This window comes from Chelonus insularis, unplaced genomic scaffold, assembly GCF_013357705.1.
Source record: "Chelonus insularis isolate UGA/USDA-ARS -01 unplaced genomic scaffold, ASM1335770v1 scaffold_277_pilon, whole genome shotgun sequence".
Taxonomy (NCBI): Eukaryota; Metazoa; Arthropoda; class Insecta; order Hymenoptera; family Braconidae; genus Chelonus; species Chelonus insularis.
The window spans coordinates 405,802-665,829 of NW_023276791.1; the positions used below are offsets into that span (position 1 = coordinate 405,802).

Here is a 260,028-nt window from a genome sequence, read left to right on the forward strand (position 1 = left end):
AATAATTATAATCATGATAATAGTAAAGCGTAAATAAGAAAATGTTTGAAATGAAAAAGTAAGTAAAAAGAAACAAAAGGATAATAAAAGTATATAAAAAGGTGGAACGTTAGGGAGACAAGTAGACGGGCAAGTTGAACAGACAGACAATCTCGCCTCGTTTATCAGAATGGCATTGTGGAAGCATCGTTGCTCCACGACATCCTTTTTGTTGGTAACATTCAGGGTTCCGGACTACTCAATCCTTTCTTTCATTCAATCTCTTCTTTTCATTTTTCTTCATATGCTGAATACTTCATATATACACACTTACTCCAAATCTTTTTCATTAAAATGCAATAATAGAAATAATATCCTTGTATGTAATCTTAAACTTCACATTTTTTGGCCTCTCCTTCGGATAATAATCATTTCATCAGATCAAAAAAATTTGAATTAAAAATTAACTTCTTTTATTCCTCAAGTTTTATTATAAATAAAATGTTTTAGAAACAATAAAAATGATTGACTAACAATAAAGAATAGTGGAAATCTAGTGGATTAAATTAGATTTCTTTAAGTAAAATAAACGTAGACATTAGTAGTCAGTGTACGTACGGTTTTTTTTTATTCTTTAACGAAAGCCAACCAAATACCTACATGCTTGCGGTACGAGGGTGCAGGATATGATTAAGAAAGCTTCGAGATATCTCGAGAAACTTAGAATATACCATCTCTCTTGGATGTCATTTTATCTTTCGATACCCATATTCCCCCTGCTCTGTTCCTTTATCTTATTTTTTTTCTCAGATTTTTGTTTATCTTTTATATACATTTTTTCCTTACCACCCACAGTTCGATATACTTCTGATAATTTCGTTATTCGCAACAAATACCAACGAAATAAAAAACATTCCACCATAATTACTTCCTACAGCTCCATTCATTAAAATGCAACTACTGAAAAATATATAAATTCTGGTAGGATTGAATTTATTTTAGAGTGTATTTTACAGGATATTTAAAGTCATTATTTTGTGAAAAATATTGTTTTTTCATATAAATATATTTTTTACTTTATTATTCACCGGTATTTTTTCTAACTCCGAGATTAAAAGAGACTGACAGATTGGTATGCATAAGATCCAGAGGCCCTTTTCACTGAAAGTATATAGCTACTCTTTGATGGTAGCTGAAGCGTCCGGCTCGCGCCTCAAGGATTCCTATCTTAACATCGGGATCTTTTTCGCCAGCGGCGTTATAACGTAATAATTTAAGCCGACGAACTGGGTGGACTCGTAAACCCGTTCATCGGGGGCGTTTAACTTAGTTTTAATGAAACTAGCGATTCTTTATATTTTGTTGAAAACCTAGCATGAACATAGTACAGATGGCATATTCATCACTATATTTATTCTTAATAATATAATTGCAGATATTTGGGATTTTTTGTCTTGTTAAAAACCTCATTTGGTTCATAGCTTTTAGATCATCAAATATTTCTTTTTTTTTATTCAAAAAAAAAAAATTTACCGGCCTTTTTTAACTGTGAATAAAATTAATGTTGAAAATATTTTTTAAATTTTTCATGTGCAAAAAATAAAAAAGAATTTTTTTAAACAATAAAGGAATGGATTGGATGATAAGCTTGGAATCGACACCTGTCTATTCAAATTCGACCGTTCTTCACTGAAGTAGGATGTTTTCTAATCCATCGAAACTATCATTATAATAATTACCTAGTGCTCCTATTTTTTTACGTCTACTATATCTACAAAAAAAATAGGAATGTGATAACAGTTCAAAGCTATCAATTATTTTCAATACTACTCCAAAAAAAACATTACAGCTGTCAATTTTTAAAAAAATATTTATTTGTAATTCGTTTATTATTACGACTCATAAACGTATTATTTTTGTTTATATTTATGAATAATCAACAGGTATAAAGTAAACTGAATTAGGAACCTTTTTAGCAGGTATTAGTCATTGGGAATTTCCAATGGTCCTACCTGTTCTATAAAAAAAAAAGTTTTACTTGAAAATCGAAAGAGAAATTTTTTTTCACACGACATTCTAGAAAGCATTTTTACTACCGTACAAAAAGGGTAAACGAGAGACTGAGCACGAGAAAACTTGCAGATTAGGGAAATTTAAAAGCAATATATATTGCACAACGTCTCTACGCGTTGAAAAATTCTCACGCGCACTAAACACACCTGACATTTGGTTGCGCACGTTTTTCAATAATTTATACATATTTCAAAGAAAGAACCTGCAATAAAATAAATTTCGGTATTTTCCCAGTTGGTACCTGTGCATTAGCAAAAAGACCTGTCAGTCACTGATTTTCATTGACTGAGGACCTCCACGTACTAAGTATCTCGTGTCTTATGTATGTTTTTCACATCTGGTTGACACATGATGGTACCATTTCAGGTGCATGAGAATTCTCAGACGACAGTTCACACCGCCCAGAATACATCAGACCAGCATTCTAACCTTGCACTGGATACATCTACCAGCAAGCTCGTTTGAAACTAACTTAATGACTGTATACAAAACTTTGTATAGCTATAATGGCTAATCTTCCACTGCGGGTGTGGCACTTTTACTTCTGGTTTAAACGTTTCGCACAAGACCTCCTGCATGAAGCTTCAAGTAAATGTACCATCTCAAGGTTTAAAGAATGAAGTCCTTATCCTCTGAGACCGAAAATCTAACTTTGTAAGAAACTCTCTTAGGACGAGAAAACGTGGGAAAATATGTTTGGAAATCACTTTTAACTTTGTGGATTTTATTATCTACAATCACTCTTCGAAGCTTATTATCAAAAAAAAAAGGTAAATAATAGCAGGACAGCAACCTGTCAATTGGAAAAGTTCTGTAAATTTTACTCGTTTTTCTTTTAACAAAACTTTTAAACATTTATTATTTATCTTCTATTTGATACTTTTATTATTCTTTCAACCAGTAAAAACTAAAGAATTAAATTATTCATTAAATTATTATAATTGTTAGGAAATTTTTAAAATGATTATTACACCAGCAGTGAACAATTGAATGTCTTGATTTCAAGTACCGAGAATAATAGCAATTAAGATTTGAAATAATACTTGGTTTTTCCCATGAAGAAAAGCGACCGAAAGGTAGGGACTACCTATTGTTCACTGATTTACGATTGAGGATCCGAGAAAAGTAGTGTCACCATAATACCCACATAACGCCTTGGAATAGTAGTAATGAAAAAATAAAGGTTTACTACGGAGGTTAAGCGTCACGCAGGTAATAAATAAAACATGGCCACCTGCGGATTCAAATAAATACAGCCACCAGTTCTACAGCAGGTCATGTCCTAAGAAATTTCTCTGTTAGGATCAATAGTATATTTACCGTCTATTTTCAGCTCGTCAGGTTTAAGTTAAATCTTAATAACTCCATTAAATACTGTTTATTCTTGTGGGTATATTTATACTTGTATTTAAATGTAATAAATATACTTTATGCAAATTTGCTGTTACATATCTTAATAAGATTAACCTGAGATTTTAAATTAAAACCATAAAAACGAAGCTGTTGATTTTATTAATGAAAGTATAAGAAAATAAATAAATTCAAACACACACTTTATTTACAATTTATGTTATTTTTTTGTTTACAGCAATGGTTTTTGTTTTTTTTTTTAAATAAAATGTATATTTGTTGCTAATTCATTGCGTCCTGATTACTTATTCCACTGTTGAATTTGAAATCTTCTAGATTTTATTAGTTTTAAACACGCGTTAAATAAGGCAAAACTAAGCCATCATTGAGGATCGACTTGCGTTTTAAGCTTTAATCGTTCCCGCGAGCCTACTGCTTATTTTCTGTCTCAACTTTCCCTTCTTACTCTTATAGTATATTCACCCCCTTGCGAAATGTTCTCTTCATTGCTCGCATCAGTGGCACATTTAAATCCTGTCGTACTTTAGACGAGATCCGCTTTCTTGTTTATGTTATCAAAATGAAACTTTTAACGTTTATACTTGTCAGGATTTAATATAATTACGATGATTACGCTTAATTATTTATCCACATAATTTATTCTTTTACTCGTTTATAAAAATAATGTAGATTTGTAATTATTTTTTATTATTTAATTGATTTTATTTTTATTATTAAAAAATATCTTATCAATTTTTATTGATGTAGCTGGAGGAAGAATGAGATGAAGAGGAAATCTTTATCTTGAAATGGTTTTACTTTTAATTAGTAATTCGGTTATTTTTTACTCCACTATAGTGTATTATAATTCCCAAAAGAGTACGAAAAAATCATGAGCCGAAACTAATAAAGTATATCATTCTTTAGTTTTAATTTTCCCTTCTCTTCGTTCTTTTTTTTCTTCTAGAATTATGTACGTATTACATCGTGGAACATTACAATAAAACTTGCAATAAAAATTCGAGTAAATTCCTAAAATAACATGATATACAGAGCAGGGGATGAAAATAAATTCATTTTCACTTCACTCTTCATCTTCTGCCTTTTTTGTCTCTATCAAATTTCTGTCTCTAATTGATCTACAATCAGAGGAAAATATTTCATTATTCTTTCTTATTAATGATAAACAATGAAAAAATTTATTATTATTATTTTTACTTAATAAAAACAAAAGAAAATAATTTAATTTGTTTGAAAACGAATGTTTTGTTGTATTAAAGCACATCCTGAATTTTCCTATCGACATTTGCCTGTGCAAAATAGCGAAACGTTAGCCTCACATAGCGTTGAATGAGTGGCTATAAACGTAAACTGTGTTCTTTTAAGTGGGGTGCCTTTAAAAGAGTCACCTCCTCCCTATATGTATCATGTCGTAGGGTGAGAAGCGTGGGCTGACTGTTTCTCCCATTTTTTTTTTCGTTGATAAAAAACTAAGAGCCGACAAAGAAGAGAAAAAAAATAGTATAAGGATAAAAGGGAGAAAAAAAGAGCATACACTATATAGGAATAGTAATATTCTTGTGAACCCCCAAGAGAAGGCTTATTGCAATAACCCCGCGGCTCAAACTCCAAACCTACCGCTCTCAACTCATTCTATATCTATCTCTGTTACCCGTGAATATCGTAGACTCTACTCTTCTTCCCTTTTACCTCCTTACACGGTCGACAATAAATCTTGGACTACCTTTAAAATAAAAGCGCGCAACCACAAAAACCCGCACGTCGTCGGGCCACTTAATCCAATGACTTCTCTTTTTAAAATAGTAGTCTTTTTCATTATTTACTGTTAAAAAAAGTCGTTAGTCGTCCCTTTTATAATGCCAAAAGTAAGTTGAGTAAAAATTAAATTATTGAAGTATATTGAGTATTTTTTGCCAACTCCACTTGACTCTAATAGATATATTACATAATATTTGTAAATACATCAATATTTATATGAATACATTGAGGTATGTAATATATATACATTTTTTAAAAGTCGTTATTCTTGCTCTCAAAATTAGTAGTAACTTAAAAATGAAAAAGCAAGAGAAAGAGAAAAGGGAAAGAAGAAGAACAAGAAGTAGAGAGCAAGTGATCGAGGGTCGAAAAAAAATTGGCGGCAATAAAAATAAATTACATGCATCGTAACGCTCAGTAGTAAGAGGCCCGGGGTTTGGGCCGAAGGTAGAAGGGAAAAAAGAGGAACAGGGCAGTAAGGGGGATGGAGGAGGCTTGCAGGCATCTATCCTACTTGCATACTTCAGGTTCTGATTAAAATTGGGGTGCGGGTACGAGTGATCGAGTCGCCTAAGGCTATTCCTTCGGGATTCTCTCTTTTCTATTTTATTTTTTTTTCTCCTTTTATTATCTGCTTCAACATCGTCCAAAGTGTCCACTACACTTTTTACACTTTTTTTATATTCATCTTCTTTCCTCTACAATTTTCTTTAGTCTCTATTCACCGGCATCAATCCCAATTTTTTTCACCAACAAAGCATCGTTTCAATTATAAGTAGACATGAGTTAGGTTGGTAAAGTTTTAGTAGTTTAACAAATTCTTTTTGTTCTGGCAATTCTTAAGATTTAAATTGATTCATTTCTCTTGTATTCTCCTTATCTCAACTTTATATTAATTTTTTTTCTCCTCATATATCCTATAACTTATTTAATAATGAAGGAAATTTATTCATTTCAGTGGCCTTAATGGCAGAGTTGATAGGGTGAGTGTACAACATTCATTTAAGATAACAAAATAAATCAAAAGTTCATACTTCTTTTTAACCAACTAAAACATAGTATTACTAAAATTTACATACATTTGACCATTGTTAATTTTTTAACGTCTCCAACCATATTGCGTAGGTGTTGAAACGTGCGTCTTGGTTATAATAAAATAACCACGTATATACTTGAATGCACTTTTCGCATTTATTTAACATACAAGGACATCTAGTCGAGCAGCAACAAACCGTTTAGTTAGTAAGCGCAAAGTGCCAAGATGTGTCCTCGCACGTGTAGCAAGCTATTGCAAATAAAAAAAAATTCAATACAGATCCAAGAATTATATTCACGTAAAATAAAAAAGAAAAAAAAGAAGACTCAGTGACTAAGTATTTGAAGTTAAAAACATTACTTCACTCAATATGTGCATTTATTCATGATGATCATTGATCGTAATAAATCGTTTTCTCATAATTACCCACATTGACATGTTATTAATTATCATGATAATATATGTCAAATTAAATAACTGCATTGATAATCATCATTATCAATATCATTTCAATCATTTGTATACTACAGTTATCATTGTTTTTTATTTATATAAATGCAATAATAAAACAAATATTTGTTTGGCTAATATTTTACTGAGATTTTATCATGATATTATTGAAATGTCTATTAATACAGCTGATAGTCAGTGAGAACAAAAAATAATCCAAGTTATTTCTACAAATATTTCAAAAAATTGAAGTAATAAAAAAAAAAAATGATATCCAATGAAAATATCAATTAAGATGAAAATGATAAAATGAAAAAGTTTTACGTCGACAGGTTTGTAAATTTCTACGGCTATAGTGAGACTTAAAATTATTATATCTCCAAGGAATTTCAAGTATAGTTTCAGAAAAAATACGATAGTACCAAAGTCAGTCGCACGATTGTCAGCATGAAATGGTCAATAACTTTACAAATAAATGACATACCGAAGTAAATCGATGTTGAGATGGTAAAAGTATAAGAATCAAATGATACTTCTTTGGTATTCGAGAAATGTAAACTTGCACATAGTACACGATAAGTTCAGACAAAGATTTAATAAATATCGCCTATAAGTACAGAGAATGTATACAGTTATCAACAATTATAACGAGCTGAAATTTAGTTATTTATGCTGGAATTCAGTTCGTTAAGTTTTCTTTTGTACATTAGGTCAATTCAATGTAATAGAAAATTAACTTAACTTGGGAAGTTTATTCATTAGTACCATGTACTTTGATAGTAATGATACCTTTTTTTACCAGAATAATTTTATTGAATAAAAAAAAATAATAAAAATGGTATTAGAATATTTCTAATGGTAGATAATAGCAGAATGAGGGGTTGAAATTTTTTTAAAAATGACCTAGAAACGATTATTTGTAATCTAATCAACCCTTAGCTACGTCCATATATCACCTTGGACCCTCATAGATGTCAATTGCATCTTTTATTTGAGGGAAACTATGTCTAGGTGAAAGATTGATATTGGTATTTTGTAATGTTTCAGACTTGAAGCCTTCAATATCATAAAATACACTTCTATCATTTATTTAAACAAAAAAAAAAATTTTTTTTAATCAATAAATTGTTTCATTCAGTAAATAACGGAATATTTATTTTAAATACCTGATTTATTCAACAGTTGTATGTTTGAATGTAATTAAAAAATATCAAGTTGGTAGGTACTTATTGCTTTCTACACCATCAGATTAATTTTCAAGAGACTCATGTGAAACTCGACATTTTTTATCATCATCAAAATGTCAGATCACGTTCTCATATATAATAGTTAACAAAAAACAATAGCACATTATTCAATAAATATTCTGTTGCTTTGACCTTTCCTTAAAATAATGATTTATTTCTAGATAGTTTTATATATTTACTCTAATCATACATATATTCACTGGACTGCTTCGCAGTTACGCATTCGCATGTAAAATTTACTTATCGCGAGTGATAGTAAACTCGCCGTCAAAAAGCACAAGTAAGCATAATATTAATGGTACATCCAAGTACATAAACACTTTACGCAAAGATATTATCATGTAATAAATCGGAGCCTCGTGTCTCTCGTGTCCTTTACTAACCAATTTTATATCTTTTACGATACTTATCATAGATCACTCGTAACATATCTACTGGTAGTAGTAACTAATACAGTGCTATACTATAATATGCTAAATCTCCAGATGTATGGTGTAAGTAATATTCATACACATATATTCTTATGTATCCTGATGTATGTGTGGATTACTGCTAATGAGTTGACTAATTGATTTTTAACTGTCAATATAGAACAAGTATATCATATCTACACCTAGGACATTCCTTGGTAGATAGTCCTATCATACATCATCGTCAACATGTCAGCCACAAGAATTTCTATTTTTTTAAAAATAAAATTATCAGTGCATAATTGAAGATAATTTTTTGTATTGCACAAAAAATATAACAATTGTATTATTGTTAATATTTAACAATAATTTATTTAAACATTATTTTTTTTTTTTTTTTGAAGTAATAATGAAGTAGAAGTGTCAAAAAAGAATAAAAATGTAATGATGCAGAAAAAAATTCTGAATGAAGCAACAGAGTGGCATTAATGCTTTCGTTTCACGTGTAGCTGGTCCTCGTGGCACATTATTTCCATGAACGAAAGAGCGCGTGCTCGGGATGCGCACCTTCGTCGGCTGATTAGCATCGCACCCCAAGCCATACGAAGGCCAATGGCACCCTGGCTGGCCTTTCACAAACCAGTCTAAGCAGGGGGTTGGTGTAGGTGTGTAACTGGAATGAGGGGGTTGTTGAATCGTGTGAAACACTTCTACAAGCACTATAGTTGTAGTTGTACGCAGTGCGCGACATAAATATGTATGTATCATCTGTTACGACCTGCCCCACTGGCCCACTGGGTCAGACTCATGCTTCATCACAATGAGCACCTTACCTCCTCAGCCCTTCTCAGCTCTTTTCTTCGCTCGATTCATTTAACCGTATCACCGTCATTACTACAAAGATTCCATTACATCATCTTCTTACAGTTCATTACACATTTAAAAATATACTTCTAGAAAACTCTTTTCCAATAAATATCATTTTTTATCCTTTTTTTTTTTTGATGATTAATATTTAAATTTGATTGACAAATTAATTGAAAAAATTTATATCAATACCAATGCGATCAATAAAAATATGAATAATTTAATCCAATAATTGATGAATTAGTTTTCGAGGAAATGATGATGTTGAATAAATAAAAGCAATAATTGAAACTTTGGTGAATGAAAAAGTATAAATATGATTCATTGATGAAAATATTAATGTAGTTCATAATGATAGGATCTAATTATTCTGCAGATTGAAATGATACATAATGAAATTTATTAATGCCATTACTACAATAAGATGTGGAGAATACAAAAGTCAGTGTACCAGAGACAAAAAATAGCATTTATGCTTGGCATGACCCACTCAGCTGGTTTTGACTGTCGAGCTTGCACGCAGTTCCAGTGACGTCGTGCTCTGACGTAAAAGTTTCTATCCCTCAGCAGGAAGCTTTTGGCGCGCGCAAGTCAAGAGAAACAGTAGGGATACCATATCAGGGTGTTGTTTTCATCACTTTCAACGGTGGAGACGGTTCTTATATATTTATGCCACGTAGTTTCTTCTACTTCTATGCGCGTAATATTCATTGACTGTGATGTGTATTCCAAATTTCCACGTGGTTTCTATCGTTTTATCATTTTCACACGTAGTTAACACACTATTTGTGTATTAAATAAATAAAATATCTCTTCTTTTTAATCTACTACTGACGTTGCAAAAAAAATGAAAATTACAATGATAAAAAATTACAGATATTTTATTATTATACTTGAGTGAAGCACACAAGATTGTCTTAATGCCGTAAGTCGAGTGACAGACAGATAACTGGCAATTTGCATACTCGACACTCGCAAATCCACTCTTAGATGCGACTTGGCATCGACAGATATAAGGTCAAGTTGTAAGGAATGATTATTGTCGCTGTAGCGTTGAGCGAAAACGCATGATAACATCTTTCTTATCATTAGGATCTTGTCCTTATGGCTTGAAAAATTTTGAATTTCATCAAGACTTATTTTTTATTTCTTTAATCAAAAATTATTTACCTCCACAGAATAATACGGATGGTAATTATTGGTATTTTTTAAAAAGAATTTCAGAGCAAAAAGGTTGAAAATAAAATCAGCATTTTTTTGTTACTTTTTTTGATGTAATTGATGATCGAGTATCGAATAATTACATACTTATATATGCATTTAAAATTCATAGTTTGACACAATGTTTCCTTGTAATTTATGGGATAAAATATTTAATAGAATGTATTTGTAGGAATTTATAATTCATTATTAAATATACATCCAATCAATATTGGCAAATTAATAAAAGACAAAAAATTTGAAAAAAGTTTAGAAAAATATATAAAATGAATATTTATAATTAAACTGATATCAATGTTACATCTCATTTTTTTCATTTGCAAACTTTGAAAACAAGTGTGATGTTTACAACATTTTATTATTATTTAAAAAATAATACAAATTATAAAGTTCTATAGAAAAAACATTGTATCCCATTATGAACTTTATTAAATAAAAATTGTAAATTAATAAACAATTAAAACGTGAGCTGATTAATTTTATTATAAAATATATCTCTGTTTAAAAAAAAATGTCATTCATACAAAGAAAGAGAATTGCAGACGATAAAGATCGTTCTTCCTATAATAATTATAAGAGCGTGGATTATTACTTTGCAATCCTGAGTGGCCCGTGCTACCTATTCATCCAATTTGAGCGAGCAGAGCTGTGTCGTGCTCAAGTATATATTTTTTTTGTATGCTGCAGTAATGCAATTACGATAAAATGAGTGGTATATATTAAGTCCAACAAACTTTTTACTTTTATTTTTTAACATACAAAGAAAAAAGCTTTATTAATTTTTATTTAATGTTCTATTAATCAACAACAAACATCAACAGTCTAGTACTTTTACAAAGTCTAAGCAGAACATGAATACAGCAACAGATTAACTTTGCAAATAATTGATCATCTTGATAACCTTTCATGCAATTCTATTTAATAGTAAAGATATTTTTTTGACTTTGATGATCAAGAATTTCTACTTCATTCTGCTTATTTAACAGGTTGAGGACTATCTCATCAGGATTTAGTTCAATTCTTTTGGTATAATTATTCCTGAGCTGTTGGATGACTTCTTTAATGGTTTCAATTTCAAGGCCTCAGTGAAGCATCTTATTTATGACATACCAGGGAGCATCAGCAATTAGCCTTAAGGATTTTGATTGAAACCTTTAAAGAATTTCAAGATTGGAGCTACTGACTTATAATGCTACTTTATACAGCAGAGAATTATTACATAGTGACAATTGTTATCTTCTCCTTCATCATCACTGCATTTCATTCCATTTAATACTTAATTACTTCTCTTCTTGCTAATGTTTTTTTTTCTTCAGATCAATCCATAGTTGAAACATGAACTGAGGTATTCAACTTTATCATTAATTAATAAGAAGCAATTATATAATCCTAATAATTGATATTAAATTAATTTTAATACCTTTAAATAATTTTTTTCTCTTTAATGTTGCACAGATGACTCATCAGGGAATATCAGTGCAATTATTTACGCTAAAAGAATCTATCTTTTTTAAATGTTGTGCAATTTTTTAAAAACTATTTGTAGCAAAAAGATGTGCTAATAGTTTTAAACAAACAAGATTGTTCGAGGTTTAATGATAGCAAAACATTAGTGTTTTGTAAAGTATTTTTAGTCGTAGTGACAAGTCATTCGAACGGAATTTCCGGACACAAGAGTTTATAATGGACGCCACTCTTCTTAACATGTTTTATCAACTAAATATAAGCCTTTTTCTTTTTGTGAAAAATAATTCATTCTTTTTAATTAATTAACGAAACAGCGGGGAAATGAGGTAGAAGTTAATGACTTTACTTGAGCTATTATAAATAAAAAATCAAAAACTTCTAGGTAATATTGATTTTTGTTTTTTTTTCTTTGTTTATCGACATTAGAAATATACGAAGTATAAGGGGGGTTAACACTATGATGGTGCCAAGACGGGAAACGAGAAGAGCCGAGCGTGCAGAACGCGAACCGGGAAAAACGCTCGACTGCAATTTTTCTCTCTATATACGTGACGGGAATGGAAATGAAAAAAACGACTTTGACGGTGGAAAAAGTGAGAGAGAAGGACACTAGCGGAAGAGAGAAAAATGCGAATGATGAAGGGCAAATGAAAAGAGAGAAAAAAGGAAAAAGTAAGAGCGAGAGAGAGAGAGAGAGAAAGGGAATGAAAAAGAGAGGAAAGGAGAGAAGAAAAAGGAAAAAGAAAAAAAAAGCTCTGCGAATTTCCGGTAAGGTGAGGGAGTTGAAAAGGGACCAAGATCACTCACTAGGGAGTTCCAAGCTTCAACTACCCTTGAAGCCTATCATCTCGTAGATTCCTAGCTATATCCAACGACTTCCTTTTCATTCTGATTCATAATTACCTCTACTAAGCTTAAATTGCGGGTATTGTCTTGGTAACCTTATAAGAAAATTCTTCAATTACGGTACAAACATCTTAATTATTTTTAAGAAAAATATTTTTTTAGCATCAACTTGTGAAAAAAATGATCTTATGATTAATAAACAGAAAATATGTGAAAAATTTATTGGCAGTTGGCATTATCTAGGGAAAATGACATGAAAATTCTAGGAATTGTTAATCTTGATTAATGTTTTGAAGCAAGTTTATGAATAAGTCGAATAAAGGATGAAATTTTGAAAATATTTTTTAATAAAAAAAAACTATTGCAGAAAATAGGAAAAAGTTAAATCAAGCTGATATCAATATTATCATTATATCAAATTTGATTCACTTTGACTTCAATCGTGCCTTTGGGAAAGAAAATATGATTGCTAGAGCTTTAGTTGTTTAGATGAGTGAACACGTCTCTTGTGATCACAATGAGAGGGGTGAGATTAATGCCACCCTCGGGGTTCTAGATCGGTTTTACCTTCTATCTTTTTTTTGTGATATTCTAAATGGAATCATACAGAAGATAATACAAATATCTAAACATCACTTGGTACTCCTGATAAAATTGAAGTCATTCGATTTATAAATATTCCTTGGAAATTAATCTTCAAGTCAAATGAAGGATTACTTTATTTCAATAAAAATTCTAGGGAAATGTACTTGAAAAGTTTCTCAAGTAGTTCCAGTTTAAGTTTCTGAACAGCATATAATTGAAGATGATCATTCACCTAAAATCGGTAAAAGTTGAATTTCAAGAAAGAGATGAAATACAACTATTTTATTGTGTCACGTGCAAAGCCACGGTTGTAAGCTCCATATATCAGTCGCATCAGAAGGGAGAGACGTCAATATCCCTCGATCAATCATTAATAAGGACGAAAACCCCAAATATATAAAGCAGGTCTCCACAACGTCACGTCCACCCCTGTAACTTATCCGTGAACCAAACTAAAAGAACGTATAGGAGTGGGAGAATATATTGCTCCTAGTATACTATGGATTGATGGAATTTTATATTTTACTACGTGATTTTTTTCTCCAAATGAATATCTTACATCTACAATCGGTTTTATAACAGCCCCCCCTATATATTGATCAAGTTGGAACAGTAAAATTGATGAGTATTCACGAGAAACAATGATAGCGGTTAACTTTACTGAAAATATTTTTAAAATTCCCCATAATGTGATAGTAATTTTGACTCCAAAAAATATTTATTGGATTCACAAATGTATTGAAGAAATCATTGAGTGAAAAGCGTCCCTACAATTACGTAATCCAGCATGTGTAAGAAAAATAATTCTTCAAAATAGTAATAAACACCATTTTCACTACAAATTTATGAGTCTATTTAATAAATAAATATTCTAGATTGCCTAATAGTGAAGGTAATTTTTATTCAATATTTTTATTCAGCAATGCAAAGTTTACAAATAATTAAATAAAGCAAATAATTGGCCTCATCATTTTTTTAAACAATAAATATAGAAAATTTATTCTTTTATAAGAAACTTAACTTATTTTTATTAACTTATTTAGTTGCCAAAAAAAAAAAATTTGTCTGTTGTCCTTAGAATCTAATAGTCTATTTTATGAGTGAGCTAATCACTTCAATTTTTCAAATTACTTGTTACTTCTAATTATTTATTATCAACAAATGATTTTTTTTTATTTTCCAATGAAGACTAAACTACTTAGGAGTAAATTAGACAAACAAAATGGATGCCATAATATATTTTGTTGAATAAAAAAAAATGAATAACCAAGTTTTATTGTTCTTTTGCAATAAAAAGGGTAAAAAATGACGAGATAAATATTTATAATATCTTACAAAATAGATTTGAATTGATTATAAAGATTATGAACAATTTATTGGTGCTACTGAGAATTTTCATTGTCTTATGGACACACCGAGAATGAATAAAGTATCGATAGCAGAGCGAGTTATTTATTTTATTCCTTAGAGAGATCGATCGTTATCGTTTCTGTACGGGTGTTTGATCGGCTTTACTCCGGTCTTCTTTTCCGTTTCTTTTTACCCCCTTTTATTCTGGCTGGTCTGCAGTTGAGAATCTCAAAGGGGGATGAGGCGGTTTCTACGTGATGGTGGTGACCATGCAGAGGAAAAGAAGCGTCGATATGGAGCAGACGAAGAATGAGAAGAAGGAAAAGAGAAGTGGCGAAGGTGGCAGAAGTAGCACGGAGAACGCGAGAAAGTGAGGATCGAATAGATGGTGGAGGGAAAAGAGGGCGGGACGGTCCATTAGGCGGTATCGGGACCATCGCACGGTAGCACCACGCTCTCTGCATCTCAATGCCTTTAGTCTGCCACCAAAAGAACGAGCTGAAAGTCTTTTAGGAACCCGCGGTCTTCAAGCTTTTACGCCTTTATCGATAATCATCCTTGAAAACAAGCACTGCCTAAAATACTTTTCAATCATTGCATTTTTAATTACTACATAATCACTTCATTCTTCTTTCCAACATCTATTATTATCAACTTTGTTATTCACGGTTTTTTCTCCAACACTGTTTAGCTTTTTTTGCCTGTTTTTTATCATACTTTTTTTTAAGGTAATTTAAAATCTATTAACAACATTTTATTAAAAACAATATTAAACATTTATTAATTTATAATTATTCAACAATGATTGAATGTATTAAATTAAATATTAAAAAATAAATTTTAAAAAATCATGCGAATTTTTAATGCAAACAATTCTTTTTGGATTATTCAGAATGATAGAGTTTTTAGAAGTAATATTGTTTCGGTGATTGAAAGAACAAAGTATTTAATTTATTTTATAAAATAAAAGGACAGCAAAAACATTATTAATTAATTCAAAAACAATATTCACTATTGCTAATATTCACTTGAAGTTTAATTTAACTTCTTGTATTCATTAAATTGATTTAAGAATAGAAATTGATGTCGCCAATACCGTTAAAAAAAACAGCGAGAGAAAAAAAATAAAAATTTCAATGGATATCGAGAGAGCTAGAAGTGAAACGATTCGGAATGAACATCGTTGTGCTAATAGCTGGCTTAACTGGATTATGAAGAATTAAATTAAGGGAATTGTGTGTTGTTTCGGTCGTGCTACCACACCTGGATAAAGTGCACGATCGCAATAAGAAAAAAACCTGAAATTCATTGACTGTCTTCTGTGACACTGTCGTCTCTTGGCCTCGTGTCTGACCTCGAGAAACCGTTTCTACTCTTCCAGACAGGTCAACCAAGGTTATCGCACCTACTTTGACTTCCTATTTTTTTTCTCTCCATAACAACTCTGTCTTCAAAACATTAAAAATATCAAAAATACCTCCATGATGTAATGATTGGACAATCAATAGTCTTTAATGTTTGATGGAAATTCCAATAAATTTTATCATTCTCCATTCTTATCATCATATATCACTAGAGTGAGGAAAATTTATATTTCTCATTTAATTATTTTTCATTTTGTCTCCGCCTTTTTTCTTTAAAAATGATTAAATTAATTGATCATAGTTGTTTTTTTTTTATTTATTTGTTTTTCTTTAAATTTTGATCATTTCAGTCAACGATGTTTTTCTCTCTCTGTATAGACTTTCTTGGCTGACGCGTTTACGTACAAACCACACGTCGAAGGACACGCCATATAATAAACAGCGACGGAGGTGAGGTAAACCAAACTCAAGTCGAACACGGAGACTAGATTTTCCTGTCAATAAATCAAGCCGGTCCACACGCGTGGCGGCCTCGGCATTTCTGCCAGTGCCGACATCGTCGCCGCTCCCTGCTTCCTTATTCATACCAGCAAACCAAGAATCATTGACAAGAAAAATTTCAAGCTTTATTATTCTTATTATTTTCTTTCATTTTAATAAATAAAAAATTACTCCACACTTTTCAAATGCATAACAGTAAAAAAAAGAATCACCTAAATATCAATAAAACTAAAAAAATAATTATTATAATGCAGTCGATTAAAATTATTTCTCCAACTCCAAAAGCTTGAAGAAATTTTCAAGAAAAAGGTTTGCATCTTGGCAAATTTTTCTTGAGCTCTATTTAAATATTGAACAATAAAAAAAAAAAAAAATAGATGAGTGAGTATATTTGTGAATAATTGTTGCTAATATTAGAAATATTATTCATCATCATGGAATATTAGTAAATACTTAAGTCTGTGATGTATTTAAAATACTCTTTAGTAAAATGTACTAATCGTCCTTCGAGAAATTCTAGCATTGTAAGCAATCGATAGTGACTCTAGGCTGTACGCTGCGCAATCGAACGCTCGTGCGCAATGTGATAAAATGAAATAACGTCGCCATTTAATTGAAACACACAACCATGAATCTCCAGACATTACATGTACCACATTATATTGAGTTCAATTGAATTAGATGGTTAAAAACAGCTCACAACCCTACTTGATTTCATTTTTACATTTATCAATCATCTTTTACCACTATGGATAATTATTTTGATCCTTTTTCATGATTTATTTCAACATTGTCCACTTTGTTAGTTAACTTGGATCCGTGTATGACATTTTAAAAAATTCCCTAGGATATTTTAATTCATTTATTTTTGGAGTAAATATTTTTCCAAAATAAAGTAGACAAAATGAATGGCTTTTAGATTAATTAATTGTCATAATTTTTATGAATGGATTATCTGAAGGATCAATAAATATTTAATCACTCTTTGATACTTTTGTTGATCTTTGATTATTTTTCTTATTATCTATCAATTATTCTTTCTTTTTTAATGCTCCTGTTACACGACTGATGCACTACAGTGCTTCAATGGTGAATCAGACAAGTCAAGACTTAATAAGACATCGTGACTCGGCGCTATGTCAAGCTCTAAGTGATCAGTTAATTGTACATTAAACTGCGTATAATAGAATTATTTTAAAGACTTGAATATGTTTATTAAATATAAATTTGAAAACTAATTATAACTAAAAAAGTGAGTTTAGAGGATAAAAATACTATCCCAAGACTTGAGTAGCTTTTTTTTTTAAATACATACTCTCAGATATTGATACTCAATAATTATTTCTAGCGATTAACTAGAATCTTTTTCTCTATTTGAATACTATTTTTAGTTTTTAAAAATCACTGTTGATTTTTTTCACACAGTATGACGTGTTATTGGCATGTAAAAAAATCTGTAGATCAATGAAATTCCTTTGAAATAATTCCAGAGCTATTTTTTTGCATGAATTAAAATTTCAAAAGTATATTTAGATGTCCTTAGAAAAAAAATCACCAAGAAAATGAACTACATTATGTAAAATAATCATAGCACACTACTAGGTGTTATTAAAATTTTTCTCCATTCCTGTAAAATTTATGCTCTTAATCCCAACAAAAATTTTTCCAAATCCTTGAAATTATTTACCTTCAAGTTCTATTAATAATAATTTTAACTCCTTTCATAACACCAAGCAAAGAAAATTAAAACAAATAACTTTATAATTGTTTATATTATTGTAATCGGTTTAATCTCGAATGTTTTGAGAGCTAGATTAATAAATGAATATTAATATCTAAAAAATAATGATCGACGTACGGGTGTAATGCGAATGACCGCATGAGTATAGTTAAAATAATTGCCGCTTGATCCTGACTGAACCGTGGATGCAGCAATAATCCAAGACAGTCACGAGAGCACGTGCGCTCGCGTCAGACCGTTTATTAACCGCAGGTTAATTCACCATTTAGACAAGCTCAGGTATGGTGCACTACAAAGCCAAATGATCCCACGATAGAGATTCATTAACCATCGTTAATTAAGACATTATCACGTCATAATGATCTCAGGCATATACTTTAATGAATGAAACACGCCTTATAAATAATTAATCTGCCGATTAAACCATGACCATTGGCTATACTGGATGAATCTCTCCATCAAGAGCTATAGCGAGGTCAGATCGTGACAAAAAAGAAAAAGAGATGACTAAAGAAAGCAAGAGAGAGTGAAACATTACTATTAAAGAAAATTGTCATTAACTTCCTCTTATAGATATTCCAATGGTTTACTTCTTTAGGGGGTTTTTAAATTTTACAGTGATTTTTTTTTATTATTCCAGAGTTCATCATTTTTTCAAGATCTCCAAAGGTGGGGAAATAAAGTTTGGCGGTTTATTAATTGGTAAATCTGAATTTTGATTTTGTTTTCGTACAGAAACAAAAATACAAACATTACACCTTCAATGTTCAGTATAGATTACCATACGATCTACATAATTTGTTCTTGTATTCTCTTTACAGCTGCAAATAATCGACCAAGTAAAGTAAAGAATTTCCTACTTTTCTTGGATCTATATATATTTGGCTTTTAAAACTTGCCGCTCACGTTTACCCCGATCGTCGATTTCCCGCTTCAATGCATGCATCCAACAACTTTAGAGATTTTCAATCTTTTCTAGTATATACTTTTTTTTTTAACTGAGAAAAGTAATTTTACTTGTTAAAAAATAATTTACTGGTTAATAAGAAATCATTCTTCTTCTTTATTATTTTTTAACTTTAAAGTCATAATGGAGAAAATAGGTAGCTGTAATTCAGATTCATTTCTGCAAATAGGAAATGCAATGTTCTCAATATATTTATTGTTCATAAATTAATTTTATTGCTTAAAGAAACAAAATAAAATATCGAAGCAGGAGTAATATTTTTTTTTTTGTAAATAAATTCCTTAAACTCCCACTCGTTGACGAAAAAAATAAGAAAGTAAACAGATGAAGGATTTTTTTAAATCATGATACAACTGAAAAGCTAAAGAATATTTTTATTCCTAGATGAAAAAAAAATGAGCTTAAGATGTGGAAGCAAAAAAAAAATTAATTTTAATCCACTAGATTATTATTATCAATTGGAAATCTTTATTTTCATGACAAAACCCTACATACAGGTAATGGTTGACGTTCGAGTGGATTATATATAAGAGGCACACCCAAGGCTCATATTTTGTCACTCTGAGACCTCGACACACGGTTTCTTCATTATAGCCATTCGCTTACAAGCAGACGCACATTGGCGCCGATTTCACTTTTATATACACACTATACACACCGGATAATCTTTGACAATGTACTTTAGCTAGTGGCAATAAAAAATAAAAAAATTCATCGCTCATAATTTTTGTAATTTAATCAATCACTCGGTAATTTCAATGATCCTCCAATATTTTTTTAATCTAATTAATTTTACTGTGTTATTAAAAAAAAAATATCAACGTGTGTGTGTACATATATATATTCTTTTCCATCAATCACGATCATTCCTTATAACTAACATTGAGAAATACAACGAATACCATATAACAGCTCTGTTAACTGCGCGTTCGAGACAGTCAAGGATGGTTGGGTTTGCACGAGTTATACGCGTCCCGCGTCATGTCGCAACTCCCATCAGACGACGTCAGCCAAGCCTATAGTTTTAGTGTCCATAACAAGCAATCTATCGTCATCCAACCTACGCGAGGCCGCGACTAAATCGCTAAAGAATTCAAGATAAGCGGAAGAGCGTCTGCAACATTTGCGACAGATTTATAATACAGTTATATTTATTTACTATGATGAAAAAGTATATATTTTGTATTTTATATATTTAATTATTTTTATTTCATTAATTGCAATAAATTTATTCACCCACATGGACAATATTTAACCATGAAGAAAAATAATTTATTATTGATTTTTCTGGTAATAATAATGATGATGGATTTTAAATTTAATTCTTTTATTTTAAAAATAAATAAAATGTATGATATGTTATATCAATTATCCATGTTAAATGTATACTTAAATCTAAATTCCATAATGGCAACGCCATAATGAAGAGAAGAGAAAAAAGTATAAGGAAAAAATTCTAAAGATAATATTCTCTTATTCTCTTATAAGCTATGAGTTACGTCAAAGATTGTGTTTGTTTTATTAATGTGCGCCACAATCTTCGAGGCTTTTGCACGAAGACTCTCTCACCTACTACACCATCTCGCCCTTTAGCCTCCTCCTGACGTCATTCGTTAAGTGTGAACACACGCAATGGATTAAAAACCTGTCGATGGAGTGGTGCTTTATGTTGGCTGACTAAAAAAGATAAATCTACTCATTACAATCACATGCCTGTTATTTTTATTGGGAAAAAAAATTTAACATTCATATTTCTTTGTTAATGTTGGTCAGAAAAATATTTCAATAAAAGATGACTTGAAATTTTTTTTTTTCCATCTTTTCACTTCTATGATTGTTGATGATTTCTTGAAAAAAAGTATTATTCTTTTTTTTTGTTGTCTTAGACTCATATGTTTAAAATAAAAAATTGTTTGTTTAAATTTACGAAAATAGATGATAAAAAGCTACAGAAAAATTGACGTATTCCAAAGTTGTTTCTAAAGAAAAAAAAAAAAATTACTTGACAATTAAATAAAACAATAGAAACAGGTGTACGTAAATGTGTTACGTTTTAAAGCAAGCTTGATATTAAGACAGCAGCGTATACATAAAATGTCTATCGACTTAGGAAATTTCCACTAGCGTAGAAAGAGTTCTAGTGGACACTATCTATCGTTGAAATCTCAAAAAAGCTATGAGTAGCCAAGACTTACATTGATCGGAAGTTTATATATATATATACATGTTGCAGAGTTATAAATGTGAGAATATAAGGAAAAAAAATCTAAAACTCAAGATATGTATATATATATGTATAAATATATATATATAGATATGTGGCGTATAAAAAAAGTAACGTATAGGACACATAATCTACCTACCTATCACGTGTATAAATGGACTGGACCGCGATCCCGCTTGCCTTCATCGCGCTGCGGAATTACGCAATAAGTCGAAGTTGTTTGGTCGCCTTCAGCTCTGGTTGGACGTTCCTACAGACGCGATCAGCCGTAACTACTCGCGGGAAAGAAGGCGTCCCTCGCTTTAGGACTTGAGATGCAGTCTATTTTTTTTTCTTTCCATTTATCTAAAAGATCTTTGCATATTTAAAAAATTTAAAAGTAAATCACTTTTTTATTCTATTTTATTATCTTTAACATTAGCTGTAATAAATATAATAAATATCAATTAAAGTGAAAAAATAAGAAATAAATTTGAAAAAAAAAAGAATTACATTGAATTGTCATTTAAAAAAAAAAAGGATAGAATTATTGATTACTGATTAAAGTTGTTGAAATTTATTTAATAATAATAATCATATGATAATTGAGAATCGATAAATTGACAAATGATAGTCATTAGATTGCACGTGCAAGAGTACATTGGAACGGGGACCAACACGAACTTGAAGCAAGGACATTGGAGAATCGTGGCTAACGAGAAATAGCCTACATAGTGATATAGTAGCAAAACATATAATAGATAATAGTAATAGTAATCAAGTATATACCAGTTCGTATATGTAAGTTTCGTAATATACGTAACCTCTATAAAGGAATGCGTTTAACGGCTGACGCCTACGGGACGCCTCTACTTCAGCCCCCAGAACCTTGAGGAAGTGAAACATTACAACACGATCCTTCGAATCTCATCTTGAACAATTTTAGGATTAATTATATTCATGTCAGCTGATAATATACGATATTGTGTGTGAGTGTTATGTCTTATACCCTTTTCATCAACCTACTTTCAAGACCAACTCATTCACAGACCCTTATCCATTGGAATTCCATGATGTACACATATATATAGGTATTCCTAAAGGCACTAGATCAACGACAGTTTTCGGCTTGTGACTTTCATGTGCCGGTTGATTGAAGAGGGCCTTTGTTTCCAGTTCTCTGATATATTTAAGCTATTCTTCCAATTCAAACAAATAGACTTTTTTCTTCTTTTTTTGGTAGCTGGAGCAAAAAACTTTTTCCAACTTCAAAAATAACCCTACACTCTTTTACATGATTTAATAAAAAAATGTAATAACTAAAATTACAACGAAAAACTGGGGTTAATATTTATGTGTATGTATATAAACTAACAACACAAGTCTCGTAATTCTTTTGATCATGCAAAAGAAAAAAAATGAAATAGAAGCAGACGAAGCCGCCGGTTGTATCGGGTGGTGGTCATCAGTGAAAAAACAAGAACAAGAAGAAACAAAAGAGAAAGACAACAACGATGAACCGACGATGAAGAAGCCGAAAGCGATGAGAAAGAACAGAAAATACAGTGCACCGTTTCCTTTCGTCCCTATGCGTCTCTCGAATAAAATACCGCGGCTGGAATTTAACTGAGGACTGTAAATATTATAAAGTGACGCTATATAAAATGCTAAAAGTTTACCGGGCTCTTTCGAAGGCATCTTGCCACAAGTCTCTTTGTGGATTTACGAAAAAGATATAGAACCCATTGAGACAATACTGCAACAAGATGAGAACAATGATGCAGTTGGAGTAGCACTGCACTCCAGTACCACACTCTACATAGTCTGGGTTTTAACAAATGATTATACTTTTATGTCGGTTAATAATATGGATCTATAAATACTCATTTTCCAATGACTTGCCAACTAAAGTTCCTTTTAAACAGTTTGGAATTATTTTTAAACATGTTCATACATCTTTAATTAAAAAAAGAATTATTTAAGTCATTAAAATAAAATGAGAAAAATTTCTGCTGTATTTAATGGTGGAAAACTGATTCAAAGTTACAGGTAGAAGGGGGAAAATGTTGTGAAACAATGATAAATAAAGCTTTTGAGAGTTGGTTAATATTAAAACAAATATTACACAAGTTTGAAACTTTTATTTAACACAATAATTTTTTTTTGATAACTCAAAGCTGTTTACGCTTGATTAAACTTAACATTTTTACCATGAATATTACTATCTATCTATTTAAATATATTTTTTGTAAATGAATTTGAATTAATTTAATTTTTAACATTCACTGAAATTTACTACAATTTTTTAAATTGGAAAAAAAAATAATTTTTATTTTAATAAATAATAATAATTTTTTTTCAGGAAATTTTCTTCTCTTGTTGAGTGATGAATAAAGCTTGAGAAATCAATCTTCTCAAGAGATCTGTTGTTCTGAAAATAATTCCAGAAAATAAAATCATAAAGAAAACCATGCTGTCATACATGATTATTTGAGAAACCTTTTTTTTTTAACACGGATTATTTCACAAAATAAAAAAAATAAAAATTCAGAAGAAATAGAGAATAGTAAACATTAAGTCTGCAGCAACTTTCTGAGAACTTGTTTTTCTTCAACAAAAATTTTACTATTTTTTCTGAGAACAACTACAATAATTTTTGATCTAGTTACATTAAGATTAGTCATCTACCACCGGTTTATGTCACTTACAAGTGGCAACATAGTAGTCGCACTATTAATATAAAATACCTGTTCTTATCTAGTGCCATTTTGAATGCATATATATATATGTATATCTCGCACACCTGAACTTCTCATAAACGAATAAACAAGCGCGTGTCGTATAACACGACAAGTATTTCACTACTGAAATTTTCTAGTGTACCATTAATGCATCCTTGCGGTTGCAAGTTGGCACCTTCAAGAATCAGTAGAACCTATGAGTACAAACCACAAACCGCAACCAATTTAACTCCAATATACATCAAAGGCATCTTTCGAAAGATTCTCAATGATTTTAATAGCAGCTTTTATATTTCCAACCATTAAAAGAAATTATCTTTAAATTAAACGGAAAAGTAACGACACACATTATTATTAACTGCCTATCATACTGTCAACCTAAAAGTAATCACAATTATTTTTTTTCAATACTTTTCTTTTTTTATTCATAAAAGATTATTTTATTATCGGACATTAGTCTGAAAAAATCTGTTAAACATCAAATAAAAATACGGTTACGATTTAAAAGCTAATTTTTTTTGAAGAAATTGTTTTTTTTTTTTTCATGATATATTAACCTGAACCTGTTTATTTTTTCTCTTCATATCTTTTACATAATCCGCAGAATTTCCGTGAGTATCATTTATTTTGACGTGTTTTTTTCCTGTCTGATTCTTTTACTGGCGTGTGGCGACCGGTCACTTCGTAGAACACAATCCGTATAATAGGCATCTGTGGAACTTATATGCCAGAGAGTTCGCGTGCCGATTACAAACTCCAGGAACCAGTTGTCTGTATATATATATATATTTATATATATATATATATATCTATGTATGTCCACACTTGTAAAATTATAACGTTAGCCGATGTCACGGTTTAACATCAACGTGAAAAGAAAAGATATGTGCAAATGGATCATTTTGTACGAGGTAAGCACGTGTCTAACGTCCGAGCACGGTTGGTTAGTGGAACAGATATTTTTTAATTAGAAGTTAAGCATCGAGTGTTAGGAAATCTATAATTACTGCAAATCATCATTATTGTAAAGTTTAAAACACTATTATATCCACGCGAATATGATAATAGTTTAGGAATAAATTATGATTTTTTTTTGCATCAAAGTAGACAAAAATCAAAAATTTGAATTTTTTTTATAAGAAAAAAAAAGCGTAGCTGGTCTTAAGTATTTTGAGTCTAGAAAATGATGATGAGAGGAGAAAGGAAAGGAGGATTGAAAGAAGCGAGTAAACCCTCAGGCATGATAAAGGTGGGAAGGAGGATGAAGACAGGTGATGCCGAACTCAAAACTCACGAAGAGTCCATGGACACTTACGTTTACGCATCCTACCCAAACTCACACATATTTTATTTTATTTTTTTCTTCTCTATTTCTCAGCATCACTCGAGCCATGATTCGAACGCACACACTGACGCCGGTGTTTTAACACATACAGCATTCCTGTTGGTGGACCTTCAAGATGCACTAGCTACTCAACTGGCAACGTGGCTAATGTAGAGGGTATTCCTTCAAACTTACATTGAATATTTTTATCTCGTCACTTTAATACACTATTTAAGTTATTTTATTTTTTTATCAGGAGTATTATTGGATAGAGGAAACATTTTTTTTGAAGAACATTTATTAAAGCTTCTAGAAAATCAATATAAATGGCGTTATTGGAAAGGATCAATGAACATTCTTATAAATCTGTGAATGAAATCTTCTTCAATGGTATCTAGAGAACAGTTTTATTAATCTGGATCCAACATCTCTTGCTCAATGTACTTTAAAATAATTGGATTTTTATTAGACTTCTGGCTACATTGATTCAACTTCTCCAAGATAATTCAACAACATTAATATTCTCAGATAAAAATTATCAATAACTTCTCCAAGAGAGACTAGACTTTTTAGATTTACAATTTTTCCAGATTCAAATGATTCCAAAAAATGAAGAGTACATTCGATTGAAAAAGTAATTGAAGAGATAGAATGAAATGAAATGTGCTGTTATAATAAAAAGAATCACTGAATGATGGTTGGTTTAATGAATGGATGTTATTTATTTATGGAGTAATTCCATCTATTTGAAAGCTTGTAAAATGGTATTTGAACTGAGTTATTAATTAATTATCCTTTTGATCATCCAATAAAATTTTATTATTAAGCAATTAAAATATCAGACAAAGTATACGATTATTGTGCACTTGTCAGAGAAACCACCATCACGCTTTTACATCGCTCTCTGCACATGTTGCACATAAGTATAATTCCCAAGTCTGTTGTTTGTATGCACATGTAAATGGATGGGTATTGTGTTTGCCGATTCCACGACCATATCAACCCACGTTCCTACATTATGCGTATATGTATAAGCATGTATCCATGACTACGCCATCGCACGCATCAACACACTTACATGAAACATGGTTTGCACACGTCTGCAGTTTGACGTCCATACTTATTGTATAGATATATTTATAAAATATATATATATTAAATACATCTAATATAGATAGATGGATGGATGAAATATTGTGGTTGTATATTGTTTTTGAGGTGTGCACCTACATACTACATTATCCACAAGTGTCACTGTGCCAATGTTAAATACGCCTTTTAACTTTCTAATCATTTTTATATCCTACATTCCAGGTTTATTAATAATTCTAAAAGTCTTTGTGTTTTTAAATAAATTAATTGACTGGTCGATGAGAATTTTATTAGACTTTAGTGATATATTTTAGATTGATGTGGTCAGTGAGTAGGTGTCAATTTTTATTTTAATCTTAATAATAAATTTTTTTTAAATAAATTAGATGGTTTTACTTTAATTTATTTCTGTTGGTACAAGAGACAAAAATCACTTGATCAATACAGTTATAAATGTTTGCTAAATAATTAATTAATTTGTTGTTTATTTATTAATTTATTAATTATTATTTAATGAATCTTGCTATTTTTCTTTCTTGTTTGTATTATTGTTATGTATCTGTGGCCTTAGCCTGGCTTATGCTGTTGTATCTATGTAATTGTTTAAATAAATAAATCAACAATCTTTATTTCTTATTAAGAAAATTATTCAAACAATATTTATTTAAGGAACAATTTATAAATAAATTTTTTGAATCAAAGTGTAAAATATTTTTTAAATAAAAATAAATAAAATAATAATTGGGTAATAATTGTTGTATTTATGTAATGTTTTTAATTTATTGGTCATGATAAGAGTGCAATTTTTTTTTATTTAAGGACTACAAAATGAATAAACTGTGTACAGACGATGTGAAGAGGAATTACTAATTCTGACGAAAAAAGAAAAATTGTTCACTGATCTTGGGCAGACAAGAACGTAAAAGCGACAGAATGCTTGTCCTCTCGTTATCTCTCGTTCGTTCGTAAAGTCGTTGCTCTGGAATTTTAAGACTTCCAAAAGGAAAAGTTCCAAATTGTAGTTCTCCCATCTCAAAGCACCCAATGAAAATTACTACCTTATTTTTTGCCAATTCATCTCATTCATCGATTATGTAGAAGATATCAATTATTCTCTTAAACCCCTTAATGAAATGTTTAAACGATCATTCGCAATTACGACAAAAAAATTTGATGGAAGAATTAATCTTGAAATCACCAGTAGCTACTTTAGATTCTCAGAAAAATTACTGCATTTGAAAAAATTTCAAACATTTTTCTTTTTTTTTATTTAAAAAAGAAAAAAGATTTTAGAGTTTTATGTTGACAAACTTGTTACTAAATGATCATTTTCATGCTTACTCAGCAGAACTCAACAAATTCACTGATAGACAAATTGATTTAAAAAAAATAAATCTTATCCTTGAGTGACTGACAAATATTTACTTCTATTAAATTGAGGTCAATGAAAAATTTAGATTAAATAAACTCTCCTATTTGGATGAAAAACCCAAAATTTCACTTGATGCCCTACTAGCTACCCACTTGTCCAGTAAACTAACATCATGAATACCGTTGTAAGTTGACATTTTGGGACATTCTGAGACTGACACTTTAACTGTAAACTTCTACTCACACGTCAAATTCTTCCCATTTTTTCATTTATCCATTTACAGCAGCCTTCAGCTTTTTTAAACAAATAAACTATTTTTTTCCCAATCCAAGTTAATTTATTATAACATCTCCAATCAACCAGAAACGAGTTTAATTAGGAAGACTCATGAATGACGATCATTTAAAGGATGTTGATTCTCTCATTATAAGCATTGATATTAATCTATTTAATCAACAGAAAAGGAAATAAAAAATATTGAATCATTTTTAAATAATGATGAAGAAAAGAATTAAATAAAAATTCATGTAAATTTTTGAATTATGAATATTTCACACGTGTATCAGAAAGATCATATTAATAAGAAGCACCGTAAATATTTATTCACATATCAGCATGTTTTACTATTGCTTGCTCTCACATAATTTCTCAGTCATGCTCCTTTTTGAAAGCTTATTAAAACACACATTTTAACCATTGCAAAGAATTTTATATAAAAACAGTATAAAATTGACATCATATGTTTGTATGCTCATTCATAAGGATCCAATGAATGGCAATATTACTTGAAGGTATCGTTGGAGAAACAACCATGTTGCTTGTTCAATAAAAAAAAAACATTATTGCCTGCTGAGTGTAATATTTTTTCTTGATAAAATCAACGTTATTTCATTTTTATTTAGCGTAGGTATTTCAATTTTGTTTTAATCACATCGCATTTTTAATAATTGAATAACGACTAAATATTATATTATTTCAAAACAACCAAAATTTCGTAAACCTTGGAAGCATTGTTTTCTCAAAACGACAGCAAAAGAAAAAGAAAGAGCAAAAGAGAGAGAGAGAAATCTCTAACGAACCGGTCTCGTACGTCGCACCGCGGTTTTATAATCAGCTTAAAATCTACATCCGATCCCGGACCAACGTCGGAATATAGCCAGACTTAGAGAAAGAACCTGTCTGACCTTTCCAAAAGCCGGTGCGGTCACAAGCAAAAAGTTAAAAAAATGTGCTTTTTGATAGCCTTCCGATAAAATTTAACCGCTCTTTCTTCATCAGTGACTCATGTTGTATAGTGTCTCGCTAAGTATTCAGTTATGAAAATTCAACATTAATATTAAATGAATAATTTTCTATTAAAGACAATGGAAACATAATACTCTATCATTCAATATTTACTTTGATGCTACCATCAATGAAACCGATACACTAGAGCATTTAAAAATGAATTCTAACAAAGATTATTCTTTTTTTCTTTTGGTAATAAATTCAATCATTTTTTTTTTCGTTTCTCTTTAGATTTAAATCATGTGATTTTCGATAAGTATGTCGATCAATGATCCATTATCATATGATTATCTGAGTCAATACTTATTATCATTTATTTGGTTGGGTGTCACGAGAGACCTTTTCGCTTCTATCTAATGTTGCCCATTAAGTTTTCAACCTCATCCTCCTATATCCAGACTTTGTTCTATGTGATTCCCGACCTTACCTTCACAAAAACTGTCATAAAAAAATCTGCCGTAAGACGGTGGAAAACATGGCACTTAGATTACCTAGATAACTTTTACCAAGCCTACACTGACCGCCCATTATTCATCAACCCCATATGCACAACCACAAGTGTTGTTTTTTTGTCTAATCTTTTATGCTTTTACTGTGTCAAATATTTTTTTTTTTTATTAAATATTATAACAAATTTCGATAAAATCAATAAGGTATTTTTTTTCTATCCCACATAGGGAGAATTTTCTGATGGAGATCATTGGGCTCTTGGAGTGAAGCAGTTTAAAATGGAGAAAAGAATAGAAACTTTTATTAAAATTTTAATTTCAAAGTTTGGAAAATAATACAATTATTTTCAAGTAATTTTATTACATTTTTTACTCATTTTTATAAACAATAATTTTTGTCAATAAATTTTTTGATAATATTTCTCGTAAAATAACTTTTTTCATATAATTATGTTTTAATTATCATTATTATTATTTATTATTCGTATTATTTATTAGTTTGGCATTTTTTTAGAATAATTTATGCATTCGATGCAACGTAAAAAATTTAAATAATGCTAAAAAATCAAAAAAATACAGTCTGTGTCAAAAAGAATCAAAAGATGCTCCAAAACGTTGAATTCTAATACCCACAAATTCACCTTAACAGCTTAATTAAAAGCATAAAAAAAAAATAACGACGTCTTATAAACTATTGAATGGCATAATCTGAGCTAAAGACTACTATTGAAAAATCATTTAAAATAACTAAAAACTAGTTGACAGTGTAGAAGAATAAGAAACAAATAAATGAATGTTTTGGGATTCGGCCAATTACCTCCAATATTGTGATGGAGATTACCGTCACTACTCAATCCTGGATTTGCATCGCATTTGCATAATTTTTCGTTGCACTAGTACGCGTATCATAAGCCTTTTCTGTAACCTGCGTTTCAACTATGTATATATCCCATCACCAATCAAGTACAAATTTTAAAATAAAATATCTCTTAAGTGAAACACAAGTCATCAGCTTCTGGTTTTGATTTTATAACAAGCTATATGATGACAATTCTTTTTTCATCCTACACATTTTTTTTCACTCCAATAAATCTAATCATTCATCATTCATTCATTACTACGCTTAGAAAAAAGTGTTTATAATCCCGTTACATTAAATTTCAAAGTTTACAAGTTAATTAAAAAAATGATCTTAAAACAATGTAAGATAAAATAGACAAGTAATGCATATAGATAATAATATTTTGAAATTTTAAAACACGGTACATACGATGACTCGGTGGTTTCTTTTTAAAAGCTTTAGGAACACCGTATACGAATTTTCAAAGACCCAATCATCTACCGATCTCCAGGGCCTGTCAAGAAAGAGAGAAAGTTTTTCTGTATATCTATACGCGTCTTCTCTCGTCTCTTATTTTTTACTTGTGTCGTCATTCTGATGACTATTCTTTCGTGATGCAGACACGGACTGAAGAGTTGGCCTTACAGAGGGCCCGTGCGGCCCACGCGCTTGTATATAGCCTGCACACAGCCCTCGGCCGTCGTTCTTCGAGTTTGCGGGTCGTACAACTGGTTTTTTAAACGCAGCTCCAACGACGATGGCTACACTCTATTCTTCTCAGTTCTTTTTCACTGTTCTTTATAATCGCCAGTCCTTACTTGAGGGAGAACTTACAAACCAGAGAAAGAGAGAGAGAACCGTGCACACACGCTCTCTACTCGTCTCGTCGCTTCTCTTCGTTACTTTTAGCCCTAAGCATTGCTATTTTAACGCAAAAAAATACGTATCTGCTAGAATTCTGACTTCGTTTTTAAATACTTATCATTTTTATTACACTCAATCTTACGACTATCTTTTACGATAATTCTTTGTCATTTGCAAACAAAAGAATCATTCAGATGGACATTTTTTTCCTTCGAGGTGGAGTGGTTTTTAAGTCAAATATTTCGGACACACCTATATAAAAAAAATTCCTGTCGAGAAACCTTCTCACCCAAATTTTATTCATTCAGGACTCAAGACTAGCAAATACTTTTAGATGGAGTTCTGGAGATTCGTATGAGTTTCAATTATTCGCTGGTGAAAGACATCAGAGGATAAATTATACTTTCCCTAAATATTTTTTTTGTCTATAACATGGTTGGATCAGTGCATTGTGGTTAACCAGAAATGTCTCACTCAACTGAACCAATCAGAAGATTTATGAAATTGTAGTCGTAAAAATGGATATCTTGCATAATTTTTAATAATATCTCATCATTTTTTATTTTCTACATTACATAATGGCACAATAAAATCATTTAAAAAAATAATTCACTAAAAAATTTCACTTATAATAATTGACAATGAGAAATAATATTTTTGTAGTAAATAAAAAAAATGAAGAAAAATTTTTTAAATATCAATTTCAAAGAGTTTATTTAAATAATTCTTTAAATAAATAAAAAAGACCTTTTTTGAAATTGCAACTGTTACTTTTTCGAGGGGTATTCAATATCCTCATTCACCATAAGCAAATATTCAGAATATATTATATATAGCTTACACGCGGTAGTGGTTTCAATTTAACATCACCTAAGCTGAATCGGTTTGATTTGTTTCTTTTATTATGCATTATTAGTAAACGCCCGATCTGACCTGCATCCTTAAACCGTTTAGGAAAATCATTTCTCTAGTATTATTCAAAAGAGTTTCTAACCGAAAAAAGAAGAGGTAAAAAACGGCCAAATATACAAGTGTCAATTATATGATAAATCATATAATTTACCAAGTAAAATTGATAGCTACTAGCACATTAATGATATATACCCAACAATAATAATAATCATCATCATCATCTATAATAATAACAATCATTATCATTGTTTTTTTTGTTCAACAATCAACAAATAATTATCGACTTAAAACGTAATAAACTTAATGAACAAAAAATAGAAGAAAAAAATGCAAAAGATTATTTTTTGGAGACCAACCATTTTTGTCTCTGGTGTTGTCTTTGAAGAAAGAGATATGATACTGAAGTCGGCATTCTATATATATATATGTGTCTCTATACATGTATGTATATACTTGTGTACCGGAAGACGATCTTCGCGAGAGGCAGTAGCAAATGCCTGCTCAGATCGATACCTCGGATAAACGGGGATCGGGTGTGCATATTTTATTAGCAGCCGAGAGACCGTTGACGTTAAGGATGCAACGGATACACGGGAAAGGTATGTGGGACCATATGCAATAGGATTGGTGTGAATATCATCAAAGTACCTGATTAATTCACGACCGTTAAAGTATACATATATATTTTTAACTTTCAATTTTTCTTCTTTCAATTTTAGATTATTTTTGTATAATTTCCTCTCTCTGACTTCTCAAGATTTATCAATGAATGACGCTACAATGGAGTAATTTTGGTCTCCCAATGAAGACATTTGTCTGTTAAAAGGTTACTTTAAATAGACACGCTACTGAAAAATGAAAATGAAATAATAAAAATCGTTACCGAGTATTTTATTTCATTCAAATATTATTTTTCTATGATTCAATATTCACCTTGCTGCTATAGAGTGTAGCTGTAATTATTCAACTTTCCTCTGGCTATCATTGAAGATGTGTTTGTCATCCCGCGTCTCTTTATCGCAAGAAAGACTGACAAATGAGCTATTTATATAAGCGTATTTTTCATAAATTTGTCACGAATTTACTGCAACGATTAATATATGACACACTGTTAAACTGGGAAAGATTATATAGGGCACACGAGTATCAGCATTCCACCGTTTAAGGTGTACTTTTCACCGTAAAAGATGCTTTAGGCTCTAACCGTTAACGCACACACGCACTTACGCCCCTTTTGAACAATTTATTAGATAGCTTGGGATAACAGCCAATGCTAATAACGCCCGCTGGCCCACCTTGGCTTTTTCTCTTTTATATATATATATATTTTTATACACATATATATATATACACAAGTGCCACCGGGGAAGAACCGATAAGAGACCCGTCGACCTCGTTGTTTCCGGGTCTTGGCAGTTTCTCGGGAAAGACTATCAACCGCGTGGGATCGATTTGTTATTCACTTCAGTGACATTTACAAGAAAAAAGTTATAAGATAAATAATTTTTATTTTTACTATTGTTAGATATATCTATGATGGAATAAAATATACTAAGGTTAGTAATCATTTTTATTTTTTAAAATATAGTTTTCGATTAAGTGAAGTATCTATTTTTTATAATAAAACAGAAGAAATTTTTGAAAGAACATAAAATCAAAATATGGGATCATCATTGGTACCGTGAGAGAAAATCCAAGAAGGAGGGCATTGTCCTAATAAAAGGGACAAACTACCGGAATTTCTCGTATTTCGAAAAGATGAGAGTCTGCACCTGTAATGTCCTCCTTCTTTATCACTTTTCGTCTTTAAATTCTTCTTTAGTTAACAAGAAAAAAAGTCTTTAAATCCAATCAGATTATCTAAGGTCGTTGAACTTAAATTTATATTTCTAAACATCTACATAAAACCTATGTATTTACTACTCATGTATAATATGATTATTCAAAATCAAACCATTGTTATTGTGTATAAATATCTCTTGATAACAGGTTAACTAATGAATTACCATAATCATTATAATAGTTCTGAAACCCTCAATGAATTATTTATCTCACCAGGGACATTGCAAGTTTAAAAAAATCAAAACAAATAAAAAAAATTAATTATTCTTTTTTGAGAAAAAAAAATAATACATTGGTTGAGATATAAATATAAATATATATTTGAAAATGAATGTCTAAAAAATTGAATAAAAAATGCAGAAAAAAATAAACAAGTGTACCAGTGGCATTATATGAAAGGCAGTCCTTTTCTTTAGGTACATACTTCCTTGTTTCCTCGTGCCATCTTCGTGGCTGGCGCGCGCCAGTCTCTACACATTTGCATATTACGTCTGGTTCGCGACTTTAGGTAGCCCCGAATAGCCATAATCTCAGACCAGTAATGCATTGCATTAATTTTTGATCCAACGACACTCACACGCATACAAGTCACGCTGACCCCAGGTTTTTTTAAGTATATCACCAATTATATGATTAAAAGAAGGCTCGTGACAAATTATGCAGACATAAATGATTATGGTATTAAAGTATGTAATTAACAAATTTTTTTTGCTTAAAAAAATAGGCCTTTTGGCCACTGAAATTTAAATTAAAAATGTAAATTTTTGAAAAATTGACTCATAATTATTATTATTACAAATTTTTGAATAAATTATGGACGTAAATAATGAAGTTGTTTTTAAAATGATAGATTTTAAATTTTTATAATAATTAGTATTTTAAATTGACATAAATATTAATTTTTTTCAAAGCAATTTTAATGAAATAAATTTAATAAATATTTCGAATGATTTTTTAAAATTAAAATGCAGCAAAAAAATTAAATTGTTCAATAACATTGTATAATACGTATAGATAAAGTTGACTTTGTAAAAAAATTTATATACAATGACGAATATAAATGAAACACACAAGCCAGACTCCGGTGGCACAGTAACCCCTCTGCGTAGCCTAAAATATTCTTGATAGGCAAAATAACCCGCGAGTTTCTTTCCCACAGTCTTTGCTGGTGGTTGCGTTCCTATAAGGTGCCACCTTGCCATCGGCGAGCAGTCTTTTATTATAAATCTATGATCGAAATAGGGGTGGGGACGGGGTGTTTGAATAGGAAGAGCTCAGGTAATGTGCGATATTTGAATATACCTGGTACGTGGTCCTCGTGACGGCCGGTAGTTGCATATATTTAAATTCAAGGGTGGTGGACCCGGGGATCCTGCAACCCTTCGTGTACTATTTGGAACAATAAATGAGAAGGGTGCAGTGCCTAAGTCGTAGGAAGGACCTCTTTATAGGTTCTGGACCCAACTCTCCCCCTCTCTAGAATCTTTTCTTGTGTCTTTCTCACTCAGGTACGCGATTTTGCATAGATCTCCATACGTTTATGTCCCTTATTTTGCTTCCTCATTTTTTTACCACGCTCTCCCGCATTTAAAGGTCCAGGTAGAGGCCAGCCGGTGTCATCCTCATGGGAAAGTGTATGCAAACCATTGTGTCTCGACTAAAAACTTACGTAAGTGGGGGAAAAAAGATCACACCCCTAAGATAGATAGTGAATCCTCAACAACCCTTTGCTCACGCAATATACCACGCATCATCGCAACCATCCCTACCCAAGTCATACGTAATCCTTGGTAACTTCCTTCCACTCTCCTTTCTTTTTGTCCTATAACTCGCATCATACCATAGCACACCAAACAACCTAAACTATCTTATAATGCATATGAAAAAAAAATGTGCTTCTGTCGTCAAGAGACACTGTACTTGAATATTCTCATGCCGATCTGACGAGTAAGGAGAGCTCAGCAATCTATTGTTACGCAAAACAAGTAACCGTCACTCAGATACTAAGGTTTTTTCTCTAACCGTTTTTTTTTCCTTTTTTTTCATTTCAATTATTAGCTACCTCGAATTTTTATACTCACCTCTCTCTACTCATCTTATCCGTTACTGATTATCCCTTAGACATATAACGAAAAAAAACGTCCGAAAAAATGGTTACTGATAGATCGGAAGAAGGAAACTGCCTTGATAAAAACGTATCTAACTATCAGATATTTTTCGAATATTCCTAGCAATTGTTGCCAATAAAAAAAAATTAAAAAAAAAATTTATCATGAAAATTTGGAGTAAAATTTTTGGAGTTAATGACATCTAGAAAAACTGTAAACATTTTTTTTTTTATATTTACAAAATAATAAACTAAAGTCAATTCATATCTGCATATTATGTAAATGATTTCACCATGAATTGATACATTCACTCAAAAGTTAGCCGGAGATTTTTTTTATATGAAAAAAAGGTTAATTTATACTACTTCAGTACCTATATAACTCGGGGGAAAGAATAATCATGAATGAAATAAAGCAAAATCTTGTGTATGACGTGGCACACGTGCTCGTGCCTAATTATCATCAAGCCACAGAGAACCGTCGGCGCCTCGTAAAAATTTAAATAAACTTACTCATCTTATTTTCATCTTTATTAGCCAGTATGGCGCCAAAAAAATGACCAAAAATAAATGATTATTATACTCTAATGAATGGTTCTCAGACACATTTAATACTTGAATCTATCTAAAAAAAAAATAATCATTCTACTCAGAAACTTTCCATTTTTGTCTGATTAAATTCTTATACTTAATACAAATACTGCAGACATTTGTGTTTACTAGAAAACATCAAAAGAAATTGTAATAAATGCAGTCATCTCATTTTCATTCTCATTAGTATACGGAGATCAAGTGGGCCAACGACTTCCTGCGATGGTAGACACTTTGAATGATTATATATGCGGTATCAACGCGTGTTGTGTTTATTCACATAATTTAATATATTACATTATTTTTACATTTGAAATTCTATTCAATTTATTGAAGGAGCGAAAGTAAATTATAACACGCGACAATCATCATATAATTAACTTGTATTTTTTCATCTATAATCACACACTAGACCAGACCACAATAAAAATAAATCTCTATTAAATTCTCCATTCCTTTTATATAAATAAAGTTATTAGATTTTATATTTTTATTAAATTACTATTTTTTTTTATTTATTAAATCATTATCGATTACGTATATGATTGGTTCTTGACTGCTAATTAAAAATTTATTTCTCTAAATTTTCGAAAGATTAATAAATTAAACGAAACTCATCATCATTTATGGAGACATCGATATATCTAGAGACATAAGTATGCAGGTGCGACGTGCAGAATATGCGTGAAATCATCTAAAACTACACCAGGTCAACTAGGTCGAAAGTTTGCGTGTGTGTAGGTCACTGATCATCGTCTAGAGCCTAAGGCTACATCGAGAATCACTTTTTTAAACTTATTTTATTTTTCTATATACATAAATACATGAAGAGAAATCATCAGCTATTTTTTTTTTGTTCATTTTTTATGATAGACTTTTTTTTTGCACGGTGTACATAACTGCGAATCAAATCAACAAATTTGAGAGTATTTTTTGATGCGTGAAATATCTTGAATTAGTTTTATTTTTTGAGAAATATACCACTAATGTTTGCCACCTTGATATAATGATTTGTCTTTTCATATTCACCTGGCACTACATTAACCTTCATGTAAAACGTGTATATATAATGCGCATTTACCTCCATAATTATATATAACTTTCAATTTTTCTGTATCAAAGCCGACAGTCTCATGAAACTCGTTGTGCTCTTGTAGCCGACTAGAGTTTAAGATTTTTCTGCTAATCGAGAGTGGAAAAGACATTCCAATATATTACTATTCTATGTGTTTATAGCTCGACATGCTTCTTGAAGTAAAATAACTGCCGCAATGGGGTTACCAGGTTCTTGTCTCTTCATATTAATGATATTGCAATCAAACTAGTAAATATGAACTTTTATTCAATGCTATGTAACTTATCATTTAAAAATAGCTACTAACCTTTAATCAACTCATGAAAAAAGATTGCATTTAAATGATATTTTTAAAAATATATTAACTCCAAAAAAAAAAAAAAATAAAATAAAAACTTGAAGTATTATGATTTAAATAAAGACTTTTTAACTATTTAATAATTTTGTTTACCTCAAATTTATTTTTATTCCTAGAAATATCTTCAACTATATGGTATTATAATATACATATATATAGTTAAGATCGTCAACGCTTCAATTCACGCTTTCAGTTGCAGACAAGATATGTTAGAAAAACCTGTCTTGGCAGGTACGTAATAACTGACAATGGAACCATTGACTTTGACAAATTACAGTGATGTCAACGTAATAATAAATGTTAAAATTCAATGTTCAAGTTATACAGAGAATATTTTTTTTAAGTAGTAAATAATATTTCAAGACTTTTGGTGTAAAGAAAAAAAACAAATGTTAAACGTGCCGAAATTCAATGAAACCAAGTAGTCGTGACAAGTATACTAGCTTCAAGTTTATGGTAGACCCAATGACATGACTTGACTGCTAAAAATACACTTTTTATACATCATATCGCACATAAAAAATATTAACTTTTATGCTTATTGTTATATTTCACATTATCTTTCAAGTCTGCTCGGAATTACACTGCTCAATTATTTTATTTCAGTCATCCAATATCACTCCAATTCCTTCAATGATTTTTAAACGTCTCAAGCAAAAGATTTGTTGATAAAAATTTGATGTCTCTTTTTTCAAGAGAGCAAGGATAGTAAAAAACATTTTATTTTTATCATTGAACGTAAAAAGAAGGTTTAAAAGAGGTTCAGAAACAGCTTATGGGACATTGAAGAGACTCTCAAGAGTCTCACTGAATTTTCAATCCTTTACACAGAAGCTGTGGCTCAATCGTACTATATTGGCTCGACCTTTGTGATCCAGAGATGCGAGTAGCTGGCCGCACACGTTGATTTATGAGTGCGTATACGGTGTATGAGCGAGTTGTAATTATCTTAATAGCTTTGAAGACGTTTACGGTCGCTGGTAGAAGTTACAATTTTATGTTGGATATTACATCACATTCCAATTGATAGTTTTCATTTTATTTTTTAATTAAAACATTTAAATTATTATTGGTTATCATTTATAATTATAATCATAAGTGAATATGTTGAGTCTTCTTTATTAAATGAAGATGAAAAAGGTTTTGGAGTATTAGATTCACACTCTTGAAAGGAAAAATCATTTTCAGGAATCAGTGATGATGAAATGGCGTGAAATTCTTTGAACATTCTTAAAGAGTTGCATAATTAAACAACATGTGATGATATACATCATAAGAAAAAAATTTTCTATTAATAAAAAAAAATATATTTTATTGACAATTAATGTTTTTGAAAAATTAAATATAAATATTTATATAAAATTTAGTTGATTTTGAAATAACATGAAAAATTATTTTTAATTAGTTAAAAAAAAATTAACCAATGATATCAATGAATGATGTATTTATCAATAATTTAAATGTATGTAAAATGAATTTCGATCTTCTAATAAAAAAAATGATGCTGAAAATACATCTGAACATGGCAATTGATAGAATGTTAGTTTGCCCTTGTGGGGTCCCAGGTAGTCTGGGTCCAGAAAGAAAAAGTAAGAGCTGTTGCGAGTCTCACGGAACGGTAGTATTAATAATATGCACATTAACTTTATTTCAAGCTTAGATTCGTACCCTATGGGTGTTATTGTAACGTTCTAAAAGAAGATGAAAGAGCAACGATGACGACGCGCGGGTCCCAGCCGCAGTAAGGTATGCAATTTTGCATGAAAATGCCTGAGTGATTGGAGACTTTAGAAAATTTGAAGGCTATAGATTATGAACCTACTGCCGAGAAAACAATGTTTCTTGGACCAATGCTGACAAGCTGTAAAGAGTATTTCATCTCAGTAGACAGATGCTTGTTGGATCCTGTGTATGTGCAAATGTCGTTGACACTCAACTTTACATTTTTATTAAACATTACATTTATTTATTCATTAGTTTTTTTTAATGACTTTCAATCTTTTCTATTTCATTCTCTTTACCAAGAGTTGTTTAATAAATTTATTTCAAGAAATATCCTATTTTTTTTAATACCAATTACCGAATACCTGTGATAATTATCTAAATAAAAATCTTCACACTTGTCAGTAACTGAAGTTTATTGGATAGAAAGTTTTCTCTGATCTTCAACACCAAAGTGGTACAATGGATGAAATTTTTTTATTTATATTTATGATCGTAACAAAACATTTACAGTGAAATTATTTTTTCAAGTAAAATTCGTTTAATAAAAATGGAAAGATGTTGAAGAAGGTAACCTACTTTACTTTGGAATCAGATTTGGAATTTAAAACCTGATTTCCATTTGGTTGGACTTGAAAATAGTAGTGGGCTCGCCCAAAGAACCTGGGGAAATCAAAGAGGTTGAAAGATTAAAAGAGAATAAGATTCTACACACTTAACCATGTATGTATATTTATGTGTTTTAAGAAAGAGAGAGTAAGAGACATTATGTTGGAGTACATATAAAATCATCAGTTTAGTTGCTTCATTGAACTCATATGTACACAGCCTCTTCAATTCTCATACCTAGCGTATCATCATCTCTTCTAATACCTTCTTCATTTACCAGTTTGTATGAATACATAAATAAACAAAAATTCATAATAATTATTCTGAATGTATTCAAGCTCACTGTAGAATAAAATTGCTATCTTTATGCAATCCTTCATTCATTATTAACAAATAAATAGTGAATGAAATGATTTGAAATGAGGCAACAAAAGAAATGATTTCTATTACGATAAATTTATGAAAATAATTCACAATAATTTCTTTAGAGAAGTCAGAAAAAAATTCAACTCGTATTTTCTCGTTTTTTATTCACTAAAAAAGTTTGCGCGTAGGTTCAAACTATGGAGAAATCTTCTGATGGTTTTGGTATATGATGGGAAGGGGATATCTTGCGATTTATGCAAAATGGTATGTAGCTCCCTCGGGAACTCCTCAGCCATCTCGACCCTTCTACATCACACACGTGCGCAGTGCTGGAACGAGACATACAACAATCCTCATGAGAGAGCGAAAGGCTCGTGCGCACGATCATCATACGCAGACGCTGAAAAGAGACGTACAGAGGGAATAACGTATATTGCTGCAACGGGTATAAGGGGATATACATCCTAAAATTCTGATATACTGCCAACGAGCACTAACTTTGTCACGGATCTTTGCGTTTGTCCCAGCTGCAGTGTTTATACTACTTTGCGTCTTCTCCAATTTTTATTCTATTCTCAACAACATTCGTATGGTGCATTGTTATGTATTACATATTTTTATTTATTTTCATGAACAAGTCGTATCAAAGTAGACTTAAAAAGTTTCTCAATTTCTTTATTTAAATATTTTATTTATTTACTGGGGAAATGTGAAGATAGGTATGTGATGCTGGGTTCAAATTTTCATTTTAATTGGAATCATCTAAATGAAGAATTAAGTATTCTACCTTTCTTTGATCTTTAGTTGGCCAACTTGTGTTTAATCTTACACAGCATGTAATAAACATAGAGAGGTTTATTATAAGCTCAATTACTAAGTCTAAAGCCTGAGAAATACCTACAAGTTCTGATCCATTTTTCAGAGTTATTTTTGTTTTAATATTGTTAATTCCAACGAAAAGTTTATTTTTCATAAACCTTTATTACTATCATTTGATAATCATTGAACTGCAAAATTCCATGAAATGCCCTAATTAAAAAAAACGAATGACTATTCTTTTTCATTAGAGTTATTGATCATGAAATGTTCATAAAAATAATAATAATAATTTAGACACTATTGTGACATATTTTTATTGTAATGTTTGATGTATTAATGTAATAATGGAGATAAAAATCTTATAAATGACTGAATAGAAATAATTAATAATTAATCGCTGACTGTCCATTGAGAGAACGAATTTATAAATGGGTAGATACTGATACTTTATAAACAGATATGATTGAGGGTCGCGGATCATTTAATTTAATTACAGCGGTGGGGATTAATAGAAAAGATAAAAGTGCCTGCACTTTCCCTTTCTCTTTCTTCCTATTTCAGTGAGATATACATTAATACACGTGACCGAACGTTGGTTATAATTGTGCTTAGGGATACATCATTTGAACACAAATGATATTACCCCTCGGGATTTGTGACAATATGAGGGTGGAAGTCAACTTAAACTTTCTAAGAAGTTGTCTCTTCATCATCTTTAGAAGTCAAATTACAGTAACATGCAGAGAAATCTACAGTTAATTTATTTGCAAGTGTTGAAGAGATATTTATTAGAATGGAGATTAAAAAAAATTATTTAATTGGATTTATTTATTTTAAATAAATGGAAGATTTTTTATTCTTTTTCATTTTGAGATAGAAAATATTTTTATGATTCCTTTCAAAGTTCCATCAATTGACCTCCCCTATACGCAAATGCAAGAGTCAAGGGGGATGTGTCGTTTGTTTCGGTCGTCGAGACCGATTTAATTTCATAAACCGCAACTGTTGCCTCTATTCAGTTCAAAATGGGCCAACGCTAACTGTTATGATACACAGTGTGTAACTAAGCCTCTTCTTAGAATTTTTTTATTTCCAATATATAATTAAAAATTTTTTAAATGACCACATAATATTCTTCATGCAGTCTCTATAATTATTTTTTAAATTGCTTTGAATTTTTTTTTAGCCAAAATAATCAACTGTATTTATTTACTTCAATATTTATAATTCACTAAATTAATTAAAAAAATGAAAAAAATTTTTTTAAGGTGTTGATAATTAAGAATAAATACTTTTGCACTTAAATGGACCGTAACTAAGTTGACTGATTCAGCTTAATGATTGTGAAAAAAAAAAATGATTTTAGACGATCAAATATGTGAGTATAAACGTTTTCTCTTCCATTAATATTACTAAACATCCGGTATAAACGATATTCTGATGATGTAGAAGACCAAGAGGAGGACGCGTCTCTGCATGTGTCATACAGTATTGTATGCAGATTAAGAAGGCAGGGCGACAATGACTGGGTCGTCATAAGCGTCAGAAACTCTCATAGAACATCGACCAACACCTCTCACTTTGTTCCTCATACGTAAAATCATCTTAAATTCGTTCCTTACACTTATATGCACAAAATACTGTCACTCTATTAGTCATATATTTATCCATCTCATCATTAGCTTCATACTCACACAAACAACTTCATATATATACACAACTACTCCTTCTTACAGACAAATAAATAGAAAAAAATTCATTGAAAAATTTTTTTTAAACATTTTTGGCCAGTTTTAATTAAAAATTAAATTGTTTCTGTAATCATTGAATTTTTAAAAATATTTTTGGAGTATTGTTATTTTTTTAGTTTAATTGTGTGTGAATAAAAATTAATGATTAATTGAATATTACAGTAAAATAAACAGTAAATTTGGATAAAAATTGAAAAAGAGTCAAAGAACGAATTCAAAATGTTAGCTCATGATCAATACGAAGAGTATATAAAGCCGGGATGAGAAAAAAGGACGATGGTACAAGACGAAGGGGTTGTTTGATGATGAACGTATACACACACATGGAGGTATACAGTCCTATACATACAGGTGGTAACAACGTCATGTATAGGAGAGAACAGTGGACTAACTCGCGTGGTGTATAGTGTAGAAAGAACGCGGATTGGCAAACAGGTCACGTAGTACTCGGCGATGAATGGAGCCGGCGAGTCAAGCCCAGAGCCAGCAATTGGCTACTGGGCATACCACGACCACCTACCCCACTGCATCAACTTTAGGCTTTAGCAACCCCACCCGCAATACTAAGATAATACCAGTACTAAAAGATCATTTTGAATATCATAAAACTACCTGCGTAGTTGAAAGACTGAAAAAATCATCATTACATAACATCAAGTTGTATATTATAATTAGTGATATTTGATGAAGAAAAAATTTTTTTAATCTCTAGATGTGCATCGATAAAGGAAATAATGAGGTAATAAAAAAGAAGATGTATTGTGTATCAGTGAAACTTGCAGAACCACTAGAATCTAGTGACTAGAAGATCGTAAAGGTCAGTGCGATACTTGACATGGTCAAAACAAATCCTGTAACAACGTCGTAAAACGTAACGGTATTCACTTATAGACACCTTGAAAGTTAGTACTAAAATAGTCGCCTCTTAAATTTTCTATATTATTTTATCACTTATTACACGATACACAATTTTTTTTTTTTTTTTTATTATTTCGAAAACAAAATCCACACTCTATCTATAAAAATAAAGAATTAAAAAACCAATACCAACTTCAGCATAATTTTTTTTTTTTTTTTTAAAAAGCTTTTTTATCAAACTTTCAGTACAATATTAACAACTCATTTCTGATAAATTGTGAATGATTAGAAAAAATGTTAAAGATAATAAAATTCTCTTGTGATATTTTTAGCAAAAATAATTATTGATCTTTCAAGTATTTTTTTATCAGATAATTTTTATAATATTGAAATCGTCCAGATGCATAAAAAATTATAGTTGTCACCCTTACAGCAATCCCTTTATAATAGTTATCCTGTCACACCCCCGTAACCATGTCGTTAGAGAGGGTAAGTCAAAGTGTGTGTGAGAGAGATAAACCCCTTCGCGCAATCCAAAGCAAGCCTCTGATCTACCATAAAGTCATTTCATAACCCATCCGAGGGGGTAAACTACCCCCTTGTCCCAAATCCCAAGTTTAACGTATACTAACCAGTCCCATGACGCTTCTCACTCTCTCTTTCTTTTTTTTCATTCCACTACTCCCCCTCCCCCCTCTGTCCCATTTGTATGTCTCTCACATTGAACCTCAACTATATATGGATGAAATCAAACCTCCTGCACACTCATATTTATTCTGGAAAATCCACTATATTGATTGATGCTCCAAAAACTGATCCTTCTTTCTGATGAATAATCGAATAAAATAGAAGATTTAATCCTCATTTATAATATTTATACCCATTTAAATCCTTTTTTAAAGGCTGACAGTCACATAAATCCTTGTTGTTTAATAATCGTGCGAACTTATAATTACCCTGACACTTAAGAAAAAAAAATAATTAAAAGTTGTCTAAACGTAAATCACATACCGCTGTCAGCATACGACATAGACACACATTTAAAATTTAAAAGCTCCAAGGGCTTATTTCTAAAGAGGAAAAATATCAAGAAAATCTTATGAACCCTTTCGTTAATTACTGAATCACAGATGTTGAATATTGCACAACCTTTACCCTTCTTTATATACTTACACATCCCCACCGCTAGCAAATAAAAAATATCTTAAATATCTAATTCTTAAGAAAAATAAAAATATTTTTTTCTCAATCCAAACTCAAGAGATTGATCAAAAGTAGTTTGGAAAGAAAATGATGAAATATTATGTAGGTAAAATAACATTTTTATTATGATTTATCATTTTTTACAGAAAGGTATATGTCGACATAAGATAGTTTTATATATCTACTTACTTTATACTTCATATTTATATGACAAAATGATATACAGCTAACGACTCTCATACAATTTCTTACGCACTTGTTGTATAATTAGTTTTTGTCTATTTTCGCAATAGATACAAAGTAACTAACACAAAAGAACAGCAACAGCAGTCATAGACAGGTTCCTTTTAGCTGTTCGCTGGCGTCAATCGAGCATCAACTTGGTGTTATGACACGTTACGGTAGCTGGTGTAACCTGCAACAAAGTCGAAACGAGAAGTGATTAAACAACAGACAAAGAAGATTGAGAGAGATTAATCGTCCATCGATCTTGAACAGCAGGCGTTTGACCTGTTAACGAACGACACCATTATCTACTTGTGGTTAAATTAAATATTACAGTCAACGTGGCAATAACATTGCTTTTATGAATATATAATCATTACTTTTACTATACTTTTTGTTAATCAGTTTATATAAATTGATATTACTTTACTTTCACCATAGACCAGATTAAAAATAATTTTTTTATCTTATCAAATAAATTGCCATATTTTTAGTGATAGATTTATTTGGATGTGTGACTGAAAGTTTAAACAAGTGAAAAATTTTATATTCAAAGATAAACAAAATTTGTCTTTAATTATAATAGTCTGAAAAATATAGTCTGATTAAAAATATTATCTTAACTATTTTGAATTATTATCTTCCTTTATTTGAAATCAAATTTACTTTATTATTATTGATCAATCATTTCATGATCTTTCAGATCCCCTTGGACACTCTTTAATATCAGCTATTATTCAGAAGTCATAAAATGTCTTGTGACGTAATTAAAAATCATGTGATATAAACAAGCAAAAGATCACCTGTAATAATATCTGTCAAACTTACAATTAGAAAAAATATTTTTTTTAATAAAAAATTATTTGCACTGTCTAAAATTATTAAACGACTTGGAGAACCAATAAAGCTTTAAACTACTGCCTGATACTCAAAAAAAAATTGTGGTAATTTTTTTTATTGATAGATTTTCGACAATCGAATGTCCAATCAACCAACCCATATCAAAGGACACTTTAAGGAATTTTAAAAGTCCTTTAGATCCCTTTAATTAAATGTTATTCTAGACCGTTTTAACATAGATAAAAATTTTTCTATTGTAATAGAAAATATTTAACACTCTCTTAGAAACAATGACGACGATAGAATAGATAAAAGACAGGAAAAAAAGTCAATGCAATTTTTTTTTTTTTAAATATATATTATTTTCTCTTATATCCATTATCCTTTAACAGCTTTTACTTTGATAACTTTCAAATCTAGCTCTATCCTCCTTTTTTCCACCAACTTTTGTGTTAAACTTATTCGCGAAGAGAGAAATTTTACCACGAGAATCTGCAGCAAAAGAATTCTTTCAAGAGCTGCTACGTACAAGATGCGTACACGAGACGATGAAGAGCCGGAAATACTGAGTGTGTGCTTGAATTTCAGTGTAGATCTTGTATGTGTGTATATACATATTTCCATCGTCAGGTAAGTTGAACTTTTTAACGAAGCTTATTTATTGGCTCTGCCACACCAGTATGGATTTGTGTGGGCTTATACGTTCATGCGTAGATATAACGCTTGATCTGCGTTCTCGTGTCTTGTATAGTTGTACTTATGGGCTACGTATTCTCCTCTTGGAGATTGTAAATGAACGAAAGGCAAAATATTATGATACTGAAACATTAGAGATGAGAATAACAAATATATCTTATGAAATTTTATATTTTATTATATTCACATTATTCCATCAATTATGACATTTAAATTCTTTTTTTTTCCCCACACCAGCACTTGATTAAAATAATTCCATCGCTTGGAGAAGGAATACTTTTTTTTTTTCAAGATAAATTTCTTTTTTCCCCTCCTTGGTTGCATTAGCATTGTTTTAATAATATTTTTTTATTTATCTTTCAGGTCTGGTAGGACCTGAAGACAACACCAGTGAATGTCTGCACCATAGACTGCAAGGGATAACAAGACGATCACTCATGTTTCCCCATAAGAACTTGCAAGCAAGTTTCTTCAGTTTTATTTGCAGGATTGGTAAAATTTGTACCATACTAACGATCGAACAGTCTTTCATATTTTTTTTTTTTATATTCTATATCTCCATATTTTTATCTACTCTTTTAATTCTTTTTTAAACGTCACGAGCAGGAATATACAACATACCAACTAACTTATAAATTAAATTATTTGTACGTCACTGAAAACTTATCCTTTAAGAGCTATTTATTAAATTTTGAACAACAGCTGAACTTGATACGACAAAATAAAAACAAATAGTGGAAAATATCAAACAACTAGAGAAAAGAAAAAAAATATCCTAATAAAATTTCAAATAGGAAATAAAAGTTTTTTTGATGTCTCACTTTTTGTTCTAATTGATACTACTTCATGTTCATCTTGGCAAGATGTTCTAGCAATTTCTTTATGAGTATTAGATCCAACATTCAATTTTTTTTTTTAGTAAAAAAAAAATTTTCGAATAAATCATTTACTTGATTGCAATTATTTAAATGAAGTTAGTAATTGCTAGAATGAATTATTAGAATGCTTGAATCAAGTGAATTTATCCACTACTTCTATTTAAAACTTTGTAATCGAATGTATAGTCATTGGATGCTAATAAATATTTACTTAATACAGAGTCAATAACATGTTTACTTGAACAAAGTAAAAGGTAGCTATACCTAATTTTTTTTGTTAAATATTAGAACCAAAACATAAACTTACATGAAACAATGCTGCTCTATAATTTATTTATTCAGTTCCTACTACATAATTAATACTCTCAAGTTTGTAGGAAGAATAAATATCAAAGTAAATTTATTGCAAAAAAAAGAATTAGTTTGTTTTCAGGGAAAAATAAAGTTATAAAAAGACATCTATTAAGACATGATAACGATAATTGGCGTATATCTATCACTTTCTTTTTCTTTTTAATTCAACTTCGAAGGTAAGCTTTTAATTGTACACCTTAATGTTGAATCAACAGCAGTAACTAGGACTCTTTGATCTTCCTCTACTCTTCTTTACTACATTTCTCGATGTATCAAGTCTGAGAACATTTTCTTCTTCGATTAACGTCAACTTTAATAGCACTTCTTGTCATTCTTAATGACTCTGATCGTTAAAAATGAATGAAGGCATTACAGATATGTAACACTAGCTTGCTTAGCCATAATAATAGATTTTTTTATCAAATAAACCAATCAAACATTTATCGATACATGTGTGTATGGTTTTTATGTTATTATTATTAATCAATGCTTGAGTTACCATGAAAATAAATTCCCACAGATGATCACGTCTTACTTGTCTACTTAAACATATAGTTGTGACCCCCTTTTATTTTCCAGCAGTTTTAAACTTCATTTTTTTTTAACACAATCGACGAGTTCAGGTGTCCGGTGGTTCGACGAGGAAACAAAACAAATGCTTGACCGTTGGTAGTGCAACTACATTCACTACATCATAGCACAAGCATCTGGGATAATTCCCAAGTTTCAAGTCGCGCAACGGCCGACTTGGACCGTTTTAAGATACTGCTAGGTTATAGAGAGCATCAGGGTCCAGACAGAACTTGATTTCAAAACTGGATTTTGATCCCGTTTCAAGGTGTCTCTCTAAAGCTAAGAAAATATCATTTTTAGTTTTTTTTTCTCTTTTCATTTTTCTTCATGATAAAATATAATATCAGGTAATTTGTAAAACAATATATATTTGATACAAACATTTGTCTTACGATAATTTTAAAACATCATTCTTACTCATGTTAATACATCATTTCTTTAATAAATAAAATTAATAGTAAACAACAGAAAAAAATGTATTAATTTTATGAGTGTTATATACATATTAATCATAATTTTTTGTTTAATGACAGCAGAAAATAAAAATAAATAATTTTATTAATAAAATAAAATTGAATGACTTAATCGGTTTGTAGCGTTAAGATAAATTGAAATATTTTATTATAGAAAAATGATATTCAATTTATTTTTTGTAATAAATTTTGAGAGTTGCAGTGATGTGAGACACGAGGTTAACTGATGATGATGAATGATAGCTATCTCATAGTGGATATATTGAAAGATCAGAGATTTACCAAAGGTGGTAACCATCGTCATATGTTTAGAGACTTTTCTCCAAGCATTTTTGATGTTCAAAGACTAGAGACTCCTAGGGAATCCAGCCAAAACCGGTCGAGTCAGATCGAGAGCACCCGCTGACCGGGCATCGACTAGAGACTATCTCGTCTACCTGCTCTCACTACAATTTTCTCTTCGTCTATACATAACCAGCCTTCTCTCTTTTTCTTTCTCGCTTTCTCTCTTTCTTAATCTCCAAAAACTTTAAACTTCCAATCAGACTTAACTTGTAGAGAATTTTAATGAGAATCTTAAGCTGATAATTACCTGATTTGTTAATCATCCTGAGATTATTTTATTCTTTTATTCTTACTGAGAGAAATGATTGATATGCTATCATTTTTAGATTGAAATTATAAAATCAAATTGAAATAAAAAGAATAGCTTACAATAGTGTTAAAGTAATATGGAATGGAATAGTTTAAATGACGTATCGTTGGGTTGTCCTTCTTTTGGACCATTATTCTCTCTACTGGGTTTACCGATCTTTACTTACCTCGATGACCCTAACGATTTTTGAACTTTCCTCAAGATAAATTGGCTGCAATGATCGATCCATCATCATCAAATTACCTTCAACCAATTTTTCTTTTAGTTACGCCTTATTTCAAGCATAAAGAAATAAATGACATTTACACGTTGCCAAAAACCCACCTATTTTTGGTTGAAATAAATGTTTTATTTGTTAATTGTAGTTTAAGTGAAGGTTTATTTTTTTAAAATTGTCTTTTAAGTGACTAATAATATTTTCTGTGAACTACAAAATAACTATAAAAACTTAAAAAATCCACAGTTCGAGAAAGTCTGACCGAAATTGAATTGACTTTACATCTTAAAATTCCACAATCACTTTTGGAGAAGGCTCGAAGGCGGATGACAGTGAATAAGATTCCATCGTAGACGCGTTTAAAAAGAATCCGTGCTGGGTAATGAAATTGAAGGATTATACGCATTTCCCCAGAACCATCTCTTCTCAGTCTTCATATAATGTCCTATTATATTTTTAAAATTTTTTTTTAGCGTTTTTCTCTGTGAGGATAAATAAAGAATTGGGAAATTTTTTATACTTCCATATAAAATAATCAACAAATGCCCACACTCAAAGTCATTTTAATCATTTCTATATATAGACTTTCTCAATGTATGGTCTTTCAAGATTGCTCAATAGTTCTTCAAATATATTATAGTATTTAAAAAAAAAATTATTTGTAATCCGTAATAAATTTTATGAAATCGAAGGTTAATCGAAAACACATCGTTTTTTCCCCATTTTGGAGGTACATCAATGGTAAAATTTTGTAATAATTTTATCTCATAGTAAAAATACAATTAATATCGATAAAGATAAAGATTGAATGAAAAACAACCTTCAAACTGCTCAAATAGAACTTGGAAAAATGGAATATCTTTATCACTGATTGATTATGTAGGCACATACTTGGCAACATTTATTAAATTTTTTTTTCGTTATCAAAATTTCTAATATCAACAAAAATAAAAAAAAGTCGATATTCCAGTATTTGATTTTACATAGATTATTGCATAATTAACTACTTTCCTCGATAAATCCCTAACTTTGAATGTGTTCAGGTCGTGCAAAAAAAAACCGCAAAAGGATTTCGGCGATATAAATCGATAGATTTAATGATCCTTCAAGATGAATAGAAAGCTAGTCCTTACAAAAAACAATTATTTACTTTGAAGAAATAAAAAATCATATTTTTTCTCGAGATTGTGATCTTCATCTCTTAATAAAACTCCAAAACATGATAAATTTTTTTATTTTAATAAATCGTGATGTAGGCCACGTATTATAAAATCTACATCTCAAATAAAAAATATGAAAAATATCTACAATTTTTTATTCACATTTTATAGAATATATTCCTTATTTTTAATCTCCTAAAGCTCGTACGATAAAAAAATTATTGAACATTTTTCAAATGTACTATGAATAGAAATAATTCAAAGTATAATTGTTTAATTAAAAATTAACATCAATTAGTATTAAAGCACTTTTCATCTTGTCAATATTTATAATGGTAAAAATAAATAATAATCAATTTAAGGAAATGATTGAAACTATTAATTATCATAAACAAAGTTCTTTGAAAATTTTTTCAAACCAAATTATCTGCATTTAACGTGAAGACTATACTTTTCAACAAGCTAATAAATTTACATCCAAGTGATGATACTTTACGTTGATTGAAGTAAAAACATTTTAATGATTGTTATTTCAATAACAGGAATGTAAGTGCGATTATTTCTCTAAAGGAACAAAAATGAATCAAGACTTAAGAGATTTTTATAATAAAAAATATAAAAAAAACGAAAGAAGACTAAAGGGGGAGATGAGAAAGAGAGAGGAAATAGAGCAATCGAATGCCAGTAGCTTCCGTGGGATCGTAATGAGACATAATTGCACAGGGGAATCGTATCGATGAGTATATATGGATACCTTCGGAAACGCCGCGGACTAACGCGATAATTACCGCTATTACCGTCAGCAAACGTCGTATTTAAGAGCTAAACGTTCTTTGCTTACTAATCGTTGTTATACGAGAGCTGTACGAGAATCATCATCAAGATCTATACTACCTTGTCTAGTCTGTTGAAAACACGCGCTGATTGTACCTATATTTATCTGTATGAACTCACACAGAATCACAAGAACAATCTGCGCAATCAAGTCTCTGTTGTTGTGGAAAAAAAAAAGAATAAATGAAATAAAATTACACTTAGAAATTAATAAAAAAACATGTAGCATAAATTTTTTTTTTTTGAGTAAGAGAAGGAGGTTGAGTTATATGAGTAGATTCCGACAGAGTTAGTAATTTAAACTTAAAAACAAAATGACAGAGAAAACAATAAAATATTGTAGAATACTGTTCTGATTGCTAATCAACTCCTCAATTATTGCACATTATTTTTTTTTGTTATTTTGCAAAAATCATCATCTTTGTAATAACTCTTTTTTTTTTCCTTATTCTAATTATGCTAGTGGTTGCACTGGAAATGTTTTTCAACTATTTTACGCATATTTCAAAATAAAAATTAATTTTTTATTTTAAATAAGAGAAGTTGAAGAAAAATATTAAAATAAACCACAATTTTTTGCTCTGCTATTTGTGGAGTAAAAATAAATATGGAGTCCAAAAATTCGCTCCAATTGATAAATACTCAATAAATTATATCAAAAATTCTATTAAACACTTGCAAAAAAAAATACAAAAGGACTTTGTGACTATTTTTTAATAGAAAAATAATATTTTTTTCTAAGAAGCAAAGTGTGAAAGAAAAACATTGTATTGGTACCCCTTAATTTTTTGTTTCTCTTTTTAACATAAAAAATAAATTCATGCGATTACACTGAAGGGTCTATCAACACTAAAGAGACACATTTACCTGTAAGATTCTATCGTATACGTAATCCTGTAAGCGGGTACCCTTATTACGCTCCACAGGTTTCATTGTCATGCGATCTTAACTTCTACAGATTATAAAAGTGTTTCTTATTTGGTATTAGCGTTACCGGTCTGCGTCGACATATATTGAAGGTAAAAGCACTTTGTATCGATACGTATGTATATATGACCTCCTGCTGAGCGAATCATCTTCTTTTTTCACTCAAGCGTATACACAGATTTTTTAACAACATAACGATGCACTGTAATGACTGATTTTACGTTATGATATCATTAAAAAATGATTAACAATATTGAGTGTATATTCATTTTATCACTTAATTAATTTTAATTATTATTATTTTTATGATCAAAAAATATCTCAATAAAAAGTGAATTATGATTGTGAGAGAGAGCAAAAAATACGTTAAATAAACAGATATTTATATAACTAATCGACACAAGGTTTATATTTATACTTAGTTTGATGACCTTTTGACCTACGAAAGGTCCTTCAATATGCATCATCCGACAAATCCCCATATCACCTTTGCTATCGTTTGATGTGTGCTACGTCTATCCCTGCTGGTGAGCTAAAATCCGAGATCATGAAACTCGTGGCCAGCTGGCATTCGAAGGCCCCCACATATAAGACCCATAGTGACAGACCCCACTGGCTTCTCTCAATATTATATCCTTCTGGTTATTACAAGCATGCAGTCTGCATCGCTACAAAGCAAACGTGTGAGCAAACGCGTTGACGAATGCGTATAAAGTCACACTGAGGGACGAACAAAAAGCTACGTGAAATAAGACTATGATGCTAACATAATGCCACAATGTGACCAATCTTTACAAAGCTGAAAAGCGTGTCAATTTTGATGAGTGAAGAGTCAGACAAGGCTACGTCGAGACTTTGGCTACGTGTACACAACAAATGTTGGAAATAATCATTATATTATTGTTAAAGTATATTTGACAAATTATACTTTCTGCTCAAAAAGAAACATTTGGTGTTTAATATTTAAATTGATTAAAAATTTACTAATTATTTTCGATTAGATTTGAATTTTTTTTCACACTAAAATTGAAATTTAATTGTAATGATAAGATAAATTATTAATGTATTTAAATATATTCTATTCTATTTAAGTCTAAGAACTACAGAGAAATTGAAAAAATCTTCCAACAATTACAAATAAGTTGAAAAGGGGAGGGGAGGGGGGAATTAAAAATGGATTTTAATTTATTATAACTTTTGTTGCAGTTTTTAATTTTTATTAATTGTTTTTTTAAATTATCTGAACAAAAAATTGATGTGAAAATTATTTTATTTGATCTAAAAAATTAATAATTGGGAGAATTCTAGAGATAATAATTCATAAAAAAATCCAAATCTGCAAAGTATATTATTGGGATAAAAAATATGTTATATATCTTCTCAATCTATATTAAACCAGTATATACTGTTGGATTTATTCGTACGCCTTACCTCCCCACCGCTATATTGTAAATATATACCCCTATCAAAAAAATAAAAGAAATTTGAGAATGGAAAAACCGTAAAATAGGAAAATAGCTCGATCAGCCCCTAGTGTCGTAATCCACGTGCCACCCCGCTAAGTGCAAACAAAAAAAAAGAAAAACTGGGGTCAACACTGACAGAGTTTTATTCTATTATATTCCCCATCGTCTAGATACAGCCGCTCGCTAATGTGACTCTACAACAATATACAGATACGTCTACATTGCACGCGTCTGACCGCTAATTCTTTACATTTTTTTAGCCGGCACTCCCCCCATTCACGACCCCATTTTTCAGTATTTTTGAGTGTTATTCTTCATAATGAATACCCCCAAGTGACAAAACTTTGCAAAAAAATCCAAGCTTGTTCAAAATTTATTTTTTCTAAATTATATCCAACAACTGGATCATTTTTAAATCATCAAATATTTATTTATATACAATAAACAACTATTTAACTTTTAATTGTTGTTATAAAAAATGCATTTTAAATAAATGGATAATTCATTTGAATTTAGCATATCATTAACAAGAATTATTTCTCATTAATATTCAACCGACGTATTTGTTATTTTTGACTTTCTTAACACTGTAAAGTCGTCATGTAACAAACAACCTGTAAGTCGTTCATATAATAGATATTATAATGAATGTCGTTTGTCATAAAGGGTCATTTAGCAGTAAAAGACATTCAAGAGTGCCAAAAAGGTCAGGGTCATCAAACTTAGAGCACCATCCATTCAACTTTATTAATTTGTATTTTTAAACTCATTCAACTGTTCAATTCTTTATGTATGTCATCAACATTATGACGATCATGATCATCATCACGTTACTTGTCACTACTTGTTTACCCATTTCAGCTGGTGGAATACAATGTATGAGCAACGATACCACGACCAAAATATGCTTAATGTTTATGAAAGCAAAAAAAAAGAAGAAAAAACTCACGTCACGATCTGAATTATTCAAAGACCTTGACCTCCAAAGACTTGAGTAAATATTGAGTTCAACATCTTTTTTCCTTTCATCTACCAATAACAACTAATATGCTAAAAATTCTATTTAAAATATAAATATCGGGTTAGCGTAACCCGGAATCACAGGAGATACGTATACCTGTGTGTAGATTAATGACCAACAAACGGTAGTCCTGAAACTGTCAGACATGCAAAGATAACTATCGTCAGAGGAAAAAAGACAGATAAAAATATCGCGTTCCATTGATTTGTATATATTTGGATAAATCAACGTTAAAAGTAACATAAAAGTAGAAACAAATAATAAAACCAAATCAATTTTTTTTCTGAGATAATAAAAAAAAAAGGATCAACTAAATCAGTAGCTGAATAGAGTGTTAAAAATAATTTATTTGCATAAATTTATTTCTAAAAAAATTGTTAAAAGAAAGTTGGAAAATTTCAGTTACTTTTGTCCTTACATTGAATAAGTGAGTGTAAGTATGCATAGCTGCGTTGAGTTACAAGTTACATTTAATGTGAATGTAATTTGTACACTTGTATATACTTACTCATTCAATAGTTATTCTAACGGAAACAATTCAACAAAAGATATAAGTTATAAAATACCATGTTTTCAAATTTAATTAAATATTTATATTTTTTTTTACTCCAAAATGGAAGAAAAGAGTTCCTTTTATTTTGTACAGAAAATTTATTTATTTTATTACTAAAAATCAAATTTATTTTATCACAATATTTACTTGCTTAAGTTTTTTAATAATAATTTAAAATAATCTGCATCAATTGATTTATTTACTCCGATTTTTTAATTACTCTAATCCAATTCTATTCTTTTTAAACCATTCCATTCCAACAATAAATCATTTTAAAAAAAATGTCAAATATCTTTTCTCATTACTCCAAATAAAAATCTAATTATTTCTGAAGAAAAAAAAAAAAATTAATTCATAATCAACTCAATATTTTTCCATCATTTTATTGAGTAACAAGTCTGAAGAAAAAAATAATCCTCAAAAATGTAAAGTATCTAGAATGTGAAATAAAAAAATAAGTGCAACACGAGTAGGAAATTAATTCTAGCGAAACAATCTGTGTTGATCAAAGCCACTGATAAAGTTGCAAATCTGCATGCATTTGATACGAGATAAGTCTGAATGAATGAAAGATATCTTGTTATATCATAATGTAACAGAAAATGACGAGATTTATTTAAACACCAGGAGGACATAAAAAGCTTTTTAGGAATGCATCAATAATAAACAAACAGACAATGATGAAGATGATTTACTCAAATCTCCTAACATGAATGTATTCGAAACATAGACATGTAGTATAATGCGCGCGCAACTTCAACATAGCCAGTAGAGATCTACATAATGTTTATTATGCTAACCTAGGCCAACGCGCTTGCATCAACAAGTGTTATATTATCATTCAAATAAAATGTTTTAATCTGCATACGTTTTATCGCCCTCTCGCGGCATGCGGAATGTGCATGCGGCACGAGACACGTTACAGACACACAGGGACGTTCTTTGCGTGCTTTGTATCCATGCCTGGATATGTTTAAACGTGTTTGTATATGTGTATATATTCGTTGAACAACACAATGTGAAACGCACGCGACGTGGCACGTGCAACGATCCTCCCTGCAGGTTGATGAGATTCGAGATGCTGCTACTACTGCTACTATACTGACCGTTCGAATTTCTTTTTTTGTGCGTTATTATTCGGCTAAAAACTGTATTTTATAGTACTATAATTACTGAAACAGATCTCTATTCATGTATAGTCAAATTAAAATTTTATATAATACTTATGTCCTGAATATATCATCATCATATATCATTATGATTAGTTGATCTAAGACTCCTTCCTTTTCTACAAAACGACTCACTTAATTCTTCTGTAAACACAATTATTAAAATTTTTTTGCTAATGAAGAAAGAATTGAGCTGAAATAAAAAATTCCTTTCTGATGTTTAAAAAAAATCAGATGGTTGACAATTTTTCTCTTTAATTAAATATTTAATTAATTAATAAATCATTTAGTTGGCTTTTGAAAAATGTATTATAATGTTAACTGATGATTGGAAGCATTAAAAGAATATTTAAAATTATTTTTCCATCACACTAGTTTTATTCAATTTTTTTTTTAATTTGTTCATAGTTGAGTTACTTCATTTCCGAATAAATATAAACTTTGAGATATTCCCTCATATCAGTATCATAACAATCTATCAAATTAGTCATAACAACGTAACTATTTCCATGTATAGAATTGACTCATTAAACAAATTTAATGTCCCAACATATTTGACTACTTTTTTTAAAAACTTATCTTTCACGAGCTCAATTCTCAAGTAAAAAAAAATCACTAATATTAGCTAAGAATTTATTTAAATAAATATATAAATATCCAACATATGTTTTCAGACGAGACAGTAGCATTCAGTGGTGGACATTTGCCCTCAATTAACTTCATAAGTGAGTAAGAAGGCGTGTGCACTTGTTGGTCTTAAAAAGACTTACTTGTGTATAGAACGTAATATCTCATTGACTAAGTACATACATGACAAGTGCCAAATCTAGTGGACAGAAGACACTACATCAATTGTCCTCATCTGTTCTCAATGGATATATCTCATCGTGTGTCTTCAGAGAATGTAGCTGATGACGATGATCACTTCATGAGATGGGTGTGCATGTGTATTGTGTGTACATGTGCATATTATAGTACATTTACACCTGTAAGTAACTGAAGATACGAACGCATTTTCTTATTGCGAAATTTTTTGACAAATACGGATGTATTAGAATTTAAAAGTAGATATAATCATCAAGATCTATGATGTCGTTACACTAGATCACATTACAGGATAGACAATTAAATGATTCATCAGATCATCCTTGTTGTATTTTAAAAAACATTTAATAGAGTGCTACTGTTATTAGAATTATTTAAAAGAAAATAATTTAAAAAATTGTTTACTTTACAATAGATCCTCTCTACATTGACATTAAAGATTAAACCTATGCTTATTGATGGCTTGAAATATTATGAAATATTTATATAGTTTTTAATTTTTGACCTTGAAAAAAAAATGAACTCGGATAACTATTACGATTGATTAATGTTGTTTATAGCCTTTACCTCACATCATGTAAGAACAACTTTTTTTTTGTTTTTTCAAACGCAAGTTCAAATACTTTGCTAATTATACATTATGTTGGATCACAATTATAACATTTTAAATTCAAATCTAATTATCCTCCATGTCCGTGTGAGAAAAAAAATTAATTATTTATATTTTAATTGATTTTTATTATAACAGGAATTTTGATTATATAAATTTCCCTTATGCACCGTTAAATATCATTGAAGAATTTCGTGACAACGCAGAATCATGTCAAAAGGCACGTAAATAATCTGTCTGGTTATTTTTAAATGGAGTTAAGAGTGAGTGTCTATGATATCTTTTTTAAGTAAGAAAAAAAGAAATCTAATTATTTGAATACGTAAATAAAATAAATAACAGATTGTCGAAGGAAAATAATGCGTCTTTGACAAATTTTCAAGACAGCATAATGCTTATAAGTTAATAGTATATATGTATATATAAAAAGTTAGCTCATACACGTGCTATAGCATCGTTTACTCAGCCAACGCCATACCTGAGTTATTTATCTGTCTTTTACCTAACAGCAGCGCACATGCTATCTACACATAGAATACTATAGCATCAATGGCTGTCCTCTTTTAAGAGCAACAGAGAAAAAGAGATCGAGAGAGAAAAATAATGCGTGGGTCCCCACGAGCTGTTCAAGGCCTACCTGGTTAGAGACAACCGCGATTGGCTCTACGACTGCGCAATACAGAGGTGCAAAGTAGTTGAGAAAAAAATGCCGGCTAACCTGAGTGTATATAAAGAGGCAAAAAAAAAAAAAATAGAGAAACGCTTATCGACGTGGATTTCTCGATTGCGACGACATCGCCGGAATTACCGCGAGATTTATCCGAGTCTCTCTCCAGCATCGCGCAAGGAAAAACCTTGACTTGCCTTCGACGTACACACATATTTAACACACACACATACTCTGATAAGTATGTCGATATATTTAAGTTATTCGACTGCATTGAGAAACGGATTTTATTCGAGTGATTAATTGTCACTGCCGGAAATATTTAACGTCAGATCGTTGTTATATAAAAATTTCAATACATTCTTATACTGATAATCAAAGTAAATATTTTTGTTCAGTTTTTATTTTATTTTGAGTTATTGAAAAAACTAGTAGTTACTACAGAAGCTAAAACCTTCTAAGATGATATGTGCGCTAACGTTAACGTCACCGGAAATGGAATGTAGGTAGACATACCAACCATCGACAATAAAGACAAAGAGAGATGAAGGATTCCAGCAGTAACGAAGGAAAAGGATAGAATTCACAATTGTTTCCTCCGCACACGCGTGCCGCAAGTGCCACGTACACGCTTACGTCCGCGGATGTCGTCGTCAGACAACCCGAGCTTCACCACCAAGTGTGGGCACTAACTATTAAATCAATGCAATAGTGCTGGCCAATCTTTAGCGCTTTGCTAATACAGCAACAATGTGAATGCTTAACGGATATCGTTGCCTTTTATTATTTCATTTAATAATAATCCGTGAGAAAAATATCACATTCGATTTATTTTTATTTGAGATATATTATGTTAATCACTTTGACGATTAATTATTTATAAGTGATATACTATAGCCTATCATTAGGCTACTAGAAACATTTAAAAAAAAATTAATTAGCTATTAAACATGATTTGTCTGCGGCATATCATGTGGATACAACTGTCGATTTCAATGAATCTTGTAGTCATTGTTATTTTTTTGAATTATTAATTATTTAAATGTTTATTAGAATAATGGAGTCAATAAACATGGAGTATTTTTTTTCAAATTAATTAATTTAATTTCTAAAAATAAATCAGTTGATATGAAAGGAGTGTTGGAGACTATAAATTGATTACATCAGCCCCAAGTATGGTACTTTGATTCAGCAAATTTATACTTAGAAAAACCAAAGAATTTTTATTTATTTCTCATTCAGAAAATTTATTAACTGCTTCTGTTAAATGTAGAAAATAATTTTTTCTAAAAATTCAAAGTTTTCATCAACTTTTAGGTTTAAAAAATAATTATAAATGAATTTAATTATAATTATTATTGTCATCATCATTTTTTAAGTTTGTAATTGATGATAATATTAGTTGGGTTTTAGAATAATTAATTTTGACCTTTGATTGAGTCTGCCCTTTAAACAAGATTCATACATAAATAAAATCCTAACTCAATTCAAAAATTGTTTTGTGGAATTTCTTGAGATATCATGTGTTAATTATGATCCGTCTGAAGAAACTAATCGTAATTATGAATTACCATTTGCATAAATTTTCATTAATTAGATTACATTAACAAAGAGTGCTCGTGTTATTGATCATCTGATTTGTTATTTGCTTTTCTTTGATACTCAAAACAATAATATTTAGAAAAAAATAAATTCTCAAGATTAATTATAATTTTAACAATTATTATTTCATAATAAATTGATTTAAAAATGCATTGAAAAATTTTTTTTAGTGGCATTAGTCGTCAAAGTGTGCAGTCGTGAGGCAAAAAGTTATTTGTAGCTGTAATCGATCGTAATTTTTGAAAAAAAATGAACGCATAATGCTTCAAGCCAATAACAATTTATAGACATATCTAACAAATCATAAAATCCATGTAATAATCCATAAAACTATAAAAATTTCTTCAGCCTTTCTAACAGAATATCATGCATTAAAGAGCACAGAAGTTCATAAAGTAGATGTGCAAAAGTATGCGAAACCAAAGAGACACTAAAATCATCATGATTTAACTAATTAATTAACAAACAAATATAATTACTCATTGACCATAAAATCTACGTAACAAAATAAGATAAATTTAGTTATAAAAATATTTTGTTCAAGTATTTATTTTTTCTAGTATTAAATAATGTTGCCATTAAACATTAACTATGATTAAAAAAATCGAAAATTTTTTATACACCCACGCAGGCGCTGATTCTAATAATTTAAGTAGGTGTGAACGAATCTCTGTGTACTTAGGTGAAAAAAGGGAGAATAACTGAAAGCGCGCATGTCTCGAGAGACCATTAGTGGCAGATTTATCAGCGCAAGCGTCAACTTATTTTCATCCCTTCTTTTTCTCTATTATTTTTCTCTCTTACTCTTTTCTCGCTCTCTCTTTTCTTTCTTTCCCTCCTCCCATTTAAATATTTATATCAAAAATTCTTTATAAATATTCAATACCATTCATTAAGATGCAATAATTAAACCACTTAATTTTTTTAATTAAAACAAACACATAGATTGCGATTTTTTACAAGTTTGAAACAAAATATTAATAAAAATAAATTAAAATAACTATATATAGAAAAGAAGTCTGCGAAGAGTTGAATTTTTGGAGATAAAATCATTGTAAAGAAGATTTTTGTTTCGAAAAGCCAAGAAATAATGGTGAATACTGTATAGAATATAGATTTTTTTTCTTCATTTGACATGTTCGCTCTGATTCTCTTTTTAACCCTGGCTGTCTCACTCACCCCTTGTATATCTCATTGTTTGCGCGTGTCACGCGCCATCAGGGGAAACCGTGTCCGACGATTTCCTGATGACACCTGGTTTAACTCGTTTTTTTGCACGACTCTCTCCCCCTCCCTGTCTCACCGATATGTTCTTTTACCTCACACTCAACATTACTATCATCCGTGTTGGTTATTTTTTTTATATTTCCTCTGTTTCCCTTTTTACCCTCATTCGACCCCTTTTCATGTAAAACAAACGAGTGTGTCATTTATAGCAATATCAAAATTAATCAGTAATCTCAACTGAATAATATTCAATTACAACAAAAATGTTCTGATAAGTAAACTGAGTAAAAATTTAAATTTATTTTTAAAAGATTTCATATGTATATTATTTTGTTGATTACGAATGAAAATACAATCATTTGAATATATTAAAACTGATCAAAGTAGATTAAATAATAGAATCAATTTCTTTACAATTTATTACATTTATATTTGTGATTTTTTTTTTTTGAATTTTCAGTGATGACTAGTCTATGAATTTAGCTTTATTGAACTCTTTGATCCAACTCATTATCAAACAATATTCTATTTACTTATGTAAAATAATATTTAAATTGAAAAGATAGAAATAAGTGAAAACAATGATTAATAATTAGCATTCTTCTTGGCAAACTTGCACATTAAATAAATCCATAAACATAAATCCAAGATTTCAGAGATTGATTTGAATAGTCATGTTATGAAAGTCCATCAATATCGTGATAGATCTTTCATATTTTGATTTTTTTCGAGACTGTTTGTTTATTTAGTAATTTCAAAAGATAAAGTACCCAATTGCTGTAAACTCTCTTCGTGATTGAAAAAAGGTAAATGTCACTGTCGAAAGGATTTACGTGACAACCATGATTGTGTTATTTTCTCAGTTACCAGTCGACACTTATTGAAACACCAGACAATCCTCCTGACTATCTCAAGTAGTCTTTCAATTATTTTACACCTGCGGAAAACAAGCAGCCAACAGACGTCGTGAGAATTTCAAGCTTATAAAATGTATGACTATATAAAGACCAAAAGATTTTAAGCTTATTATATTGTAGATTATAATAATAGTCTAAGTGAAAGTGTTCATTAATGTCTGGTCGACCACCTGTGATATCTATATTTTAGATTACTATCCATTTAATTTATATCATCGGAAAAAAAATTATAATAATGTTCCAACGATTTATAACACTGCTAAATAAATTTTCAATTAAGTCAATGACTAAGTAAATAAATAATAATTCATTTAAACATGCATTATTCAGTCATTTTCAGCTGGTAAAAAAAATCCTTTAGTAGTATAAATTGATGTTAATTATTTTTTATTTTCAGGTTAAAATAGGAAGGAAAAATATGTTTTTAACAAAATAAAGTCAAGTCGAGTAAGTAATTGTATACTTTCATTTCGTTTATTAATTAAAATTCAGTAGTAATTTAGTTTTTGCCATTTTAACAAAACATTACCAATCACTATCAGGTTTATTCCTTTATTTTATATTATTAATAATCAATATTTAGTATTATAATATACAGGGGGAATTTTAATAGATTTGTTTGTGTACGTAACCCTTGCTTTTGCACATTTATATCATACAACATTCATTCATTTATTCGTTTACGTTCCTATACATCAATTTTTTCATTTAATCTATTCTGTATCTATATCTTTTTCATTTTTTTTCTTTTATATTTTTTCATTTTATCGTGTAAATGTTCTTTATGTACGGCTTTCAGGTAATTTATGTACAAACGATAGAATATAGGTACAAGTTCTATTAGCTAATCGCGTTTTTCATTTCATTATTATCAATTATTTTCATCAATTTTTTTATTTCATTTTTACCCTCACTTTCCATTCAGTCGTGACTTTACATTATTTTCTATCATTTCAACCTTTCTCTCTCTCTCCCTTTTTTCTTCATTCACTCATCATAGTACATACATTTTATTAAAATAACAAAAACCAAAATATACAATAAAAACAAACGAATTAAACAGTTGACGATTTATCTTCGCAAAATAACACTTTCATTCATTATTTTTACAATTTTTTAATATTTTTCGTAATAAATTCAGTTAACTATCTATACATACGTTCACGAGAAAAAATAATTATCGGCAAGTATAAAATTATGACAACGATTATTACATAATAAATAAATTTAATAAAATTAAATTACTCGCAAAAGACTATCCTCTTTAAATTTCAAATATTACAATTAGTTTAACTGTAAAAATTTATTTATACTCCCTTTTTACAACTGTCATATTTTACCTACAAAAAAAAAAAAAAAAATTTCTTATCAAATAATTCCTAAAAAAAAAACGAAAAATTATTTCAATGATAAATAAATTTTTCATAGAAGCGTAATTATTGCGAAGAAATACGTCTGATCTCTGAGAGGCAAAAATAATTCAATTGGTCTGGTAATTAAAAAAATTTCTATCGAAAGAAATAAAATAGTTTCTTCTTTTCAACGATTTTATCTAAAAATTAACAAACGATTGTTATACATTTTATTTTTTTAAATTATTTAAATTAATTTTCTCTCAATGAGTTTTCGATGTTTTTTTTTTTTTTTGTTTAACGATGTCTAAAGATAGATATATATTATAATATTTACAAAAAAATAACTTGGGATAATCACGGTGTTATATCAAGCCCAAGATATAAACAATTCGAGTAATACTAGTATTACACAATGTATATATATATAAATAATATATACATACACACTTTTCGGGGCCAGTTGCACAGCGAGCACGTCTACTGGACTCATTACTTTATAAACATATTGCTCTGATCTTATTCTCTTACTGAATACTTACAATAAATACTGGCCCATTCGTGAAGAAGAGCCACTAATAGAGGTTTTAAGATAAAAAGAGAGAGCGAGAAAAGTTAAAATAAACATTTTTATTTTATTCAGGTAAATTTAAGTTCTCATATAAATATATATAAATAGTTTTTCTTTTTTTTCATTATTTATTAACTTATACACTGAATAAGAAAATAAAGATTCTTTCATGGTACGAGCAATATCCATTGAGCTTAATGAAAAAAAAATATTGAACAATTATTTTAAATTATAATTAAGAAGAAAAAAATCAAACAGGAACTTTTCGTCATGAAAAATATGACAAAGAAGCTGCGCTATATAATACGCGCTCGTTTCGCTTCTGGCCACGAGCAATACTATAATAATATTATTAATTAATGAAAATTGACGGTAATAATTCATAGTAATAATAATGACAATAATTATCGGTTTTGTTTACAATCTATAATAAAATTTCTCAAATTACTATTTTCTTTATAATAATAATTATTATTCACTGTTAGAAATAATAAACTGTGATTTACTTATTCAATGTAAATAAACAATTTTAATTCAGTAATTTTTAACAAATTTTTTTCTTTATCAATAGATATACATTTTTTTTTAAAAATCGTTTTATTATTCACAATTTATTATTTCACATATCATCTTTTGTTATTTATTTTCTATTTTTTCTATTTATCTCACGTTCATCATACTTACGTTCATTTATACAGAAGGGAGAGGACTTTTTTTTTCAATTTTCACGCAAATTTCACAAATGAGTTTTATTGTTCATCATAGCACTAAAAACAAATATTGTTTTTTTTTTATTTCTTTTAAATATCTGTGTCTGTTTTAATTGATTTTGTTATTTAACCACACTCACGCATTTTATTTCATTCAAAATTAATTCTTTATTTTTTATGTTTATTAATTCTGTTTTCTAAAGGATCTTCATTCTTGAAGGGTGGACTGTAGGATAATTACGTCGATGACGTACGATGCAGCATGCTCACTTAACTTACGATATTTATCTGGTACATTATTTACAATCCATATTTACTTATGTTACATCACTCGGTGAATTTGCACTGAACAAATTACACGCGAGTACAGAGCACTATCCTACATGCGGTTTGCCTGCGGGCGTTAGTCCCTCTCTCAGTGTATTTTTTTTCACGTAACGCCATGTCTGACTTATACGTAAATACGTTTCAATATATAAGTATATAACATCGCGTGTATTTTTTTGCATTGTGTGCAGATTCAAAGTTTTCGTCTTGATACGTGTCCTCTCGATTCTTCAGTAAGTCTTACACGTTTGTTTATTTTTTTAAAATTTTTGTTACAAGTATTTATTGTACATTTTCGTCATTTAGTCTCATTTATTAATTTAATTTTTTGTGTTTAGTAATATTATCATTACTATTATTATTTAATTAAATTATTAATAATAATTATTTCGTTTATTATTATAATCATTAATTGAATGATGATTAAATTGCAAGTGCAGATGGCCGTCGACGAAAGGAATTGTGAGTGTACTCACTCTTACAGGATCGAGAGCAGGTTATCAGAATGATTTTTCTTCTGTTGAACGTAGATAATCGAACATTGATGATAATTAATGTGAAGGAACGCGTTAGACAACACCCAAAAAAAATAAAAACAATGTCAATTGACGGATGTCACTTGTTAAGAAGTTTGTTTTTTTTTTTATTTAATTACTATAAAAAAGAATACATGACTCTATTATATATACTCTCTCTAAATTTGTGTTTTAATAACTAATAATTATAACTGTCCGACGGTGGTTCATATCACTTTATGTAATTGTTACCACTTTATCGAGAGAGACACACGTCGTCACAAAACAAACTATAATAACAATTCATTAACAACAACGTCGGAACGACGAATAAATAAGTTCTTTAATTACATATTATGTTTAGAGATATGTATATGTATATAAGCACATATACATACACATATATATTTATTTATTTATTTAATCGTACGATTGTCTTTTAAATAGTCTTTTACTTTGAAAGTGTACACATGTAAATCCGTCGTTCCTTTTTTATATTGGCAAATTAACTTGATTTAAATTCGCGAAAATAGTTAAGTATTCTGGTGTCGGACTTGATACACGACCGTCGGCCTCCCCAGTGTACCGACAAGGACTCATCTTGGCTCAGATCGAATGCAAACCCCTTTTGCACATATTGATCATCATTTTCCAGATAAAAATGTTGATGATGTTGCTGCCTTAGCAGCTACGATGCACCGTAGCCTGTGGTGCGGCCCTGGAGGTAGTGATGATAGAAGGGTGGTAGCCCATCGGGGCTTGTTGAATTCGATTGTGAAGTTATAGCGAGGCCCAGCGGGGGAGGCCCCGGCGAACGCTAGTGAGCCGCAAGTGAGTGTGCCGTAAGACCCTGAGGACTCAACATTGGTGGGCTATGGCTGTGACCCATTGGTGAACCATGAAGATGATCCTGCGGATGATATCCTTGATGAAGTCCACCTTGGCTTTGGTGTCCTGGTGGCATTCCTTCCATCATTCCGTCGCCCAATGTATTTGGTGGCGTCATCCTCTTCTCTTTCTGCCGACGGTTACAGAACCACACCCTGACAACTTCCTTCTCCAGCTGAAGGCTGTCTGCCAGTGACGTTATCTCCTGAGCCGATGGCTTTGGCTGCTTGTGAAAGTGTTGCTCGAGGGCACCCTTGACTGACACCTCGATGGACGTACGCTTTTTCCTTTTTCTACCTTGTGCTGCAATCTTGTCGATGCTGGTTGGTGAACCTGTCGTCGAGTCTGCTTCCTCCAGCCATTTTTGCAGTAGAGGCTTGAGTTTACACATATTTTTGAAACTCAACTGTAACGCCTCAAACCTGCATATCGTTGTTTGTGAAAATACATTGCCATACAAAGTGCCAAGTGCCAGACCAACGTCTGCTTGAGTAAAGCCTAACTTAATTCTTCGTTGCTTGAACTGCTTGGCAAAAGCCTCGAGGTCATCTGACGTAGGTGTCTCTTCTTCTCCAGCACTGTGATCCCTGTCAAGAGGATGCCCTGGATGAAGTGGATGTCCCGAAGGAGGACTGTGGTTATGAGATTCTCTCAAATGATGTGGCAAACCCGCTTGATGATTGTGCAGCTGGTGTGGATGTTGATGGGGATGTTGGTGTAACATGCCGTTCATGGCAGCATGATATTGCTGAAGGGCAGTTGTTGGTGATGCAGCACCACCACTAGGATTATAATGAGCCGACGGAACGGGTGCATGCCAAGAATGTGGTGAACCCATACCGGGAGATTGATGAGGACCCCGATGATGCATGCCCTGTACAGATTCCGTGGCAGTGGCCGCCGCGGTTAGCGGTTTAACATCTAAGCTAGAGTTTCCCTGATGGGGATGATGGTGAGGATGATGTGTTGTATGATGCATCCCCATAGATGCTGTCCAAGGATCACTACCTGGTTGCAGACTAACCCATGGATTCGTCGAAGATAAACTTGCCGGATGCGATAAGCCATTAGGCGATGGCGATGATGATACTTGATGGTGGTGATGATGATGATGATGATGCTGAGGCGCCGGCATGTATTTCATTTCCCCGGCGTCGGCGGCGCTGCGAGGCGAGCCCGAGGAGTAACCACCAACGGCAATATTCATTCCGATAGCTGTACCCGAACCACCGTCCAGGTCGGCCGACACTGCACTACTAATCGGCATGTACGTGGTAGCTGCCATCTACTCCCTCGCTAGTCAATGCGGGGACTTGTCCGTCCTAAAAAATGTCGAGAGGTATCCAACTTGCAAATACCACTCGCCACTGTATTTATATTTTTCTTGTCCGTAAAAAAACCTTTATTTCTTTCTTTTTTTTCTCGTTCACTTATAAAGCCTACAACCTGTTAGACCAAATCCAATCGTCAACCCAATACGATAGAAACACCTTAAATTATCAAACTGACTGGGCTCGACTAGAACTTGAATAGCAGATAGAGGTCTTACAGGTATTTCTATTTCAACTGTAAAACTTGTTCAGACTCAACACCAAAGTTCAATTCACAATAATTATTCTTATACTTAATATAAAGTCTTAAACGAGAATTAATTGATTTCATTCACTACCGATATTTGGCGGTAGGCTTCTGCATGATATCTCACAACATTTCACTATATTTCTTTTCATGTTCTTACGCATTTTCAGTACTTATTACCAATCGCTGATATTTTAAGTCGTCACACTGTGTCAATTGATGACAAGTGGTTTTGTAGATTTACTTCTTGTGTGCAAATAGTTGCACACACTGTGCGTTCTACCTCTCACAATCACCCGTAATACTGGATTTGTAAGCACTACTGACTTTTAAGAGTCAATCCAACCTGTCGAACTTGCCCGTAGTCTCCAACTTTAACCAACACTTTAATCACCATAAAAACTGGTCTTGTCACAATGATTAATTTACAAAATAGAATTAAATTAATATCAGCAAGCGGATATTAGACCCAAAGGGTTGGTCCGTCGCACACGTTTATAACTTGAGTCCACTAAAACGCGACTGATTGAAGACGATGGAGATCCCGGGTACAGTGTGTCGATATACCTTTGTTGTGTATAACTTTACTCCCGGACACGAGGACGCGAGAGAGAGAGAAAGAGAGAGAAAAAAGAAATGTACGAGAGAGAAAGATCTGGCTAGCTCTCATGCGTTATGCATGTCGTAGCTGAGAGCGACTGACTGCCTCGCCTCGCAACTCGCCCGAGGTTCCTGAGGTTCCAGGCTTGCCGACTCGTCATGCGCGCGACCTTCTCGTCTCTGCTCCCACCATTATAACATCTGACGCTCATTCGTCCATACGGCAAGGTGGCCGTCGATTCTACGTCACCATTGGGCGGTACCAGCCAACTAACTCCGCCTGTCACCCCAAACTGTCGCTTCTTTTTACCCCTAGCGCGCTTTTCCACTTTCAAGGTGGTGCCAGAAAGTTATAGAACTAAGAGCTGCGCTTCTGTCAAGCTCCACTAGTACGCTGTCGTTTTCTCTTGTTATACTTTGTTCTCATCTCACATTCTTTATCCTTTTCCCATTTGTTTTTCTATCAATCTATCTTTTCTCAACTATTTTCATTTTCTTAAAATTTTTTTATAATTAATTTACAGCAACAGGTCCACTGCCTATTCATCATCTATTTCATACCTATTTATATTTATCCCAATTATCAATTCAACATCATAAAATACTTCAAAAAATTCTACGTCTAAACTCTGAAAAGGTAGAGTGCTCCAAAAATTAGTTGATCAATAAATAATGAAGCATTGATTAATATTAAATTTTGAATGTATCATAGACTTAATTAGAGCTAGATCTGATAGTGTATGATGATATCAATATCAAGTACTTTATCAACTATGCATCAAATATCTTGATTCCAATTATCAACTAATCCACAAATACCTCTTTATTGTATAATTCAACTGAAAATTGTCACAGTCGATATATAAATTTATAAATTCAACATTTACATCAATTAGTTGGTGCAAGAGCTCTTTCACTGCATAAGTATTTACCTCACGCTCCCTCAAGTCTTGAATATCTATAATGGTATATCGTTAGAAAGAATTTTCATATTTTATCGCAATAGAATTGTAACGATTTGATTATACCAAACGAATGTCGTTGTCAAGGTGCAACAGGTAAAGAAGATTTCCTCGCAATAGAGATGAATTTAAATCATCATAATATGTATTACTGCAAATTTTAAGTCGATTGAAACAAAAAAAAAAAAAAACTTTAAGTTTTACTTCCTCCCGGACTCAAGTAATAATCATTTCTATTTTTCCTTAATAATAAATATTAACTCACTAATAATTTATAATACAATATAAAAATATTATTATCTCGTTAATGCATCTATTATAATATGTTGCAGCAATGTATGCACATGTATACAGATGCATCAGTGCATTTACATCAACTGTAGTAGCAACAATAACATCAACAACAATAAAAATAATATTATATCTTCATTGCTTGAATGTTTTTTGTATATGTAATGTGATAGAATGCTAAAATGATTATGTGAATTTGCAGAAATAGCTAGAATGTAGATATATACGTTTCATAAGTAAAAGCTAAGACTTGTGTAGCGCTTTCAAGAATGGTTAAAGCTTGTAGGCTGCAGTGCCTGTCGGTCCTAAGCAAATATTTCACGTGCTGTTCAATCCAATTTGACACAATGGGCTATGTGAAATCGAATTAAAGGTGTATTACGTATATACTAGGTGAATGTTGGGTCGATCGATTGAAACACGCGTTGTATACTGCAGAAAAGTTATATATACACATATGTACATACATTAATAATACCACTAGACCGTAATAATAACAAATGGACTCCAAAAAAAATTTTAATTACTCCGTTTTTCAATATTTTAACTCCACAATGTCTAATTGCTTTATTATTGTTTAAAAAAGAGTCTCTTTTTTTGGTGGTAAAAAAAAACGATTGGCAAGTTATTTAGAGTAGATTTATTGAAAGTTAATGTGGAAATTAAATGGAAAAAGGTGATTGTAATGAAGGTTGTAGATGTAATGTTAAAAAATGAGGAAATTAGTTATGATTTTTTTTTTTAATAAATATTTTTATGAGAAGCATAACTAAAAGATGACTACTGTAGGGATAGAAATTGACAAGTGGTGGGGCTTGAATTTAACGAGCGAGGGAAAGGTGTAATAGGAAGCAAGAATTGAAGGTACGGAGTAGAAGGTATGTAAGTCGTAAAACCAATTGCTAGAGGGCAGCACTACATAGCTTACTATTTAAAAAAGAAAAATTTCTGTCACGATATGTAATATTACTAGAATTATTGACTTTGTTGAGAGGAAAAATAATATTGTGGTGTACTCTAATGACTCTAGTGTTTCTGATTATTGATTTACATGAAAAAAATAGTTTAATAGATTTTTTTTTTTTTTTTAAATCAATGAAATATTAAAAAAAAATATTTTTATGTTTTTTATATTTTTCTAAAGATTTTTTTTAGTATGTTATCTCATTTAGAATCAATGATTTCAGCGTATAGGAAAGGGGAAACAGATACAACTCAAGTTCAGTGAAAAGGACGAGCATCGGTGGCTTATTTACTATCGTAGTTTACGTGACTTGAAATTTCATTGTAAGTCGGCCAAATCTTAACCATAGTGATTTCTGGGACATTTTAATGTAACAAAGCTTTGTGAAAAATATAAATTGGACTGTAACACATTTTTATACAAAGAAAAAAATAGGTCATAGATATATAGTTGGAGTATTTAATTTATATAAACAATATTTAATGTTATTCATTTTTCTTTACTTCTGTAAAATTAAAAAAAAAAAAAATTATTTGATTTAAAAATATTTTTTCCTTCTAAAAAAAACTGTTTCTTGAAGTTCAATATCTTTGTAGACAGTTCTGAGATTAAATATTTTCATACTAGACACTTTCTATTTATTTTTAGTTTTTGTTTATTGTTCATGCATTGAATTTTAATTAAACTTTTTTTTTTTTTATTTTTCTCTAGTCATTCCATCATTAAGAAACCACGTAAACTTGATAATCACTTGAATAATATTTATTTCTAGCTATTATTAGTCTTTCCTTTAAACAAGAATAAATTTATTTATTTTCAAATGTAATTTTTTTCTCTAAAAAATACTATCATTTCGAGTATTCCTGTAAATTGGTCACTTGACATAATTGATCGAATGTACAGCCATTAAAAATTTTCGTCACTAAGGTCCAGAAATTATATTAGGCAGATCTCAAGAGAGGCAGACACTCTAGCAAGAGAAGTGAGAAATTGATTACAGTCATGGTACATAGATTGAATCGACTCAGCTAACTTCTAGTACCACAGTTGCACAAGGAAGGTTGAAACTCATGTAGTCTACCCATAAATTTGACTTGAAAATCACTTGTAACACCTGTACAATCAATTAACATCAATTTCTTTACTTTCAAGATTTTCAGTATTCAAGTACAATTAGTCCTTAAAAATTCTTGACTCTTTCTCACCTATTAAGTCCCAAAAATATCTATATATATATTAAGTTACCAAGGCATTCTTTAACTCTAAAGTATCATCTACCAGACGATAAAATGCATACACCGTATTGAGAGGTGTAGATCGAGGTATCTGTGAACATGAGAGAAGGAACAATACAGCCTGAGGCATCTCTCCAGCAGCCGTCCCACCTCTTTTTTATTCGAACGAGTACTACAAGAAGGCCCAAAAGTTTTGCAAGATAACGATCGATCCCGAAATATGCGCAACACCAATTTGCTGATCAAAATTATTATTAAGAGGTACCCTTTTGCAAGTTGCGAGACTCACTACTACCACCCTCTTGACTTCTTTCTTCTTCTGATATTCTCTTCCTTTTAATTTCATCCCTACTGTGCGTATATATATATATATATTTTGTACAGCCAGACTATAATATCCCATGCGCGAAAAATTTAAAAAGGAATGAAAAAAAGTAGTTGAAAAAAAAAAATGACATAAGAATGAGTGAACTGTGTACGAGAAAAATCTTTTATATATACATATATATATATATATATGTCTACACACATATTCCACATGGTTATATATGAAATAGAGGGCAAATGGAGTATAGGAATATTCGTGGGGCTAAGCCTGTAATCACGAGATTGCCAGGAGCTACTGCAGCCTGATTGTTATCTTGTATCTACACCCACCACTTTATCGCCGGCCATCTTATTACTCCCGACATATTGACGTCACGCACGTACTCTGAGTTTTGGACCTCAAACTCTCCGTTTATTCCTTTTTTTTTATTCGTTCACTTCCTTTTTTTCTATTTTTCTTCTTTATTCTACTCTCGCCTCAGGCCCATATCGCTAGCGAAAATTTCAGCACACTGAAATGCCAGTTAAACCATTGTAAACGCTCTTCTCTGTTGCCGTCACTTCCGGCGATTTTTCAGTCAAATTTCTGGAGAAGTAGTCAAGTAAAGCGACTGACTAAAATACATAAAGAGATTACTAATTATTCAAAAATAAATGAAAAAAATTATTTTAAATCTTGTGCAGTTTAAGAAAGAAAAAGAATTTACAAACTGCAAAATGCAATTATTGGTATTACGTCAGACCTGAGGGTATCACGAGTGGTGTATACTTCTTCTGATCTTTTTAAAACTTACAAGTGAGTGAGTGATACTCTGAAACCGATGAAATAACGTGGCGTAGACATGGACTTGCTATGTTGGATCATTTCACACGGGATAAGGATGGTTATTTATCTATTCAAATTACTAAATATTTTTTTTTTTAAATTGATACCCAATTATTGGAGTATATTAATTTACTCCAAATTACTCCAAAAAATTTGATTGAATAATTATAATAAATATTGATTCACATTGATTCTGCAAGTGATAGAAATAACAGAAGAATATTTTTCTCTTCTAAAAGAAGTCTATTTCCAAAAGATTCTATTCTCATTTCAATTCGTACCTAACGTGATCGTATAGATAAATAAAATATTCTAAATGTCCCCATACATGTCACAATATTTTGTCAAAATCAAAATACAACATCGATTAATTAAATTCAATCGTTAGACTACCTGATAAAAAAAAAGAAAAAAACGATTAGATCATCAATTTAATGATGAAACACTGCTATGAATAGGGATATTCATTAACGTACATTAATTTACCATCAAAGTTGCCACCGCGAAGTTACATTCTCTTCTTGTCGGAAACGATCTTGCTCGTCAGTAGATGAAATCACCGACACGAAATTTGTGTCCCAACCACGTGTTTAACATCCCTTGTCAAGGATCGTCCTCTTGTTTATTTTTTATCTCTTGTTTCTGGTTATTTCATCTTTCCATCTTCCTCTCTTCACGTAGTATCAAAATCCATGAGTGAGGGCGCTATCCCTTCAACATCTCCGTTACTATATACATCTCGGCGCTTTCCTCTCACTCGTTGACACGTAGTAGTAGTAGAGACCAAGGATCGATCCTCTCGCCTCATAGTCCTTTTATGCTAATGTTGTGTTTATGCGTTGACAGTCAGTTCACTTCCGAGCCAGGGGAAAGTATGCAAATTCCCTAAGTCAAAGATTGAATTTCATTTTGTGCCTATACCCCGGGACCTACTGAACGCGAGTCTTCTTTATCTTCTCCTTTCTTTTTTGTATTTTTTTATTCTTAACTTCTTCTTATTTTTTCTTGAATTTTCTTCCTTTATTTACCACTCTTTCTTTTTACATATTCTTTCAGACGCGACAAGATAACCTTTCGACACTCTAGCTGGACAAGTATTCGCGATCCAGTCCCATCGATTTACGCCATTTTCATTCCCTGTTTCCTGCTTCAATATGCATCGAGTTCTCGCCAGACGAACTCTTGACTCCTAGTGAGGTCATTTTACCTGTGGTGTGTCAACACATTACATCGCTGTGCGTAAGATCCTGACCTCGCGTGGTTAAAAGCTCAACAGGAAGACACGACATGGTGATATTGCTTCTGACCTCGTCACATTACATATTTCCGGTCTCGGTCGTTACTTCTTATTCAGTTACAATCATTTTTTTATTCTTTTTATTTTAACTATGATTTTTTATTCCTTCTCAATATACATGTTTATTACAGCTCTCATTTGTATGCTACACATGAAAAAAACAACTGTGATTTGGATGGAATTTTACATCACTGCCATCATCAATTGACAAACTAAAATTATAAATAATCTTCTTTTTGTAGTTTTATATTGTTGCTATTGTAATCATTTTTTAATCAAAAAAATTTGTAAATAAATGGATAATACTTTAGAATTTTTTAATAAAAATTAGAGCATTGCAAAAATACTCCAAAATAAAAAAATTTAAAAAGCAATAAATTATTGGAATTATTTTTTTTCATTAATTTATTTATTTTAAATTTTGTAAATTTTTTATTAATTTATGACTGGATTTTTCTAACTGAATAAACAATTAAAATTTTTGATTTATAAATTTGAAAAAAAATAATAGCACAAAAATATTGAAGATAATATGAATACATAATTATTTATTTAAAATGTTAATAACATTAAAAATGACCAGTACCAAAGTATTTTTCAATACATAAATATTTTATTTAAACTGTATCAATAGTTCAATGAGTTGAAAAAATTGAAACACATCATATTATTATTTCAATATCCTTCCTTCATAAAATTGAAACACGTATATACATAAATTAAATTCTAAGGGTATGGGTATTATCAGGTATAATCACTCTGTGAATGATTTTTTTTTCTATAATAGCACTGTACAAACCTGCAGAATAATATGAAAAAAAATCACGAGATCAATATCATTTGGATGCGACTATCATACCGAACAAGTCGTGCTACCAGAAAAATATTTGACTTCATAATGTGACATTAAAAATCCGTTCTATTCTCCATTTGACCTTTCATCGATTTTACCTGATATACTGAGTAGAGCAATTTTTCACTGATTTTATTGCTGAGATCAAAACCGTGAGAAAACAGTTCGAAAAAATGAAGAATTAAAATAATACTTAAAACAATAATAATCATTTTAAGAATTTTATTTTATTTCTAATTGTCTCTAATTACTTATTCATTTTTAACCCATGTTTGAATCAAAATACAAAGTAAAATAATTTAAAATAACATTTAGTAAGTATTGGATTAAATTATCCAAAACAATTTTAATTGCATGCATGAATTTAATTCTTATCAAAAAAAAAAAAAAACTGAAACTAATTTAAAAATACTCAAAAATTAAATTTATGATTCATTTTATTTTTTTCAATAGAAGTTTGTTAAATGGTTTACCTCCTTTAAATTACAACAATTATCCTGGAATTGGCTGCAGAGCACGCATACCATTTTTACTTGAAAGAACAAATTGTTCAAATCAACATTTAAATATATTATAATAATATGATGAGAGTTTTACATATTCAACATTACCCAAGTATTGAAATGTACTTGAACGATAACATACACACATACACACGTATGTCACATTGCCTACAGCAAACCTGTCACTGACAATTGAGTTTTCAATACAATCCAATAACTTTTTTTCCAACCGGACTTAAAAATAACCGCCGGTAATATAACGTACAAATGACATCTATCGAAGGTTTATGCTCCTTCAAGACCTCTGGATTATCCTATATAAATTAAATCAATAGCTCTATTATCTCGATCAATCTCAAGTAAAAGAAAAAAAAACTCCGGAACAATGAGATCTCTAAACCAAAAGAAAAAAAATCTGATTGTCAGATGTATGTAAAAAATAATTTTTTTCTATCCAAACTGTGTTGATTTCTTTCAGAACATTAAAATTTGCTCAAATTTTCAATGAAGCTGTGTCATGTTGAAGACAATAAATTAGGGAGAATCCTATGCGTTACGCCTGTAGTACCAAGATTGAATTGTTTCCGGTTGACGTGTGTTCCCTTGACATATTATGGAGCTATTACCCCCTTCCGTCGTTTTAAGGCTGTATTTTCATAGAAGATACGCATATCAACCCCCTACGGTCTTAATGATATTTTTTCTCTGGAACCATTGGTAACAAGAATACTCTCCACGAGCACACTCTGTCAGGAAGCTTAAATATACAAAATGACGTAGACGGGAGTTCCCTTATATACCGGATTAGAACGAATCATTAGGTCTACTCGAATACAATAACAATACTTGAATCCCGCCGGAAGTTAAGTGAGGAAGTGATTTTTTTTTTTTGCTAGTAACCCCTCGGACAGTTTTATCTCTTTAATGACAGATCAGAAGAGAAAAAATTAATGTTTTAATCCAAAAAACTTCGATTTGTTGACTCTTCTTTAATTAATCAATCTAGTTATAAATGATAAGTCAGAAATTATTTAAGTAGATTTTAGTTTATTTATTTGTATTATTTTTTATTTATTGTTTTTCAATCCTGATAGTATCCTTCTATTAATGTAAATTAAAATCAACTTAATGTTATTAAATCAAAGAGAGATTTATTAGACAATTTTTTTTTATTACTCCAATATCCAACTCCATCTGTGTGTTCATTAAGATCAACCAAAGTAATTAAAGTGAATGAAAATGACTAATTATAATTAAACAGTACTTGTTCTGCTTATGTAAAATTAATTAATTATGGATGGTTTATTATTATTATTACAAATGTACTAGAAAAATTCAAGTATCAAAGGTTTAATGAGACATGCTTTGGAGTTGGATTCTTTTCTGTGGAATGATGAAAAAATTGATTGATCAATGAACCATCACCTGGTCTGGTAATTAGTCTTGTTTAATTGACTGTACTGATAGTGGTAACCTTCATATTTGGACTGACATATATTAAGTTACCTTGGTCCAATGCAACCAGTTTTAATAGGATAACAACAAAAAACATATGTAATGAATTGACTACGATAATTTAAATAACATGATGCTCTTCTTGCTGCAGGTGGTACAGATTCTAACATCTATTCAATCCAACATCTCCAATTTTGTTCAGTTGATGGGAATTTTTTGAGGAATTTTTAGTCAGTTTATAACTTTGAAATATTATTAGAGATATTCATGTCAATGATTAACACCATTTAACAGCAATAAAAAAATATGTTAAAGAATAAAACCAATGGTAAGTTGTCAATGTACTTCAATAGGTTGAATTAAAAATTGATTTCTACATTCACTGGAGGACCAGAAATTGACAATGGTGAAAAGTAAAATTTCTTTCCCATAAAGTGAACCATATCAATCAGCGCTAGTATTTTTATTATAATTTCATTTTCCACTGAACTAATTTTGAAGAAATTTCAAAGACTCTTGAAAGAGAATAAAAAACACCTGAAGTTCTTAAGAGCTATTTCTCAAGATACCCAACTCAAAGTTATCTTGGTCGGTAATCAAAGCAAAGTGACCCGAAAAGAAACCTGCTATGCACTCTTGGTGTGTTGCACAAAACTGTCATAACTGACAATATTTTTGGTAACCCTCATATTTAGAAACCGATACACTTCTTTCAAACATTGTTAGTTTCTTTGAAACTTTTGATTCTTTGTGGCTTTTACTTCATAACTTCTATTCTTTTGCCACGAAATTTCATCCCTTAACACGTAAATAAAGGATAAAAGATCGAGGTGGTCGAATAAGTGTATTCGACTAAATTAACCAGTGAAAGCGGCATAAATCAAAATATTAGAAAATAGGAGAACGTAGTCCACAAGATGAAGGATTTATGAGTTTTCCCGGTGTGTGAAAGAGGGCGTACCAACTGGCGCTCTTACTTTTTCTCCCTTTCTCATACTACTTTTGATTTTTTTATCTCTCTCACACTTATGTCTGTTGCTTCACGTGGACTTTTGTTTAAAATATGATCTATCGCTTAAATACCTAAACTCGACAATTTATGACCCGCGGTGCAGGGATCTCTGCTTTTTTGGATTATTCTTTTTTTTTGCATCCTCACTACACACGGGATAAATCTATGCGTGCTTTTCTCGTTTTTTTATTTTCTATTTCTACATTCCACCTCTCGATTTTCCTATCTATCAAAAAAATGACACGTTTTTTTAAACCCTGACTATTTTCTATTGTTATCCACTTGTCGATTCCTTTATTTTTTCAACAAACTTTCTAAAAATATATATTATCCTCGAGAATAATACTTTTTTTAAAATAAAGAATTTGATAATAAACTCCATAAAAATTCTCACGATTTTTTTCAACTAATAATTGTTAATAATGACTAGAAATACTTGAACTAGAATTTTTTTGATTTATTTTTTAAAAATATTTTTCTATTTTTCCTGAGCTTTTATTGAAGTAGAAATTGAAGCTAAGAATGAGGTCAAAAATGCATCATTATTTTTCTTTATTGACATTTATTAAAAAAAAAAAGATTTCAACTCAAATGGAGTAAATTAAAAAAATATTTTCAAGAATTATCTATCGCTTTGTCGTTAAAAAAAATAAGTAATAAATGAATCCGAATACAGTAGAATGAAAATTAATTTCATCGTTTCTTCTTCAGAAGAAAATCTATCATCGAAAGAACACGTTATTGTTTTGAACATAAGTCATTAGGATTACATCAGCACTTAAGATCCTAGCACCGATAAATATTTTGTACAAACTATCGAGTCATTATCTAGATGAAAACAAAAAATGGTACTGACATGTTACTTATTGTGGACCTGTACTTTCAAAGGAAATCTTTTAAAAAACCGAAAAATGCAACAGAGTCTACTGTTATCCTATCATCTAACCACAAAAATCGTAGAAAACGTGATAACTTATACATTTCTTTTTGGTTTTCTTCATCAAATAGAGGAAAATATTTTTCAACTGAAAACAGATAATAATAATTTTTCCAGAAGTAATAAAATATTTTTTCCACTAATGCAAAATTAAAAGTTATATTTTTTATATCAAGATTACTCATTTATATTTACGACTATTCTTATCAACAACTGTCAACAAGACATGTCCACGCACTAGATGCAAAGTAGGTTTTACGATAGTTAAAAAAAAAAAACGAAATCAAAATATTCATCGGTTATTCCTAACGTTGACACGTGCGGAATCAGCTTTACGTAAAAGTGTTCCCACTGATAGGGTTTTATGATAAGACATAGAGTATATCACGTCTTGTCAATACGTTGAGCAACAGAGAATCTTGAATAATGGATGCATTCTTGTGATTTGTCAGAAAATAAATTGACCATTGTTAACTTTATTGAACTAAACAAAAATCAAAAATAAAACACACCAGTCTAGTAAATAATAAAAGTAACACATTAAATAAGGCCAAAAACTACTAAAAAATCATCGAATTAAAGAATTATTTACTTTATACAAAAACAAAAAAAAATAAAATAAAAAACAGGAGTAACATTGTAGATCTTTTAGAAATGGATTTATGTATCTCACAAATCGATTCGATATTGTGAAACGATGATGATCGTTTCGGAAAATCGAACGTTCGATTCTGACCCCTAACGTGACCTGTTTATAGTATCCAGCGTCAAAGATACTGATCATCAGTTACGTACGTACACCAAATACGAATATATTTAAAAGCCAAATCACTTAATTAAAGAAAAAACAACAGTGTGATCGCAATAATGTATGGATTTTTTTGGATAAGTAATATATTCGATTAAACGATGTTATTTTGTATAAAAAATTTATAATACGATTATGTTATTTTTAGAAAAAAAATAATAATTTCTTAATATATACATATTCTTTCTTCTATTTTATATTTTTTCACCTCAGACATTGATTAATAAAATATATAATCACAGACAATTTGGAAAGATATTCTGATAATTTTATTACAAATTAGAATATTTTAAAATAGAACTCTAAAATAGTGTATGAATACCAGTCAAGAGTTGTAGAAGTTTTATAATTAACTTCATCATATTTCTTGCTATCTTTAAATTAACTGCAAATTTTATAAGGATATTTTGGATTTATTTTAATAAAGACATCAGTCTCTTTTGGTCCAATAATTATTTATTAATATCAAGAAAAATTCTAATAAAGAAAATTTATCATTGAAAAATTGACCTTTAATTACAATAATTAAACTCAACTTCATTTTGATCTATTATTTTAAATCATATAATTAACTCATCTTAATATTTAATCCAAAAAATAAAAACTACTATTTTTAAATAATATTAAAATATTAAACAAAATGGTGTATTGAGTGATTGTGTTCTATTTACCTGTATCCATAACACCAGGATCAAAAAGACAATCATCTTTCGTAATTCACTACAAAGAGTACTAATGTTTTCTTCTATACTCAAACTTGTTAAAGCCTATGCACCAAGAATCAATAACAAGAACCATAAAGATGTTTTTGAAAATTGCCTAATCTCATACTCATCGTTAAGAAGAATAGAAGAAAATGCAAGGAGGCTTTCTTCTATAGACCTATCCGGTCACGATCGTGATGATCATCCTACACAATCTACGTGCCAAGCTCGTTATCCAAAGGTTCATCAGGAATACTTATATTCACTGTTTACGGGATTAGATTATCACCATCAATACTCGTGCTACTATGGTGTCAAAATATGGTTAACAAAACCTTTCATTAATTTTTTTTCCTTTGATTTATAAGTCTCTATATATAATTTATATTCAACCAATTCTATTTTTAAACTCATAGGAATTTTTTTTATTTTCTAAACCAATATATTCTGCAACAAATTCTTCCAGCTAAATTATTTTTTCTATTGTTATAAAATTTGTAGGAGAAAAATCTTTCTTAAAAATCCACTGTTATGATTAATAGTTTTTTTTATTAAACAATTATTTGATTTAATCTCGAAAATTTTGTCACTCCCCAACTTTCTTTATATTGAATAAACACAATAAAGAAGAAGAAATTTACTAGGAAGAAGACTATCTATAAATTGAAAACTCATTTTTCTACAGGTCCATTAAAGAACTTGTTTCTATTTTCACATCGATTAATTCTAAATAATATTTCTTTAATAGCAAGATAAAAATCAATTTTTCTAATGTGTTGATGACATGTTATCCTTTAAAAAGCTTCGTCATGATTTAACGCTGATACATTAAAAGAAATTTTTCGAGGCTTAAAAACATTTAGCACCCTGTTGAGAGAAAAACGATCTTCTGTAGGCGCGACATGTCATGTCATGAATTGCATAATCTAACGATAGATATGATGTTCATATTACTCGATACACGTGTCCATATATTTGCACATCCTTAATAAATACAGAAACAAATTAATAAATTACTGAATAACATTCCTTGACTCAAAGTCTTCCTTCAGCTTGATTCATTGTTAACAATATGTCATTAATGCATTTATTTATTTTAAATTATCATAATTAGTTAATTTTAGTCTAAAGTGTTCTTCAGAGAAAGAATATGTTAATTATAGAATTTAAAATACCCTTCCTAGACTATTTAATATAATAGAGCAAAAAATTTGTCAATAATCGACTGAAGTTAAAAAATTAAATAGTTACCACCGTAGAAATAGAAACAAAACAAAGCCAAATGAAGGAATGAAATGTATATATATATATTTACATTAAAGAAACAATGCAACAAAAGAGAGTATTGTGGTTGAATACTGTTTATAATTATAGCAAGAAATCATTGGAAAATTTTCATTAGCATGAAAACCAAAAGTATTGAAAATGAATTTTAGTGTAAAACCTCTGGACCACTTAGCTTTTGACCTGTGTTGCTTTTCTTAAAGTCAAAAGAACCCTAAACAATATATCTAAAAGGTAAAAGTAGTCTGGAAAACAATGAACTGCCTTTTCTCCTTAGAAACTGTTCTTTAGAAACGATATTTTAACATCACGGTGTCTGGTAAAAGACTATTTTTCAAAATATAATCAGAGAGGTAAAAAGAGCTAAAATAATGTAAAAGAGAAGCAAATTTACTTCTGTAAAAATGGATACAAAAATTGTCAAGTAAAAATAGAAAATTTGTCTTTCTATTCAATATAGAGATGTTGTTCAAACATCAGTATGAATATAAAAAAAAATTATTATTTCTTATCTGTTAGTATCTTGCATGTCTACCTGTAATTACCAAAAACTATTCATCATAAAATATAAAACGTTTTATTCTTGAAAAAAAAATTCAAAAAAATGATGCTCTATTGATATTTTAAAAAAATATCTTGTAGCTATATATTTCAAGTTAATGGAGTATTTAAAATTATATTTGTAGAATACTTGTTAATTTTCTTCTCCTTTAAGCTGTCAGTAAATAATTAGACTTAAAGTCCATGAAAAACAAATACCTATATTGTTTTATGTCGTGATAGATGACGATGCTTGTTTAGTGGGTCGGGGGGCGGAGGCCAAAGTTATGATAGGTGGAAGTTTCGTTTTGGAAACTCGCAAGATATCCTGAGACTTCAAGAGTTCAAGGACGAAGCTGACTAAACCTCGTGAACCTTCATATTAGGAGAAGGCAAAGAGGCAAAGCAATTAGGAAACACAGCAGGACGTACAAATCTTGCTGGCTCCATATGAAACCTCTTCTTTACCCTGGCGTTTAGTTTTTAGTGTATTTTTGTTTTTTTTTTTTTTTAATCTACTCTTGTTGTTCTTTTTTCCCCGCTCTTTTGACATCGCGAATTTGCTGACAATGGTCTCGGTCAATAAATTTAGATATTTTTGAAAGAATGTAATAAATTCCTTAGGCAAACATTTAAGATTAATTACAATTAAAGTCACTGAACTCCATTTTGAAGTATTTATTGTTATTGTATAAAAATAATAATACCTAATGTTAATAATTTGTAAACACTTTTGGAAAAGAATATAAAAAAAACTTTTTGTAATATCTAACCTTTCAATTATACTTCTAAAAATGTCTAAATTACTCACCATTTGATGCCCGAGACAATAAAAAATTTAATCATCACTATTTTACTGTAAAACAAATGAATAACCAAACCACTTTACCACTTTACTTTGAAAATAAAATTAATTTCCGCACTTGTACACTTATTTTTGTTTATTGACATTCTTAGACTACTTTAAACTTTCTTTATTTACTAGTTAATTTATTTAAAACTTATCGCATTTTCAAATAATTACTTTAACAAATTACTCCGAAATAAAAGACAAAAACATCCGTTTATTTTGCGTATTATTCAGCGTCACTAAGGTTATGTACCATAACAGAAAATAAAACGTATCAAAATTTAATAGGATTACCGGAAGTTAATGAAATCATTTTTTAATTGGATAAATTTGATTAAACAATGGAGTCGTATTGTCCTAATCATAGCGTCAGTTTTTCATTTAAAATAAGAATTTACTACTGCTGCTTCTTCTTAACATTAATCGGTAAATGGCGTAAACGGAATAATCCAGTACTACATATTCTTTCTATAGATTCTCTATTTACAGACCAACCACCAGCTGATTGTACTGTAGAATGTTAGTAAAAAAAAATTGAACAAACTAAGACTTTAGATTATTGTGATGGTTTTTTTTCTAAAATAAGAATTTACTTACTCATAGAGTAATATTAAGATCCTTTTAACTTAAATTGTTCATATAGTTAATGAATTTTGGAGTTTCATTACATATTAAGGAACATATACAACGATAATGATAGGAAAAAATGATCAAACTGATAGTGATAAAACAACTCGGATGAAAATAATTACCGAGAAAAAACAAGTACTTGAAGAGAATGCTGCAAAGGTAAAAGCTAATAATTATTCATTCAATACTACTTCATAAATATTTCCATGATTTACAATAAATAATTTTTCTGATGGATACTTCAATTGTTATTCAATTTAATTCTCAGGTACGTGCTCAAGTGACAAATTGTTTTGATGATTTAAGAAACAGTTTAAAATCAAGAGAAAAACAATTACTACGACAAATAGAAGCTATTCACAATCAGCAATTATCTATAATTCAATCTAATTGGGAGCTCGTGGGTACTGAGCCATCTATCACCGTCAACTTAGATGAAGTAAAAAATTTTCAAGATATCATCTCTAAACTAGGAAAAATTGAGTTACCAGATAAAGAGAGTCTCATTGTGAAAAATTTAGATCCTTATAAAGTTCAAGAATATGAAGATGCTAATAAGGATATTGTAAATTTTGATAAATCTCTAAACATTCATCAAAGTGAAACCAATGTTATCATTAAATTATCAAATCTTCAGTATAAAAGAGATTCAATGAGCCCATCAAATCATAGTGATTTCAGTGATTTAAAGATTTCATTTCCAAGTAATTCTATCAATGTCACAAACGATTCTGAGTTAAAAACCAAAAATATTATATCCCCAAACTTAAGATCTCAAAAGAAGCTTAATGAAACAGATAATAATCACTGTCCATTATCGTGTTCACAAGATAGTACTTTAATAATACCTCATCCCTCATCTGACAACGTAAATAACAGCATCCTTAATGGATCTTTGTGTTCAAGTGAAACAAAAGTAGAAAACTCTGAAAACGAAATTACTCCTTTATCTTCACCAGTTTTTATAGAACAAAATGAACAGGAAAGTAATGGAAATAGTCTTGATAATTTTAAGGATAGTGTAGACGAATTTATTAATGTGAATGGTGACGTTAATAATGCTCAGGAAAAAAATTCAACTGATGAACATCCAAAACAAATTCAACAATGGTTACAACAGATTTTAATAGAATCTGAAACAGAACCACCAGTACAAGAAGTCGGGTCATTTACAGAAATATCGAAATTTCACAACGAATCTCCATTAGGCACATAATAGATTTAGTTTTAATTTGAATGATCGTATATTTAAAAATGTTGCCACATAAGAAATTTTTCTATCAATTAGATTAACATAACATTAATTGATAAGAATAATTTTAAACTGTCATAAGCTAGAGATTAATATTTCATCGCTTTAAAATTCACTATGCATGTTACATCATTTATAAATAATCAATTCAAATAATAGAATTAATCAAAGTTCTATGAAAAAAATTAATGTCAATATTTAATAATTATTATTTAAGTAAATGGCTAATGTGGTGTTATAATGTGTGCATGCTTTTTAATTCAATTTTAACGTACTATAATTTTAAAAATAAATAAATTACATTAATATGTGGCAGCATCGTGTGATTAAATATTGAATTACCTTATTTATTGATATACAATTTTTAATTAAATATTTGTATAATGCCTGAAACGTGGGGCCAAACATTTAACCAATGAAAAAAGTCTGACAGTTTTTTTTATAACCGACATAAGACATTATTTCTTAAGTCTATATTTGTAATTATTTATTGTAAATATTATACGAATTAATTATATTGATTTGAGTTTGCCGATTATCTGTACTAATACACAAAGCAAAGAAAAGTAATATTAAAATAATTGTAATAAATTTTTTAGCGTTTCATAAGGCTCATCATTTACTCATTATTTATTGTATGCACATTTTTCATATAAATTCAACGACTTATGTAATGTAAAATTTATTATATTATTTACGAATATAGATAAATAGAAAAAATTGATTGATTGAAATATTTTCTTTATTGTGCGATTGATTATTTTGTCTTCTTTCAGATTTAATACCATTTGAGCTTAATACTCTGAACAATTTTTAGAATCAATTCTCTTCAAATCTTAATACATTTAAAATCTTTTAGATCTAATTATCTTCATCATTTAAAAAATTAGCTTACAAGTTTAAATTTATATCAATTCCACTATGAAATATAAATACAAATCAAATAAAAAGCAGGATCATATGCAGTAGAATACAGAAATTAATAGCATTAGAAGAAAATGGTTATCAGTATCCATAGTCTGTTAGTACGATGACTTTGGCATATCAATTTAATTGTGGTAACTTATTCAAAATATTTTTAATGCATTTTTAACATTATTTAAAATACTTCTAAGATATATACATATATACGTTTCTATTTTCTTTCATTCAAAAAAAGGCGTGAATTTATTTAAATGTTTCTTTTTTCCTTATAAATAAAATTATTTTCTGCTAAGCACTTTTTAACCTTTGAATAACAATATTGTCTATACAAGAATAATAATAAACTGTTTAATCGATACTATACGACATGATGAGGTCATAATAATGGTAAAAGAATATGTGTTAATAAGTAACTACTACGCTTGAAAGTGTTATTATCATCATAATTCTTATGATGATTATGTTATTGTTAATATTTAATAGATCATTTACGTGAAACTTGATAGAAAATCCAATCTTCAAAGAAAGAGGGAATAAATGCCCTATCTTTTGTAAATGTTACTGGTACTGACAATTGAGATAACTCATTTTCAAACATAGTTAAAGCTTCAGGACAAGAAGCTCCATTACCCTGAAAGTATTTGTTAAAAGTTAATCACATTGATTAATAAACATTTGACTTTTTTACTACATTCATGCAATGAAAATGATAAATCGAATTTTTACTATAATTTTTGTTTATTTCCAATTTACTATGAAAATTATGAATGTTGGATTCAATGATAAAAATGATACATACATGTGTCATATATTTTCCTGATGGTTTTAATACTTTCATGGTCGAGTTGAGTATTAATCTGATAAAATCCCAAGCATCGCCATGAGGAGTCATACTTATTGGTATATCAGTTAAATCTCCAAACACATAGTCGAATTGACGACCTTCTTCAATCATATGAGCAAGTGCTTCCACACAATCCCCAATTATAATCTGTAAAAAAATTAAATGTATTGTCTTGAAATTATTTGTATCTTGATACGATTATGTGTATTTACCTTATAATTGTCTCCTTTTCGTTTGTCTAAACAATCTCCACAAATACTTCTCATGTGTTGACTACATGCTTTGATAACTATGTCGTCAATCTATTATTTGAAAAAATTGATGAATTAATTGCCTTTATATTAAATCAAGATTTACTATGCTTGTGATTATGAAATAATAAATATCTAACAAACAAAAAAATTTACTTCAAGCATTATCACAAATTTAGGTTTTTCTTTGAGCAATTCCCACAGTAATCCACCATCACCTCCGCCCAATATTACTATTTCCTTTCCTGCATAGTTTTCTTTTCCTCGTTGCATAAGGGTTTCTGTGTATATTAAATCTGCCTCTGACATATCTGCACACAAATTACAAGAACATATTCTATTACTCTACAACTATGTGATTCATGGATTGGAAAAAAAAACATTGTCTTCTATACTTACTTTGTAATTCATCTAATACTAATAAATTACCAAGAGATTTTGAATGAACTATTTGTACTTTTTGATATGGTGATCTTGCTTCAAATACCAATTTATCGATGTCATACTCCAACAATCTTTCATCTAGAAATAAGAAATTTGATACGAATTAAATAACAATGTTCTCTTCAATTAAAAAATAAAACCATAATTCTATAAATTGTACTATGTAATAATAATGAGGAACAATGGTGAAGTTTGTGAAAAAGTTATTAATTAGGAAAATTCTGATGCATGCAAAAATGAATACTTAAAAAAATAATTTAACAGTCTCATTAAAAGTTGAAATGATATCAACTTTTTAGTGATGCATGCAATTTAAAAAGATCTTTGAATATATTTTACATTATTCTATAAACTACGTAAATCGATGTGTACAAAATCAATACTATTAGCATAAAAAATATTATAATAATAATATATATATATCGATGACATATTTTTTTTGCTTCAGATAAAGTTAATAAAAATATAAAAGGTAAATAAGTAAAGCTTTGGATATATTTTTAGTTAAAATGCATCAAAATATAAATCGATAGAAGCACAATCAGTATTCTGAATTAATATAAAAAAAAGCTAAAATCATATCACAGTCTATAACAAAGCAATAACTTTTTTTTTTACTTTTATATCATTGAGAAACTTAGTTTTTTGGCTGTATACACGTTTTTGAAGAAATTGAAAAATTAATTTTTCGGAGCAAAATTAAATGCCTTCATTTCTTGCTTGCTGTTAACTTTTTAATTGCTAAGTCTGTTTTCTATTAATATAATATTTAATTTGATTTGACCGGAAACATAATAATAAATAAAAACTCACCGCTAGTAGGAAAGTATCTCTCAAATGGGCCACCGCGTTTTATGGGAACAAGCGTGTGTGATCGCATAGCTGATGTTGCTGCCTGTATTGCTGTCTCCAAGTTTCTCGTAGACTATCATAGCCGTCAAGCGAACCAACGAATAAAAAGAACAAACGTACTTTCTAATTAAGTAATCTTTCTACGTTTTGTGTAAAATAACGGATATTTTTATTCTAGATTATACGTGTGAAAAAAAACTAGATGAACTAAACATGAAAACACTCCTCATATAGTAATTCAATTCATCAAGCATAATATAAATATATTAAGACTTTGCTAAACATTCACCTAATCACTTGGAAATATTGCATTGCTCATTTAGCTTAAAAATTTTTTAAAAAACGGTGATAATTTTTCATAAATGTGTTATTTACAATTTTTAACATATATAAGATTGAAATATTAACAGGCATCGTAAATTCTGATATGTATTGAAGTAATGACAGTGAATAAACAACTAAGATTCGAGTTATTTATCGATTTCTTTTTCATCTTTCAAATCAATTTCATAAATGTTATAGACATTATTATTACATTGTGATAAACAGACTTTTGTTTCTTCTTTTGTCAATGAAAATTGATAAAAATAAATGTCTAGTGCAGGAATCAAAGATAATTAATATAAAAGACAATAAAATATAAATTAACAAAGTGCTGGGATATATCTCATTCAACATTCCACACAAGCTGATTAGCCGAATTGTCTAAATTCTCATCATTAGCAATAACAATAATTATTATCAAAAACTATTTTTATGGCAAATGTCTTGGGAGTAACAACATATGAATATGCATAAATGAGATAATGTCCAATTAAAAAAACATTAAATCAATAATAATAATTATAATATCAACGACAACAATATTAATAAAATATAAGAGAATGGAAATCATAAAATACTCGACTTTTGGAAAAGCATATTCTACCTGATAGTGTTAAATAGAGATCATATATGGTTCCTCGTCTTACGGGTGGCAAACGTTTGCTTCGCTGACTATTCAGAGCCAAGGCAATGTCAGCTTCCAAGTAACGCCACTGCTACAATATCCTGTCAGTTAAGCGATGTTTTCTTTCCCGGTTTAATGACATTATAACTTACTCTATCATTTTTAATACTCTCCTATTTATAATTCTAATGTCAAAATTTTAAATATATGGAACATTTTTGTCCGAGATTTTCTTCATTTTTATCAACTGATATTTATTTTTGTGAATACTGAATTTTATGTTATGTAAATAAGACAAATATTATTATGTAGAAACAAATATTTATAAAAAAAAAAATTCATTAAAGAAAAAAAAAACTTCTGATACATTACTTGTTAGTAAGTTTAGTATTATGTTCCTATGTTGTAATATTTTATACAGACTTATATTGATTTTTCAATGCAAACATTGATTAAGACATAAATTCTACCAAATATGGAGTACAAATATTTTTCTGAATGATTTGAACAATGTAAGTCTATATAAATTTGATACTCCCTAATTTTTTATCTCGAAATTATATAATAAAATACCTCAAATGATAGTAGTGCTTCCTCTTCATCCTCTTTATAATACTCAACATTGATTGTAATCAATCCTTCTGGATATCCTCTTACAGTAATTAAACTACTTTTCGGTCCAGTATACAATACTATAAAACTCTCATCAACAGTTGCTTCAGTTAATGGCTTCAAGCCAGTAAAATAATCATTCAACACATTTGCTATTGTAGATTTAAGATTGGATCTTTTGTCGACATCCGCGATAACATTTGAAGAAACAGTAAAATCGAGTAATATTGTGTGAGCCACCATTTCAGTAATCTGTAATAAAAAATACACCAGTTAATATCACAAGTTCAACCATCGTTAAATAGGGTTCAATATATATTTGTTATCAGGTTTTTTCATTTTTTATTAAACTTTGAATTTTTTTCGTTTGAAAACAGTTCTTATAAGTGTAAGATATTTTATTTTTAATTCATATTTAATTAAAAGAAAGATGTAATTTACAATGATTTCCATAATTTGATTTGAAATTGAATTGTTAATTGATACATTGTATAAAAATTGATTAATTGTTGTTAAATAATTTTATTAAATTTTACAGTATTGGTTAAACTAATTTAGGTTCAAACTACAATATTTTATAACTATTGATATTTCACAATAGAACCTTGGCTAAAAATGTGTAGTTAAATTTGATTAATTTAGCGTCAGGCTTACGTAATACACCATTTAGCTAATTTATTAAAGAAAAGGCAGTGCTAAAATGTATATACATGTCACAAACAATGTACGTTAATTTTTATTACAACAGCCACATAAAGAATCAAATCGAAAAAAATCAATTATTTTCTTATTTTCTAACACGATAATGCTTCCCATTTCAATTTAATAGACACTAAACTCACTTTATTCCTGAGAATTGATTACACTTTTTTTTATCAAAGAAGATTTGTAAATCGATTGAAAATTTGAAAAATTATTGACAATAAGTTAATAATAATCACGGTTATTTCTTAATCTCCAACAGTTTAAATATTAATTTTTGTAATACTTTTTTACTCTTACACCGCCGCCAGAAAAAAGGCAAAATGAGAGAAGACCCGCACCGAAGCACTCATTGGACAAATAAAACTGATAAGAAAGTCGGTGATTAAAAAATTTGGTCTATTTTCATGGTGATGATCTTCAGCGCCAATTATTAAATTAGTTGGTGTCAATTTTTGGTACTAAATATCAGAATTTTGCACAAAGGTGTCATGCGAGTTTCTGTTTTATCGATAGACTCTCGATTAATTGATCTTCTAACGTATCGACAGAGAGTCTATTCTCAAATCAATTTCTACATTATCATCTCAATCGAAAGCTCCCACAATAACAATGGTCGCTGTATTTTTTGTTCAAAAAGTCCTCTTTGTTTTCAAGTAAACCTTTACTCTGGAGAATATTTACAAACTGCCCAAATTTTTAAACAATAAAATATAAAGTTTTATTTCATACGCATATAAATCCACTATTTCATCTATACCTGTAATTATTTTCAAACACTTTCAATTAATTCGATCAAAGTAAAAATTTTATAAAATTCATTATTTTATTCAGATCACAGTTGAAATTTTAATAGTAATATTTATCGTTAGTTTTTTTTAAATAGAATGATAATTACAAATTGTTATGATAACATTTAAAAGAAGATTAAACCAGTTTGATTACTATTTGATTTTCTGGAAGGAAAAATGTTCACCTGTCTACAACCTGTGTGACGTAAAAGTCACGTGACCGAGTGTATACTATTCGAAAGGTAGTTGCGCCTGCAACGATACACAGCAGAACTTTAACCGTCAGGCAAATGAATAGCTTCGAACAGCGTCCCTGGTAGCAGTTCAACCGCACCCAGTCTGACGTTTCTCACACAAGTTTAATTCATTTAATCTTTTCTACCGTACTTTTTATACAGTATTTTCAATTCAATTATTATTTGTGATGTTACATATAAAGTTTCTTACAAGCAACAAATATTTTTCGATCAATCCTTGGGAATGTATATTGATGGGAGAGTTCTGTGTTCTTGGATATCTAGTGAATCTTTGCTAACTATATTGTAATGAAAAGTGAATGAAGCAGTGTGTTGGAAAAAGTGAAATTATATGAAATTTTTCATAAAGAATATAAAATAAAATTTACTAGTGTCATCATTGAAGATACCATGTAAATACTAAATATAGAGATAATTTTCTAAGTTTAAAATAAGGTAATAACGGGAAAAAATAGTGTTACATCTTGAATGATTCATGGAATTTTTATATTCATCTCTGATAAATTGTTTTAGGAATAAATAGTGAATGCACGTACAAAATGCACTGGTTATGTTTATTCTTGATTATCTTGGGTTCGTCAAGAGCTGAATTGTCAACAGACTCACCATCGATTTATTACACCGAACCATCAATTACTGATAATAATGATGCAAGAGAACTTAATGAATTATTCGGCGGACATATCATCAATGGACCTCAATCTCTCAAGAGATCGGAGAGTCCATATATTTTACGAGAAGACTTGATTATAGAAAAAAATGGCCAGCTAATAATTGAACCAGGTGTTGAAATACGATTTGCGCCTATGATAGGAATCACAGTTCGAGGAACCATTGTGGCAAAGGTAAATGTGCTGTTGAATTTTTTAACTAATATCCGTGAAGATGACAATAGAGCCCCTTTCTCATTCTATTTCCTCCCACTCTGGGAGTTCATATTTGATTTGTATATCCAAGAGTCAGGCTATTATCTTTTCTATTATTAAATTTCCCATAAAAATATATTTTACTATTCTTTCATTTTATTGTTGTATTTTTTTCTATAATTATTCAAAATTATCGTGAAAACTTGGCAATGAAGGTAAACATAAAATATTGGAATATTTACTGGCTTGACTTGAGAATGTTCTTTGTCCAGAGAAATAGGGAGAGTGAGAGCATAGTTCAGATTACGGTATAGTACAACAAGTATTGTATTGTTGATGAAATTTTCGGAGAAAAATAAGGATTCAATACAATACCAAATATTCATAAAATTATGTGATAAAAGAGAAGTTGTTCTTAGACGAAACATTATTTTTGTAGCACGTTTTTCAGACAATATAACTTTTCAAAGTCTCGTCAAAACTTTTATCAGGCAAGGAATGTTTATCTTATCATTTTTCATTTAACTCATCGTTGAATTTGATTAGAAATCGTTTTAAATTTTCACAGTTTAAACATATATCTGTATATCATCATAGTGTGATAAGAATAATGACATTTTAAAACTTATGTTCGTTTTGCTATCCAATGATGAATACTGATTCAGAAATACGTGCTTTCTTTACAATGATTCACATTACAATCAATTATGCATGTCATTTCACTTTTAAAAAATGAAAAACAATTATTTCATGAATAAAAAATTATGTAATATATTCATATCACAATTCCAGACTGTATTTTTATTATTATTCTTGTCACTAAAAAAATATTGGCCTTTTTTTCTCTTATTGTCAATAATAAATAGATGATAATTATGATGAATGATATGAATCACAGTTTCGTTATATATGATTCATTAACATTGCACATCACAAACTTTTACGAGTATTTATATTTTTTTCTTGATAAGTGATTAGTCAGAAATATTGAATTCAACAAGTCAATGAAATTCAATACGTATTTATTTAAATATCATATTTTCAATCATTCATGTAATAAAAATCTATACTGGGAAATTTTTGATTAAATAATTAATGACCATAATTGACATATTATATCATAAAAACATCATTATAATTATTTCTAACGAGACGACAAAAATACACCTACGAACTCTATATATAGTATACGTAATGACATGAGAGTATACTATACCGTAATAATTTTTTATTTGAATAAGTGAATCACTCGCTCTCAAAGACATATGTAGTAAACTGCATCAAAACGGTGTTCCATATAAGCCTGGAGCTTTGATCGTAAAAGCAAAATGTATGTTTGTTTTATAATAATACTCGTTATACGCTTTCATCAAATTCAATAAGAAATAATGACAATGATTAAAAAATTATTGCTCTAATTTTTATGGCATAAATATGACATGAAAACATAAAGAAATGAATTAATTCAATGCTAGCGCATCAAATTATACAACCAACTAGTGACGGAAATTCCTCGTATGTCATATAGAACCTATGAATAAAATACCTAGTTCATCCGGATGTAAATATAAATATATAAAAATATACCGATTTTTCTATGACAATATATTTGAAAATGTTTTTACTAGATTTTCCAAAAATTGGATATGTAATGAAGATTATAATAACGAAATGTTTTGATTAAATTACAGGATTGAAGGAAGTATGTAACTATCGTGTTATCTTAAAAAGACTAATTGCTAATAAGTTACGTTTATTTAACCCATTTAAATAATTTCCGTAGTAAAACTGTTATAAATGAGAAGAAATGTATCTTTACAATAGAGAACCTCAAGTTCCGGTGTTATGTGTATGTACCGACCGTAAAGATCAGTGGCCCGAAACTCGAGAATCTACCGGACGTTCTACAGTAGTCCGTAGTTTAGAAAAAACGAGACAAGTTGGAGAGAATGAGAATGAAATTTTACGAAGCCTTATTCTATCCAATGTCTACTAACAATAAATTTAATTAAAACACAATCAATAATCAAATTTTACAACCACTTAGATGTTAGTTTTATTTTCTAATTTTTTTCAAGTATGGATCATGATTTATTTTATTATCTATAAAAATTATTACAACGGTATCTTAATAATTTATTATTAAATATTTTTTATTTAACTTGTGAAACATCATAGTATTTTATGAATGAAAGAATGATTCATTTCTTCTTGAACAGTACAACACATATGCTACAAGCATGATACAAGATGTACCGGGTTAAAGGGTAATTTAGGAATCTTGACCGGGATTAACCTATGACTCAAGTAATATCTTTTATTTCAATTAATTAACGAAATTATCGTTACTTTCATTTGATATGACTGCTCTAAGTACTAAACATAATTTGCTTTGCCGGAGAAAATAACATCTATTTTTTGCAATTTTTAATTTAATGTGCCAGCTTTATTCAAATATTAGATTTATTTATAATAATTAGGTTTATTTTAAATATTTAGTTGTCACTAATACAAAACAATTTAGTGGAATAAATTAAAACCTACAAAATTATTGATGAATGTTACTTTTTTTCAGGGAGATGCAGACAATAAAATCCAATTAACAAGCATAGAAACACCTACAGTCAAATCAGAGTTTCCATCAATTCGACTGGTAGATGGTCCAACTCCTCTTGAAGGCAGAGTTCAGCTTTACCATAACGGAGTATGGCGAGCAGTCTGTACAAATTCTCGTAATTGGACGCGAGCGGATTATGAAGTTGCTTGTCGACAGCTTGGGTTCCAAGGTGGAAGATGGTCAGGCTGGTTTGACAGACAATGGCCAGCAAAATCTAGATTATTGTATGAAAAACCTCAATGCCGTGGTACTGAATCATCGATAAAAGATTGTACTCAATGGCAGCTTCGACAAATGGGAGCTGGTGTTTGTGATTATCATCCTGATCTTGCAATCGCGTGTTTACCACATTATGACGGAGCAAGTCAAATGACGAAACATTGGCGAGGAATTCGATTTGAAAATGCTATTTACGATAAACCTCTTATTCAAGAACACACGTTTTATGCCAGACGATCTAAGTCTATTCTTCGACACGTTAACATCAAGTAAGTTATTTACTACAAGATAATGTATATTTCTTATAACAATAAAAAAAACTACAGATATTATTAATGTAAAAATGCAACAGGTATGCAGGTAATGGACGAGAAAATAATATTACATCTGCTCTACATGTGGAAGGTGTTCCACCGCGAATGGAATGGATTTCAGTGCTTCATTCAGCATTCACGGGTATCAACGTTACATCTCCCGACGCTCCCATAACTATCACTAATTGTACGATACGTAATAATAGAGGTAAATAATAATTTTCATAAAAACAATTACTATAGCCAGCAACAATTCATTGTTTTTTAAATAAAACAATAATTCTAGGAATAAAATGATCTAAATGATAAATTCTAATTTATTTTACAGGCTATGGAATTTATGTAAACAGCTCAATGGGACTAACACACATTGATAATTGTGTTGTGCTAAATAATGGTGCTGACGGTATAAAATATGTTCATCACGATGAAAGGCCAGACGAAAAGCTTGATAAAGCAAGTGTATATGATTTATGTACATTTCCGACCACAACAAGTCAGACATTTCCAATTACAATATCCATGGTACAAAATAGTTACACACCGAATTTCAAAGAGTGTCCGCAACACATTTTAACACTTCCAGGTCATGTGTTAACGTTGCAATTTTTACAAATGAAAACAGATCGAAATGATAGTGCAACAATTGAAGTTTATGATGGTATAAGTACTAGTGATAAATTATTAGCACGTGTTTCTATAAGAAATGGAACATTGCCTCAAAGTGTGACATCAACTCGTCAGAACTTGTATATTAAATTTCACGCTCAACCACGCACTCAAGTGTTTGCATTTATAAAATTATTGTCAGGGTATAAGAAAATATACGATCTCAATGTAACAAATAGTGCAATTTCTGATAATAATGGTCGTGGAATAGCAGCTGAAAAACTACGATCTATGCTTCATGTTCACGAAACTTCAGTTTCAAATAACAATCATGTAGCTGGTATTCATGTTCTTGCTGGTGTTCCAGATATTAATATAACCGCAAGTCGGATATCATTTAATAATGGTGCAGGTGTAAACATCACAGTAACCGGAGGGAATCGTAATATATCACAAACAACCATATCTTCAAATCAAGGTTCTGGTGTAGCAGTTTGGCTAAATGATAGCTCTACTAGTGAATATTTATATTTTAATCAAACCACCGTAATAGAATATTCTGAAATATTCAAAAATAGAGAAGCTGGTGTGCTGATAAGTAATTCTACTGGAATATCTTACATAAATATAACGGGTAACTGTTTTAATAGCAGCACTGAGAATGCAATTCAAATAGAATCCAGTTGGAGGAGTAATCAGGGCATTCTCATGCTTCAGATCGGTCATAATGTATTTGTAGAAAATGCCAAACTTGGTATCAGACTAAGTCCAGCATTAAATATGATTGGAAAAATTGAACATAACCATTTTCGAGAACATACTTATGGAGGAATTTTGATAAAAAATCCATTGTATGAAGAATTTAACATTTTGCCGGCAGAAATAATTATTCAACACAATGAATTTTATGAAAATAAAGGTATTTTCGTTGCAAGCATTGGACTATCGCCGTATAGTGAAGTTCAGAAACTTGTTTTTATGAAAAATTTCTTGAGAGATAATATTATCAAAGAACCATTTGATGACGAGTATATGCAAACTTCTAAATTAACTCCTAGATCACGTGTAGCAGCAGTGGTTGTGGTTTCATCAGCAAATGTCGATATTTTCCGGAACATTTTCCATAATTTACAATCTCAATATGAAATTGGATCACATTTAGAAGATCAGAGTAAAATAATTAATTGTACTTACAATTGGCTAGGATACGGTGAAGAACAAAAAATTCATGAAAGATTGTTTGATCGTAAAGATCGTTATAATTTAGCTAAAATTAATTATTTACCATTTTCACTTCATCCAAGTAATCCTTCAGCAAATACAATTATTACTCATCCAACGTTCGTACCGTCTTTTAACCGTCCTGGAACTAATCTTGTTGGAGGAGAAGTAGATGGATTAGAGGTTTTATTTACTGGAGAATATGTTGTTGAAAGAGACATAAATGTAAGACCTGGTGGAAAGTTAATTCTTCAACCTGGAGTAACTCTTAAATTTCCTCCAGCTGTGGGAATGATGGTTGCCGGAAAGCTTGATGCGAGAGGAAAAGCATCAAGCAATATTGTGATGACATTAAAAGAAGAAATTATAATAGAAATGGAAAATGATACTATGAGTGATGACATGGATAATTTTGAGGAAGAAAAAGAGGACGTAACCATGACTCCGGCTACCATTGATGACTCTACGACAATTCCCGTACGATTACTTGGAGGAAGAACCAATAAAGAAGGCAGATTACAAGTCAGGATTGATAATGAGTGGGGAACTGTGTGTAATTATGGGTGGAATATTCGTGCAGCTGCACTTGTTTGTCATCAGTTAGGTTTTACACTTGATCCTAATAATTGGTATTTAGAAAGATCACAAATTCCTAGTGCAGGAACCAATGAAAATATCATATTAAGCAACATTCAGTGTACTGAAGATGATATTGACATATCTAAATGTAAAGCAGAGCATGCTGGTGATTTTGAAAATTCTTGTACCCACGACAATGACGTTGGGGTAAAATGTTCTGAAGCCGCTTGGGCTGGATTACGCTTTGGATCATTAGCAGAACGTAGTGATCTCCAATTCATTACAATCGAAAAAGCTGGGCTTTTAGATTACACTACTAATTTATTTAAACCAGCATTGCAAATTGATTTCGCTCGTCATTCTATTGAAGGAGTTAAAATAGTAAATAATCTTCAAGATGGTCTTGGAATCATTTACTCTGATATTTATTCAGCAGACGCAATCAATACTGTGAAAAACAGCCATTTCTCTAATAACAAAGGTAGTGGAATAAGTTTCAAACAGTTAGGTTTAAAAATTTCTTCTTCATTTATTGAAAATAATCAAATAGCAGGAATCCGACACAACCCTGCACTTTCGGCTGTAGAACAAAGAGAATTTGCTGGATGGTTTATGCAATCTTATGACTCTACTGTAGATACTCCTTTTAAACCAATACAAATTCCAAGTTTAAAAAATGATTTAATTCAATTGAATGTTGGAGAAATAAAATATATTGTAAGTGATAAGAAATCTGGTGAAAAAATCGATCGAGTGATTCAAATAAAATGTACTCCAGGATATGTAATTGGTATTCAACTATTAAATCCAATAGAGAATCGAAGTACTGAACAAATAATAATTCATGATTCTCAAAAAATAGATTCTCATCACAACATTTGGCATGTAAAAAGAGATTTGTCTGTATTTCCAGTATCTTCAACTTCATTTACAATTTTATTAGAGTATCACAGTGGTTTCAATGCTCTTGGAGGAGCCGTCTTAATAATCACTACTATTCCAGCACCAATTCAAGATATACGAAATCGAATTGTAAGAGGTCCTATTCCAACACTTTCAGTATCGAATACTAAAATAAAAGGCAACAAGCGTGGAATTTTCACATCCTTTTACAACCGATATTTAGACGAAATTGGCAATCATTATTTGAGGAAAGCTAATGAATCAATTCGCTTAATTAACTGTGAAATTTCTCATAATCAAGATGAAGCAATATATGTTAATGCACCTTTTTGGAACGTTTTTGAATCAAACATTACTGAAATTACCATTCATATAAATAATACGTTGATCACTGATAATGGACAAGGGATCGTACAGTTCAGCAGAGATATGAGGCACTCAAATAATTTATTCCATTGGGTTATGAAAGGTAACACAATAGAAAGAAATCAAAAAGGTGGCCTAGATATTTCTTTACCTTATGTATGGCAATATAATGAGAACTTTACGCATTCTCTACATTTTATTAACAATACCTGGCGTAATAATAACTTATTTGGCTTTGTAGTTGATGGGCATTATGCATCGTTGAATATTTCTTACAATACCTTTGATAATAATCAGTGTAAAACTGGATTAATTGCTATAAAAGGAATGGAAAAGAAAATGAAAATTAATAATAATCATATTGAAAACAACAGTGGAGACTTCATGGTTGAATTTTCAGTAGACAGCCAGTCGGAAATACTTGGTGAAATTCCTGCAGATTTCTTATTGAATGAAGTCAAAAATAATCACAATCATAGTGAAATGAGTCGAGGCATATATCAAATGACTAATAATCCATCGTATGTTGTCGGATTCCATGGCATCCAAAAAGTCAACATCAATCGAAATTTATTTGGAAACAATTTCTTGGATTATGAATTAATCGCAGGAATTAGAACTGCTAAAATCAATAACAGAATAAACGTGCAGAAGAATTGGTGGGGAACTGTAGATGATGTAGAGATTAAAAAGAGAATTTTTGATTTTGATGACTGGAATAATCATGCCGTAGCTAATTTCCGACCTTATCTTATGACAGATAGATTTGACGCATCATTTTCCATGTCTGAAGAAATGGGATCAACTGTAGATATTGATAATCTTAATGGCAGAATTACTGAGAATTTAGAAATATATCCAAGATCAACACCTTACGTTATAAAATCTGACTTGACTATTATGCCAGATGCCACTGTTAATATTTATCCTGATGTAGTAATGGAGTTTGCACCAAATGTGGGCATTTTAGTTCTCGGAACTCTTAAAGCAATGGGTGTAGTAGGGCATGAAATAGTTATGAGGCCAATGAAACGTGAAACCGCACCAGAATTAAAAGTATTAAACTCCAATTACAAGAGAGCTACAATTATTGAGAAAAATTACCAACAATATGATACTATCCGGCTTTGCAAGGAAGGATCATGTGATAGTAAAAATAGTAATGAAGGATTTCTTGAATTTTTCAATCGAACAACTTTACAATGGATTCCGTTGTGTGATTTACGATTCACTGAACGGAATGCTCAAGTAGCATGTCGCCAATTAGGATATGATCCTTTAAATGTGTATGTCTCACACGATCGACGGTACGAACTTCATCCTGGCTCCTTGACTAGAATTTGGTCTTGGCCTGAGCCACTTCAATGTACAGGAAATGAAGAGAGTCTTGAGGAATGTCAAATTCGATTGAATGGTCAATTATTTGGTCACAAATACGACTGTCCATGGGATGGAAACTTTGTATTCTTACATTGTGGAGAAAGGAATCTTGATTATTCTCATGATTATTGGGGCGGAATACGCATAGCTAATTCTGAATTTGAGCATTATCTATATGAACATCGTATTCATGATATAATCACACATGAAACTGTGAGAAGAGTAGAATCAGTGTTGAAATACGTAAACATCACAGGAGCTGGTATATTGCATAATGAAAAGTCCCCAGCTATTCAGGCAGTAATGAAAAGTCCATTAATTACGCATGTTTCCATTAATCAAAGTGCTTATCATGGTATAAATTTCATATCTCCGAGCTACACAGTAGAATTACTTTTCAATATAGTTGATGATGCTCTTGGTAATGGTATTAATCTACTTTCACTTACTGGCGAAGGACGAGAAGCTGAAGAAAGCTCATTTGTTCCTTTGAGAAACCTTAATATCCCTTACAATTTATTCAGTATGATTGATGTTTGTGATACAACAAAAGTACTAGCAGTCGAAGAACGTATTCTTATTTATTATAAATACGATAATAATCCTGTTAACTGTGTAAAAATCTTTAAAAATTTAGGAAAACCATTTGGATTTAGATTATTACAGTTTAATCTCTTTAATTCAACTGGAAAACCCGGAAGAGCTGATTCTATTACGATTTATGATGGAGATATTTATAATGCTACTGCTAAAGAAATTGGTCATCTTGAATTCAACAGCCAAGCTGGGAAAAAATTATTTACAACTCAAAGGCCAAGTATTAGCATTCGATTGTTTGCTAATGGTGCTAGCAATGTTCATGGATTTATTGCTGAGGTCGTGACTTTACCCATTTCGGCTATCGGTTTCAATCGTGATGTTCAACATAATATTTCTTATTCCGTTATTTCAAACTGCCAAGAAGGTGCTGTAAAATATATGAGTGCTGGTGAAGTAAATGCAGTTATAACATTAGAACGAAATCAATTTTTTGATAATTGTAAAAAGTACTACGGAAACTTTACTACATGTGAAGCAGCAGTGAAATTAGATGTACAAAATACTCAGTCATTATACTTTAGAAATAACCTAGTACAACGTAATCAAGGAGGAGTATTGATCCGATCTGACTCTAGAGGTTCGGCGACTTCTCTAAAAGGATGGATACACAATAATCTTTTTGCTGAAAATTATAATAAACCAGCATTATACGTAGAAGGACGACAAAGCAGTCCTTACCAAGAAGTTACAATATTCCGAAATTATTTTATGAAAAATTCAGCTCCATATGACAGCAATATCGTATTGAAACAAGTTGTTAGTAACATGACACTTAATTATCTACATGCTAATTTAGGGCTTCATTTGTTAGTAATATCAGGATTCGAAAGAGTTCGACTACCAATTTATCAAAGTACTTCGCATAATGGCTTCTACAAGTAAGTTGAAATATATATTAATTACTTTATAAAAATAGTCTATCCAAAACAACTTATAACTAAATTTTGAATTTTTTGTTATTCAGCAATTATGCGATAGATCGAAATGGGCGCAGTACTGTAGTCGCTGGAACTCCAGGCCAACAATACGTAGATAACGTTTTCTTCAATCCTGATAATGATTATGAAATTCTCACTGTTAATCGATCGTTGTAAGTAAAAATCTAAATTTATTCTATTTAAATATGCCAATACAATATGATAGAATTTATCTTAGAATGATCTCTTGCTTGTATTTATTGATAATTATGTAAAGTATCTAAGTAATATTTATTTTCTTTCTAATTTCATATATTCAAAATCGCATGTGCATGTCTATATAATCAGAGTTATCAACGCTGAATGGTTTGATAAGTAAGTAATTCTTTATTTAGTAGATTGAATTTTACAGTTGTGTAGATATTGGTGGTATTTTTTTTTTAGATTTTCTTTTCTTTTTTTTTTAATTCTATCCTATTATTATTAATAAATGAAAAACAGTATATTTAATACAATAATAAAAATTACAGCCAATTTGAAAAATGGAGGTCTCATGTCGATGCAAGATATAATTGGTGGGGTTACAATGAAACACTAGCTGTAGCAGGACGGATAAGAGATCGTGAGGACTCTCTTGAATTACTACAAGTCGATTACAAACCATTCCACATGAATAATGCATCAGTTCTGAATGGCAAATGTCCTCCATCATGGGATCTTGTTGGAGATACTTGTTATATTTATATTGGAGCTCCAATGGATTTTTACAGTGCCAGGGAATTTTGCCGCTCAGCAAACGCATCAATGCCTTTTATAATGGGTAGCTATCTAGAGCTATACAGATTTTTACGAAAACAACAGGAACGATTTGACTATTCTGAACGAGTATGGGTGCAACAACTGGAACGTGTCGATCAATGTACTACATTCACATATCAGACTATTGAGATTGACCATTGTAGTCAGCCAAGCTCATTCATATGTGAAATTGATCCTCGAATACACATAGATCCTCTTTCATGGCGAAAAGATATTGTAGCTGTTGGAGTTCTCGGAGCTATTGGAGCAGCTTTAGCTTTATTGGCAGCTGCAATTGGATTTTGGATTTCTAAATCGAAGAAACGTAAAATAGAAAGACTTGAGAGACGTAACTCTATCAGACAATCATTACATTCATTACGATCTGTAGGATCAACATCAGGATTTACGGAATTAGCTTATAGACGAAAACCAGTTGCTACAAAATCAACAGATACTCTCACGTCACGATCTCTGGATTATAAAAAGATGATGAGTGGTGGTAGTATTGATTCAATGGATAAATCGCAGTTAAATTCTTCTATTGAAGATAATCAGAGTTATGATGTTTATGAGGCGCACAATCCTAAATATTCACCAAGTACAAGTGATTTGAAGGGAGCGATTCAAAAATATCCCATGCATTCCGACAATCCTGTGTTTGATATGACCTATAAAAATGATGGCTTTAGAAGTCATTCAACTTTTACTTCAAGAACAAATAGTAATTGGCCATCGATGGCTAATAGTGAAATAGCACGTGATGATTCTGCAACTGACCAAGCTAATGAATCTGGATATTTGAACAATGCTTCAACATTACCATTAAATTCGAGTTTGGCGATGACTGATTCTATCACTGAACTCAAAAGGGATATTGAAGCAACTCCAGTTTACAGTTCTCCATTAGAGTTTGAAAATTATAGTGAGCCTACAGAATATGTAACTAATGAAACTCCAATAATGACTCCAGGGTCTGAACCTGTTCCAGCATATTTCTCATCTGCTACACCCTCTCAGTCATACTATTGTGAAGAACGACCAAAAAGTACTACTTTATTAGAAACAAATTTAGATACTGGAGAAGAAAAACCTTTACGTTCTAAAAGCGAAGCTATATTAGAAACCAACTTTGATGTTTTTCTTCCATCAAATGAACCAACTGAACTTACACAACTATCTGCAGAATCTAGAAGTAAAAGTCAGCCATTAGAAACGGCGATGTGAAATAAGTACAAAGCTAGATAAATTAATCATATCATCATTATTTATACATATCAATGCACTTCATTTAAAATTGTCTTCTCTGTATTTTTTATCACTATATACTCCCCATCATTGACATTATTATCATTTAATTTTGAAACATATTGTTTCAATGTAGCTGACGTGATAATTAAGTTTATAAAACTTAAATTCGTCACCATACACTCTTGAAAAAATTCGCATTTTTTCAAATATATCAATGTATATAAACCGTACATTTTTTTTTAGGTAGTTGGATATATGTATGTGATCTCTATAAAATTTTGTAAAAGTTTTACAGATTGTTTACAGTTTCAGCTCAATATTAATTAACGTACTTGTACTTTATCTGAAATTATAAACTTTTTGTAAATAGTTCGATAAGAACCATAGATATTATATACATGTGAGTAACTACTGAAATTCGAGATTAAGTTTTTTATAAATTTATAATAAGAATAAATACACTGCCGAACGAGATAAATGGTATTTCAAACGAAATTATTATATTATAATAATCCATAAAAACTAACGATACGTTGTGATATAAAATTTGATAGCTAAACGATTATCTGATTAGTATGTGTAGTAAAAAATTAGCAAAAAATATTTCGCACAATCTATTCGGTAATGATGAATATTCATTTTATATATTACAAAAAAATGTAAAGAATAGTAATTAGTAATAGTTATAGTTACAGAAATTCAATAGAATACTTTGGTATACACTAATTTTAAAGATTAATACGTATATGAGAAATATAATGGATTCGTGTAGTATCTAGTGATCTTTGTTTTTTCAGAATTTATATTTTCATAAATATATTAAACTTTAAAATTGGCGATGATGACATTTTTGGATTCATAAGTCCACTTGGTCTTAAGAGAAATATCATTTCTGTCTTTTTATAAATTATTATATCGTATATATTATATTTGTAACGTTAAATGGTATATATTTTTAATAGACTGGCATTCTATTATCCGTCCTTTATTATATAATCCATAAACAGATAAATATTATAGACAACGAAAATGTCTATTGTAATTAATATTAAAAATATTTATAAGTTCAAAAAATATCATTTTTAATGAACGAAAATTTGTTCTTTTATATTATGTTTTGATAATATTTGTTTATTTTAAGAATTAGATTAAACATTGATAGTTTATAGAATTGTTTTGATTCATTTTATCTAATGGTTAGCAGTAATGATAGTTAGAAATGATTATGGTTGATTATTGATCACAACCGAATTTTTATAAAAGTATTTACATGGTTTTGTAACGTTACATTTTCACGTAAATAAAATTACTCAAGATATAAATATCCAACCATTAAGTTCCAAATAAAATCTTTTTTGTACTTATGAAGTAAAAAAAAATAATATTGACCTAAAATGTGCAATAAATTTTTTTTTTCAATTATTAATTATTCATGGAATTAAACAATCTTCAAGCTTTTGCGTAGATCTCATGCATCTTTAAAATAAAATAGATATAACCATAGTTTTAGCTCTCCTAAATAAAATGGTAATATCAAATGTCGAATTATAATAATTTTATTACTCATGTGAATTTTAAGATTTTTAGTTGAGCTGCAGATGATATGTTTTCATGACTCATGTAGTTTTTAAGACACAATAATTTGAATCATGTTCATTAATTAAGTATTCAGAACCGATGTTTATTTCATATGAATAAAATAATGACAATAAAAATACACTTTTTTTTATTAATGTAATGTCCACAACCACTTCAGCTCTGCTGATTTCAATAAAATTTTCAGTCTGGGTTCTTTTGAAAAATGTTAAAACATTTAATACTAACATGATAAATTATTTTTCATATAATATTTATTTTTCTATCTATTTTACATACAATTATATAAATCAATTTTTTTATACTTTTAAGTAGCATAACATTCTCTTTACGATATGTTACAAATATAAATATATTACTTTGATTTGAATATTTAATCAGATATACTTTCGATTTATTGAATATAATAATGAATTGTATCAATAATAAATAGAGCTATTTATACTACTCTTACTCTTAATAACAATTATAATAATATGATAATACATAATTAGTACAAATAATTAATAAGTAAATCATTAAATGAAATTTCGTTTTTATTCATAATAATTATATTAATGATATTCTCTCAATTCGCTAATATCAAAGAATAAATAATTTTTAAATGATATAATCATGAACTACTAGAGATAAATATTTTTCTCATAAATATTGCACTCGGTACATAAAAATATCTTTTATTGCACCTGTTGTTTTATATATAATATACATAATAATCGATCGTAAATTAAAGTGTAATATTTTTTCTGTTTATTGCAATAATTATTGAGATATGTATGTTGAACGATTTAAATCGTGAAATTAATTAACATTTATAATTAAAATAAAAATTGCTAATATTTTAATTTTTAATCAAGTTTCAGTAAATTAATTAGACAAAGAAATTCTATTGTATTCTTAACAGAAGAATATTTAAAAAATTTTAAAAGTACGAGTTTCTTTTTTTAACTTTTATAATTGATTTACTGAAAATGTTTATAAAAATTATTTATGTATATATTAATATTCTAAATTAAAATATTCAATATTAACACATCTTTTCCTTTGGCAAGCGCCATAATTCTATAAATATTCGACGTGTATATTAAATTAATGTTTAACATCAATTAAATGAATTTTCTATGAAAATCAAATTGTTTTACAATTAAATCTTTTCATAAACAAATAAAATAATGTGTGGAAGACTTTTGTAATATTTGTTGTTTTCTTAGTTATAGTCTAATTTCAATTAATGGTAAATACCATAGAAAATTAAATGTTACTGAAAAATAGTGAAGCCACTTATGAGTACAGAAATAAGAATAATAATTAGAAGTCATTCCTAAGCACATTTGCACAAATATATTTTATCTATGTATAAAATATATAAATTCTTTGAAATAGATCATTAATTATTTCAATTAGATTAGCATATTTTTATGTTCAAATATAAATTTGAAGTTTATATTTTATTTACTTTTCTTTTTACGGTTAACAAATAATAAAACATAATTATATTAGACCAGATCTTTATTCATTCGAATAATTAAAAATTATCAGCGATTGATATTTGTAATATATTTAAATTAAATAGTGAAATCGAGTCATTTAACTTTTGATGTAATATGTAAGGATGAAAACAAATAGAAATAAGTTTTGTAAATCTGTTTGGCTTTATTTTTAGACTAGAAATAACGTGCTGAAAAAAACACGTTGGAATCTATAAAGAATATCAATTATTAGCAATCGTTTTTTATTGTTTTACAGTTGACAAAAAGTTCAACTGAAAGTTTCTCTATTTTGCATACGTTTCACTTTCATATTGGAAGAATTTCTATGTGGTTCAATATTTAACTTGAAAAAATAAGTTATAAGAAATAAACCAGCTCTTTAGAGAGATTTTCAAATCGGAAATATAGAATGTTTAAAAATTAAAAAAAATGATTTCGAGACTTCTTTGGAACTTTTTGTAGCTAATATTTGTGAAAAATTTCTATTTCATATAATCATTCCCAAATGATATAGAAGTTGCATTTGTTGAACATAGATTTTTTAATTATTAGCAGCTTGTAATGGAAGTAATTGTTGACGTTGATCAACGTCACAATTTGGTGAGTCTATGGGTCTCTCGATTATGCCAAAAGTTGTGGTAGCATGTAGTCCAACATCAGCTACAATTAAATACAAAATAATTATTACTGATTTTATAATTATGAATAAATAGTAACTGATAATTTATGTATTCATTTCCGAGCATTTTTTAACTTTTAAAACAAACATAAATTCACCCTAAAATAAGATCAACTTCCTCTCAAAGAAATATTAAAGAAGCTTCTGAGAATTGAATTCATTTATGTCGGAAATGAAGTTCATTAGATAAAATAATTGGATAATTTACCAAGACAACTAGCAGGTGCATGAAGACGATGATGCCAAGGATCTATCGGAGGTGAGAGAGACGCATAAGGAAAGCAGACGACAGTTGGAAAAGGTGGAGGAGCTAATACTGGCACTCCTTGAGGCAATATTGCTGCTTGAGGTGGAAATAACGCACTGGGTGGAAAACCTGGCGGTGGTGGCGGTGGCAGCATTAATTCATCTATTAGTAAAAAAAATGTAAAAAAATTATTAAATGCTAGTAAGAATGATTCAAACAATGTACATTTTTTAAGCAAGTAGATTAGTTTTTACAATTTATTATTCCATACTGGCTATAAAATAAATTCATTCTTTTATCTTTCTTTAAAATGCATTAAATGGATAATCGACGTTTACTTTTTGACTCGTTTCAATAAAATTGATGATAACAATCTAAAATCATAATATCATTATATTCAGAAATTCAATAACATACAGATATTTATTTAATTAAGATAAAGAGATCATTTTAAATACCCATTCTTATTAGTTTTTAAAATTGCTAATGAAAATGCAAAAATGAAATAATGTGATAGATAAAAAAATGTAAGTTAACATTGCATACATGAAAACACCAATAACCATTGATCCCAATGATTTTCTATTTACAATATGAAAAATAACTACTTGCTAAGCCACCATGGCTGAATTTCATACAGAAATTTTCCATAATCAGTTAAAAATAAATTTGACTGATTATGTTTTTTTATATACACTGTTTTTAGGACAATCAAGGTAATTAATTTTTTATTTAAGTATATTTTCATATTATCAGAGTTGCCAAGAAAAAAATGTTATCAATAATGCATTGCTTTCAACTACTTAGCATCAGTATTTTTTAATTATGATTATTTTATTGAGATAAAGTGATTGATAATAAAATAGAAAACCGTTATTAATCACATAAAATATTATTTGAGTAATAATGAATTTATGACTTCATAAAATACTACTGAATGTTTTGGATTATAAGTAGTTAGTAATAAATGACTGTAGGTAAATTTGAAAAAATCATAGTTATTTTTGGCCATTATATAATGAAAAATAAACAATTAATTGAAATTAATAAATGAAAGTTAAGTAATGCATTATTTGCAACTCTGTATGAAATTATGATTGGACTTGGCCTACCTGGAAGCACAGAAGTTAGTATCGTACGTAGATCCCCGCTACCAAACCGCGATTGACACTTCACCACATTTGTGATAATTACGTATGTAGACAGGCTGTACCACTTGCCCGTCTTGCCCCTCTGCCAAATCACCATAAAATAAAAAAAGAGGCGAAAAATTTTGCAATCGATCACATACAACCCAATTATACTTTCCACTCCAATCTTTAACAGTTGCTTTAGTTGGACTTGATTTGATTTTTAAACTTTTTTATTTTTTATTGAAATCTTCAGTGTTCCATCACCTTTTTCTACAACCACATCAAGCTTTGTATTTTTACTGTAACTTTCACAAAAAATGAAACACCATTTAGAATGTGCAATGTATATTTAAACAATCCTCCATAAAATGATAGAGAATATAGATTTTTTTTTTCTCTTTCATGAAATTATTTTATCAATCAGCCCCATTTTTTATGCTTATTGCCCCACTATCGTGCGACTCTTTTCAGCTGAAATGTATGAAAAATTAATTTGCACAGCAAATGCTATATAAATAGAAAAAGATAGAAACGTAAAAAATTGTTATTAACAGATTATTTAACTAGATTAGAACTAAATTAAAAAAAAAATTGATAAAGAAATGTTAAGAAAAAATGAAAACTTTTACATCAATGAAAAAAATCCATGAATGATGAACGATTTTATATTTAAAAAAAAAAAAATACAATCATCAAGGAAAAATAAAAATAAATCATCCATGAAAATGAATGAATGAAAACATATGAGAAACTTAAAACAAAATACCATAATGTTATATCACAATCTTCGGAACTTAATAAATAAGGCACCTGTAATCCCAAGTAAAGTATTGGTTTTAAGAAATGTGATAGGAGTAGACATACTTTCATATATATCTATTATTTTTCTAAATTTTCCGGAATGCATGTGTAAAATAAATGTGCATATGATTAAAAGCTTTTCGAAGAAAAATGAGATTATTTTTAATATTAAATATAACGAAAGAGTTATTGTTTCCGGAAAGTATGAGAAAAAAAATAGATAAATCATCCAATTATGAATGAATGCATTATTTTCTTCAAACCACAAAGCTACAGAGAAATGACTTGGAACATAATGTAAAATGGAATCTATATCTTCTAAGTGTGCATTTACTCATTAATTTGAATGATTAAGTATATCTATGAGGTAATAATAAGGATGAAAGTCCACCAAACCCAACAAGCTCAAAAGATTTCCACTAGACACGATTATTTTTATTAAACATGATTATTAAATATTAATATAATAATTATCAATTTACAGAAAGTATACAGTTGTAAAAAATTTTTCATCATATTTATTCAAGTAGTAGAATAATATTTTTGATGCTAAGATAATAGCAGCCTGTATCCCGTGTAAATCATTATAATGAAAACTATATAGAAAAAAAAAAACTAATAAAGAGAAATTATTCATATAACAAATTTCATTTTGTTTTTTCCGCTGTAACTTATACGTTGTAATTATTAGCTTTCACTAGAATAAAGAATGTAAGCCATAGAAAAGCATAAAAAAAATATTTTCAACAATTAATTTTGTAGAATGAAAAATAATTATTATTTTCGTTTTTCATCTATGTATATTAATAAATTCTAAATATGATATAAAACTATCTTGCTCTAAAGATAATTTTTAAATTACAATTTTAATCAGTATAAGAATAGTTGATTTTTTTAGACAACACATTAACCATTTTACCCAATTAAAACACATGTACTGCCATATTTAAATGAGATTGAAAATAGGCGGTGATAGTATAGCACAGCCAAGATTATTTTGGGATTCCTGGAAATATATTTGTAATTTTCTGGCAAAAACCAACAGTATAGTGGCATTATAAAAAAATTTGAAAAGTTTACAGAGATAAGTTGCCTTAATAACCATAATTTACAATTGAAACTTTTATAGCAATAATTACTATCACTAATCAATGATTATTTATCTTAAAAAATCTATCTAAAAATAGCAACTATTTAAAACTGTAAATTTTCATATTTTTTCAATCCTTTCAATAGTTATTATTTAATTTTTATGCATATTTTCAATATTATATTGTTATTTTATTATTAGTTGGTGCATGATCAAGTAAAAAAATATTCTCGCACGTTCCACTGTCATAATTTTTAATATCCGGATATACCTAGATAAATTTCACCATTTTTCTATTATAGTCACCAAAAAACCACTTTTCTATAATCATTTTGATATTGGAAGACATTTGACTATTGATAAAAATTATTATTAATCAAAATACCTAATGAGCATTAGTGAACTAATTAATTAACTAATCCAATATTAATTAATTCTTTAAGTAATAAAATAGCATCAAGTTAACGCGAGAATAAATAAAGATCATTTTTGTAAGTTAAGTAAAATAATAAATAGTGGACATTCAGTGATTATTCCGATCATCGATTTCACATATCAGTTTATAACAATTGGGCTTCATGACTGTACGATTGTACAGATGTGAATGTTTGACGATTTAATAACAATCATAATAATTCCATTGAAATAATATTTGGCAAGAGCCGAATAAAAATTACATGGGACGGTTTATGTGTCAATTCAGTCAACATTAACGACTTGATAAACAAAAAATTATATGAAAATTATTTATTAATAAATATAAAAACTCTTATTGAGTCTTATTAGATAGATATTCATCTTTCTGTATGAATATAACGAGTCGAAAAATAGTTCATGATTTATTTTTATATTAATTCTGGCAATAATTGAAACACAAAATTGATTGAATAGGATAATATCGAATATTTCAAAGAATAGAAAAATGTGAAAAAACTATACCAATAAGTACAAACTTATTTGTTTAAATTGTTTCCAAAAATATAAGTACCTTTTCTTCAAATTAATTATTAGATAAAATTTTAAGCTTTACCCAAAAAAATAACAAAATACTAGAACATAGATTCGAAAATTCGTTCAAGTATTTTTAAGAATGTCATAAAACATCATCACATTGAAAGAAACTATTCGGTGTCTTTTTTTAAGGAATGAAACAATGAATAAATTTATTCAAAACCCCAAAAAATAGTCAAGAATTAACAAATATTTTCTGTATGAAAATGATTTTTTCATAAAATAGGTGAATAGTATAATAAATTCAATAAAGAATTTATTATTAATTTGATGGATAGTAAGTAACAATAATATTTGATCTAGAATTAATAAATGCAAAATAAAATGAAGAATTAAACTTAAATTTGAGGATAAAATTGAGCGGGATAGGCAAGTCCAGATGCACCAGCTGGTGTTGCCGCATGAAAAGCAGCGGGTGCTTGCCAAGCTGGGCGTTTCGATACACTGCTAGTAATATCAGCAGGAAATGCATTTTCCCATGACCGTTTAATGCCTATTAAGGCTGCGGGATTGAGCGGTGGAGTTTGTACGAGTGGTGGCAAGAGTCCAGGAGCGGAATGTCTGATAATTGGAATTCTCGATGGAACGTTAAAAAATAAAAACGGAGCTTGAGCTGGCTGTGAATGAAGTGCTGCTGCATGAGCTGCAGCAGCGGCAGCGGCACTGGCTGCATGAGGAGAAATAGAATATGAGGATAACTGATGCTGGGCTGAGGAAGGTAGGGCTAAAGCTTTACTCGTTACAGTGGCATTTGGTGATCCGGTTGTATTTGATGATGATGGTGGATTTGAGGCAAGAGCCATCAACCAAAAATCTTGATTTCTCATTGCCTGAGCCTGCACCTGAGCCTGTGCCTGAGCTTGAGCTTGAGCTTGTGCCTGAACGAATGCATGGATATCCCACAATGGGGGTTGAGTAGTGGTTTGTACTGGCACAGATGCTGGCGCGGCAGCAGGAGGAGCTAAGGCCGGGTGTGTATGTGAGCTCAACGTACCGGATGATAGCAGCGATTTGGCGACTGGTGGTGCCGCACCTGTCAATACTAGATTCATGTCGTCACCGCTACATTGAAACACTTCTATGTATCGCTGCTTCTTTCCAAATATCATGTAACGATGATGACGTTGTGATGCACATGCGAATGCTGAATTTTCGCTGTCCATCTGGATAAAGGCTTCTCCTGATGGTTGACCCTACATTTTAAATTTTCATCAGTAAATTCATCACATAAATTATTTTAAAATTTCTAAGAATTGTATTAATTTTATATTTTCATTGCTAATGTATTAATTACATTACCTGTGAATTGTAGACCATGTGAACGCCACGATAAACAATATGTTTAGCGTGTTCTCCCATAAATTCTAAAATATGTTCAACAAGTGCCTCGTACGGAAGTCCCCGTAATCGAACGCAGTCTTTTCTAGTTCCTGACGTGATTATATACTGCGGAAGCAACGGAGGTGGTAGTGGAAGCATTGGAGGTAGATCTACCGGTGGTTTCGAATCAATTGCTCTATTGAGTACCTAGTATAATCAATCAAAAATGTCTGAGTAAGCCTATGTAAATAAAATTATACAAGCTGATGATCAATTGATTTAAAAAAAAAAAAAAACTCAGAGCAGTCAATTTCCTTTCGATGGAATAGAAAATCGAATGTACAGTATTGTTATCAACATATAATGATAACAATTACTATTTTAATATTTTAAGTGTACATACCTGTTGTACTTCTGCTGTTGTACTGCGGAATAATTCTATATACCTAACACCAATACAATCACGATGTTTACTAAGAGCTTTTTCAGCATCTTCTTCTTTAGAAAATAAAACAAAAGCATCTCCTGTTGCCCGTCCATCTGGTTTTTTTACAAACAAAACTCCTTCTTCACCATCTAGCACCTGACATGGATTTTGCCCGCTAGCAAAGAAATCAATCTACAAATCAAAATTATATATCATTCAAATGTAACATTAAATTTCACTTTAGAAAATTATTAATAATATATATTAGTTCTAGAAAAAATTATTATAATGATTTAAATTAACTATTTACAAGAAAGTAAAAACTACTGTAAGATGTATATTTAAATATATTCTACTTATTACAAGGAACAAGCACATGTTAATTAATAAATCGATGAATTTGTGAACGTTAAATTAATAAATAATTATTTAATGATAGATGGACATCAGAATAATTAACACTCACAACTTGTTTTGCAACACAATCATATGGTAAGCCTCGCATCCTCACGATTACTTGAGCACCACGTGAAAGGAATGCATGAGCTTCTCCACTTGCACCACCTGCAACCCTTACGAATTCTTCACCAGATGATTTGTACACTTCTATATACCGTTTACCGATATGGTGTTTGTGCCTTTTTAACGCCATGTCTCTATGTTCTTTATTCACAAAACGAACTAATGCTTCCCCGTTTCGTCTGCCTTGAGGGCTCAAACACAAAGCAACTCCACCCCTGTTGGTGAATACAAAAAAATGCTAATACTTATTCATTGTTTGGTAAATACAACATACAAAATATTTATTAGATCTACTTTATCCTAATTAAAAGTTAAAACAAATCCAATAAAAAAAAATCATGCACATAACTAGTCTTTAATTCTTTAATTATTTAAAATTTTTAAGCATATTTATTATGTTTGACATATTGCAAATGATTAGCTAAGTATTCGAGTTTATATAATATTCGATCGTATATATACATTACCGATAACGAGTGAATTTATAATTTAATAGTAAATGGGTCATCTTTGTTAATTTAATAATACATAATATTTGAATTAAATATCAACAAAATCAGAGCTATAGAGATTATTAGAAACTATTTAAAAATGGAGATTTATAAATAAACCAATTGGAAATAATTATGAACGTATAAAAATAAATGAGACTGATGATCTTTGACCTTATATAGATAAGTGTAATCAAAAAGTCGATATAACTATCGATGGGAAATTTTGTGTGTTCTGAACTGCGATGTTCATTGCCATATTTTAAAACTTGTAAATACTTGTCTTAATGACAAAATATTAACTTTCATTATTTTTTAATTAATACTGCAATTATTAACCTTTCATTTTATTCTATTGAATGTTAATTTTTTGTGTAAATATAGTAATTATACACTTATTCATTAATCATTTCTCTTTTAAATGAGGTATGGTGTGAAAATGAAGATAATGTGTTCAAACAGTATTTATAATGTGTCCAGTTAATTAAAAAAAAAAAATGAATAGTTATAAAATTGAGCAAGAAGCTGCAAATACTTTATTACCTTTCATGAAAATCCTAAAAATATTGCAGCTAACATAAGATATTGTTACATGAAATATTATTATTTATTAGAAATAGAATTCAAAAGGAATATAATAATAGAATTTTGTTATACTGACTTGGCAACATTTAGTCCTCGGAAAAATTTAGCAATATCCTGATCAGATGACTGCCAGGGTAATCCACGTGCTCTAACTACGCAATTATTATCTACCTCTTCATCTTTAGAACTGAAACACACAACATAAAAAGATTTCACAAATAAATATGTTGTCAGCTTATTAAAAATATTTAAAAATCTATGTTTAAAATTTAATTACCATATTCCTGGTTCCAAAACAAGATTTATAACTTCTGGGCTTTGAAATATATGTCCTGAAACAAAAAAGAAAAAAATCTTAATAACGTAATTCAGTGATCGTTGATATATTACATATGCTTATGTTCTACTTTCTTATTGTAACTATAAACTCTTCCTGTCTCTCATTTTTCATAAAAAGTTTTTGTTATCTATTTTTTACCTCTATATGAGTAATTCTTCACATACCAACTTATTAAATGAAAGCTAAGCAGAATGTTTAAGTACCAATTTGTTGACTCAACTATATTAATGCTTAAATATACTACCAAGACAAATTTTCTTTTTATAAATTGAATTTAATTTCGTAGTATACCATATTCATGTGAATTTCTGATGATTAAAGCTATAATTATTTTTACTTAATATAATCTTCACACATAGTAAATTCAAAGAAACTTTAATCAAATGAAGAAATAATAAATACTTATTACATTAAAAGAATGAAAAATTTTAAAATGAATATGGCACATAATATTAATAGTAATTTTGCATGTGAAGTGAACTGCCATGATATATTAACCAGTTTATCAATAGTTATTTTTTGCATGCAGTTATACCAGACGACATAAGATCTATAAATTACTTTGAGAGTGATTATCGTACGTTAAAAATAACATAATTATAGTTTAAATTTGAACAATTTTAAATTACCATAAATGAAAATATATCACAATAATTATTTTAAAGAGCTTTCATTTAAAGAAATACCTATTTTCCATTAGACAAATTATCTTACCATCTTTGATCATTCTTTGAATAACATTAATCATATCTTGAACTTCTTTGACGTGAAAATCATTATCAGTGTCTGATGACATACCAAAATCTATTTATAGTGAGTTAAGGAATAATAATGCGAAAATATAAATAAAACAAAATAATAACATGATAATTAAAAAAAAACAAATGATTAGGCTGTTGACTCTAAACAAAAGAAAATCTATTGAAACTGAATATTACTTTAATAGTATTGTTATGGCAGTAATAAAAATAATGATAATAATCATAGCAGGAATAGTACTCGTGACCTTAAATCCAAGTGTACTGTGATAAGCTCTGCACTAACCAGACGCCTTTTTTTATAACAGATATCGCTGATAACTTAGCTGTTTCATTGATTCCATTGCTTATTTAAATAAACTCTAACTGAATCAATTTTTTTCAAAAATTTATCGAATTTGTATCAACTAATTAAACGACTTATTTTAAAAATAATATAATTGTTGATATTTATAATTATTTTCAGCAATAATTTTGCAATTATTTTATTTCCAACTAACAATTGACTGGATGTTAAAAAAATATTGATTTATTTTAAAATTTATCATTGGAAATATGTTTTAATTATAAAAAAAATTTTAATATGAAAGTAATTTATAAGCCTAGATTAAAAGTGATATACAATATAATTAAATTCATATCACCTGCTACAAGTGCTTTTGATTTTAATAATACGCGGTATATAAAATTGAGTGTGTAGACTCACATCAGATATATGTGCTTTTATCCACATATACAGCTATCGATTGAACATAAAGTACTCAGATTATCACAAAACAGTATTGAATAAAATTTTTCAATAAAACTTTTCTAAGACTTTGTTTCTAATTTTTGTTTTTTTTTTATTTCCTAACATATTTATATGTCCATGACGAAAAAGGCAGTAAACATAAAATAGATACCAAAAAAAAACACACACACACACACACATGTTTATTTATAACTTTTTTATGTTTTTATCAGTCTGTTCCATGTTTTGATAAATAAATGAATTTTGAAATACAAATTCTAATGGAAACAAGCAATTATAAACATGTGTTCTATCTATATTTTTTAGTCATCAAAGGAAAAGAGCACCTGTTGATTCACACATATACATTCTAAACAGATTTTGAACAATCTTATGAATCAAATATTAATACGAATGGAAAATCAATTAATATATCAGTCATTTTTATATACCTTTATTTTTAAATGTTGTCAGTGGCACTAAAAACTATCGTATTTTCTTTAAAAAAGTTTTTATTCACATATAGCACTATTTATATTGAATTAGATTTGTACTTTTTTTTGGAATGAAATAGTTTTAAAGGGTCTTGAAAGATAGTATTAAAAGATAATATTAACAAAATTAAAAACGTGATGGACGTTGACTATGCAAGGTTACAAGACGGTTTATGACTACTGTGCTGATGGAGTTTGTTAAGCTTGATACCCGAGATTTTACCGACCATTGCTGAATACTCACGTTCGGCGTATTCATGTGTCGCATGTTTGTCAACGAATACACATATGCGTCTCACAATATTTATTAATGTGTGGGAGCATGTAAATGTATGTGTGTGAACGGAAACATATAACCCACGCCTGCGCAGAATAAAAGAGTCGACTATAATTTCAAGCCCGGGATACTTAAAAAACTTAATTATTTTCAAGCCTTGTATTTAATTAAAATTACTTTTTTAATTAATTTATCTTTATGTCATTTTGTATTATTAGTGTTTATTCTATCTTTTAGATGTTGTTTTTTTTAATATTATTTTTCTTTTATATTAAGAATAATAACTGATGATTGATTTATTTCAAGGTAAGTTAAAAGAAATCAAGAAACTAAGAAGGTAGGAGAAAACGTGACTATCTTAATCGACTACGTATTACTGTTTTATTATTCATGAAATGAAATAAAATAACGAGCAAACAGACGAATAGAGTCACAGGGTCATAGGTTACTTATCAACAACGTTATTGCGTAATGTTTGAAGTTTTAACTTTTTTTTTACTTTAGTTGACAGTTGTCAGAGATCAATATAATGAAAAATTGATGGAAAATAAAGAAAAACTGATCTATACAAAAATTAATAAACAATAAATATTCCACTGTAATTTTACCATTTAATATTTCGAAATAAAAACTAATTTCCGACCTAAAAATATGTTTGAAAATTCATTTAATGATGTAGCTATTATTTAATAATTAATATTCAATAATTCATTATTAATTTCTAGCTGAACTATCTATATATTCCATGAAAGATGTGTATAATAATTCCTGGAGTAGAAAATCATTGCGACACACTTGGAATAATTTTCAGAATATGAATAATAATATCAATGGTGTTCTTTTTAATGATATTCACATCGCCCCAAAAAGCATTATTATTTCATGATAATTATTTGATCGCAAAATAAAGAAATAAAATATTTGTAAATTTTTGCAATAGCAATATTGAGAAATACTGACACTGTTGACCCTTACTTATTCGTAATTCAAGAATACCTAAATAAAACTAAGCATACATTAAGTCCTAACTGAAAAACTTCATATTCCTTTTCATAGCAAGCATAAATTCTATTTGACAAATAAATCAAGAATCTAACTATAAATTATAATAAATCAACATACTTACAATGTTGTAAAATATACTATCTACATAATTATGTTAGTATAAAGTTAATTTTATGAACAGAAAAAGGATACATTGAATCATCTCTTGGATGCTAAGTGTGGCAAGTTCTCCTTGTGAAGAGTAACAATTAGTAAACTCCTTTCGAAGATCATAAAAATAGTTATAGTACTGCGGTAGTTCCAGATCTTTGTTATAGCTTTCAGGATGAAGACATTGTCTTAAAGGAGCTTGACCATCAACTATGAAACGTGGTGGTGTGTCAGGAGGTATTTGTGGTTGAGAAGACCACCAACTATCGAACTGTAAACAAAAAAAAATTATTTTTAGTTGAGAAATAATTACTGTAGTGATAGATGAAATATTCTATTGCCTTATTATTAATTTTAATGCTACTAAAGTTTTCAACAAACTGACCTATACTACATAAGTGTTGCATTTATAATCATTATAAAGTATATACTTCATGTTACATCTATAAGTATAAATAATGCGGAATAAGTTACTTTTTACAGTTCAACATAGCAAAAAGTATAATTATTTCAAATTGATCCAAATACCTACAAACTTGAAGCAAAAAATAATAACATAAAATTTCCTCTACATAAATATGCATAAATATTGCTAGAGTTTAATTATGCTTGTACATAATTTTTCATTTAATAATCAAGAGCTAATTAAATGTTATATTACTATACCAATATATTTGTGGTATACACATCTAATCTAAGTACCCGCATCACACACACTTCAATAATCAATAATGTACAAATAAAAAGTTGATGACTTGACAATTTTTCAACCATTTATCATTAGAATTATCATCTCAACTATTGTTATTATTTTTTTTTGGTAATATTATACAGCATGAATTTTAATGAATATTTTTTTTCTTTCTAAAGTTAAAAATAAAATTTGAATTTAATTTATAGGTAGATATAAATAAAGGATAAAACCTTTCGAATCGCTTGCTCCAAAGGAATGCCATGTTCTCGAAGCGTCTCTGCTGTAAGACCCGGTGCATGCAAAAGTGCCGTTTCACCAATAATATTATTAGTTGTCGTTGTCGATCCTGAGTTCTCATCTTCTTGTTGTTTATTATCTAGCGTTGATGGCTGAACAATATACTGTTGGTGGCCTGTCACCTGAAAAAAAAAAAGTTTAAATCATTAGACTATGGAAATTTTCCAATTACAATCGCTGATTTCTTTGATAATTCATTACCTATTCACTAGTATAATTATAAAATAATTTTATTTAATATATTCACATTGAACTACTGAAGATTATTTTGAATATAGAAATAATAAACTTATCTAACATAAAAAATCGTTATAGTATACATGATTGAATTCTGGGATGTATACTTTCACAATTAATTCGGTCAATTGATTATAACTACCTATCTGATGTTTACGTAAATAAATTGAAATAAGAAACCTACTGCATTTCCTTCATTCTAGACAAAGTTATAAGATACAATGATTACTACAATTCATATAATGATGAAACTTATCAAAGTCCACCTTATTTCTTTAATGTACTTTTATCAGGTGAAGAAAAAAGTCTATATAGTATATGTGGTGATTTTAACCAGTGTCTGTATAATTTATATAATTTTATCATAAGAAATGTCGAAAAAAAAAGAATATAAAAAAAGTCTTATTCAATTATTATTTATATTTATAAATGACCAATTTATCATCTAAATATAAGAAATCTACCATGATAAATATCATTTGGTGAAAATACTCATAAATACGTGAATATAAAAAATATCAATTCGCATGGGTTTATAATTTATCTATCAAATAAAATTATCTCAATTTCGATAAGATTAATAAATTTTGAATATACATATAGATCTATATTTATATTAGAGGCAATATTATTTGTACATTGTGAAAAAATCTAAATAAACAATGGTTATATAAAAATACTTATTAATTAATTTTGTTGAATTAGCACATCGACAATTTATGAATAATGTACTTTGCATGTTCTAAAATGTGTTGAAATATTAAAACAATGGTCTCATATGTTTATGTATGAGTACGCTTGGGTATAAAAATATAAATTTAATTACACATGTAGTTTTTTTTACGAAAAGATAAAAAAAAAAATAAATAAAGTTCTTACTAGTTCTCCTTGGGCAAAATGGCTAAATTCAAAAAAAAAAAAAAAAAGTTCTAAACATTTATGCTTTCCTATTCTCTAAAGTTCACCGTTATACACTTAATTGATTCATCATCATTAATAAAATCAATAGCAATAATTAAGAGAAAAAGAAGTATTTTATGTTAATGCATGGTGAAATTTATCAATTAATTTTTCTATAAACCGATGAAATCCTCAGAGAGACCGTCTCACGTCGGTTTTTATTACACTTATTTGTTGTCTTGTTTTCAAATACTGATAAGATATTATCAAAATTATAAAGGGAAGATAATCTAGTGTCGTCTGTTAATCAGAAATTCTTTCAATAAGCCAATTATGTATGATGATACTATTTTATAATCTTATTCTAAATTTTATTAATCTTTCTTTACAATCAGCTGTATGGTATAACAACTAAAATCATCAAGAGCAAAGTAACGGAGTAACAAACGTCACAATGGCGGGCAAGAATTTAACTCGATGAAGAGTGTTCACGACCTTCTGAGGGCGCAACGCTCCGCCTCCGCTACTAGATAATTTGTGAAACAATGGCAGCTACCACACATGTTCCAAATGCACAATCATGACCATTATTTTTTTTAACAATACAAATCCTTTTTCCTCTATTTATTAAATTTAAAAGTCTAGTCATTATTTTGATTACATTCATGTCCTAATATTTTTTTTAACTTCATCATAATAATGTTTGACGTGAAAAACTGTCTGACTTCCCATTCAGTTTTATAACTGCTTTATCTAATATACTATGTATAGATTTACTCGTAGATAAGAAAAACATTATTTGATCATAAGCTAATTATCAATCAATGAACTGGTTGGTAACTCCAAATTATAGGTTTTCCTCTTCTTGAATATATTCACAGTAAATTAGAACATAATCACATATCTCACTTATTTAAATGAATAAAAAGATTTTTTTTTTACTTTAACAATATGCTTCTTTTAAGATTCAAAATTGATAATATATATAACATATACTTATAGTACGCATAAATCAAGAAAATATACTTTACATGCAAAAAAACTTGGACTTGTGCGAATGAGTGACAAAGCATAATTCGTTTCTAAAAATAAGTTATATAAACTGTATATCTATTCCTTTAACATTTCATAAAATAATTATGATTATGTCTATTGAATGAGGTCAAATTAAAAATTTTAAGATTACAACATATGAGTATAATAACGGATTAGATATATGTGTACACATAGACGCTGAACATTAAACAAATCATTAGCTAAACTTGACTTTGCTTGGTTATCAAAGTTTCTTCAATTCGGCAATAATTTATTTGCAAAATAATCTTGTTTCTATTTTCTATCATTTTCTGTTCTTTAAAAAAAGCGATAGAAATATAAATATGTTTAGTCAGAATAGAAACCATTAATGGCTAATTAGCTTTTACGAGACAATTTTTTTTATATAAAAAAATATAAATTTTTATCAACTTTGCTCCGATTTCCTACGATAATAATTTAATGAATTAATATGTTGAGGAATATTATATCATGTATTTTAGAATTATTTCATTGATACTTGTTATACTTTATGATTATTTTCCAATAAAATGAATTTATTTAAAAAAATTTTCAGGTTTTAACTCCTTTCCGCACCAGTCAACCATTTTTATTCACCTTCTTATTTACATGGTGAGCCGAAAGCTAATTGCGGCTTTTAATTTATCATTTTCTGATAAATTTAGAAAACAGAAGAAAACAAATATTGTAAGTTAAAAAAATAAAGATAAATATAAGAAAAAAAAATGAATAACAAGTATTTACCTTATTTTGGAGCGTATCAATAAGAACATAAATAAGAAGTATAATTTCTTCTTCATCAGAACCAAGAGCATTGCCCTGGAGTCCTGCGGTCGCCACGTAGAGTGCGACAAGGTGAGTCGGTCCCTTTTCTCCTGTCATCATTTGCATTTTCTCTAGAGCTCCTTCAGGCGCTTTAAGCGCCGTTCTTGAGCTCCTTTACCACTTGTCAATTTTTCAATAATAATCTAACACAGTAGATTCACTGAATATAACCAACATTTATCACAAGAACACCTCATTTACTAAGTTTCCTTTGATCGAATTTTTTTTCGTAAATATATATACTAAGCCAACTTTAACCTGTTTCAAATATTTTTGAAATATTAATTAGATTTCAATTCTAATACAACACACCATAACTAAAATTAAGTACCAGATTGGACAATCTTGATGAATGATATGTATTATTGATGTTTATTTTATTATTTTGTCACTATTTTCGTTATTTTTAAGGTTATGAAGACGACAAAAATATTTTTACCACATACACTGCACCAAATTTCCACTTACCGTACAACAATGTACTACTCCGATCAAATAATATCAAAGATTTGTTATATTTAACACGATTTATCTACAGTAAATGATGTATTCACGTTTAAAATATACTTGTGAATAAACAGTGGTAAGAATATTGTTCAAATAAATAATAATTATTATAAAAATAATAAGAAATACTACGGAAAATGGAAAAGGATACGACTGTTCACTCGCACGTCTCAGGTGATCGCGCGCACTGCCGTTGGCTCACCTGGCGACTGCGCGTCCTTTGCGATTCGTCTGCTTTTCCCTCTCTCTTTCTCACTCTTTCTCGAACGGTCGCCGTTTGACGTCGCTGGCGTTCATTTGTGATCATGACATGGTCCGAAAACAATCTAACTTTTTTTCTAATTTGGTAGTTAAATTATCTTTGATACTCAATGATTTCATTTTAAAATAAACATTCTATTAAATGTCTTTACTTTCATATTTTTATTCAGCTTCTTAGGACGACAAATTTCTATCAAATGATAGTTAGATAGATAGTTAGTTTGTAAGCACAGGAAGTATTCAATTCATTATATGAAGAAGAAAAAATATTTTTCATTTAGAAATGGAAAAAATTTTAAAAGGTAAAACTCAAATTTCAAGTCTATAACTAATGTTGTCGACAACAAGCCAGTAAAATGTAGGCGCAGGTAAGAGAACCAAAGGGAAAGGCGAACCAGAGTTTATATGTCTGTGTAATCATGCAAGCCAGGTGTACAGACCCTCCACTCGTACATGATTGTCCGGTTCTCTCCACGCTCTTTTCTCCCACCATGATAGTTGCCTTAAAGATAGGTCCCTTCTTAAATCTCATCATATAGAATTCACAGTCTAGACTCTAGACTTTGTAAATAGTAATGTAGGTACCCGAAGACATCCATTAATTCAAAGTAATATTACCCGACTATAAAAATTACTTGTCATTTTGCTTGAATAGAAATATTATTTCAAAAAATGTCTGAACGAATCATCCTATTTTCTTACATTCAACAGTTGAATCTCAACTATTTCGAAATGTAGTCATATTTTTTTTTACCTGTTTTAAAATGATGCCACAACGGGAAAAAACATATTTCTTCAGTAAAATTTATTCTACTCCAAAAACTGCTTTTATGAAATTTTCATTCTTAATAAATTAATACAGAGTATTTTTGTGTATAAGATTTAATATTTTATTGTTTTTATATTTAAATAAATAAATATACTTCTGTATTTATATAAAAGAAAATATTTGAAATTTTCCTTGATCAAATTGATAAAAAAGGTAAAGAAGCAAATGATGTTTCAGTAAATACCGTTACATTATCTTATACAAGTATATGCTTGTGCGTACAAGTATAACGTATAATTCTACGTGAACAAGTCCATATTTATTATTTTTTAAACATTCTTTTATTTAGAATTATTTCAAAATTATTTACCTGTACTTTCCAAAGTTATATAAAAAAAAAGGATATAATTTTTCGAAAAAGATTTCCTCATCCTTCTGTAAGCTTTAATTCCCGTCTCTTGAATTATAAAAAATAATTACTTTGCTAACAACTGAATTATCATTACAGAATGGAACTTGAAACATCCACATTTGTGATTCCATAATGCAAGAGATGAATTATTTTTGTAATTATTAAAAATAGAAAAAACCTATTAAAGTAATAATTAACGTAATTCGAAAAGATCAACTTGAACTTGGAGTTTATATCATTTTTTTACCTCATGAACTTGTAATCGTGTGGAGTATCTTCGTGTCTGTTACATAGAGTCCTTTGGATACAATGAAGCTGTCGTTAAGTAGATGAGTAGAAGGTGTTCCAGTATGGACTTGGGCTCGCTAAGCTATTGGATGGTCACCTGTTGCTCTCTAAGTTCCGATTGGTTGTAATCGACGACTCGTAACAGCAAAGAAACATAACAGCAGTCAGAAACAAGTGCAACGACAAGTCCATTTTAGACTGTGATTTGCCTCTACAAGTGTTTCAACCACTTGCTATACATGTCACTTCTCAAAAGGGAGACACCATTATGTTATTATCGAAATCATTCACCCATTTTTTAAATATTCAACCATATCCTGATGAATTATTATTATTTAACATCATGGACATTTTTGTTGTACAGTATTTATTCAATTTTTTATTTATAAAAATCTGTTTACTCCTTTCTTATTGCTCCAATAATATAATTTGTACCTGTAATTGAAAAATAAATATATCTTATTGAAAAAGGCTTGAGAATTAAGAGATAAAAATTCTTACTCTAACTCAATATGAAATCTCTACTTTTTTTGTGTAATACGAAGTTGAATTTATGAATCGCTAAGTGGGGATAACCGCGGACATTGTACCGTAAATCACTGTACGCAGTCATAGCAAGAATCGTCAGTACATAAATTATTTCTATTTCTTTTTATAGTATATATTCAACTGTTGATGGAAAAATGAAAAGAAGAAAATAACGGTTTTTGCCTATGTCTAAATATTTTTTTCCATAGAGAAAGGTTATATGCAAAATTGATTATGTATACATTGTACGGAGTAATCCATTAATGCATGAATTTATAAATTAACCCGTAGAGATCTTATCTTCAGTAGTTTTCCGAAATTGCACCTTAACAGCTTTCAGCCGGATTTCCCGTAAAATTTCTCGTTTTAATGGATTCACTTGTAGGTATAAAGCTGATGAACACAAATCCGGCTTACATACTTTCTAGGCTATCACAGGACTTGTATATCCAGTTTTAAAATCATCCATAGCTTTAAGGTGAGTTGCGTAAGGTGTAACATAGGCGTAGCGTCATTATCCTTAATCATACTTTTTAATTTTGAGATATTTTTACGCTTAAAATTTCCACCTAAAATCGAGTTTTTTTCAAAACTTTTATTTCAATAATTAATCTTTTTTAAAATACAAAAAAGAGAAATTTCTTCATCTATTGTAGAGACTGTTTCTTTTTGTTATTTTTTATAAGATTTTGGTTAGGATTTAAGATTTCAATTTATCATAATTATAGTTTTTTTTTTTTTATAAAAAGAAACATGATTAATATCAAATTCATCCCTGATGATGTTTTTAATTCATTTTCATCCTATCCTCCATTTTCTATCAAGAATATATTTTTTGATGCCCAATTATACTTTATGAAATGATTTTTTTGTAATCATTTTTTATAGAAATTCAGTATATGTAGTAAGGAACAGAACTCTGGAAATCAAGTACAAACACAAAGATGGGAAGCACGTAAAAAGATTGTGGTCGCTGACCCGTTTGGAACGTTGACTCCATGCAGCAGTCACTTCCCTCTCCAATTCCTTCCATTTCCCCTCTTTAACTCGTTCATTCTAGTTCTTCTCTTTTGAAACTGCACTTAGCTTTTATTTACCTTCCAAGTTCTTTTTTATAACAACTCCATCATTGCAAATTTATTTCATTATTTTAACTTTGTCATGTTTCTTCATACTATTCATCAATAGATTTGATGCCATTTTCTGGTATTTCTTGTGTATTGCGTTTTCCATCGTGAGGTACATATATTTTAATATAAAATACGTATATATAAGAATACCCCATTATTATTTATTATCTATTTGCATAATTATTCATCAATTATATGTACAATCGTTGAATATTGATGAATATCACATAGTTTTAGGTTTGTTGATTAGAAATATTTGATGTCTTTTTTTACTAATTTATATCATCCTGTGAGTACATATAAAACCATAAAATGATTGTATATTTCTTTATTATAGATATTATGAAAATAATAAATTTATTAGATTTCATTTAACTTTATTAATAAATAATGATAATAAAAAGTATCTACTAAATAATTTATACGCTTATTATTTTCTCATCAATGGATTCAGTTGGTAAATCACATCAATGCCACTATTTAGTTCCAGAAAACAAAATTAAACTAAGATGGCGCTAATTTCACATGAACTATACTTATAGAAACAAAAGAAAAATGTATAGTGAGCTCAACCGTTAACCATAATATACTTATTGATGTTGAAAACAATTTCATTGAACACAAACAATTTAGCATTTTATTTATTGTCAATTTCATCGAGCAATAATGGCAGTAAAGGAAAAAACTAGCAATTCAGGAGAAGAATTCGAATGGAATGTTGAAAATGAAATTCAACTTTTTTTTGCAATGAATGGACACAAACCCGTTGGTAAGAAATGAAATGAAAAAAGCAATGACTTTCTTTCAATATTAAATATGCTCATATTTTCATCTAATAATTTACTCTTTGATCTCAAAGGAATCAACAAATACTTTCACATGATTTGTATTTGGGAGAAATTTCGTGCAGCAATTAATAAAGATGTCTCTTTAAAAGCTATTTGGGATCATTTGGAATCGATGTATGATTTAATCGCTTTGGTGAGAATGAATACTTTTCTATTAGTTGAATTATTTGTTTTACAAGCAATATTAATAATAAATATTCCATCATTTGTAGGATGATACTGAGGATTTGCCATTTCCTAGCAATGAAACAGATTTTTCTCTGCCTGAATCTGAATACATTGATCTTATCAAATCAAAACAGAAGGACGAAGGAGAAAATAAAGTAAAAGATCAGAAAGATAAACCTATTAAAGATATGAAGAAAGAAAAAGAAATTAAAGAAACTCCAAAGAAAGAAGTTATAACAAAAGATCAAAAAATTTCAAAAGAAATTGATAATAAAAAAAAAGAAGACAACAAAAAAGTTTTCAAAGAATCAGAATCCAAGAAAGAAAAACAACGAGAAGTTAAAGAGGTTAAAAAAGATAATAAGTCTGTAAAAGGACGAAATAAGGGAAAAGAAGAATTGGAAGATTCGGTTTTAGGTAATTCCATTTATACATATTTCTACTTTTTTAATTAATTACTAATAATTTCTTTAATTTTATTTAATTATGAGTGTTGATATGAGAAATATTTTCGTGTTTTGATAATAAAACTTGATTTGTTTAGCGGTACCAAAAAAAGAAAGGAAAGATTCTGAGCCGAACAGAGAATCATTGAAACGAGTTCCAAAACGACCAACCAGGCAAAGTATTGATAATACAAGTAAGACTTCAAGTCCTCGAGATACACCGCCACTTAAAAGAAGAAGAATATAGTAAAGAAAGATATAGTTATAAAAATATTCAGAGCTAATATTAATATTAAACTTTTATATAAGTTATCACTAATACCTTATTTCTTATAAGAGATTTCAATCATTTTTACGTATAATCCACGTTTTCTGCAATTACATTTTATACTAATTTAAAGTAGTTACACTTGATTTCGATGTAAATAAATCATTTTGATAGATAAGGCAAAATAAACAAATAAATAAAGCTTTTTATGTGGCTACCAACTTAAATTTATTCACATACAATCTTCTTTTATACAAATTTTTGATGATAACAATAGGTCTTCAGATGGATAGATAAAGTCATATTCGGTTGTCACTTGTTGTTTGATGCCTATTGTCAGGAAGCTGGAGATGCGATGTTTTCCACAGTCCATCATGATAATTTAGATGTAGATTGATCATTTATTTAATTAGTATGATAAAAATGGTAACCAGGTTTTTATTATTGAATTCCTTATTAGATATTGTTGTTATCGTAGTCGTCTGGCTTCTCTTTCAGATTCCAGTAAGGTTAGAAGATCACCTTCTCGAACCGGTCCTTTCACATTTCTGATAATTTGTCGATGTTGCTCATCAAGGAACTCAACTTTAACTTGTGTACATTGTCCTTGGGATCCTGTTCGTCCCAGAATCTTGATTACACGCGCCAAAACGACTGGTTTATCCATTATTGTTTTCACGTGGTTTCACTAACGTGATGATTGTTCGTAAAGAAACGGAAAAAGAAATTTTTTCTGTACATGAGGTTATGGCTGTCGTCATTGATTCACTGGTATTTCCGTTTCCGGTTTAAAAAATACATTTAGTGCCACCTATTGCCTTATTGTCGACATTAGCGGGAATTTCAAAATTTTAAAAAAAATTTGGATGTAATTAAAAACATATGTGCATTTTTAACGTTTTATTTTCATTTTTATGCTTAAAATTACAAATACCTTGCTACTCTTAATCATAATTAACATTAAAAAAACCTCCTCATTTACTGCAATACAATAAAACATACTCGTATACAAAGTGAGTCATTTAACACAATTTTTGCAAGTAATAAAATATTACAATTATTTTATTTTAATAATTGCAAATATATTATATTAGTCATTTTATATTCATTTTTTAAAGTATCTTGTTCTCAAAATATGTTATTCATCGCTACATTTTCATTTTTTTACACATTATAAGTGCATATTTTACAAGTTAAAATTTTACATCTCTTTACACACAAATTTCTAGATGACATTTGATTATTTTAAACTAGTTTTGAATGTTTCTATAAATATTTCGTTTTTTTGTTGTAATTATTTGATTAACGATAGCAATTTCCTTCCGTAAAACGGAGTATTTAGGTAAATGTATTGAAGATAACTTAACAACTTTTATAGTTGTCATTTATTAATTTTAACATATTTCTAGAAATAATTTTTTATCTTATGTCTATGAAAGAATTTTTCTTCCAGAATGCATGAACATCAAAATAACCACGTAACTTAATTTATTTATAAATTAACTAAATTAATAAATCGTTACTGCCACAAATTTGTCGATAATGTTTGACCAGACAATGGAGCTGGCGTTGATTTTCCCAAACCACTCATAGATATTTGAGACATTTGCTGAGATAACTGAAAAATTGAATAACAATTAACAGACTTTGATTATATGTTACAAATGATAGAAGTAAAAAATATAATTTATCAGCTTTGGATAGCATTAACACAAATTATTTTATAATTAGAAATTCTATGAAACTTCAACAAAGATAAGAAAAGGAAAAAAGCAAAAATGAAAAGTAATTATGAAATTAAAATGACATTAATGCAATGAGTTGTTTACTTTTGTTTGTCATGTTACATTATCATTCAAGTTGATTTTATAAAATGATATCTACATACCTGAGATACAAAGACAGAATTCGGAGGAGCTTGGGCTGTTAAATTAAAGAAAGGATTACTTCCAGGAGCTGGTTGAATGTTTTGAGTTGGTAAAATGTTACTCCAACTATTATTGCTTGGAATATTCGATTGTCCCATTTGAACCATCTGTGAATTAATGATATTTAACATATTTATAATTCACTACTATAACATTATAATAAATATAATTACCATTTGTGCTGGCATCGTTGCTGTAGAATTAGGTAAATTATTAATAGTATTATTAATTGGAGCCATCGGTAAATTTGTTCCTATTGGGCCAGATACAATTTGCATACTAGATGCTAAACTCATTTGATTAGCATTTAAGTTTAATTGATTGTTTGATCCGCTAGTCATGTGTACAGGCATTCCATGATTATGTTGACTTATTGTATTTTGTTGATTTGGAAAACTATTTTGTCCAAATGTTCCAACGTTTAATAGTGATTGAGAATACTGTTGTTGAATTGGAGCTTGTTGATTAAACATTCCAACATTAGCACCAAAAACTGATTGTTGTTGAGTTTGTGTACCGTAAAGAGCAAGTATACTGTCTTTCGTCATTTTGCTTTTTTCTTGAGGTGTTGGGGCTGGTTGATTAAAGAAACTTTCTTCGTCAGCTTTGCTGGCTTCAGTGCTAGAAGTTGTTTCCGCTGTAGAACCATTAGTCGTACTATTATTAGTTGTTTGTAATGTCGACGTTGGTGGTGCAGATAAAAAGGAAGAGAAAATATCATCACCAGATCCGCCGCTATTAGTATTAGGTTGAGTTGATGGATTATCCAGTCCCAATAAATCAAGGGTAGCTGTATTATTCGTTGTTTTCGAAAGTTTTGGACTAACCGAATTACCGGGTTTTGGCAATTGTGGAACAACCTCCGGTTTTTTCACTGGAGGTAATGCAGTTTGATTAACATTATTTTTCAAACTTTCTTTCTTCCGTCTTCGTTGTTTTTCAGCCTCTTCGTCTAATTCTTTATCCCAATTAACTTTTGGCAAGGCCGGCGGCACCCATTCTCGAGCTATATATTTTTTATGTTCATATTTAGCACGTATAAAGCTTTCTAAACTACAGTCAGTTTGAGGACGACGAAAAGTGTCTGGCAAATTCGCTTCATAAACAGCTCTAGCACGGGAATTTCCCATTTGTTGTAAACTCTGTAAATAATGAACACACATGTTTACAAAAGAACATTGTTTTCTACACTTTTTTTCCTTGATATGTAGACAATAATCAATTTATTAAAAACATACCACAACTTGTTCCGGTGTCCAAGTATCTAAATTCACTGATTTAACCTTGCTAATATGAACTCCTAGATTACGATGTATACCAGCACATCTAATACAAAGAAATATTCCAAGGTTCCAGCTAGCCCATCTTGGTCCTTGAAATCCATAACATATTTAAATTTGTTACATTGTTTTTGTAATTACTAATAACTATTTATATAACAATTACAATTTATATCTACATTAGTTTAAATTAAAAATTATTTGATTATAACAAAATCGAACTACCGTTGACAAATGCAAATTGACAAGTGTACACATGAAATCAATAATACATGAAATATGTATTTACTGCCACCATGTATGGCTTATAATTAATATTCCACTATAAAATTAATTGCAAAAATCTAAATAAGTTTTATTTTTTTTGCAATAATTTAATTTGTTTTAAAAAAAGTAGGTCGTTAAAAATCAATAGAATCGCTTAAGTAACTGAATTTCGATAAATTATTGATGTTGAGCAGATTTATGCAAGTATACAGTAATAAATTACTCAATAAAAGCGAAAATATTTTCATTATTCACCAATACAATATCGTTATTTATTTACATACCTTTAGCATCGCAGTCTACACAGTACTTGTTATCTTCATCTCTGAGCATTTGTGTTAGAAGATTTTGACATTTATCTTGTATTTGCTTACTCCGTTCTTTTTCAGATCGGGAAGTCATTTTTTTCTTAGTCTTTTTCACAGTTTCAATTTAATTAAAAACTATTTCAGAAATTCTAATCGAAATTTCAATCAACTTTCAATTTGATAAAAGACGCTATGACATATTTAAGCCACACGACAATATATACATCATATCAACGTATTCAACAGAACAACTTCTATGGAAGTATACATTGTAGCTATTCAGCCGCCGGCGTGGATTCAACGTATTTGTTGGAAAATGCACTATCTCTGTTTTGTGTACCACCATTTACAATTGAATGAATCGAATAAAGAATTATTCTTACAGAAAGAAGTATGATATCAACTTTGAAGTAATCTTGAGTTGTTTTTAAACATTATTGACAATGCATAATTATTATTTTATTACTGATAATTTTGTCAATGGAAAATTCCAATAAACGCATCCTGAACAAGTACATAGATCTTTATTTATCGACTGTCGATAAAAGATATTTTTTTCGTTAGTTGGTAACAGAAGAATAGAGGAGTGCCACGAATGAGTAAATATTGAACTAAATTAAGGCAAAAAAGTCGCCGACTCGAAACGTGATCATTGTTTTGGTTATTTTATTGGTGTTATTATTTCCTAAAAATTGTATTTTCATCAGTTTAAAATTATTTTAAAAAATAAAATAAATTACATTTATAGTAAATTTCTAGTATTACATTATGAAAGTAACAATAAAAAGTATGTAAAAAATTGGGTATTACTTTATATTTTTTATAATAATATACTTTTATGTTATCAATATCATTCATTTATTGATAATTATTAATCCTCTATTTATTACTATTATTTGTTAATCTATTCAAGGTTGGACAGGTGTTTCAACATGGAGATGGATTGCAAATGATGATAATTGTGGAATTTGTCGAATGCCATTTGATGCCAGTTGCCCTGATTGTAAAACTCCTGGCGATGATTGTCCTTTAGGTACATTAGCATGAAGTTAAAAAAAAAAGCTGCATTTATTCAATATACAATTTTGTTATGCACAATTCATTTGAGAGAAATTCACAGCATTTTGTTTTACAAACCACATAGAAATACAGATATTAGTCATTATTACATTCAGTAAGAGTCATAATATTTTCTAATTTCTTTGTTAACATTATTGTTTGTTCAATAATTTAATTATTCTTTAATATTGTCACTAAAATTATTATTATTAAACATTTATTAATAAGTCTTTTGGCTTCGAAATTTTTTTGACATTGCGCATGTCAAGTATAAATATCGATCTGAGTTGTTGAAGCTTTAAAGTAGAATTGAAAGTTGTTACAAATAATTTTTTTAATGAATGATAAAACAACTAATAACATAAAATATAATCTAAACTTGCTGTAATTAAAAGTTGAAATTAACGCTTTCATTTTTATGTTCATCAGCTGTAATTGTTAAATATTTCAATGATATGATAAAACTAAAGTCTTATATCATCATAAATTTTGTTTAACTAGTTTGGGGACAATGCTCACATTGCTTCCATATTCACTGTATTATGAAGTGGTTACATTCTCAGCAGACCAGTAGTTTGTGTCCGATGTGTCGTCAAGAATGGAAATTTAAAGAATAATTGTGTAATCCATCAACACCTAATAATCGAATTCTTCAACATTGACACAAAAGATAAATTTAGTTATAAGGTAAGATAAGACTTACACCTGAGTTATTTTTGTACGAAAAATATTTAATGAATGAATAAATGAATAAACAATTACTTTTTTCATTCATAAAATACATTATTATTATTATTATTATAGAAGCATATATTTTTAAACAATTAAATTTTCCTATAAGACTGTTGTACTCCAAAAAACGATTAGGTTAAACAACAGCTTATTATTATTATATTTGTGCATGATTTCGTTAATTTTTTTTTTTTATAAATGTTTCTATTGTTATTTATTGCCAAATAGCAATTTTTGTTTTGATTAATTCTATCATCGCACTATAGTTCTATTCACACAAATAAATGTATATGTTATATCTTTGCTAGCTTAGCGTCACCCAAGAGAGACCGACTAATGTACTTTATTACCTACAACTTTAAGTCAAGATACCCATACACTGCTACACTCTAAAAGTTCCCAAGGTGTAGAGTGGGGCATTGATATGTAATATTCTTACCTTTAGTTCTTACCTGACAATGTTTGCGTCCACTTACAAGCAGCCATTGGCAGCCATACCAATAACTATCAGTGACTTGCTGGCTAGTACTATAACTTGTGGTGATTAGTTTCCTTCACTTCTCTACTCTTAATTTATAATAGAAAGTCACGTGGCATGTTTAGATGTGTGAAACCGTGCAAAATATAGATACATATATTTGCTTGAAATTAAAACAGCACAAATCAGTATCAAACCAGTCATTTTGTTATTAATACAAGAAAATTACTGATGCTAAGTTATTGTTTCTCGCGAGTTCATTAACTTCCTTTATCAAAATATTTATGATAAATTACGTTGTAGTTAATAGTAAATAATTTCAAAAAAGTGAACATTTGTGATATTAAAATTCAATAGTAAATGTTAATTTTCCTTTGTTTTGTGTAATATTTGATTGATTCTCCAATAAATGTGATTAGTAATTGTATACTATGGTATAAACTTTAATAAGATTGCGTAGGATGAAAAAAAGATAAGAGTGTGTATGTAAAAGATCGCAAGATTAGTTGTTACAATTCAATTATGACAACAACGTGAAATAAAATAATTCAAAGTTATTTATATGTCAAATAAAAAATTTCTTTTATAATGTCGAGTAAAATATTTTATGAATAATGAGATTGAATTGAATCAAGTAATAATTATTAAATGACAAGGTTTGGATATAAAACGTTCATATTTATGTATTAGCTTTCAACTGTAAAATAAAACAAATTATTATAATGAGATAAGAAGAAACAAGAAATTTATATAAAGGAAAAATATAAATATAAAACACTAAAAATGAGGTTGGCGACTTCACAAAGACCACATGCACCTCCTGTTCCACCTCGACCAAGCAAACAAGTTGTAGCGGAGGCTCTTAAAAAATCAACAAGATTACCTTGTCCAACACGTCAAGCTCCACCACCTCCCAATACTCGACCCTGGCGTCCTAGTGATGATACAAAGGCATCCAATAAAGATATTTCTACAAATACCGATAAAACTTCTCTAAATGAAGCAAAAAAAGATTTTTTAAACAACTCACTTGTATCACAAAATGATACTGATAAGAGTTCAAGCAATAAATTTGTACAGAAAAGTGATAAAATGCAAGAATCCATAAATAAACACAAAAAACCGTTTCCTGAAGACATGCAAAAAAAGATTCAACATATCAAAAATCTTAGTGGTATAAATAATTATGAAAATTTGACAATTAATAATCAAAGTAAAAATAACAATGTGAATAGCAATATTAATGTAAAGAGTGATGATCAACAAGTGAAAAAAAATGAAATAATGCAAAATAATTTGTTAAATAAAACAGAATCTTCCCATCATGATTTATTGAAACAACCATCAGAGATGAATTCAAATTCACTTTTAACCTCCCAATTGATTGATTCACAATCAAACAAAACAACTGTATTAGTAACTATAAATAAAAATGATTTAAATATTCCTATAAATGCTAACAGAATGTCAACTTCGCCAAATTTGAGACAATCTACAACAGCTTCAAATAATGAAGATTGTACGACAGTGGTCATTATTGACAGAACTGATGATAAAGTTACCGTTAACAATGATAAAGATGATAATAAAGAAAATATTCAGAAACAAGACTGGCTTGAAGAAGGAATTCATTATTCTTCAACTAAAATAACTCTTGGTAGCGATGAAATTAATGCTAATAATATTAATAAGCAATTGGAAAATCATCAGCATGGTTTTCATTATAATAAAAATAAAAATCAATCTGATCCTAATCCTTCAAGGTATATCGACAATATTTGATTTATTATTCTCGAAAAAATTTTATAATTTTATCTAACAATAATTTTGATATTTCTTTAAATTTTCAATACATCATATCATTATATTTTTAGTAGTGGTTATATATTTATTAATAATAATTAATTTTTTGTTCACCTTTTGTTGTAGTATATCTGAGAAAATAGCTATGGCTTCTCTTCAAGGACTGCCTCCTTTGCCTAGAAGTTTGAGTGGATTATATCTTAATGAAGGATTAAGAGAAAATAATGAGCCTCCTCCTCCACCAACAAGATCTTCAAGTAAAATGACAAAAATTGGAATAAATGTACCACAATCTAATTCACGACGTTCATCTCCTGGTAGACAATTTATTACTTTAGATACTCAATTAACGATTCTTAAAAAAGAAATGGTAAACTTAACTTGTTTCTCCAAGTAAAATGTCTATAGTAGGAAAGATGATTAAAATTCAATTAACTTTTTGTTCTAGTATGGATTAAGACAGCTGGATTTGTCTATTCTCTCTCAACTGTGGTCATTAAATGAATCTATCCAAGAGTACAGACAACTTCTTCAGGAACATGAAGAGAGAGCTCCATCACCATCACCAAGTAGTGAAGAAGGTGATGATTTAACTTATAATAATCACCCACCAGCATCTTCAAGAAGAACATCATCTCTTCATCACCACCATCATCATCATTATCATCATCGACCTCCAAGGCCTCCAAGACCATTACGACCATTACCTAGTGATGAATCACCCTCTAGTGAAGAGTATGGAGCTGTTTAAAGATTAATTGAGCTTATATTTTTTTATTATTTGGTTAAGAAATGTATAAAATTATTATTATCCGTAGAAAATTGTTCTTTAAATAACGATGTATTGTTCTCATTAATGCATTACAGTAGTAATTAGTAATAAATACAATGAAATGAAAATTCAATAGAGTAATATAGTTTATTCTTATTTAATACTTGAGCAAAACTTTTCAAAAATTCAATTAATTGGTCAATACATTCCAATGGAAAATCGACTATAAAAATTTTGTTGAAATTATTTTAGGAATAAATCATTTTCTCTCAACTGCCTTAAAGATAAGTGTTGATAAACTTAATCATAAAAAATAATTAGTAATAAAAATATGAAAGATAGTTAACTATTGTTAGTATTTTTTTAAAGTTTTTAATACACAAATGAACAAATAGTTTTTTTTTAATCATAAGATTTTTACAAATTTTTATAGATCAATTTCCATAAGAAACTTTATATTATATTCATTAGTAGTCTACTGATAATGTTTTTATTCTATTTTTCTTAACTGTATAATAAGTTCTATAATTATTGATGACTAGAAATGGCATAAATAATAAATTAATAATATATATTGATAATGTTGCATTAATAATAAAATAAATCTGATCAACATGAGAATATACGTACAGTGTTGCGTTGAATTTTTGTATATACATATTTAACTAGTTCATATTGATTAATTTAAAAAATGTATAAAACGATAATGTAAATATTTTACAAAACATTAGGATAATCTACTATTTGAAATAAATATATTTGAAAAAATATTATGTTCAATATAGATTTATTTTTAATTGCTTGTAGATAAATTATCATTTATAATTCTATGTTATGAAATTGTGTCATTGTTGATCATATTGTACATGTATAATTCAGAATAGAGAGAGGTATTTTTTATTAAAAGCTAAAACAATATTTATGTGACTATTAAGATTGTTAACTTCAATCAAGCTGATATAAAATTAAATAACTTCGCAAAATCTTTATCAATTAAAAATTTTTTTACTTTATTTAACTTTTAAACGCAATTCAATGTTTGAAATATAAAATAACTTTATAAAAATAAATCTTAATAAATATATTGAACAAATAATTTTTTAATAATCACCTACTTCATTTATAATTGTCTAATTTTTGAGAATGCTAATTTTTGGTTGAATCATCAATAAGTTGTAAATTTTTTAACTAACATAAATTGATCAATTTGTTTTATTAGCATCTGATGAATGAGTATCATTCATATCAATTTGATTTACATTAACTATTACATTACCAGCAATTCTAGGTGGACTACGTGATGCTGAACGTCTTGATTTATTAGAAGGGCTACTATGACAAGTTGCATGATGTCCACCAGTTTCCCAATCACGATGTTGACAAAAGGAACTACAATATCTTGCAATACCACATCCTCCGCAAGTTTCTAAAGCTGACCTTCCACAATTCCAACAACTCTATAATTAGACATTAACTTTTTGTCTGTAATATTATTGATTATCATCGTTACAAAATTCTATACTTACAGATCCGGGAATATTAGATAATGATATTCCATCTTTTTCATCCTCTCCAGATAAATTATTGATCCCAACTGTACCAACATTTCCTTTTGTAATTATTCTTGAAGATAAATCTCTCGCGTGATTATTCAATCGCAAAAACGATCCAGGATTCACATGATCTTTTTGTGATAATCGTACATCTAATAACTGATGAGATCTAAGTCTTTCATTAGCTCGTGATTCAGCTACAGCTACAGCAACTGCACGCTGCACTTCAACCATAGCAGCCCGTTTCACTTCTTGCATAGCTTCTTCGGCACGTTTTTTAACTTCCGCAGCAACTCGGTCTTCAGTTGCTCGAATAGTTTGAGCAACAATTTCTCCTGACAATCGTTTCAAGTTGCTATCACGATCCGTTACACTACTTGATGATTCTACTTGTGAGTTATTTGTACAAATATTGTTGATATTATTATTATTACCAATATTATTTCCATTTTGCGTGCAAGAATTCAACCCAGATGCAAGAGAAGATGAAGTAACAGGGCTTGAACAACCACGTTTTTGTAAAATTAATAAAGCTCTCTTTGTTTTTTCTATCATTCCCAAAATACAATTAAGCATAACGTGAATATTTTTCCATTCGTCATCAAGGCTTACATTATTCTGAATATTACTGGAACCATAATTTAATTGTGGATGAGATATGTGGTGAGGTCCGAATGAAGATGAATGATTTATTTGAACAAGATTAGGGAGCAGAAGATTAGAGGATCCGTGGTTAGATGATTGAGAATGAGTTTGACCTGAATTAGTTGAAGAATGAATAGGATGCCACCAGTATGAATCGGATTGTTGCTGTTGTAGTTGGTGAGAAGTTTGCTGATTCCACAAATTATTTGGTCTTTTAGCATACATAGAAGTTTCCTCAGTATTTGAATTATTTTCATAATACCTGAAAAATAATATAATCTAAATATAATGTTTAAACATAATTTTTTATTAATAAATTTATAAAAATATGATACTCATTTCATTAAAATTATTTTTTTAAAGGTTATTAAATGTTTGTTTCTGAGGGATATCATAAGTTTACTAGGATAGAAAGGTGTGTACGGTGATATATTGAAACGTCAGTAGCAGAGACATATCGAGAGGACGGCAGACCTGTTATTGGCTCACTCCCCACTACGTTTTATCGCGTTTGGTCGCGCTTTATCACCCTCCTTTTAGCATCTCATCTAAATCCTCTGCTGTTATACACATCTACTATTTCACATATACATATGTACGTCACTGCGCTTTAACCAACTTATTCTAGAGTAAATCAAACGTGACCGATCATATAATAGTATAAGTAAATACGTGGATTCACGTGCTTTTGACACGTCAAATAAAACCGATCAAGTAATTCATCGATGTCTATTAATTAGATTTTATTATAAAATCAAGTTCTAATTATTTTTGTAATGAAGAAAAAACATCAATTACTTAAATGAATTAAAAATAAATTTTCTGATTCAGATTTTTTAATTATGTCATACTGCAGAATCTATTTGTTTGCTGTAAATGAGTTTCATTAGCTTTAAATAAATTTTTTTCATTGTTCTCCAAACTTGATAATGATGAATGAAACTAATTTTCTGTTACTGAATATTTTTAAAAATCTTGGTGCACTTACAATGCATCAGAAGCTCGTCGTTTGATTCCTCCAGTGTAATGATGATGTGATGAACTGGAGTAAGGATTCGATTGTTGAACAATAGAATTGGGATCTATCATATTAGATGAATGAGTTGCATAATTAGGAGAATTTTTATGGTCGTTGAACAGCTGGACGGTTAACTCTGCAGATGCAATATGACTCACTGTTTCTAAAACTGCTGATTCGTTGGATTGAAGATATTGCACACACGTCTATAAATTTTTAAATAATAATTAAAAATAGTCATTTACATACTTAAATTTTGTATTAATTATTTTGATTTTTGAGAGTTCATATCTATTAAAAAACCCTTTTCCATCTAGCTTAGAAACGATATTAATTATTTACTGAGATCGTAGTGTGATTAAAAAATTGTTCATATCATGCTTGAACATGAAAAAAGTTCAATTCACTTAAGAATATTTTTAATTTTTTATGCTGTCACTTCCAGAACCTTTTATCGTTTATAACATTGACATATTTAAATACGTTTGAAGTAAGTTTATACATGCAAAAATGGTATTTAAAACAATTACCTGATTGTTAGCTTGTGCTGCTGCATTGATATTTCGACGTAAAGAGGGAAGAGTGTGCTTTAAATACGGTAATACAAAATCTCTCAAAGGAAAATTCGTTGCTTCTTGAAGAGCTGAATGAAATTCTTCTGCTGACAATCCACTACTCTGAAAATCAAATTTTTACATTAATAAAAATTCATATAACATTAAATTAATTCAAAGCACAATAGTATTCAATAAAATAAAACCTTACCAAAAGTCCAAAGATCAAATTCCGAACAGTCTCTCCAGTTTCAGTAGAAATATTATTAGCAAATTGAACAAGTGTGCCTAGAAGTCTCTTCAATTTTGTATGACCTGTGAAAATACTTGAGATAGTTTTGAGACCAACATTCGTTATTTTAGCTTGAGCATTCGGTTCAGAGTTGAATGTGCTTTCTTGAGGTTTTTGAGCTGCTCCTGAATGCTGGTCATTTTCTGGTTTTATCGACTTGACTGGATATAATTTTCTATTTTCTGAACTGTCAGACAATCGTTCATTACTCGTAGATGATTTCGATTCTGCTGAGTACGCTGGAGACAATTTTCTTTCTTTTTCATGCGAATCTTTGGTATTTTCAGTGTAAGATGATTTATCTTTTGGGTCAGTATTTTTCCTAACTGATTCACCTGTAATTGAAATATTTTATCACTTCCAATTCCATTATTTCTGTTCATTAATTAATACATTAATTCATCAGGATTATAAAGTAGTATACCATACAATTATAATATAATCTTTGAATGTATATTAAGTTATACAATTTTTGTCGTTGTTTAAACAATACTCTATCATAATTTGCATAGTAAAATGATCCTACGTTTTTTTTTTTGAATAAATAAAGTGGATTTACTTCGGTGCAAAACCCAACTAAACTTTTATATTGTAAACAGAAAGAAAAATACCAAAAGGATCGATAAGTCGCACGTGTTTCACTGTACACCACGACACTGAGAATCGCTAGTAGAAGCAAGTATGGTAGGACTCAGCTGTCGCTACCTAATTGCCAGGACAATGCAACAGATGGGTTTGATCGCAATTCCTTCCTTCCGCTTGTATTTTTCATTCCTTTTTTCCTCTTTTCTTTTATTCTACGAGCTTTTTTTCAAAAAATCAGATCTATATATTGTCTATCATTAAACTATGCTTTATTACTTGTCATGTATTCATCAAAACCAAGTACTGATGATCATCATCATTAAAGATAAAAATTCATTCATATTTAAATAATAATTTTTTAAAAGGAATTAAAATTTAACTGAATTATGAGCTTAGTGAATATTTGGTAAATTAATTTTGCATAAATATCAATCTGAGTTGAGCTTTTAATACGTAAGACGTGAATAGAATATCTTTCTAGCAAAAAAAATTCAGGTTTAACTATTATAAAATCCTTTAGCAGTATACTGGTTTGAAATACTATGAGATACCATATCAGCCGAAAGCAGAATCCCGGTGGAAGTGTTGGACGTGTCTTATCGCTAGTGAACCAGGCAGCCCCAGAAGCAAAGCAGTTGACTGGACAATGTATGTATACGCAAACATGCAAGCAACTATAAGCTTACAGAACGGTAACCACTTAGTTTAATGATTATGAGGATTTTTTTTTTATACTTTATGATTTTTTTCTATTACCACTATTAACATATTTTTCACGTAATTATGAAAATAAAATTAATTCTGTTAGAAATAGTTATGAAATAATATTAAAGAATTAATTAAATGCATGAATAATGTCTTTATTGTAACAGTTTAAGATCATGATGAGTAACAATTTATTTTAAAAATTAAGAATCATTTTTGCGATATCTATATGCTGATTTTTACACTGTGCTGATAAACAGATCAACTAAATGTGTACGATTCAAGTAAGCATCATACACATACCTTTCGAATACGGGTACCATCATGCAATACTGCCCGGTGATTTTGTCTATGGCAAATTCTGGATGTGATTCTAGTACACTGATCATGCTACCCCTATACACTGCTATATCTTTTGCCCTTACTTTATTATATTATTTTTTAATCCTTTGTGATTTAACTAAAAGTATCTTCAATGTAATTTATTTACTTATATTTTTTTTAATTAAAACATAATTTCTGTGATTGTGATTTTTCAATTCTATTGAATTTTAATCTTTCAAATTTCTTTGATCATTCTCCTCCATTGATGGTTTCAAATAAATTGAATAAACCATTCTAAATGGAGTTTTATGTAAATTACTACACTAGTATTCAATCAAATTAATTGAATTATTTTTAAGAATATTAATCCTTCCTATCCACATTCGTTGGAGATTGTAATAATAATAATAATGGTAAAAAGTAATTTAAAAATGAATTCTCCAAGTGATCTGCACTGGAGTACATCCAAATCCCCGTTTTAAAATAAAGGGTATAAAATAGAATTATTTACCTTTACTCTCATGCTCTGCACTAGCTGGCTCTTGAATATTCAACTCATTGGAAGAACATTGGAAATCAATTGCTCCAACTTCCATTGATGACATGATCGACGAATTGTTAATCGACGTAATGATACTTGTTGTAGCAGTGCTTGTGGTAATGTTAATGTTGTTATCGTTGTCATCTTTACTATTATTATTATTGATATTTTTATTGTTATGTACCACAGTTGATTCGATAGCATAAGTTGGAGAATTGTCTCCATCATGTGTTGTTGATATTTCTTGTTTTTGTTGGTGTTGTAGATTGCAAATACTTTCATTTGTTGATTCTTCCTTTATTTTGACCTTATGAAGAACTACAACCGGTGCAGTTGATCCTTCTACTTTCATAATTTCTTTTTACTTTAATATTGACACCTATAATACATTATTAAAAAAATGAAAGACTACATTTTCAGAAAATAAATAATAATTTCTGTCACCAGCAAGATTTTTGTGAACATAAATAGGTTTATTGATTTTATTTTCAGAAAAAAATAAAAATTGTTTTGGCGAGTATGACATCGGTTAGTCAATTTTGGTAAGTTGATTTTTTAGAAGTATCAAACTGTCATATTTATTGATATTACAAAGACCCTGTAACTGTACAGAAGCTTCATAAAATGAGTTGTGTGTTTTACAGTGACAGTTACAATTATAGTAAACGTCTGACTTTTTTTAAGAGAAAAAGTGATTTTGCAATCTGAAGTGAAATGAATAAAGATAGAAGAGATTTATGCTTATACATATGTCCTGCATATGGTATGGTATAGACACCAGCGCGAGACATAATCTCCAAACTCTCTGATACCACTTTTACTTCATACATGTGTGTCCACCACATGTAGGCATCCTGAAATTTCCAATATTAGACCGTTTTGTCGAGAGACAGGCCAGATGTCTACCTCACCATCGTACTGGGACTATGAAGTACCAACTACCACGCTTCCCGCGGTTTCATTACGAAAATGTCACGTACAGCTTTACAGCTCACATCATAATGTTTATAACACATATCCATCTTTACTCTTATCATTTGATATTGAATTTCTTTCTTTTATCTATTTCCGAAATGACACTATCCCATCCTGACCAGTCATCCCACGCAATACCCACGTTATTTTAATGAAAGTTATTCTGTGGTGACATTTATTCTGATAGATTAGTACATGTAATTTAAATTATTTATAGAGTGGTTTGATTTTTAAACAAATTCATTCATTATGTAAATATGTATGCATAGGAAAGAGAACCAAAGAGAGTAAATGCATGTGATTACGTCTTTCACAGAACTCTTGATTCTCTTTGAACGTTGGAAACTGCCCGCAACACCTGACTGAGTCAAGCTGCTGGCAAATATGTATACATATCATAAGTTGGCTGAAATTAGTAAACGAGCAAGAGGTAGAAAAAATTAAAGAAAGATGGGAGAATGTATATAAAGGGTAAAATAGCTTGAAGGCTTTATAATATTTCCCATTACACATGAGACATCAAAATTAATATAATATTGTATTAAGCAAGTCAACATCAAGAACTCTCTTTTCTCTTTACTTCTGCTACTAGCAGTTAATCAATAGGTATATATGTATATAATATATACAATCAAATGATCAGTATATTTAATATATTGAAAATTAATTTTTTACTAGATCAAAATTAAATAACATTTATATTAATTATTAACTAAGTTTTAATTAATTTTCTATGTAATAATTCTCTAAAAACATTTTATCTATGACTAAATTTTTTTTTTTTAAAACATAAAGAAACATGTTTTGAATAAATTAAAGGAAAATAAATATTTGAATAATTTTTAATAAGAAAAATGAAGAAAAAATAACTTACGTCATTTCAAAAAATGTTATTTTTCGTATTTTGAAGAAATGTAAACAAAAATATTTAATAATGTTGATTTACTTTGATCACTTTTTCCACATTTTTGTAAAACGAATGCTCTTTACTGTTTTATATAAATTAAAATACACCCAAATTTTATTCTCTTCTGTATCTTTTTGATTTAAAAATTAATTGAAACAAATATTTCACTTAATATAAAGCAAATAAAGCTTGAAAATACTTTTATTTAAAAGAAGAGCGCTAGATGTATCATCAACAAACGGTAGCCCGTGTCTGACTAAAGCTGCGAATTTCACTGTAACTGAAGTAGTAGAAGACTGTGAGACTAATGTCTGTGAGACTCGTCTACTCTTGCTAATACAGTCATGTACAATCATACGAACGTACGAAACTCGTCGAAGCTTGTCGAACCTCGACGAAGCATTACCTGCATAAAAGCACATCTATAGGGACAAAATGTAGTTTACATTTGGAGCTTTAAAAAAAAAAATTTTTTGAAGGTTTTTGATTTAAAAGTATTTTTTTTTCTGCTCTCAAAGAAGATATTTTATTTCTTGAAACAATCTTGAAAAAAAAGTAATAAATGATTAATTAAATTTTTATTTATGTTATTAATAATTCATTAATATTCGAAACATTTGGTATGTTTAATATAACAAATTAGAAATTAATAAAAAAAATTATCTTCATATTTAATGTGAAGGTTTAATATACACTTTAACAGATATTTTGTTAACGGATTTGTATGTTTTTGACATGTGAATATGAACATATAGATATATACCTCTCTAAAGAAAAGCTCTGTTTTTGAAACTGAGAAATAGCTTTGTTCTTGTGAGCTTTTTGGTGGTAATCTTTTTACACCTTTTAATATAAGAATATTATTATCAAGAATTTGGAGATATAAATAAAAAATTATAAAAATATAAATGGTAAAATGTTTCGAAAGGTCATTTATATGAGTTATTTTTGAAAAAATGATCTAAAATAGTTTGATTAATTACCAAATTTGATGAATATAAAAAATATAGAATTATAAACAAATCAACTTTTCGTGATATGTGCAATATAAATATAGTGATAAAAAGGTAAAGAAAGAAAAAAATAAACAGAGGATGAAAAATTGTACAGGTATGTCAATAGCAATAACCAGTAAATGCCAATAACATTGCACCGTCAACAGGAAACTTGATAATTTTGCAATAACGTAGAGTCACTCCGTAAGTTAGAAAAATTAACTCGAAATTTGACTGATAAAAATTCGAATGTTAGATTTTTTTATAATAATGTAATTATTTTTATAAGTTCAATTTTTGTACTGATATAATTTCCTATTTCTGATAAAAATATCTCAACAATAAATGTCTCATTAAATAAGTATAAATCTACAAAAAAAAAGTTTCATGTGGTTTAAACATTTTTTGATTTTATAAATAACGCAACTAAATAGGAAACAGCTGAAACACACATGGTATCATAACTGAGCAGCATTGACTGAGATATTTTTCTTTTTCAGCATAAAAGTTCATCAGAGTGAATGGTACACATTTGGAGAAAAATAAAAAAATGTATTACTATATAGTCCACTCAGTACATGTTGAAAAGGGGCATGTATTTATAAATGTTTAGAGATATTCATGACAATAAAAAATATTAGTAGCAAGAATAATTGTAAAACAAATAAAGGGTAAATAAAAATATTAGCTGGAAATAAACCCTAGTACGAATAAATTCTTTCATATCTTTGATATAGCATAAATTATTTTTGAATTTTTAAATAATTTATTAACTAAAATGGTTATTTCTTAGGAAAAGAACAGGTGAAAAAAATTAAGTGAGTATTGCTCACGCGATTATGAGTGTTACAAAACAAGCCTACAGATATTGATCAACATATACATAGATCTATGATAGTTTCTATTAAAACTGCTGTATTATGCATATGTTTTACAGATGTGAGTTATATTTCGTATGAATGCCGAAAGCCCTTTTTAGTGATAAATGATTCATTGACTTATTCTGATAATTAGAGGCAAATTATTCGTTTAATGATATAAAGAATTGTTTTTAGTAATAATAATGGCACACTGACTTTTTATATTTAACAATACTAATTAAATGAGAAATGGATATGCTTTGAAATATGATTTAAATTTATAGAAAAAAGTGAACTAATATTTTTTTTCAGTATATACAAGTGGCTTTTATTTATTTCATGTGAGTTAAAAAATTTGAAAAAAAAACTAAAATTTTTTAAATGAAAATGACTCGCGTGAAATTTGATGTTTATTGTCGTTTAAAAGTTCATGTAAATGCTATATCTATTTTTAAATATAAATTATTTTCATATAAATAATATAAAATAAATAAAATAAAAAATAAATTACTTTATTCCATCAATTGGTATCTGAGGTACAGGACGAATCATCCGCGTTACTTTGATCGTTGTTGCTGTCCGTTGAAGAACTATCGTTGCGTTTCAATTCTCGTTTACGAAGCTTTGCAAATTGAAACTCCTCGACTGGAACTATACAATTTAATTTATGTAGATTATATTAAAAATTTGTTACACCAAACTATGAAAAATAATTACATTAATGCTTATTTTTTAAAATTAAATATTTTTTTAGATAATAGACAGTCTATAGATATTTATTTTTAATATATTACAATCTATAAGTTAATAATTAATAAGCAAAAATTTATTATCAAACCAAAATTTAGTTTGTTAGAAAAAAATTTTACATATTTTTGAAAACTCAAAAATACATATCTTTTAAATTTACATAGTTTTTTTTTTAAATATATGTTAATCAAAAAGTTAAAAAAACTTTATAAATTAAATAACGATTAATAAATTGAAATAATTGTAATCAACATGATAAAAAATTTCATTTTTTCTTAACTACGAAAACAATACTGGAATAATTTTATTTTTGAACTCATTTGAAAGAAATATATTTTTTCATTTCTTTCTTTAAATATAATTAACCTATCGAAGTTTATCACAGGTATTTGTAGTGAACAGACATAGAACTATCTGAAATCGTGTTGATTACCATCAGAATCTGGATCTTGATCTTTAGCTATGCTAGAAGGAGCAACGGTGAATGGAACTACTTCTGGTTCAAGAGGTTTTGGTCCTTGATTAATGTCTTCTACTAGAACTTCTTCTGCTAAACTACTTCTTACTGCTTCTAAACACCAGAAAAAATATTTCTTCAAAAATATTTATTATTATTTATTATATAAAGATAGCATAAAATAAATTTCATACAGACCATTAAATGCTTGTGGATACTGCTGACTCAATTTATTTTTAACGAGTCGAATTTTCTTAAATATATAATCTAAATCTTTTTTCATTTCTATCAGGAGTGCAGTATGTTTTTTGAACTCGACTCCAGCTGATTTTAGTCGATTTACAGATAACTGATTACAGTTTGTCAACATTTCGTTGGTCTTTTCGAATCTTTGTAACCTAGAATAATTAATAAATAATCAATGAATTAATAATGCCATTAAAAATTGTTATGCTACTAGAAATGATGAAGATTATAGTTACATAAAACATCGTAATTATTTCTGTTAATTTTTGCAATTGTACCATTCTTGTTACCTGCTGCTGGATATCAGTTCTATCAACTGGTTTGTACTTGTAAGAAGTTAAGAAAACTAGATCATTTGTAAATAATGAATTGCATAATTTAAAATCGTAAGATAATAGAAATTAACCCAGAAGAACGATAAAAAAAATTAACAGAAATAAGTGTGATATTTTATAAGTTCAACCATTTTTGATCTTTCAAATGGAGAAATTAAAAAATAAATCTCATCGACTTTATAGAAAATATTCTACAATTACAAAATTATCCATAAAAGTTATTTATGTTTAAATTCATTTTCATAAAAACAATTTTTAAATTTAGAGGTTGTTGTTTAGCCTAATACTGTGTAATGTTTTATGTTTCACGTGTAGATACCATGAAAAATTATTGTACTATTAAAAATATTGAAGATTATAATTACATGTGTTTCTGGGCTCTTATCATAGATTCGACATCTTGTTGATCAATAATACCAGCAAGACCCTGAATAAACACTTCTGGAGCAGTGTAATTTTGAAAACATTCGAAGCTTCCTGGATCAGACTCTGGTGTCCCTTGTGCAGCTATTGAATGATCCTTAAAAATAATTAATTAGTAAATAAATTTATTATTTCATTTTTAAACAAAATGAAAAAATTCCTACCATCTTATCAATTTTCTTAATAAAAATAATGGAATTAATTTACTTCAACCATTTGAAAACTACTCCAAAACAAGAATCTTTTTTCATACCAAAAGGCTTGCTAGACTATGTGGTATTAACATTATGTTAAATTATCATTAGAAGTAATTTGTATAATTAAATTGGTAAACAAATTTATATGTACATTTTTTTGACAGTTGTATTAATGCATTATACATTACATTAACAAATTGACAACTAAAACAAGTGCAATAATGAATCTTTTTTAGATGTGTAAAAGATTAAAAAATTAATAAATTATTGCTACTTAACAGAAACATTAAATATTATGATAAAAATATGATTCTTACCATTCTGTAAACAATTGATCTGATAGATTCGGTTATTGCTACTCCAAAATATATACTATAATATATACAATGACGTTTGTGCATAAAATGTAGACAGTTGAACTGGAAAAAATGGTGTATCTTTTATACGGATAATATAGAGAACTTTGTTTTCAATAGAGAATAAACTGATGAGAGGTAGGTACAAAAAATTATCGACCAATCGACAGCGAGTACAAACGCACGTTATTTTTGGACCAATTGTTTGTGAGAAATAATAGGTTTTGTGTGTCTGACTTTTTTTTTTACTTTTTATTTTATTCTTCCAATTCATATATTTTTATACATTGTATTCTTTTTACAATCTACTATGGTAAATTAAATATCGCTAACGTGCTTACATTTTGAAATATACAGCTTGAAGGTACATGAAAAAAACGATTGAAGATTATTATACTGTGATAATTATAATGGATAATGATAGTGATAATGTAATGCTAATTATAAGACTTTTTCAGGTAAGAAAATGAAATACATCTAAACTGTTGAAGTAGAACCAGCTGTAGGTGTGCTTCCAGTGGAACTTGCTGCAGATACTCCATCAGTAGATCCTGAGCTAACGGCTCTTGTAGCACGGACTCCACTTGAGACTCCCGTGTATGCACCAATAGATACTCCTCCTGAACCTCCTGTAGATCCTCCTGTGAATCCTCCAGCAGGTGCGCCTGTGAATCCTCCTGAAGGTGCTCCTGTAAATCCTCCTGTAAATCCTCCTGTAGGTGCTCCTGTAAATCCTCCTGTAAATCCTCCTGTAGGTGCTCCTGTAAATCCTCCAGCCGGTGCGCCTGTAAATCCTCCTGTAGGTGCCCCCGTGAATCCTCCCATTCCAGTAGGCCCTCTTGAGCTTTCTATCACTATCATTATAAGTTGAACAACTTCTTCATAAGTAAGTCTTCTCCGTTGTCCAGTAGCACTGACATATTCTAAGTGATCATCGCCTAATAAACTCCCTGATGTCGAAGATATTGATGTACCTATATCGATACGTCCTCCTGCACCTCCTGATGGAGCAGATGGACGATAAGAATCATAAGAACCTGCTGGTGCAACACCAATGTTATAACCAAAATTGCTATTGACTCTTCCTCCTCCTCCAGCACCAACTCCTCCACTACCATAAACATCTACAGGAGGTTGAGAGTTAACATACGGTGTAGCTTGTATATTGTATCCAGTTTGGAAACCAACTGATGCATTTGGTAATGTTTTTTTATGAAACATACCACGAATCCTGTTAGCTGCCTGAATAGTGGAATTTGATCAAATGAGTCTATTTATACGTCGAATAAGTTCGAGTATAATTAAAATAAGTGTATTTTATGTAATTTCTTACATTATCAGCGACATCAGCTAGTTGATATTTCACATTGCCACCAGCTCTGAGAAGATCACCTATTAAACTTCCAGTTACTGTTCCTCCAGCATTGACAGTTCCTGATTGACCAAAGTGGGCATTTACCTTAAACAACCAAATAATTATTTATTAATAAAAGATTGATTATTTTTCAGTTGAGGGTACACCAGATGAATAATTTATGTTTTACATGACTAAATGTAAGACTTCTATATAATAACAGAATCTATTCAAAAGAAAATTCTAGGATAGAATTAAGAAAATACAGTTTATAATACTCTTACCTGGTAAAGTACACAGGCTGATGTAAAAAGATAAAAAAGCTGAGCGTACATTTTGACCGTACAAAAAATGGACAAACTAGAAATGAATTAATAACCCAATTGAAGCTACGGCTTATTTATACTGGATACTTTGATTATTAATATTGCAAAATAGTAGAATCACAACTTGTACAAATATCGTTTATCTAAGAATTACATCAAATTTAGAAAAATATTCTGGTTGGTTGGTTTAAATTGCTATTAGATAAGACGAGTAAATAAAGCTAATCAAAGATTTATCAAAAAGAAAGTTGGTCGACTCTTAGTTCAGCACATTATAAGAATGATTTTTAAAGAAATAGCGCGTCCAATTTGCATACACGTGTGCTTTTTGTATGAATTAAAAAGTGGTATTCCCAATTTATGACGCCTAGACAGGTGCGATTATGATTTCGATTGACCTCATTCCATTGTATTTTTGATAATTACTATGAAGATAAGTTTGTTTAGATCTTATCATTATGCGTTAAATGCAAAAGATGTGGTTTCTGTCCTTGAAGAATTTGATTTTGTCTCATCTCTTTAAAGTATTGATTTTAAAAGCAATTTGCAAAATAAGATGTACTAATGGAAATTTTTAGTTGAAGCACAATAGTTTTTTATTTTTGCAGTTATTGATCACCTCAGAATGAATGTATCTCCTTTTGAATCAATCCTCTTTTTTATCCCTTCATAAAAAAGGGTATAAACACCCCTTTCGGCTATAAAAAAGGGTGTATAAAAACGTGTCGTATTGTAGAAAAAAATTCTAATAGATATAGATAATATTTATTTGTGAATTTTATTTATTTATAAAGTCTTCTTGTATTATTTATATCCGATGATAAATTTTTATGATTTGATAAAATTTTGCATACATTTTCATTGAAAAGATCGCTAAGAATTAAGAATAGCAAAATAATAAATATTTTTTATTCCAGGAAATGTCTAAGAACGGATCTAAGAAAGTGTCAAATTTGGCTTATTGAGGGGGTAATACTAAGGAAGAGGTTGCAAAGAGTTCCACTCATGTAATCCTGGTGCCAGAAGATTTTGTTGTAAAAAGAATATTGAAGACGATTGGTTAGAAGAGAAACTATCCTGCATACAGAAGTCTACACTAAAGGGGTAGTTTAGTTTGATGAAAACTCGTGCCACTTCCATTTCATCAGGACAAAGCTTATGAAAAGTAAGTTTCAGTATGTATTTCTTTTTTATTACAAAATATCAATTTTTTATGTTTAGAGTTATGATACGAAATGAGATGACATATTCATAAAATGATCCAACGTTAGATGATATTTATTGAAACATGGAACTTTTCGTTCCTATTTCGAATGTATCTTTTTAATTTATTAGTTTCGACACAAGTGAATTGATTTAAATTTTTTCGGAGTATTATAAAATTTTGGAAATTGACGTCGTCTAACGAAACTCAATAATACGGTTGAGAAAAATATAAAAAACTAACATCTGTGCCAAGGTTGACATAAATCTAAAAATGAACATTGTGTACCCCTTTTTTATTTCACCCTTCTGTTAACCCCTTTTTTTAGAGGACCCAAACGGTTCTAGAAAAGCGGCGAGGGGGGTTTCATAACAAAAAAAAATTCGCTGGAAAGTTTTTTTTTCCTCATAATAAACTATTTAAGGAAGTGCTCATGTCAATTATAATTAATTAAATTAGGTTAATTACTACGATTATGATAGCTAATTGTTATAGAGTTTATTGTTTTGTTCAATTTTTCGAATTTAGGTTAAAAAATTTTTTAAAGCACTGAATGGTCAATACTCTTGAAATCAGAAGGGGTGTGGCTATCGTAAAAAATATATGTCTATATGTATATATAGAGCTTTTTCTCTACAGCAGCCTCGAGTTTTGCTATTGCAGAATCGTCAAAGTGGGTGGAGCTTATTTTCCCTTGCGCTTTGCATCTCTTTACTTTCAAAGAAGGGTTTGTCAGTTTAGAGTATGATTTTTACTGACAAACATGAGAATAAATTTTATCGTATAAAATATTATTAGACTATTCTAATTTTTAGTAAAAATATATACATTTGTTTGCGAATGGAAGATCGTCCATTATTCTAGTTTAAATGAAAATAAGTGTTTGCCAATTTTATTAATGTTATCTGTATCATTGAACTGCTATATTAGAAATTCACGTCTATTAATAAATTAAAAATCTTCATGTCGCCGTAAATTTTTTCTCATTTTAAGTGTTTTCTTAATCATGGGTGACGATGAAACTCTTTGCGTAATGGCGGACGAAGAGACGCAATTCTTGAAAAGCATAAAAATGGGAATAGGATAAAAAATGATATTAGTGAGTGGAGAGTGTGAATTTATTGGTGAGTTACAATGAAAAATTACGAACTTAACTTTTTTTATTTATTTGGTTTGTTCATTTTTAGATGTATACCAATAAATCTCTCCTATTTCTGGCATCTTTTTTAAATCTATTTTTTTCGTATTAAAGGAAAGTAAAGCAGATTCTTAATATTTTATTCAATCAAATTTATTTAATAAATAAACTACATACACCTTACATAATTATACTAATTATTGAATATTTAATTTTATTTCTATTTTAAAGTTTTGTTCGTCTTAATAATTACTTCTCATTTAATAAATAGTTGCATCTTGACTTTAAAATCAATTGTGTTAAATAGAGTAAAAATATAATGAAATAAAAACATAAACTTTCTTAAACGATAACTCTATCGTTTATGAGATGTGATTGATGACACTTACGAATGTAGCACTGATGTAATATTGAAAAATCTCTATTTAGTTGGCAAAAGTTCAGCTAATAAAGAGTTTAATGTTATATTGTTGAAATTACATCTTAAAATTTATAAAAATTAAAAAAGAAATACACTATCTTCATTTCAGTATCATTAAAATTCTAAATTAACATTATTTTTACATTGACGTCGTATCAATATTAGGTTTTATCAAACGTTACAGACTTTGGGACTATCGCTTATATTTATTATTAGAGCTATTGTTTCATGAATTAAAGATTTTTGACACTTGTAAAAATCTCCAACATACCGTCTAGATCATGTCAATAAATTAAATACCATAACAGCTATTTGAGTGAGATAACAAAGAGACAAAATTATCAACTGCTTAATATCCATTAATGTCTCTTTCTTTTTCCAGATGATTCACGATAGTTTGACATATGTTGTTAATTTGGGTCAACGTTCTAGATGATAGAAGACACCTTCAAAATGCAAATCAACTGATAAACTTACAATATCGACTAGAGGACATCTTCTGGTAAGTGAGAAACTTTAATGACTAGATTGTTCAATCACTTAATTTGATTAATCATCAGTTCATCAGGAAATTCATATTTCCGGGAGCTAATGTTTTCTTTCTTCTGGACATCTCTGTTTTGTCACTCAACATTACTGCTCTCTGCTATATCTTCTGTAAATGTCTGTACCAAATAAATGATATTTACTCTTGAAGATCGTTTGACTCGTTCAAAGTGTTGGATCTTCCTTGAATGTATTACCTTTAAAAATATCAATAATCCGCTTGTCATTCAGTTCGTACCTTCTGGATGACAGGAAAATATTGAACAATATTCAAATACATTATTTGAATTTATCAATATCTTTAGCTCTAAAGCAAAGATACACGTTCGTTTTTCTTGTTCAAATCGACTAAAAACAAACAGTTTCCTATCATTTTTCAAATACTATTAATCCAATATTTAATCGCTATCTTTTTATTATAGTATATTTATATAAGTATATTTTTTCATAAATGTCTGATGTTTTACATTTTTATTAGTTACCAGTCCAAGTTTTTAATCAAAAACTATTTTTAATGTCACTGCAATTTTTATTGGAATTTTTTACTTCGCCTTATGTTTCAAGCTTTGAAGGCGTTCAAGTACACTGAAAAAACAGCTTTCGTAAGATCAGAAAATTTTTCTCTATTATCAAAAAAATTGTTTTAGCTTATTTTGAAAACCGCAATTTACGGGTATCTACAAAACTTTTTCGTAAGGTAAGTAATATAGTCTTTCTTCGAATTGAAATAGAATTTTCTGGTCCTACGAAAACTGTTTTTTCAATGTATCGATGAATGATTAATTGAAAGATGTCTGAAACCTATTGTTTTGAATAATGCTTTTCGTTAAAAAAAAAATTTTATTTATGCTATCATTCATTACAGAAGTAAAAAACAAAATACATTATGAATAAGAAGATTAATATAATTTTTATCAATATACTATTAATATTTACATGTATTAAAAAAAAACTAATTGCAAAAATGCCATCAATAAACAGTGCATTTATTGAACATTTCTATGGAATACAAAACAACCAAGAGTTGCAAATAGATCGCCTTACTCGTAATCTTATCCACATATAATAATATACAATTTCAAATTAATAATTTAAGAAAATAATAGATATAAAATTTTAATACAGTTGTTTATGATATGCATTTTGTACTTGGCGTTTTTCACAAAATGAGAAGAATCAAAGATACCAAAGATGTTAGAAAAAGCACGAAATTCGCAATTGAATGTAATTAGAAAAGAAAAGAAAAAAAACACAACATGTGTACTACAACAAATAAGTTCATAATACATTTATATTGTCGAAATAAGAAGAATTTATTCAACAGTCTTTTTTCAATTGCGGTTGTACAAAGAGTAAAGTACTTCATGCTGTTATTTTGTATTGTCCATATATCTAACTTGAATGAAAATATTTTATCATGGTATACTATCTAAAAACCCACTATTTCCAGAATCGAAAACCCGAAGCACAATAAATTTCCAAAAAACATTATTATCCAATAAAAACCACAGCAACAAGAAAACGATACTGCCAATGACAAAAAAAGAAGAGCATAACTCTAAATTCCGCCGGAACCTCCTCCAGTAGGAGTTCCTGTTGCTCCACCACCAGGTGTCGATCCTGTTGCTCCGACACCGGTTGGCAGTCCAGTTGCTCCACCACCGGTTGGGAGTCCAGTTGCTCCACCACCAGGTGCAAAGCCTCTTACTCCGCCACCAGTTGTCAATCCAGTTGCTCCACCACCAGGTGCAAAGTGTCCTACTCCACTACCGGTTGGGAGTCCAGTTGCTCCACCACCAGGTGCAAAGCCTCCTACTCCACTACCCGTTGGGAGTCCAGTTGCTCCGCCACCCGTTGGCAGTCCAGTTGCTCCGCCACCGGTTGGGAGTCCAGTTGTTCCGCCACTAGTTGTCAATCCTGTTGCTCCACCACCAGGTGCAAAGCCTCTTACTCCGCCACCGGTTGTCAATCCAGTTGCTCCACCACCAGGTGCAAAGTGTCCTACTCCCACGTTTGATCCGTGCTCGCACCCGCAGTCCAGTTGCTCCGCCACTAGTTGTCAATCCTGTTGCTCCACCACCAGGTGCAAAGCCTCCTACTCCACTACCGGTTGGAAGTCCAGTTGCTCCACCACCGGTGCGATCCTGTTGCTCCACCACCGGTTGGAGTCCAGTTGCTCCACCACCAGGTGCAAAGCCTCCTACTCCACTACCGGTTGGGAGTCCAGTTGCTCCACCACTAGTTGTCAATCCTGTTGCTCCACCACCAGGTGCAAAGCCTCTTACTCCGCCACCAGTTGTCAATCCAGTTGCTCCACCACCAGGTGCAAAGCCTCCTACTCCACTACCGGTTGGGAGTCCAGTTGCTCCACCACCGTTGTCGATCCTGTTGCTCCACCACCAGGTGCAAAGCCTCTTACTCCGCACCGTTGTCAATCCAGTTGCTCCACCACCAGGTGCAAAGCCTCCTACTCCACTACCGGTTGGAGTCCAGTTGCTCCACCACCAGGTTGCAAAGCCATCCTAGTTGCTCCGCCACCCGTTGGCAGTCCAGTTGCTCCGCCACCGTTGGGAGTCCAGTTGCTCCACCACCAGTTGTCAATCCTGTTGCTCCGCCACCGTTGCATCCGTTGCTCCACCACCAGGTGCAAAGTCCTCCACCGTTGGGATCGTTGCTCCGCCACCAGTTGTCAATCCTGTTGCTCCACCACCAGGTGCAAAGTGTCCTACTCCACCACCGGTTGGGCATCCAGTTGCTCCACCACCAGGTGCAAAGCCTCTACTCCCTACCGGTTGGATCCGTTGCTCCACCACCGGTTGCAGTCCGTTGCTCCACCACCGGTTGGGAGTCCAGTTGCTCCCACCAGGTGCAGCCTTTCCGCCACCAGTTGTCAATCCTGTTGCTCCACCACCAGGTGCAAAGCCTCCTACTCCACTACCGGTTGGGAGTCCAGTTGCTCCACCACCGGTTGTCGATCCTGTTGCTCCGCCACCCGTTGGCAGTCCAGTTGCTCCACCACCGGTTGGAGTCCAGTTGCTCCACCACCGGTGCGATCCTGTTCCCCACCCGTGCAGCCTTTGCTCCGCCACCGGTTGTCAATCCTGTTGCTCCCCGCCAGTGCAAAGCCTCTCTCCACTACCGGTTGGGAGTCCAGTTGCTCCACCACCGTTGTCATCCTGTTGCTCCACCACCCAGGTGCAGTCCTGTTGCTCCACCACCGGTTGGCAGTCCAGTTGCTCCACCACCGGTGCAGCCTCTTACTCCGCCACCAGTTGTCAATCCTGTTGCTCCACCGCCAGGTGCAAAGCCTCCTACTCCACTACCGGTTGGGAGTCCAGTTGCTCCACCACCGGTCATCCTGTTGCTCCCCACCGTTGCATCCTGTTGCTCCGCCACCCGTTGGCAGTCCAGTTGCTCCGCCACCGGTTGGGAGTCCAGTTGCTCCACCACTAGTTGTCAATCCTGTTGCTCCACCACCAGGTGCAAAGCCTCTTACTCCACTACCGGTTGGGCAGTCCAGTTGCTCCACCACCGGTTGTCGATCCTGTTGCTCCGCCACCCGTTGGCAGTCCAGTTGCTCCACCACCGGTTGGCAGTCCAGTTGCTCCACCACCAGTTGTCATCCTGTTGCTCCACCACCAGTGCATCCGTTGCTCCCCTACCGTTGGAGTCCAGTTGCTCCCCACCAGTTGTCAATCCAGTTGCTCCACTACCAGGTGCAAAGCCTCCTACTCCACTACCGGTTGGGAGTCCAGTTGCTCCACCACCGGTTGTCGATCCTGTTGCTCCGCCACCCGTTGGCAGTCCAGTTGCTCCACCACCGGTTAGGAGTCCAGTTGCTCCACCACCAGTTGTCAATCCTGTTGCTCCACCACCAGGTGCAAAGCCTCTTACTCCACCACCAGTTGTCAATCCAGTTGCTCCACCACCAGGTGCAAAGCCTCCTACTCCACTACCGGTTGGGAGTCCAGTTGCTCCACCACCGGTTGTCGATCCTGTTGCTCCACCACCAGGTGCAAAGCCTCTTACTCCGCCACCAGTTGTCAATCCAGTTGCTCCACCACCAGGTGCAAAGCCTCCTACTCCACTACCGGTTGGGAGTCCAGTTGCTCTACCACCAGGTGCAAAGCCTCCTACTCCACTACCGGTTGGGAGTCCAGTTGCTCCACCACCGGTTGTAAGTCCTGTTGCTCCACCACCAGGTGCAAAGCCTCCTACTCCACTACCGGTTGGAGTCCAGTTGCTCCACCACTAGTTGTCAATCCTGTTGCTCCACCGCCAGGTGCAAAGCCTCCTACTCCACTACCGGTTGGGAGTCCAGTTGCTCCACCACCGGTTGTCGATCCTGTTGCTCCACCACCGGTTGGAAGTCCAGTTGCTCCACCACCAGGTGCAAAGCCTCCTACTCCACTACCGGTTGGGAGTCCAGTTGCTCCACCACTAGTTGTCAATCCTGTTGCTCCACCACCAGGTGCAAAGCCTCTTACTCCGCCACCAGTTGTCAATCCTGTTGCTCCACCACCAGGTGCAAAGCCTCCTACTCCACTACCGGTTGGGAGTCCAGTTGCTCCACCACCGGTTGTCGATCCTGTTGCTCCGCCACCCGTTGGCAGTCCAGTTGCTCCCACCAGGTGCAAAGCTCCTACTACACTACCGGTTGGGAGTCCAGTTGCTCCACCACTAGTTGTCAATCCTGTTGCTCCACCACCAGGTGCAAAGCCTCTTACTCCGCCACCAGTTGTCAATCCAGTTGCTCCACCACCAGGTGCAAAGCCTCCTACTCCACTACCGGTTGGGAGTCCAGTTGCTCCACCACCGGTTGTCGATCCTGTTGCTCCGCCACCCGTTGGCAGTCCAGTTGCTCCACTACCGGTTAGGAGTCCAGTTGCTCCACCACTAGTTGTCAATCCTGTTGCTCCACCACCAGGTGCAAAGCCTCTTACTCCGCCACCAGTTGTTAATCCTGTTGCTCCACCGCCAGGTGCAAAGCCTCCTACTCCACTACCGGTTGGGAGTCCAGTTGCTCCACCACCGGTTGTCGATCCTGTTGCTCCACCACCAGGTGCAAAGCCTCTTACTCCACTACCGGTTGGGAGTCCAGTTGCTCCACCACCGGTTGTCGATCCTGTTGCTCCGCCACCCGTTGGCAGTCCAGTTGCTCCACCACCAGGTGCAAAGCCTCCTACTACACTACCGGTTGGGAGTCCAGTTGCTCCACCACTAGTTGTCAATCCTGTTGCTCCACCACCAGGTGCAAAGCCTCTTACTCCGCCACCAGTTGTCAATCCAGTTGCTCCACCACCAGGTGCAAAGCCTCCTACTCCACTACCGGTTGGGAGTCCAGTTGCTCCACCACCGGTTGTCGATCCTGTTGCTCCGCCACCCGTTGGCAGTCCAGTTGCTCCACTACCGGTTAGGAGTCCAGTTGCTCCACCACTAGTTGTCAATCCTGTTGCTCCACCACCAGGTGCAAAGCCTCTTACTCCGCCACCAGTTGTCAATCCTGTTGCTCCACCGCCAGGTGCAAAGCCTCCTACTCCACTACCGGTTGGAGTCCAGTTGCTCCACCACCGGTTGTCGATCCTGTTGCTCCGCCACCCGTTGGCAGTCCAGTTGCTCCACTACCGGTTAGGAGTCCAGTTGCTCCACCACTAGTTGTCAATCCTGTTGCTCCACCACCAGGTGCAAAGCCTCTTACTCCACTACCGGTTGGGAGTCCAGTTGCTCCACCACCGGTTGTCGATCCTGTTGCTCCGCCACCCGTTGGCAGTCCAGTTGCTCCACCACCAGGTGCAAAGCCTCATACTCACTACCGGTTGGGAGTCCAGTTGCTCCACCACTAGTTGTCAATCCTGTTGCTCCACCACCAGGTGCAAAGCCTCTTACTCCGCCACCAGTTGTCAATCCAGTTGCTCCACCACCAGGTGCAAAGCCTCCTACTCCACTACCGGTTGGGAGTCCAGTTGCTCCACCACCGGTTGTCGATCCTGTTGCTCCGCCACCCGTTGGCAGTCCAGTTGCTCCACTACCGGTTAGGAGTCCAGTTGCTCCACCACTAGTTGTCAATCCTGTTGCTCCACCACCAGGTGCAAAGCCTCTTACTCCGCCACCAGTTGTTAATCCTGTTGCTCCACCGCCAGGTGCAAAGCCTCCTACTCCACTACCGGTTGGGAGTCCAGTTGCTCCACCACCGGTTGTCGATCCTGTTGCTCCGCCACCCGTTGGCAGTCCAGTTGCTCCACTACCGGTTAGTCCAGTGTCCACGTTGCTCCACCACCAGGTGCAAAGCCTCTTACTCCGCCACCAGTTGTCAATCCTGTTGCTCCACCACCAGGTGCAAAGCCTCCTACTCCACTACCGGTTGGGAGTCCAGTTGCTCCACCACCGGTTGTCGATCCTGTTGCTCCGCCACCCGTTGGCAGTCCAGTTGCTCCACCACCGGTTAGGAGTCCAGTTGCTCCACCACCAGTTGTCAATCCTGTTGCTCCACCACCAGGTGCAAAGCCTCTTACTCCGCCACCAGTTGTCAATCCAGTTGCTCCACTACCAGGTGCAAAGCCTCCTACTCCACTACCGGTTGGGAGTCCAGTTGCTCCACCACCGGTTGTCGATCCTGTTGCTCCACCACCAGGTGCAAAGCCTCTTACTCCGCCACCAGTTGTCAATCCAGTTGCTCCACCACCAGGTGCAAAGCCTCTTACTCCACTACCGGTTGTGATCCTGTTGCTCCACCACCAGGTGCAAAGCCTCCTACTCCACTACCGGTTGGAAGTCCAGTTGCTCCACCACCGGTTGGAAGTCCAGTTGCTCCACCACCAGGTGCAAAGCCTCCTACTCCACTACCGGTTGGAAGTCCAGTTGCTCCACCACCGGTTGTCAATCCTGTTGCTCCACCACCAGTTGAAAGACCGGTTGCTCCACCACCAGGTGCAAACCTCCCTACTCCGCCACCGGTTGGGAGTCCAGTTGCTCCACCACCAGGTGCAGGGCCTATTACACCACTAGTTGCAGGTCCTGTGTATACACCGGAAGGTGGCCTAGTGGATACTCCTGAGTACCCACCACCAGGTATTACTGTTGACGCTCCTGGATATGTGCCCCCTGGTATTAATCCTGTTGCTCCACTTCCAGTTGCCGGTGCTCCTAGTGCACCTCCGGTTGTGAATTCTCTTCCTCTACCATCAGATGTTAATCCTGTTGCTCCACCACCAGGTGCAGGGCCTACTACTCCACTAGTTGCAGGTCCTGTGTATACACCGGAAGGTGGCCCAGTGGATACTCCTGAGTACCCACTACCAGGTATTATTGTTGACGCTCCTGGATATGCGCCACCTGGTATTAATGTAGTTGTTCCTGGATATGCACTTCCCGGTGTTACTGTAGACATTCCTGGATATGCGCCACCTGGTGGCCATGTCGGCACACTTGGGTAATCTCCACTCGGTCTCCATGTGGGTGCCCCTAGATATCCCCTACTAGGTGTCCATGTGGGTGCTCCCGGGTATCCACCTCCAGCTGTCCATGAAATTGCTCCTGGGTAAGAATTACTAGGTGTCCATGTAGGTGCTGCTGGGTATCCACCACTAGGTGTCCATGTCGGTGGTCCTGAGTATCCACTCCCTGGTATTCCAACGTATCCACTAGCCCGTCCTCCAATATAGCCTCCAGCATTCTTACCGTAGTCTGCTCCAGGACACGTTCCTGAACATCCTTTCGCTGGTAATTTTGTTTTTTCAACTATTGTTCTTATATGTTGGACAAATTCTTCAAAAGTAAGTCTTCTCCGTTGTCCAGTAGCACTGACATATTCTAAGTGATCATCGCCTAATAAACTCCCTGATGTCGAAGATATTGATGTACCTATATCGATACGTCCCCCAACATCTCCTGATGGAGTAGATGGACGATAAGAATCATAAGAACCTACTGGTGCAACACCAATGTTATAACCAAAATTGCTGTTGACTCCTCCCCCTCTACTATAAGCATTCATAGGAGGTTGAGAGTTAGCATACGGCATAGCTTGTACATTGTATCCAGTTTGGAAACCAACTGATGCATTTGGTAATGTTTTTTTATGAAACATACCACGAATCCTGTTAGCTGCCTGAATAGTGGAATTTGATCAAATGAGTCTTTTTATATGTCGAATAAGTTCGAGTATAATTAAAATAAGTGTATTTTATGTAGTTTCTTACATTATCAGCGACATTAGCTAGTTGATATTTCACATTACCACCAGCTCTGAGAAGATCACCTATTAAACTTCCAGTTACTGTTCCTCCAGCATTGAAGGTTCCTGAGTGACTGAAGTGAGCACTTGTCTTGAAAAAAAGGAAACTGTGAATTAATGTTTATTTTTTTTTCTTGATTGATAATGTACTTGGTTAGTAATCTAGGATTTTTAGGCAATATTGGGTATAATCTATTTTCTCGATATTTTAATCTAATTTATATCTTACAGCTAAATCCGAAATAAATATGGAATAAATAAATATGTCAGGAAAAGACTTCTACAGAATAGAAACAAGGGAATTACAGTTAACAGTGGTCTTACCTGACTTAGCACGCAGAGCAAAGCAAAAATTTGTAAAAATTGACCATACATTCTCATGGTACCAAACAATGAACAAGTAATGAATTGATAACGCAATGGTAGCTCTACTTATTTATACTGAATACTTATAGTATTAACATTGCCAAATGGTAGAATTACAACTTGTACAAATATTGTTTATCTGTGAATTACGAAGAACTAAAAAGAATATTATTATTAAGGAAGACTGAGCAGAGTATATTATCTGGATGATTTTTAAGAACCAGCGCGTCCAATTTGCATACACGTGTGCTTTTTGCATAAATTAAAAAGTGGTATTCCCAATTTATGACGCCTAGACAGGTGCGATTATGATTTCGATTGACCTCATTTCTTTGTGTTTTTGATGAATATTATTAAAAAAAGTTTATTTAAATGTTATTTTTGTCTAGCAGGTAAACAAGATGTAGTTACTGTATTTGATAAATTCGATTTTGTTTTATTATTTTAAAGTATTAAATTCAGGAATAAAGAATAATACTGAAAATTTTGAGTAAAAGAAAGAGAATTTCATCTTTTATTTTTGATGTTATTGATCATCCAAAGATGAATGTATCTCTTCCTAGATTCATCTTCTCGTTTTATTCGTTCATAAAAAAAGGGTATGAGCACGCTTTGATCCATTAAACGAAGTACATAAAAAAAGCATAATACAGTAGAGAAAAAATCGAATTATTAGAGATAATATTTGTTGGTGTATTTAGTTTGTGTATGAAATTTACTTGTGCTCCTTTGACCTACAGTAAAAAGATGTACATGAACGTGTCGTATTGTAGAAAAAAATTCTAATAGATATAGATAATATTTATTTGTGAATTTTATTTATTTATAAAGTCTTCTTGTATTATTTACATTCGATGATAAATTTTTATGATTTGATAAAATTTTGCATACATTTCCATTGAAAACATCGCTAAGAATTAAGAATAGTACAATAATGAATATTTTTTATTCCAGGAAATGTCTAAGAACGGATCTAAGAAAGTGTCAAATTTGGCTTATTGAGGGGGTAATATATTAGGGGGGTAATATATTAGGGGGTAATATATTATATATTATTGAGGGGGTAGTATACTAAGGAAGAGGTTGCAAAAGGTTCCACTCATGTAATCCTGGTGCCAGAAGATTTTGTTGTAAAAAGAATATTGAAGACGATTGGTTAGAAGAGAAACTATCCTGCATACAGAAGTCTACACTAAAGGGGTAGTTAAGTTTGGTGAAAACTCGTGCCACTTCCATTTCATCAGGACAAAGCTTATGAAAAGTAAGTTTCAGTATGTATTTCTTTTTTATTACAAAATATCAATTTTTTATGTTTAGAGTTATGATACGAAATGAGATGACATATTCATAAAATGATCCAACGTTAGATGATATTTATTGAAACATGGAACTTTTCGTTCCTATTTCGAATGTATCTTTTTAATTTATTAGTTTCGACACAAGTGAATTGATTTAAATTTTTTCGGAGTATTATAAAATTTTGGAAATTGACGTCGTCTAACGAAACTCAATAATACGGTTGAGAAAAATATAAAAAACTAACATCTGTGCCAAGGTTGACATAAATCTAAAAATGAACATTGTGTACCCCTTTTTTATTTCACCCTTCTGTTAACCCCTTTTTTTAGAGGACCCAAACGGTTCTAGAAAAGCGGCGAGGGGGGTTTCATAACAAAAAAAAATTCGCTGGAAAGTTTTTTTTTCCTCATAATAAACTATTTAAGGAAGTGCTCATGTCAATTATAATTAATTAAATTAGGTTAATTACTACGATTATGATAGCTAATTATTATAGAGTTTATTGTTTTGTTCAATTTTTCGAATTTAAGTTGAAAAATTTTTTAAAGCACTGAATGGTCAATACTCTTGAAATCAGAAGGGGTGTGGCTATCGTAAAAAATATATGTCTATATGTATATATAGAGCTTTCTCTCTACAGCAGCCTCGAGTTTTGCTATTGCAGAATCGTCAAAGTGGGTGGAGCTTATTTTCCCTTGCGCTTTGCATCTCTTTACTTTCGAAGAAGGGTTTGTCAGTTTAGAGTATGATTTTTACTGACAAACATGAGAATAAATTTTATCGTATAAAATATTATTAGACTATTCTAATTTTTAGTAAAAATATATACATTTGTTTGCGAATGGAAGATCGTCCATTATTCTAGTTTAAATGAAAATAATTTTTTGCCAATTTTATTAATGTTATCTGTATCATTGAACTGCTATATTAGAAATTCACGTCTATTAATAAATTAAAAATCTTCATGTCGCCGTAAATTTTTTCTCATTTTAAGTGTTTTCTTAATCATGGGTGACGATGAAACTCTTTGCGTAATGGCGGACGAAGAGACGCAATTCTTGAAAAGCATGAAAATGGGAATAGGATAAAAAATGATATTAGTGAGTGGAGAGTGTGAATTTATTGGTGAGTTACAATGAAAATAATTTATTTAAAATTCGTTTTTATTTGGTTTATTTATTATAATTATACTCATTATAAAATATTTCATTTCATTTTTTTCTACTGGCTTCTTTATGAATGAGTAAATCTTTTCGAAACTATTTTTTTTTTACTGACAATGAGTTTTTATACGTAATAAATTTCAATTATCCTCTCAAATATTATAATGCCATACATCGCAAATAATTCTGGCTCAATCAAAAGTATCTGTATGTCATATGTCAAATAAATTTGAGTTAAAGTTGTTTAAAATTTACGCAATTTAAAACAGAATTCTACTTTTAATTGATAAATAGTATTTGTTTTGGTGTAATTTCCGCCATAAAGTTGATATGGTTGCAGTTCAAATGTAATATAGTGCTAAAGATGTTTAAAATTCAAAAGTTTATCTCACTTCGAATATCTTTGTAAAAAATATTCTTAAAAAAAAGTAATCAAATCGGGAAACTGCTTCATAATCCATTTCTGATGATAATACAACCGGATTATGATATAATAAAAAAGATACTTTCTATACATTAAAAAAATATTGAATACAATACTTTATATTTAACAATAAAAATCATATTTGCTACTTCTATTCCTTGAATTAAACACTTTTGACACTTGTAAAAATCTTCAACATACCGTCCAGATCATGTCAATAAATTAAATACCATAACAGCTACTTGAGTGAGATAACAAAGAGACAAAATTATCAACTGCTTAATATCCATTAATGTCTCTTTCTTTTTCCAGATGATTCACGATAGTTTGACATATGTTGTTAATTTGGGTCAACGTTCTAGATGATAGAAGACACCTTCAAAATGCAAATCAACTGATAAACTTACAATATCGACTAGAGGACATCTTCTGGTAAGTGAGAAACTTTAATGACTAGATTGTTCAATCACTTAATTTGATTAATCATCAGTTCATCAGGAAATTCATATTTCCGGGAGCTAATGTTTTCTTTCCTCTGGGCATCTCTGTTTTATCACTCAACATTACTGCTCTCTGCTATATCTTCTGTAGACGTCTGTAGCAAACAAATGGTATCTACTCTTTCAAATAATGTGATCTTTTGTTGGCATGTCTGACCAGTTACACTTATCCTTTTATATCTACTTCGGGTATACTACCCTTAAAAAAATCAATAAAAGTCTGGTGGTTCTGATGTCGTCCTGCAGATGACAGGATAATGCTCTTCAATAGCATTCAAACGAATGATTGCAATGAATAAACTTTTTTAGCTTTAAAGCAAAGATAAAAATTTATTTTTACAATCAAATCTAACTTCAAAAATAGTTAATTTTCTTTTATTTTCAAATAGTTTAATATAATATGTAATTATACAAAACATTTTCCTATAAATTATTTTCATATTATTCAAATATTTTTAAACGAATTTTCAAAAATGCTACTTGCTAATTTTCATTTGCATTGAATCAAGTTCAAAAAGCTTCAATCTTCAAAGTAACGTAACATTGGAGGAGATCCTTGTGGCACGTTCAGGATTCTTGTTCTTCTCTCACTTGCAGGAGCCCATTGAGGTCCTGACGCTGAAGGTATTGATGCTCCTATGCCTATTTGACCTCCTACACTTCCTGGAGGAACAAATGGGCGATAAAAATCATCAGGATTGGCTGGTGGAACATCAACGTTATATCCCAAATTTCCATCGACTCTTCCTCCAACACCTGGTCCTTCTCTACCATAAATGTCCGATGTTGGTTGAAACACGTCACGAATTCTATCAAATACCTGAATTTTAAGAATAAATACAATAAATAATATGGTTAGTAAACATGAAATAGGTATATTTTTAATAGATTTCTTACATTATCAGAAACATCAGCTAGTTGATATTTTACATTGCCACTAGCTCTCAGTAGATCTCCAAGAATACTTCCACTTACGTATAAATTCGCCTTGTAAAAGAGAAGATAATTTTTCACTATCATTAAATTATCAATTTATTAAAATTAATTCTATTTTTAAAAGGAATTTATGATTCTTAGGTGCTGTTTAATGTTATTTGCTTCTATAATAATATTGCTGATGCTAGCTTCAAAAAATTGACCTAAAATACTTAGAAAGTAAATTCAAAACTAAACTGTAATACTTTTTTCTTTGACAAAACTCTACTGGATCAGTCAGAAATATGATATTTTATAATAATTTTACCTGGCTTATCACACAGATCAAAATAAAAAAATAGAACATTTTGATTCAATCAAAACAATGAACAAATTAGTAATGAATTGATAAAATGATCATAGCCACTACTTATTTATACTGAATACTTTGAATATTAATATAGCAAATTGGTAGAATCACAACTTGTGCAAATATCGTTTATCAAAACTGTCAAGAATTACGAAAAACTCGGGAAAAAATGTTTCATCAGTCTGGTTTTGATTTCTACTAGATAAGCTGGGTCAATAAAGTCAACTAGACATAGTTGAATAGTTTTCTCAAAAGTAACTTATGTATTTGAATTGTTTTCACTAAATAGCTTTTCTATTTTCCATGCTAAAATATCTCAACATTAGTTTCGATTTATATTCGGTTTTTCTTCCATTCCAATCATTTATCGAAATCTTCTGAAATGTTTACCCAGCATCAAAGTCATCCGAATTGCAAGCTTTGAGTTTGCTTTGCCTCAAGCTTTAAGGGGCTGAAATCCTCAAAGTAACGATATATTCGGAGAGTTCCCCGTTGAACGCTTGAAATTCTCGTTCTTCTGTTGCTTATTTTTTTCCTTCTTTTACTTTATTCCGCTACACTTTGGTCTATCTTTTTTTATCCTTTGCCTTCTTCTGTGGTACGTGGCTTGTGTTTGCATTTCTCTCCCTGGGGAAGGTAGACGTGCAATTTCGAAAAGCCGATTTCAATTCCGTTTTCTTTTCAGAAAGGAAATCTCGAGAGCTACAGTCTGAAGTCCAAGACTTGCTCGGGTGTTGGAGGGTGAGCGGTCACTCGGGATTACGCGAGTTATATACGAGCTTGAGAATACGTGTGAAAATCTAACGATTTCTACGAGGATTGCCAATCATTCCTGAATTACCACTTTTAAGTGTTATCTTCACATCATGCTTTACCTTGGGATCAGAAGGTAAATTGAACATATTTTACCAATTGATTGAAATTGGATTGAAATTGTTGTTATTTATTTTTTTTTTTTACCCAAAGATTTGATTGAATGCAAAATATTTCATATAAAGAGCGATGAATTAATTTTGAAAAAGGTATAAATGCACAATCAGCAGAGATTTAAGGTTCGATGTAAAGAAAGAGGAATCCCCAATATTTCAAGTAAGAAAGACAGGAGTGATGGTGAGGGGAAATGAGAAGCGTGCGCAGAGTCGAACAGTAGAAGAATAGAGTTGACGGGGCGAAAATCATGAAGGCCGGAAACGGAAACGAAGCTCATCGTTATACTTGGCATCTAGCGCCAGTCTTTCATGAAAAGTCCTTACAATACAAATTGAAATTTTTTTTCGATATGACTATTGTGTCAATTATAAATAACTGTGCATTTGAGTAACATTTGATCGAATTTTGGAGTACTTATAGCTTTTTTTTTCTTCTTCATGATTAAGTATCAAGGAACATAATGATATCAATATCAAGAAACATTAGTGGTTTAATTTATGATGAAAAATCTGTAGTTGATTCTACTGCTATCGTTTATTATCTGACTGACATAAAAATATTGTTATGCTGGAATACAACATCAATGTCAGAACTACAATGTTTCCGTCTTTTCAGTTACTATGGTCACATAAACACATTTTTATATGACACAGGAGTAGATATATTTCTTTAGCCTTGGAGTCAAGCGGGTGGCGACGTGTTTCATGAAAAAGGTTCAACGTTCTTTGTTGGCGTCCTTTCGTCGACTATTGGTATTCCAACGTCGTGTTCATCCCTCGACTTTACTCAACACACCCTTACAATCCCTTGTGCATTCGTCAAGCTTTTGATCCAGAGTTGAAATATCCATTTTTATTTAATCTTGATACAAGTATGCAGAAAATTTATTTATAAACCTTGGATCATTTCTAATACAGTAAATTTATCAAAAACTCATGAAGAATCGTGCACGAATGAAGCAATTCATGCTGATAGACTTACTTACTCAAAGTAAAAAAAAATCTGAATTTTAAAAGTTATTAGAGTTGATTTTCTTTTTGCATAATATTTTATGTTTATTTATAATTGGATTAAATCTGAATAAATATTCATTAGTAAAAAGTTAATTTGTGAAAAATACGCGTGAGAAGTAATTACTTATCAGAAATGGATGTGGATATTTGAAAAGGAATATTTAGCAAGTGAAAGAATAAAAGACCAGGAGAGGCGAATAGCCAACTTTGTAAGAGAATTACTTAACTCTTAGGCATTGCTTTCGAACTAATAAAAACTTTACAGCCTTGTAATGAATGCAAGAAATAATTATCTCATGAATACATTACGGTTTTAGTATCCTCCAATATGGAACGAACCGTAAAAGCATATGGCATTATCGAAGTAAGATTTAATCTTAGATTTTTAACAAAATATTTTATATAATTAAGAATTTTTATTTATTATCATTTATGTTTTCTTTATTCATTTTTATAATGTTAGTTAACTTGTTCCAGTTTCTATATGCTAGATTTCTACATGAGGTTTTTACTTTTGTTTGTTCACATCTACACATTACAGTAGACAGCTTTTGTAAGAAATGAAAGACAGGCTAGAAAAAGAGGAAAGAAAATGTCACAAGGTGATTGATAGTTTTACGACACGCCTAGTTTTTCCCTTAAACAAGTAAAGGGGTGAGTGAGTTTGGAAAAGCTCCATGTACTTGAGGGAATCAGTCACAGGATCACTTTGTTCTTGATGGTCGTACAACAAATGTGCATCCATTTCTTCTGTCTGTCATTAAAGTTTTATCATGGTTTTCTCTATTATGCAGTAGAGAGCTGATTAACGTTATCCTTAATTTGTAGGAGAATACATTTATTTAATGATAGCTAATGCTGTAATGACTTTATCAATTTTCATTCATTGTGATATTTTTAAGCTATATATACACTAATAAACCCTTGAGTTACTTTACTCATACTCGTCCATCTGGCTTGACATTTTAGTGATAATAGTAAATCAATAATTCAATATAATTTTGTAAAGTTCTATTTAGTTGCTCTAGATTTTTTTTTGTTGAAAAATAGCTAACTAGATTGAAGTGTTCTCATGCTTGATTAATCATTTTTTAGGTATTAAGACAATTCAATTGATTGAACATTTATATTTAAAGATTTCAAGGATAAGAAATAATGATAGAGATGATAATTTATGTTAGCATTATCATAAAATATATAAAGCAATAAAAAATTTAATTTTTGTAAAAAATGAAAGCTATTTAGGGTGAAACAACCCTCATCGAATTTTCTTGATTAACAGGAAAATTAATTGTTAATTTTTTTCTATCATCATTCATATTCATGATAAGAAAAATTGAACTATTATATTAAAGATAACTAGTCAATAATTTTTAAGATAAATTTATCATGAAAAATAGAATTGAAGCTGCATAAAAAGTTGATCTGTCATTAGTTCGTGAATATAACAAGCTTTTACACTTTATAGAATCTATTGGACCCATTTATCAAATATTCAAACTGATCTAAAGTAATTTTTTAAAATTTCCGTCTTAAATTTCCTCGGAGAATTCGTGAGCCATTGAATGGTTATGTATTATTCGCAAGAAACTGAGCCACATGGACTCAAGGGTAGTTTAAAATTGCCAAGAGGACTCCCATCATTTTTTTCCAACCTTCGATTTGGCAAAATCGCTGGAATGTGTTTTTTTTCGTGCTCTCGAACACGTCACATGAATAAAAAAATATCCTTCAAAGTTACGGGTTCCAACGTATGTTCACCCTCCCTCTGTTGAGAGGCCTGCATATGGGAAAATAAAAGCTAAAAGTGTCTGGAATTTGACTGAAATATTCAATCGATAAAATGCCACTATGTTACCACTGTTATCAAGAAATCAGCTTATCTTTTTTCTAAAAGTTATTCAAATATCAATTTATTAATATAATTAATGAATAAAGTTTTTCTTATTAGTAATGGAGGGTTGGATTCTATAAAACTGATGCTTATGTATCCAACATTAAGATCATTTCGAATCATAAAATATCCTCAGTCACAAAAACTATCATCTAGAAATGACACACGTGTCTCTGTCACTCTTTTTAATTCATGTCTTTGGAGAAAAATTCAATTGATCATCATTCTAGCTATTCATATTTACGATAATCATAAAAATAAATTATCTTCAAGCCCCAAATTAGATCTAGAATGCAAGATTTAGTATATTGAAGTGAATTACATGACACTTTTAATCTGAGATTAATATTTTTCCATGAATTGTTTTTTTATGGGGAATATATTATACTGCTATTATAGAAATGGCAGTTTTTTTTTAATTTGATCACATTTACAGATATATTATGTTGAGCACCACTGGTTCTGTGTAATATGAAGATAAGATGTCCCCTGGTGAACTGATGTGACCCTCGAGTAAGGATTATGTTGCCATCTACGTAGACATACCCTCCATGCGTAAATACCGCATCCAAATGTGATCCACCAGCGATGTTTTTTGGACCCCCTGCAATTCCTAAAACTATCATTCGAGAATCGGATATTATGCGTGACAGGTTCTTCACAGACTGGTTTTCAAAAATTCGTTGAGAGTTATTGGCTCCTATAAAAGCACTTGGAATTGTTATTGATGATTGGTTGAGGTGGTAAAAAAGGGAGCTGGGATGAAATGATAGACACTTTATAGTTTTTCAACATCTGAAATTTTATGTTTTTGAAATACGTTGGAAAAATAGGTTTACTTTAATAGAACTTGTAGAAAAAGCCTAGTGATTGATAAATTGTAGAAATAACTTTTTAATCTAACATCAGCTTTTTTTTTTAGTTCCGTAGAAATTTATTTGATACGTAATAATTATTTATCATAAATATCATAGAGTGTATGATAATTTAAAACACTTTCTTTCCTTTAAAAAGAATGAATTTGATATTCCTTGACTGATAATTATTTATTTATTGTAATGTTGTTACTTATGTACCACACTCTGTATTTTTCTGCAAGACAGAATCATGATTCATGTGCGTGCAGGCGTCGGTGTTTTCCATAAAAACGATAAATCCTCGACAATCCCATGGGATATTTGCCCTTTTCTAAAACGCAGAGAGAAAATCACATTTTTTTTCGCTGTCCAAGCAGTTGGCGGTGAAGAAAAATTTATGTAACTCGGAAAATGTGAGTCATTCAATGTAGCAAATAATTTTATAGAAATATTCTCGCATCTTCTTTGTTCCAATAGCAATAACTCAACATAATTCATATATAACTACTTGCAAATAGATATCCTAAATCCTTTCTGTATATTTACCAATATGTAATTCTTATTATTTTTTCTAGATATTTTTTTATCATTCAAACCATATTGTGTGAGCATTACTGTTATGTATGTTCCACATCATGAGGGTCCATTTGATTCATTTGAGCCACTTCTTGCCACCCACTTTTGCAATATCAATGTCGTTCATGTATTTGTCATACTAGATTCTCTACGCACTTCATGACTTTTCATCGAATAAAAGAAAAATGGGGAGCACCCAAGGAATTCTTCTAAAAAAAAGTTTACATGGGTGTTATAAGCCAACGCACTCCATTTAAACATCTTCTGGTATCTAAAGCTTCATAGCAGGACGAGGGTAGCTCGCGCCCCTGTAGATTCATCCATCAATGGCGCTTTATAATCCTCGCCATCGTGTTTTACAGTTCATTTACTTCGTGGCTTAGTTAACCTTTAAACAAGTTTTAACTTTGATTCAAAGATAAAAAACTAATCTTTTAATATTTGTCATTTTTCTCCATTTTAAGATCAACATTTATCTTAACTGATCCATCATTATTATTTTGTAAAAGAGTCTAGAGCTAAATGAGGTATCAAAAAGAACATTAAATATCAAAGATACAAGATAAACCTTTTTGAAAGTTGATTGATTAAAATAATATTTCAAAATTTTATGCTAAATAGTTTTAATTAATATTTATATCATATCATTATTCACTTCATTACCTACCAAATTAAATTTAATTTTAATTTATATTTAATTTTATGAATATGTAGATGACATTTGAGCTGCTAGAATTTTATTTACATTAATCTTGGAAGTCAGCAAAAGACACTATGAGACAGCGTGAGTAGAATGGCAAATTGTTGAACAGACGCAAAGCATTGAAAGGAGAGAAAGGCAGACAACGTTGTCTGATGGAAGTGGTGGAGTATAAGGAAGGAGCGAGAAAGTCGGGTAATCTGTGATTCAAAGAGAGCGATCCATCTTGCGACTTGCCAGGATTCAATCGCGGACATTTGTTTGTGAAATCAGTCCCGTAGGACTCATTCACTCTAATCTACGTTCTTGTCTGCTCCAAAATCTCTTCAACTTATTTTTCCATTTTTTTCCACTAATCTTCTTTATTTGTCTCATTAATAATCTACTCTCCATGCATAAACATTTAAAAAATTATTTTATCAACCCCAAAAAAAATATTTATTCTATCAGATTGAATTGTTTTTTTTTTTTGAAACATCTCATCAATAACCCTATTTTATTTTGCTTCTTTTTATAAAATTTTCTCTCAACTTCATTGTGAATAAATTAGCAAACAAATGATCAATATTTCCATTTATTTATTTATTGATTATTTATATGACATTATTTAAATTCAAATGTAGGCACAAGGGAGAAAGCTAGGAAGGAATATTGGAAATGAAACAGGTTTAATAAGGTCATATATATTTATTTGAGCGGGGTGGATTTTATAGGTAAGAGGGAGGGAAAATGAAACACAGAAGATGTAGACCAAGTGGCTTAGCATTCGGGAAAAGCGGAATACGGACGATAGGATAGATTTCGTGTAGTAGATCCGTGAGAGATCCCATAAAGTGACCCCAGCCGGTCGAGCGTCTCACCCCTCAATCGACAGTATCGTATATGCGTCTCATTCTCCCCTAAAATTCGTGAGCTTTTGGCCTTTTCCACATAGAAAATTATTGCTCTTCTTATATATTCGTCGACCGAATCGGGGCATGTTGAATAATTCGGTCCTTTGGAGCCAGAAGATAAGGGAGGCTCTCTGAAAGAGATGGAAACTTTGAAGAAAAAAAGGAAAGAGATAATGAAGGAAATAATACATGCGGGTTCAGTTGATTTCAGCGAATTATTTATAGTCTTTTCTCTCCATAAATTAGCCTAATGCCAACAACATTATTTCTCTTTTTCCCTTTTTACAATAAAAAAATATGGACTTTCTAAATAGATTATTTATTTATTTATGCATATTATTATTTTTATTATTGTTGATGTAATGAAAGTTTATGAAACGTATTCCTTGAGTAGTTTGAGCTCCTATATTGATAACGTGACATGAGAATAACATCATATTTCTTGGTTGAACTTTGACAGCAAAACGCATGAATGCTAGTGAATAGAAGGTCAGCGCTAAAATGTAATAACAGAATGGATACATTTGTTGATTAAAGTTTAGATATGTAATGAATCAAAAGTTTAGAGTGATAAAATATACTAGCCTACTGTCATCTTGCCACTGATGATATCTGGACTCTTCTGCATGTCTGATATTGTCGCTAATGGTATCATCCAGTTCATGATAGGACCCCAGAAATGAGTGCTATAATTATTTTTTCAAACAATCATTTATTTATCAAATAATAAAAAAAATTTACTTTCCATTTTATCGTTAAAATATTAAATTATCTGAGACATGATGTACTGACCTCATTACCCATGATCTTATTTCTGGGTCTAATAGTACCTTTTTGATATGATTCATCTTTTATGATCTTTAATAATACTTGACTACATTAATTTATAATTTAAAGTTTCTTTTTTAATTATAAATAAGTCACTACGATTGTTTTGTACTTTTGCTTTGAGTTTAAAAATGTTTTAAATGTAGAGTTTGATGATTACTCTACACAACTTGGCAGAAAACTAAGTATATTCATGGGCTTAATTGTTATGCAATGTGTTTACTAACTCGTACGATCACTCGTGATATCATGACTGTTGAAATACTCGGTGATTATCATATATATTACATTTCAAATAAAAGCAGTGCGGATATGAAAACTTTATCTGCTGATTTTTTTTCAAGAATTCCTTTAAAAAGTGTACATCATTGAAATAGAACAGATTTCAAATATTTTTCTTTTTTTTTACAATGTCTGTTGCGTTGTAATTAGCATCATTGTCAAGTAGCTTTGGAACTGCTTTTATATTTTCTGTAGTGCACGCAATGTAAAGTGTCGTTTTCCCTGTTCCTACTTCTTTGGATTCTATGTTCAACTTTTAGGGAATGAATCGAAATATCGAATTTATATTTAAAAGTTTTTCTTTTTTTTTAGCATTACATTGTTTCATTATATTTTAAATTTGAAAGAATAATTGATAGCTTTGTTTAAAAATTAATTTATTTTATTCTCATAAATTATAATAAAATGAAAAATATATTTATGTGTTCAATGCATAGCTGTTTTAGACCTTAGATGAACAACAATAGAAGTATCAATAAAATTACTTCCAGAAAGTAATAAATAGCTTCCATATCATCAACACAATAAATCATTCATCTCCATTTGCATAAGCATTTTTTCGCATCATTGATCAGGATGATCCCCCTCGACTGAATGATATATTTTTTCACCTTTTCAACAGCCTACTCATCCTGGCGCCTCCCTCAAAGAGACGTCCACGCATCTATTTTACCCCAAGTTCCTCATAATAAATACACAGGTTATTATTTTGCGCGTATAATATTAATGGCGCTATGAATGTTGCATGGAGAGTACGCGCGGTCTCCAAGTCTCACGGTCTTAGGGGGTGGATCGCACTCGTAAAAGTAGAAGGGACATGACGTGATGGGGTAGTGACTATATAAGTAGAGAGCATGCGCTAAAATGGGGTGGTATTATTGATCTGAAGGGGTGAATCGTGGAATCCAAGGGTTTCAGCATCGTGCCCAGCTTTCCATGTGCCCTTGACTTGACAATTTTATTTTAATTCATCCTCCCTTTTTCAATAGTTGCCAATCAGGTTCCAAGAAGAATAAACATCGGCATAAAATTATATATTAAACCCAAATTCATATTATAATCAAATCAATGGTGATTGTCATTGATAGCTCATTTTCACTGTTTTTATAATCAATTGATTTATTTAAAATTCAAGATTATTTTAACATTTTTATTGCTATTTTTAGAATAAATGAATTTCCTTTTTTTGCTGATTTCAGACATTAACTGACAGCTCCATCAAGTATATTCCAAATTTGCTGATCTGAATGCATCCTTCGTATTTCCTGCTAGAGTTCCTTTTCCTCCAAACATCAATGCTAAAGCGTATTTTTTTCTTTCTAGTATTTCTCCTTTTTCCACCCCTATGTTGAATAGAGAGTATACACACATCTAGAAACCGGCTCTCAATAAAAAGTCACACGATTGCGAAAGAGAACTCGTTTCATCTAGGAAAAGTATCAAGAATACAAGCCAAGAGCAATGGACACACCCTCGTATTCCCTCGACTTCAAGGAAAATATTCTTTCTCTCTTTTTTTAACGCTTCCAATGAATAGAACCATTTGCATCAAGGGTCTTGGGTGATGTGAAAGCTTTACCCTTATGTTGACAAGTAGTGTTGAAAGTTTTCTTATACATTGCACATAACTGATGACAGCTTTGACAAATATTTTTTGTCATGTAAAAAAATAAATCGAAATAGCTTTAAACATGTTTTTCTTATAGTATTCTCCTCAATAAACGTAATTCAAATGTTTTTTTTTTTAATTAGCAGATTTGGTATTATTGATTTAGAAAGCATTGATGCTAATCATTGATGATAATTAATGATAATTAATTTTAATTTAAAGATCGTTGGTTTGGTTGAATAAATGATTATTCAAATAGCTTGATCGAGATTAATTTTTGAATTTACAAAGTGAATATAAAAAATATGCAAATGAGTATCTCTAAGCTATTGCCATCTTATTTATGCACTGGTCGACAGTGTAATTGTTCAGTGTCCACTTCTTGATGCGCCGCCATTCGAAGAGAAGATTCTTGGCGCATCAAAGAGTCACGAATGGTGCGCGTCACTTTGCTTTGCTTTTCCCTTTACTTGCTCCTCTTCTCACTCCATCGTCCTTTTGAAGTTAAAGGAAAAAAAAAAGAAAAGAGAATTCTTCGGTGTGCAGGCAGAGTCTTTAATTGCCGTTTCTTTCGACTTGTGATCGACGCGTGTTCATCTTCTTGATGTTGCTTTATTTTATTATTTCACTTTTTCAACTGTAGGATTATTTTTCTTAAGTAAAATAAAATGATTGCTGTATAAGGAAATTTATTTTATAGTTTATTATTAGTTGTTGTTGTAGTTTATGGAAAGAAATGATTAAGAGTTTAATTTCATATGAAATGATAAATGGAATGAAAAATATTGAGTAGTATTTCTCAAGTAAAAAGTGAGAGAAATACCAAATGAATAAGTCTGTGCATTTTCGCTACTTCTACTTATGTGTGTGCATGTATGTAACTTTGCTATCATGCTGGGCTGCTATGCTACTGGGCTGTACACTCAATTTTCCAACACTTTACGTGTCTAGTCTCTTTTAAAATATGAGAAATAAAATGCCATATCTTGAGTGCACTTACTTATAAAAAAAAAAGTAAATAAAGAATTGAGAAATAACGAAAGAAAAAAAAAATATTGCAAGAATAATTTAACAATGCTTACTTCCGGCTGTATCATTTTTAAACTTGACAACTACAATTGTTCGTAAAAAATATGTTAAAAAAAAAGGCAAAAAATGTGCGAAGTAGAGAGAAGAAAAATTATGAGAGTCAGTTGAATACGGTCCATTATTCCACTCGATAAAGCAATTTCTGTTCACTCACAGAATTATGTTTCTACTATTTAGCATTGGCTACTATTCGATGGACAGTAAAGAAAGACGAGGTAACGTTTAGCTGTTTATGAAGTTCGAGAAAGAGGATAGACTAAGATGCTGAGAGAGTTAGACTGGGAGTTAAGAAAAAAGAAAGAATTAAGATCGAGAAAAGAATAAAGAGAAACCCAGCGGCAGACGTTACGGAAGTGGAAACTGCCTCGACGTAGTCTTTATGTGTAGCAAACGATCCGTTACCGTCAACAATCGATCACTTTCTTACATGTCTTGTAACGACAATATTAATCACATTAGCGTTATTTTTTTTGTTTAAATTTTTGAACTTTTTATCATTTTCTTCTCAGTCATTAACATTAATATCTAATTTAATACATCAATTGATCAAAAACAAACCAATAAGACATTAAAAATATAAAAAAAGTGTTTGCAATTAATTTTTAGATAATTAATTAAACAAAAAAGAGTGATAAAAAATTTTTAAAACTTTAAAATACATCAGTTATCAACTTTCTTCAGAAATATTAATTTAAAATAATCTTTTGTTGGAATTTATATGAAATTTTCATGATTACATTGGAGTTGATGAGAAAACTTACCAAGTAAAATCAAATATTGTCATGATTATTTTCAAGTTATTGATTTATATGAAAATGATAATTCTAATGGCTAGTTTATGATATCTAAGAAAAGTTTAGCCTAGTTGATGTTAAGTGGAAAGAGAAGTGTACAGAAAAAGAGTCTATATAAGCAGAGAATTTCAAAACGGCGCCTTGACCATAAATATGGAGTTGATTCAGGAGAACGCGAGGTGGGACGAATAATATCCGTCGTATTTTCCTTTGCTTTACTGAATTATTATACGATTCATGTTTCGAATTGACTCACAAAATACAAAGCGGAAGAGAAGCAATGTTATTGTACCAGGGATCATGTGAATAGAAAAAGAGACCACTGCAAGTGGATATATATTTTTTCAAACTAAAATTTTATATTTTTCCATCAATGTTGATCAGCTTCTGGCCCTTCAGATAAGCAATCATAACCAATCTCTTGTAGCTTTTTCATAATCAATTATATTCTAGCTTTCATCCAACTACTCCAAAAACTTTGGGTTGTATCATTTCCATCAAATCATAAGAAGATTTCTATTTTAGCATCAAGAAAGTTGGAATAGGTTCAATACAATACAACTTTCATCATCAAAATGAAATGTAAGTCTCATTGTCTTCTAGACTTTTAGGACTAATGGTGCTAAATTATCAATAAAATCAATTTAAAATGAGTATTTAATCCAAGCTTGCACTTTCCAGAAGACAGTGGAGCTAGGAATTCTCATCAAAATCAGATCACAAAATAAAAGAAAATGGAGAAGAACTGATGTTCCTAAAAGTGTTGTTATATGTGTGAATCTTTTTTCGCTTTCATTGATCCTCAACTCTCGGATATTATGGTGGCGTTCTTGGGAATGGTTGAGCGATCATAGTCGAAGAGAGAAGTAGGTACATTACGAGATCGGTATCCGATGGTGCGGGTGTCCTTATCCTGATGCTTCCGTCCGGCTGATCGGATTCCCAAGTAAGAAACGAATAAAAGCCAGAAAGAAAGACAGAAACAAACGGTTAGCCCGTCTAACCTGAATCCAATAAAAATGCTCGGCATTCTCAGAGTCTAACGGCTCATCCGTTTGTTCGATCTTGGTCATCGGACACTAGTGCCCGTGCCACCAACTTCTTGTCACAACGTTTCTCCCTTCCTTTCATTCACCCTCTCGAATCTCCTTGTCTTTATAACTCTTCTGGTTCTCTCGCTTGCTCTCCACCCGGACTAAAGCCCATCACAGACTAACCAAATATTTGCTGAGGTCCTCGCCAATCGGTCTCAGAGAATGTCCTTAGACCACCCAATGTTTTAAACACCCTCCCCTTATAGATACCCTTGCGGTTCAAACTCTTTAGTATCAATTCTACTTGTCGAATACCTTGGGATTTTTTTTTATCTCTTCTAATATTTACTTTCAAATCTTTTAGATACTTTTAACAATTACAAGTTTTTCGACTTATTTGTCGTGATTTCTTTAACTTTACTGATTGATTTCTGGGTAATTAATCAGGGAGGAAACGAGCAGTGTCTTTAAAGTGTTGTATTAAATACCAAGAATCAAGAGCGGAACATTTAATATATAGGATCAATGTATATGTTGTTGATAAAAAGCTTTCGGTGAATAAGACTTGAAAAAACTTGGTGATGCCAGCTTGCATTGCATACTAATCATATACCAACTCACTCGTCTCACTTAACTGGAATTGTTTTGCATAAATTTTGTTCACATCAATATTCATATAACGAATTAACGGATCTCATTTAAGTCTCTTGGCATTTAGAATGAAGAACTCATCTAGACTGTATTGCTTTTTCTAACTTGAACACTTTGTTTATTTTTATAATCCAAGTTGACAGGTTAACATTTTCTTTCTCTGAATATGGAGACTGATCGATTAAAAGTTTCATCGTCCAAGTTGCTCTAATCATGATAATTATTTTTTCGAGAACATGACCAGTTGGGTGTTTTGATTTCATTAAATACGTTTTTGTTGGTATGAAAGAAAGTCTTGAAGGGGTATTTATATAAGGTTTGTAATGTTAATTATCTTTGATGTTCTTCAGGGACCCATTGTATTAAACTGCATTGCATTGCAGATATCTGGCGCACGTTCTTCAGCCACTGGCAATTAGTGATTTAATTCTTCAGGTAGCATTTAAATTTTAATTGATTTATTTATTTGCACTCTGACGTGCGGCCATCCCATCATCAGATTCCTCTTCTGCTACGAGAAGAAATGCCAGTGAAGGTGATTCTCTTTAACCTCATCTTTTTTATTACTTTTTTAAATACCAAAAATTTTTATCAGCATTAAAATATTGCTGTTATTATGTCCCTTCGTTTTTATTTATTATTTATTAGAAAATTAAATAGAATGATAAGAGAAAATAGCTTTTGTTAATTATTGTTATTATCGTGATAAATAAATTCCATTCAATTTAGGGAAGTCATAATTTTCCACACCCAATGAAATTTAGTGCGATAAATGTATCTTTTGCGTGGGTTCCAATTGAATTTGGAACGCACACAAACAATCACAAGATCGCACCCATTCACGACCATGTAATTTGTGTTCCATTGAGGACAATGTATTGTTCTTCTTGCACATTGTGGCAAGTTGCTGGTCCTGATCTTCTACACGCGACCCTTCTGTCACTCTCTTGCCCTTCTGCTTGTTTTCGTTCAATCTTATACAAGTTTGTTAATGTGTGAGTTCACAAAACAATCATTAATTTCTTAAACTACTATTTAATATTAAACACAAATCATTCAATATTTAATAAAATAATGAACATCAGTATTTTTAAGTTATTAGTAAAATTAATTTTTTTATTAATTAATGACAATAAAAATATTGATTGCAGTAGTTGGATGTTAGAGTAATGATAAGTTTTATTTCTCGTTAAAATAAAAAAAAAGCAATTATAAATTACATCAACTAATGATTATTTAACTTTCTTCTAGACATCTTATCTGTCACGTATTGAAGCTCCAAACGAGACGTCGTGATTAGCAGTGTTCTAGTGAGGGGATGAATTCCTTACCCTCGGTATTCACCCTCTCATTACGCCGTGGACCCCAGTAATTTTACGGAACAGTCGGTCTAAATTAGTTGACCAGTTTATACAGTATGAGAGTCTTGCGGTTAGAAAGGAGATCTTTTATACAAGGTAACTGTTGGTCTCTTGTTCATTTTACAAATTTACCCTCCATTAAATTTCTTTTATTCCTGACATTACAAAAAATATTTTACTGCTTTATGAATTCTGAAGTAAAGTCATTTCAGTAAAAGTATTCAGCTGTAATTTTAGTAGGCGATAGTTAAATAATGAAACAAAAAATATAGTTTAGATACAAAATTGCTTATTATGATAGATAATAAAAGAGTGTGTTTTCAGTGGAATGAGGTGAACATCAGGCAGGTGGATCTCTTTTTTACTAATTTCGTTGAAAGAAAGTATGAAAAGCTGACGATATGAAAGTAAGGAAGGAATATTGTAAAAGTAAGGGAGAATAAAATAATAGTAGTCTGAAGCAAGAGAAGCATTAGACAGAGAAGATGGTACATGTCAGTTAAGATTACGAGCATCCAGTGTGACACAAGTCTCGTAACTTCCATCTCTTTCATGCGTCTATAACATTCTATGTTCGTTTGACCTATAAGAAAAGCACCAGAGATACAATAAGTCTTACTAGCACTCGCAAGACTCTATATAGTAATAATAAAAAGTATTAAAAAATTACAATAACAATGGTGATATATACCCCAGAGTGCTATATAGTTTTTCATTCCAAGATGATTTATCTGCTTATAATATAGTGAATTTATGGAAAATTCTCTTTATTAAATATGAAATGATCAATGAGAATCTTTGTGGGATTTAGTTGAGGGATAATTTCGCATCAGCATCATGATAACGTTATCGAAGTCCAACAAATGGTTAAAGAGTGAGCAAGAAAGAGAGACTCCTGGTGAGCTCTGATAACACGACAGTCGGTTGTTATTTCTCGATTTTTGGAGGGGTAGCAAGGGACAGGAGGGAACAGTTTAATTGAAAGAAATCTCGTTTAGCAACAAGAATAGGAGGGAGGCCAAGTTAGGAGCTTTATGACAACCTCACCCTTACTTATGTCGTCTTCCAAGCTTCTACATCTGTGCTTGCAAGATAGTCGTTGAATCCTAGTATTATTAAACACTTACAAACTTATTTCTATGCTTCAATCTGATATAAAAAAAAATACTATTCTTATTAAGAAATTTTTTTTTAAGGAAACTTGCTTATGCTTTTATCAAATGTTTGGTCTAGCTTCCAAGGGTCAAGAAATAACTTGATCATGGAAATAACTTTTATTTTAAATTGAACTAAGGAGATATCTTTAGTCAATTTACTTTCAAACGCTTCAGCAATATAGGAAAAAAAATAATATAGAAGTCTTTATTTCTTCTGACTTTAAAAAGATTGAAGTAATGAAGATACACCTGTTTCAGAAATTTTGTAGCAATTTTTTTATCAAGAAGAGTAAATGAAATTTTTTTTTATTCTGTTTTTGTAACTTAGCTTGTGGTTTACCACAGTTTATCTTCTTATTTGGCTTTAAATTATTTTTTATTCAACAAATCTGGATAAAATTGACTGCTATTCTTTGGAGATTATTGAATGATAACTATCTACATGAAGATGTTAAGCCTATGAAGTTAATGAAGTTGAATGATAAAAAACATTTCAATTTCTGTACTTTTAGAAGAATATTGACTAAAAACTACTCTAGAATAAAGTAAGGAATTATTTCGAAAAGATTACAAAACTTTAGTAAAGGAGGAAAACTCTCATGAACATAATTTCTGTATTGTTTGCACGAGCACGAGAAGCACCCTGTAGACGCGGTTATTATGGATTCCGCGGAAACACAAGAGGGAGGATGTGAAAAGTACGTGAAATATAACTCCAATAACGGGAATTACTGCAGACAAAAAGAACGTAAAAACTTAAGAAAATTCATTGCTGGAAATATAATTTCATTTTTTATTTTTATTACAACAGATTCAAGTAGGATAAACATAATCATCCATAAGAAAAATAATTAAGTCATTTTAATTTATTCATATGTTTATTTTCTAATGATCATTATCTAGATGAACTTTTAAATATTACCAACGATAAAATCATTTAAATAAGTAGTTTTCATGAATAAAATTAGTATGAACAAGAAACTCATTTCGTGTTTAAATATAGCATCTTTGTTTTAAATTATAATTCGCTTCACATACACACGATACCTGTTACGATACGTAAGACCAGTAAGGGTCAACAGGTGCTTCAGGAATGAAGTCTTTCCCCTCATGTCAAGTCCATCAACTTCAACTTTAAAGTCTTCGAGTAACATCAGGTGCAGATTAATTCATCACTATTGATGATTATTTGAAGACTGTTTTTGTTATTTCTGGTATTTTTAATTGACTTTTTGTCTTTTAATTTATAGATACATCAATATCTGACATTCGAAAGCGTCCTCTAGAATTAATTAAATTACTCATGAGGAAAATAGTATACGTTTTTCCCATTAAATTCATCAACTTGCATTCATTGTACGTGACACATAGTCGACGTATATCATTGCTGTTCCCCTTGGCATTTTTTCGTCTTTGAGAGAAACGATTTCGACTATTGCATTGAATTACCAATCACTGACAACTGCGTCAAATTGCTTGGAATAATGACAGTACCTTCAGTCTAGAAATATCATCATGTTATGATCATATATCTCTAGGAATCAAAGTTTATTTGTTTACAATTTTTTCATAAAAAAATTCATTTATTTAATTGACTAGACACTTTATAAATAATCAAACACATTGATTTATCGATTTATAAAATTCAATTTTTAATTAGAAACAGATTTCAAGTAAAAATTACAAATAAATCGTAAACTTTTGTTGTTGGATAAAAGGTGATTTGAAATCATGAAAAGAAAGAAAGATTGATCGAGAGTAAGATCTAAAAGCTGGACAGGTCAATTTATAAAGTGCTTCAATTTTTTAAAAACTTCCCAAGTGTTACTTTAATCTTCTTATCTATTTCTACAATCTGAATACGCAGGCGGAAAAATATCGTGAGCACCTTTGAGTCACATCAAAGCTTCACACATACTTAGATCTCAGGACATGCGTGCAAAAGTGTAGACTATCCTTCATACGATTTCACCCCCATAATCCGTTCTTAAGCAGCGCCCGCTTTTTTTTTACGATTCCCTAGTGCTCGTGTTCGCGCTAGCTAGCCGAGATAGCACCAGGCTTTATTATAGATTGACCCTTACACTTATATCTTGCCCTTTTTTCCTATCTCTGTTACACAAAGCTCACTTATATTTCTTTCTTTTTTTCTAACTCCCTTAACATATCTCCAGACCCACGTCTGGAGCTTCCCTGTATCTGACTTTGAGACCATTTATCTCGATCGTTTGCATTGGACGACATTTCAACTTTGATTTTGTTGCTTTCTTTCAACAATCAAATCACCAACATCCCCTGTTTGATTAGAAACATTCCTAGATGATTTAAAAAGTATTTATGTTTTTAGATAATAAATATAATCTCAAATATTTGGTTACATTAATGTTTATATGTGCTGGACAGTCAATAGTTTTGTTGTTTAGTAATGCTCGACTGATTTGTTCATGTTTAGTTTATGACTGAGACTAGAGTTGACCAGAAGTCTTTTTCTGATTTTTCAATCAGTCAAATTCATCTTTCTCATATCTAATCAACTTTTAATTAATATTTGATATCTTTTTAAAAGGTTCTTTTATAATATTTCTACAAATCCAATAAAGTATACTTTTGGTGCTAAAAATAAAATGGACCTCATCTTGTCAATCTACATTGCCATTACTCAAAGTTGTTCTCTTTACAAAAGAATTCATTTAATTTCATTTAATCCTTGGAATAATAGCAATAATGTATAGACAACTTTGTACGTTGAAAAAGGAATTTAGTTAGTGGAGAAAAAATGATAAAAGCGAAAATACTTAGCAAAGAAATAGTAGGAGTTCATAAGAAACAGCTATTGGAGGGGAGGGTTGATTCGTGTGGCAATCAATGCTGTTGAATTAACGCCTGGCTGCCCGTTTGCGGGAAAGTAAGATTAAAAGAAAAAAGAAATGGACGCCAACTACCCCACTACTACACGATCAAAGGGGTGATTCAGTCCTTTACCTTCCACGTTTCTTTTTCTCATTGTATACTATTCAAACCGTAGCTTTTGTTTCAGTCTGACTACATGTACTGACTTTTTTCTTAATTAATATCCTATTGTTTTCTGGATGTTTGTTGCAGTGCGAATGGAAAGAATTCATTGTTAAATTAAATTTTATTTTTCATTGTTTTTAAAGAAAACTTACTTCGAATTTTATCTTTATTTTTTAAAATCCAATTACTCATTCAATTCTTCTTTTTTTATTCTTTTAAAAATCATTTTACTAATTTAAAGCTTTGTCAATTATTCGATAATTATTAAAATAAGTAAGATAAATTTGTAAAATGGCTTCTGCAAAATCTGGTTGGTCCAAGACCAGATTTGATTTTAAAGTTAAATCACCATTGGTTCATCCAACACTATATACTTTGCATACACCCTGCGCATGTCTCTAAAAAGTCGTCGAGCAATCCAATCCTATAACGTTTATATAGGGATAAATAGCTCATTGCGGATTGGCTCTTCACCCCTTTTAAACTTTAAAAAATCTCCTTTCCCTTGGTGTACTTTGATTGGCTGAAAATAAAGCTTTTGTTGCGCAGGACTATAGGGGTGCTTTTCCCCTTTAAACATCCAACCCCTTTCAACTCCTTTTATAAAATAGCTTCCTGTTTAGAAAACATGAGGGCACGTCGTTGATTATTTTCTTTGATCGTATGAAATTTTCTTTCAGCAAAATCCAATTTTTGTCACAACTGTGCATGCTTTATTTTATTCATCTCCATTACAGTTTGAACATAGAATAAAATTAACATCAATTTCAATGCATCTTATTATTTATTACAAGAGAATTATTTCTTTTAAAGGATTCATTTCAATTTTTTTGATGATGGATAGAAAAATTATTTTGAATTTTTAAAAACAAAAAGTTAGCAATAAATTGTAAATATTTATCAATTATGATTAATGTGAATTTTTAATGATTGGAAATTAAAGATGGAAGTCTTTATAAATACTAACTGTCACATAGATGCCAACTTCGATACAAGGGTTGCTATAGTTACGCTATAAGAGTCACGTTGAACTAATACTAATCCAGGGAAAATCCAAGTCTGGACAAAAGAGGAGAGAAAAAGAAGAACTTGTGCTATGCGTAGTAGGAAGAGGGTGGTTAATGAAGCCAAATCCGTTTACGATAAATGCGATACGAGGGTGATATATGAGAGAGTTGGTTCGTTAGATGGTTTGCATTTAACCGTCAGTTCAATATCAAAGAAGAAAAAACAAGAAAAAAAACGTTTGCTCAACAATTTCATCCTGGATTAACTTGAAATAAAATCACTGATAGTATGTTAGGGTCAGCTTTACGACATTTTTAACCCTCGATTAATCAAAGCTTTTATGGAAATACTGAATAATAAAACTGGAAAATAATGAACGAAAGGTTACAATCAGATCCAGTGATGAGTAACAATTTTTCAAACTTATTTGAAACCACCAGTTTAGTGAACACGTGGCCTCATTAGGTACAGACATTCTATGGAAAGCATGGGAACATTGGAATAATCCAATCATATGTAAGCTTTTCTGGATTCATTAATTTATAATCCCAAGTGTCAGAAAAATGATAATCAATAATTCCATTAATATTCTTGTACAGTCATCAAGATCTAGATCGCATGCATGAATTGCATGGCAGAAGTCTTGCGTGTCTATCAACAAGAGGGAGGTGCATCAATTTAGTAAGGCGTCTTGAGATACAATACGATTGCGTGATAATATACAATGAGGGTTGTTAAAGATTGAAAGAAAAACGAATGTACTTATGCATTAAAAACTTATTCTAAATACCTGTGTATGTTTAGTTAATTACAGTAATACTTTAGTGTTAATTTGATTTTGTTTTTATTCATTTCTTTCAAATTCTAGATCATTAATTTTTATTGTTTCATTCAAAGAAGAACATGAAAGTGGATATACACTGACAGATCTTGCTCCAATTCCGGTTGTTAGAAAAAAAAAAAAGAAAGAGTATATTCATAAGTTAAATTAATCATTAACTCATTGGGATGCTAATCATATGATGATATTGGTTAACTAATTAACACGGAACAGTACTAATGAGTGAAATAAGCTTGACTTTTATGACTTGCAATTACAATTTTATATCTTGTTTTATACATTGATTCGAATCTACTTAGAGAAATCATATTATACTTGTGGTAATAAAAAAAACTAATGCGAATAATTATTAGCTTATAACGTTCTAATTATTAGAATCGGGTAGGAAAGTTTTAATTTTACAAATCAACTCTATGAAATTGCATAAAAATATTTTAATGATCATTAAAAATACTCTATCATGTTGAGTATTTATTTGATGTTAATTATTGCTAAGTTGTAATGATTTAACTGTGGGAATTGGACCTGAATGTTTCTGCTTGTTGGAGTTGATGCTAAAAATGGACTGAGAATATTTATTAAAAATTAATTAAATGCAAGGAAAGAATGATAGGAGTTTTACTTTTTATAACCAATTGGAACGATTAGACGTAAAAGCTTTCAATGGTCTTTAACAACTTCATAAGTGAGGAAAGATCTTGAAAAAATATACGTATAAGAAAATAGTCAAGTACTGAGACAAAAAAATTTAAGAAAAAGAGTTTCAAGAAAGAGAAAAAGCTCGCACGTGTACATTAATAGAACATGGTAGTTTTCCTCTTGACTTCAACACTGTCTTCCAGCTATACCATGTGTTTCTCTGATATAGGCTTCTTATCCACAGTTTTCTTCAAAAGAAAAGTTTACTTCCTACATACGTACCAATTCTACCAATGTCGTTGCCGCAATGCTGAGTAACTTCGCCATAACTAGGCTTTCTCAGTGGTAGTAACCAGAAAATGTATCTATCTGGAAAGTTGCTTAAGGAGAGCTTGGACCCTAGGTGGCACCTTATGTATAGCACACCATAGTTGCACGACATAAAAGCTGCATATAGTCAAGTATCCTGAGTTCAGCAGTGACCACTCGCTGCGATTCACGAAAAGTTGGAAAAATGAAGCAACCTTTTCTTTCTTTTTCTAACTATATCTCTCCTTGGTCCACCACAACTGTGCACAGCAATTCAAAGTTTCCTTAACAATTCTTGGCACTCTTTTCCTCGGTAAATGTTATCCTTCCACAAGTTATTGAAAGTAATTGCACCGCATCTAGACTCCGTGTGTTTTCAATTGAATTTTCCAACCAACACCCAAGAAACTGTCGCACCATTTGCTCTCTATCAAAGCTAATAACTGGAATTTCAATCAAAGACCAACCAAAGTCAATTTAGTTGTTGATGATTAAACATATTGGAATACTTATCATCAACATTTGCTATTAAAAAAAAAATTAATTAATTAATTTAAAATAAAGAAAAATTTGCAAAACCTGTTGAGAATTACATGATTCATCGTGTGAATATCAGGAGGACGTTTTTAGGTTGCGTAGTAAGTGGGGATGTCTGGATGCTGGCGCATCGATCCGATACATCACAGGGGCATTTACATCCCCCACTTTTCTTCTTTAACATCCTTTCTCTTTTTCTCCGCTGTCTAAAGTATATTTTCTATTCGTATATTTTCTCTTTCTCACCCTCAAAGTTTTCCACTCTCTCGCAATGCTCGTATGCCGCCACTTTTTCTTTCAGACATGCGCAGGATCTATTCTTGGACTTTTTCTGTCTTCCTTCACCACTTCTTCATCCCTTTGCGACTCAAACCCCTGCATCGTCAGAAAAGAAAGGCTATTGTCTAAGCGTTAAATTTCATTCTGTCTAACATATATTGGCAAGTAGTGTATTTTCATATACATCAAGATGTGGGTGATGAATAATTGAATAATGCCTTATTTTGGATGAGTTTTGATAGAAAAGCGTAAATAATAGATAGTCATATTATACGTGAACTTGGTGAATAAGTAAAGAAAAAATTTACAATTAAAGTTGATGAAACTTCCGCTTCCGTCTTAGAGAACGAATTCTCAAAGGAAATATAAATTTAGCCGATTAATCATCGTAATGCTTGTGATATTCGATTGCACAGAGCAATGTTTATATGTATTCATTTAGTTGAGTCAGCTTTTAATGCATATGCAATATATGCATCTTGCATGGGAAATAAATAAGTCATGATGCCACGCACCACATAGCTCACGCAAAAGCATTATTTATATTCACGTCGTCTGGCTGAGGTACTACTCCAGGTTTCCACACTCGTCTATTGTGGATTAGAGTCTACGACTTAGGAACTCAAGTCATCATGTAGGCGTCTAGGATCAAACAGACCGAGATATTTTTCATTCTAATTATTCTGATCCGCATATATGTGAACTGTTAACGATGATAATCTTAGACATTTTCAGGGGAATCATATACCACATATTTTCTCATCCTTTCTTATTTTCCCTAGCGAATTGAATTTTTCCAATGAACTTTCGTAACGTTGGATCGTTAATTATTCCCCCTTGACTATCTCCCCTTTCTCTCTCATGATGTATATATAGATAGATATTGTATAAGGGAACGTTAATTAGCTTTTGTTCGAAAATGTTCTAGGTTTGCTCGGTTGGCTTAACCAAAGACTTTGGGAGATGACGAAGAGCACCACCAAATCGTTGGTCAAAGGAGGATGGTGGGGTGAAGCTTCTTTGTCTCGAGGGTTCGAAGCTTCAAGATAGAGGCTAATTCCCAGTTTCTACCCCCAAGGAATGCTTTTCACCTTCTTACGTCCTTTTCTTATGACTTCTAGCTCTTGCCATCCAACTCCTTGTCGACCTTTTCCTCATATCCTCCAACTCATTCTTGTCGCTTTGATGTTCCCAATTTGATTGAAGGAATCCAAAGAACGGCTCCTAACTTTGTCTTTATTGATTGCTGTTTCATCTTCTTGACTTGACTCTTTTATTCCTCATTTCATTGTACCTTTGACTTACACATCCTTTTTTTAAACTTTTATTTATTCCTCTTCTTTTTCAACTACAGGAATTGAAAAATAAAATTATTTCACAATCAGTTTTTCATGTTTCTCCAGACAGAATCTTTTCTCCAACTGCAAGTGATATCTTATCATTGAGATGTCCAGAGCAGAGAATTTTTGCTCGTGGAAATCTATACAAGTATAGGCATCCTCTAAGTACCTGTGTCACCGTATCTACTTGGACCACATCATATCCGTGATTTCATCGATATACACCGACTCAATATACGTCTGAGCGAAGCTATATTATATCCAACAAAATATCCAATGCTTCTATATCTCTCTTGCATTGCTCACTACTTCTCTCCCCTTCCTCTTTCTTCTACTTGTATGCTACTGTATATACCATTTTCTTCTTTCCTTATTTCCTTGATGGTGATTCCACAGACATACCATGTCCAAGAATAACTTCTTTGCTAGGTTGTTGCAGTCCAGGGTCTTGTAGAAACTCTAGTCCCTTGTATGCCAGAAAATCTATTACTCACAATACAATACATTCTTATCTGATTTTATTCTCCAAATTTTCAAACTTTTTTCTTACTACCAAGTTTTATTTATTTGCTTCGTTGAAATACTAAGTGAATATCATTTTCTAGAGATAGCATCTTTTAAATTCAATATTATTTTGATTATTGAACATTTTATTTTTTACTCCATCATTCATAAAAATGATACTAAAAGTCTCTTTTTAAGATGCTCTTTTAGAATTCAAATGGCATTTTAGAATTATTATTGAAATTATTTTTTATATAATAATAAATAATAGAAAAAAATAAAATAGAGCTTAGCCAAAAGCAAAAGAAGAAAGCAAAATAGGGTGATAGATACAATCGTATTACTAATGATTTTAGTTTACGCAACCCTCGGTCGTCATATCGGTCTGATAGCCGACGGAAATGTTGGTGAAATAACCCTCCTCACCCGCGTCATTCGTGGATATTGAAGAGAGAGGTCAGGGGTTTCATTTACTTGAACCTCCGATTATCGATGATTTTATTTAGTCCAAGTCCAAAAAAATAGGCTGGAAAATCTCGAAAATATGGTTATTACACTTGAGTTGCAGTAAAAAATGGGAAAAAAATTCAAGAGCTATTTTTATTCCTGAATGTAAGAATAAATTCACGAGAGATTTGATATTTTTTCTGAAAAAGTTAAAGGCATGAGGGAGTGATCAAAATCATAAAAAAAGTGGAGGAAACCGTTTGACAATGTCATTTTTGTCGATGTTTCGTTCCCGCGAGGCGCTGTAGGGTGTCTCCAGTAGCTAAATGTCGTCCATCCCTCCTTGATTGTCCTCCGCTACCCTCAATCTTCACCCTCTGGTCGCGTTCTCTTTTCCGACGGTAAATCCCTCGCGGCGCTCACTCAATCATACACTATTTTTGTTGCCGCGTCACTATACACTCGCAAAAAATACATCGACCGAGACCAAGAAGACAACCAGCCCCTGTTTTTTCCTTTGACCTCTACTGCAGTATACTCTCATTCCATCATAACCCATTCTTTCTTATTACGTTTTTCCTCCAATATTCCTCTTTTTTCCTGTCAATGTTTAATTGAGAAATTGTGACATTTGCAATCTGCCAATTTTTCTTTGTTACAGAATTACTTCTGTTTTATTCTTTATTAAATACAATATTTAAAATCAACGTCTTAATTGTTAATTAATTATCTTCCTTTGTATATATAAAAGTTTAGGTTTTTAATTTTTTCCAATACCTGAAGACCATGTTTAATTGCTAGATTTATGGTCTAGTCAATACAGTTCAGTAATTAACATTCACTCACACTTCTTTATCATCAATGAAAGCTATGGAGTCATCAATTGATAAATATTTAATAATTTCACATCTTCACTCTTTTCAAAGTGTATTAATCACACTAATGATTTCTTTATAATTAAAAATGTTTCAATTTAAATGTAGTTTTATTTAAAGATAATGATCACTTTCACTGGAAAATTATGAAGATAATTTTTCAAATAAACTTGACAAGTGGATTGAGAGAGAGCTTGCTTAAATTGATATCATTAAGCTATTTTTCATTTTAAATATTAGATGTACTTAATGCAGGTTGGAACATGACAAAAACCCGGGAAATACTAGTTAGCAAGTAGATTCTTAAGTAACTATTTTTTCTAATTAACATAAAATGAAGAATTTCCTGGTAGGAATAGAGACCATCATACTCCTAGTCAATTCTTGGCTCAATATTGGACCAGCAGAGCCAGACTTTAGTCATGCTGAACTAAGGCTGGACCAACCTTTGATCCTACTAAGATTGGAGCATGAATTCTCATAAGAAATGTTTCGAAGAAAACACATCAAATATTTTTCATAAATGGAAGAAGTGAAGAACTGACAAATTGTCATCCACTTTCTTAAACTGAATCAGTAAAAAACAATTGCGAATCAGTGACCATTAACTTACTTCCAGTGTCCATCCAGCCACTGATTCACTCAATCAGTCGACAACCAGTTAATAATCACTGATTCAGTTGGAGAAAAGAAACTTGAAGTTAAAAATATAAATTCTTGGAGTAAAAATGTATCGATTTTTTTTCTTGCAATTATTTGAAGTCATTGATGAATTTAGGACGAAATAATAAACTATGATCTACGATGTGCTAAAACAGAGCATCTCGACTCAATTTTAAATAGATGATTTAATCATTTATTTTATTGACAAATTTATTTTTCTGATAGGTTGAATTTCCTCGCACAACTGAGGATGAAATCACGCTTGGGTAATAAATATCGCGAGAAATCTAGAGTGAGACTTTGGACGTAAGGATGAGAAGAAGGGTATAGTGGAGAACGAGAAGATGAAAAGAGAGAAGGAAAAATATTATTTATACTCCAGCTAGAGGGTTGGTAGAAAGGCGTGCCATGCATAGACAGTACCTCATTCCATTGGACTAGACGAATGGCTCATTTCTGTCCGCAAATATGGGAATACCAGTAAGCTATTTCTTAATATTCGTGCGATATCGGCTCTCTGGTATATACCGGCAAGAAAAGAAAAAAAAGAAGAATAACCGCTTCGTTTCCATAGAAACCACAGCCTTCAGTTTTTTTCCTGTACTCTCAAGTCTCCATAGGGACACACTTCCGTGGTGCTTTGCTATTCCCAATGTGGTCGAATGTAACTAAAAGTTCATTGGACAAGAATAAACTTTCTCATGTCTTTTGTCGTCGTTTTTCTAAAATAGTCCTCCAATAAATACCAACATTTTTATTTTCGCAATGAATATATATACATAACTCAATCGAAATGATTCCTATATCCTGGAAACATTCAATCAAAAGCATTTCGAAGAGTAGAGCTTTCATAACTGGCATATGCACTTTTTTTAAGTTTGATCCAATACTTGATATTCCTGGCAGCATCTCTCAGCATTCCGTTGGTGTGCGAGCACGCGCTTGACACTGTGAAGAAGCACCTTACGTTTTTTTTCTTTTCTATCTCCTTTCTTACCCCTTGATATTATTATACCTCACGCCCAAGTTCTTTTCTACATTTCAGAAAAACGAATTCTTTATATTCACTGGGGAGTGATCTAATATAACTTATAACAAATTCCCTTATATCCTCACCCTAAGCTATAGGTTCGGTTGGTCGCGCATTTAAATCCTCGAATTCGATGGTGTTACATATATAGGAATCGTATAAAACCACTATACGATCACCAAGGGATCAATTTTTTCCCACGCACAATTTACAGTTTCACATTTTTATTCCCATCGCGAGGTGAGATCTATTGTGAGGGACACATACACACGGGTGAAAGGAAGTAAAATAAACTCGTTTGACCTAGCTACAATTGTATGATATTCATTGATGTTGATGTACTTGGTAGAAAAAGAGAATAATATAAATAATAAATTCAAGTGAATGTTGAAAGATAATAAATAAAAAGACTGAATGATAATTTAAATGATGACCTTGAGAACCCCTGGGTTCCGGTTTATTAATTTCATAAAAAATCCATGCGAACGCCACGATCGTCGTCTCTTTCAGCGAGTTAATTAGTTGGCCATGCTCTCCTCAGTTACCTCTCTGGTATATAATCCACCTGGTTAGTAAGGACCACCGTGGGTTCCTCCTCCCGCATGTGGCTATACTTTGTAACCGCGAAGACTAACAACAAGCTTGGTAATCCCGCAAGCAGAATGAGCCTCCGAAGTCGCCGTGGTCTCGTGCCCAAAGACTTTCTGCGCAGGGGTTATCGAGAGAGCATCTAAGATCTTCATGATGCTTCCTGGTGATGTCAAACGATATTTTTGTGGTCGGTTATTTGCCTGATGGATTTACTATTTTATAATAATGAGTTTAGCTTTTAATACAATCTTGTAATTATGTTGTAAGGGAAAGTCTTTTAGCATTTTTTTTTTTCAATTATTTTTATTGTTTTCCATAAACTTTATATTCCAGCTAATTGTAAGATTGTGAGTTATTATTGTTTATTTAGAATATGAATTACCAATTACTATTTTTTATGGCTTGTAATGTTTGAAATTAAATTAATTTAGAAATAAATCGAGATGTTTGGATTTTAATATTGATATTAAAACCTGTTTAAAGGAAGAATTCTCTTGAACAACATTTATCTCATGGTTTTGAAACTCTATAAACTCCCATGAGACTGATTTTTCCATCACATTTTTTCTCTTTTGTCTTTTAGATAATTTTATGATGATTTTCTTTTTATTTTTCAGGAAATTACGAGCTGATTGTGGAAATGACGTAAAAAATATCGAGCAGTCTATGGAGGAAAAAAAAAAGAAAGAAAGAGGTCAAGCTTATAGCGGTGTGTCACGATTACTTATTATTATTCAACATCAATCCAATTTAATTCTAATTTTAAATCAATCTTTGAAGACGATGACTTTACTGAAGAACGTAACACACCGTGAGAAAATAGTTTCCAAAGTGAAATCTAATCTACAAAGAAGGTCTTTTGAAACGCAAATGTAAGTAGTTTGTTGAATTAGATTTAGTATATGCGTGATGTTTTTTTTCTTAGACTTTGTAAATTGAAGTTGATGATGCAATAAAAAGAAGTTACTTACCTCTCCCATCATCTCCATCCCGCCACACATCCCTATCGAGTCTGATAAATTAGCGAGAACTCTCGATAACCGGATTAACGACGTTCGTCATGGAACGTGGGGGGTATAACCTAGACTAGAGAAAAGAAAAACGAGCCCATGCGGGAAAGAGAAAGATCAGGAAACAGAAAGAGAAATGAAAAAAGCAGCAGTAGTTTATGCTGTGGTCACGCAACTGTTCCGGGCATTGACTTGCTATCGACAGGGATTTACAATGCACTAATGCTGTGATGACGGAATACAACTATAGTAAACATCAGAATTCATTCACGCTCAAGGGTATCTAAAAAGTTGAACGAGAATGCGTCAATTTTGCTTTTTCCTGCTATTTCAATAACAATAAAATGTTTATTTTGATATGGGTATCTTGCATTCAATGCACTTGGTGTTACTACCATTTACAAGAACATGAAATTTGAATTTTTATTACATTTAAAATACCCACTGAATAATTTGTTCCTTGAAATCCTTCATAAATTTTTGGTTTTTCAACATCAATGCTCCAAAAGAGTCGATGTATTTTGAATAAAATTCAATGATCGTCTTTTTTTTGTTTATCGTTGGAGATAAAAATTGCTATAAAATTATGTAATTATGTATTATATGAGCTTTGTTTGTTTCCAAGTCAATTGAGTTACTAGAAGTATTATACAGTATAGTTGTAATAAAATTATTGAAAGGCATAAAATACCCTTGATGTCTTCTAATACCATGAAATAATATTATCTCAATTGCAATAGCATAAAGTTGAGATCCTATTAACCATAAAAATTTCAAATAACATCTTATATTCTTTTATTTTCTTTATTCTCGATCAATTTTATTTAAATAAATATCAATAAAAAGATAAAATAAAACAAAATAATCTTCTTGCTAATCAAAGCCAATTATAAAAGATCAAGACATGAAGTATCTCCAATAAATCAAGTGTAAACATTGACCTCAGTTAATAATAGTTGTAATTTACTAAAAAATAAATAATGATTTTTTGTTTACATTTTATTTTAGTAATAAAAATTTGGATTTCATGTTCACTTAATTAACATTATTATTAGAGATTCATGTTGGAGAAAATGAGAGATTAATTTCTGGAAGATGTAGTTATCATAAAACTAAATGATTCATAGATGAGTGTAATGATAGAGGCTATGATTATCGATCTGATGAGTCGAATGCATAAAAAGAAGAAAAATAGCCAAGTTAAGAATAATATTGCATGTTGTTAGATTTCCACGTGTATCCCAGTTGATAGTGGCACAATTAATGTTCCCACGTGCGGCAAGCGTGCAGGTACCACTTATCGCAATTTGCCCCCTCGAACGTCTCGACCTCTAGTCTTCAGTCGAAATTACCACTTTTTGTGCATTTAATCCCTTGCCGGGGCATACATGAGTATCGCGAGTTACAGCCTCTTTTTCTCATCCATGCCGGCGATACGGTGATTAGCCAGAGTGAACGCCCCCATTCCGACCATGTTGAGACCAATTGAACCATATCGGGCTTAACGACCATGCAAATGCGTCAAAAACTCCAGAACTCTAATAAAAATAAGGTGGGTTACTTTTTAAGATAATTCCCTTTTATTCAAGCTTGAGAGTATAAAGAGTTGTACTGAAGAAGGATTAAAAACTGGTTGAAAAAATTCAAGATCAGCTTGCTCCAATGTGACTTGTATAAGCTGAAAGTCATTTAGGTATTCTTCTCAGGTTTCACCAGGAACACATGATACTGCCTGTAAACAGCATTACATTAGCACGACTGATCAAACACCTTTCAGAGCGTTGATGACATGGTGACGCACATTTTGCTTCCTTTGCGCATTTCCGTTTGTCCATGTTGGGAAATTCTGGCTATTAGTCTTCTTGACATACTGCAATTGGCCCTGTCGTGTTACTGATAGACGCCGGCTGCTTTAAGTAAACATCTCGTCAGCATGAATTTAAATTATTGATTAATTATACTTGGTCATGTCAAGATCACGTGACTCAGTTGGAGGTAATCAACAATTTTACGGAATAAAAGGGCTACGTTGATAGCTTTGGAGAAAGGGTGCACATGGATATAGATAGATAAGTTTAGTATCATTGATCAGTAGATATAATCGATGCTGGGTAATAAGACAAATAGTTTGGGCCACAGATCGCCGGTGGTCGAGGGCTAGAATGTCTCTAGTCATCATGATGCTGTGTCTTTTATTCCTAGTATTCAAGAAATCATGTATGCGTTGGATTTGGCCTGCATCGAATTGATTATGTAAACTGTTAACTATTTATTTCTATTGCTTTAGACTGGGCTTTATCTTTTTTTATGGATGAATATTTAAATGATCTAGAGAGTTAATTTTCAATCATTACAACAATAGATCTTGTTCTAAAAAATATTATTATATTAATGAGAGTCATTATTTTTTATTTATGTCTATGATGAAGGAATAGTTTCAGGGCTTGTTTGAGCATTGATTACTTTTCCTTTAATCAAAATATTTTTTTTTAATTAGAAAAGTATTATTGAAATGAATATGATATTTTTTTTGTTCATTTATATAAGTGATAGAAAAAAAGAATGAATCGAGGAAGCGTAAAATTTTTTAACTCAATTATAAATTATAATGATATGATTTCAAGGTCTTAGAAGAATTGGCAAGGGTATTTTTTAGATTGAATGACTTGATTTCGTCATAGCCACGCCCGAGCGCACGAGGATTGAAGACATTGTTACAGGTGTTATATATTTCTTTTTCTATCCTTTCGCTTTCATTATCGTGATTCTCTGGATTGTGAATGTGAAATTGCGATGTTCTGGGAAGTTGTTGGGTAAAGTTTCAAACAATTTGTTATCCTTAATAATAATTGAAGATGTATGTATGCGTACATATTTTTTTTTTCTGCAGAGAAATTACAGAAATAGTTGCATGTATATTATATGTACAAATCTAAATATTTATTTATATAAATTAGCACGTGATTTCCATGAATGGTATAAAAAGAAATTGAATTAATAAGAAATCAAAATGAGAAAGTAACTTGACGTAGAAGTTCAATTGCCATGTGGGTTAATTAATCAAACTAATTCTATTTAATTTCTATCGTTTAATTTCTTTTGAATATTATTGAGGGAAGTAAGGTAATGCAGCTTTATCAAATAGTTAGAGGTAACTGGGATGAGATAGCTTTTTTTTAATTTTACTAATTTAAATTAGTAAAATATAATTATTAATATTTTTTCATTTATTAATTATTGATATTTTATTATTCATTGATTATCACTCACATAATTCAGTTGTTATTATAATTTATTATAAAATTATAATTTATATTTAATTTTATAATCAGAAAAATGTTTCATCTTCATCCAAATTCTTTAAAAAGGTTTGAATATTATTATAAATATTTTTAGGAGGATTTTTATTTAAGTAAGTTATCATACTTCATTTTTTCCATACTTAAATTAAAAAGTTTCATGTAGATCGTTAGTTTTTATTTCAAAAGGTTCATCTTGAACTAAGTAAAGGGTCTGTTTGGCTCTAAATGCCCTGGTATAAATTCTGTTATTTTTTTTGGTCTCATTATTCCAAGCTTTAAATAAATCAAACGCATAAATAGATACAAAAATATTTTGGTCAATAAAAAATAGTGGAAAATCGATTTACTATTGAGATGCACTTATAATTTACTCTAAAAAATGGTTTAGGAAATGATTCGAAATATTAGGATAGCATTCAAATAGCATGATCATTCTCCCATTTTTCATTAAGCTTATTCTGAAATTTAATAAAGTCTTTGTCTAAGTAAATTTTTAATACTAAAATTCAAATTACAGAGAGATGTAATAAAGCAGATGTTTAAAATTACAGTAGAATATTCGAGAATGAAGAAATTTGAAATACAAAAAATTAATGGCCATGCTAATAAGTAGTTATAATATTTTTATGATTTAATTCTATCGTATCTTCGTTAGCTTAAACGTCTCAAAAGGTGATTCGCGATCACGACCTCCAAGAATGCTTTTATTTGAAGATAATAACAAGAAGTGGCGTAAAAATGTTGGAAGATTAAAGCAGTATGTAATTTATATCTAAGAAAAATGGATAATGAATAAATGGATCTTGGATTATATTCTAGCAAATTGATAGCAGAATTATTGATAATAATAATAGGAGACAAGTGAAGTATAATACTAGAGGAAGAAGGGATAAATTCGTGTTGAGGAAAAAGACATGTGATACTGAAAAAGTTCTAAGAGAAGAAATTAAGGATAAGAAGAGGGTGAATAGAAAGAGAGGTCAAATGCTCGTCTAGTCGTTGAAGCGTGGGTTAAGATAAACCCTTTATCCATTTCTTGCTGAATGATTCTTTTCGCTTTCAAAGTGATGAAGAAAAATTTATGGTCTAATGAAGAAATTTTATTTTATTATCTATTTACGATAACTATCTCGAGTATTTTATTCTGTTAATTACTTATTTTACTTCCTTTAAGCTCTTGTTTTATTATTCTTCTTTAATAATAATATTTTAGATTAAGATTAAAAAAGGAAATGATTAAATATTAATAACAATCATTTTAACGTGTTTTTAAATGTTTAAATGGGAAATGTTTTTTTTTAATTTAAATAATTTAGACATTTCTTTGCAGAATTAAAATAATGATACAGCTTTAATAATCCCTCTCAATAATTTAAAGCTTATTTAATTCACTCGCAAAGTCATTTCTAGATGTAGATTTACCAGTGATATGTATATCACTATTGAAAGAATAATCGGCAAAGTTTTCACTCGGGAAATTTCTCTGATTCGGATTTAAATAATAATTTTACGATATAATGATCCGCATTTGAAGTAGACTCATCAAAATTTATCGCGCGTAAAGTTAGTGGTGAATGTGTTAATCAAAACCAAGAAATTAACATTTGACAAGAGTGAGTATTTGAAATTCTTTGCAAATAAATGAAAGAGAAGGATTATAAAAGTAGAGAAGTGAGTGAAATAGATGGATTATCGTGTTGTGGATATTTACATTATACATAGTAATAGTCTTACAATTGGTCTTTAATTTCACGCTCATGGATGTATGTACAAGGCGGATGTACGATCATCTATTTTTCATCCTTCTTTATTTTTATGCGTGTGTTTAATAGTATGCACTATTTTTCTAGTATTTACTCCTTTGTCTATTCATTACACAGTTTAGAAGTTTTTGTAATTTCATTTACAATGGATAGTTTAGGAAAATTCTGTTAGTTTCTAAAAGGATAGAAAAAGTATGATTACTAATCTGAAAAGTATAATTTCAATGTCGTTTCTTATTTTAGAATATTAAAAGCTTATTGACATAATTTTCAATAAAATCTATGCATACATATATACATTATGAGCATATTTATATGTCTGACAAGCTATGTTCTTTTAAACTCAATCAGTGAACAGTGTGTTTTTCATCCTAGCTAAAAAGGGGCTTCTTTTACCACTGGTGGGAGATATTAATTATAATAATAAATCAGTATGATAGAGCTTGACACCGATTTAGTTAGGAATACAATGTTAATTGACTCTCTATGTACTAGAATTTCAGTGAACTATTGTTTAAGTGATAGGATTGATGCTGAGAGTTATTTAATATTCACTGATTCCATTCCAGAAAGTCGATCAATTTTCTTTGTTTTGCATTTAAAACAAAATAATTAATTTTACTAATACTAATTAAAAATGATTAATAATAACTATCAAGATATTGTTTAAATAAAATTTAGGATCATATTTATTTACGACTTGTCTAACAGCTTTTAGAAGGAAAAAGATATTATTTTTCCAAGTTTAAGTTCAAGTTTAATTAGAAATAAAAATCTCATTAAATCAGGAGAAACTTAAATATTAAAAGAAAAAATAAGAATATTGAATCAACATTCTTACTCTAATTTTCTCAATAATAATTTTTTACTGCTTTCATAAAAGAAAAATTGAAATAATTAAATTGTAGAATATACATAGCTTATACACATGATGATAATATAATTAATTACTTTCGAATCGTTTTTAAAATTTCAAGTTAATTTTATGCCACACATAGTATTTAATATTGTTGTGGTTTTGTTGAAAAAATTTTTTATGTAAGTTGTATTATTTAATTCAATTAATAGAGAAAAGAAAAAAATAATTCAATGTCGACAACTTGAAACAAATGACGTGAAAACAATAATTTAGAAGGAATAAAATGCACGAAGAACTGGTGAGAAATATATATCAGATCGTTATTACAGATGGTACAAAGTCTCGTAATTTTCACGTTGTTTTATTTGAAAAAGTAAAAGAATAGGATGTTTGGCTACGGAAACAGTGGTATGATAGCGCGTTTAACTCCTCACCCCTTAGGATGTTGGTAGAAAGCTGAAAGCGGAGGTTGTATAACCCCTTCCTACTACATACATTCCAGTGCTTTTCGCTTGGAAAGATATTACAAATGGGATTGTCGGCGTGCTTTCGAGGTTCGTTTAAGAAATGATGTGTTTGTTAGCCATCAAAGTATAGACCGGAGAATCTAGAGGATGAGTTTCAGGGAGAACGTTAACCCGTTCTCCAGCTATCATGTCTGGCACAAAAACATTGAGATGTGCGACTAAAATGTGAACTGATTCATAATCCTGTCAGAATTTCAGTTACTGAAACTCTACAAATGATTTATCGCTAGACTATACACAAACATGTGTGGGAATTTGTTCAATAAATACTAGCTAATACACAAATGGCATGTAATTGCACAATAAAAATTCATCATTCATCAGCTCTAACATAATTATCATAATGCACCAACATTAGTGCATTTATTGAATCGAATAATTTTCTAATAGATTCCAATAAGTTCTAAATTAGTCATTTATGTTAATGAAAATTAACTCACAGCTTATGAGGTCAATGTATACTCTTCCAAGACATCACTATTTGTCATCATTGATATGACATAAATATGTATCACTACGTTCAGGAAAATAATCCAAGATAGCTCGAGGTAAATGCCTTGGGGAAGGTGAGGGAGTTATTAAACATTTTCTTTTGTTGTTGGATTTTTTTTAATACCTTAATCGCATTTTTATGTCATTGAAACTGTAATAGTCATCAATACATGGAAAAACAAGTACATACTTGTGAGCATCATTATCGATAAATATTCGACGATTGAATAATAATGACTCATTAACACTAGCATGAATTGTTATGCATTATGTCTCTGACTTGAATACATTGCAATAATCCTTGCGTCGTTTTATGGAGGCCGTTTTTTTACAAAAAATATTTTTATGCTATTAGACGCATTTGTATGCATCAAACGTCCTGCTAAGACACTTATAAGTGAGGCAGTAATGACACAGTCTCATGCAGCTGGCAATTTTCTTTGATTTTATTGTCATTGAATATTGATTTATTAGAGCTCGAAATACGTAAAGAAATTTTTATTCATTCAATTGCCATTTTATTGATGAAAAAAAAAACAAATTCCGCAAATTTTATTGTAAAAATTCTTTTTACGAGTGTTATAAAAAAAAATAATAATGATTTATTATGGGCTAATATATAATGAAACTATCGATAGAGACGCTTATCGATAACGATAATAAGAGTCGTCAGTTAGCAAACAGTCAGTTGAAATGTAAACAAAAAATTCGTTTATCAGAAGAAAATATGTATTAGCGTATAGCTCATGCTTATTGATTTTCTATTTTGTTTATTCAATTGCAAAGGAGGATAAATATAATAGATAACATATTCTTTGATTTTTTGCCTCAGAAAAGATAAAATTAACTGCGCGTTTAATTCAAGGTCTGAAAAAATCAAATTAATATTTTTTATTTTAGTTAATACTCAGCTTATGAATTCCCAAGTTGGATTAAGTTGGATCGAAGTTAGATTAATTGTATTACTATTTTAGGCATAAATTATAAAATTAAGGCTTCTATAATTGCGTGTTTGTTAAGCTCCTGTGAATGTTCATGAATAAAGGAGGTCTTCAAGTTGTCTCACATCTATTCAACAGCAAAGTGCAGACTCATACAGAAATATATACATATATATATTTCTATATACATATCTTTCCGTAGTCTTAAGAAATGGAAAAAGCCGTCTAATTATCATCATATTTAAGTTTGCGATAAATATCATATTTTCCATATGCACTTGCATATCTCTCAGCATTAATTAAGTGGAATTTATTGCAAGTTGTCATGCACGCACTTGTAGCTTCGTTGCAATTAGTGAAATTTTTGCATTAAGAAAAACGGGATCTCTTTAACGCTTTGCACGTCCGGTCTGTTTATCATTTGAATGTTTTTTCAATTTATTGTTTTCACATTATGTTACTTTGTAGCATCGTGTTAGAACACTTTTGAATAATTGGAAAACCACTTTTATTGGAGAAGAAGCATACGAGACTTCTTGATCATTCTTGCATTGTAAAGACCAAACAAGCTTAAGATGTTTAATTTTTTTTTATGTATTACTTTAAAGACAAAACAAATGATTCACAAAAAATCTAACCTCACATGGATCTTCAGGATACACGTGTTTTTTAGCTCCACATTCCAACAATTCTTTTTTTTCTCAAGTTTTAGAGAACTAAAAATAGGAAATAAAATTATTATCAAAAAAAAAAAAAAATCTGCCCTAGTTTGTAATTCATTACAATTTCTTAGTTTGTTTAGAATATGTTATAGAGACCTTATATGATTCTGGTTGCGTTAGGATTGCTTCCATTAAAATAATTTTCTTTAATAGCACAAAACGAGGATTAATAATGATGATTACTTTTACCCCACTTATTAAATTTATTCTTATTAACTTCATATTTGACCATAATTTATTATTTATGAAAAGATGTAAAAAAATGTATTGAAAGAAAAAAATTTTAAAAGGTCCTAACCACTAATTACATAAATAGAGCAATTGAGTGAGAAAAAATACTTGGAAAATAAATATTGCCATCATAACAAAACGTAATACTGTCGTGGCGAAACACTTGTAGCCAACTTCTGTTTAGTCAAATAAAACGGTTAAAATATGGCGTAGTATTACTCTCATCAGAATCCAGCTTGCCCTCTAAATTAAACATATCGCTTTCATCATGATACAAATGGTGGTATTAGCGATATATGTACTTGTAATGATACATTGTATGATTATGGAGGCAATATTTTTTCCCGTGTAAATAAAATACATGCACAATAATGATACTGATAATTGACAAAGAATTATTAATAAGTTGATTGATTTCAGGTTGATTCATGTTGTAAGAATGATTGGGAATGATAAGATACGAAATAGAATGGAGGGATTTAATCACGAGGTTATGGAATACAGATTGGACAATTTGAAGAAAACGGTTGGGCGATAACAAAATATGTAACAGGAGAAACAGGTATGAACGATAAATCAGTCGTATGGCATTCCTAAGATTGTACAGGGGCAGAAAGTCATTACAGTGGCAAAGTAATTCCCAACTAAGTAAAGCAATAAATACATAATGCATCTGTAGAATTTCCCACACGCGTTTATACGCGGCGTTGCAACTCTTCTGCCAGTTCCATGAAATCATGCATCAGGGTACGGCTCATGATGTTACGAGTCACGGATTTATTTGCACGGAATTGAAACGACTCTCGTTCGTGAAGAGTCATCCAAACTTTTTGCATCAACCTTTGCTTCGACGACAGACTTGCAAGACCTATCATTCCGTATATACCTTGAACGACTCTTAAAGTTGTTACTTGTGATGCTTGAAAATCATGTATAAAAGGAAATAAACAAAGAGAGTTAGATATTAAACGAACATAGGAAATGCTACTTTAGTATCGTCTGGAGATAGTTCCAGTCTAGAAAATTTATACATAAAATTGTTGCGTTTATTATATCTTTACAACATTGAACGCACGAGAAAATTCAATCTTTTCTATTGTGCGAAAGTGAGAAATTCCCACTCACATTCTTGACATTCGGACTTTGACGCGTGGCTATAGTTGACTTTTATTACTTCCTCTTTACAAACATTCTCTTACTTGTAATTAAAAATTATTTACATAAATTAATTAACGATTCATATTCATTTACAGATGTTAGACACTATTGCAAGCAGGCTAATGAATTTTAAAAAAATAAAAGCCACCGAGTAACTTGATAACATTACAAGGAAATCCACCAGACAATTGTTTATGAGCGACGTTTATGTACACATTAGAAACGTAGGAGAGTATCAAACAATTCTCAGTAAGTACACGAATGGGTGTTAACCTAACGGAGAATGACTTAACGGAGTCTTCAACGTACACTGGATCTTTTTGCTTTGCTCGACATGCGATTAGTCATGATCAGCAGTGATCGAATTAGATGAAGAAGTGTACAGTCAGGTGATTAAGATGAACAAGATGTTATGAGAAAGATGATATTACGTGTCAAGAAGTCATTAAAGCAATTCTCTATTAAAGGTCAGTCAATTGTTATCATTATTATTTTGTCTAGATTTTTATTTATTGCAAATGATAGATGTTGAGGATGTGTGGAAAAATAAGTCGAATTTTTTGCTAATTTCCGTCTTTTAAAATATGGATCTCGGCGAAGCAATATCGAGTTTGCATGGTAAGATCCTTGGAGTCCTTAATAAGCGGTTCGCTGTAGAACAATTCGATTAATTCGAGAGTGGCTTGGGCTTAGGGATCATCGAGTATCATATATAATCATAGTATTTTCTTGCATTGCTCGAACGTGACTACGTGGTCACTGCTATATAAGACTGCACTTCAGCAGTGAGAACTTAATATATATATTTTTTTTATTTTTCTCTCACTTGAGCACAAATTCATTGCTTTCTTCAACTACCATTCAATTCAATTCTATATATACTCCAGTAAAATAAAACTTCAAAAATATCATCTTGAAAAGCTTGGTACAATTAGAAGAATTTACTGTGACTCGTTTATAATAAAATTTTTTCATCAAGTTTCTTATAAAGAGAGAAAAACTGAAGACAAAATAGAATAAATAGAAATATTATTATATTATATTTTTGTACATGAGTTGTATATTCTTTTTTTCACAAACATGATATTGCATTTTATGTAATTTTTTTATAAGTTGTGTAAATGGATGCACAGTAATTTGAAATGTAAAAATAAAAATTCTTAGATAAAAATATACCGTGGTAGGAAAAAAAATCAACTGAATCATTGTTTACAAAATACAACAAATCTGTCTGCAATAAAAATGTTTCCATAATAGTCTAGAGAATATTATTTGCTTTAGGGCTCTTTAGATAATTACAATCGGCAAAATAATTTCATATTGCATTGAGAAAAATGTAATAGGATGCTTCTGCTGTGAATAAAGTCTACTGATTATTTATCAATATCTTTCAGGTAATTCGAATTGAACGAGCATGGATAATGGAAGATGATCCTGGCATGAAGCTAAGAGGCATATAATTTGAAGTTCTCCTGCACTTCAGGATGAAATGAAGTGAGATGACTATCAATGAACCAGATTTACAGAATGAAATTTCCTTGAAGAATATAATTGTTAAAAGAAAAGGTGATTATCAATTCAAATTCTAAATGCGTACTTTTTTTATTAGATAATAAAAACAATTCAGTATGCAAACAATACGTTTTAAAATTATTATTCATATGTGAGCTGTCATAAAATTTTTCCTTTGTAGTGTTAAAAAATAAGTACAAAAAAAAGTGGAAAGAAGGAAATTATTAATAAATTATTTCACAAGAATTCTCTAAAGAACGTGGTATTTTTAATTCTTGCATATTTTAGCATACTATATGAGCATTTGTGTGCAGTGTAAAAGATATGAGATAATTTTTTAGCCGTATTAATTTTTATTAATTATGACTAAAAATAAGTTGAAACAGAGTTATAATAATTAATTAAGTTATGTACAAGCAAATGCAAAACAAATATCTTAATTATTTAATTTTTAGCCTCAAGAATTTCTCATGGATTCTAACTAGGATATAGCACTTTATTTGTGATTCGTCGTTTTGGTGGTCGCACGTGAGGATGATGTTTTAAGGTGCGTGGACTCAGCAGGGGCTCGTATACAGTAATCTGAGTAGGTTCAGATCGCATCTGAGATGCCTAGAATTTGCTTTGACAAAGCCGACACGTCCTGGGTTGTTGGCTGGAGACTTCTGTAGCTTTCATCAGGTAAAAGATACTCCAGAATCAAGTTAAGGCATCCATAAGTGGGAAAGATTCACACACGTTTTATCTTGGTATATTATATGCATAATAATAGAAAAGAATAGTAAAGGTAGAAAAGAATGTAGATTAAGATGAATGTTCGTTTTAATTAGTTAATATGTGTGAGAGTTAATTAAAGATGTTAATGTGAACAAATTAGCGTCTAGTGTATAAGCATAAGATTGTTGAGTTGTTCGATTGCTAGTTATGATTAATAGGAAGTGCTTAAGTCACTTTTGCCGCTTCCTTGCAGTTTTGACGCAATGTTTCTTTTGCAGCTCAGCGATTTATTGCTCACAGTTTCACATTAATATTTCTCACCTAATTATATACCCGCCCGCGGGAGAGTCTACAACCTGACAGTGTTGTGTATATTGCAACGCTTATATGCAGAGTCACGCCAACTTTTTACACTAGATATTGATCACTCTGGAGCAATTATTTTTTACATTATGCTCATCATAATATATTGTAATACTTAATAAAATTATAAATGAATTTAATTGTTAATATATGTTTATCATTCGTTTCTATTAATTAAAGATTTAAAATTAAAAGTATAGAGGATTAAATTAATAATAAATTAGAAACTGTAATCATAAATCATAAGTTTTATCGTAATTTAACAAGTTCAAAGCTTAGCATAATTATTTCTTTAGTTTGTTATCTTATTCATCATTTGATCATAATAAATTATAAGTAGCATTATATACATGAAAGTATTTGAATTAGTTTCATTAATAAATTCTGTTAATTAAGAATGTGAAATTGGTGTATTTGTAAAAATGTTACTCAAGTTTGTACAAGATTAATTATGCTACTTATTTGTTAGTCATGGAAAGAGATTACTTTGTGCTAAAAAAAATGTGTTAAATTTATAGAGAATTGTTTAATATATACCGTGAGAGCCAAGAACGTAAAAATGAGGAATTAAATTATAAATTTATGAGGGTGTCGATTGTATTGGCAAGGTTGATAAATGATTACTATTGAGTTAGTGCAGGAACGATCGAGTAGACTGAAAAATTGTACTCGATGAGAACTGTAATTTCATTGATAATATTTAAATAGGGGCTTTTAATAGCTGTCTTCTCTTAGCTGGTATTAGCGTGAACCTTACGGCCCCCCACTCGGTTCATTCATAGCCGCTGTTGCTGCTACACACATATACAATTCACATGAGAAACAGGCGTACTGTTTATCCAGTGCCCTATTATTATTTTATCCAACTCTTTCATCGATCCTGCTAATCGAAGTCTGTACCGACGATAACTTTAAATCGCCAGCTGCATTTTTTTCATACACTTCCTTTTAGTTATTTTTTGTTACCAATAAATATACTTTTAATGTTACTGTTTGCTGTTTTCTACTGTTTATAACTTGGAAGTGAATATAATTTGTTAATTATTTACAGGTAATTCAATCATCGGAGGACATGTTCAGGATAATGAATTTAAATATCACCGTGGGAAATATTCTTCTGAAGATTTATTATTAAATATGGAATTTTTTATAAGATGGATTATACAATTTTATGCAATGTAATTGGATATGAAATTAAGTCAACGAAATTCCGACAAAAATTCGACGCCACAGGATATTTGAAATTTATATTTTACATCAGCGAGAATCGCGCTTACAAGCCATCGAGATACGTATTCGATGCATCAGTCATCTTTTTCTTCGAGTAAAGTTTATTCAGTCGCATAATTACTTCGCTGCATAAATACAGACATGTATTATTGCCATCAGGAAGAAATACAGGTGAGTTGCTTTTCATGTCTATATAATATATTAAGCAGAAAAATTAAATTTCATCTAACTGCTCATCATTTTTTTTCTACAGAATGCAGCAGGTATCATAATGCATCATTACAACGACCAAGCCCAAGGAATAATTCAAGAATATACTCATGATAAAGCAAAGCTCATCGCTAGTTCATTTTTATCATTGATTCATCGGACATGTTTTTAATCCTATATATCTTGAATCATTAGACGTAAAAAAATTAATGAGATATATTTCTTGGACAAGGTCATCAAGAGAAAGACCATCATGATTTATCGTTCGTAGTAACATGTAAGAACGTTTTGATAACGGTTTAAACATGTGGCAATTAAACATGACGACGACGTGAGTGAATAAGAAGAAGCTGAATAAAAGTTTTACATGAAAATGTCAATCTCATCATAACGGAAATAATTCAAAGAATATCTTTGAAGTGAAGATTTTTTCTGCATTAACAGAGAATATGCGAGAGTTGGTCATTGGTGTGTTAAGGAAAAGATCAAAGCGAATTCGATCGATTTCTCACTCGAAGTAGGTAATCATGCATCGCATTCTTGAGGTGCCTAGTGGATTTTCGGTTTCATTGTTCCTGGAGGTAGGAAGAGTGGAAAAAGAAATGGCCAGTAGGAGTAAGAGATGCGAATAAAGTAAGACACAAAGAAAGAAAAAGATAGATACGAGAATGAGGAGATTCAACATGGAGTTGATGGTTGGCTCGTCGTCGGATTCGTCCTTCCGTGCCGCTCTTGGAGGAAGCAAACGACACAAAAACTGGCGAGCATTGTCCCGGGACCTGCAGAGACAACCCGCGGACTGCGTGCATACCAACTGTATGCTGAGAGAGAGAAAGAGAAAGAGGCTTGCACACCACCTCAAAACCCTGCCGCGTGAGACACTGAGGACGAGCGAAAGGAGAGAGGTGGAGCGGTGGATTTGATTTTTAAATGCAAACAAATCTACATCGTGGCAAAAGCGCCGCCGCCTGTCACTCGTCGTCGTCAGGGACTACTTTCGATCCTTGGAACCTAAGGGATTTTTTCAATCATCGAAGGCCAACCGATTCTGCGTGGAGGATCCACTGCTTCATGTCTTTCTGGAGAGTAATCGTTTGCCGTGACTACCGCATGTCCTCCTACGTATTATTATTCCTGCGGTGAAATTATCCCAAGTCATTGTCCGAGTGATTCGTTGTGATCAACATGAGTTTCCTCTGTGGGATGTAATTGCTAAGATGCATCTTGTCTGCAGAGAACGTTGAGACGTTCATAAGTTATCAAAGTAAAGGAGAAGAGAGAAAATAAACCAGTAGACACAAGGGCAGGGAGAGACATAATTGCTGTGGATTAATGAGACGGCATAATTGCACGATGATCGCCGATCGTTTTATTAGACAACTTGAGAAAACAGAAAAGAAACAAAAGGAACTGGTCTTTTAGCAAAGACACCGCGTCGCATATTATTAAGCTTCAATGTTGAGTATGTTCGGCTGGTCAAAAATGACAATTACTCGGGTCGCCAGCTAAAGGACACCGCCACTAAACCTGAACGCCAACTGGAATGCAGCGTCATCGGTAGCGCTGTCTTCCATTGTGGGAGCCGAAATCTCTTATGACAACCGTTTCAGTCATGAAGATTGTGACCTACGATTTCTTCATTCCAACGTATGTTTTCTTCCTCTTCTTTCACTTCTCCACTTGCCTTATGTAATGTACTTACTAGTCATATTTTTTTTTTAGATGTCGTGCCTTACTTTTACATCTGCACAAGTGTCCATCACTAGATACCTTGGTAAAGACATGAGAATCTGGTCGCATACCAGCGCAATCTAGTGTCTTTTACTGCGACTAGTCAAGCTCGTCAGGGCTGTTGACTTCTTGGAGATGAGGACTAAAAACCAGAGCTCAGCAACAGGGACATTTAAATGATGTCGCCGGCTCAACTGTCGCAGTCTACCTTGAGAGAAGGCACACACCAACCACAGCAGCCACAACGACAGCAAGAATAACTCACAGGTCTGAAGAGCTCGCGGTTAGACGGCTAGACGGACTGATGGAAAGACGACGGACGGGGCTCAGTCACTGGTGACATCGTGGTGCTCTTTCTTTCCTCTCTTCATTCCTCTTATATTACTATCTTTCTCTAAATGCTCGCCCAGTTAGGTGGGTAAACACTCAGAAACAGAGATAGTAAAGTAACAAACTTAGCAAGATCGACTGAGATAGAGTGAGCACCAACTTGCCGCATTCAAGGGGTAAAGGGGAAAAGGATGCTAATCAGATGCCGACAACGCCGGCAAACATCAAAAGAGAAGTAGCGTCGCGGCTCGTCACCGCACGCGCGGCCGTGCCTTTATTTGAATGCGCTATCTTCGGCAACGACGCCAGGATACCGCTTTTTCGGGACTTTGTCGCTGCTCTTTAGAACCCTAAGGAATCTCTACCAATTTCAAATTGGCTTGCTTAGTTTTTTATTACATTAAGTCACCTAAATTTGACTAACAATGTTGTTGTAAATGTTACGCTTTTATGTTAATGTAAACGATATATATTCATGTGAAAAATATTCAACGAGAGAAACTGCAGATTTTTTACTAGTAAGAAAAACAATAGCAGATATATTATTAAAATATTTTTTTGAATTGATAAAATGATCTAAGTCAATTTCTACACAGTTAAGCAAATATTATACATAATCAAACAGACATAAAATCCATTGTAAAATTTCTAATTCAGTTATTACAATGGAATATAACACTAGATCTAATCTTGAGGTTTAAATAATAGTTTCACTTGATCCATAACACGAAAAACAGTTATTTTAAAATTTTAGATAAAACAATATTTTCAAATTATCTTACTCAAACTTATTCTATCTAATCTAATCTCTATATAATGTAATCATAGCATATGAGACCACTAGATGTGATTTTTTTTAAAGTGAATTCATGTAGTATAACGTAAATATTTAAATATAGATACATAGACTATAAAAATTGTACTAAAAAAATTAGTTTACATATTTAAGTCAAGAGTAAAATTCAATGTTAAGTAAATAGTTTAAATCTAGATAGCGCAGCGCCTTTGTGTAATCTTTGTCAATGAAATTACCGTTAGAGATTAAAAATCATCAACTGAAACCATTACAGAGCTCACAAATCTTCATGACAAATTGATAATGATGATAGAGAAGGAAAAGAAACTATTTAAAAACATTTTATGTTATATTAATCATAAATTCCTTAGCCAAATTTCTTTAAGTTATGATGAATGTGACAATGATTGACTCATTTTGGTAATTTATCATAGATTCAAAATGAACTAAATTTTTCTTCAAGTGGGGGCAAGTCATTTAAGAAGAAGAGTTGAGCATAAAGATGTTGTTTGAGGCGTCGGACACCTGTGCCAACGGAGTCTGCATATGTTACACAATCTCTTTTCTCCTGTTGGGCTTGGCTTATCCTGCAACGTACACGCACTGTTGTAACCATACTTATGTAGATATACATAAGGAACGTACCCTACATTAAGATGCAGCAGATGATAAGCTTGGCTTTACGATCTCGCGCTTCGACGATTCATAGCTTGGCAATACGAGTGTTCGTCCTCTCACAGCTTCTTTTTCTTTATCTTCTTCTCTTCTTCTTCGTTGGCTGATCTTTTTGTTCCTCCTCTCCTTCTTCTACTTCCAATACTCATAAGCCAATTCGAACTATGTAGGTATAGTCTTAGTGTAATGATTTATTCTACACTCATAATACGAGTTAAGGAATAATGCAGAGTCAATCATGTTAGCTGTGAGAATAAAGAAATACAAGGAGAGGAAGATGATCGAAGGCATCGTAATTCATAGGTTTATGGCATTGTTAGCGCATTGTTGTCGAATATCGTTGTGGTTGCATTGGATAAAGAGAAAGAGAGTAAGACAGAGTAGCATTGTGGTATATGTAGTAGTATCATGATACATCCTGTTGCATATTTCACCTCGAAAAAGCCTCCTGGCCGTGGTCCACAGTGAGTATACGCGAGGGTGTGTAAATCAAACCTTTGCTGACCAGCTTGTAAATCTTTTAGTAAGTACACACCGCTTGGATAATTTAAACAGCCGCCTTGGCTTTGAAGGTGGTTTTAGTTATCGATATGAGTCTATGTGAATTCAGTGCTTGAGTCTCACGTGAGAATATTAATACGTAATGTTTCTTTTGTTTTGTTATTTGATATTTTGTAACAAGCTACTCAACGCCTACTAAACATTTTTTATTATCTTGACAAATTGTAAATTTAATTACTATATCATTTTATTGTTATTTTGAATTTGTGAAGAATGTAAATAAATATATTAAATGTGAATATTGTGAGTACTTGAGATGAAGTAATAGGAGAAAAAAGATAGAGACTCAAGAGTTGGGAGAGACGACAGGTGGGCTAGATTCTTGATAAATGAAGTGAGAACTCACAACTACTTATCCATCAATAAATCAAATCTATCTGATCTTTCAAGTATTTTATATATTAGAAATTATGATTTCAATATTATTGCTTGAATGTTATTTACAGTAACAGGTTTAATCAGATTATTTATTTTAAAATTTTACTATCTATCAGCACACTATCTAATCAGCGATCAACACTATAAAATAATTTTAATTTATTAAGTATAATTATAAATTATTGATAGCTGGGGATAATATAAGTATATTGTAAAAATATTTTTCTATTTTTATTTAAATTATGTAGACAATTAATTTTACTGTGTATAATATTATATGACTTTGCATATCTAAATTACTTTGATTACTATCTTTATAATGTAGTTAAAGGCTTTGGCACGTATATTTGTTTGGAGGTACATTATTAATATGTGTTATTAAAAAATTGTTATATGAAATGCTAATAAAATTAATTTAAATACTAAAAAATAAAGAAAATTTTTACATAATATTGGAGTTATTTTACATATTTAATTAATAATTATCCGTCATTTTATTTTACTAAAATTGTTATGTTTTATTTATCAAATTTTGTAATTTATGAATATTAATTATCTATACAATATTTAAATATAAACGTATTTCCCGCAAAAGTTTTCGAAAAGTGATCACTAGAGAGCGCAAAGATTTTAGCGCATGTGCAAAGGTCACACAATTTCGGCGGGATCATGACGTCACAGTTACGGCGATTTGGGGCTTTCGGACGTGCGGGTGTAAGCCCCCTCTAAAGTTAATTAAAAATCGTTTAGTCATGTGATTAAAAGTCTCAAAAGTAATTATCATGTATTTTAAAGCCAATAGAATCAAAGACATTAGTTTTAGTAGTTTATTGTTTGGAAAAATGTTAATTTTCTTTATGGCGTCATCTAAAGCTTCACCCGGTCTAAGTAATGTTTTTGCTCCGAAACGAATAAATAACGGGATTTTCAGTATTAATTGTTTAAGTGTCGTGATTTTATAAATAAAAAGTGTAATATTTGTATAATTATTAATGTTCTATCTGTAATTGCGTCATTTTGAAAATGTGAGTATTCAATTCTTCGAAATTGGAGCGTCGGTTGAAGTGAAGAGTGGGGGTAATCTCTACTGACTATTTGTCTTTCGTAATTTTCTCGTGTTTTGTCTTGATTCCAAGCTTTGGAGTTCATTGTTTACGTATTTATTATTCTAATTCGCGGAAAAAGTGTTTCAAGTGTCAGTGGAAAGTATAATACACTTTTATGTATCAATTTTTTTTGCGGCGAATTTTAAATATGGTGAGAAAGTGTATTTATTATATCATCAACTATTATGCATTCATTGTGTAAAGTGTATGTTTCAAAGGAATGTTATGAAGGATTACCATTGAGGCTTAACGTGAACTAAAATCTAGAATTAACCATGAATAATTCATCTCCGGTAAGTTGATAAATTTCTCAATCAATAAATTTTTATCAATTTTTTTTTCAACGATGAATTTACGATTTCCCGAATTTAATATTAGATCCATGTTGATAAAATAATTAAAATCGAATCATAATCAATTCAAACTCTTCCTAGAATTAGGTAGCATTGTCAATGCAAGCATTCATAGTTTTAATGACATAAATTAATTATTACCTAAATTGAAAAAAAAATTCCAATTAAAAATGTAATTCCGAAATATTTCAATCATTTTTAATAATCTAATCAATTTTCCGTAGTAATAAGAATTATTTTTATTTTTTTATTCATTAATTTTATCTATATTCTTTCTCGTTGATTAAAACATCCGAGACTTTTGCAAAAAAATGAAAACATTGGTCGACATAATTTTTTTTGAAGTGATCATGTTTATACATTTTTATCTTGCTACCTAGTAGAATAAAAAGAAGATCTAGATTTTACACTTTCTGATAAACGGAAAAAAAATAAATAAATCTAAGTCACGGCGAGGAAAAAGTTTCAGTCTTATTTCACTCAATGATTTGAGCTTGTACTTTGTATATATCTATATTTAAAATGAAAATCATAAAGGTGAGTTATTCAAATAGTAATAATTCATCCTGGTATTTTTTTATTGCAATGATAGAAGAATTTAAAAGAGTTCCAAGAAATCGTGATATTATATTAATATTAGCTTCAATTCAAAGAATCTAAACGTGCTAAAATTATTTATGAAGTAACAAGCGGTGTATAAGGATGCCAAGTCACACGGTACGAGACTGTTTTGCATCTCAAGCGTGTCGCAAGCGCCACTAGCATCATCCGGTAGACTTCCCGCTGCGTGCGGATGTTACCTCTACAACACGTCCAATCCTCCTATCTGCGTATTATTTGCGAATGGCTCGAGTCGATCGGTATAGCCATCGTTTGACCTTCCTTGTGTATATAATAAAGATAGAGAATGCTTGCATTTTCAAGCATATAAAATCCCGTCACGCATGTATTTCATGCTTTTATTTATTGTTGCTTTTTCGATATGTCTGTTGAGACTTTCGTGCAATACACACTTGTGCATGCAGAGTTATGTCGTCTTTACACTCAAAGATCGTAAGGTCAAACCTTGCAGGATAAGACGCCCTTGCATACTGACCTATCAGTGTATTTTATAACTGCGTGTATTGACTTGCTGTTGAATTTTCAATCGTATTTTCTTTTTCTAAGAAGAAGATTTATAAAAATTCTTTTATTTACTTTAATACACACCCATAAACGAATGGATAAAAGAAATTGCTCTAGAGTACTGATTGCTACGAGTTACGATTTTTATTCGCACCGTTGAATTATCGCGAATTCGAGGGAATTGGCGAAAAGCCATAGTTTTATGTGATACAGCAGAGCAGGCTGAGAGAAAAGGCGGCAAGTTTAGACCCTGTATAACCAATTTCTCGAACCAAGACGCCACGTAATGACTTTTAGATCATTAGTTACTGAAACTACCAATACAATTATCGGTCTCTGAAAATTTATTCCTTTAATCTCAGCGTTTGTGCCTTTGTAAGATTGCCTACCGCTACCTCTACCAATTCAACCAGCTATTTAGTGGATACCTAGTGTTCTGTACATGTCTTTGTAAAGAAATATTACATTTTTTTCATTACTTACTGAATTATTTAAAATTATCCTTAGATCGTTAACAATTTTTTTACTTCCATTCTCAACATTAGATTAACTGAGTATTTATTTGTTGAGAAATCTACTAATTGACTGTTAGCATAGTTTGTAACAGTTTTGAAAAACATTTGAAAAATTACATACAGTTTTGCATTTTTATCATCGATTACAAATAGAAATATCCATCTTAGTGTTACAATAAATTCTCATTTGTATTTGGAAAAATTTTCAAATTGTCTTGTTTTGATACTCTTACAGCATTAAATCGGATTACTGCTGTGGAAGATTAGGAGTCATAAATTTCCTTCATTAACTAATCATTATCAATTCGTTTGATCTAGTTTGCTTGGTTTATGTTGCAATTCTCCCAACAATACCCATATTTTTTTCGATGCTTTCACTTGTATTATTTCATTAACAATTATTTATTCCTAGAACTCTAATTGTTCTTGAAGAATCTATGAATTTATTGAACACATTTGGTTCATTTTTTTATAACAATTGAGCTGTAATAAATTAAATTAAATATTGTTGAGGTTATTGAAAGGCTTTACAGCAAGTTTTCAATGAAATGATGATTTTTATTCGATTAAATAGTTGATAAATATTAATATTCTCTGATGAGAATAAGCTTGGCGAGTTTGTATTTAAGATTAAATAGTGGACTCAGCAGGGATGCGCAGTCGCATAAAATAGGGAGGACGAGGGGATGAAGAGCTTGCCAGGTAGCGTTTGCAGAGCGAAAGTCATTATATTTTCTCAGGGCGTCGCGTGGAGCTTAATCAAGGCAGCAGCCGAGTGGAATCAGCAAGGACTCTATTAGTATTACCCCTTAGGTTTGTTGCTGGCCGGCCAAGTCACACGGACTCAGAGTCATCGAGTCTTTCTACTCCCCCAACCCTCTTAAGACTCATTGTCCAACTTAATAACCGCAACTTTTAATTGAATTTGTGACCGGCACGAATTGACTTTCGCTTCGGTCCCGTTACTCCAGCTGTACCAAATGATTGGTGCTTCTTCTTTCATCGTCGCTGTTTTCTCTGCAACGATGACCGCTGCTTGCTGCACTCCTTCAGTATATATCTCCTTCAATACAACGGATTTTCTTGTGGTCAATTTCGTTCCACCGATTTATTATTTTACTTGACGAGATTCTTCCGAGTCTTTCACATGCTCAATTCTCCAAGTTTGACGATTCAAGTACTAAAGTTCAGAGAGAAAAGTTGCTCGATATGCTCCAAAGGTCGATGACCCAATGGAATGAGGTGCCGCGTGGACTTTTATACTACGGTCATCGATTTTCGTCCTAACCAAATAGTTGGTAAAGCTGCCATCAGATGACGCTAGAGTTTTATTGCAATTCTGAAATCTTTAGCAGTATAAAAGAATAATGGATATAGACGAAGAAAGTGCATTCAAGTAATAACTACTGAATAAATCATTTTAAATAATAGTTTGCATTCAGTTAAAGTGTTTAAATTTCCTCCTTCAATGATTCTCATTTATTTGTTTTCCGGTTAGTCATTGTTGGAAGCCATATAGAAGAAAAAGGCTTTGTGGGCAAACTTGAATGAAAACTATTTAGAATTACTCCAATTCAACAGTATACATCTACGGGTAATATCGTCACTGAAATTCCTGAAGAGTCCATGCGTGTCTTTACAACTTTACACAGTAGTAGTAGCGTGACACCATGACGTCACATCCTGGCTGACACGTGATGTGTACAAGCTACGTAGGTGGGCAAGACCCCACGGCGAGTCACGCTTTCTCTGATGTGTAAAGCGGTACGGCTGATGAACAGGTGCATCCAATTTCTCGATCATCTAATACTAGTTTTTCACATTCTGTCTAATAGTCAATCGTGTGTATGAACACACTAAAAACAAATATTTTTCATTAAATGTACATGTCGCAAGTAATGATAATTTTAGGTAATTAAAAAGGAATATAGTAATAAGTTAGTTTCAAGTGATGTGGAGACAGTTGGAGAATCTCAGCATCAACTTATTAGCGGTTGTCATGATGAGTTTGCTGGGAATGTTTCCTCAACGAGGATGAAAATAGCATCTTGAAAGATATAAGAGCATCCGTGAGTCTTGTATATGCTGGAGAATGTCATTCGATAATGAGGTTTACTAAATAACAGTTTCTTTTATGAGAGTACAAGTCAAGGAGAATTCGAGCGACCAGTCGACGTGTGGACGATTTCTAATGGATATTCCTCAATGATGCAACGTTGAACTCTGTGTTGAGTTGCATTGGGGAGAATAAAAAAGAAGTGATAACTCTTTGAAACGACTCGCAGGTGGAGTTACTGATCCGGCTTCAGACTCCGAATCTGGTATAGGCTCCATCGTTGTATTAAGAACACGAATACATTTTATATTTCTTTGATATTAAAGCACTCATACTGGGGTGCTTAAGGAATAGAATTATTGCAAAATATTCCAGACTATATAGAAGTCATTTGCATTATTAAATATTTCATGATTACTGATTGAAATGATTGGCATTCATTTGTCATATCTTATCCAGTCTTAACATAATCGCAGTAGTATCTCTTATGAACGTATGCTAGGATCGTTGTCTAACCACCGCGGGGGCCTTCTACTTATGCTCCTAAGCAGCTTGGAGTATATCTGTGTGAGTGTCGCAGCCATTTACGGTGATTTTAACCATTATTACAGATGCCGTTGGCATAATGAAGGTGAGTTTTTATCGTTGAGTTAGCCTAGTCGAGAGACTACTGTTCAGTTAACACAACTATGCTATTACGTGCTATTCCAATTCTCACGGTCTCCCTTTTGGGTATATTTTTTTCAAAACACCATTTTTTGCTCACACCAGGAAATTTTCATAAGTAGAAATTTCTTTTTATTTAACTTCTATCATTATTATTCAAATTTATGCATTCCCTTTGTCATAATTAATGAATATTTTTCGATTGATTTCAAGAATTAGAATTATTTCATCTTTTTAGTTGGTTTAATTTTATTACACATATTATTAAAATATCTTAACATTGTAATAAAATATTTATTTGTCTTTAAAAGAACAAGGGATTCATTAGAATCCATCATACTTTTTTTTGAACCACAATTCATATTTTTATTAGTAGATAGTAAGATTCATGTATTTTAAATTAGAAAATCTTTAAACTGAATAACAATTAATTAAATAATGATAAGTAATGATTTTAATAATATTGATTTGCGAGAATTAATAACAATTAAGTTAATAATACTCTTTGTAAATAAATCAGCGAAAATCACTGCAAAACAGTAGATATTCACTGATCCATTTTTACAAAATACTAATAATTTTAATATTTTTAAATTAAATCAGTTGAAAAGAGATAAAGTTGAAAATACATAGCCTCTACTTTTTTCAACGAATCAGTAAATATTTACTGATTCACAGTGATTTTCACTGGTTCCATTTAAGAGACCACTGTTGTTAGTTAAGATAAGTTCTTTTAAATAACTTTTAGTCAGTCTCTTTTGGATTTTGTTCGAAAAATAGATCATGTCTACTCCCTAAGGCTCGATTTCATTAAAATAAGAATTTTCAATTTGAAAATTAATGTTTTTATTTTCATGTATATGGGGTGATTTTTCCAATATTGAGTATCTTTTTCAATACATGTAATTATTAGGATTTAGTTGAATTGATAAAATGGTGTAATGAGATCAGATGAATTGTTTATAGAGGTGTAAAGTGTAATTAATTAATGGACTAATTTCCAAAGATCCTGTTAATGGTTCAATAAAAAATAGTATCTTTTTAGAGGTGGTATAAGTGTATTTATTGTGTTATAAATTTTGACGTTAGGAAAATGTTTTATGTTTTAGTGGACTTTAACTGGCAGTTGGTATAAGAATGCACGTGCTGTTGAGGCTACAAGTAGAAAAGGAATTTCTTGTCGTAGGGCACTTGTTCTCAACATCGTTATCCTTATTATTTCTCGGGATGCCTCGGAAAAATCCGGAGACAGTACAGAGTCCCAAGGAGGACATTACATTCTTTGTACTTAGTCCTCCTTCTTTCTTCACTCCTCTTACTGCTCTTTCTTCCTCCATTCCTCCCCCTATTTTCGCGTTGAGTGAAAAGTTCTAGTCGGGATATTACGCCTCACCCTACCCATAGACTCCAAGGATTCCTCCCTCTCACTACCCCTTTTTGCCTCTACCTTTCATGCACCACCCATTTACTGTTCTTTTCTTATCGCTATCTTCTTCTACTTTACGTCTTTCTTATTTTCTTATTCTCCATCTCTGTCAGTCCTTGGAATGGGCAGAAATGCTCGCGCAAACATAATATCATTACTATTTCGAAGTCTCGTTTTCTTATGAGTTCAAGAGGACAATAATGTACCTAGACGCCACTCTTTTGTTTGCTATTCCCATTGCTTCTTGTGAAATAATGCATTGAATAAATCGAACGAGTAAACTTTTATGATGCAGTTTTCATACTTTTTCTTTTACTTTCAGATAAAATGCTTTTTTATTATTTATTACTCCATTTGTTACTATTATTTGCGATTCCCTTCATTCTTTTACGAATTATTTAATTTAAATACCAATCTCTTCTCGTTCTAACTACTATCACATTTGAAATAATTTCTTTCATCATCTTGCGATAACTTTTATCTCATTTTCATCCATCTCACTCTTTTTTATTATTTATTAAAATATTTCTCCACTATTCTATGGCTCTAAATCAGCATAAGGTTGATTTAAATGATTTAAATAATATTATTTATGTTAATAATCACTTAGAATGTATTAAATTTTTATCGGAAGTTAAATAATCCAATCCAATAAATTCAGTAAAAATTTTAAAATATCAAATATCCACATCCGCCATATTTCAAAGCTTTTTTAGATTCGTAAAAAGATCCACCCCCGACTGTTCAGGGTGTAAAGCAGAGATGCGATAGGCTATTTATATAGGAAAGGGGTTGTCAGAGTGAGAGAGGGAGAGAGTGAGAAATTGAGTGGGGCGAGCTTTCGATCTGCATACGTGAACGTAAGCACAGAAAGCAAGACGCCGTGAAGAATGGTATAGTGTACCCTCGTGTTATCGACCAATCGTTGGCAGACCTGCGTACATCAGCAAAGTTGCCTATAGGCTACCCCTAACCTGCCAACCACCCTCGGCCATATTGTAAAATATGGATCGCAGAGGTGTACAACCACCCTCCTCATCCCCCTTTTCGCTATTTTTTACCTTCTCCTCCCTTCCCTCCGTGCTATTGCTTATACGTCAATGTTTCCTCTCTTTCTTTTTCTCCTCAACCACCCACCCCTCGCCTCCTCTTTAAAGTAATCATAACAACTCCTTCTGACTTTGATTAATTTTTATAAGAATATTTTTTAATGACGAGTGATTATGATTTTGAAAAAAAAATAATTGACGATTGAGAAAAATTTTTTTTTTTATCAATGAGGGAGAATAGTTGAGGACGGGGCAGGGGGGTAGGGAGTTTTCTTGGTAATAAAATGGAAAAAAATCGATGGGGAAGGGGTAAATATTTCTAAGAATATTCACCAATGTGGCGCCATCTTGATAAGACATACGAGGCGTGGCTCACGATATATATTTCATATATCGAGAAAAGTAGCGCGTTCTTTACTACTGTAACCCTGTATACCGCGATAAATTCAAAAACTTTAGGTCCAAGATAACAGGTCGACATGTAGTCCTTCCATGCTACTATTTTATTACAAGTTTATATAGTGTTTTTAAACTTTTCTTTATAATCTCATTTAATAATTTATTTTTCAAGAAAATTGTATTTCAAAAGTATTTAATAACTTGAAGTTATATAATAATTCTCGAAGAATTGATTTTTCTATAAATACATATAACACGGTAGGGCTGTGCATTATGTCTTTATCTACTTTCACTAGATTGTCTCCATACTGTCAACGATATATTATTAACTACAAGAAGAAAGAGAGAGAGAGAGAGAGAGAGAGAGAGAGAGAAATGATAAAAAAAGGGGTGAGGAAAATTTTGAGTAACGCAAGAATCGGGCAAGTGAAATTCACGCCATTTTTCTTGGTCCATGGGATTTACGACGCCTGGCGTCTCTCCAGCGTCGTTATTTCGCTTCTGAAATAAACATCCGGCGTAGACCGTCTTATCGGATCGAAAGTTATCAGTCTCACGTTAGAGTAATAATTTTTTACATTTTTCTTCAATACTTATACCAATGTATTTATTTATAATACAGTTCATTATTTTCTTCTTAAAGAAATAATAATCATTCTTTCTTCTCTAACAAGATGTAAAAATTTTTTACTCAACTTTATTTTTCCTCCTTCTGATTTTCTTTATTCAACGTTTTTTATCTCTCAACTGCACCGGAGAACTGGTCAGTCGTATCCTCCTTGGTTATACTGTGGGGACACTTTTTGCGCGCAAAGTCTTTCCTTTATCTTTTCTCAGTACGTATATAAATGCAGAGACGCGCGTGCTGTTAACTACGCAGATGTAGATGGATAGCCACTCCAGGATGTCCCATGTTCAAAGAAAGATATGTATAAATATAAATGTATGTGTGTTTTCGTTCGTGACTGTACACACGCGTGTCCTCCGACACTATCAAATGCACACTTACATTGCGACCAGTAGCGGTAAGATCAAAAGACGCCCCCACACGCTGCATTCTCACAAAAATTATAACGTCTCGCTTTACCGCCCACGATACTACTCTATCTTTCTTTCTCTTACTTAACAGGAATATACAATAATACATATACGAATATATTTCACGATATGTGAATATGTATTTCATTTTTATCTACGCTTTTATTGACATCAACATTCATTAAATTTTATTATTTCACTACTGTTTTACATATTCCAAGGAATCCAACAATTCTTTGGAAATCACTAGAGAGTTGAGTTGAGCCGTAATTTTACTTCATAATCATGAATTTGTATGTTTTCCTGGAATAGATATTAATTCATTCATGATTCCCTCATTTCGTTGAGTTTCTATGAGTCTTTCATTCAAATTTATACATACCGCAGTATCATCTCCACTATTATCTCTTTATTAAACTTACAATCTGTATATATTTTCTGGACAGTAATTAGTTTTATTATTATAACTAATTATATCTTCCTAGTAAATGTAATTAATCAAATTAGTTATATATTTAAATGCATATTTTATACATATTTGCATCAATTAATTTATAATTATTTATTGTTTATTTAAATAATCATCTATTTTAGTTTTATTTTTAATTTAAACCAATCATATATAAATTTAAAAAATATTTTTCAGTATAATTTCTTTTAAAATCAGAAGTAACGATACGTGAACGAAAATTTTATTTATTGGAAAATTAAATTTCAATTACAATTTCTGAGAAAATAAATTGAATTTTTTTTAATTAACGTTTTGAGAGATGATTTTTTTTAAAAAAAAAAAAAAAACAAAAAGGAATGTTTACGTTTTTTAGTAAACTATACTTTAGATTACTCCAAAATTTTCCTCATGAGAGTCAACATAATCTAGATGATTCAGTCAAGGATTCATTATTACTCCAATATGTTCCTTTCATCTCAAGTAATCTAAAGCTCAAGAAATGAATGAAGAAAAAAAAAAATCCTATATTTAGCGTTGAAATTTGCAATTTTCAACGGTAAACATAGTCTTTTTTTATGAGTAGTCTTTTCCTTCATTGTAATGCCAGTTGGTGCGGGTTAATAATGGATTTTCAACCTGTTCTTCCATTTACGAGAATCTCGCCTGGTTATATTTCTCTTACACATGCATGAGAACATAAGGGTTTATCCGCCCTGATGATGGCGACGACAAGCACGTCAGTTTATAACATGTCTCGTGACCCTGGATATATTCGAATCTATATAGACGACAAAATTATTCAGTTTTTTGTTATTAGTTTCCCTAAAGATGCAGTTAACGTCTGATCCTCATGCATTGACAAGATTTATGTACTTACTTTTGTCTTTCTTTCACGATTAAATTATTATTTATAAATGTATCCACAATAAGTCATCGTTTTCCCGTGTGTTATTTAACATTATTTCCATGTTTCAATCATTTTTTGCTTCATCATCCATGTCAATCAATAATTGACCTCTCTCATTATAATTTCACTTTTTACTTGATATTTTATTTATTTACGACTCTGTTGGCAACTGTTAAGATAAGTTGAGATTATACAGATGGGCGGAGCATGTCGCAAGGACTTTGCATAGCCGATGAGTCGTCAGAGGCAGAGGCGGTGATAAAGTTTGCATACGGTTACAGAGCAAAGCTTCTCCATTGGTCCAGAGTCGTCTTGATACCTCTCCTTCTCTTGTATTCTCCTATATTTTCTCTCCCACTGTTTTTCCCTCTCCAGTGTCTTCTACTGAGGATATCGCGGGTCCACTCACTCGTGACATATCTCCAACTTGATACTAGTGTCTATAAGAGCCCGGCTAAACTTGAACAACACACTTTTTATTTTTATTTGCCAATCTTTTGCTGAAGTCTAGTTATTATTTATCACTTCCATGATCTCAAATCATCTTAAAAAAATGATTTCAATTAATTCCTGGAGATTGGAATAGGTTAAAAATGACGGGAAATGATGGTAAAAATTCTCTAAACTATTGCTTGATGATTTTAGATAATATGTCAATGCTACAAGCTGCGTTGGAATAAGAGAAGAAATGAGGTATTGGAATAAATACAAAATCGATGATAAATTTACTGGGTATATGAGGAACGCAGTTGGAGAGGTTTGATATTAAAGTAAGAACAACATTACTCTGGAGTCAGATTAAATCTCTCTATATTTGTTGATACTATCCTTGTCTTACTATCATCGTAGATCGTTTATATATACACAAGCAGGGCTTCGAGTGTGCTTTTTGTTTCCCACGCTTGCAAGAATTTTCTTGCGTCTTTGATATCACTCGAGATCAGGTTCTCAAGCCTCATATGTTGGCTTGACAATTTATTCATTTATTAAACTTTACTCTGATGAAATCTGCGTTTAATTAATTCAATGTTGTATATATTTTAGATCAATGAGAATCGATTCTCACGTTAAATTTTATGTATTTATTATTGTGAAATTTTTTTTTTTTGTTTTATTTACATTCAGAATGGACTTCGGTTATTGAATTCATTTGAATAATTTATATTATTAGATTTTTTCGTTAAGTTTTTGCTCAGATTCTTAACAAACATTTTCTGATTGATTTTATTCTGTCTTTATGAGCTTAAAAATTGAAAGTGACATTTTTTGGTATATAAAAAATTTATTTAAATAAATGTCTTCAGTCTAAGATAATTGCAAAGAATTTTTTTAAGCCAATAAAAATTAATTTGCATGGCTAAAAAAAGTCTTTAATTATTAAATTATCTCTTTTTCCATAATCAACCATTGTTAAACTTTAAAAATAAAATTAAATAATTATTAATGAACATCATAAATAATCAATGGAGTCGATATCAGTGAATCTTTATAAAATAATTTTTTCCAAAGCATGTAAACATAATTTTTTACTCCAAAATACCTTTAAGAATTATTCTTTACAAGAATCTATAAAAATATATTTTCTTGTATTCAACCCATTTATGTCATCCATTAATTGTTAGCAATCGTTAAAAAAATCCTTTTTCCATCAGAACGTGACGGTGATAAAAAACTGTGTAGTAACAAGATGATTTTCATGAAGAACGGACGAGAAAGAAAGAGAAAATGTTGGTGCAGAGGAGTAAAAAAAAAAAATGAAGCGTGCAGTGGCATTGCCAGAAGGGTGGGCGGCAAACCAGGGAAGCGACTAGACGAAAAAAGAACCGGACTTTTGCTTTACAATTAGGGAGTAGGCCTCTCTGACCGCAGAGAGAACGGGTTATATTCAATAATTTATAATTGTTTTGTCCCACCCGGGGATACATGCCGGCAAGTCGTTTACACACGCAGTACGATAGATTTTTTGTTTCTTGAGGTATACGCATTGACAATGATGAATTGTTGGATGGATTATGAACTCGGGGTGACTTATCGACCTATCGATGGACTCCTGTTTTTATCTGTAATATTTTTTTTTTTCATCTTCTCTAAAGCAACTATCATCCATGTCAAATGATACAACGTGTCATGGAGGCGTGAGATGGTATGCAAGTATCAGAAAAGACAAGTCAACCTTCTATAAAAGAGTAGCAAGAGTATATATAAAGCTTCGAGACTATCTATTTGTTTAAACGCCACGTACAGCTGGGAGGACAAGCGTCCAACTAAAATTCCGTTCGTGTGTCAGATCTTCGTATCGATCAGGGTATGTGCAAGGAGCTTGCACTCAGCCAGACGAAGGTCGATAGACCACAAGAACGGATGCTCTTTCTGTAAGAAGGATCCATGAGGATTGTGCACCACCTGGCATCCAGTAGCGTTGAGGATGACGTATTACTGTTTTCATGTGCTTCCTTTTATACTACTATACCATCATTATACTACATCAGTCTGCTATTTCTCATTTATTCTTCTTCTGCTCAAGATTCGACCATTTTTTTGACACATTCTTCATTTGCAATATATTTTTGACTCTGTCAAAAACTTATTTCATTCCAAGTTAGCATACATTATTGTGTCTCTACAAATTTTATTTAAACAAATATTTTTAGGAATAATAATTTAGTTTTGGTGATATTTTTTATTGTTGAAATATCATGTTGAAAGAGTTGTAGAGATAATTTTCTACTTGGAAATGAAATAAAAATAATTTTTTCTAATGATAATTTAAAGTAAGATTGAAAAGCACTGGTGAGTTAGTATTCAGGATGTTTTCAATCTGAGCAACACACCTGACAACCTGTTTAATCTTACAGTCATGTCTCATTAAGGCAAAAAGACAACTACCCGCAATATGGCGTATTTGCGGTTATTAAAAATGGCGGTAAAGGGTTTTGAGCGGGTTTCTTGTTATCGTCTTTATATGCACTGATGTGTGCCATATTTGAATGTATATTCCGAGATGACTTCTTCCTGCTTTACCTTGTTGATCAGGTTGTTTAGACCCTATTAACTCTAGAAACTCTTTGTGCTCATCTTCCGCGGTATTTAACGACTCAAAAAATGTTGTTTTTGTTGAAAAAGTAATTATAAATTTTTTCGATGATGAGAATGAAGTCTTTATTAAATTGTGACAAAAATTAAATGATCATAAGGGTCTAGAAGACATTATAAAAGGTATATAGTCGGTATTTGGTAGGCTCATGCTTGGCGTGCCGAACTCTGACGTTTCGTTTGTAGACCGCAAACACATCTGACGGCCGACTTCTACTGTATATAATTTATGAAGTATCTGCATTCCACGCAAATGATAAATCAACTCGCCACCCTTAATTTTTATTATTCAGTAGGGCTGATACGAAAAAAGTTTATGAAACAATTGTTATATTGACGTATCATTACCAGCTATATATTTTTCATGTCGTCTAAATTAAAATTTAAATATTTCTCTTTTTATTATGTGGATTAAAAGATTTTTTTTACAATCATTCAAATCGAAAGTTTAAATATTTGTAATAAAATATTTTATACTTTAACAATTTTTCATTTGAATTATCTTTTAAAGAATTGACTGAAGTATTAATTTATTATAATTTTTTTTATTAACTGCAATGTATTTATTATTTTTAAGTCAAGTTATTTTTTAGAATGGATAAGAAATTTAATGATTAATTTTAACAATTTATTGAATCAATCATTATTTATCAAGACCCATGACATCTGAAAAGAATTCTCTAAAATAATCAATCAAACATCGTTTACATTTAAATTTATCATAGCATTAAACTGAATGACAATATGCATTTTTCACGCAAAATAGAATTAAATCATATAATTATTACGAATATTCAAATTCTTTTTTTAATTGAAATAAAAAAATCTTCCACGTGATGTGTGCATTAATAATTAAAAAAAAAATTAACATTTAATTGTAAGTAATTTTTCAAAATATTTACAAATAAAAAGATAAAATAATAATTTCTTCATCAAAATAAATGCGTAACTGATTGACTCGAAAATTGCTTCCAAAAATTTTAGCAATTAATGCGTGTAGTTTTACGTAAGAAGTGCAAGAAAATTGCACCAACTTTGTCGAATCGAATATTTATGGTAATTGTTTGGATCAATTAGCCGAACGAAATTCAATGAGTAAGGAAATTCACTAAAGCGTCAAGTGTCGGTGATGTTTAACGCTTTGAAAGGAAAGGAAGAAAGTCACTGCAGCGAGTAGTTAATTGAGCTACAAATTCCGCGGTGATCAAGCGCTCGCCGCGGCTCATACGAAATCAGTCAGGAGAAGAAATCAGAGGAGAGGAAAAGAGAGTGAGAGGAAAAGAGAGCGAAGGTAACAATCGTTCAGAGTAGCTCGCGCGCAATCAGCGCTTGATTCAAACAACCCGCCGTTCCAGCATTCTTGTAGGGCAAAAAGCACGCGCATGCGTGGTCACGTATCATCAAGACGACCATTCTTGGTGAGTAGTCCTCGAGAGTATCCGTATTCATACAAATTCCATAAGATTCGTTTCGGAAGTTGTGGAATAACATTCAACTTCGATGATCCAACCTCGATAAATATCGAACAAAACGACGCCATTCCATCACGAGACAATTCACCTCTTTTTATCTCTACGTCCATTTTACTTGGAATTAAGTAATTTGCAGGATTTATTTTTTTTCCCCTCTTTTGAACGCGTTGAATCTATCTTTTTACTTGAGGTTATTTTAAAAAAATACTGCCAGGGTTAATAATGCGATGAGGGGATGATTTAGAAGAAGGAGGATAGAGAAGAGCAAGACATTGAAAGGATTTTAGAAAAAAAAAAACACATACACATGCGTTAAAACTGATACGAGTATTTCAGTCGCAACTGAATCAAAGATTTCTCGTGAAAATACCAAGCATAGCAACGAATCCTGGGACTCGTGCGCTTAAAGCAAAGAGCTTGCGGCCATGAACGTCCTGCTTGACTGGTCATCTCCGCTCTCTGGTAGTCAAGCTTCGTCTCGCCAGCCATGAGTGAGTTGAGTTGATACGATTGTTTTTACTGGCGCACCCAATGTGCAAGAAACTGTCCTTCAACAGTGATCCTCAGTCTTCAACATTTGAATACTCAATTTGAAATCATCATTGCAAACATATCTATTATTTTCATCAAACTCTTCTTAGATTTTCAATCAATTCAATCTAATGGGAAGCAAGTGGTCTATTAAATAGCTAGAATATCTCAACACCAGGTGTAAAAAAAAAATTGTTATGAATTTTTTTTATGGAAATTAAAAGAAAATGTAAATTTTTAATTTGATACTTTGGTGGTATCTTTAAGAATAAATGAATGATCTAAACAAATGGTATTGAAGCATCAATCACGATTGCTATCATTTGGACGATAAATCTCAGACTTTCTAACGATGAGGATCATCTCATCGATGATGGTTATGTGAACCACTGGGGGCGGGTTACAGTGCAGAGAACGCACAGCTGCTGTTGCCGGTGCAACGTCTTTGAGAGCTCGATCAACTCTTTTAGCTCAGCATTCACATATTTATGCGCACTTTATAATGCTGCCATATTTTAGTTTGTCTCTTTTCTTCTCTACTTTATATAAATCGTCCACCTATTATCGAGTTTAACTTTCAACTTTCACGTCTTTATAGAATTAAACTATTGAATGTAGAATTTAATTTCATCGTAATTACTAATTACTTCTATCGCTATTCCTATTTATCATTTTTTTATCTTACCTAAATCTATAAATAATTTTTTTTTCTTTCTTGAGATTTAATTTCATCTTCAGATAAATTCCAGAGATCTTTTAGAAGATTTAAATGGAATAATGATGAAGTTTTAATAATTTTGTAATGATAATAATAATAACAGATGTTTTTTTTTTCTGATTGATTAAAATTCTTTAAATGTCTTTTAATACGTAAAAATTTCAATTAAATTTTTTTATTGATTAATATTTTTGACATTAAGAGATCAACATGAGTCATCTTAATTAACAAAAATTATCGTAACGCATGTTGGGATATGTTGGTATTAATTAAAAAATATTTTTTACTTTAGTAAATAATGAAATCTTTCTCTCAAGTATGACTTGAAAAACATTGAATGGTATTTGGGATATCGGGTTTGAAATTGAATGTCGTGATGAGAAGTTTGTTGTCTCTTTGCGTTGGTGTATCGTCACACGAGAAGGGAAAAGAGAATAAGAAGATAAGGTAAAGGAGGGACCGGAGTCTCGAATACGCAGCTTGGCGAGGCACGTCAAAAGAAGTGCAAAGCGAAACCAGGTGCGAACGGAATGCGGTCCAATCCATTCGCGGAATCTGATCTTCCCTCAGTAAATCCCATCCTCGGAAAAAGCTCGTGGAATAATGTTTTGAGTGTCGGCTGCAGTGTGCTAAGATACCTGTGATTTTCGATGGTTCACACTCGTTTTCAGTACACTTGAATTTCTCTTATAGATATAACAAATCAAATGTACCACGAAAAGAAAAAAAAAGCATACGATCTACGTAAGAAATATTGTAAAAAATTTTAAAGAGAAGATTAAAACATATTTAACTCTATAAGGATAATATTTAGGTGTTGGTGTAATAAATTACACTGGTATTAAATGTTGAAAAAATTTGTTTCAACTTTTTCCTAGAAGATATCACTTTTAGATTTTTAGCCAGAAAAAGCCGAACTTTCTCTGTTCGTCAATGACAACTTGTACCAAGTGATCTAAAACATAAATGGTGCCTCGGGGTTGCGAACCTCATCGCATAACTACAACGACAACAATTTGTAGTTTGTCTGATACATATAAAAACCGTGCAATTAAGTGTAACTTTCATGCTGACGACTCGAGTATTTCGTACGAGTTTTATATAGTTTCATGACCGTAATAATGAGAGAAGATTACACAAATAATATTAAAAAAAAAAACAAAAATACATCTGACAGTAATATGAAAGGGTCAAAAGAATTTAATATCTATTTTTTAAAGTAAAACTTTTTCAAAATTTCATTTAAGACTTGAAGAAATTTTTAACGAGCTGAGGGCGTTTAGTTTCGAATTATTTTGTCATGGTAAATTAACGTTTACTCGCGAACTTATTTCTTTTCTTCTTCCAGTTCTTCTTTAGTTATATGAGCTGCTAATGAGCAAGATGTAGTACGGGGTTTCGTTAAATTTCACGATCGTAAAAATTATTATAACTCGACAGTAAACTAATGTCTATGTTATGTGCTTTCTACTTTCTACTACAACAGAATTAACGAACAATCATTAGATATAAATGAATTACATTATCTATTTCATTAATATTAAAATATACTATAATTTCCTTTGAATTATTTTGTAAATTATTATATCTGTTAATTAATGATGATACTGCAGCTATGAAATTTTTATTTTTGCATTCATTTTTATTATTCTGTAATGCTTGGTATAATTTATTTAAATGGCAAACATAAATTGAGATAACGTGAGCTTATTGTTCATTGGAGTAAAATGAATAACAATAAAATTATGAGACTAGTGTAATAATTATTACCATAGAAAATAATATTTTTCACATGAAAAATATACATGTATCCACAAACTGACATGTTTTAACGGATGTTTACATGTGTGATTCCAATTTAAATTTGCTCCAAAAATTTTTTTATGTATTTGGAGTAATTAGTAAAGATTTAAATATTTATTTTAACTTGAAGGAATCATTTTTTTTCCTGAAAATGCAAATTTTTAGATTAATAAACAACTTAGAGTGTATGAAAAAAATTTTGGAGCACATTTGATTTGGAGTCTTATACGTAACTTTTTCATTCTATGTTTAAATTCAAATATTTTTGTGGTAAGAAGGATATTTTTTTTATTTGAAAAAGATTATTTTAAATCGACATTTTATGCATATTAAGTATAAACAGACTTAGAAAGAACCTCAACATTTATAAATTTATTATTTGAAAAACAAAAAATTAATTAAATCCATCCGAAAAGAATTATAATTTTCATGAAATAAGTTATTATGAGAAAAGGATTAATTTCTTTCATTATTGATGAAGAAAATGGGAAAACATTCTGTAAAAAAATTGTTCGACAAAGGGCATTACGCATACTGATAAAGAGTCAAGACCGATGATTAATAAAAAATAAAAATAACAAATTTTTAATCACGCAAAATAAATTTATATTGTAAGGAGTTGATATTTTTTTATTTGATTAAGTTTTAACTGAAAGAAATGAAATCATTTTAATCTTAAGTATTGTATATTTTTAACAATTTATATTTTTCATGAATTATGTTCAGTTTATTAAGTTAATAGTTTGAATACTTGAATTGAAAATTAAATATTCTTATATTAAAATTTTTTAGATAACATCAATATCATAATTAATATTACAATTATAAATAAATAAAATAAATACGGTCATAATTAACAGTATTAAACTGGAATCAATAAATATTCATGCTTGTGATTGTCTTATTCCAGTAACTCTAAATCAAAAACCAAGCAAACTTTTAATTACCTCAATAAAATTGAATATTAATAACTGCGTCGGATAAAAAGATGAATAACTCATGGAAGTCATGAATTTACACGGATCTTAACCCAAGATTTCTTCAGGCCAGGTACAGGTCACCGAGTAATACTTTTATTTTTCATTTTTCGGCGGGGAATGCACATTTGCATGGTGCAATATCGTACGTTCTTAGGCGCCCAATTACGCGAGTCGATTCAAGTGAGATAGGAACTAAAAGAGGGAAGAGAAAAGAAGTCTTTTACCTTCTTGCACGAGTAGTATCCGACGCTTGGCCCTTGGTGCAGTGCAACATACATGATACATTGCGGGTGTGCACGCTAACTTCTTCGTCGTTCTATGCCCCACATGTGTTGTAGCCGCGGGCGTCTGTAGAAAAATAAAATCCCCCTGAAGAAGACGCCGATATAATTTAAGCATACTCAAGGAAAAGTTTCATTTTCATTATTACCATATAAAGCAGGATGCAACGTATTTTTCTGCACGCACGCGATATACTCATTTGAATATTTTGTTTACACCTGTTTATTGTTCGCACAATTTTCATTTGTTTCTTAATTATTATTCACATATTATACTCCAATGTTTTACTCTTCTTTGAACACAAGTATCGTGTACTCTATAATTTTAAACAATAAATAATTATGATTACTTAATTCAATGATAATATATATTTACAAGAAATGTTAATGCCTACGAAATTACTTAATTGCTGAGTTACACTAATTGTAACGATCTAATATTAACAGCTAATTAAATATTGAAATACTGGGAAAAATGGAACTGAAGTGTTATTATGAAACTAAATTAACAATATTACTTTGTTGTTCACATCATCTAAATTTACTCACATGTCTTAATACATGAATGACATTTTCATAAAACAATTGTATAAAAATTTCCATTAAGATATCTCCGAATATATTACTTTAAATTATCATTTATCAAGACAATTGTTTTTAATTGTTATTCTAAACAAATACTTTTTATATTTATCTTAAATGAGAAAACAGCTATTTTAAGGATTTACTTTACTCATAAATAAATAAAATAAATGAATATAAATCCTATGAATTATTGATGTAATTATTGATAGGTTTATATCCCACATCTTTATTACATGAATGATATTTTTCATAGGAAATTTATTATCCTTCTCGATATATTTATTCACGTGTTATTTTAAATTAATATCAATTTAAAAAAAAAAAAAAATTCAAATAGTTTACATTCATTTTAAAAACAGGAATAACCCAACATTAACAAAAAAAAATGTTTATTTAATTTTTACTTCAATAAGTCACATAAATTACGTTAGAGAGGCTTAATAAAATTAATTTAACTGACTATATATTTAGTAATCAGCAACAATTTAATCCTATGAATTATTATCCAACTAATTTACGAGAGAAAAATAAATAATATTGAAATGAATACACTAGAAGATGTTAAACAAAAGTAATAAGAATAATAAAGAGAAATGTTTATGAATATCATAACAATAGAGGAGTAAAGGGAATAAGCAGTTGACAAAAGGGTAATATGAAAAGAGGAGAAAAAAAAAAAAACAAAACAGAATGCAACATAGTCCTACTACCAAGTGGCGCGTAGCAGTTGCAGTTTTGCGCGAGCGCGGGTGCGAGGATCTCGATTCACGAGGCGATACGATCTTGAAAGGGCCTTTCCAATTACACCCAGCGCGCAGCACGGGCGCATATACCCATAGCCTGAAGACGAGTGGTACCGCACCCGGGTTATACACGTTTACGTGGTCTTGACCGTGCGCATACGCTTCTTTTCTTGCCCCTTTACGCCGTGAACCTCTCGCAAAGGGGATCTTATCTGCGTACGTTACGCTTGCCTCATGTATACGTCGTCTCTATACGTGCTTTACTGTACAGTACTGTCTATACTATAAATGTATACTCCACCTTGTGAAACACCTTATTGCCTACGTAAATTCGATTTCAGATCTTTCCTCACGCTATTCCTCTTCTCTGCATCGACCCAAACCAAAGGCTAACGAGTATCCTTTTACCTTTTTATCGCTTATTGGAATATTGCAAGCCAATTTATGGATTAAATTTACTAGTAAGTTGTTTCTAATAGTATAAATAAAATATTTTAATCAACGTTTTTATTGCAAATAATCATAATAATGAGGAGAATACTCGATAGTATTAACATGACAAAACACGAATAAAATAAATGATTCGTGCTACCACCCACTCAACAAACTGGTTCTTCTACGCACTCTAAACATGCTGGACTAAAGACAATAATACCTTATACCAACCCATGCTATGCAATGGGTCAATGAGGTGCTTGTTATGGCCAACACAACATACTTTGCATACCCCATAGATATTCATCGCACGTTATGTACAAGCTCTTGGGTATACAAACAATGAGGGGAAAGGCTTATTGGTCTGTCGAAAATACTTCGTATAGATAATAGATATAAAGTCAGTGAAATTTCTAAATTTCAATTGTAATAAATTCTTGTAGTATGGTAATTCTTCTTGAGTTTTTATAGTGCGTGTATTTTTGTTGGCTCATTTTTTATTCAGTTGTAGAGTTGAGTTTTATTGATTTATTCTAATTTTAAATTTATTTTTAAACATTGGTGAATTTATTTTATTTTTACGGCTCATTAAAACTGAAAAAAAAAAACTCCCTAACAAAAGAAGAAATTTTTTTTTTTTTTTTTGTGATATAAAATATAATCTAATCATCAAAAATGTATGCAATGTTTAGTAGTTTTATTGAAACTGCCTGATGAAGTTATAAGGTTTTTTTTAGCTCACGTTATCGGTCGTTGCTTATGAATATTTACTAAGAAAATAAGGTTCTATATTAATAATATATAAGCATATGGCAGACAACAGTCAATATAAATGCCGTAGATTTAAGTAAACGCATTTACTGATGAGTGACCGATATTGAAAGTAAATATTATGATCCCTTGCTCGTATTAAATTATCTCACTTTCAGTGACTTTTTGCAATCAATATTCAATTTCCTTTTTATGAAATAAAAAAAAGTAAAAATAGTATTAATTGAAATAAAACTATTTTTCCTTTTGTGGAGTAATAATTAACTGTTTCATTGAGCTCAAAATGTTCAAGCAGTGATTTAATGCTACAATGATGTACCAAGTAATGTGAAAAAAATTAAAAATCACGTAGTTTATGAGTCGGGTAAATTTTTTTCTTCAACCTTTTATGTACAAAACAGTGTAAAATAATATTCTCAGTAAGCTACATATTTTCTGCATCACTCTTGCTGCAAAATGACATGCAAAAAAAAGAAAAAATTACATTCCATTTTGTTTGATCTAACCGTACGGAGTTAATGTTAAATAATGACTGCTATAAAAATATATATCTATTTATTTAATTCTTGTATTCTAAATATATATATATATCAACGTCCTTAAGAATAACTGTGATAATTACAATGATATTTTATTCCATTTAATTTACACTTACATTTTTTCAAATCCTAGTTACATAACTAGTGCTCTGAATGTACTGACTGTAATTACTTTAGCAATCGCTTGAGATAATTCTTTGCCTAGTTCTCAAACTCTTTTTATATTAAATAAAAAAGTATTTCAATACTCACGAATTTGGTCTTTTGCAAGCGTTAACTTGGCACAGATGTTGTGATAACGAGGATCGAATGGATTATACACGTGTGTGTAATGATGCTGCAATGAAGTTCTTTTCCATGTTGCTACCATAGTTATCTGGCTACCAGAATTGAACTTCATCACGCGGACGATCATATACACAAGACACCGCATGGGTCTCGTGGCTAAGTTGAAGGTTAATAGAGACCGCGTCAATCCTTTCCCTTTGCTACATCTACAGTTGGACTGAAAAAAAAAAGTAACCAGGGACCACCAAGCTTGTTCTAGAATAGCTACAAATATACCAACTACTTGATTCCTTTTATCCTGCTTTCTTAAGGGTTATCTATTTTTTTCCAATTTATCCTTCTCATTGTATTAACTAGTTTTAGAAATAATTTTTTTCCATTTTTCATTGTTGTTATTAACCACTAATTGAATTGACAAAATAAATGAGCTTTGAGTTGAGGTAAATAGAAACCTGATAACGGAACAAATCGATTGTCTTGTCGACGACAACATTTAACCGATCTTGATTAAAGTGATTTAACAAAAATTTTATAATTTTCAACGTTTATCTTCTTCTGGAACTTCTAATTAACTCATGACACTGTAATTTCTTTATTTTCTTCATTTACTCAATTCACAGAGCAGTGTAATTATGGAATTAATTGGTAAATTATCAAGGTTTGTTGATCAATGTCACCAAATGACTGGAAATTCTGCTACAAAATTAACCAATATGGGCCGCAATTTTATCAAAGTGATTACTTTTCTTTATTGAGACAATCTCTTCCTGCTTCCTGGTTACTATCATCTTAACACTATATAGATTCCAGTGACTTGGATTTTTTTTTCACAGCAGATATAAACGACCAGTTTACAATCAACCTGAGTACTGATAAATTATATGTTGTTTTCATCATCACTCTTTTTTTTTCGCTTTTTTCTTCTACACCTCAACGTTTCGTGGTTTATCATTACTTCTTTCGATATAAGTAAGAAAATCACCGTGTAAAGCTCTCTGGAGTGCATTTATCAGTTAGCTGAAAACTAGTTGCAGCTTGATATTTCATCGATAGGAGATCAAATCAAAATTTAACCGGTTAACTAGATGTCACGCTTTTATGAACACTAAATGTCAAGTTTAACTGCAACATTCAAGTCATTACGTCTATGTTTTTTTTTTGTCATTTTTTTTTTTATCAAAAGACGGAATTGTTTGGTAACAATAAACGTGTTTATTTACTAGGGATTTTTTTTCTCCAATAATATAATGTTGTTCCCTCAAACCATTTTTACCAATGAGTTACAGTTATCTTTTTTCTTCTGCTGTCATTAAACAATTAAACATTTTTTTTCTTCATAAAATACTCAGAGAAAAAAAAATATAATACTATTCACAGACTTTGAAGTAGAGATAGGAACAATTATACAAAGTTCAATAAAATTTACTTTAATTCATGGTTTTATCGAAACAATTGCCATGGATTTAATTACATCCCAGTCAGTAAGATCAGTACATTCAGAGAAATTGAAATAAGTAGAGTTACTATCATTTATTTAATGTTCTATTTCACATCTCATAGGTGGATATTTTTCAACTATGAAAAGAGTCAACAATGATATGTTGAATGAGATTAGAGCAAATGATTCTACAAAGAGTGTAGTAGATTTAATTATTTTCTTTAGTCTATGTAAACTTGTCTCTATAAATTTCTTTCCATGTAGATACTCTCCAACTCTTACTAGACTAATGATCAGTCAAGTTCTAGTGACTCCATTATTTTTAAAAATCAGTAAAACGATTTCTTCTCCATGACTTAATACTTAGCTTTAATGGAACTAGTTAAATAGAACCACTTAGAGACTTAATTGATAAAATTTGATTTTAATGCAAATGTCTTCACTCAATACCTCTATATTTATAAAAGTTTATAACAATTATGGCATCAGAATTTCTCTTTACAAATACATGCTCTCATTCTCGTGACTTATTTAGGTATTGATCAACTTCGCAAAAGGAATATTTAGTTGAGTTAATAGCGGGTGGAAGGATGAAGCATGAAAAATGTTTGTCATGGCTATACCAACAAGATTTTTCAAGTTTTTCCGTTGATACTAGGAGCATTTTTATTTATTTGAAATTGCGATAGAAGGTATTCGTAGCGATCAACAATCTTGTTGAATGCGTGGAACGACATGATGAAAAAAAAAGTGATTGGTAATATTTCCAGGTTGAAACTGCAGTTGTCTTTCAAGAGTTGTCTTAGAGAGTTGGTTGTGGACATGGGGCTTGCGCCACGGTGAGATTTCCACGACTCCATCCAACCTCACCAGTACGACATCCACGTCTCTAGCCATTATAAACGACTAATTACTAAACTGCCCTGTCTACCTAATAAATTATTACTGACGTATGCCGCCGCCACCGCCTCGACTTGAACAAGAATTCGTGCTCGACACACTGCAACCAAGTTTGTCTCACGCGTTCCTTGGATCTGGATTTTTCTTCGTACTAACATTGCTGTCACTTTTATTCTCTCTCACTGTCTCGACAAATCTTCTCACGCATCATTCAATCATTTAATCGCTCCTAATGATGGGCAATATTTCATAGGATAATTTTCAAGACCGTTTAAAAAATTATTCCATCTTGGTTTCAACTCTTGATGTTGCCTTTAGGCTTTGGTTTATTATTTATTGAAAAGATTTAGAAGTTTGATGAGATTTGAAATTTGAGATTTTTTAGTCTATTAATTCACAAAACCTCATGATTTATTGATAAGGTGATTACTTAGGGATACTTTAGAAACAATTAATTGAGGTTACTTTTCCAATTATTCGCTTGACTGTCATACATTAATTTTTAAATTAAAGTATTTATAAATAGAAAATTAAATGTTGGGATTTAATAATTTTTTTTTTTTTTAGCTATAATAGAAAATTCTCACGATAAATCATAGATAAATTATTTAATTCTATTCAATATAAAATTTCGTCATGATTTATTTCTCTGCTAACTTAAAAATCAATCGTTATTATTGGAGTAATTGTCTTGGAAAAATTTTTTTTTAAGTCTATTGAATGTTATCAATCAGATATTGAATAAATATCAAGTAAGAGTTGAAGATAATAATGACAAAAACAATATGAGAAGAAGAAATAGGGGAGAAATTAATTTTTTCAGCTTCCGGGAATGTGAATGTGATTCTTGCTAATTCTGTAGTGAGAATGGTTGGTTTGTGGCGGTGTTATTTGCAGTGAGTGTCAGTCATGAAGATCCCCGTATACGGGGGAATATTACGGTCATTAATCAATGCCAGGTCTCGGGCGAGGTGACGAGGTTGACATCTACGGAGCACTTGAGTGCGATTTTATAGTTGGTTCAGTTGCTGGCTCGCAGGAAATGCAACACAACAGAGGGCACGTGAGAAGAAGAAGAAGAAGAAGAAGGTCTACTTGGACATATCGTTGTCTTCTTCTTCTTCTCCTTAGCTTTAAATGTGCCGTAGGGCTACTATTATTACGGACATCAGATTTATAAATGCAATGCACGAATACGTCACGTTTGTTACAAATACGTCTGACAGGAAAATATCCAGGGCCATTTTCATCTATTAAAAAATAAATAAAAATTTACTTCTTACTTGTCTTGACTTTTATCATCATGATAAATGGAAATTTACTGTTTTAAAACTTGGAGAATTGTTTAAAGTCGGTGATTAATCTTTAGTTTTTTATTGTTGTTGTTTTTTTTTGTATAAAAGAAAAATGCAGAAATAAAATGAAAAATTATTTCAAATACTTTGGAATGAGTTAAAAAAATGATTATTAAAAAATTTTTATCTTTAGACACTAGAAAGCGCAAAAGTATTATCTAGCAAGCAGAAAGGTTGCTGTTGTGCATCCAACTGTAAGAACAAAGTGACCAGAGAGAAAAGCAGTATGATGATAAAGAGGGTGAGAATAGAAGGAAGAAGAAGTAAGAGAAGTTGAAAGTAATAGGCAGACATATAGTCTGCAATATCGGACGTTAGAGATGTGTTTTTAATTCCGCATAAGTCTATATAACATTCGCCTGTTTGCGTCCGCGTCTTTCCCTCGGGAGTAGAAGTTATTAGCGGAGGCATTAATCAGGGGCTTTGAGGGGTAGAGGACGAAATGGAAGCAAGGTAAAGCTAGCTAGGGTGAAATATGAAATGATGGAAAACTTGGCTATGTTATATTCCTTAATTCCTTCATTCCTTCGCTTTTATCATTTTTTACTCGTATTTTTTTCACACACAGGTCACCTATTTAATCAAAAATGGCGTCTAATCATATAGAACTAGTGGAAATACTTTATCATTAAATTCTACTAGTATTTTTAGCGATGATTAGATAAAGTTTGGGTAAATATGTTGAAATATATATATATATATATTTTTAGAATATTGGTATTATTGTATGCATGAGTAAATAATATTAAATAATTCTTGAGTTTAAATCATTTTATAATCATAAATAAATCAAGCTATAATAATGTTTTCAGTTTAATTTTTTTTTAATTAAATAATTACATAATTATTAATTAAATTCTGAAATGTTGAGATTTTATCTACAACTTTGTAATGGAGTCTTCAAAATGATTAATTCTTTTTTTAAAGAAGTTATTTAATTTAAAAAATTTATTATATAAAAAAAAAATTCAAATGATTTTTATATCATTTTTTGGATTTTAAAGATGACAATGTTTTAGCGCATTAATTCTTTTTCGCGAGTGTTAGAACACCGAAAGAAAAATCACCGGTTCTCATTACGCTCGACACGTAGGCAGCTTTATGAGTCTCCTCCTCCTCCTCCTCCCTCGCGCTCTCTCTCTTTCTTACCTCTTTTCATTCTCTACATCTATATCGCCAAAGTATCATCATCTCTCTCACATCGTTTTCTTTCGCCATCGCGTCTCGCACCTTTTACTCACACCCCCCATTGGCTGTGCAAGAAGATATTATTTATTTCGTAAATTAACTCCAGGCTGAGCTGGACGTGACTGGAAAATCTTTGGATTTTCCCGCGTGAGAAAGCTCTTGGCGCGAGTTATTAATCGATCTCATTCCACTAGTCGTGTGCTAGATCCGATCTTTTTATCTTGTCTTGATGAGAAATAATCATAATATTTTCTTCATTTAAAATTTAAACAATAAAAGAAAGAAAATAATATTTATAAAAACATGTTTAGGATTATTATATTATTTTATTCTTTAAAACAGTGAAACATATTAATTAATTATTTTCCACAATCATTTTCTCAAGTGTAAAGTCACAGAAAATATAAGTATATGTAATCTAGGATAATAAAAAAAAAATATATATATAAAATAAAACAATCTTTGCGTGTTTCGATCTTTACTTCTCAACTTCATGTTTTTTTCCAGTATTTAAACAATTTTATTAATTCCAGGAAAAATAACAATCAAGTGCATTTAAAGTAGACTAAGAACATTACTTGATTTTTTTTTTTCTTTAATATTCGTGAGATATATTTTATTTTTTCTCTCGTGACTGACCCGTTAGATAGACAAACGACACGAATGTCTCATCAGTATATTAGGACCCCACAATTCTCGTCATATATATCCCACTGTCCTTGATTCATACATTTAACACGAAGTTTCTAGTTTCTCATAATTAAACTTTATTTCTCACCTTGGTACCCAACACAGAAGAAACGACGAATAAGAAAAAAATGAAGAAGATAAAAAGAAAAAAGAAAGACAGCGAGAGAGAGAGAAAGAGAGAGAGAGGGAGACAAGTAGAGTGGTGTGCGCGTGACGTGCAAACGGGATTCAGCTCCCCATTCCTCATTTATATTTCGCTGATTGCCGTTATTTCTTCCGTTTCATTAACTCGCCCGGGGGCTGAGTCTTTCCATCCCTTATCGTCCAACCAACCAACCTAAGGCGGCGATTGAATAGAAAAAAATAACTCCGACGTGGAATTAATTATCCAAAAGTTAATGAAGGCGAAGAGATAACGAATATTGTCGTATGATAAATAAATGAAAAAAAGAAGAAAGATTGTCGATATTTATTTATAGATGAAAAATCGATTATTCATTGGTAAATTTGACATTCTTGACATAAGGGAGTGGAGTATACTCCAACATCAGAAAGCAAGATGATCTTAGGTTAACGATGAGCGTGAGCAACAATTTTACGATCATCCAGTGCAGTCAATAGTGTCTCTTACTCGCTTTACTCTTCATCTCTGTTTCTTTGTGGAGGCGGATTCAAGGGGGTTTTAGTTGGGAGACTGTAGGGAGGTCAAATACTTTATATATGCGATGCTTATCTCCCAGCAGCGGTCTGTGGCGCGTTCCATGTCAACGGCAATATCGTTTCCCTTTTATTTCACTTATTTATCGTGATATAAACGCGCTCGCGCCAGTCTTCTGTCGTTGGTCTGAGTTGCACACATGCTCCTAAGACTTCAAAAAAAGAAAAAAAAATTAACAATAATTCAATAACTATTTTTACGTCTATTTATTTCATTATTTTTCATGGAATTATTTCCAATTTAGATGCTTCATATGTAACTGTAGTATGTTATTATACTCTTTAAGATATTCATCATCTCAAGTATGGAAATGTGCTGGAATAATTGCAGACTATCTTCACGAACTTGAATACATTATTTTATTCAATGTTAAATGCATTGTTTATGCTCTTTATTAATATTTTTTTTCTGGTATGGATGACTTGCTATTATTTCATGTTGGCTGTATTACCATGTATTCTTTGTTTAATCTACTCTCAAGTTATTGATAAAAATATTTTTTAAATTTAATTCAACATTAAAGAATATATTTTTTTTAAAAAAAATATTTTCGACTTTTATTAATTGTTTTGATGGACTACATGGGCATTAAAAAAATATTTTATAATTGTGATGATAATTTTTGACTCAAGAAAAGTTGATATCTGACTGACAGTGAGAGGGTTTGACTGATAATAACCAGGGTCAAACGGAATCACTGCTATTATATGAAGGTGAAAAATGATTTACACAAACGAATCAAAGAAAAAAATTTATACGTTGTGAAAATGATGTTCAGTCAATTAGAAAGAACCACAAATTTAAGCTTTTAGTTTTCGCGGCATAATTATCATGTTACAGGGTTATAATAATTATGATGATCCTATACACCAAGGTACAATCATAATGATCCTATTTCTCGCCCTCAGGGTGACCTAGACAAATGGATGCATAGTCTTTTATAGTGATGAAGAATAGGCTGTTAAATAAAATGGGCTTCTAAAAAAATCTATAATATCTTATGTAAAATGTTGTTAGTAGTAGCTCATGTGTATACAAATCATTTTAACCTATGGTTACTGATGAATTTTTTAAATAATATTATAAAAGGAACATATGGGTGAATTATAGCAGTTAAAAGAAAAAGGATAAAATGATAATTTTGAAAAAAATTATAGTATTTTATATGCATAAATCAAACGCAGGAAGATTAAAATATAAATTAATAGCTAGAAGTATTTAAAAACAAAAATTTTTTATTAAAAAATTAATGGACATTTTTTAAAATTAAATTTAAATATTTTATTATTTTGCGAATTAATAGACATTTTAAATTGATGTTTTCGAGCATAAAAATTTTAGTAATTAATTTTTTATTCAAGTAAAACTAAATTAAATAATTAGATGTAATGTTTTTTAATAGCAGAGGAGCAATGAACGTCATTTAAGTTAAAAACTCCAAGCAACAGTTGGCATTCAATCAGATAGATAATTAGTTGAATGAATATAATGATAGGTAAATAAATAAAAAATAACGGGGGCTATTGGAAATATGCTGCATGCAGTAAGAGAAGACTGACGATCACCGGGATCGTAGCTCTTGGGTCGAGTTCGCTGGCTGCTGGTGATTCAGGATCCAACGATGATCCTGCTTATTAAGTGGAGGCGAGTGTTATCTGTATGTAGGTACACTGGACACATGTACAGGTGATATATACACGGGGATGACCAGACGAAAGGCTATAGTAAAAGAGAATCAACGATGTATTATGGTCTCGCGTATCGAAACGCGCGGGAGAGAAGATGGAGATAGGTGGGTACACGGCCGCTCCACAAACCGCTATTATTTATATTAAGTTTAATGCAACTACGTGACTGAATCCAGTGGGCCTAACCCGCGCAACTGGGCCCCGTATCATTAGTATACACCTATTATTGCATTACTTTGCTCGGGCGAGCTGCAACGTGAGGACGATGAGCCTTTTTAATACTTATATATACCAAGTGAGCAGGTGGATTTCGTTGCTGCATCAACTTGGAATAGTTTCGAATATTAAAATATTGAATGTGGGTCTTGAATCGTTGGTGTTTTTGCTTTCAAAGACTTTCAATTAAAATTTTTAACCATTTTTTATTTATTCCAGACTTTGTGTAATGTAGAAATGTCATTAATAAGATATCAAGAATTTTTTTATCATCACTTATGAAAAATAAAAAGCACAAAGTTTGTCAGAAATAATTGGAGATCTTTTTTTTTTACTGAAGATGTTGATGTTTTTTTTTTATCAATAATTCACCAAGACTTCTGTAAAATGTCAGTCTGGTTGTTGATTAAATTATTGAATAAAATAGAAAGTAGTTGAAGATGAATAATTGGACAAACTGGTTCAAAAATATCAACATTCAAGTCTTGCTAACTTGATTACATTGGTGTGAACTACTGAAAAGTTAAAAGTCACTTGTGTTAATTTGTGAAGCTTTTTTTTTTATTGAATAAATATGTACATTTGAATTATTTGCAAATGGTTAAAGTTAGCAGAAGAATAAACAATTTAATTTAAGTCAGAATTAGCATGAGGTTTAAATAGCCTTGGACTTCTATGCCTTCTACGGATGAGTAAAACGCGCAACCGCAACCAAGTGATTATAGGGGTGGCGCTAGAAGTTGAAATGATTTACATCCTGTCGAAGAAAGCAACAAAGAATATTTAGCTACACAACGTCTACTTTTAAATCTTTCGGAATAAATATTAGAGGTATATAGTTTAGGCTAGACATAGGCCCGTCCCCTTTGGCAACATTCAAATATTGCAGTGTATTCATAAATTCATCAGTGTACACTAAAAATTAAGATGGTCTGTGGGTGAGTCTAGAGTCTTTATACACGATGATTTCTTATTTGCTTCTAACTATTAACTCAAAAATCTAGATTATAGGATCTCTCTTGCCTTCTATGAAACACCATCAATCTAATAATTATTGAAAAAAAAGATCATCTAGGCAACTGGACAAAGTAATCAGCAATTGAGTTTAGGAAAAGTCGATCGATTGGTTGGAGATCGATGAGATTGTCGTATATATCGATTCTGAAAATACTATTGTGTGCACTCGTGCGATCCTAAGATCTCTCGCCTGACGATCGCGCGATCCTTGTGTTGTGATTGCACCAAGTGCAATCTTAAATCTGTCCATGAACACCAAAGGTAAAAGTAGTCGTAGCCCTCAGTGTATCGTGAACCATTATCGATCTCTTGGCCAAACTATCGTAACTATATCCGTAGATATAACTGGATAAAATCGCCTGTTGATATCAAGATCATTCAAGACATCACCACCTTCTTTAAGAGTTACATTTTGATGCTCAACACTGATGAATTGGGCTTTAGATCATGTTGGTTTAGATCGATTATTTAAGTTGAGTACAGGTAAACTTTAATAGGCCAATCGTTTTTGATTAATCATCTTTGATAATCTTAACAGTTGTAATAGACTACACCACCTGGGTTAGTTGAATGACTGCATTAGGTTGATTAGCTTTAAGGTTTTATGGGTCTCTGTTGATAGTTCATTGTTCGAGTTCTTATTTCTTAATTTAATTATTAACCAATTTATCACTTACCTGGAGAACATTTTAGAGTGGATATTATCCTTTATTTCCAGAGTAAGCCTCCAGGATATTTTTGAGTGGTATATGGAGAAAATAGCAGCAAAAAATACTCTGATTTAATTGTGAAGCTATTTTGTAATTATAGTTTGGTAAATTTCATTGCTGTGATCAACCATTTTTATTGATTAGAAAGGTAAAATTTATTAGAAAGCAATAATTAAATAGCTTTGGTATTCAAGCATACCACGTTTTATTGTTGTTTGCTTTCAACATAATTCAGTTTATAAAAAATATCTTTGGATGAAACTTACCATGGTGATTTAGGTAATTGGTATATTTTGGTGTAGTGCTAATCAAACAATCTCAAGGCATTTCTAGAATAGTTCTGAGATAGCTCTAAAGTAGTTGTTTATCACAACTGTCCTAAACTATTTCTATAATAGTCTAGATGTTAATCAACCATAATCGTATCATAGACCAATCGTTGATCAAATTCAAGTCAAAATTCAAGTCATTTTCATGTTCTTTTTTTTACAAATATTGACATTGATTAAAAAAGAATAAAATATAATTCATTAATAATAAAAGTAATAGACTTATTGTTAGTTGGAATAAATACTATGTAGATCAAACATCAAATGAAATTTATAATAAAATATATCCTAGGGTAACATGGCATGCTAGAATAACTCTTACCCCCGAATAATTATCTCAAGAAAATTAATACAAACTTAATAAAATAAATTAAACAATGACATTTCAAGGTTAGTTACTTTCGGTTAATATTGTAATAAATTTGGTGAAGAATTCCGGAATTATGCAGGATTCAGGGAATACGTTTTAAACGATTCGAATAAGGAAATATACAAAGGTAAAGAAGGGAATGATGTGTGGAATAAGTTAACCTATGCCAGGGAGAGTGGTGTAGTTTGGGTTAGCCAAATTACAGCTTTCACGTCAGCTAAGGTGATTGATGTGTTGGGTTGAAAGTAACATAGCGTTTTCCAGGAAATAAAATAGCCAACAACTGCGGGTTCTGCTCTTGTTTAAACATCACAAAGTTTTTAGATCATCTTCATGCGTGACCATAGAAATTTTGGTGAATTAACATTTTCAAACTCATTGGAAATTATGTATTAAACTTTGCCGAGTATAATTCATGATGAATTTCAGATCGAACTGCCATAAATCATAAATACTTATGATGAAATGCCTTGTGTAAAGGTCGTTATAAGTTGTACGATGGCGCAGTGTTGGATTGAGAAAGTTCCAAAAATTGAACAGAGTGTGCTTTACGTATAGGGGTAGAGGTAAACGATGTTGGAAATACAAGGGATAGGAGTAAGAAAGGAAAGAAAGAGAGTCATAAAGAGAGAAATCCATAATATCTTGTAGAAGAGAAAAGAGAAGCGAGAGTCGTGATGCAATAAAATAGTGCCACCCATTGGGTCCGTCGTTATCTTCCTGGCATCTCTGGCAATACCTCACTTTACTCTGTGATCCTGAACGCAGCGCCAGGAAGTGGCCCCATGCCAAAGCGACCACAGAGTGCATAATGAACTCGTTAATTAACTATCAGGAGCTTCATCGAATCTGATAACGATTTTCAGCCACACGACGAAATATCTTCCTTTGTGTTCTATATATTTTACTTCGAGTAAAGACTTGCAGGATTTTCGCAGGTGCACATCATTGATAGAATTTTACCTTTTAATTTATTAACAAGTTATTATGCTGTCATGTTATTAAATTAATAGCTAGCATAATTGAATCAGAATTTAATTATGCACATCTTGAAAAATAATCTTTCAATATTTTTTTTATTGTTGGTTTAAAGTAAATTCTTTAAAAAATGAGTCTACTTCAAAATTACTTAATAAACTGGAATAAAGGACATTTGTCTTAAAAATCACCATGGCAGCTTGGATAACCTGAAGATAAATAATGAATTGTAATAAAAATTACTCAAAAACTATGGTTAAATATTATTTAAGTTTGAAGTAATTTTTATCACAGCACATGATTTGTCCCCAGTTTATCTAAGTTGCTATGATAATTTTTGCTCAACAATTGTTTCAGTATGAATTAAATACTGAAGTTGCTAGAATAAAATTAATCACTCTCTCAAACAATTTTTAGTCTTTTTAATTAATTATTGGATTATTTATTTGATCATAAAGGTTTTCAGTTTTTCAACAAACTTATAGTCCTAGCATTTAAACATTCCATTTTGTAGAACAACACTAACACTGATATCCATATTTATCGTATCACAAGATGACTTTACAAGATAAATCCTGGAGATGTAAGAGAAAGGACTACCGACAGAATAGATTCTGATCCATGTGGAGAAGAGTGCGATGGCCTAGGGCACTGTAGGCATCAGGAGCCTGGTCGAATAAAACCATATTATTAGACATCTACTGGGCGCTGGAACCACCCGCAACCGTGACTGCTTGGGACTCGATTAATGGAAAACACACGAGAAGCTTTATTGGTCTTCTGGTCATAAAATTCGCCTAGATAAATCGATGATCTAATCCGACCGTGCGGATATATGTTATTAAACGCGTATCAATCAGACTGGTTTTGATGTGCTTTTAAATACGCCGCTGATGCTGATTTATTAGGCGCTGGAGACTTCTTCCGATCTCAGTTAAACGATTACCCTAGGCCCTTTTTTCGAGGCCTTGTGATGCAAACAAAAGATCTATACTTTTTCTTCCTCACCTTAAAATCGTTGCTTGCCTCGGGCTTATAAAAATACAAGGTTGCTAATTCACATCCTTGGCACGGGCTACCTACCAACTATGCTGCATTGGCATCTTTTCACTTGTCTGTCTGAGTAATTATTCAGTTGATTTAGTTACTTATATCAATCACGAATGATCACATTATTTCATTCAATGATTCCAATCTGACTTTATCGTATAATTCGTGCTCTGTCGTGACAAATTAACCAGTTATGCTCTCTTTATTCTACTTCTAATCAACTTAATCTTGTTCTTTAGCTGACAAATAATTTTTTTATCATTTATATTTTTTAATGAACCCAATATTTGTTAATTATTATCATAAAATAACTAAACTGACTCATCAAATATTTTATCAAAATTGGCGGTAATTTTTTTTATCAGTTTTCTTGTTTAGCTTTTAAATAAAATATTCTAACTTTAGCCTTCTAAGTTTGTCTTGTGTGTAAAACAGGAGGGTATCTATTAGCAATAAAATGCCCACCAGTATTTTTCCTTAATAAAATAGTTTCTGTCAAATAATTATGTAATGAGTGCTAATAATAATTGGTGATAATGTGGCTTTTGGCCACTGCATGTTGGAAACTCGTTCAATTTTCTCCCTCGAGCCTCATACAAGTTTTAGTTGGTGCAGTTTGTAACAGAATAGAGGAAATTCGAGTGTTGGAGCACGTATTCCAGTAGCGCACGAGCGTTTCCAAGAAAATGTTGTTATCAGTTAGATCGTGAGCGATGCTAATGGGCCGCCTTACACACAGAGTACAAAGTCTTATCCACTCTTCCTCTTTTACCTTGTCCTCGCGTGTTCTGTTTCACTCATTTGCCTGGTAACGAACATCCCTGTCACGGCATACGTTTATTTAAATAATTAAACACAAATTGCACGTTCTCCCTATTCATCTGACTGTGCACATATAAACATCTTTCCGTTTCTTTTCTACCTTTCGACAATAATCTTTAAAGACTTGTTATACTATTATTTGCCCGAGTTTGCATGTGAACTTGAAAACATTCTTAACTTATCTCTACATCTGCTAGCAACTATCCAACATGAAATCTCTCATTTGAATAATTATGATAAATTATTTATTCTCTTTTCTGTCTGATTTACTATTATTCTTATTTAAATACTACCATTTTTAAAATTTACTATTTTTTTGTGCTATCTTTTCTAATTTTTTGTTTTATAATAAAACATTTTTTAAAAAAAACATTGCTATAAAATTAATTAAAAATAGTTTTTAATAAAAGTTTGCTGATAATTAAGTATCAATTATTGGTGAACTGAAAAAATTTATAAATATAGGAACAATATCTTTTAGATTAACTATTTAGTCTTTATCATTCATAGTATTACTACTACAACAATACTTTACTTACTTATATGATTAAGATAATTGTTGCAGTTATCTATTACAGATAGTTATAATAGCTATTTCAATAATCAGAGTCAGCATAAGCAATCTATTTTGATTACACTTTGGATTGTGTCTTGAAAAATCTCACATTGATTTCTATAATGAAATGAAAGAAATTTTTTTTTTTTTTTGAGTTTTCTTAGTTGGAAAAATAATAACACTTTTATTTCACTTTCTAAAAATGAATCAGTGAATATTCAGTTTGCGGTGTATAACAGTAGAATTAATTTAAACAGTAATAGTTTCACAATTGCAAATCAGTGAATGAATACTATTTCACAGTAATTTTTACTGATTTATTCTTAAAGAACAAAAAATTTTGTGCAGTATGTTTTTTGATGTTTGGAAAGTATATTAAACCTCTACAATGGACTTTTTTGAATATTTTAAACATGTTTACAAAAAAACTCTGTTTTTTAAATTTTTAACTCAAGTATTGAAATTAAATCCAAAATGGTTTTTAATAAAATTTAAGTTTGACTGTTAAAAAAATTTTTTCTGATAGTTGAAAAAATATTTTAAACTCCCTGTTCTATATTATTTCAATAAAAACTTTTGGAGTAAAACTTAAACTCCATCTAAAATTTAAAAAAACTTTGTTACAAAAATTATTTGAAGTCTTTTTCAAAAAAAAAAAAAATTTTTTTTGAAGAAATTATAATGATTTTCTCAATAACATCAAAGATATTCATACAATCATAAAATAGCTAAAAGGCATAATTTATGAAGCTTATAAAATGATCAGAGAGTTAGCAGTGGTTCTGTTAACGATCCTCTTTACTTGTATTCACATATGCGATTATATGCAAATTGAACTCTTACCAACTGGATGCGTAATTGCTGATGGTATAAATTCCAACGCCCACACGCATGAGCAGTGAGGCGTGGACTGCAGCAGTGTCGACGGCATAACGCCAACCGTATAGTTTTATTGTCGAGGAAAAGAGCTACGGTGCATAAGCGATTAGTCGGTACTCACTGACCTCGTGCACCTGCTGCTTCCGCGCTCAAGACGATGCACTGCCGACCGACAGGAAATCGCGATTGCTTGCCCTTTCTTTTCCTTGGTATCAATCCGGATGTAAACGTTCATTTAAGCAATGCTTCTAAGTATTTTATGCAACAGTCATAAATAAATTAAAAATATTCTCGAAATGCAAACAACGAATTTTCCATACACACATATGTCCTTTATCTTCATTATGATAAGTTCGTGCAGTAAATTAATTAATCACAAATGGATTTTTTTATGTAATCACTGGTACCTAATGACATTTACAGTATAAAAACAAAACCGGAAGTGTCTTGATGAATGCACGCACGCGCGCACGTTGAACTTACATTTGGTTTGATGGTAAGGAAGATGTTGCCGCATGTGACAATGTAAAACTCATCCGAACGACCATCTCCTTCCTGTCACATCTTATTACCATAGTTCTACACTATGGTGTTATAACAATTAGCATGGTAATTATAAGGAAATTAATGTGTTTGCTAGTGACTTTCCTTAATAATTTAAGTCAGTGTTTCAATTGCCACCAAGGCATTGTAGTGTAACGACTGTCGCTTCGTTGAACTCGCTTTCAATTAGATCTAATTAGCCAAAGAGTTTCTTTATTATACAAATATAGATATAATTATTTTTACCTGGGAATAGGCAAATGTACTTACTATGTCGACAATCTTATTATTTTACATATGAAAATCGTGGTAAAAGTGTAATTATACACACAAGTGTATTGTGTTTCCTTGGGATTTCATAATATCTTTATTATTTTGCATTATTTAAATTAAGTCATGCACTTCTTTCTGGGAGAAATGAGATATTTATTGTTTAATTTCCGTCATAGATGATCTTTTCGTGATAAGATTGTAATTCAGATAAATGATAAACATATCAAGAATAAATTAAAAATTAATTTTGTACACTGAGTGTAATAAAATAATTTGATTTACTATACTGTGTTAATTTTTCATTTAAAATTTCATAGTAGAAAAATGACTTAACTATGAACCGTCAAATAGGAAATTAACACAGCATAATAAATTCAAGTATTTCATTTCTCTCAGTGTATTTTAAAAAAATTTTTTCTTTAAATTTTTTTTTAAATATCTGTCTTATATATATTTTCTAAAATTATTTTAATTAATGATTATTAAATAAAAAGAAATATAGTAGAGTATAAGTTAACATTTTATTGTTTATGTGCATCTAATTACGAGAATAAGTCTGGGAGAGAATAAAAATAAAGAAGAAATTATTTTTTTCTTGGATTTCCAGTGACAATTTACCCTTCTGTAAGAAATCATTATAATCATTCACGTTTCTTTTTTTATCAAACATAAATCAGTGTAGAATAAATATTACTTTGTTTCAACAGAATAATATATTTTTGCTCTGTTTTTCAGTAATATTGAGATATTTAAATTTAAATAATTAAATATGATCAGATAAATCATGATATTTTAAGAGACTATACGTAATTTTATTACTTTTGTTAAATTCATTTAATTGACTTTAATTGAAAGAATGCACAGGAAAATTAGGTAAATGTAAAATTCTTTGAAAATTAAAGGCATCACCGCGTTGACGTATTACACGTTTTTACCACAACACTAATGATATGAGAAAAGAATGATCTTTTTCAATTAACAATGTAAATTAATCAAGCATAATTTAAAAGAATTCTCGTGTTAAACTAATTAGTTGTCATATTTGTGTGTTTCGTCACAGTCGAATGAAGTGAGGTTGTAAAGAATAACATCAATAACAGGCGGTACATAACTTGCAAATTTACAGGAGATGAAACACTCGACTTATTCACTGGTAAAATGAAACTGAGCGTGTGTGTAAAATAGTGACGATTGTAGCAGCTGAATTACCGAGTGGTATATGGGCCTCGTAACCATATCTCATTTCATAGCTTCGTCGTTGAGGAGCGCAAGAAGCTTTCAAAGACGAAAGAGTGTAGAAGACGATGTCGAACCCAATGCGTAACAGATTCGGTTCTCCAATCTTCAGTTCTTCAGACGCGCCGACGCGCATCGAACTGTCCGTGCAAATTTCAATTTTAACTGCTAATCTGCCAGCTAATAGCCCCCCTTCTATTACTCTGCTTCTTCTTCGTATACTTCTGCTCTCACCTTTTTCCATTCTTTTGAGTTGCCAATACTTACTGTCCTTCGACTTTCAATTTGTTCATTGCACTCTCATGACGACCCAACACGAGTACGTACTCCTTTCTTCTCTCAAGGTAGAAAAGACGAATATTTTCTTTGCTCCAAGCTTTTTTAACGGATAAATGTTTTGATAAAGAATTTTTATGTTTCTAAAGGTTGAATAAGATTTTTAAAGAATTAAAAAAATATTTTTCTACATAAAAAAAAATTTATAACATACTTTTTTTTTTATTTTATTACATTATTATAAAGGTATTTATTGAAATAATTTTATTTTTATGTTTCAATAAAAAATTTATTAGTGAAATTACGATCACATTTTAGTCAATCAATTACAAATTTGAGATGAAGCAAAAATTAATTATAAACTAATTTAAAAAAAAGTCCAGCCAACTTAATACAACTTTAAGTTCGTCTTCAAAATCTTTTATTCTTTTTGAAGCATTTACAATTAATAATAACCAAATTTTTCGAGAATTTTATTGATTTGAAAATTTATTACAAATCACATGAAACAATTATTGTCATGCTACAATGGTTAAAGGTCTACCTCTCATCGTATTGAGGAAAAAAATAATTAAATAGCATAGATGTAGATAAAAGAAGAGTCAAGTGTTAGGCAGAGACAATGTGGAATGCTTGAAAAAATTTTTAATTGATTAAAATAAGTTTAAAAATACTCATGGTGCTTCTTATTAATCCATTCAGTTAAATTCACTAATGTTAGTTAATTTTCTAAATTAATTTTCTAAGTTACTCTTTTCTCCTCTGTTATACATTACCTTTTATTTCCCTACTATGTCTTTTATTGTTAAATTTGAATTTTTTGTTGTAAAATTGCATTAGAAAGAGTTAAGAGAAAGAAGGATTTTTAGAGTCATTCAAATCAAAGTATTTAAAACTGTCGAAAGGGAATCAACTACCGTTTGATGTTTATAAGTTAATAAAATCAAGATTAATATTCGTGTGTATAAATGCTGTCAACATACAAGCAACCATCAGTCTTTTAACTCTTGAAAGAGCTCAAGCTTCTTCACTTTCTTTTTACCGACCTGCACCTCTTGCTCATTCCTCGTCACTCTGATGATTTATTGCAATATTTTGACGTAGAATATATGGGAAAGATGAATTGACCAACGACTCTCTTCATGACTAAAAGTTTGCTACCCTCTTTTCGTTTGGCATCACACCCCCTATACCAATGTCCAGAAATGTTCTGTAGCTCTATAAACGCTTCTCACCACTTCTAATCTCGACGACGATTATCTCCATTTTTTTTCTACTATCAATATCTGTGTATTAATCATGTCAATGACAAAAGTGCGGAATTTACTCTACTGTCAAATTTTTTAATACCATTATTCAACTGATATTTTTATATTAATCAATCAGTTCTCTTTTGATCTTGAATGATTTATGCTCAAATCAAATGTTATCAGTATTTTTCTGAAATAAATTTGTTCATCTTCCATTACCATCAATTTATTTTATAATAATCAAAAAGTATTTCAAGTACATATATATTATTGCAATCAATAATCACTCACAGAGATTAAACAGTCCCTATGTACTAAGGAAAATTATTCTTTGGTAGTTTTATGTATAATGGGGTGACTTCTAGGATGATTCTATTCGTTATTCGGAAATTATTGGACCAAGGGCGTGCTAACCCAGTGTCCCTTCTATTGGGGAAAAAATAGAAAAAAGATACGACCAGTCTGTACAGAAATTGTATTGTAGAGCAGTTTATTTTATCCTGTGTATGCAGATGTACATGAAAAAAAATTGA

The 260,028-nt window shown here is 30.9% G+C and overlaps 17 protein-coding genes and 1 long non-coding RNA gene across 32 annotated transcripts; 7 read left to right on the plus strand and 11 right to left on the minus strand.

Annotated features, from left to right (window-relative positions):
* Positions 1 to 67,083: 67,083 nt before the first annotated feature.
* On the minus strand, positions 67,084 to 70,203 carry vvl (ventral veins lacking). Its single transcript, XM_035093894.1, has one exon. The coding sequence runs from the start codon at positions 69,154 to 69,156 to the stop codon at positions 67,801 to 67,803; it is 1,356 nt and encodes a 451-aa protein (XP_034949785.1). The 5' UTR covers positions 69,157 to 70,203; the 3' UTR covers positions 67,084 to 67,800.
* Positions 70,204 to 85,390: 15,187 nt separating this feature from the next.
* LOC118073322 (uncharacterized) lies at positions 85,391 to 86,897 on the plus strand. Its single transcript, XM_035093750.1, has 2 exons — positions 85,391 to 85,686; positions 85,796 to 86,897. Exons 1-2 carry the CDS (start codon positions 85,591 to 85,593, stop codon positions 86,741 to 86,743), a joined length of 1,044 nt encoding a protein of 347 aa, XP_034949641.1. The 5' UTR covers positions 85,391 to 85,590; the 3' UTR covers positions 86,744 to 86,897.
* A 208-nt stretch (positions 86,898 to 87,105) lies between these two features.
* On the minus strand, positions 87,106 to 92,703 carry Sms (spermine synthase). 3 transcript variants are annotated; one of them, XM_035093748.1, is made up of 8 exons: positions 92,498 to 92,703; positions 91,617 to 91,907; positions 91,023 to 91,134; positions 89,198 to 89,320; positions 88,955 to 89,109; positions 88,760 to 88,849; positions 88,503 to 88,694; positions 87,106 to 88,334 (listed from the first exon to the last, which is right to left on the minus strand). In XM_035093748.1, the coding sequence occupies exons 2-8, from the start codon at positions 91,896 to 91,898 to the stop codon at positions 88,188 to 88,190; spliced, it is 1,101 nt and encodes a 366-aa protein (XP_034949639.1). In that variant the 5' UTR covers positions 91,899 to 91,907; positions 92,498 to 92,703; the 3' UTR covers positions 87,106 to 88,187. The 3 variants fall into 3 exon arrangements, with proteins under 3 accessions (XP_034949639.1, XP_034949638.1, XP_034949640.1); XM_035093747.1 differs by lacking the exon at positions 91,023 to 91,134 and adding an exon at positions 90,056 to 90,167 and having other exon boundaries at positions 87,504 to 88,334; XM_035093749.1 differs by lacking the exons at positions 91,617 to 91,907; positions 92,498 to 92,703 and adding an exon at positions 90,056 to 90,167 and having other exon boundaries at positions 87,504 to 88,334; positions 91,023 to 91,110.
* A 724-nt stretch (positions 92,704 to 93,427) lies between these two features.
* Positions 93,428 to 107,020, plus strand: bark (protein bark beetle). 2 transcript variants are annotated; one of them, XM_035093552.1, is made up of 8 exons: positions 93,428 to 93,840; positions 93,919 to 94,250; positions 96,847 to 97,376; positions 97,460 to 97,629; positions 97,750 to 103,957; positions 104,044 to 104,169; positions 104,345 to 104,371; positions 104,527 to 107,020. In XM_035093552.1, exons 2-8 carry the CDS (start codon positions 93,945 to 93,947, stop codon positions 106,019 to 106,021), a joined length of 8,862 nt encoding a protein of 2,953 aa, XP_034949443.1. In that variant the 5' UTR covers positions 93,428 to 93,840; positions 93,919 to 93,944; the 3' UTR covers positions 106,022 to 107,020. The 2 variants fall into 2 exon arrangements, with proteins under 2 accessions (XP_034949443.1, XP_034949444.1); XM_035093553.1 differs by lacking the exon at positions 104,345 to 104,371.
* Positions 107,021 to 109,095: 2,075 nt separating this feature from the next.
* Positions 109,096 to 125,927, minus strand: fus (fusilli). 4 transcript variants are annotated; one of them, XM_035093551.1, is made up of 12 exons: positions 125,120 to 125,925; positions 122,116 to 122,304; positions 121,234 to 121,462; positions 118,492 to 118,581; positions 117,715 to 117,769; positions 117,514 to 117,624; positions 116,306 to 116,576; positions 115,816 to 116,031; positions 115,392 to 115,619; positions 115,087 to 115,285; positions 110,019 to 110,219; positions 109,096 to 109,791 (listed from the first exon to the last, which is right to left on the minus strand). In XM_035093551.1, exons 1-12 carry the CDS (start codon positions 125,264 to 125,266, stop codon positions 109,673 to 109,675), a joined length of 2,055 nt encoding a protein of 684 aa, XP_034949442.1. In that variant the 5' UTR covers positions 125,267 to 125,925; the 3' UTR covers positions 109,096 to 109,672. The 4 variants fall into 4 exon arrangements, with proteins under 4 accessions (XP_034949442.1, XP_034949441.1, XP_034949440.1 ...); XM_035093550.1 differs by lacking the exons at positions 109,096 to 109,791; positions 110,019 to 110,219 and having other exon boundaries at positions 114,306 to 115,285; positions 125,120 to 125,458; positions 125,669 to 125,927; XM_035093549.1 differs by lacking the exons at positions 109,096 to 109,791; positions 110,019 to 110,219 and having other exon boundaries at positions 114,306 to 115,285; positions 125,120 to 125,458; positions 125,532 to 125,927.
* Positions 125,928 to 129,083: 3,156 nt separating this feature from the next.
* On the plus strand, positions 129,084 to 130,956 carry LOC118073318 (MRG/MORF4L binding protein). The gene is made up of 5 exons (XM_035093742.1): positions 129,084 to 129,204; positions 129,580 to 129,864; positions 129,955 to 130,076; positions 130,156 to 130,528; positions 130,656 to 130,956. Exons 2-5 carry the CDS (start codon positions 129,762 to 129,764, stop codon positions 130,802 to 130,804), a joined length of 747 nt encoding a protein of 248 aa, XP_034949633.1. The 5' UTR covers positions 129,084 to 129,204; positions 129,580 to 129,761; the 3' UTR covers positions 130,805 to 130,956.
* A 72-nt stretch (positions 130,957 to 131,028) lies between these two features.
* RpS28b (Ribosomal protein S28b) lies at positions 131,029 to 131,571 on the minus strand. The gene has a single exon (XM_035093743.1). It carries the CDS (start codon positions 131,490 to 131,492, stop codon positions 131,295 to 131,297), a length of 198 nt encoding a protein of 65 aa, XP_034949634.1. The 5' UTR covers positions 131,493 to 131,571; the 3' UTR covers positions 131,029 to 131,294.
* Positions 131,572 to 131,710: 139 nt separating this feature from the next.
* Positions 131,711 to 135,069, minus strand: LOC118073332 (stromal membrane-associated protein 1). The gene is made up of 5 exons (XM_035093762.1): positions 134,585 to 135,069; positions 133,992 to 134,125; positions 132,927 to 133,895; positions 132,714 to 132,860; positions 131,711 to 132,443 (listed from the first exon to the last, which is right to left on the minus strand). Exons 1-5 carry the CDS (start codon positions 134,700 to 134,702, stop codon positions 132,345 to 132,347), a joined length of 1,467 nt encoding a protein of 488 aa, XP_034949653.1. The 5' UTR covers positions 134,703 to 135,069; the 3' UTR covers positions 131,711 to 132,344.
* A 167-nt stretch (positions 135,070 to 135,236) lies between these two features.
* Positions 135,237 to 136,296, plus strand: lmgA (lemming A). Its single transcript, XM_035093755.1, has 3 exons — positions 135,237 to 135,395; positions 135,522 to 135,641; positions 136,169 to 136,296. Exons 1-3 carry the CDS (start codon positions 135,377 to 135,379, stop codon positions 136,282 to 136,284), a joined length of 255 nt encoding a protein of 84 aa, XP_034949646.1. The 5' UTR covers positions 135,237 to 135,376; the 3' UTR covers positions 136,285 to 136,296.
* lmgB (lemming B) lies at positions 136,215 to 139,724 on the plus strand. Of its 2 annotated transcripts, XM_035093754.1 has the most exons (4): positions 136,215 to 136,354; positions 137,568 to 138,640; positions 138,807 to 139,050; positions 139,129 to 139,724. In XM_035093754.1, the coding sequence occupies exons 2-4, from the start codon at positions 137,661 to 137,663 to the stop codon at positions 139,429 to 139,431; spliced, it is 1,527 nt and encodes a 508-aa protein (XP_034949645.1). In that variant the 5' UTR covers positions 136,215 to 136,354; positions 137,568 to 137,660; the 3' UTR covers positions 139,432 to 139,724. The 2 variants fall into 2 exon arrangements, with proteins under 2 accessions (XP_034949645.1, XP_034949644.1); XM_035093753.1 differs by lacking the exon at positions 136,215 to 136,354 and having other exon boundaries at positions 136,584 to 138,640.
* Positions 139,725 to 140,569: 845 nt separating this feature from the next.
* Positions 140,570 to 150,031, minus strand: LOC118073349 (CBFA2/RUNX1 partner transcriptional co-repressor nervy). Of its 5 annotated transcripts, none has more exons than XM_035093803.1 (7): positions 149,918 to 150,031; positions 145,640 to 146,048; positions 143,434 to 143,849; positions 143,199 to 143,345; positions 142,639 to 142,874; positions 140,979 to 141,912; positions 140,570 to 140,909 (listed from the first exon to the last, which is right to left on the minus strand). In XM_035093803.1, the coding sequence occupies exons 2-7, from the start codon at positions 146,019 to 146,021 to the stop codon at positions 140,655 to 140,657; spliced, it is 2,370 nt and encodes a 789-aa protein (XP_034949694.1). In that variant the 5' UTR covers positions 146,022 to 146,048; positions 149,918 to 150,031; the 3' UTR covers positions 140,570 to 140,654. The 5 variants fall into 5 exon arrangements, with proteins under 5 accessions (XP_034949694.1, XP_034949695.1, XP_034949697.1 ...); XM_035093804.1 differs by lacking the exon at positions 149,918 to 150,031 and adding an exon at positions 147,519 to 147,786; XM_035093806.1 differs by having other exon boundaries at positions 140,712 to 140,889.
* Positions 149,898 to 152,200, minus strand: LOC118073350 (kxDL motif-containing protein CG10681). 2 transcript variants are annotated; one of them, XM_035093810.1, is made up of 6 exons: positions 151,966 to 151,981; positions 151,782 to 151,886; positions 151,560 to 151,714; positions 150,812 to 151,011; positions 150,590 to 150,727; positions 149,898 to 150,057 (listed from the first exon to the last, which is right to left on the minus strand). In XM_035093810.1, exons 2-6 carry the CDS (start codon positions 151,782 to 151,784, stop codon positions 149,927 to 149,929), a joined length of 627 nt encoding a protein of 208 aa, XP_034949701.1. In that variant the 5' UTR covers positions 151,785 to 151,886; positions 151,966 to 151,981; the 3' UTR covers positions 149,898 to 149,926. The 2 variants fall into 2 exon arrangements, with proteins under 2 accessions (XP_034949701.1, XP_034949700.1); XM_035093809.1 differs by lacking the exons at positions 151,782 to 151,886; positions 151,966 to 151,981 and adding an exon at positions 152,132 to 152,200.
* Positions 152,201 to 152,647: 447 nt separating this feature from the next.
* Positions 152,648 to 153,391, minus strand: LOC118073292 (uncharacterized transmembrane protein DDB_G0289901-like). Its single transcript, XM_035093707.1, has one exon. The coding sequence runs from the start codon at positions 153,389 to 153,391 to the stop codon at positions 152,648 to 152,650; it is 744 nt and encodes a 247-aa protein (XP_034949598.1).
* Positions 153,392 to 158,123: 4,732 nt separating this feature from the next.
* LOC118073297 (proline-rich extensin-like protein EPR1) lies at positions 158,124 to 159,685 on the plus strand. The gene is made up of 3 exons (XM_035093712.1): positions 158,124 to 158,205; positions 158,747 to 159,148; positions 159,201 to 159,685. Exons 1-3 carry the CDS (start codon positions 158,124 to 158,126, stop codon positions 159,683 to 159,685), a joined length of 969 nt encoding a protein of 322 aa, XP_034949603.1.
* Positions 159,686 to 159,756: 71 nt separating this feature from the next.
* Positions 159,757 to 160,516, minus strand: LOC118073298 (glycine-rich cell wall structural protein 1.0-like). Its single transcript, XM_035093713.1, has 2 exons — positions 160,351 to 160,516; positions 159,757 to 160,214 (listed from the first exon to the last, which is right to left on the minus strand). Exons 1-2 carry the CDS (start codon positions 160,514 to 160,516, stop codon positions 159,757 to 159,759), a joined length of 624 nt encoding a protein of 207 aa, XP_034949604.1.
* A 135-nt stretch (positions 160,517 to 160,651) lies between these two features.
* On the minus strand, positions 160,652 to 165,773 carry LOC118073299 (uncharacterized transmembrane protein DDB_G0289901-like). Its single transcript, XM_035093714.1, has 7 exons — positions 165,717 to 165,773; positions 165,358 to 165,483; positions 163,861 to 165,266; positions 163,437 to 163,801; positions 162,866 to 163,362; positions 161,378 to 162,780; positions 160,652 to 161,300 (listed from the first exon to the last, which is right to left on the minus strand). The coding sequence occupies exons 1-7, from the start codon at positions 165,771 to 165,773 to the stop codon at positions 160,652 to 160,654; spliced, it is 4,503 nt and encodes a 1,500-aa protein (XP_034949605.1).
* Positions 165,774 to 166,856: 1,083 nt separating this feature from the next.
* On the plus strand, positions 166,857 to 217,630 carry LOC118073342 (uncharacterized). Of its 3 annotated transcripts, XR_004691094.1 has the most exons (12): positions 166,857 to 167,019; positions 168,052 to 168,182; positions 168,957 to 169,076; positions 171,115 to 171,318; positions 198,793 to 199,047; positions 208,443 to 208,584; positions 209,276 to 209,647; positions 210,575 to 210,746; positions 211,148 to 211,373; positions 212,824 to 213,173; positions 213,256 to 214,859; positions 214,935 to 217,630. It is a non-coding gene; the product is annotated as an uncharacterized lncRNA (long non-coding RNA). The 3 variants fall into 3 exon arrangements; XR_004691095.1 differs by lacking the exon at positions 171,115 to 171,318; XR_004691096.1 differs by lacking the exons at positions 166,857 to 167,019; positions 168,052 to 168,182; positions 168,957 to 169,076; positions 171,115 to 171,318; positions 198,793 to 199,047 and adding an exon at positions 208,228 to 208,370.
* Positions 177,489 to 178,345, minus strand: LOC118073341 (mitochondrial pyruvate carrier 1-like). Its single transcript, XM_035093771.1, has 3 exons — positions 178,085 to 178,345; positions 177,878 to 177,978; positions 177,489 to 177,788 (listed from the first exon to the last, which is right to left on the minus strand). Exons 1-3 carry the CDS (start codon positions 178,138 to 178,140, stop codon positions 177,616 to 177,618), a joined length of 330 nt encoding a protein of 109 aa, XP_034949662.1. The 5' UTR covers positions 178,141 to 178,345; the 3' UTR covers positions 177,489 to 177,615.
* Positions 217,631 to 260,028: the final 42,398 nt, after the last annotated feature.

Excerpts from the sequence above, each read along its gene's own strand:
- LOC118073349 (XM_035093803.1), bottom strand. The coding sequence starts at position 146,021 with ATGAAAGTAGAAGGATCAACTGCACCGGTTGTAGTTCTTCATAAGGTC. Across the intron at positions 143,850-145,639 it reads TGCAGAGCATGAGAGTAAAG|GTGAATCAGTTAGGAAAAAT; the intron begins GTAAATAATTCT and ends TTTCAATTACAG. Across the intron at positions 143,346-143,433 it reads ATTTGATCTTTGGACTTTTG|AGTAGTGGATTGTCAGCAGA; the intron begins GTAAGGTTTTAT and ends TTTGATTTTCAG.
- Sms (XM_035093748.1), bottom strand. The coding sequence starts at position 91,898 with ATGGTGGCTCACACAATATTACTCGATTTTACTGTTTCTTCAAATGTT. Across the intron at positions 88,850-88,954 it reads AATTTGTGATAATGCTTGAA|ATTGACGACATAGTTATCAA; the intron begins GTAAATTTTTTT and ends TTCAAATAATAG. Across the intron at positions 88,335-88,502 it reads CAGGAAAATATATGACACAT|GGTAATGGAGCTTCTTGTCC; the intron begins GTATGTATCATT and ends AAATACTTTCAG.
- LOC118073341 (XM_035093771.1), bottom strand. The coding sequence starts at position 178,140 with ATGAATCATATCAAAAAGGTACTATTAGACCCAGAAATAAGATCATGG. Across the intron at positions 177,979-178,084 it reads ATAAGATCATGGGTAATGAG|CACTCATTTCTGGGGTCCTA; the intron begins GTCAGTACATCA and ends AAATAATTATAG. Across the intron at positions 177,789-177,877 it reads CAGTGGCAAGATGACAGTAG|CGCTGACCTTCTATTCACTA; the intron begins GCTAGTATATTT and ends ATTACATTTTAG.
- vvl (XM_035093894.1), bottom strand. The coding sequence starts at position 69,156 with ATGGCAGCTACCACGTACATGCCGATTAGTAGTGCAGTGTCGGCCGAC.
- LOC118073350 (XM_035093809.1), bottom strand. Across the intron at positions 151,012-151,559 it reads ATAAGAGCCCAGAAACACAT|GTTACAAAGATTCGAAAAGA; the intron begins GTAATTATAATC and ends TAATTATTCTAG. Across the intron at positions 150,728-150,811 it reads GTATCCACAAGCATTTAATG|AAGCAGTAAGAAGTAGTTTA; the intron begins GTCTGTATGAAA and ends TCTGGTGTTTAG.
- RpS28b (XM_035093743.1), bottom strand. The coding sequence starts at position 131,492 with ATGGATAAACCAGTCGTTTTGGCGCGTGTAATCAAGATTCTGGGACGA.
- LOC118073299 (XM_035093714.1), bottom strand. The coding sequence starts at position 165,773 with ATGAGAATGTATGGTCAATTTTTACAAATTTTTGCTTTGCTCTGCGTG. Across the intron at positions 165,484-165,716 it reads TGCTCTGCGTGCTAAGTCAG|ACAAGTGCTCACTTCAGTCA; the intron begins GTAAGACCACTG and ends CTTTTTTTCAAG. Across the intron at positions 161,301-161,377 it reads GGACTCCAACCGGTAGTGGA|TGGAGTAGGAGGCTTTGCAC; the intron begins GTAGGAGGCTTT and ends CCCAACCGGTAG.
- fus (XM_035093550.1), bottom strand. The coding sequence starts at position 125,266 with ATGCAAATGATGACAGGAGAAAAGGGACCGACTCACCTTGTCGCACTC. Across the intron at positions 117,770-118,491 it reads TCAAAGAATGATCAAAGATG|GACATATATTTCAAAGCCCA; the intron begins GTAAGATAATTT and ends TTTTTGTTTCAG. Across the intron at positions 116,032-116,305 it reads ATTGTGTTGCAAAACAAGTT|ATTGATTTCTTTGCTAGCGG; the intron begins GTGAGTGTTAAT and ends TTTGATTTGTAG.
- LOC118073318 (XM_035093742.1), top strand. The coding sequence starts at position 129,762 with ATGGCAGTAAAGGAAAAAACTAGCAATTCAGGAGAAGAATTCGAATGG. Across the intron at positions 129,865-129,954 it reads GAATGGACACAAACCCGTTG|GAATCAACAAATACTTTCAC; the intron begins GTAAGAAATGAA and ends TTGATCTCAAAG. Across the intron at positions 130,077-130,155 it reads TGTATGATTTAATCGCTTTG|GATGATACTGAGGATTTGCC; the intron begins GTGAGAATGAAT and ends CATCATTTGTAG.
- LOC118073297 (XM_035093712.1), top strand. The coding sequence starts at position 158,124 with ATGCCATCAATAAACAGTGCATTTATTGAACATTTCTATGGAATACAA. Across the intron at positions 158,206-158,746 it reads GCAAATAGATCGCCTTACTC|GAGTTCCTGTTGCTCCACCA; the intron begins GTAATCTTATCC and ends CTCCTCCAGTAG. Across the intron at positions 159,149-159,200 it reads TCCAGTTGCTCCACCACCAG|TTGCTCCGCCACTAGTTGTC; the intron begins GTGCAAAGTGTC and ends CCCGCAGTCCAG.
- LOC118073298 (XM_035093713.1), bottom strand. The coding sequence starts at position 160,516 with ATGACCGGTGGTGGAGCAACTGGACTCCCAACCGGTAGTGGAGTAGGA. Across the intron at positions 160,215-160,350 it reads AGCAACAGGACTGCACCTGG|GATCGCACCGGTGGTGGAGC; the intron begins GTGGTGGAGCAA and ends GGTGGGGAACAG.
- LOC118073332 (XM_035093762.1), bottom strand. The coding sequence starts at position 134,702 with ATGACTTCCCGATCTGAAAAAGAACGGAGTAAGCAAATACAAGATAAA. Across the intron at positions 134,126-134,584 it reads TGTAGACTGCGATGCTAAAG|GACCAAGATGGGCTAGCTGG; the intron begins GTATGTAAATAA and ends ATGGATTTCAAG. Across the intron at positions 132,444-132,713 it reads ATTCTGTCTTTGTATCTCAG|TTATCTCAGCAAATGTCTCA; the intron begins GTATGTAGATAT and ends TCAATTTTTCAG.
- LOC118073292 (XM_035093707.1), bottom strand. The coding sequence starts at position 153,391 with ATGTTTCATAAAAAAACATTACCAAATGCATCAGTTGGTTTCCAAACT.
- bark (XM_035093552.1), top strand. The coding sequence starts at position 93,945 with ATGCACTGGTTATGTTTATTCTTGATTATCTTGGGTTCGTCAAGAGCT. Across the intron at positions 97,377-97,459 it reads CTTCGACACGTTAACATCAA|GTATGCAGGTAATGGACGAG; the intron begins GTAAGTTATTTA and ends AAAATGCAACAG. Across the intron at positions 104,372-104,526 it reads AACGCTGAATGGTTTGATAA|CCAATTTGAAAAATGGAGGT; the intron begins GTAAGTAATTCT and ends TAAAAATTACAG.
- lmgA (XM_035093755.1), top strand. Across the intron at positions 135,642-136,168 it reads TGGCGATGATTGTCCTTTAG|TTTGGGGACAATGCTCACAT; the intron begins GTACATTAGCAT and ends TTGTTTAACTAG.
- LOC118073322 (XM_035093750.1), top strand. The coding sequence starts at position 85,591 with ATGATAGGAAAAAATGATCAAACTGATAGTGATAAAACAACTCGGATG. Across the intron at positions 85,687-85,795 it reads TTGAAGAGAATGCTGCAAAG|GTACGTGCTCAAGTGACAAA; the intron begins GTAAAAGCTAAT and ends TTTAATTCTCAG.
- lmgB (XM_035093754.1), top strand. The coding sequence starts at position 137,661 with ATGAGGTTGGCGACTTCACAAAGACCACATGCACCTCCTGTTCCACCT. Across the intron at positions 138,641-138,806 it reads TCTGATCCTAATCCTTCAAG|TATATCTGAGAAAATAGCTA; the intron begins GTATATCGACAA and ends CTTTTGTTGTAG. Across the intron at positions 139,051-139,128 it reads CGATTCTTAAAAAAGAAATG|TATGGATTAAGACAGCTGGA; the intron begins GTAAACTTAACT and ends TTTTTGTTCTAG.